The sequence below is a fragment of the Spea bombifrons genome, chromosome 2, assembly GCF_027358695.1.
Source record: "Spea bombifrons isolate aSpeBom1 chromosome 2, aSpeBom1.2.pri, whole genome shotgun sequence".
NCBI lineage: Eukaryota > Metazoa > Chordata > Amphibia > Anura > Pelobatidae > Spea > Spea bombifrons.
In genome coordinates, this window is record NC_071088.1 from 39,989,123 (window position 1) to 40,277,480 (window position 288,358).

The 288,358-nt window shown below is 39.5% G+C and overlaps 2 protein-coding genes across 3 annotated transcripts; one reads left to right on the plus strand and one right to left on the minus strand.

Moving 5' to 3' along the window:
- The first annotated feature begins 1,372 nt into the window (after positions 1-1,372).
- On the plus strand, positions 1,373-46,134 carry PHTF1 (putative homeodomain transcription factor 1). The gene is made up of 18 exons (XM_053457619.1): positions 1,373-1,537; positions 12,007-12,082; positions 12,539-12,595; positions 14,899-14,968; positions 18,820-18,978; positions 20,781-20,934; positions 24,765-24,882; positions 25,836-26,003; positions 26,595-26,681; positions 28,309-28,530; positions 29,894-30,022; positions 35,408-35,680; positions 40,894-41,025; positions 41,101-41,187; positions 42,167-42,322; positions 43,132-43,227; positions 43,706-43,831; positions 45,089-46,134. Exons 2-18 carry the CDS (start codon positions 12,020-12,022, stop codon positions 45,107-45,109), a joined length of 2,118 nt encoding a protein of 705 aa, XP_053313594.1. The 5' UTR covers positions 1,373-1,537; positions 12,007-12,019; the 3' UTR covers positions 45,110-46,134.
- Positions 46,135-60,963: 14,829 nt separating this feature from the next.
- On the minus strand, positions 60,964-187,072 carry MAGI3 (membrane associated guanylate kinase, WW and PDZ domain containing 3). 2 transcript variants are annotated; one of them, XM_053457618.1, is made up of 22 exons: positions 186,543-187,072; positions 123,460-123,576; positions 116,864-116,983; positions 114,500-114,712; positions 112,644-112,815; positions 112,117-112,196; positions 108,019-108,076; positions 95,916-96,016; positions 94,916-95,104; positions 92,806-93,411; positions 87,657-87,688; positions 87,032-87,194; positions 83,905-83,996; positions 81,003-81,195; positions 80,588-80,779; positions 78,771-78,956; positions 72,862-72,964; positions 72,480-72,597; positions 70,925-71,068; positions 69,196-69,334; positions 68,219-68,309; positions 62,597-62,728 (listed from the first exon to the last, which is right to left on the minus strand). In XM_053457618.1, exons 1-21 carry the CDS (start codon positions 186,844-186,846, stop codon positions 68,260-68,262), a joined length of 3,372 nt encoding a protein of 1,123 aa, XP_053313593.1. In that variant the 5' UTR covers positions 186,847-187,072; the 3' UTR covers positions 62,597-62,728; positions 68,219-68,259. The 2 variants fall into 2 exon arrangements, with proteins under 2 accessions (XP_053313592.1, XP_053313593.1); XM_053457617.1 differs by lacking the exon at positions 68,219-68,309 and having other exon boundaries at positions 60,964-62,728.
- Positions 187,073-288,358: the final 101,286 nt, after the last annotated feature.

The window sequence follows — 288,358 nt, forward strand, 5'->3', positions numbered from 1 at the left end:
TTATGGTCCACAAAGCAACGTTATATAGCGACACAGTTTCAATTGTCGGCGGGCATCGCAGCGGTTCCTAACCGCCACACAGTTCCATGAATTGGCGCCAAGGAGAAGGTGGAATCTGTCCAACATTAGGGGTATACAGGGTCCGTGTACCTTCAATCCTTGTGAAAACAACAGGGATGGGGTATAACACAGGAAAACAGGTATGAACATAGGGTATAAACAGATGGGCTGTCACACCTTGGATACACTGTGGTGAAGCCAATCCCTTTTTGGACCCTTATTTGCATTCTTTGGGGGGGTTTGTAATGCCAGCTATGACCTAGAGCTCTTCACCTCTCTTTCTTCTATTCTTTCTCTCCTTTCTTTACCCTCTCCTTACTTTCTATGTTTAATGTATTGCCTCTCCTCTCTTTTCTCTGTACTAAACACAACATTTTTGCTGTCACCGATAAAACCATACCCATAGCCTGACATGCCCAAACCTCAAACAGTGTCCACTGCACCTTGTACAATTCATAGGTTTCAGGTTCTTTTCTACCATATGTATGCTGCTGCACTGGAGATTAGGCTGTCTAAAGACACGTGATCAGGTATTCATGTTGGTTTTCATCTATGAAAATGTACACTAAATGCATACCAGTAGAAGAACAAAATTATCCACCCCTAAACCAAGAGGTATTAAAAAAAAATCAATGGATGTAGCTGAATATAAATGAGGTTATTGCTGAACAGTAGCACCTAGTTTGTGGCAGAGGTGTTCAACATTAGTAATAATAATATTTGCAAAAGCTGGACAGCGGGCGGCTATGAAGGATAAAATTGGAACTCTCTCATAAAACCAGAGTCACTTGGGTGTGGATACACACTTTGTACGGCAAAGGGGAATCATGGTCTTACAAACATATGAGAAAAATGGCAAAAAAGCTCCAGCTTGAATGAGTGACAAAAATTATGTATATTTTTAAATACCGTGTGGCACAGTGTTAAATGTAATATTTTTGTTCATTGTTATATGTTTTTAGTCATAATTTTTATTATTACTACTACTAATAGTAATTCTTTAAATAATTCTGCTGCTTGGATACAGAGAACTTTTATACATGGTAAATCTGATTTTTTAATTACAGATTTATTTAAAGGTAGACCAGTATCAAAGTATACTCTGTAACAATGTAAGAGTGTTTGTATAATCACAATGTTTCTATTACAATGTGGACAGGAGACATCATAGATTAGCATTGATCACACAGGCTAGTAACACATAATAATCTAAAAAAACAGACTAGTTTGGTTCCAAAGGTTGAAGGCACTAGCCCTTTAAGTACACTGCAGATTCAAAGGATTTCATCACAGACCCGGAAAGAGGAAGTGATTGTACTTGTGTGTGTTTTTAGTGTAATTCACTGTTTATTGCTAATCAGACACCTGACTGGGGATCCGTGAATATGCATGTAGCCTGATCACCTTCTCTTTGAGCAGTATGGAGACTTGCTGTGTGCTTAGTCACTTTGTCTAATGCAGGGCTGGAGAGCAAACTGTAAGTAACAATCCATGGATCTGGGGATTACTCAGATATGGTGTTCTTTTATATTGTTAGTCTGTTGCTACCTACCCAACTGTAAGGATTGAAGAGAGAGAGGAGTCCAGTATGCAGGTAGAATACGCCAGGTGAAAAATCCACAGGTACTGAAAATAGCAGTGTCTGTATACAAAGCCGGGGTCAGGTTCACAGGAGATCAGGAGAGCCGTTAAGTAGACCAGGGTCGGTACACAGGAGATCAGGAGAGCCGTTAAGTAGACCAGGGTCGGTACACAGGAGATCAGGAGAGCCGTTAAGTAGACCAGGGTCGGTACACAGGAGATCAGGAGAGCCGTTAAGTAGACCAGGGTCGGGACAATAGAAAGCAGACACGTAAAAGGAATAGCCAGGATCATACACGGGAATCATCAAAAAGAAGCTAGCAACGCAATACACGGCACAATAACTGAGCACTGAGCTTTGCTCAGTGCTGGGTTTTAAATCTCCCGCTCTGGGCATACTCCGCCCCCGAGCGTGACGTCATTCAGGCGCGTTCCCCGGCGTCTCCACTCGGGGACGCATAAAGCTTGTTGGAGGCGCGCGCGCGCGCCTCTAGAGACAGACACACCGGCTGCCGAGAAGGGAAGAGAAGCGTCGCGGGATCCAATACCCGCGGCTAACGGGTATTCGGGTGAGTGGCTACGTTGGGGTCCGGGACCCGGACCCTGACAGTTCCCCCTCCTAAGGAGAGACCTCCGGCCTCTCTCTGGACCTGGTCGTTCTGGATGGCGACGATGAAACAAAGAAAGTAGATCTGGGGCGTGTACAGTGTGAACAGGCTCCCAGGAATCCTCATCTGGGGCATATCCCTTCCATCGGATTAAATATTGTAGTTTGTTACGGTGATACCTGGAATCCAAAATCTCCTCCACCTCATATTCAGTGGCGTCATTGACTAGTACAGGAGGAGGTGGAGTAGGGTGTCGTCCTGGAAACGGATTGGACCTCCAAGGTTTGATCAGGGAGACATGAAATACCGGATGAACGGACATAGATTCAGGTAATTTTAACTTCACCGCTGAAGAGGAGACAAGACGTAGAATGGTAAAAGGCCCGATATATCGGGGACCCAACTTCTTCGTAGGACATGTGAGTTTGAGGTTCCTTGTGGAGAGCCAGACTTTGTCACCCGGATGGTACAATGGAGCAGTACTACGATGGCGATCTGCGAAATGCTTGTAGCGATACTGTGCCTTGGTCAGGGTGTCGCGCAAGAGCAGATAATTCGTGGTAAGCTTATGTACATGTTCAGAAACGGAAGGAACCTGGCTAGATATAGGTCCTCCGGGTAGCATGGAAGGATGATATCCAAAGCTGGCAAAAAACGGTGACATGTTGATGGATCGATGTATATGATTATTGTATGCAAATTCAGCCAGGGGCAAATACTGGGACCAGTCGTCCTGCAGGTAAGTAGTGTAACACCGAAGATACTGTTCGAGTGTCTGGTTAGTTCGTTCGGTCTGACCATTAGTTTGGGGGTGAAAGGCCGAGGACAGGAAACGTTGGATGTGAAGTTGCTCACAGAATGCCTTCCAAAAATGAGAAGTAAATTGTGAACCGCGATCTGACACAATGTCATCAGGTAATCCATGCAGGCGAAAAATCTCTTTAATGAACAGGGTAGCTGTCTCCGTGGCTGAAGGAAGGTGTTCGTATGGAATAAAATGAGCCATTTTTGTAAAACGGTCCACTACCACCAGTAATGTAGTCAGACATTTGGACGGAGGGAGATCAGTGATAAAGTCCATAGATATGTTAGTCCATGGCTTTAGGGGTACTGGAAGGGGTTGCAGAAGACCTGCGGGTCGTATGGCTAGCTCTTTAGCGCGAGCGCATGTAGGGCAGGAAGAAACAAATGCTTTTACATCCTCTCTTAATGTTGGCCACCAGAAGGTACGTTGAATGAGATCCTGAGTCTGTGTGATTCCTCCATGTCCCGCTATAGGTGTGTCGTGAAAGGCTTGCATGATCTGAAGACGAACCTCCTTTGGAACATAGATGAGGTCTTGATGGTAGTAGAGACCTTGACGATGTTGTAATCCTGGGATATTAACAGGGTGATTTCTTGCAGAGAAATGTCGGACTGAGTCCCAAATTGTGCGTGTGACTGCAATAAAATGTGTGGGGGATAACACTGTGTCAGAATCCGGAGGATGAGGAACTGGAGCTTCATACATACGGGAAAGGGAATCAGCTTTAGTGTTTTGAGACCCAGGACGGTAAGTAATATGGAGTTGGAAACGAGTGAAAAACAAGGACCACCTTGCCAATCGAGGTTGAAGGCGTCTAGCGGAGCGCAGGTATTCCAAATTCTTATGATCAGAGAATACCGTGACGGGGTACAGTGCACCCTCCAGGAGATGGCGCCATTCCTCCAGGGCTAGTTTGATGGCTAATAACTCCCGTTCTCCTACACAATAATTTCGTTCGGCTGGAGAGAGAGACCTGGAGAAATAAGCGACTGGGTGCAGTTGTCCGTCTGCTTCTTGTCGTTGGGATAATATGGCACCAACAGCAGTGTCGGAGGCGTCCACCTCCAGAGTATAAGGGCATTGAGGGTCTGGCATCTGGAGGATAGGCGCTGAAATAAATTTACTTTTAAGACCGTCGAACGCTTTCTGTGCGGCATCTGTCCATAGGAATCTTGCATTCTTGGAGGTGAGGGCAGTGATGGGTTGAACCACTTTAGAGAAGCCTCGGATAAACTTCCGGTAGTAGTTGGCAAACCCGACAAATCTTTGAACCCCCTTCCGATCGGTAGGAGGCGGCCAATGCAAAATAGCTTGAACCTTCTTAGGATCCATTTGGATATTGGTGGGTGAAAGGATGTAGCCCAAAAATTCAATTGTTTGGACCTCGAACGTGCATTTCTCAAACTTAGCGTATAATCCGTTTTGTCTCAGCCTTGTAAGTACTTGAAATACGTGTCTCCGGTGGGTCTCTAGGGATGGGGAAAAAACTAAAATGTCATCTAAATATACTATCACAAATTGATCCAGGATGTCATGAAAAATATCATTGATGAAATGTTGGAATGTAGCAGGAGCGTTACACAATCCAAATGGCATCACAAGGTATTCGAAGTGTCCATAACGACATCTGAAAGCAGTTTTCCATTCATCCCCCTTGCGGATTCTCACCAAATTGTAGGCCCCCCGTAAGTCTATTTTGGTGAATATTGTGGCTCCTCTCACGTGCTCAAGTAGTTCTGGGATGAGGGGTAGAGGGTATCTATTTTTCACTGTGATATTATTTAGCTCTCGGTAGTCAATACAAGGCCGAAGTCCTCCATCTTTTTTGTGGACGAAGAATATTCCTGCTCCTGCAGGGGAAGTAGAAGGTCGAATAAATCCTTTGGTTAGATTGTCATCAATGTATTCTTTTAACACCTTGAGCTCGGGTTCCGACAAGGGATATATACGACCAAACGGAATGGCTGCTCCCGGGTAAATCTCTATGGGACAATCGTAGGGTCGCGACGGAGGAAGTTTATCTGCCCCTTTTTTTTCAAAAACATCCTGGAAGCATTTATAAGGCAGTGGTATCTCTTGTGGAGAAGAAGAAGGGTGCGTGAGACATACTGCAGTGTTCCTCAAACAAGTTTTATTACAGTGAGTAGATGAAAAACGAAAAACCCCTGACTCCCAATCAATCAAGGGGTTGTGGGTTCTTAGCCATGGAAGACCAAGAATAACAGGTGATATGGGTGAAGGGACAACATCAAAACAAATAGTCTCAAAATGTCTCTCTCCAATTCGAAGTAGCAATGTAATGGTCTCCCGAACAATAGGACCGGTCTTCAGTGGGCTGCCATCGACCAGTTGAATGGAGATGGGATGTTTCTTTTGGCGAGTCGGTATGGAGAGTGACTGTACAACTTTGTAATCCATAAAGTTGCCACTAGCTCCGGAATCCACCATCGCCGGAAGGTTCACGGACCTCTTATTCCACTGAAGAGATACAGGGAGAGAGAGATGAGACGAGCAGCTAGATAGTTTCGTAGTAGTGACATGCATGAAAGTGGTAGGTCTCTTACCCTTGGAGGAACGAGCACGAGATCTGCAATCCTTGTATACGTGGCCTGCTCTACCACAATAAAGACAGAGTCCCAACGATCTACGTCGCTCAATCTCGGCAGGAGGCAAAGGTCCTCGGACAATGCCTATCTGCATAGGCTCTTCTGGAGGGAGTGGAGGACCTGCTGTAGAGGTCTGAGCCGGGGGCCAGGTGGTGGTAGAAGATCCACGCTCCAGCCTTCTCTCTCTGAGACGGCGATCGATCATGGTGACGAGTTTAATGAAATCCTCCAATCCAGGAGGAATAGAGGTACGAGCAAGTTCGTCCTTGACCATCTCAGATAGACCCCAACGGAATTGATCGTGCAGAGCTGGTTCATTCCACGTGGACTCAAGGGCTAGACGTCTAAACTCTGTAATATAGTCCTCTACAGGTCGTCTTCCTTGCTTGAGAGCCCTTAATGTAGTAGTTGCTGAGGTTATCCTGTATGGATCATCATAAAGGGTATCAAGAGCCTGCCGGAAGGAGGCCCAGGAGTCGAGAAGTGGGCTGCTGCTATGGAGAAGATGGTGAGCCCATAACTGAGGCTCATCGGACAAAAGAGAGATTACCGTATGAATCTTCACATAGTCCGTGGTATATGTTCTTGGCTTTAAATTGAATAGAATCTGGCATGACGTAATGAAGGGACGATATTTATTTCGGTCCCCTGAGAATCTTTCCGGAAGGGGAACCTGAGGTTCGAGGGCCGAGGCTCCCTCCAGGGTAGGTGCCTGGGGAGCCATGGCTGGTTCGGCGGGAGCATTAAGCTGAGCTTGGAGCGTATGCACCTGCTGATGTAATTGGTTATGACTTGCCTGGAGTTCTTGAAACGACTGATTCATAGTAGCCAATTGTTGGGACAGAGTAGAGATGGCATCAGGAAAACCTGCGGGCTCCATAGAGGGCTCAGTTATTATGTAAGGATTGAAGAGAGAGAGGAGTCCAGTATGCAGGTAGAATACGCCAGGTGAAAAATCCACAGGTACTGAAAATAGCAGTGTCTGTATACAAAGCCGGGGTCAGGTTCACAGGAGATCAGGAGAGCCGTTAAGTAGACCAGGGTCGGTACACAGGAGATCAGGAGAGCCGTTAAGTAGACCAGGGTCGGTACACAGGAGATCAGGAGAGCCGTTAAGTAGACCAGGGTCGGTACACAGGAGATCAGGAGAGCCGTTAAGTAGACCAGGGTCGGGACAATAGAAAGCAGACACGTAAAAGGAATAGCCAGGATCATACACGGGAATCATCAAAAAGAAGCTAGCAACGCAATACACGGCACAATAACTGAGCACTGAGCTTTGCTCAGTGCTGGGTTTTAAATCTCCCGCTCTGGGCATACTCCGCCCCCGAGCGTGACGTCATTCAGGCGCGTTCCCCGGCGTCTCCACTCGGGGACGCATAAAGCTTGTTGGAGGCGCGCGCGCGCGCCTCTAGAGACAGACACACCGGCTGCCGAGAAGGGAAGAGAAGCGTCGCGGGATCCAATACCCGCGGCTAACGGGTATTCGGGTGAGTGGCTACGTTGGGGTCCGGGACCCGGACCCTGACACCAACTCATAAAAACAAATGAAGAGCCTCCTAGATCAGTAGCATTACTTTTTTAGTGTGTGTGTGTGTGTGTAATGCTGATGTTCTGTTTGTAGGGTGGTAATATGAATGTGGTGTGTGATGGCATTAAGAATCTTTTATTTTATTTAGTACAGCCAAACTGTAATATTTCTCTGCATTAGCTATTATTTTAACTATCTGCATTGGCTCTCAGTGACATACACATCTACAGTGTTTACCCTATACATCCGTGTTATTCTTTCTATGTATTTACAGATTTATGTTATGAAATACACTGTGCGATGTATGCTTATTATAATACTTGGCAACTGCCCCCGATTTGCTGGTGCAGTCTGTAATTTAGGTCACTCTGCTCCAGTATTCTCCTGTTGTGGTGCTTGTACATGCTGCTTGTTAAATGCACTTTACTATTTGTGGTCAGCAGAGGCGTATCTACTGAAAATAGCGCCTATGGCAAGCACTGAAATTGCGCCCCTGTCCAAATATCTTAAACCCATTTACTAGCCCCTGCTGCCCATATATATATATATATATATATATATATATATATATATATACATACAAAGTCCAAAATTAACAATTGCACTCCAAATGCCAATATTATGCCCGGTGCCAAATAGCTGTAGCAGTAAATAATATAAAGTCCAAAAATAGTTACCGGCACTCCAGGGACTTTCCAAATAACCACACAAACAACTTCGGTTTTCAAGTCAACGTTTCAGTCTTGTTTATTACAGACTTTCATCAGGATATATATATATCCCATATATATATATATATATATATATATATATATATAAATTATATATATAAATATTAGTCCCTGCTGCCGATAGCGGGTATGGATCAACACACAAACCCAGATCAATTGAAATTCACTTGTGATCTCAGCACTGAAGGTATATATCAAATAAACAGAATCAGACATACAAGACCTGTATTTGCAGGTATACAATAATAATATATGAAACGTAGCATCGCAGGTATAGATCAACTGAATAAGACATATTAACCCTGTATTTGCAGGCACACATAAATAATGTATGGAAACATAGCATAGCAGATATGGATCTACAGAATAACACAAAAACCCAGCTTTGCAGGTAAAGATCAATTGGAATTCACATAAAAACACGGCATTAAAGGTATATTTAAAACCCCCTAAATTACAGGCATAGATCACAGGTTGCACACCCCAAAGCCAGCCCTGGCGTCCACACTGCCCACATAGAACCTGACCAGCACCCAGATAACACACATAAGATTTGCCATCTTTGTCCCCAAATAGCCCAGCACAAGTCAACTTTGTCCCCAAACAGTCCGGCCAGTGCCATCTTTGTCCCATATACACCCTGCCTGTGACATCTTGGTCCCCAAGGCTCAAACCTCCTGCTAGTGCCATCTTTGCCCTTCCACAATTATACATCTATGATACACAAACACTTTTACAGTCACTCACTAATTCACACTTTAATTCAGACAACTCATCCACACATTAACTCATGCTCTCCCTCATTCACTCAATGCATCCACACATTAACTCATGCTCTCTCTCATTCAGACAATTCATCCACACATTAACTCATGCTCTCTCTCATTCAGACAATTCATCCACACATTAACTCATGCTCTCCCTCATTCAGACAACTCATCCACACATTAACTCATGCTCTCCCTCATTCAGACAATTCATCCACACATTAACTCATGCTCTCCCTCATTCAGACAACTCATCCACACATTAACTCATGCTCTCCCTCATTCAGACATTACATTCACATATTAACTCATGCTCTCTATCATTCACTCAATGCATCCACACATTAATGCACACTCTTTACTTATATCTACCCCCTCTCCCTCCCTTATCACTTTTTAACCCCCTCCCTCCCTTCCTTCCTTATCACTTTCTAACCCCTCTCCCTCCCCCTACCCACTATATACCCCCCTCTCCCTCCCTCATCACTTTTTAACCCCCCCTCCCTCATCACTTTTTAACCCCCCCTCCCTTATCACTTTCTAACACCCCCCTCTCACCTTGAAGTCCAGCGACTTCTGTCTTCCTGCACCGCTCGCTGGTGCCGGCTGCTTCACTGCTGAGCGCCGTAATATGACGTCATCGGCAGCGGGCACCAGCGAGCGGCTTTTAAACGCTCTCTTCTTTTTTTTTGATGCGGGGGAGAACGAGGGGCGCCGAGCGGTTGCTAGGCGCCCCTCTCTCTCCTCCGCATCAGTGTTTAAAAGCCGCTCGCTGGTGCCGGCATTTCATGCAGAGCGCCGCAATATGCCGGCATATTGCGGCGCTCTGCATGAAATGCCGGCACCGGGACGGGGGTAGAGGGCTCGTGGAGGAGAATGAGGGGCGCCGAGCGGTTGCCAGGCGCCCCTCTCTCTCCTCCGCATCAAAAAAAAATAAAAAATGCTGGTGAGCGGCATTTAAAAGCCGCTCACAGGCGCCCCCCTTGAGATGGCGCCCATGGCACGTGCCATGGCTGCCATACCCTATATACGCCTCTGGTGGTCAGTATATTTTTTTACTTTTTGTCTGATATAAAATTAATATAAATAGTGTCTTTTGTGTGGTTGTTTTTATTTATCACACATCTCTACAACATCTGACTATATACAGTGCCCCCCACTAATATTGGCATCTTTGGGAAATATAAGCAAAGAATGCTGTGAAAAATGTATTTATTGTATTTTGTATACACAAAAATACCCATGAATATCAAACAATTGCAAACACAACACCGGTTTGTTAAAAACAAATGTGAAATAAGTGTGTGGGATAATTATTGGCACTCTTTTAGTCAATACTTTCTGCCACCACCACCACCACCTTGCTGAGATAGCAGCTCTGAGTCTTCTCCTATAATTCAAAACCAAAAAACTGGGGCGCTTGTATAAAAGGTAAAATACATACAATAATAGAAAAGCAATACTTTATTCTCACAATAATCTAATTAAAACTACTAGTGGTACAGTGGCTTTGTAAGTAATAGCAAGTGAAAAAACAGCAGCAAACAACATACAAAATTGCACTTACAAGGGAAAGTGCACACCAGATATGTTTAAATGATGCAGTTTATGAAGTTCTAATGAGGTAGATTCTCTGTTCATATGCAGAAAAAGGTGCAATTTTGTAAAGAATAGTAATGATCGTCTGTCCATACTGTTCCATTTATAGAGACACTTCCGTATACGTCAGCAGTTGCTAGGCAGTAAATATTCTCCTATAATGCCTGATGAGGTTGAAGAGTACACGGCAAAGGATCTGAGACCATTCCTCAATACAGAAACTCTCCAGATCTTTCAAATTTAGAGGTGGAAGCTGGTGGAGTCTCCTCTTCAATTCACTTCACAAGTTTTCTCAGAGGTTTGAGTCAGGGGACTGGGGTGGTCATGATAGGACCTTGATTTGTGGTCTGTAAATTGTTTTTGTGTTGATTTTGATGTATGTTGTGGATCATTGTTCTGGAGGAAGATCCCACCATGGTCCACTTTAAGCTTTTTGGCAGTCAGGCTTTTATTTCATGTCTCTTGATATTTGGTAGAATCCATGATGCCATGTATCCTAACAAAGTGTGCAGGCCTCTGGCAGAAAAAGACCCACCACGGTATTAAACCGTGGGCATGAGGTACTTTTCCATATGACTACGTGTCTGTGTGCACCAAACGTATGTCTTTCATCTGACCATAGAACATAATCCCATTTGATGTTCCAGTAGTGTCTGTCAAATTGAAGACGGCTGAGTTTGTTTTTGGATAAGAGTTCTTGAACATTTTGGAGACTTTCTGACTCTAAGACGCAACTGACTTCTGTTTTTCTCCAGCTGTGATGCTTGGATATTTGTTTGGCCATTCGAACCATCCTTTTCACAGTGCGTTGAGACAATAAAGACACACATCCTCTTCCAGATTGATTCATAACATTTCCAGTTGACTGGTGGAATTGGGTATTTTCAATGCTTTTGCAATTTTCTTATAGCAACTTCCCATTTTGTGAAGCCCAACAACTTTTTGCCAAACATCACAGCTATATTACTTGGTCTTACCCATTGTGATGGATGACTAAGGGAATTTGGCATATGTATTACCTAATATTTATACCCCTGGTTGAACAATTTCCTGTTCATAATCAAGCAGGTGTACTAAAAATGTAAAATATCAATGGGATTATACTTCAAATATATTTTTCTCATGTGGATTCATAGGGGTGCCAATAATTGTGACACACACACAAATATATATATTTGCAATTGTTTGATATCCATGAGAGTAGAGTATTTTTGTGTATTTTTTTGAAGAAAAGATCAATAGATTAAACAATAAAGAATTGTTTCACAGCGTTCTTTGCTCATATTTTCCAAGTGTTCCAATATTAGTGGAGGGAACTATACCTAGTTTATTTGGTTACTATTATTATTCTTTTATATATATTGCACCAACAATTTACACATTGCTTCCTACAGTACATACCTACAAAGGGCAGGACTGGGATACTGGGAGATTTCCTGGTAGTCTGCCTCCCCTGGGGAGAGTCTTGAGGAGGGCCATCTAATTATACATGCAGCCACCAATATAGCTGCAAGCGACATCCCAATCTTTCTAATTTCTAACAAATTATGAGTTCATAATATTCAACGGTAAAAAACAAACTACATCTCTACTAAGAAACATAGACTATAAGGGCAAAGAGCCATCTTGGATCAGAGAGTTCAAACCAATGTTCATCAAAGCTCATTGTTGATGTCACCTAATACAATACCGATCTGATCAATTTTTCTTTCCTATAGTTAGAAATTCTTAATGTTCGGCTTGAAGACCATACCGTCTGAAAATGGAGATGCCATATCGTGGTATCAAAAGAAGGTAATATAGTCTATTATATATTATATAAATTATATGAGAGGCATTAGTGTGCACAAAGGATACACAGAGGTATTACATAATAACTGTTACAGTGGCAAAAAGCAAACCATGATTAGTACTTTATAAACAATAACAGAAAATATAGACAAACTCTAATAATGTTCACAGACCTCTAAGTGGCGCCTTCAATGGGAAATGTCTTAGAAATAGGAAAGGATCCAGAATATTCTGCTATATACTGCTAAAAAAATAACCAGACTTATTATCATTTCTGAAATGTTTGAGAAATAAATAGTGTTATTACTTAGCTTGATGAACATACATTAAACTTAAAGAAACTCATAAGATTGCTTAAACACATTTTTTTTTGGTAAATATACAAAAAATAACAGTACATGATCCATGTTATGGCTTTGCATTGAAAATTGAAAACACTTTGTATTTCCATCATTATAGATTGGAGCGTATGACCAGCAGATGTGGGAGAAATCAGTGGAACAGACGGAGATTAAGGTAAAGGATTCAGATGTATATTGCAGGAATATCACTTAAAGTAATAACAGGGGCTGCACGGGATGTATTTGTGACCAGGCCCTGGGTGCCATGTTTCTTCAACCTATGAAATATATTCTACATTTTCATTGTCTAGGAAATAATTATGCAAGTAACAGAACTAATCATGGAAACACTCTGAATTCTTGTAGGAAATCATTGATGGTCAACCAACTGGCTTTCAGTCTGTTTATAGTCGTTGTAAATAAAAGGTTTTACAATCGTAATAAAATCGTAATAAAAGTACAATGGCTACTGTTTAATATGCATTATTAAACTAAATATACAAAAAACTTATGTAAGCAGAAAGAGGGATTACATGGTTACTGTGTCACTAAGAAACATTAATAAAAAATCTTAACTGAATTTGGACAGGTTAGTAAATAATGGATTTTAGTTGAGTATCAGAAATACAATTTTTCATACACTGACCTTGCATTAGGTAGCAGTCAGCATAATACAGTGTACACTGCATTTGCATCAGTGTTCACCTTTAGATTCTAGTAAGCAGAATAAGTTAAGGAGGGTGTATAATGTATTTTAACTCATTTAACTTAACTTGTTTACCTTAAAGCAAACTGTAGTACAATGGTGCGGAATATGATGGTGCATTATGTCAATAAATAATAATATTACTATGCATTTGTGTAATTTCCCCTTTTAAAGTACAGTTTGAATGAGACTATTCCATTGGTGGCTGTGGTCATAAGCTTTTCAAACTTTGAACCAGAAATCTGGTACCCCGACCTTGGCTCATCCTTGACCTTGTTATAACCCACTACTTATGGTCCTACCTAGCATCAGTGTCTATAACACCTTGCTGTGTGTGACACTATCCGCGTGGGATATTGTTTTACTTTAATTCATACTATACATACATATGACATACAGTATAAAGAGAAAGCCCCATGAGTCCTTGAAAAAATAATGTATAATTTGTGTGGGTATACTAAACATGGGAAAGGGGAATCGTGTGAACAAAGGTATAATACAAATAGCTTCAGTCACTTAGTGGGTGTAACCAAAGGGTTAAAATGGTGGGCTCAAAAAAATGGACAGAATTAAGGGGAGTGTATGTAGCATCATTAGATCACTCCCTAGTGGGATTAGGCTTTTGATACCAAAACCAGAGTTGATTGTTTTGATTCATGATTTAAAATATTATTTCATTGTATTTAACCTAATATTGGTTTAAAAGTTGCAGTTGTTCTCAAACTCCCATCACTGTCTAAAAAAAACAAGTTTTGATGCATTACATTCACTTTATTTTATTGTGGTTTTGTAGTGCCATCTACTGTATTTTTGAAGAAAGCAACATACAGTTTTTATCCATAGTACTGTATGATTTTCATCTGGGATGGAACATATAAGAATGGTACTCAATTACTGTTTTAAGCCAATTCAAAAGAAGCAAACAAAAACATCAATGTTAGGAGAGCTGTAGTAACAGCCAAATTATTATAAATAAAGTACTAGCACCTGTGTCATGTGACAAACTGCTACCTCTGTGGTACCGCTCGCAAGTAGGCCGCAGCCATGCTTCACTTTCTGGTTTGTTGGTTCTAGTGATCCAGTTTAGCTTTTGGCAGTTTGACCTGGTAAATCCTGTGACCTTGCTCCTGCATTCAGATTTGACTATAATGCTCCTTTATACGCACGGCTTGTCCTGGACTCTTGTTTTTTGATTTGGCTTTTATGCTTCAGACTCATGGTAGATCACACCGGCCTGCAGGCTTTGGTGCTTGATGCTGTCTGTCTCCATGAGACCTCTGGCTTCCAGTTCCTCCTCATCAGGTTACATATAGGTTTATAGTTAGTGACTCAGAACCTTATGTCCACTGAATAAGTGAATAACAATGAGGCGTAGAATAACAACAGAGCTTGATATGCTTGACTACAAGAGAGATATTCATAAAGATCAATTCTCGTCACCGTAGAAATTATTGCATTAGTCCACTAAGCATAAATATTCATTTGCACCAAACTTACTTTGTGTACATATTGTTTGTTTATACAGAGGATACTTAGCTGGTTGAGTTTACACAAATAAAGGACACCTTCTGGAGTAAGGTTGAAAGGTTACATTATATTACAAAAAAACAAATAAGGTTAATGGGAAGAAGTGTAACTGTGGTCTTACCCAGTAACGTCAAAAGACTGTGAGAGGGATAAGATTTTATATAAACATCAACACAGGTGTATGGTTGAAAAGAATTCCCAACATGAAACAGTTATGAAAGTGTTGTTATGCATGTGTTTTTTAGGGCATCAAGAACAAGCCAAAGAAGATGGTGCATATCAAATCTGACCTCATAGATGTTGACCTGATCAGAGGCAAGTACCCAATTAAGGGTGGCCCAGTAAATACATGGGCTGAATGTGAACTATGACTTTGGTGCTCGCTAGATGTATTTTCAGCATTAGATAAAGTACATACTTTACAACATCTATCCCTCACCACAGTGCTGCTACTCTATCGGACAATATTTGATTTTTATACATATATTAACATATTACAAATAATATAATTAAATCAACAATAAGTACAAAATATAATATAATAATAACATATAAATTTAATAATAGATAAAACAACCTACATTTGGGTGCAGAGCCGGCCTTAGGCGTTGTGGCGCCCTGTGCGGACTACTCCTCTGCCCCCCCACTACCCCCCTCTCTGACCCCCCACTACCCCCCTCTCTGCCCCTTCAAACTACCCCCCTCTCTGCCTCTTCAAACTACCCCTCCCCTCTGCCCCTTCAAACTACACCCCCCGCCCCTTCAAACTACACCCCCCCGCCCCTTCAAACTACACCTCCCCACTTACCTTGTTGCCGGAGTCCTGCGGTGAGAGCGGGAGGCATCCGTCTTCTCGCTCTGCCGCGGTGCCGGCATTTCATGTTGAGCGCCGGAATAGTCCGGCGCTCAACATGAGATGCCGGCACCGCGACGGAGTCACGGAGAGTAAGGGGCGCTGAGCGGTTGCTGAGAACTTCACGAGCAACCGCTTGGCGCCCCTGCCCGGGACTTAGATTAAAACATCGGGTTTTTTTTAAAAACTTTATTTAACATGAATGATGTTAAATAAAGTTTAAAAAAAACAAAAAAAAAAAGATGTTTTAAGTTAAGTCCCGGGCAGGCGCCCCTGCTGCCATGGCGCCCTGTGCGGTCACACAGGTCGCACACCCCTAAGGCCGGCCCTGTTTGGGTGCAAAGGAGCCAAGTAATTCCTCATTCATTATCTGTATTTAATGAAGGTTCGCTGTCAAGATTTTTGATCTAATTGAACATATATTAACTTTATTATTTTTTAAGTTACCAGTTTTGGGTATCCCACTCTCCATTGTACATAAAAATGTTTTTTGAATATACAGTATCTCTTTTGTAAATATTTTATTACATCTTTTCATGTGACAACTCTGAAGAAATGGCACTCTGCGACAATGTAAAGTAGTGAGTGTACAGCCTGTATAACAGTGTAAATTTGCTGTCCCCTCACAATATATCAAGAGCAATGGGACATGTCTACTTTTGGGCTATTGGTACTAGTTATTTTTGTTTAATACAACATATCTATACAAGAAAGATATGGAAGGGAGTCCAGTGTAAATTATTGTCCTAGGATTTTGAATGGTAAAACACCTCTCACTTAATGTTCAGGGTCTATCCTTTTACAAAAGCTATTGTTTTTGTCTGTGTTAACAAAGAAGCTGTCCAAGAAATCCTCGATCAGACATTGATCAGATTCTGATACATTACACTCTATGCCAGATTCCCTCTCTAGGGAATAAGAAAAAAGAGGGGTGGATATTTTTGTCACAAAAGACTTGAATTTCCAGATTAATTATCATTCAATAGAAAAAAAGCTAACTAGATACATCATATAATCAGTGGAATCCATAATTAATTGTGTACTGTATCAGTGAATGCTTATGCTCCAAATAGTTCTGTAATATATTATCTGTCTAAATTGTTTCTGAAGATAGAGACAAGAAAAGGTTTTAATTCCAGGGGATTCCAACTGCATAATGCACCCTGCCATAGATAGAAACAACAAAAGCAGTGATTTTTTTGGGAAATAAATTACAGTCTGCCTTGTAAATCTACACAATTGATAAATATATGCCACATTGTTCACCCCATGGATAGGAATTACACTCGTTTTTCTAAAACGTATTGTGCCTACTCTAAAATACACCTATTTTTGGTGAATGTGAGTATGACGAATAAGGTTAGGAAAGTTTTGATACAGGAGATTACTTGGTCAAATCTCAAAGCTATAATTATGAATCTTAATTTAACAAATAATAGAGGAAGCGTTTCTAACTAGCACCTGAATAAGACAGGAAGATAGAAACTATATAAGGAATGTTTCATTTTCTTCTTGAAAATAATAATAAAGAAGCATCTTCCCCAAAGGTCTAGTGCACTTATAATTGTGTACTAAGAGGTCATTTTACAGAAATGGGGGCTAAAGATAAAAGAACTAAAGGTGCCCCATTATCAGAACTGTACAAGAACGATTCAATAAAAAAAAAGAGATTAAACGTAAAATGAATGACTTATTTATTGAACAAAAAAAAAGACGTTTGGCATTCCTAAAGTTAAATTGGAACTACAAGTAGAATAGGGCTCTGGTTGTTATATATATCCCCAAAGGAATATTATAGAAATAAAACGTTACAAAAGCTGTCTTGCAATCAATTAAAGTCTCCGAGACCTGATGGCTATTTCAGTTTTCAATTTATTTAAAAATGTAATTTAACTTCTTTGTACCAAATATTTGGATGACAATGATTCAAATCACCTTTTCGAATTGTATCTGGTTAGGTAAGAAACCCACGATAAGCATGAAGAAATTGTCTTGCATAAAAGGAGATGATGGACTGGGCATACCACATATAAAAGACTATCATTACGCTTGAATGATTGCTCGCATACTTAATATACAAAGGAAAGGGGCCAATCGAGTGGCCTGGCTTCAAATAGAATCAGGAATCTTGGATATTAAAAATGTATCTCTTCTGGATGGGCCATACAAGAAGGATAACTCTTTTTGGCATACTGTTCATATAACATTTTAGCCTGTCTCCCCTAGATTTAATACCAGATATTATTAATAATATAAACCTCAGGTTGTGGAGAAGTAAATGTATTGTTTATTTAAAGGATATTCTACAAAATGATAAAATTAAGCCCTTCCAACAGCTACAAGAAAAATTGTTTTTGCCCAGTAGAGAATTATTTAAGGTTGGAAAAACTTCATTAAGGAGCACATGATCTTTAAACAATTTTAAAAACCTATATTTGTACAATATTACCACCTTATCCATGACCTCATTATCTCCCACTTTGACTATCATAATCCTGTCTTAACTGGTCTTCCTCTTACCCATCTCTCCCCCTTTACTAACACCTCTCTCTTCTGCCAATCTCTTCACTGGCTGCCTGTGCCCTTCAGAGCTAATTTCAAAATCCTGACTATTGCTTTCAAAGTCCTTCATAAGGTTTCCTGTACTTACATCTCCTCACTCATCTCTAAATACACTCCTGCCTGGTCTCACTGCCCATCTAATGATCTGCTTCTGTCATCTCCTCTAATTTCTAGTTGTCATGCCCCTATCCTCTGGAATGCCCTCCCCTGGCCTAGTCATCTTTCTCTCAGCCTTCAGTCCTTCAAAAAATTCCCCAAGACCCACTTTTTTAAGGACGCCTATGAACGCTCTTCCTCCCATATTCTTTTAACTCACCTTTCCTAGTCCCTCTCCTGCAATACTTATAGTAGTGTGGCTGGTCCATCATTAACAGTGGCACTTTTACCCCTTGTATAATAAACCCTAACTCCCTGAACATTGTAAGCTCGTTTGAGCAGGGCCCTCCTCACCTGTTGTTTTTGTAAGTCAAATTGCTATGTTATATACTACATGTAATGTCCTGTCTAACCATTGTATAGAAATAATAAATAATAATATATGTCATATACTGTAAATGGTTGGTACAATCCCTAGCACGGTAACATTCATGGAAACCACAATCTTGGAGGCATATCTGATGGAGTATGTAAATTAGAAGGTAACCTTGAATCATATCTATAGGTGGAATACAGTTACTTATGGCATGTAATATATAATGCAAACAATTCTCAATTTTAAGAGTATGTTTTTTTTTATTGTCCTTTGCCCCAGGGTCAACTTTTGCCAAAGCCAAGCCTGAAAGCCCATGGACATCTCTTACTCGGAAAGGCTTAGTAAGAGTTGTTTTCTTCCCATTGTTTAGCAAGTGGTGGATGCAGGTGACCAGTCCCTGGGTCTTTATCTGGTTACTGGTACTTTACATTTTACAAGGTATTGACAGATAATGTTGTAAACATTCTAGTTAAGTAAGAAGACATTTACACATTTAGACGTTAGAACCTAGTTGTTCTCTGTATGTTATTTTAAAACAGGATGTGTCCGTTTATAAAATATTTAAAAACTAAGTTAATCTTGTATATACAGTACTTGCTTAAGCTAAGGATGTTTGTGTTTTGTGCATTGTGTTTTGCTGAATTTAAGATTTTTGCAACTAAGTACAGCATTAGAAACTTCCCAAACAACGTTGAATGCCTAAACCCCACCTGGAAATATTTAATTTCTAATTTATGCCGCGAACATTGACGGCAAACACGGACAGGAACATGGACAATATAAACGAAATAAGCTTTATAAAGCTCTCTGTATTGTATTCATTTGATTCATACATACATAACAAGGTCACAAGAGTAGCTCATTCAAGAACAAATATCGCTTTAATAACCTTCCCTATTTATAAATTAAAGGAACACTCTGGCCATCATATGCACTTTAATGCGTATTATAGCTGTATGGTCTCTTAAAATGTTGGTGTTTTTCATTTGAAAATGGGTTGTGAGATTCTGCAGAATATCCCTATATACATTTGCATATTTCCATGCTACCCAGCTAAATGCCATGCAGGAGATGCATTTGGCTGGCAGGTGGCAAGTATATTTTTAAAAACACATACTTATTTGCAGAAAAAAAAGAAAGTAGAACTTCCTGGATAGTATAATTCTTTCAATAGACTTTTTTTTTTAATTTAATTTTTTTTATTCAACGTGTAAGGAAATCCAGAAGAAAAGAGTCACTGTGCTTGGCACATTAAAACTAAAATACTACTAATGCATGTCAGAATATGTAAGGGAAATTTGAAATTTGAAAGCAAAGCTTCTCCCACAGCGTCTTACTGTCCGTACAGGAGACATCTCCCAAAGTGCATGAAGATCATAGCTTGTCTATCTGTTCCTCAGAGGTTTACTGAAATGGAAAGACTGACCTTATGTTCAAGGTTAATTACATTCCCTTCAGCTAAGAGAACAGACAGGTCCAGCCTACAAACAGAAAGTAGTACTCAGTCATCATTAGAAGGGCACCCAAGACCACAATTTAAACCACAATTATTAATCAATCACTTTTCTGCTCAAACAGCCTGTATCATGAAGCAGTCAGTGCATGTTGAATTTGAAAATAAGCAGCGAAGGAACCGATAGGTAACAGAGAGGGGACCATAGATTATTTTTAATGTCAATGTATGTGGCGTTACAAACTAATGACTACAATGATCATACCAGCTTAAAGGCACAGTCTAATGTTTCTGACACCCCTGCTATATACTCTCTGAGCACTTTAATATGTATTCTTCCAAAAAAAATAAAAAAAAAATATAAAACACTTAACTGACACAGTATTTTCAGCCACGCTGAAAAATCTTCTCTCATTGGTGACAGTAAAGTACTTCCGATTAAATCAATTGGAGTAAAACCGCTGTTACCTAGCTAACATAAAGTGGTCAATTAAGGGAGAGCTCATTCTAGTTGTCTTAGCTCTGGCTTGTTCTCTTTTCCTTTTGATGTTTCAGTCCGTGCCAGTAAAAGTCCCACAACCTAGCACTGTAAAACCTTATAGGAATATTGCCAATCATTTGTTTTTGTGTTTATTGTATTTTATATATTCCTTGTTTAATGGACTTTCAAGATAACTGTCTGTAACTTGTTCTTTTGCTGTAACATAAGAATATGTACAGAAACAAATATAACACGTACATTCATTTCTTTACGGCTCTAATCTCCAGTTTGTTTATATATGTATAGTGACAGCTATCGTACTGTATTCCATGGTGCCTGCTGCAAGTGTTAGTGAGCTAACCGGACCGATGTGCCTTATGCTGCTGCTAGGAACTGTTCACTGTCAGATTGTATCAACACAAAGCAATAAAATATCAGGGACAAGTAGCAAGAGACAAAGGTAAGGCAAAAAAAACTTCTACCTCATTTAGACTTTTTTTTCTCTCCCTAATCCTTAGCCCAAATTCTTCTACTCTGGGACACTTAATGCCTATCCTTGAGGGCCACCCAAATGTATCTATCTATTGTTTCACATTTTTCACTTGGTACATTTCTGTGTCTGGAAATGTTGCTTTGCATGCATCTGCCTACAGAGCAGAAATAATAAAATTAGCTGTTGGAATTAGCAAGAAGCTGGATTCATACAAAGAGGTTTGAGAGTAGCAACTTAATAGCCTGCCCTATAGTGCCCCATGCAGGGGCACTTCAAGTTACGAAGAGAACCATGAGTGAGGGAACCCATAAGCCCAAACACACATTTCACCCTTTGTAGGCATCATTAGAGCGATAGAGTTAAGTGTCTCTTTAGGCACAATTGAACAAGAGACTCCATGCCTGGACTCGCCATTAAACTTGAAGAGGTATGAAACCAGTTGAAGTCAGACTGAACAATAACTTAGAGATGTATACTAGAAGCAGGGTTGTCCCCAAGTAGGAAGGGACCGTAGAGCAAGTTATTAGGTCGCTGTTGGTTCTCGGATTAACTAGTTTCATGTATTTTTGTACTTTAAGAAATGGTATACAATGTGATCAAAACATTAGAAACGGCACAGTAGCCCCAGCATTGAGATAGACCAAGAGTCTATGTGCCAAAACCAGCAAATTAATATGTTCAATACAGATTTGTTTATGGGGCAATATAATCATTATAGTTGATGTACAAGCTTAATTAAGACAGTTATATATTAGTGTTTTTAATAAATTAAATGATAAATAATTCTTAATCTTAACTTTAAATAACGGTTCTGTTTTATTATTTTTCAAAACGCCATTAAATGTTAACCTTTTTGTGGCATCAACCATTTTAATATCATTCACATGACCTTCAATTGTTCTCCTATATGGTATGATTTGCTTTACACTGTCATTTGTATTTTTAAATTGTATGGAACAAATATCTATCGTATATTAAACAGTGGTAGTGAATTAAATGGCATATAAACGGTTTCATTTGTTTCTCCTTGTTCCACAACTTACCGTGATAAATCATCTTGGTGCAAAAGTAACCATATCAAACACTAAACACCATATATGATCATTAAATCCACAAAATCATTCACAATCCAGTAGACAGGATTCATAAAGAAAATAGGTTTTACATTTTTTTTGGTAATATCTTCGAGCTTAATAAGTGATAAAAAAAATACAAATCTTGAAAAGTCAGTAAGAAAATAATATTTAATATTAATTTTTCTTTACACATAGAAAGTATCGAAAATCACTTGCTGGCGATGAGAAAAGAGAATTAAGCAGAAGATTTAAGGAATCCTCTTCTTACAATCCTCCTTTTTTCTGTAATAGGTAAGTCCTTATCATGGGGCCATGACGAGGACATACTATACCAATATATTTGCTAAGAGTAAATATATTTTGAAGCATTTTTTTTTATTTAAATTTAAAAAATAGCAGCACCACTTTGCTTCTTAAGATGATCTGGTCATATTTTCTGCCAAATAACGAGAAAAAAAATACAATATTCCTTCTCCACTTACTAACGGCAACTAAAATAGAGATCGCCAGAAATTGGAGATCTTCGGCCCCAATTTTGTGGACCAAAATAAAATCTCAGTTATTATATCAATGCCGTATGGAAAAAGGAATATTAGTTCAATCTTTTTGGAATCCTGAAAGGTATAAATCATGGGAGGAATGGATAGACCTTGTGATTGATGGCAAACTAGATCCATAAAATTAAAATTATTTATTTAAGATAACTCCCTAAAAATCACACTTTGAGCCCCTTTATTAAATTTAGTAAAGACAGATAGAATCAACTGTAAGTTTCTGTATGTTTATGTGAAGTAATATTTTTGTTGTCTATTATATGCAGAAGAGATAATTGTCTATTTTTCTTTTTATAAGGATAATATTTTTGATAGTACGCTGCTAAGACGATTAGAATCTAAATTGTTATGTATTAATCTGCATTTTATGTTTATAAAATAAAAAAAAAAAAAAAAAAAAAGATGATCTGGTCATATTTTAGCGCTAAAGGATCAGGACAACAATAAAACTAATCATACAACTATTTTTGAATAAATAAAATATGGGCAGCGGACTTCTGATCCCTGGTACAGCCATACTAAGAAACCGTTTTTTTTCCCTCATTAAGTCACTTCGCACTTACACAGCTAAGATTATCTCAAGGAGTATACAAGCAGATGGCTACATCACTTTACAAACAGAGGGTCTTGTTACAAAACAGTCTTTTCAAGTCTAAAATAGAGTATTAAAAAAAATTGTAAACCTCTTTAAGTTATAATAATGGAAATGGCAAAATATATACTTTCTGCAGCATCATGAAAGATGCAGACGATTAAATGTTTGGAATTTTTACGATCATAACTTGAGGTTTTTAAATAAAAACATTTTAAATGCTTCAGTCACAATGCAGTGCTTTCCTGACACGTTATGTGTGTTCCAACCTGTATCTGCACACAAAGGGAAAACATATGCAAATCACTATTACCAGTGATGTAGTTACCTTTACCGCCTAATGCAGGGCCTACAGCCTCCTCCACACCGCTCTTCTTACTGCTGGGCATCTGGATATGACATCATATCCTGGTGCCCCTTTTTTAAAGGAAGCAGCTTGGAAAAAAAAAACTATGGAGGACTGTACTGATTAGACCAGAATACATCAATGACCATTGTACAGGAGTAGCAGTGAGTCATAAAAACATTATTCTTTTTTTTTCTTCTTTTAAGTATTCTGTGAAGGCACCAGCCTGCTTTAGATGTGAAGATCACTAAACTTTTAGAGTTATTCGCTTTGGGGTAATTTATTTACACCGTTAGCTTGATTTTTATTGTCAAACAGTTTATTTTTGGAGATATTTAAAAATGCCACCTCATAAAAGCTGAGATGAGAGACTGTCTGTGACGGGGCCGGCAGCATTATCTACTTAATTTCCTGTCTTATCACCTTTTTCCCCACCAACCTTACATAGGCTGCCTGAAACAATGAACAAAATGAGCAACTTAACAACAGGGGAGAGGTAGCATAATGGGAGGAATAATGATACAGATCCTGACAAAAGGAAGTATAAGATACCTTTGCCCATTTGATACACACAAGGTGGGTAGTTTTAAGACGCAAACACCATTCTCATCGAGACAAAGATGTCAAGGGGCATACCCAATACCCAGCAACAGTTCTAGTTCTAGTTTTTACATCACTTAATGTTTTCAGACAGCTGCATATCCGCCATTTTTATGAGTATAAGCTGTGTTTTCTTACCCCAGTCTATAAGACGCTCGACTCCTTACTGCTAGTGGTAAACAAGAGAATGCTTCACTTTTAATTACCCAAAAAAAACTCTTTGGAATGGACTCCATTAGCTTTGCTGTAAAGTAAAAGTCCAGTATGGCGTTTGAGGTGGAAAAGTCGTTCAAACTATCACAACTAACATCAATGGCAGCCTCCAGGTCTATATAGGATGATTAGTTGGTAATCATAAAATAAGGTTGGATCAAGTTTTGTCAATGCCAACGTGCATTACCATGTACAGTACTATATTAAGGAGAAAAAAACATTTTTTATGGGACTTTCCCTTAAATCTCAGATCCATTGGAAAGAAACTGTTTAGAGAAAACGTAGCATTGGAACATATACATACAAGAGCATTGTCTACTTATAGATTTGTCGACTTATAGTCTAATTAGCTTAGCATAAACTTAGTGTAGTTTCTAGCTAGTATAACATTTCTAATTACGTTTTTTTTCACACAGGGGGAAACAGAAGAACTTTCTAAATAAGATGGATGATACAGATAATAGAGAAGATTATGTCTGCAAGAACACAGCACTTTGCAAAGCCACCATGTCTGATCGGGAAAAGAAACAGCAGGTACGTGTGTGTAATTTTGAAATCTATATTCTATGATTAATAACATTTATCAATACGACAAAAAAAGTAACACAATTTGCTGACCAAAAAATGAAAATGATAAGAAACATATAACAGTCAAAAACTATATTACAACTAAAGTAACAACATTGATTTGTGTGCACAAAAATTAATTAAAGGCAAGGCTAAATGGGGTATAGTATGCACCATATTTTTTTGGGCCAAGGTTTATTTCAGGAGCGAAGGAATGAAAATAAAATCTAATAATATAAACATAAGTGTACTTATAAGGTACATACATAGAGAGTTACATAGTTTAATAACTTTTTTTTCTTGTATTGGTTCACTTAATTACACGAAGATACAAAAGTTCTGTATAGAAGTGGAGATGTGTACAAGAGGTTTATGGTACAACTAACTTTTAATGGTTTACATTGTAGTTATGCACCAGGCTGAGAAATCTTTGTCTTGGCCAGTTAGGCACCTAAAACATGGTTGCTCTTATAGTCTCTCACCTAGTACTGTAAAATTTAGGACTTCGGGAAAAATTACTCAATTTAGCATCTCCAGCCTGCTGCCAAGAGCTACTTCCCCTTACTTGAGAGTATTTTAATATGCTTTCTTCAAACATAAGAAAAAAAATAAAACACTAAACAGAAACTGCAGCTCCAGCGCTGCAGGATAATGCCTCCTTCTTGTCCAATGTTGTGTGCCACTGATTAGCTGATTGAAGGGGGCAAACGTATATGGCAACCCACTGAGTGCCAGATAGACAGGCGCATAATTGCATAACCAGAAGTGCTCTGAAAGTTAATAACGTGGAAAATATAATTTATTTATATCATCTAAATAAATGTAGATCAAGGACCACAGCAGCATAAGTAAATGTAGTATATCGTAGAGGCAAAAAGTTTCAATTTTCAATTCCATATTGTGCTTTGAATTTATTCTAGTGTTGGTCAAGACAAAACGGGAATAGGATGTCATATGATTTGACAAGCGAGGAAGATGTGGAATCGGTGAATCTATCCCTTGGTAGAAGCGTAGATGGTGCATCGAGTGATAATGGCTGCACTCTGAAAAGGAGGAATCCAACATCACAGCTTACTAAAACTCCTCAGGTTGGTATATTTAAAATGTTTTTAAATTGAAATATTTGTGCAAATTGAAAAATGCATACTGTTTGGCCTAAATGTTATTTTTTGATAATGGATAGTTCAGTTTTACTATGCTCTTCGTGCAATACTCTTACCAATAGATAATCCTTCAGCATTTCAAGTGGCTGCAGTTTTTGGAAGCTGTTGTTAAAGGCATGGCTAGGGGGCAGTGCTCTACCAAAATGTTTAATATGACTAATGAGAACCATCTGTTTAATTGCGTATTTATTAAGCAAACCATTTGCACAATTAAACGTCCGCATATATTTTTCTGCCATTTATATGTACGTGATTTCTAGGGCAGTAGAACATTATGATGCACTCACATCTAGCAAGCATTTTTGTGCATCTAGGAAAGGTTAAGGACAGCAACATTTGTAAACCTATTATAATAGAAACAATTTGACAATGATGTTACTGATACAGAGGAAAAAGTTGGATCTGCTCTTGCAATCTTAGCATTGTCTCTTCTCTTAACTTGCATTTTTATACACTTTTAGTGTATAATTTATACACTTTTAGTGTATAATAATAATATTATTATTTTTTTTACAGAAGAAACACAGAGCGGTAGAGAAAAGTCAGCCTGCTCACGATTCAGATAGCTTTGTGGATTCAGAAGAAGAATCTGTTTTCAGCCAGGTAATACTAGAGCAGGATTAAGATCCTCCATGGCACACACAATCCTGCTTTTATTATGTGGAGGTACATTTAGTGACCTAGGGGCCCCTAGGCATGTGTCCATTGTTCCTAATCAATTATCTGCCTTGGCAAATACAAATTGCATATAAGATTATACAAGTTCCTGATGAAGAAGGTATAATAAACATAGCAACTTTTGTGAGTTGCTAGTGAAATATGAGAAAGGCCAGTACAAGTTCGCTCACATTGCCACTTCTGTCTACCCCAAGAGGTTGTATAACACTACCAACTTACACTGATAATCTTGTCATCATGGCAAAAAAAAGTGGTCCACAGAAGGAAAAGCAGTGAACTGGCGACGGGGTTATGGGCGACCAATGCTCATTGATCCACGTGGCGGGCAAAGGCTGGCCCAAATTGTAGCTCAAATTGACCCATGTAAACTGCTGAAAGCACCTGTAATGGGCATATGAGCATAAGACCTGGGCCATGGAGCAATGGAAGAAGGCCTGGTCTGATGAATCACATTTTCTTTTATGTGTGTAAGAGTGCGTGTGGCTTACCTTGAAAACACGTGGCACCAGGATGCATCATCCATGGAGGCCTCACTTCGCAACTTACAGGACTTAAAGGATCTGCTCCTAATGTCTTGGTGCCAGATACCACAGCACACATTCAGAGGTCTAGTGGGGTCTGTTTTGGCAGCAAAAGGGGGACCTACACAATATTAGGCAGTTGGTCATAATGTTATGGCTGATCAGTGTATTTAAAATGAGGATGTATTAATTGCACCCTTGCAGCCTTCTGAATAGTAACTAGATCCTCCACTATTAAATGAAAAAGGTAAATTGATGGATAGACAAAAATGGAATCCGGTTTATTATTAACCCCCCAACACACAGTACATCTGGTCACCACCTTGTATTCCAGAGTTTTACAGTCCTCACTGTAAATAATGCCCTTCTCTATTTACATTGGAAATACAACTGGCTTCTTGTTGTGTTTTGCCTGGAGTATGTATTTCCCCTGAAAGAACCATACATAACCTTAAAATATACTTATATACTTGTATGTTATGATATACTCACCCTAGTTGCCTTTTTTCTAGACTAAATAAATACATTAATTTAGTTAAAGACAACATTTTAATACTGTAGGCTATAATCTCTTTGTAATGAAGACTGATATAGAATAAACATGACATATGCTTACTACACTCTTCCAGAAAGCATTACCCAAGTATCATTTGAGAATTGCAAAAAATCACTAAGCATTCTGAAATTTTGAAATAAGAAATTACATACATAGAAATTTGATGGCAGATAAGAGCCATTTTCCCCCATGAAGTATGCCTATTTTTCCTGCAGTAAATACCTCAAACAATGTTTTAAGTTTTTTCTGAAATGATGCTCAGCTTATAAAGTAGAACGTACATTACCCCTAAGCCTCTGACCTTCTCATTCTAGACAACCAATTGCCCTAACTAAAACTAAATAAACTTCCCACTTGTACATTGTTAAATCCGTTAACCTATTTCAATGTACCTGTATGTTAAAAAAATGTAGTTTTGTACTCCATTGTTGCATGTCATAACTCACTGGCCTGTTTTACTCCAAATTATTTTTAGGGTTCCAAGTCTGGAGTGAGTGTCAGTTCTCATAGTTACAGCATCTCTCACCGTGATTCAGAGAGCACCCGGCTGGGTTCAGAGACTGAAGATATGCTTCTAGATGACCTACTGCATGGTCCTCAGTGCAGATCATCCTGCGAAAGTGAAAGTGATGACACCTTCAATCAGCGTCATGCTGGAGGAAGACGCAAGGTCCCTACCAAAGATGTCTTTCAGCTGGTGAGAGGGCCTGATGTTTAGGGGGATTGTGTATCTCAACTAAAAAGCAACCAGAAAAAATGGTAAAATTATATAATTAGTTGAATTGTTCTCCTCTGCTATTAAAATAATTTGAGTCATTTTAAAAACTAAAAAACGTGCCTCATCTTTCAAACTTGCACTGGAATTAATATCGGCACAAAACCTGGAGCTTTATGGAATGGGTTTCCATGGCCAAACAGCTGCATGCATTGGATGGAGTGGTGTTAAGTATTCCACCACTAAACTATGGAGCAGTAGAAACGTGTTCTTTGGAAAAATGAATTACACGTTTCTATTTGGCAGGAGTGGAAGCTGTTATAAGAGGGCACCAACTACATATTAATGTCCATGTATTTAGAATGCAGTGTCATAAAAGTCCCTGTTGGTGTAATGGTCAGTAGAGTGTAGAACATTACACTCATTCTATAGGTAACGAAGATTTTATGGTAGGCTAAGTATGTGCTGTCTGAAATACAAAGACTAAGCAAATATTAGTAATGTAAACAAATGATGGGACCACTTTCTGAGTCTTCCTCAGCTCCCTCCCAGTTTTTCATCCTTATTCATTACCATATCTCCTCGCCAGATCACCTGGAGTAGAGGTTGCATTCCAGGGGCCCTTAGACACCTGTGATATGGGGACAGTCTGAGTGTGAGTGTGAGTTTTCATACTATTTCTTTATACCCTTTGTGTATATATGTACGCTACTGTTCAAAAGTTTAGGGTCACCCAGGGTCACAGTTTAGGGTTAGCTGTGCTAACATAATTCCAAAAGGGTTCTCTTATGATCACTTAGCCTTTTAAACTTAAACTTGGATTAGCTAACACAACGTGCCATTGGAACACAGGAAAGATGGTTACTGATGAAGGGCCTCTCTGTACCCCCAACAAGATAGTCCATTAAAAAAATAGCTAGAAAAGTCATTTAAAACATGAGTAATGTGTAAACTGTGTTTCTGATTCACTTGATGTTAATGGAACAAATATCATTTCTAAGTGACCTCAAACTTTTGAAGGGTATACACCGCTTGTGAGTTTTTCTCTTGTGGCCTTCGTGCCAGCTATGCACACACGTCCATAGTGTAAATTGGCCTTTTTACAAAGGAAATTATGTCTCTTCAACCAGCCCATTTGAGCAATTGTGCACCACAGAACCTGATGAAGGAATGCTGTCTCACAGATCTGCGACCCTAGGCCTGGTTGCCCTCGGCCAGAATACACCACTTTCTGTTTGTAACAAGGATTTTCTTTTTCTTTCAAGATGATTGCATGCTTGAGTTCCCTCAGGTATTCAGTGTTGTTTAGAGCTGTTCCTGCCTGACATTTTTTCTTTTTCTGCAGAATCATCTTTTTTGGCTTCAAGGCACAAGCCCTACATCAGAGCGAGTAAGTGCCATAATATGGGAGAAGAACGAGTGTAAAAAGGACGATATGTCAGTTCTGGATATCAGTGGAATAATCATGAGAAAGGTGACTTTGCATATGGTTACGGGGCAACTTAATATTTGACTTTTTGGATTTCTGTTATTTACTTTCTTTCCAAATGAGAGGAAAATGTTATCAGGTCTCCAAGTTAATAAAGAATAGGAGAAATAAAAATGTCTCTCACAGCCCTAGTCAGTGCTGGACAAATGGGTGATATGCTCAGCCATTTGTAGAGGCCCTCCTTCTACAAGAAGCTCTGTTTTTGTTCCTGCATTTAGAGGCAGGTTGATCCTGTTGGTATGTTGTATTAATTTCCTTTTTAGCTGGAGGTAAGCTTTGCTTTCACTTTCTTTAGCATTCTGACTTAGTCACCTTCCCCTCCTAGTGATCCAGATGGATTTTTCAGCTCCTGTTAGGCTTGCTTTATGATCTGGTGGACCCTCCTACCACTCCTTCAGTCGCCAAAGGTTATTTAATTTATTTTATTTTTAACTTTGCGAGTATGACCCTTATGAAGCGTACCTTCCACAAGTGTTTCATGAGGACCACTATTAGTCTTCAGAGAACCTGCAGTCCTGCACTGGTGCTTTCTTTGGAAGTGCCTGCTAAAGTTGTAGTTGGGTACAGAGGACTTCTGAAGATTTTCCCAAGGGTCTTTCTACCTATAGATGCAGCTTCCCGCAGATGGAGCTATTCACGTGGCATAACGAGGCAGCTTCATTCCTGTTCTCTGGTGACCATGAGGCATCCAGGGCTTAAGGTTCAGCTTCATACCAGCCAGGAGAGCTGCTGCCAATGGAGTCACACTGTTTTGTCTTCTTCAGCTTCTCTTCTCTTTCTTATGACATTAGATCTTCTTTGTTTTTACTCAACCTCAAGCAGGACATTTCCAAAGCATGTTTAGTTCCTGGACCCAGTTTACTGTTGGTATATAATCTGGTTATTTTCCCCTACACACCTGGGTGCTCCCTTCTCGTCACTGTGAGATCCTGCTGGTAACCTTAGCAGCCTCAAATACCTACAGAAATGAGTTTTTGGTGGTTTTAGTCTACTCTGCAGAATATCTCCCAGGCTGTCTCCAAGGAGCATATCTTCCTGATTTATAAAATGCTTACTTCCATTCTGGTAGGACCCTCTGCATGCTTCATCCGCCCTACATACAGTTGTGGCCTTAGTTAACCTCACCAGAACCTTTTCTGGTGCGGAGGCAGTGATTTTATTCAGCTGGTTCGTGCAAAACGTTTCTTAAAAAATGTCGCCGAACCGTTTAGTTACCCTATTATAGGCCACACTTTTTCCACCACTTAGAGTAATTCGTATCGCCCGACGCCAGGGACATGAAGTTCCGGGCGGGTGTTTTTTTCCTTTATCATTTAGCCCTGCTGCGGCAAACAGCAGGGTGAGGATCCAGATCCCCAGCAGCGCTGCAGGGGAACCAGACCCGCCTCTCTGGCAGCCGGTGGACGTCTGTGATATGGAGACAACCCCGTAGAAGTGCCGGCATTACATGACCTTCCGGTGCTGCACCATAGAAGCCCCAGCGGAAAGGCCGGCAGCAGCGTAGGCTGTCTGAGCGCATCACACAGACTGCCCCCGGCTGCCAGAGATGAGGATCCCCTTCAGCGCTGCAAGGGACCTGTGTCCTCCTCTCTGGCAGCCGGGGAACGTCTATGACGGAGCGCCGGCATAGAAGCCCTGGCAGATGTGATGATCAGCAGCGGAGGTTGTCTACGGCCCCTCGCGCACACGTACACCGGCTGCTCCCACTAGGGAGTCTGGAGATGGATTGGTAAGTCGGGATGGGGGTCAGAGTGGCATATCTGGGGGGGCAGAGTGTCACATCTGGAGGGCAGAGTGTCACATCTGGAGGGCAGAGTGTCACATCTGGAGGGCAGAGTGTCACATCTAGGGGAGCATAAAACATATCAGGCATAAAACATATCAGGGGTGCAGAGTGGCATATCTAGGGGCAGAGTGGCATTTGTTAGGGGGCAGAGTGGCATATCTAGGGGCATAAAACATCAGGGGGCATAAAGCATATCTAGGGGGCAGAGTGGCATATCTAGGGGGGCAGAGTGGCATATCTGGGGAACATAAAGCATATCAGAGGAGCAAAGTGGCATAGCGGGGGCATAAAGCATACCTAGACGAGCAGAGTGGCATATCTAGGCGAGCAGAGTGGCATATCTATAAGTAAGGTGCGTTATGAATTAAGGGGGGACCTTAAAATGGCTATTAGCTTTCCAAATGTCTGTATATAACCTATGCTGCATAATAGATACCAATAATGTTAAAATACATGTATTCCTGTTCATTAGATAAAATACTGTTTTACCAGCCCACTAATGTGTATTTTTTCTTTAAAAATAAATTTATCTTTAAAATAGGATCTACCTTTAAGGGTACGGCTTATAATCGAGCCAATACGGTATGATGGTAGTTAGCATTAATTAACTAATGGTAATAAAAAATATGAACTGGTGCTTTTCAATCACGCATACTCATTCATACCACCTCCCCCACACCCTTACCTGAACCGCAGATCACTCTGTGCCACTCGCAGACTTCTGCAGGAGCCGCAGCATCCCTCTGTGTTCTTCTCTTGTACCGCCCAGGAAAGCAGGAACGAAGTGGAGTCATGTGACGTGATGTAAAGTCATGTGACTCCGCTGGTTTCCTGCTTGTCCTGGGTGGAACAAGAGATGCTGCTCGCACAGCGAGCAACGCACAGGTAAGTGGCAGGTCCTTTGTGGAAGTGATCGCTGGGGTTGTGACCCCTGCGATCAAGGTTAATGCGGGCTTTTGTCCCGCATTAAAGACGGCCATGGCGGTCGTGCCAGCCGTTTTATTAACGTTTAGGGCGGCCTGGGGGGCCAGACAACCAGTTACCGTACAAATTGTCATAAATAGGCTTAGGAGAAAAACGTATGTATGTATGTATGTGATTAGAAATTGTCTAAAAGATAAAATGGCTGTAATTGGAAAATTCTCAAACTGGACCAAGGTATTGAGTCCCTCAGTACCTGTTTTAGGTCCTCTTCATTTTAATTTGTTTATTAACAATCTCCCATATTGCCATGTCTCTGTTTGCTGATGACACAAAATCAGGTAGGATAATGCAGTCTAACCTTGATGTTGCTTCTCTGCAGGAGAACAGAGAGTGGGAGACTGGACAGGCAAGTGGCAATAGAGACAAATGTAAAGTTATGTACTATGGAAAAATAACAACGTAGCATATACTTCACATATATATACGGGCTCACAACCTTAAGGGGTTAAATAATATCTTTGTGAGAAAAATTAACATTTTTCTCATCAGCCCATAGGGCAGGGAGCGCCACACTTTTTTATTCCTTGCATTTTTAGCTGAGCTCTGCGATTGGTTAATTGACCTTACTGTAGCATTTGAAGATCATATAGCCTAGGCGAATGGAGCATATGGCCAAGAATGGCTTCCTCTACACATTTGAGCACTGGGGGCAACCAAAAGACTAAACCACACTACAATCCAGCCCACAAGATTGAACATTAGCCTGCTATGCAGGCAAACAGGGCATGGAACTAAAAGTGTCTGAGCAGAGTGTTTCAAACTGGAGGTACTTCTCGATAAATTAATAGCCCTGTGCAATATGGACATGACTGTGCCTTTAATGCGTTCACAAAACAAATCTGTATGCCTAATTGAAAAGGAAAAAAGTTGTGTTCAATTTTTAAATATATAATTAATTTGTTGGATTGTAATCTTTATTGCATACTTGTAATTTATTTTTAAATACTCATTGCGTTCATATCAGTGTTGACCTTCAAAGCAGCATTTCTGAATATACCTGAATCTGTAAAGCTCAGCAAGAACATGGGGAAAAGGTTAACTCCATAATTATCACATTAATAAAATGTATGGCTTCACAGATCCCCAGAACCGACTTTCAGAATCATGTTAATACCATTAGGATTAGTTTTAATTATTTACCCATCCTGTTTAGCAGCTGTTCTCTATAACATTTGTATTTACATAGCAACCAGCTCAGCCAAGGTGGCTGATCAACAGGAAAGTGCACCTTATTCACACTAGATAAAATATACAAGCATTTGCATCTCCGATATTCCTGTTCAAACCTATATTTATCTGTGGTATCTGTTATTGACATACTATCACGCTACCATGCTTGGGAACTCTCTCTGAATCAACTCATGTCTAGTATTAGAGGGGCTCATTTTCTGAAACTGCTCATGCCTGGTAATAGAGAGGTTAATTGTCGGAAACTGCTCATGTCTGTCAACGGAGGGGTTATTTGTCTGAAATTGCTCATGTGTAGTAATTCCCACGGTAAATAAAGTAGATTCATACATATTCATTTCTAATTCTTGCTTTTCATGTTAAAGCTTTACATTAAGTCTCTTGACAATAAGTACTTGCAGTGTAAGGACAAAGAAGCATATTAAAGCTATGCAATCTGCATTGAGTACATTTGCTATGGTAGACGGTTGGGCAGTGCTGCATATGGGTTGTGGGTCATTACAAGTTACTTAAGGAGAACCAGGTTCTATGCTCAGATAGAAGAGGTTTGCCTTGTTTTAGTGCCAAGGGGATAGACAGTAGAAGGAGGGAGAGAGGCATAGGTTAGAACATGGGCTCCTCCAAAGGGATTTTATTGTATGTGGGGATGGGATGCAGTGAGAACTCTACTTAGTGAATAGACCCAGTTGACCCTAGCAAAATACTAATACGGTAGTTGCCGTCTTTTTATGTCAGCATACCAAATTTGACAAATGTACAGATTGGAAAATGCCATGTGCCCTTTCTACAACTTGCCCAGTGATTTCCATTAATAAGTGAAAATCCCACACATATGAAATGGTTTCCAAATCAGGAAATCAAGTAAATGAAAACATTTTTGGGTAACTTTATTTAACTTCTCTTTTTAGGTAAACATAATTATTCGGAAAACGGTGTTTTATTTTGTTTCCATTTTCATCCCTTGTTTATGTTTTATAAGGCTATATGTGAGTTACATACAGCTATATAAATACAGCATGAAAAAATAAACATACTTGCCTTGAAAAGACAATGTGTGCGGGAACAGCATTTGGCTGAGCTAGCATTGCACTTGTTGTACATAGTTTGTTCTTTGGAGCCTTTCTTGTGGCTCTCCCAAAGAGAGTTTAGTCCAGATGTGGACCCAATCCTTTTATCTTGCTCCCACTTGTAATCTACCCCCCCTTTCCACAGGTGCCATTGCATGTGTATTTGGGGGTGTTTCTGCAAAGAAGCAATTGTGTGTTTCTCTTTTTAAAATGTTTTACATTTCTATAACTATCTTACTCTACCTTTCAATTTTTACCCTTTACTATTCTTGCCTAGATGGAGACATTACATAAATATATTTCTTGTTTTGAGTGCTCAAGTATTTTCTGTCTGTGTGTGCACAGGTGAGCGCTTCTGACCACGGTGTGGGATATCAAATGCTGGGAAACGCAGTCACTATCGGCCTGGCTGTCTTCCCATTTTTGTTCCACCTTTTCCGTCAACGAGATTTGGAGCAGATCTTGTCGTTAACTGGAGAAGAGCTTCTAACCATCTTCTGTGGCGGCACCCCAACATCTCTCTTGCTGGCTCTTACTGCTATTAATCTAGTGCTGCGTGTCTGCCTTACATGGATGTTCTTCTTTTTGATGTGTGTGGCAGAAAGGACATACAAACAGGTATGTTTATAATGTTGGGCTTTAACAAATGGCAAATGACAGGAAATAATGGGCCTTGCCTATAGTGCTATTTTACAAAAAATGTTAGCTTACACATGGAATACTTTTCAATAAAAAGATTGGAAGACATTTAAGAACCATTCGACCCATCTAGTCTCCCCATTTTTCCTGATGTAAGACTCTTAAATCAGTCCTTCATCTAGTCTTTAGATTCATGATAGTTTTATGTCTATCCCATGCATGTTTAAATTCCCTTACTGTATTAGCCTCCATATCTCCACCACCTTCTCAATAAAGTACTGTTTCCTGATGGATTCTGCAAACCATTTACTATTTTGGTAGCCTTCATCTGAACGCTCTCCAATATGTCAATATCCTTTTGGAGATAGGGTCTCCAAAACTGTACACAATAACCAAGCTGAGGTCTGACCAGAGATCTGTAAAGTTGCAAAACCACCTCCCTCTTTCTACTACTATTCCCTCTAACTATACATAGTCGTTTGCTTTCTGCTGCGCACTTATTGCATTGTCTCTCTATTACAAGCAGGGCTGGTTTTCTAAAACAATAGGTTGCATGTGTTTTCCCTCACAGTTTTCTCTGTGTAGGTACCCAGCTTGCTCACGGATTCCCCATGTTTACTAAGGTCTGCTGCATGCTGGGTTACAGGGAAAGAGATTGGAGTCTGTTTGCTAAAACATTGAGCATAGTGATATTGTCCTTTCCTACATAACTAACTTTCCCTCCCTATAAACCCTCTCAATTAAAAAAATCATTTGGCAGCATCTCAACCAAAATTTTTTGTCGAGCCACCCATTTGATCCCCGTTCTCACAGTAAAGGCTGTGCGAACGGGGATCAAATGGGCGGCTCAGCCGGCGCTTTGTAATGTAAGCAAGGCTCTGGCAGCAATTGAGCAGCAGGCTGCCTGCAGGCTGCCTGTTCATAGCTCTTTCTTGCATAGGCAGGCTACATCAGGGGACAGGAGGCTTCATATTAAATTTATATATATATTTATATAGCACCAACAATTTTATGCAGCGGTTGTTATAGTACCAATACATTAGGACATTAGGTAATGAGGGCCCTGCTCACAGTCTTACAATCGAGAGGTAACATCTATTCTGTGCTGTTGCCAGCAAAATTGGCCTTCCTGATAACAAGCCTACTGTGAATATTTTTCTCTTTGGAAATGTGCTTTGTTGGTTGTACTAGACTTGGCACTAGAAGTCTCATGCATCACTTGTGCATATGGTACCATAAGACAGGTGTGTGAGGAAAGGAGTAGTGAATGGATTCTAGTGGTTCTTTGTGTTCTGGATAAGCTGAGGGGAAATGATTCAATTAAACTACAAAATTGAATTAGAGCTCTGTAGTAAAGAAAAAACAAAAAACACTCAGTACATCTCAAGTGTATAAAGCACATAACAAAACCACATCTGTATGCTACATGACATTAATTATCCAAGCAGCACTGTAATAAGCCACAGGGTTGAAAAAGAGGAAAAATAAAAGATAATAAGGATTCAGAAGAGTAGGCAAATCTAGTGGTGCAGCATTTTCTGTTAACAATACATCTCAGAGACGGATTATGTCCAGAAACTATAAAATGGCTTCCAATATATCCATATTTAAGTAATCACCCGATACCATAATGGATGGAAAATGTTGAAATGCTTGCAATGATTTTTTGGGGGTGGGCGTTAATTGTTAATGGTTGATAAAAGCTCTTGGATCATTACCATAGTATATATATGCCAGATTAAACCAATGCTAATTCTTACAATGATGTAGAACCATTAAACATTAGTTTTGTATTCTTTTTCACTTAGACGACCTTCAGTATTTTAAGTTGTGCTGTATGTGGGACCTGCTACTATGTCAACATTTAAATGGCTGATTTGCCCTGAGATGTTTGTGATAATGTCAATACAGAGAAATGTTTGTAATTGAGCTGATATATAGATTCCGATTCAGTCTTCAATGAGTGAACATGGAGAATAAACGGATGAAATCTCCTGTCTTGGCCTTTGGTTATTAAATACAAAATAGTAACCAAACCTGGAAACTATCCGGGTTTTACCCAAAGACTTCGGGTGAAGCTCAGGTTATCCAGGTCACCAGGGGGGAACTCTGGGTTATGGGAGCGGAGTTAGGGCACACAACCCTACCTGCCCACTCCCCTTCTGATGTCAGCTACTAACCCTTGCAGGTCTTTGTAAAGAATGCATGGGTTAGCTGAAACATGGATAGCCTTTTTTATATTTAAATAATCTACGTATATGAAATTGGAGGTCACAGTGATGCCATACATGTGGAGCAAGAGTACAAATAAGTAAATAAAAATAGTGTTGTTGTTTTGATATATAACATACATAAGTATTAAATCCCATTATTCATGTGTTACTGCTGGCATCTAATGTTAGTACTGTTATTTTATTCCCGTTGAATGCATTCCTTTTCTGGCACCCAAAAAAATCAAGCTGACATGTTTTCTGTCTGGATTGAAAATTCTTCACATACGGTATTATTACTACATACCCTTTTTTTAAGGAATCACTTCCAGCACCAGCCAGCATGCGCACCTTGGAACCCTGCTATGTGTACCCAATAAGTAGACACAACTACCTTGAATTGAGTACAGCAGGAATGAACAGTTTATTGTAGTAAAACCTAGACTCATATAGCCACAGAACTTCATTAACATAAATTAACAGATACATGTATTCAACCCAACCTTTAATCCCCAATCAGCAATCCTATTGATGGGATTAATTAAACAATGGAGTTCCTGCCTGTTTGGCAGCCAGGCTGGAGCCATCTCTGACTACCTTGGGCTCCTGTATGACAGCTCATTCTGTCACATATCTCCCCTTTTAAAAAGAAGACTGAACTGGGGCCAGACCCCAACCGGGTCTGCATCCAGTTCAGTCGGACAGCACAGCTCCGTCGCTCCTGGAGTTGTGGATGCAGGGGGCTGGCAAAAGGCACCTGTCCCACTAACCAGTCCTGGGGTGCACTTGGAGACTGGGGAGTTCGGGTCCCAGACAAGGACAACAGTCCCACTCGCCAGGGCAGGGAGACAGGGCCCATAATCTGCGGGTAGCAGGCTTGCTTTCAGTCCTCTCCAGGGGCCCCAGTGATGGACAGTTCCGTCACACACTCCATCACAGATCTCCTTTTTCTGGGGGAGACTGACGTCTGATAAGACCCCACACGCCTTGACTACAAAGTCAGTCTGTATATCCGGACCACCACTGCCAGCCACAAATTGGTACTCCCCCAAACAATTTAACAAAGGACCAGTACTCACCCAGCCGCACTCTGCTTCTCCCAAATAGTGTAACTGCCGCTGGGGAGAAGGGCCAAATGTGCCTTCTCCCTGGAGTCCTCTCAGCCGCTGGGGAGAAAACAAAGCGGCTGGGGTCCCTTCCATATGGGGTTCTGGGCTGACTGCGCGGCACCTCTGGGGACTGCAGGTGGCAACCGTAGTCCAATCCACCTGCATGGTACAAATGCTTGTATGATCCTCGGCGAGGGGAGGTAAGCCACATGCATCCGCTCCTGTATACTCCATCTGCTGGGGAGAGATGTCGACCTGCCTCTCTCCCATTGCCAACACTTCTGCTGGGAATACAGGATCCATAGAAATCACTGCCTCTGGGCAACATTGGGGGGGTAAAGCCAATGGAGCTGGGGTCACAGAGGGGAGCGGGCAGAGGCCAGCGGCACTCTGCCCCGAGGGCAGCGCTTCAGCTGCATTTGTAAAATCCAGTGGCACCACCAACTCTGTGGCTGCCTGACCGGACCCTCCTTGGTTACTGCGGTCAGGCTTGGGAACAAGGGGAAGGGCTGAGCAGAGGCCAGCAGCGCTCAGCCTCGAAGCCAGCAGTTCAGCTGGGGGATCTGGCTGGGGCATGCAGGGGGGGTCTTGGTCAGTTTCTGGGCCATATTGCGGGGAATAGGGCAAAGTGTCTGGGGTGAGGGAAGGGAGTAGGCAGAGGCCAGTTGCGCTCTGCTCGGATGTTTGTGCTTCTGGTGGGGGCACAATACTCACAGGATCCACTGGGGCACACTGCTGAGCACGGTCAAAGAGTTCTCGGTAGGCCTGCTCCAGGAACCATTCTTGGTAAACCAAATAATCAAAATCAGCCCACAAGTCGGGCAGGTAACAGGGCACATCTGCGAGAATCCCTTCCCTGAACTCCCGGATCTCCTCGCACCGATATTTCGATGGGCTCCCAAATTCTTGGTCCTCTTGTAGGCTTTCCATTATCAATCCCGGGCCGCCAAAGTCATCGCCCTCTGGCATGTAATCATCCTTCAGCTCTGGACACCACTGCACGGCCTGCCAATACAGGGCCCGGTATCCACAATCCACAGTCATTTCAAGCGGAAGCAACTTCTCCAACTCAGCCACCAAGTTCTCTTGAGGCTGCTCTCCCAGGTACTGCATTCGCCAATCTAGTTGTAGCACGTACCATTCCTTGGAGGATGGGAGGACTATTCCCCGGACACCCTGGTCCACTCTGAGAGCCTCCATCCAGGCATTTATATAACTTGCGACTCTGCTGTGCACCAACACGTCCTGTAGTGCTGGAACCATCTTTGGCTTGCTGCTGGTATACTCGCTGGTACTCCGCTGGGACGTTTGCAAGGAGGATCCCGCCGCTGCCACCAATGTAACGGGTTCACCAAGAGAGCTGTAGTAACTCCCAGAGATCACCCACATGTATCCTCCTGTTGTCCCCGGAATCACTTCCAGCACCAGCCAGCATGCGCACCTTGGAACCCTGCTATGTGTACCCAATAAGTAGACACAACTACCTTGAATTGAGTACAGCAGGAATGAACAGTTTATTGTAGTAAAACCTAGACTCATATAGCCACAGAACTTCATTAACATAAATTAACAGATACATGTATTCAACCCAACCTTTAATCCCCAATCAGCAATCCTATTGATGGGATTAATTAAACAATGGAGTTCCTGCCTGTTTGGCAGCCAGGCTGGAGCCATCTCTGACTACCTTGGGCTCCTGTATGACAGCTCATTCTGTCACAGACATGTATTTGTTTACATGATGCGTAGTGTATATTTTTTCTATATAAAGGCTTTATGCTTTATGATACAGATGAATTTTGCTCTATGGATGCTACTTGTGTTATCATAAGTTCGTTTGATCTGTAAAATGCTCTCTTTACCTCACTTGCAGAGATTCTTGATTGCAAAGCTTTTTAGTCACCTAACTTCTGCCAGGAAAGCTCTGAAGTCTGAAATTCCTCACTTCAGGCTGAAGAAAGTGCAAAACATCAAAATGTGGTTATCACTGCGCTCCTACCTGATGGTGAGTTAAATTGTGCCGCTGGGTGATGAGCTGGGCTTTATTCCATAAACTAACATACTTTCTGCATGCTTTTAGAAAAGAGGACCCCAGCGATCCGTCGATGTCATTGTGTCATCTGTCTATTTATTAACCCTTTCCATTGCCTTCTTCTGCTGTGCTCAGGTAAGTAATTGACTAACTTATCCATAAGTGTGTGAGTATGGTGTTAGCGTGAGCATACAGTGTTTGGTGTAGGTACCAGTGTCAGGGGTGAGCCTAAGGTTATTTGTGTGAGGGAGAGTAGAGAGATAGTATGGTTTAAGACTGATAGGGTGTTACAGCAAGTTTGCATGCTAGTGTGTGTTTTAGTTCTGGTAGGGAGGCACCTAGGAATACTGCATCCAAGCACCACTAACCCTATGCCCGCCCCTGTGAACAACCCTGTGAAGGTTAGTCCCTCACAAGTGTTTTGGTTTTATCTCTTACTTCACTATTCATAATAAAGAGTCAACACTATCAGGTTCCTCTAGCTAGGCTGAGCCGACACAGCATACTGCAAAATCCCATAGATAAGGGGATCCATTAAACTATGCGTTATAAGAAGCAAACCAAGCTCTTCTTGCAGCAGAAGCTTATTTGGGATGGGCCTTCATAATATATAGGGAAGCAAAGGAACTGAATTCACAACTTTCCTGAAAACGCCAAATGAATGAACCCCAAAGTATAGTGACGTTGATGAGTTGAAACTATAAACTGGCAACTTTTGTACTATTGAATAAATCCCAATGTCCCATATTATGAAGAAAATTATATCTTCTCTTTGTGTCACACTCTCTACTCTGCAGAATTCAAGGAGAATACATGTATTGAAACGTTTCAGACAACTGACATGTTACAAAAGCTTTCCAAACTTTCACTAAGCTAAATGGTGCTAAAAAAGTTAAGGTAAATTAGTAATATGCAACTTCAGTGACTGCCCCTTTATCGTCCATGCATAATTTGCAAGAGTACCAATAGGCATGATAGCTTTTTAGGATTACGCTGCCAGTACAGCGTAGCTGGAGCAGATTTTGAAAAGATGCTCTTAGAATTTGATAAATATAGGCCTGTCAAAAGCTTAAAAACCTAATGTTTATGTTCTTCTGGGCTTCTCTTGACACAGGTCCTTCATGGACATACCATTTTCCTGAACTATGTTTATAACTGGGAGTTCTTAATATGGGAGACGTCTCTGGTGATATTTCTTCTGCGCTTAACTTCTCTGGGCTCTGACACCAACAAGAAATACAGTAATGTATCGATTTTACTAACAGAAGAGGTAAGTGTGGCCCACCTTAATAACAGACTCCTGGGGCTCTGGCTGAGCACCTCCATTAATTTTAGCTTTCTCTGCTATTTTGGGCCATCTGCTATCACCACAGTCAAACTACTCAGAGTCATCTGAAACCTTTAGGCGCCCTCCTCAAGACGATCCAATCAGTATTTGAAGTTGTTATAGCCAGTGAAGATAGCAGTTGAATAGAACAAATGATTATAGTCTTCTCTCTGCACCATGAGCTGAGACTACATGTAGACTGAGACTATATTCCAAACTAGAAAAACAAGAACACTTTATTACAACCAGGCAGGTCTACTTATCCCAGACAGGGGTCATTAACATAAAATAGCAGATTCAGCAGTACATGCAGTTCCCCATGAAGTACCCCTCCCATATGCCCTATAAAACACCCCCAAACAATAGGAACCCCTACCCTGCAACCCTGGGTCCATGACAGCCTTAAATGTAGGTCTAATCATTATCAGACATTTATTTGTCTGGCCATTGGGACACTTGTTTTTATGACACTGTTCACCCCTCACACACACACAAAAAAAGCAATTGAATATATAAATATATTCAAAATCTAAACATAAATTATATCAGCAATGGAAACCCATTTCATGATGCTCCCATCGCACAGTGATTATGCTGATGTTGGTTCCAGAGGCAATTTTAAACTCCGCAGTGACTATTTTTACACACTATGCATTTCGGCACTCAATTTCACCTAAATTCAGTAGCTCTGAGAGGTGTCTACATATTTTTGGTCATATAGTGTATATATAAATATTTTTTTTTTCCTGCAGATTAACCTTTACCTTAAAATGGAAAAGAAACCAAACAAGAAAGAACAACTGAGTATAGTGAACAACGTCTTGAAGCTGTCCTCAAAACTCATTAAAGTATGTGGGATTGTAGTATTGTAGGCTGGGATAGGGGATTCATAGTTTGGATGGCTAAATTGACATGTGCTGGGTATGGCAACATAAGATGTGCTGGGGCCATTTTAAGCAATGATGAAGGAAGTGACTTCTAATTTCTATTGATTCAAATGGCTAATTTTAATTAGCATATTTTGCATATATTATTATCCAAGCATATAATAAACAACTGGTCACATAATTCAATAACCTTTAGTCCAGACATAGGGATGGGACTTTTAGGACAAAGCAATTTAAGGACATGTTAAAAGCCTATTTTTTTCAATGGCGTGCCAATAAATAAATACAGTATGTATACCTGGGTCAGCCTGTGTTGGCTCAAGACAACAACCGATGTGCTTAATTGAGAAAAAGACAAATTCCTACCATTTTTGGAGGAATCAGTTGCTTTGCATTAACTTTTGCAGTTAATTGATGTTAATTTTTCAATCCTTTTTAGGAAATAGACACACCATTTCGTCTGTATGGACTGACAATGAACCCATTAATTTACAACATAACACGCGTGGTCATCCTTTCTGCAGTGTCAGGAGTTGTGAGTGATCTCCTAGGATTCAATATCAGAGTGAGTTAACATTTTGTTTGTTACAATATGATATTTTGTGCAAATAATTGCACAGGGTGTATGTGGAAGAGTTATGCACATGTTGGTAAAAACAATGCTTGTTGGTAAAAACAATTAGGAGAACGTTCCTGTGGATTACTCCACTTTTACAGCAAAGGCTGGTGACTTAAGTAGCTCAGCCATCCCCTAGAGTAGACCTTGGCTCCTCTAGTATGTACCGTATTTGCTCGATTACAAGACGAGGTTTTTTTTTTTACAGAGTGGCAAATAGGGGGTTAAAAAGCATATCTGGAAGGCAGGGTTGCATATAGCAGGTATAAGGCATTTCTGGGGAGCAGATGTGCATAACTGGGGCAGAGTAGCACATAAAAGGAAACAAAAAAATATATTTTCTCAATCATAGTTTATTAAATATGAAAAAATAGTTTACATGTGAATTAATATTTAATAGTAAAAAAAATTCCTATGGGGTAGTCTTATATTCAGGCTTTTTCTTTTTTCCTAAATTAATATTCAAATTTTGAGGGGTTGTCTTATAATCGAGCACATACGGTACTTATCAATAAGGGGCATCCCCAGAATCATGCCACTTTGTTGCCTTCATAAAGGTCTCAGTAGGGGCTGAAATGCCGGGTAGGCTATTATGGTTTTGAACTCACATTACGCTATTCCTAAAACGGAGCGGATGTGAAAAATAGGGTGTATATTTTATACTCCTACCTCACACACTAAGAACTAGCTAGCTAGTGAAGGAGGCTGGTAAGAGGGAGAATTATCCCTTGAGCTACACTGATTTAAAGATTTATGCACATATTGGCACCAGGGTGTTTAGTTTAAGAAGGACTTTAGGTATCATTTACACAATGATGTAAATTCTTTTTTTGTGGTCTGGGTTTTACATTTAGCTCCTTTCTGCAACTTGCCATCGCTGGCTAATTCACAGTGAGCATGGCTACTGCCTATTTTGTGCTGCTTTATTACTGAGTTGTTTCAATGGATTTTTCCTGGGATAAGTATTTCAAGCCCTATCCTGCCATGCCACCTGTACCTCTAGGATAGAGTAGGCGCACATCTATGCTTATATTACGGTATTCCATTTGTGATGCAGCTTTGGTCCTTTTTCTTTAGTTAGTTAGCAACATAACAAATCTACCTAATATTTTTTTTTATTTTCACAAATCTGTTAAAAATGCTTAGTTGTTGAATCCCACTTTAACATTAATCATCTCTTATGTTTTATATTTTTATCTTTTGTAGTTGTGGAAAATTAAGCCGTGACCTCATCAATAAAAATCAGCAGGCGCTGTATGTTGAACGCTTGTGATGTAGACCACACTATGCAATACCTAATACATATAGGTGAACTGAGGTTTAAATGGATGTCAATCTTATGCTCTCAATACATTTCCTGGTTAAAATGTGACAATTGACTTTTTTAGAGAATTTCCACCCATTTGTATTTATTTAAAGTTGTGAAGGAATCTATTTTATCAAAGGTTTTGCCAAATAGCTTAAATGTATATATTTGAAGTTTATGTTTTAAAGACTGTTTTAGAGATATTTTGGATTTTATGAAGGATCATAAACCGTTTCTAGGTTTTGTTTACTAAAAAGAGAGTTGCTAGGACAGCTTGCAGCAGAGGTCTGTTCTCATGTCCCTTATTTAATTCATCAAGAAGGGCCAAGGCTGGAATGTTTCTCAAGCAAGAAGCCCTTATAGTGCATAATTCAGTCTGTGAAAAACCATTAACTTGAATGGAGCTTATTTAGGGCAGGCGATACATATTAAATACAAGACAGACTGACAGTGCAGGGTACATTGACATTCTAACCATGGGTATACAGGCATAGCATTTGTGTAAAGTCTGCAACAGTACTCATGAGGCACACATACAATACAGATACATCCATAGAAGGTGTGCCAATGCATCATTGGCAACCACAAGATATAAGAGATCCCCCGAAGGCATCTCTATCCACATTGCACCGTTCTACATTTTCTATATAGAAAAATACAAAGTTTAATAGTTTTAGTAGTTTTTTTTAAGTGCCCCAATATCTAATTGCCCTATCACTACAAGTAAAAATGATAAACCCCTCTCCTTCGCTAACCTTAAGTCAGTAGTATTAAATATAGTACACTATAAGGTAAATTGAGTTATCGTTCAGTAGTGCCACCTACAGTGGAGAAGAAAACCTAAGCAATGTTGTATATTTTTTTTATTTTAGGATTTTTTTCTTATTAAATTATCACTAATTATGTTTTGTGTGTTTCTGTGGTTTTGAAAGAAAAACTTGCTCTGTTTGTGTGGGTACATCAAACACGGAGGTCTCAAAAACTTGAAAGGATTTACCAAGCAGAGGATGAATCTTGGGCAAGGAGGAATTCCCTCCTCAGGACTGAGCTGATTCCAGATTGACACAAACAGTATATAATACAACAAAGCCCTGCAATCTGGTCTATCAAGTCCTTGGCTCATAGATCATCCTAAGGGACCCTATTTCCAGTTTATCTCCAGGAAAAAAAAAAACAGGATTTATTCCAGTTGTAAGGGATAAAGCTCTCGCATTTGTCCATTTCAGGCTTTTCCAGGGGGGGGGTGAATTGGGCAATCTTTTGCCACCTTTAGAAGTGTACTTAGACATGACTATGCATTTTACTCTGTCCATGTGGAGCCCCAGATGAAGTAAAAAAATATACATCTTGGTGATGGCTCACCTGACTGCGGAAGATGGGACCCACAAACAACCAAGACCTTTCCCAACTGCAAAGAGCATTATCTCAGACCTCCCTTTTGTTTGAAGTTAGCACCTGAAGTTTTGAAAAAGTCCCACATATGGACGAGTGCTCTTCCTGACTTGCAAGCTGGCATCAGATGGTCATGTCATCCATGTAGAAGCAAGGTCTTTATGTCTGTCTCCTGTGGCGATATCTCTTAATTCAGAATTCTGTCTGGTGCAGTGCACATAGAACTTGGTGGTTTAACTATACATTGTACAGGGTAAGCCAAGCCCTTCCTGACTAGGTTTCACTAGATTTGTAATGTCATAAGGTTTAGTGAAGTTAAGGAGTTGAAACCACAACTCTCTTGCAAACTGTCATGCCAAGTTGCCAACTATGCCTTAATGAAAAAACATATCTGAAAAAATACACACACTTACTCTCAAAGTCGGAATGAAGTTGTATTTACCAACAGTCTCACAAATAAACAGCAATTGGAATAAAATTATATTTCTATTAACATTGCATCGAACTATGCCAAACAATGTGCAATTGGTGTTTTAATTATGTAAGTCACAGAAATAGTAGAGTGTGATAAGAATAAACCTGTGTTAATTACTGTTAATTACTGTGTGATTTATGAATACCTGTATTTTTTCAGGTCAATTAGGCAATTCAAAAAGTAAAAAATATTTCTGTATATTTAAATACTTTTATAACTCAATATAATGTTTTGCTGTTTTCAGAAACATCCTTTTAAATACATTGAACATCGTAGCCCAAACTTTTGTGATTAAACTTCCTCCCTGAATTATTTGGCAGTGGCAATATGTACATCAGATTTATTTTGGAAAACAAATAGAAAATGAGTATAATACAATAATTTTTTCCTCTTCATGACTGTTACCTTAATCTGCCAGATTTTATTTGAGAATTATTACCTTGGAGACAATAAAAATGATGAACTGTACATTTTTAAGTGTTGTTTTCTATAAAACCTAATTACTCAAAGTGGCAGAGAATGTGTTTGCCATAATTGTGTCATGAAAAGCACATGCTACGAAGACAAGGCATTCTAATAATGTTCAGAACCCTAATGATTTAACTTGGTGAACTAATGGGAACTGTTAATGTGTTTCACAAAGGTGTGAGCTAGCAAGAGGCCCAAACTCATTTTCCTCTGTAAAAACCTTTTTAACATTTCTGTAGATACCCTTGGTAATCTTCGGGTTATTCGTGGGCCAACCCAAACCTTTGTGAGTACACCCAAGTCTACCACAACATTTAGTTTGTACTAGCCTTTTGTAACAGTACATTTCTGAAACTGTAAGTTATAGCACAAACACTTGCTTTTAAACGTCTGTCAGACATGGTTATGGGCTCCTCAAATTTCACAGCCTACAGTCCTCTATACAGTTGCCTATGTTAAATCTCTTAAGCCACCATGACAGTTTGTGAGAATCCATACATGCCAACAAATTACAATGGGTTACATCTATGTGTGCTACAATATGAACTTCCATACACAGGGGAGAGCTGGCAGCCTATGGCCTGGGGGGGGGCCCATTGCGCCACCAAATCAGGCCACCATCCATGCACATCTTTTCCTGATTTTCTAACACGTTAATGTAATGTGATGGGATTGGGAGTACGTCAGTACACTAAAAAAAAAGTCATCATGCACGGGACACCTGAAGCCACAATTTAACACGACTAATCCTTTTTAACCCCTTAACGACAATCCCCGTACATGTACGGGGTTGCCGTGCAACGTGTTAACGACAATGCCCGTACATGTACGGGCTGCCGTTAAATAGCTGCATCGCCGCGATTGCGGCGTTTTCGCCGCGATCGGCGGCTTTGCAGCGTCCACGGAAGCCTCACAAGTGAGGCTGACCGTGGATCCGGGGAGGGCAGCCCTTGGCAGCCCTCCCCGGAAGAAAAATGGCCGCCGCCGCACCGATCGTCAAAGATCGCGGCGGCGCCCGGCTAAAACTGCTTAGGAAGCGATCGGAATCGCTTCCTAAGCATAAACTGTGTTACTGACATGCCTCAGTATCGAGGCATATCAGCAACACAACCCCCCCCGACCCCCGATCGCCTTGTGATTGCTCCGAGGAGCAACCACAAGTGCCATCCTGTGAATGACGTTGCCGTCATTCACGGGATGGCATTAACAGTAGATCTGAGTTCAGAGGCTCTATCCAGACCCTCTTGAGAACTCTCGAGCTCCTCCTGCAGGTTGAATGCAGGTACTGCATCCAACCATGCAAGGTCAATGGAGCCCAGCTCACTAATGAGAGTGTCTGGTAATAAAAAAAAAAAAATTAAAAAAAAAAAATTGGTCAAAAATGTTTAAAAAAAATTAAAAAAATATGGTAACATGTAAAAATCCCCACTGTCACCAAAAAAAAAAAAAGTTTTTAATAAGCAAGTCCTAAAATTCTTTATCTTTACAAAAATTCCAGCATGGAAAGAGTTAAAATATTGGCATTACAAATGCCCATAGGGTGTCTAGTATTAAAAAATATATGAGTTGATGGGGTAAATTGAATTGGCCGGGTTCAAAGATGTCCCAAATAAGAGACATGGGGCAGATGTCTAAATGGCAAAAAAATACACACCTCACAAAGGCGGCATTTTACCTCCCAAATAACCCTACAAACCCATGCATGGGGGTATCACTGCGCTCAGGAGATGTTACTGAACACATATTGGGGTGTTGTTTGACACGGACATACACCAGGAGCAATAAATTTATACCTGAAGTACATGTGTGAAAAAAATACAAAAACAATTTACTACCATAAAGTTTCACAAAGGGTGGTGGTAAAATTAGTGCATGGAAAGGGTTAAAATACCAGCATTTCAGATACCTTGGGGTGTCTAGTTTTTAAAAATATATGATTTGATGGGGTAAATTGCATTGGCCGGCTTCAAAGATACCCGAAATGGCACATGGGGGGAAGAATTACCAGATTTGGAAAAAAAGGTTTTGAAATAGCAAAACGCTACCTGTACTTATACTTATAAAGCAAAAAAACATAAAAACATTGGGTATTTCTAAACTCAGGACAAATAGTAGAATCTATTTAGCAGGTTTTTTCATTCGTTTTTGTAGATGAGTAAAAGTTTTCTGTTTAAAAAGTGAGAAAAAGTAATTTTTTTAACAAAAAATCCCCATATTTTATCATTTTTTTATAGTAAATTAGATGATATGATAAAATGAATGGTATCTAAAGAAAGCCCTGTTTGTCCTGGAAAAAAACAATATATAATATGTGTGGGAGCATGAAATGAGAAAGAAGAAAATCACAGCTAAACAGTAACACTGAAAAACGTTAAAAGAGCCATTGTCCCGCAATATACTACGAGTAAAAACCCCTATTGTCCTTAAGGGGTTAATAAAATATGCAGATTGAAATAGATTAAATAACTCAAAACCGTCACTTTTCTGCTCACTGATTTCTGGGCCTAGAAAGTTTTGTCCTTTAAAGTGACTATAGTTCAATTTATTCCTACGAAAAGTAAAGTGCCAGGAAACAGATGATCAAATACACACCAGGACAGGCTCTGCCACACCGCCACACCAAACACACTTACAACAGGACAGGCTCTGCCACAATTGCCTGGCAATTGCCCCCCTGCCCAGCCCGCCCATGTCCATACAGCACATTATTTTTTGTTGTTTAGTCCACAGGGTGCTAAACATTGGTTCTGCTCAAATATTCATATACATGGTTTGTTTATTGAATCAAGATTAGAGATGGGAAGGTCTGGAAAAAAAAAATAGAGGAAAAATAGTTTTTTTCCAAAGCCATTTTTTGTTTTGTTTTTTTTCGGAAAAATTTAAACAAAACGGAGTGTGGAATATCTTCTTTTATAATGATAAATGTTTATGACATGGCTTTCAAACTCTATTGCATTAAGACCTATGTGAAAGATGCACAAATAATGCCAGTTACTTCACTTTTTCATTTGCAATTGATGCTAAGGTGCAAATCTGATTGGATGATTTTGATCGCTCTCCCCATCCAATCCATGTAGGAGGATTAGAGCAGATCTTTTGTTTCTTTTTGTTGATGGTTTCTTCATTTATTTTGTTGCATTTGATGGAAATAGGGTTTACCTGTTCTCATGTATAACTGAAATGTTCTTAACATATACAGACCTTGTTCCATTTGCAACAAAAACTAGTTTTAAAAAGCAAATTTAGTTTATTATTTACTGAATAAGCTGTACTTTAATTTAAAGCATTATATTTTAAATACACTGTGAACATGAAATGCAGTGTAACAAAATAATTTAAAATGTGTAAAACTACTCCACTCCGCAAATTTCTTTTCCAATTTTTTCTGGGAAATAAACTTTTTTGTCTTTTTTTTTCTGGAAATTTTACATCTCTAATCAAGATACATGAATATGTAATACACATATGTCCAAACAGTGGTTTTATCAGGATATGATATAAGAAGCAAGAAAAAGTCAGATATACAAAAATATCTATATCATAGAAAATCTGTTTCCCAAGCAATGTAATGTAAATGGTCTAGACCTTTAAGTTAAGACTGCAGTAAATCAGATTGGCCCTGCAAGAAGATAACTGACCGAGTAAGCTGTTCATCGATCTATCAGGTAAGACATGCATATTGTACATGCAAACCATACACAGACGACCAGCAACTTGAATGCTACCTGAATGCAATAACACACAATTGAAAATAGTACAGTACACCAATCAGCCCCAGGGCAGGGCACAGAGGAGACACGGAGCCGAGAGGAGGCAAGGCCTTTACACGCCAGGGTTTGGTAAGTGAGGGATATGGGACTTGTCATATATAAACCAAGAGGACCACGTTTTATCATACAGGTGCATTGTGTTGTTCAATGTTCGTGACATCTCCGCCAAAGATCTATGAGACTCCAAAATGTGGACAACATTGTTAAGCCCCGGAACTACTGATGATTTCCACTTAAGAGCCAATACTAGCTTGGTTGCTATTAAGACATGTATAGTGATTCTTCTACAGCTGAAAGGAAGGGCATGAGGTAGCATATCAATATGGAGCGCTGAATCCTAGGGGCACTTAGACAATTTGACAATTGAATGGGCACCGGTGCCAGTCATGCTAAAAGTCTCGGTTAGATTAAAGCAAATGACAGACTTCAAGATATTTGTAGACTTGACAGACTTGAAGATACTGAAGTTGTGCGTAGGAAGCTAAATACTTTCCATGGTATGTGTCTCCAATGTTCACTATTCCCTTCAGTCTCCAATGAGCTTTTCTATTGTAGAGATGGGAGTGGCCTTGGTGAATGTGGCAAGGTCCTTGATTTTATGAAGAGCTTTGTCCCAAATTTCTACGGACAGTAAAAAGGTGGGGAGGGCATTTTATTTCATCCAGAGAGTATGGGTGGAGCAAGTCATTTTCATGATCTACCTAGGCCAGGCGACCAGTAGCGGAATGACTTTGAGTCAAGGTATTCTTAGAGACCCGCGACTTTCCTCTGATCTTAATAAATCTTCAATTTCACCCTAGGTTTCAGAAAATTAAGGTGCTGCATCACGGAAACAGATTTGGCCAACTTGATGCCCAGATAAGTCATGTACTGTTTTCGACGCTCTAGGCCAAATTCGTCTGTGAGGGAGTGATCATGAAGGAGGGATAACCCAAATTCAAAAGTTGGGATTTTGTAAGGTTGAGTTTATGGTACAATACCGCTCCATAACGCTGAAACTGGCGCAATAAAGCCAGGATAGATGTAGACAGTTCTGTTAATATTGCAAGCACCTCATCTGCACAGGCCAAGAGTAATAGGGGGCCTCCCACAGTTTGGAATCTATTATTGTCAGGGTCTTTTCATATTGAAATTGCTAGAGGTTCCAAGGCCAGCATATATAAAAGGGGGGAAAGGGGACAGCCCTGCCTTGTGCCATTTCTAATTTAAAAAGACGAAGACCCTGCTAAATTAACTTCTGCCGTTGGGCATGTATATAGTGCCATGATGGACTCAATGACCACAGGTGAGAAGCGAAAATCTGATGGCGTGCTATGAAGATAAGACCAGTGCAGGAGGTCAAATACTTTCTTAGCACGATATTAGGACTGCTAAAGAGCTATGACATTAATAATCTTGCGGGTGTTGTCAGAGGGCTGCTGGCCCCATACAAAACCTGCCTGGTCAGTATTTAACAGGTCTGGCAAAAGTGTAGCCAGTCTGTTGGCCCACAATTTAGCGTAGGGAAATCACTCTGAAGTTAGGGCACTGGTCGGGAGATTTACCCAGTTTTGCAAAATGTAATAACGGTAGCAGTAAAGTTATCCTTCATCACGAAGTTGGCCTTCATCACGAATATGCACAAAAAAGCAAAGCAGTCAGGGGATTAGTAAATCCAAGAAGGTTTTGTGAAACTATCAGGTCCTGGAGTGGAGTTGCATTTCAGTTGCGTAATAGCAGCTTTGAGTTCGTCACCTGTAAACGCTTTGCAGAGTTCTTTCCCCCCGCTTGAGTGAAAAGTTGAGAAAGATGTAACTTGGCTAGAAAATTGGTGAGGAGTTGATTGGAGTAGGTTGGAGTGAGGTCTGATCGTCCTTCAAATTGTACAGCGTGGAGTAATAGGATGCAAACTGATTAGCTAGTTAGTTTCTTTTTTGTGTGTACTGATGTACACTAAAAATGTAGGCATCAGTCTATAATTTTCATGGTATTTGAACAATGAGAGACAGAATAACAACAAAAAATCCAGAATAACGCATTTTAAATAAGTCATAAATTTATTTGCATTTTACTCGGTGAAATAAGCATTTGACGCCTTTGCAATAAATTACCTGGTGGCAAAACCCTTGTTGGCAATCACAGAGGTCAGACGTTTCTTGAAGTTGGCCACCAGGTTTGCACACATCTCCTCTTTGCAGATCCTCTCCAAGTCATTCAGGTTTCAAGGCTGACGTTTGGCAAATCGAAGCTTCAACTTCCTCCACAGATTTTCTATGGGATTAAGGTCTGGAGACTGGCTAGGCCACTCCATCACACCATTAATGTGCTTCTTTTTGAGCCAATGTTTGTCAACGGAAGATGGCTGCCTATGTGCTTGATTGTATACGCTTGTGTATGGCTGTGGCCGAAACTCAATAATTAGGGGATGTGTAAACATACTTTTGGTCATATAGTTTATAGTCTGGCTAACTACAGATCTAGAATATTTGTCTAGGAGGATTCATTCTCCTTAAAATAGTCCTTAATAATAGAAACTACTTTTGAAGCATCAGTCTCATACAAAAAGAAGGCTTAGCGCCACTGCACATCTCGTTTATGCCCAAACATTTTAAATCAGAACACCCCAGGGGGCAATTGCCAGTCCCCCTGATTCAGTGTTTCCTAACCTTCTATAGGCAGGTACAATATCAGAGGAAACTTAAGAATTATACATCAAATTAAACAGAAGCAAACCAACAATAGCAGGGCATGTTTTAACAACAAATTTTCTTTGATTCTATGCCTAACAGATTTTGTGGGCCGCATATGGCACTTTCGGTGAACAGCCTTTTGCAACACAATTAGGTTTTTTTGTTTGCAAATGCTTAAAAACCCAGCTGTTACTTATGGCAATATTCAGATTATCAAATAGAAATTGCTCCTTTAAAGTATGGTATAAGGCAGCACTTAAAAGGTTAATTATATGTTGGCCGCATCTGCATGCCTGGAATTTTACGCAGCATTGCCCTACATTACCGTATGGTAATCTTCAAAAAGACAGAACGCCGAGAGGTCTGCCCTACATGGCTAATCAGAATTGTTATCGCTGCTGTGAGCTCATTTACACTAGTTTGCCCTAAGTGTGTGATTGACGTTGTTGAACAGGGAAATTAGATGCTGATATGCCTTTTTTAAGTTTTACACAAAGATACAGTGCATCATCAGATTATTCATTAATTTAATTAAATCATAAAAGCGCCAACAGAATAGCTATTCTGCTGGAAAAAAAAACATTATGAAAATCCCACAATGGTTTTTATTTTCTATTGTCAGAGATACACAATAAGAATTCAAGCTTTTCTGTATCAAACAGCACTTACAGAGTTAAAAAATGTAGGGGTTTTTTTTTTTTTTTGCTGTGTTTCAAATGTTTCAAATGTTGTGAAATTAGGTACAAAAATGGCTGGTAAATAGTGAAAGGTAAAAACAGCCAATAAACAATAAGACATAATACTGATCTGGGTTCATCCTGTCCCTGTATGTCTATTGATATTCTATCTAGTAATATACTCGTCACTTCTTGTGGGTCAACCTTAAATAACACACCTTTAAAAAAAATATGGTAACATTTATTTTATGTTTCCTTCCCATTTTAACTGAACTGTAATTTATGTAGCCTTTGCGATATGGGGCAAAATATATTTTTTAAAGCTGCACATACTATATATATTTTTCTTATTATTATCCCTATTTGTATCAAATTGCTTTTTTTATATATTTTTTCTTTTTTTACTCATACATCAATATTTTTTTTTGATAGGCCACCCAGAAGACACCTAAATACTGTTAATACCAATTATTTTTTAAGATTTTTTTTTCACATTCATATTAAGAGTTTCTTGCATGATGAGTCATTTATACACTATATTTCAGAATCATTTTTTAACCCAAACCTTTATATAACTTATCATTATCAAACACATGCATGTTTTTGGACAACAAATTCAATTTCCTTCTCATTTGTTTCAGACAAAAAAAAATTGGGGGCATTTTAGATTCGGAAACAAAATTTGTTCTGACACATTTACTCTCACTCAATCTCTCAAACTCACTCTCTCATTTTTGTTCAATCTCTCTTCTGCTCTCTGGATGTCACCCTACCATCTTTGCTTACCACTTCCTCTTCTGTGTTCTCTTTTCTCTCTTTGTCCACATCTCTGCGAACTTCTGCCAAAATGGCGGAGTTTCCTCCAATCAAGGGGTGAGGATGTCACCAGTTTTGCTGAAGTTCAAACAGCAAAATAACAGAGCTCCTCCATTTGGAAGGTTGGGATAAAGGATGTCACTGGAAGCTCCACAATTTTGGTGGAAGTTTGCAGGGAGGTCATGTCCACAAAGATGCGAACGAAGAAAGAGGAGAAAAGAAAGGAGCCAGAAGCATGGAGACATTCAGAGAGTGAAAGAGCCTATGAAATTCACAAACAAATCAGAGCTTTTTGCTTAGTTTTCATCCATTTTGTGGGAGGGGGGGGATCTGGCCTTGTTTTGTCACCTATGATTTAGTCCATATTTAAGATGAAACACGTTAAGTCTTGGTTTGGAGCACGAAGAGTAAGTTTGTCTCCATTTGTATGTTAAGCCATGCTGGAATAAAGTGTTTTGAAAAAGGTCTGAAGTTCCATGATCATAAGAAGTTTTTATGGACTGAAAGGGTGGGGGAGAAGAACAGACTTTTACATTTGAAAAACGTTTGATTTATATTTTATAGACGCATTTTGCCAAACAGAGGAATCTACTTGATTTATGGTTACAGTAAAATGCAATAAGGAACCTGCAAGCCTTAAAGTTTCTACTGAATCACTTTTCAAATCAAATCTAGGATTAGAGCTTTTGGACTTTGTCACCTCCAAACCAACTCCAAAGCATTTCGAACACAATGGTAAGCACTCAGCACCAACTCCCTACAAACATTACTCTCAACACTGTATATTTTCAGATTGATGGGTAGCACTTGAGTGGTACATTAAAATCATTTACAATTTTCATAGTAATGAAAACTGTCCTAATCTGGCAAAAGTGTTGGTCATCAGCAGAAGGTTTAATTATAACTCTCAATCAGTTAGTATTAAACAAATAACAAAAAACAAAAAAAATCGTAAAAAAATAAAATAAATAACTACGGTATGTTATCTAAATTATACATAATTTTATAATACCGATGGTATAAAGACTGTGGGAAGCACCATATAAAACAGAATGAATGCTAATGCCACACATTTGTCAATGGCACTTGTGGGTGGAGGGGATTAGTAGACTTCAATAAATGGAAAAGTCACATAAGACACTTTTGACAGAACTGTTGCTTTAATCAGCTATGTATGACAATCTGCTAATACGGTATATACGGACGTTTATGGGTTTATAAACGATATTGAAAAAGCTTTTTCATGTGTGCCATTAATAACGACCCTGTAGCTGTTAGGATGATCCCTGTATAAAGAGTTCTCTAAACATGCACTTTGTAATTTGCTAACTTTTTATAATGTATCTATGTGGAAACATAACAAGGTTCAAAAACTGTGATTTATGTAACTATTTATATTTTGATATATGTGGATCCATGACCTGTGATAACATTTTCTTGAAAACATTAATCATTTTTACTTGTATTGGAACCCATACTCTATTGTCTCTATTAGCAATACTACAAAAGGTTTTAATGGTCAGATATTTCTATTTTGCAGATGATATAAAGGTTTGCAGGGTAGACATTCCTGCTGGAACAAGCCAAATGGCAAGCGATTCAGGTGAATTAGAAGAATGGTCGAGAGTGTGACAGCTGCAGTTTAATGGTGATAAAATAAGGAGAAGGACTAGGAGTAATTATTTTTCACGAGTTAAGCAGCCACCAATGTCATCCTTTTTTTCTGCCATATGAATTGATTAAACAAATCCATGGAGTCTTGATTGGTTTCCCAGAATAGGGACCTGGGTAAATGGGCAAGGTTTTCATTTTCAATGATTCATTTCACAGCAAGAAGCTCTTACGTTTTGGTGGACACGATCTGTTATTTTATCCAGATGCTGCCTGCTAGTATTAAAATTAAGTAATTCATGTTTTCTCTTCTTCTCTTCTTATTTGAATTGTTTTGGTATTGTAGGTCTGTTTACTTTATGTGACAGTAATGCCAGTTTTGTTCACAAGATAAAACTCATTTGGTGCTTCTATTGCTTACATAACAAACTATTTTAAATCTTGTTCTTCAAGATTGGCTAATTTACCTTGCTCACTGGGACATGGCACAGACCTTCAATGCAACTAACAAGAAACAAGTCAACAGGAAACAGGCAGGTCTCAGTAGAGGCATAACAATGAGAGGTCTAAAGTCCCTGCAATTATGAAGCAAGAAGGGAAAAAAACAATAAATGCAGGTATGGAGATAAGATGCCTGACGCATTTGACGCTATACCGTGCAAAAAAAAAAAAACGTTTAAGTCTTTTGGATGTGTAATGTAGATGTCCAATGCCATTTAAACCTGGATTTCCATGGAAGACTCCAAATTACACAGTAAATGTTTGGTGTCCCATATATATCCCTTTAGGTTTTTAACCAGGGACTGTAAACAGAACTCAACCAATTTGGACAGACCTTCACCCCGAGAGTCCATGCCCAGGATAGTGGTGCGTCCAAGAGATCGACAAGTTATATCTATTAACAAATTCCTTGTCGTTGATCAGTCCCCTTGATCAACCAAAATCGAACAGTTGATATAAAGACAGGGAGAATGTCCTTGTAGGATCTGATAATCATATAGGTATCACTACACTCAATTTGATTGATTTGCTTTTCTCAGAAGAAAATCAAAGTCCTATATTTTGGCAAAACACCACAAAAACCTCAAAAGCCTTAAAAGCTTAGCCTTCTATGTTTGACACTCCCAAATGTGCAGATTTGTAGCATATATTCGTTAACCAGTCATACTTCAGATATTTAAATTAAAATAACTGGAATTTCCAGGAAAGGCCAATAAAACCTAATTATCAAAGGGATATATAGTAAACACAGAGTATTTCATTTTAATTTGATGTGATATGCAAAACAAATTATTTTTTTTTCATGCAGAGAAACAGACACAAATAAAATGTATCAGTATACTTAATTTAATCAGATCTTAATAATCAAAGACAAATTTGCTCGGTGTATTCATTTTAATGCAAAATAGTTCTCAAACCTGGAGGATGCTTCGGTTTAACACATACAATATATATAATGCATTATTGGAAAATAAAACAAAATAATACAGCTTTTTGTATTTTACAGTGCAAGAACTGAAGGCCATTTACTGTATTTTTCTCATATATATATATATTTCTATATAAAAAATAATAACTGCTTTACAGATCTATTCTATACTTTGGAAAGATATATGTATATATATATATTTATAGGTGCTGTACATTTTATAAACATTTACAACCAGTAATATTCTTCATTCCCTTACTATTTCAAGGCAACATTTTTTTTTTAAGAAATACCAGTTCCCATAAGAGTTAAGATATCCTTCAGACAGGTTAACAGATGAGATCACAGTTTGAATCAAATCACAGTAATTATTGTAGTGCGATACGTTAGCGGTTAACCCTTTGGCTGAAAAGGTGGATCAGGCAATGAGGAAAAAAAATGTCGCTGACCCCTCTTGCAGTAAAAGGGTTACTAAGCAGAGCAACATTCACAATTATTAAAAATAGCAGACCAGAGGTATTTAGCACAAATATAGAACCCTTTTAACCATTCCTTACCTTTCTATGTAAAGATTCCAGAGTCCAGCGTTCAAGTACCAGTTATGACCCAGTCAGAAAAGGTCGGAACATAACAGAGTACTCGAAGTCTGGATGGTGTTTGATAACTGCTTTGATAATCACCGATAAACAAAAACATTTTCCAGGATATTACAATATTTTTGCATATACAGATATGTAAAAATTGCTTCTAGGTCATTTGCTTTTGCACTGGTTTATATGTGCACATCGTGATGTGTACCTTTATTACTGTACAGCATTACACAATGTTATAACACTTAGAAATAAATTATAATTGTTTCTTCTATGCAGTTCTAAAAGTAAGGAACTGGAAGCTGAGCTACCCCATGATGTGACTTTTAGAGTATAATGCTAAAACATCTAACTGTTCACTAATTCTAATACACGTGTATTAGGGCAGGGATGTTCTTGAGCATATGTTAGGTTGCGCATATGTAATCTGAATTAATTCTTACGTAGCGTTCAATGGATTGACATGTTCAATTGACTCCTATAACAGCCAACCTCAAGCGTTGATGATATGCCCTAACTGATCAACTGTTTGTTCTGTGGGCAGAGAGAATAACTTGTTATATATACTTTTTCACTGAGCAAGTGATGATCCCCCCCCCTCTATTTGACTAAAGAAAAAAAGACGTACCTAAAAGTAAGTCTATATTAAAATAGCTTTTTCTAAAAAAAAAAAACTAAAATGCTTTTAGGTAACCAGTCACGGTAAAATTTGATTAAATAAAGTTGGATAAATAATAGAAACACACTAATATCTTCTCTATTGGCAGACCCAGGAAACTTTAAAATTGGTAAATCTATTTTTACGTTACATGAGCTTTTCTGTCCATCTTGCTATATGTAAAAACAAGAATCTATCTTCATGTATTTGAAAAGCCACATAAATATTTAAAAGAATCATGAAATTGTATTTATAGTTGCTCAAGGAGTCTGAACTATAGAAGATTAAGTTAAAAGGTAAAAAAACATAATTATGTTGTTCAGGCAAATATTTAGATTTTTTGACACCGCATGTCAGCCAACATCATGTACACAATTTCCTTAAAAACCTTAAATAAAATGTATATATCAGACTGCAGTCTACTGATCTAAAAGCCATCCCACTCCAAATGCCTGTAATTAAATTAAACAAGAAACATGGTTTAAAAAGGCAATAAAATTCTTAAATCTACTGCATATATTAATCAACCGTTTCTTTCTATATTGAAATACAACCAGGCATTGGTTATGGAGGCAGAGATTATTATTTGGGACAAAATTTATATAAAAAAATAAATAAAAATCATTTAATCTTTCGTTGGCAAAATCGCTTGCTCGTGATACGTCATGGGAGCTTGTGTAACCCTTCTCCTCTTGCAAGCAGTAACCAGGTATTAAAAGCAGATATCCGGTGAGCTCAGCATATGTAATGCTTACGTCATTATAGTAAGAGACATGTAACATAAAGAAATGTGTTGATTATCAGGGGATATGTGCACGTAATACTAGCCAGTGCCAATGTGCTACTCTTTCTTTGCCGCGACTGACAAAAAAAACCTTTGCAATGATTTGTTATGGTATGCAAACATGCAACATGCTAGTCAAATACATTTCATGTTACAGTGATCCATGATATACGTTTGTTTTTGGCTAACAGAGACTTTAAACAGACAGAAAAATGAACAGAAAGGAGCTGATAGATAAATTGGCACAGGAAGGGAAGTTACAATTACATTGGCAGAGTTCAATGAATGCATTCGGGATCTATACAACACTTGTCCAAAGCTCTTTTTTTTTTTTTTTTTTTTTAGCAGCACAGTGTCAAAAAAGGACAGCAAGACTTCTTCACAGATTTACACAGACTTGTGGAAGACCATTCACAACAAGCAAATCCCAAACGTCTTTTATATTATTTTTCATGCTCCATGAACCATACATCATCTAATGATGTGGCAAACACAAGAGCTGCACTGAACAAAATGTACACTCAGGGCTTATATATTCAAAGTGTCAGCATCTGTGATTTTGTCAGCACTGGGTAGTTTCCATGGTCCTGGAGTAATGTGTGTCTTCTTGGGTCCTACCTTCCATTTTTCTTCATCTTTGGTTTTATCTAGATTTTCTGCTGTGGGTGGCTCTGTATTTGAAACGATGGGTTCTCTGGGCCTGTTTTTCTCTGTTTGTTCCATTTTCGATACCAAGCCATGTGGCTGCTGCTTAACCATTGCGGTTGATCCCTCTTTTTTGGATTGATCAGCCTCGGATCTATTTTTGTCATGCTTGGTTATATATTTTGGTAATTTCTCATCAACATTCCTGCTTTTATGTTCTGCATGCCTTTTGACATTTGCTTCTTGGAGGTTTTGCTTTTCTTCTCTCTTGGATTTCTCATGTCTTTCATCTGTCTTTTTCTCACTTATTTCTTCTTTCCTGGATTTGTCGTCTTTCATCGATTTCTCATGCCTCTCATCTGTCTTTTTCTCATTTATTTCATCTCTCCTGGTTTTGTCGTCTCTCCTGGGTTTTTCAAGCTTTTCGTCTGTCTTTTTCTCACTCTTTTCTCCTCTCACTATTTTGTCGTCTCTCCTGGATCTTTCATGCTTTTCGTCTGTCTTTTTCTCACTCTTTTCTTCTCTCACTATTTTGTCATCTCTCCGGGATTTTTCATCTGACCTTTTTTCACTTGTTTCTTCTTTCCTGTTTTTGTCGTGTCTATATTCTCTCTTGGACTTGTCATCTCTGTCTCCTTTACTGGATTTTTCAACATGCTCTTCTCGATGAGATTTTTCACCTCTGTCTTCCTTCCTGGATCTGTCGTCCTTCTCGTCTCTCCTGGATTTGTCATCTCTCCTTGATCTAACATCTCTTTCATCCCTCCTGATTTTTTCCTCCCTCTCATCTTTCCTAGATTTTTCATGTTTTTCCTCTGTCTTTGTTTTTTCTAACATCTCGTCTCTTCTTGACTTCTCTTTTCTCTCCCAGGCATGGTCACCACTTTCGGGTTTAGTGGTGGTCCTGTGGGGATTGTGTGGAGATTTCTGCATTTTGTCTTTGTGTTTTTCTTCACTTAATTTATGAGCATCTTCCTTCCTGTAAGACTTTTTAGGGCTTGCAGACCTTTCTCTGTGTCCCCTAGTTTGTTCTTTTGTTTGATTTCCAATATCAGAAACGCCCTCAGCTTTTTTATTTTGCGCCTTTCTAGGGCTTAAAGATCTCTCTCTGGTTTCCTTATGGGTTCTTCTAGACTCTGTTTGCCTAGGACTTTTTTCAGATCGCTCCTTTGAGCTTTTGCCATCTGATTTCCTTGGACTTACAGATCTACCTCTTCTTGTGCTGCTCTCCTTTTCTGTATCCGGATGGTTACTTTTACTAGTGTTTTTGGGGCTTATAGTCTTTTCGTTTTGCGATTCTTTATTCTGGACAGAAAGCATCTTATCTAGCTTTATTGATTCCTTGTCTAGGACAGTGTTTTCATCCAATACTGTGATGTCTTTGTTTCCTGAAGAGTGGTCTTTTGGCACAGACACTTCTTCCTGAACGTTCACTGCGTCATCATTTGGTGCTGACAAATACACTCCAGGAGTGGGACTTATTTGTGAGGTTGATGCATGTGCTGAGAGGTCATCATATATTACACTCGTAGATGGAAGATGAGTATCCAGTTCATCTAAATAATAACAAAAGATAAAGAAAACAAAGACATTAAGCTATGAATACAAGGACACTTGTCTCTACATTCACCATTTAGTTGATTGAGTAAGCCTACTCAGAGTACTTAAAGAGATGATGGTAAATCTTATAGTGATTGGCAGATCCATGCATTATCTTCTATGTGCAAGCTACTTAGTAAAGAAATGTCTACTCTACAGAAATCGGTATTAAAGTAAAAATAGAAAACACATCAGAGCTATGATTTAGAACACTGTATAAATCCAGATTTTCCCTCTAATCTACGCAATTTCTTTAACCCTTCTTTCAAACTCTCACATGGACAGACCCAACATTTGAGCTTCAGTCAAAAATACACGGGGACATAAGGTAAATGGAACCTAAAATGTCTAAATAACATCACTGATACATTGTATTTTACTTGCTTTTTCCTATTATAAACTCTCTTTTGGCCCCGACACAAGTGTGCCTAATATGAGTACTTTATTTAATAAGCCTTTGCCAGTCATACCTACAAATTAATGGGTTAAGATTTTATAAATAACATAAGTCCCTCTTATATTGTACAGATTATCACGCTTACACTTGGGGAGATCACTGTTCCGCCAATAGTAATATAAGACGTGACAACGATCGTCCATTTTGTGTTCGATAACATATCATCTTGGCGTCAGAGCCATCTTGTTTTCTTTAACATCATACAAATTGTTAAATTCTTTCTTAAACTGAGAATAAAGTTGTTCTTGGAGAAACTAGATGCATTTCCAGGTATATCCTTATTACATTTATTGTGCAGCTACTTCAGAATGTGAATTTCAATTTTTTTCATTACCAATTATTTCTAATTATCCACTAAACATATAAAATTGTTATTTAAAATAGGTATTCTATTTTAAAGCAAGTTATAATCTGCTTCTCCTCTCATATTAAAATTGACTAATGTGGCATAGTATACCTAGATATTTTTTATATCATATATAGTATTTTATTGTATCTTGTGTATCACTGTCACTGCATTACAGCAATATTAGACTACACATATATCATACAGTATACATTTTGTTATGTGCGTTTATACCCAATTCTAAAAGTATTTTAGGATTTTTTTAAAAAAATCTAGGATATCACTATTTCCAAAGATAATTAGTTTATTTTTAAGGAACAAATCTGACCAATGATTTTGATGTCTGGTATTCTGGAGCCAGAATGTCAAGACCAATTCCACAAAAATGGATGTTTGACACAATCTTTAGTAGATGCGTAATAAACTTTTATGGCCTTTTGACATTTTTGAGTTAGAGTTTTGGTTTCGTTATTGGTCAGCAACTAAAACCCCCTCTTGGTGGTGAATAAAGGAAACATTTATAGAAATTTGCTAAACCACACTATTTATCTCCTGATTATAATAAAGAACACCCATAATCCTTATTGGAGAGTTTTAATCCATGGGAGTGAATTATAGCTATAAGGTTTGCATTTAAAAATGTAAAGAAAAAGAGGAGAGATCCCTTGTGATCAGGATCACTTTCTTATAATAATCAATGATCATTTTTCTGACTATTAATTATTTCCAGTAAACTCTCTAAATTTTAGTATTCTTCATATTTACAATTGACATTTTACAACAATTGCTTAACTTAATGTACAGTGTTGTCACTTAATGTTCTCCACTGAAACTAGATTTATAATTCCTCAATTATACTGAGGACACCAGCAGCAAGAGGTGGTAAATACATTTTTTAGAGCTGAAACAACGAATCGATAAAATCGATAATAATCGATAACGGAAATCATCGATAACGATTTCCGTTATCGATTAATCGAGTGATCAATTCGTTGTTGGAGCACTCGGCTCCTTTTACTTACCTCCGCGAGCGTTCCCCGCTTCTGCTACACGCTCTGCAGTCTCCGCCTTCTTTTAGCTACGTGACGGATGTGACGCGTTCCGGAGGTAAGTATTCTTCATGTCTATGTGCACGGATCGCACAGAGCGAATCGCTCTGTGCGAATGGAGCCACTCGCACAGAGCGGTTCGCTCTGTGCGAGTGGCTCCACTCGCACAGAGCGGTTCGCTCTGTGCGAGTGGCTCCATTCGCACAGAGCGGTTCGCTCTGTGCGAGTGGCTCCATTCGCACAGAGCGGTTCGCTCTGTGCGAGTGGCTCCATTCGCACAGAGCGGTTCGCTCTGTGCGAGTGGCTCCATTCGCACAGAGCGGTTCGCTCTGTGCGAGTGGCTCCATTCGCACAGAGCGGTTCGCTCTGTGCGAGTGGCTCCATTCGCACAGAGCGGTTCGCTCTGTGCGAGTGGCTCCATTCGCACAGAGCGGTTCGTGAGTGTGGGTGCAGGGCAGAGTGGGGGTGGGGGTGCAGGGCAGAGTGGGGGTGGGGGTGCAGGGCAGAGTGGGGGTGGGGGGTGCAGGGCAGGAGACTGGGTGCAGGGCAGAGTGGGGGTGGGGATGCAGGGTGTGAGTGTGGGTGCAGAGCAGAGTGGGAGACTGGGTGCAGGGCAGAGTGGGGGTGGGGATGCAGGGCAGGGTGTGAGTGTGGGTGCAGGGCAGAGTGGGTGCAGGGCAGAGTGTGAGTGTGGGGGCAGGGCAGAATGTGGGGGCAGGGCTGGGTGCAGGGCAGAGTTAGAGACTGGGTGCAGGGGCACAGTGCAAAGTGCTGGGTGCAAAGTGCCAGTGCTGGGTGCAAAGTGCCAGGGCTGGGTGCAAAGTGCTGGGTGCAAAGTGCCAGGGCTGGGTGCAAAGTGCAAAGTGCTGGTGCAAAGTGCTGAATGCTGGGTGCAAAGTGCTGGATGCAAAGTGCCAGGGCTGGGGCAAAGTGATGGGTGCAAAGTGCTGGGTGCAAAGTGCCAGGGCTGGGTGCAAAGTGCTGGGTGCAAAGTGCTGGGTGCAAAGTGCTGGGTGCAAAGTGCTGGGTGCAAAGTGCAAAGTGCTGGGGCAAAGTTTCTTGAACAGTAATAGTCCACCTCTTTTCAGAATGTTTGGGGTTATTTTGTTTCATAAATATTGTGTTTGGGTTCTTGTACTTTGAAAATATTGTTTTTTATTACATCATAACAAAATAAGAATGTTAATGTAAATTTTAAGTTGTTTTTTAACATCCAGTTCATTAAATTCTTTTAAATAAACAAAAAATTTGCATATTGTTTTTTTTATCCGATTAATCGATTAATCGAAAAAATAATCGGCCGATTAATCGATTATTAAAATAATCGTTAGTTGCAGCCCTAACATTTTTATTTTTATATTTCTAAATAGGAGGTGAATTTTGCCTTCTTCAACATTTAGAATGGGAACTGCATACAGTTTAATCCTGTAACTGCAGTATATTCACTTGTTGGAGTTCAGACTCACTGACAATCTGCAAATGTTACGATTTAATGAGATATAGTGATTTTTGGTTACCACACTAATTAATGTTTCTATCTTTTGTCAGTTTGCAATTCCAAGATGAAATTGTTTTGTTGTTGCTTAGTGGATTGGAAAAAAGCTAACTGGCTTGGTGCCCATTCCTGCTTCCGCTGTTCAGCACAAGAGAAGTTGCTTGCGAGCTACACCGTGGGAAGCAGCAGCTCCTGCATAAGTCTGCAAGTGAGAGATCTGCAGTGCAGGTAAGAGGGTGGGGTTGTATGCACGATTGAGGGAATGAATCTGTGAATGAATGAGTATATGAATCAGTATGTGTGATAGCATGGATGTGTATGGGTATGACCCAATACTGCTGGCAGCGTCAATACACAAGGGGGCAGCTAGCCAGGTTTCAGCATGTATTGGCTTACTTGGAATGATAGGAGTGTGATTGCTAACAGCAATCACAGTCCTATCATGCCCAGGTTCCTGCATTTACTGGTTGCCTGGGCATGATAGGAGTGTGATTGCTGTTAGCAATTTTATATATATTAATATTGTTATTGTATTTTTTTGTCCAATTTTGGTGATAACACCACACATTTATTAAAAGTAAGTAACAGACCAAAATTGGACAAAGAATACAACAATATCAATTTATATATGATTGTTAACAGCAATCACACTCCTATCATGCCCAGGCAACCAGTACATGTTGGAATTAACATTGTTATTTTATTTGTTTGTACAATTTTGGTGTGTTACTTTTATTAAAAGTGTGGGGTTTTTTTTAATTTTATTTTAAAAGATGGGGGGGGGTCATTTTCTGTTTAGATCCAGAATTTTCATTTTGGTGCATTCCTAGAATAAATATTGAGTGCAGCCTCCGAACATATACATTTCTGATGAAGTAGCCCGCTGCAGGAAAAACTTGGACACCCCTGATATAGTGTGTCATATATTTTTGTTTACATTAACCCCTTAAGGACCGGGCTAAGCACTCACTGAGACACTGGGAAACTTTTTGAAAACTCTGAATAGTTTACAGATATGTAGTCAAATAAGATTTGAATAGTTAGTCTTAAACCTGTGACAAAGGAAGTTAAAACTGCATGCAACCTAGCATCCTTTTGCAGAAATTACATGTCTTTTTATTTATTGGAATCAAGAACATGCTTATATATAAAAGGGATAATGTGTACACCTTTCTAACAAAAGGCACCCTTCATGAGAAACGGAACAAGTTCTTACAATAATTTTACCTCTTAAGGTATGGGAGGTTCATGTGACACATGGAAAGTATGAAAAGTGGTATTTTGCCAAACGCTTGATTTAAACACTGCATATAATGTATTTACCCCATCATTAGGGCCAAAAAGTGCTTGCTTTCCTATCGCTAAAAGAACATGTTTACTAGAAGTGACAGAGACAGTTTACATTTACACAAATATAAAAATTAAAGAGGTGGTGAGTTACATGTAAACAGATGTACATGTTACATGCAGATCATGCAAGGATGATGCCAACATGCAGCCGCTTTCTACTGTACCATCATCAGATAGATGCAAGCTGTTTTGACAAAGCTGGTCTCAACCTATTTAAGCCTTAATTAAATGCATCTGCATAAGCTACTGTTACATGGGTTAAACACTTGGATGGATCTAAGTATTTATTTGCTATGTAACTTCTGGATGCATTAAATGATTTGGATAAGCTATTTAAATATATCAAAAAGTAAGCAATACAATTAGAAAGCATAGATGCAAAATGTCTAAAAGTTACAGCTCTATGTGCAAAATGAACACTAATTAAAATACTTGCCCCCCCCATTCCTTCAAAATATGTTACAGCAAAAGCTTGGAACCTGAATATGTAATCTAAAAATCATGTCAAATATTTAAGGAAGATTTAAACATAATTTTATCACGCTTTTGATAACACTAATCCTACGGCTGCCGCCATCAATGCTGGTATCCTCTGAAATGTAAGAAGGCTCCAACCTGTACTAAATTTCAACGTATTTGTTGTGCCACATGACATATTTTAGTGAGCAAATGCATGCAGTTTTAGCAGACAAGACAGTGGACAGATAAAGGTTCAGAAAAAAAGATGAATCATGAGACATGCACATTTACCAAGTCTTTAAGGGAAAGACCAAGAAAAGCACGAGAAAGCCTTATTGCTGATCAGGTTTCACGTAGGAGCAGAGGCTGGAAGGAGCCAAACCTGAGGAGAAGGAAAACAAGCCTGGAACAGAATATTGACATCACCAAAGCATAGCTAGCAACAGCTTACACCAGACATTCATGAGCATTCGTGGCAGGAAGAAGAATAGTTGTTCGCAGGTTAATATTAATCTTGACTTCTTGTCGTTGAATGTTTGACACAGAAAGTGGTTATCTGCTAAACATATAGCAACTGGATCTCTAAATAAAAACATATTCATACTGGAAAAGTTTTTTTAGCTGCCAGATCAGCTAGAGGTGGGTCACTAAAGATTTTACATCAAAACAGATAATTGTAAACTGATTTTTTTAGAATTTTAAAATACAATTAAACATTGCTGTCTTGCTCTGTGGAATCTTTAGGCATTCGGGGAAAAAAGAGAAATTCTTCATTAGATGAAAGGTTGTTCCATTGGGATGAAGAAATGCCTACTTGGGGTGACCCTCACTACACTCACAGCAATTTCCTTGAGCCAAAGTAAAATAATTTGCAATATAGGGACTTAATAAATAAGAAGTACTTTTTTCATTTCATTGCACTACCTTATTTGTACCTTACAAGCAATCTCATGCATGGAAGTTGAATATCAATGCTCAGAAAGCACTAGCTAACTGCAATTATTTGCACTGATTTCATCGGGAGTGCATATAGAATATTTAAGGATGATTCCTGCTTACACTTCCTAGTCTCAGTGATGGCAAAACAGAAATCTTTTTGCTTACACCAATAATTAAAGAATGTGCGCAAAGATTTTCATGCAAGGACATACACTGGAGTCTGCAAAATGGACTTCAATGCGTAATTTACATGAAGAAATGGTCAACATGGTTTTTAAAGCATTTGCAATTGTGGATATAATGGGAAAACAAACAGATTAATGACTCACTGTGGTCCGGAATTAGCCCTGTTCCCGGTCTTAGTAAGAGGAGAACTTTGGTTCCCCCAGCCTGAATCAGCTCAATGGCTCGTGTGTGAGTGATGCCTTGTGTTGGTTCTCCGTTAATTTCAACTATCTGGTCACCAACCTGGTAAAACAATAAGATGAGTTATTGGTCACCACATACACTACATATCGACTAGAACTGCACAGCTATGCCCGGCACAACTAAACGCTTTTGTTTCTTTACAATCTCATCAAGTAAACTGCACATACCCATTCATTTATATAAAAAAATGGTTTCAACAAGCCTTTAATGGAAAGCATTGCCTTATGACAATGGAGGGTGGTTTAGATAGGGGAGTTCAGGGCACATGTAAGATGAAGGAAATGGTAAATGAAATATATTAAAACAAATATCTGTATTAATAGCTCTTATTCCGCTTACAGACAGTTCACATCTGTTGCTAGATTTTTTTTGCCTGTAGACTGCTGACCTTTTTTATTCTTCTGTGTCCACCCCTGTCGTTTTTTTTATTACTCTTCACACATAGACAATAAAAGCATGAAGCTTCCAGAGAGGATGAGAACAATAAGAGATTAAAAAAAAAAACAATATAAAAAAAAGAACAGAAAGTTTACTCAAATGTGAGTAGAAAGCAGCGAGTCACCTCATGTGTGATTTCATGTAAACAGCAAGCAATGTCCTCTGCACACACAATTACTGTCCATGTACACCTGGTTGACCATTACTTATAGCAACTACTTAGCAAATACACTGATGGCAGTACATAATACACAATTGCAAGATTTATAAATAGCTTTTCTGGGGCAATATGGAGCAGTCACCATGGAAACCTGAGATGAGCTGAATGTATGTTTGTTTATAAGCATATTCTCTGATGTACTTGCTTTGAGCCTTTAGTCGGAGGCCATACCCTTTTGTTGGGCCAACATTGAAAAAGATGTAAAGGTACATCAGATTTCAGGACATCAGAGGTCTCTTCAGACAGAATTCCCTCTGACAAAAGCATATTTTATGGTGACGGGTGAATATCGCATTTGACTTAAGACTCCATCTTGTCCTGGATCAATACAGCTATAACCATTTTCCATACCAGGGAAATTTTGGGATAATGCAGACAAAAATGTTATGAAAATTGTGAGAGTATACTTAGAGAAAAAAAAAAAAAAAAGATGAATCCGGTTTGGCTGTGATTATACCTTTAGGCACACACTGCAAAGCACTGCAAACTCTGCAAAACGTGGATCTGCCTAATAAACCTTACGGTCTGGAAAAAGCATACAGAAAATAATTCTGCCCAGGGATATCTTTAATAAATCTGACAGTCTGGAAAAGGTGTGCGACAAGTATTCTGCTCACGGATCCCTTTGCTATTACATACAGTGTATGACAAGTAAGCAGATCCTGCACAGCTAATGGATGTGATCTCTGCTCTCCCACACTCAATAACTTCTGCCTCTGTAGACACAATATGGTGTAAATCAAATCTTCCTTTCGCCTGTGCGTTAATCATTCTAGTTGCAGGTCTGGCATCTTCCAGATGTAAGAGAAGAATGGATAAACAAAACAACAACTAGCTTTCAGAAAGTAAGGAGCATTGTAGGATTTACAGTCAGTGCTCGTGGGGCTGCCTTTTTGTTAATCCCTGGGATTGTCACATTGTTTTACATAGGCTCATGAGAACGTGTTGCCAGATCATTAAGTATCACCTACATGAATACGCCCGTCTTTAATGGCTGGGCCATCTTCTGCAAGGCGGAGTATAAACAGCCCCATGTTATATTCCTTTCCTCCTCTGAGGCTGAATCCGAAGCCCCTTGGTCCTCTTTCAAGCTCTACGGGATAGCAACCTGCACTCTAAAAACAAAACCAAAATAAAAACATGAAAGTAAGCAACCGTTAAGTGAACTATGATTTGGATGGTAAAAAGGACTTGACACCAGAAACAATCCTACACTAATAAGCAACACAAAGTTGATATGCTATGAGAAGCTGATATTTCTTGCCAGTTACCTTAAGCATTCTTCTGAGTAGCCACAGGACATGTTTTATAAACAGAGTCGAAATAACGTTTGATTTCAGCTCATTTAATCCCATCACCTTCAGCTAAAGAGGGGAACTGGTGGGTATAACAGATGTACAAAAGGGGGCTATTAAATAAAAATACGTTTAACCACTTTTACTATTTGGTTTGGTATATAGGGGGACAGAGGAAAAAATACTTTTTTGTATTTAGACCATTATAATGTTATCAGCACATTTTTTCCATGCCTAGGGACGTGAATAGCTAATATGTCTTGAAAAATATATAGGTTTCCCGAGGTAAAGTGTAACCTTTACCTCGGGAAACCTATATACGGTTGTCACCTAAATCTAAGTATAGCAAAAACTATACAAATTGGCCTAGCCGTCCATGGTTTAACACCTGGAACTGAAAAATGTAAATGTTTCTATCACATCAACTCTCTCATGTCTCCTTCAAGCTATACATATTGAGACATACAACCGCTTTCAGCAATCTTTTAAGTAGGAAATTCACTAATCAAGTTTATGCTTTCATCCAATGAATAAGTCTACGGGTCCTTTAAAAATTAATCATTTTTTTTTTAGCAGTAGCCCATCCTATTATATAAAAAGAAGGTTAAGATGAACATGGTTAAGGGAGGACAGTGTGGCAACATGATATTTACACTGGGAACATCATGTCTTGTTACAGTCCTCAAAAGTTAATGAATCCCTTGAGAATACAGTCAAGCGTCTCCTCTTATTGTCATACATCCTCTTATTGTTCCCCACCAAAATAGGGTGTATTAATTAACTTCACAGCTGCTGCACTTCATACGGAAGTCCTCCTGTGTCAAGAACACAGGTGATGGACAGAGTTAGGGATAGTTTTCTTTTTCCTCCTGATTTTGCACAGAACATAGATGAATTTACTCCACTGATTTAGAGTTCAGTACAGAGAATGAATGTATGCTATAATTATTTTCAATAAAATGTCCATTACCTTTGACTCAGATGACCAAGACATTTACTTTAAGCAGCAACAAGATCCTTTAGTGGAAACTTTTACTTTAAATGGAAATATAAGGCATGAGGCGTTGACCAGCAGTCGGCACGTGAACTAAAACTTTTTACTACCTTACGCAGCTTTGGAGGTTGATAGGAACTGAATTTAACAAGAGCTGACACTCTGACAGCTGTACAAGAGTGATGTAGGGCTTTTGATGCCAGAAGGCTGTTAGTTCAAATAACTTTCATTCCATACCTGGGAGTGTCGGCTTCCTGCAGGCACAGGGAGTCCAGTGTCACACTTGTGATCAGGCCATAAAAAACGGTAGGAAGCAGAAGGGTCTGCCTTACTGCCATCAGCATCTAAGGTGCTCCTGTAGACAAGAAGAAGAGCTCATTAGAGCTACTGCAGCACCCGAGAAGACATTTTATGATGTAATACCATACATCAATAACACAAACATATTTTATCTACTACCTACAAAAGCAACAGAGAGAAAACAACACAGGCATACAAATCACTAAAAGGCTCAATACTTTTACTAAACATGGAGGCTCCCAGGCACTGGGTATTATATTATACAGCCAGGAAGCCTCCACTAAGTAAGCAATAATTGGTGAACATCTAGTAATTTTACCTTTCCAAAGTCCCGTAGTTGGGCTGCGCTTGTCCCATGGCTCGGTGTTGTGGAGCTGGGCTCTGTCTTGCAGAATTGGTGCCTGATGGTGGACCTCTGTGTTCTGATGGACCAAACAACAAATCAGTGCATGCATGTTAATGACAGGAGTATTTAATAACCAAATCATTAAAAAAATACATTTTGCATACTAATCATGCCCATCGCTGCTTACAATGCATTGCATGTCTTTGGTTTACAAGGTTAGTCGAAGGGAAGAGGGATGTGTCATTTTATTTCATATGTGAAGATAGGATTCAGTTTTTACCCTTAGGGGAGAGTTGTTGAAGATGTAGCCTTTTTGTACTATTTTTGACTGATTTCTCCGAATCCCTTCCTGAGTGGAGGTAATAAAGAAGCTAGGAATTTTTGTATGGCCCTGACATTACTTTTTTATTATTAAGGTGGGTTTGGATTTTTCATGAGCATTATAAATGCCTTTGTGTGTATATGTCGACCTATGATACACAGAGCTTTGCACAATGAATGTTAAGTTAATATTAACATTTTATCAGAATATACACGGGAGGTTAATTATAAACTGCAATAACGGTGCAAAGTTTGAAGTGATCTTATCACTATAGCAACCAATGGAATGGCCCAATCAGAAGGAACACTTGACTGGTTGTTATGGCGATAAGGCCACTTTTCAAACATTGCCGCATAATCGCTGTTTAGAATTAACCTCCAGTGTATCATGAGACATTATCTGGTTCTCTCTTTTAATGCAGTTACGCTGATGTTAAGTAGGGAAGGCAGGAATAGGAAGCCTTCTATAGTTTAATAACTGAAGCAGACATGTATATATAAGGTGTACTCAGTTTAAATGACACCTACTCTTCTGTTAAGTTAAATTCATTCTATGTGAAAAAGAAAAGTCAGTCGGAAAGATGACACTTAGCGCAAATTCTATTCTCTCACTTTGGCAGAGAAAAGATATATTTTTTTTTTAACATTAGGTATGTAATGGATCTGTACACTGAAAAAAAAAATCACACCACGATCCAGAAGTTCATGTCCCATTGCACTCCTTTAAAAGAGTTTGGTGTAACCAGTGGCGGAACTACCGGGGTCGCAGGGGTCGCGACTGCGACCGGGCCCCGGTGGCAGGGGGGCCCAAGCCAAGGGGCCGCCCGAAATCGGGCCCCGGCGGCAAGGGGCCCCAAGGTCTATGAGTTATAGACGGCCGTAGAGGCCGCATAGGCCCAGTCAGGACCGGACTGACTGGGCCTATGCGGCCTCTACGGCCGTCTATAACTCAGGGCAAAAGGGGCACTTGCCCCTTAACCCTGCAGCAGCTGCTACCGGGCCCGCCACTCTAGGGGGCCCGGGCAACCCCCACGATTAATTCCGCGGGGGGCCGCTGCTTACTGGCAGACGAGGATGCCGGGGGACGCAGGAATCCAACAGTCACGTGACGTACGTGACGTACGTCACATGACCCTGCTGCGCATCTGCTTCCCCCTATGCACTGAACAAGTTGGTCTGCGAGCGCCGAGCGGCACATACTTTTTACATCTTCGGTTGTTCAGGTAAGGGGAGGCTGCATGAAGGAGTATTTGAGATTGAGTGAGAGAATTAATGAATATCTGTGAAGGAGTGAGTGAATGAATGTTTGTGAATGAGTATATGTAAATGAGTATCTGAATGAGGGAATTAATGAGTATCAATGTATGAATATCTGAATGATTGAATGGATTATCTGTGAATTAGTGAGTAAATATTTGTGAATTAATATATATGTGTGTGTGTGTGTGTGAGAGATAGCATGGATGTGTAAGGGGGGGGCAAAGATACCACAGTCAGGCTGTTTTGGTGGAAAGATGCCACAGGAGGGCTGTTTTGGGGCCAAAAATGCCACAGGAGGGCTGTTATGGTGGCAAAGATGCCACAGGCGGGCTGTTATGGGGCCAAAGATCCCACAGGCGGGCTGTTATGGGGCCAAAGATGCCACAGGAGGGCTGTTATGGTGGCAAAGATGCCACAGGAGGGCTGTTATGGTGGCAAAGATGCCACAGGCGGGCTGTTATGGGGCCAAAGATGCCACAGGAGGGCTGTTATGGTGGCAAAGATGCCACAGGAGGGCTGTTATGGTGGCAAAGATGCCACAGGCGGGCTGTTATGGGGCCAAAGATGCCACAGGCGGGCTGTTATGGGGCCAAAGATGCCACAGGAGGGCTGTTATGGTGGCAAAGATGCCACAGGAGGGCTGTTATGGGGCCAAAGATGCCACAGGCGGGCTGTTATGGGGCCAAAGATGCCACAGGCGGGGTGTTTTGGTGGCAAAGATGCCACAGGCGGGCTGTTTTGGTGGCAAAAATGCCACAGTCAGGCTGTTTTGGTGGAAAGATTATTTATGTATTCAAAGAAAAAGGGGCGCATGTACAAAAAGGGCCCTATGTACATGCGCCCCTTTTTCTTTGATTATGCCCTTTGAACATGCGCCCCTTTTTCTTTGATTTTTTACAGAAATGATTCAATATGTAAATTGAATTTGTTGAAAAAAAATTGTTGGGTAAAAATCATGTTTTTTGGGGGGGGTGGGGGGCCCTTAACAGATTCTCGCACCCGGGCCCTGAGGGGTCTAGTTACGCCCCTGGGTGTAACACTGGCTAAAGTACTGTTAGAAAGTAAAACAATATAATTAGAAGCATGTACATGAGGAAGGCATGCCCCTAAATAAATAATAATGGTACTCTAGGCAACATGTCTCTTCTGCCTTATGAAGAATAAGGTCCCAAGAGGTTAAAGGTAACAAGTGTGCATGTAGTAATGAACTGGAAGACTTTGAATACAGCTCTCAACAAGTCACCTGTTTGTGTGGAACACAGAGATTTAGATTTTTTAAACCTGTAAAAATAGATTTTGTTTGCTTGGTTCTAAAATATATCATAAAATGTTTTGCACATTAATTTGATGACTCTCAGAATGGGCTGAAAAGGATAATCCTAGTTGTATGTAGAAGAAGAAACAATATTTGTGATATATAAGGTTCAATCATCTGTGATTAGTATTATTTATTGTTTTATATAGCGCCATCCTATTCCGTAGCATTGTACATTGTGTGATTATAGCCCAGTTACAACTACGCTAAATAACCAGCACCCAAGGTGTCCAGGCTTTCACCATTTCATATAGTTCCCTCAACTAGACACATCATATGCAATAGTTAAGTCAAACCAAAACAGTACTATAAAGTACCTCCAATGCTCTAAAGTATTTTGCCCAGGTTTTATATGCCAAACAACCAAATGTAAGGTGTAGGAGACACATAATATGCATTTGCGCTATTTCTTCTGTTTCAAATAATTTTCCCTTTGTCCATAGACTAATTGCTCTGTGACAGCCTAACAAGCAAGCCTTTCAATTACGTCTTTTATATGGGCCCTTTCACGTGCTGTGTGGTCTGAATAACAAAATGTACAGATAATGCTACGGTTGGAGCCATAACATAATCCATCCTCGTAGCCTCTGATAGAGCCCTGCTATGCCATAATTTAAAACATGGGTAAGATACTAATATAACAATTACCTAGCTGCGCACACACTGTACACCGTTGCAGTCAAACCCCTGAGTACACAGATAAACCAAATCACTGCTCTGCCTGCTAGCGTAGAGGTAAAAGCAAAGTAATACAAATTCACCTAGCACGGCCATGCAAAGGTTTGGCTTCCTTCCAAATATCTCTGCTCTGTTCAGGCCACACACCAGCTGTGCACAGAGATAACAACTGCGTAAGATCAGAAACACGACCAAGAAACCGGGAAAACGATGAAACGTTTAGCTGGCGTCTAATATGGCTCTCCCATTCAGTGAAAGTGCCGCTAAGCTCTTCATTTTGAGCTGCCAGTGAGGCTTAAATCCAAGCGCACTGCTGTTATGATGAGACACAATGTTTAATATATATATATAGCGGCATATAAAATTCTGTGTACACACTTTGTACATTAATGAAATATACATTTATGCACAGAAAACACTTCTACTGATGTCTTCTTAATTGGTGGGACAGGAGACTATCCGCTTAAGTAATAGATATTTCTATTTTAGTTAACCATGGATAGAGGTCACGGAGCAACTATTCTTGAAATAGCAAGGATGCGCAGATACATAGTTTGCTCATCCTTGCTCACTGATAGCCAAAGAACTACCAACTTGCCATGTTTGAAAGTGAGGGATGGCCGACTGTCTCTTCCTTCATAAACAACTTCCAAGGCCTCATGCCTCCGTCATGATCCCAAAGCATTATAAAATGGCAAAAAAAATACTCTACATCTAACATTTTCACTGTAACCATTCATTTCCACAACCATTAAAACGCAAACAAAAAAAATGTGTAAAAAGTATAGCACTCAATTCTACAAGAGAGATTTACATTCACTCAATATGACTGAATTTACCACAAAGTGACACTTTGTCACCCTCTTGAATAAATTAATTTCCACATTGTTTATATGTATACACTGTATATATATATGTGTGTATTATATATATATATATATATATATATATATATATATATATATATATATATATACATAATACACACACAGATATACACAGGGAGATGGGAGAAAGATCCCAGAAAAATCTAAATATTATATGACTTTTTTATTGAAACAAATTGCATTAAAAACACTTTTTAATGAAAACAGGCGACTTTTAAAAATACCAAAAGCCTCTCTGTCTCGTTAAATATTTAAGAGCAGGTAAATTAAACCTTTGATATTTTCATGCATAGAATGACTGCAAGTCTAATATTTGCACTGAAATGAGATGGAACCCTTGTGCTAATCCATCTGCTAGCTGGATTAAGGTACTTATTATATGAAAATGGGCAAAGCCATTTATCTGGCAAAGGAATTTATGATGCTTCTAATTAAACCGTGAAGCAACAGTCTTGAATAAATTGTAGGAGTAGGAGCAAGCAGATGTATATTTTATACTCCTGCCTCGAGAACGTACTGCTGAGAAAAATTGCAGGAAAAAAAGACGCACTTGGAAAAGCACATCTCGTATCAGAATTATAGTTTAACTCACAGCGAATAAATGTACTGTACTTTCTAAACCAAAACCCTTCATGACCTACTTTAAAACCAAGCTGTGCTTGATGCCCTTTGAAGCAGATTATCTGCATTTTGCTTCCACTGGCGGGATCTGATTCTAAAAGGCCCAAAGCCTATTGTAGAGTACTTGTATGCTGGCAATGGCATGGCAAGTAGATGGCACATGGGCAAAGATTTACCGGGAAGGTCTGCGAGGGAAAACTATTTTTTTTATCTTTTTATTTTTAATGCTATACAAAGAATACAGTGATGTACCTAAACATTATGTCTCTGCAGCAGCTTTGTTTACCGAAAAAAAAGAAGGCAAAAGGCATTCATTCAAGTCAAGTCACACATCTGATTGGAGTGGGCAATCTACCCAGACCATTCCCCCTCTTCTGAGGGTGGAACTGTGCGTGGGGAAAGTTGGCGGAGACTGGTTGGGAAGTTGGTGTGACCACACATCACTCTCCTGTGCGGAGAAAGAAGAAACTGGCCCTGGAAGGCAAGGCTTCATCTGGAGACTAGGAGTCAACCCCAAGGATTTTCCTACATATGCCTAGAAAAGAATGAACCTTAACATGGGATCCATAAGGTCCTAAAAGCTTATCTGACTGTTCATCATCTTCTGTGTTTTGAGAGAGTCTGAGAAATAATACAAGATGAAATCCTAACCGTACTAACAATTTTTAAATTATACTGTAGACAATGACATGATATAGGATATGGACAAAGTGAAACGTGATGATAACACAGAGACGTGACCATTTAAAGTACATATAGCTAATGGCAATGAAGGTTGACAATGTTTTTTTGGTACTAACCTTCTTCCGCAATTACTGTCAGGGTAACGGTGTTTCCAGCATCCTTTATGAGTTGTACAATGTTATCGTGAGACAGCTCCACAATAGATTGCCCATTCACGGCTGATATTCGGTCACCCACTTTAAGCTTCCTGCAGCGATCTGCGGGGCTAAATTCTATCACACGTCCAATCTTATGTGGGATCACTGGGGGTGAATAAAAATAAAAAAACACCAATTGTATCTTAGGTGCCTTATGTATAAAACCGTCCAAAAAAGTTAGAAACATTATATAATGTTCTGCAGCTTTTCACCAGACATTCTATTTCTATATTATATATTACATAAAGTATTGCAAGTTCTGACTCTCCATTAGTGATTCCACCCTAGTAAGGATTTTTTTTTGTAGCAAGAATTATACAGAACATATGTATGATATTGATTTCTTTTTTTCTGTATTGGTCCCATAATTAAGCTTATGGGACCAATACAGACTATGAGGATCAAGATCACCTCATATAATTCCCCACCTAATGGAACTAATAGCCATCTTACTACCTGTGTATGTTCTATGGATTCTATGGTACAACTGAACTAAGGAATGATGGGTGTCTTACATCATTTAAACCAGGCCAACACAAAAAGAAAAAAAAACAAAAAACAAATATATAACATTGATGTGTATATATAACTTATTCTTTAAGGCAAAAAAAAATAAAAAAGGAAAATACTAAATTGCTATTGTAATAATGGTTGACTTTAGAGTATGGGAGAATAAGCTCTTGGTTATGAAGGCTGGCCGCTCCATGGCTACGACGTAAACGAGCTACGCATGTAGCACAAGCAGCTGGTATGTGCTGCATCCCCCCACAGCATACATGACCTACTGAGCTTCTGGTCCCAGTGGCTATTATGGGAGCAGAAGTGCCTGGACCATCAAGTCAGGCCTGTTTCCCTCCATTTAACAAGTTTTGAGCTGGCCTGGACAACATACAATCTCTAAATAGGTTTTTCTTTTCAGTTTGTTACATTGCAGAACGCACATCTTTTCCCTTAGCAATAATCCTGCAGTACATTTGCATGAAAAAGTCATCATAACAATACAATCCAGTGGCTTCACTGTGGATCCTACACTGAAAAAAATAAGTCATTATAGAGGAACTGCACCTTTACACTTAAATATTAAGGAGAGATTCTGGGTTCAGAGCTAAACTCTTGTTACGCACAATATGAACAACTTCAATATAATACATAGCAGGAGTGTATTCTTTTTGAAGTCCAGCCAGATGGATTTCCATTTCAAAAACATTATTATGGCTATAACAACATAATAAATGTTTTTATTTGAGTGCCATGTAGACATGGTATTGTAACTTAATAGATTCTGGAATTGAGGATTGATAGGCTTGATTCAATCTAAATATTAACTTGCGATAACATAGGTTAAAAAATAGAGCTAATGCTCTAAAATCAACTTAGTAGTCATAAAATCTAGACTGTGACCACTGGAAAATGCAATGATAGCTAATGAAAAAACATCACTTTATCTATTTAAATGGGACCAATACAAAATCCTAAACTGATATAATTTAGATTTTCTATGTAATCAAAAACTATGTTTAGAAATCTGTAGAGAGGTTGAACATAACCGCACCACAGAAAAGATTTAACTTGGCTTTTGTTATCTTTTGTGTCTTCGAAGTGGTTTAGTGTAATCTATCTATATCTATATGTATATACACATACATATATACACACACACATAGTAGCTGTACATTTATACATTTTTTTATGTAAAACACAGAGGCTGATTGAATTTCAGGTGCTGCTTCTCATACCTCCAGGAGGGGGCTTATTTTTGGACGTCAGGATGACAAATCCAAAGCCTTCATTTTCTTTACGTTGCAGCACAACGTCATAGGCTTCTGCTGGCGGTTTGGGAACACTAGCGAGTTCAATTCTGTTGAGCCTGGGAGAACCATTCAGAGCAGGAGGTGTATGTAGGAGGTCTTCCTCTTCCTGCTGTTTATCTAGCGGTCGAATAAATAAACAAGCATCAACAAAGTACCAATGCATATTTCAGATTATAACACGCTAGAGCTCACAAAAGCTTGGAAATTATATAAAAACGTTTAAATACATAAAGGGACACTCAACAATGGACACAGTTCTTTAGACTACGAAAGGATGCTGTCATCCAAAACCAGCAAAGAAAAAGTTAAAAAAAGAAAAATTTTCCAACACGTCTCCTACCAGTGTAATAGATCTGCCTTCTGACTGTAAGAAGCACGTGGCCATTTCGAGCTGCGTTGGTCATCAGGTCCAGCACCTGCTTATGGGACTTTCCCTTCACAGGGACTCCATCAATACAGATGAGCTCATCCGCTGCACGGAGACGTCCGTCCTTTTCAGCAGCTCCCAAAGGAATGATAGCTCCAATGTAAATCTACAACATGTGAGGAGGGGGTTGGAATGTCAATATTTATCCTTAATGTACAGATCAAACATATGCTGAAAGGATTGAGATGCACAGCTTTTAATTAAATCCAGTTACAGAACCACCTACAGTTTGGGTTTGTGTTTGTCAATCAGCGTAATTGTCTTTTAGATATCCAAAAGCTAAATATTGAGCATGGCAGCAGCCAGCATTATCTAATTAATGAACTGTCCTAACATTATCCCCCTTCTCCCCAATACACTCTAACATAGGTTGTCTGAACCAATCATTGTTAAATTAAGGACAGGGTAGAAGTAACTTAATGGGCAGAAATAAGCATGGACCGCCTGAGAATAGAGTTTTAATAAGATGGCTCTTCCCATGGAATACACATAAGGTGACATTCTGATAAATCTATATTGTTTATTTTATGTAGGTTTATTTAGTCTATGGAATCGTAAAATGTAGGAGCTTTAAAAAGTGATTGAATAGTTGTATAGAATTTAAAGGAGAACTCCCCTTATACTTTTATATGCATTAGGTATTGTAAAGAATAGGTATTGTAACATTTGTTGCCCCCCCCCAAAATAAGATAAAAAGTAACTTTATAATTTATTTCTGCATTTCACGCAAGCACTCGCCCACCAATAAGCCTCTGCTATTTGAGAAGCTAGTTATTGTCACTTGGATCTATTTGAAATCGGGGCATGGACCAAGCGACACAGTGCGCAACGTAATCACGTAAATGTTAATGCTGCCAATGGCATAGAACGGCCTTACTGAAGGCAATTATAGTGGTTGAAAAGCAAAATGCGCCTGTATTTGTACCAATACGTCGGCTTCACAAAAAGCGCTTCTGATGTCAGCCTGGGCTTGTACCGCTGCTTAATGTCTAAAGTCTGAACTCAAGCGGTGTGAATACTACTGAATGATGCAACACTCATTTAGGATTATAATGGGAAGGAATGGAAACAGCTTTTAAAACAGCATTCCTAATGCTTTTCAGTTAACACTCGATTTAATAGGACCGACGATGGAAGCATATTGCCAAAACATAACTTTTAAGAGGCATGAGAAGAATGAATCAGCTCTGCCCTTTGTAAGACACAGGGTTAAAAAGAAAATCCACTGTATGTTTTCCTCATTAATAATCCTGTGTACTTCGAGCTTTGTTGTAATTCTCTCTGCTGTCTGCACACAAATTGATATTTGTGGTGCTTGCGGTAGAGGGTCTGTCAGATAGAGTCGCATTGATGGGATTAGGCGATCGGACCATTGTTTACCTCCCGGTTTAGTATGAGATATTAAGCTTCCCACTCTAGATCAGGATACACAACAAAAACAAGCCATCCACCCATTTTTGGCAGATAAACACAAATTGATTATACCGATCTTTGCTCCACACTCCCAGACCTGTTCTACTTGTCCGTATACATATGTTTTATTTTCTATTTCATGTATTAGACATTGATACAAAAGCTCTGTAAAGGGTATTGTATATGCAGGACACATAAACTGCTTCAATAAATGAGTTAAAACAACACACTAAAAATATGTGTTCCACAATAATGCTCCTTTAACATCACAACTGGATTGTATTCGCTCTCACACCTACAATAGTTGATGTCGAATAGGTGAGATCCATGCACAACTCCAGAGAAAAGTGGTTCAGTTATTCACTAAAGAGTCCCAGAAGGACAGGTTCAGAGTGGCTGTCTGACCCACAATGTAAATGCCCAGTGGGGAATTGTGGGATAGCACACCCCAACTGCCCATGTGTCTGCTTGGGCATCTGACATATCATGGTTGATCTAAAAGTGTACGTATCCTGCATCACATCTGTGATTTAGTGGCTGCTGACCTTAGAGTGCCAGAACCCAGCGCGGTCCTGCAAGCAGAATTTGCTTCACTGAGTATTGGCACTGTAGTGATGCGATTATTCTCAGATCACAAGAAGATGGAATCAGATCTCTTATTTCTTATATTTTTTCAACTCTCAAACGAGAAATATATAAAAAGAAAAAGTACAAACGAAAAGTAGAAAAAAAAACACCAAACTTTTGTGATTGCTTCCATGCAATATATCAAAGAAAGAATAACCCTGTCTGTAGTACATCAGCTTCAGAGAGCCCCTGGCTTCTGTCTCAATTTCACTGTCCATCTAGAACGATGTAGGAAATCTCATTATCTCTCTGTGCTCCTGACACTGGAAATGAACTTGTGTCACCTGTATCAACCCCACAGACATTATATCTAAACTATTCCATCACCTTAAAATGACAGTGATGAGCTAAAGTGGCTTTGAGTTGAAGTTAGATGTCTTCCTCAATTACACTAACTTATAGCGAAGACACACAGCACAAAACAAAGGTAAAGCACAGCATGCAGTCTTCGCAGTTAACGTAAAAAATAATTTCCACCCTGAGCACAAGGTCACTGTTAATTATTCACCCCTGTATGTCTGTTTGTCATTACATCCCGAGGCCAGAAGTAATAATTCCATTCGCTACTCAACGTCTATTATTGTAACTCAAGGTCTTTAAAGTGTATTCTTTCGACATAAAACTTTGCCAAGGTTAGCAAAATGTCAGTGATGAGATAGCTGTTAAAGAAGATGCCCACACATGCGCATGCGCTAGGAACAGGGGGATGTATGTGGCGCTATATAAAATGCGTAACTGCTGTGCACTTATTTACGCATAAGCAAGTAGCACTCACCGCCTGGTCTGGGCCATCTCCTCCAAGGACCCGAAATCCAAAGCCTGACTCTTGCTTTCGAAGGAAAACATCCAGATCCTTTGTATTTGGAGCTTAAAAGAAACAGTAAGATAGCATGAAGGTGAGAGAGGCTCACTCATGGATAAAAAAAAAGACAGAAAGAAGTACATCTAGTTTTATTAGTCATACAGCTAGCAGAAAAGAGACAATAAAACTGCCAGAATCCTGTGGTCTGCAATCACAATTTAAAGTGGAAGAGTCATCAAGCTATCAAATACATTAAAATACCACACATGACTGATATTCTAGTACTAGAGTTACCATATTTACTCGATTATAAGACAACCCTGTTTATAAGATCACCCCTCAAAATTTGAACATTAATTTAGGGAAAAAAAGAAAAAGACCTGAATATAAGACTGCCCTGAAAAAAGTTTTACTAGTAAATATTAATTCACGTCAGCTATTTTTTCATATTTAATAAAAACTAAGATCGAGAAAAATGCATTTGATTTTATTTCCTTTTATTTGCCAACCTGCCCCCCAGGGCCATATCTGACCCACAGACTTGCCACTCTGCCCCAATAAATGCCTTAAACCCCTATATGCCACTCTGCCCCCAGATATGCCTTATACCCCCTTATATGCCACTCTGCCCCCCCCAAAATGCCATAAACCCCTTATATGCCACTCTGCCCCCCAGAGATGCCTTATACCCCCTATATGCCACTCTGCCTCCCAGATTTACCAGTGCATCCCAAGACTTGTCCCTGGTGTCTAGTGGGGGCAGCTGGTGGACGTCTGCGCAATGTGCGCACACAACCTCCGCATCCGCCCCGGCACTTCCACTGGGGCTTCTATGATGGAGCACTGGAAGGTCATGTCGCCGCTCAGTCATAGAAGCCCCAGAGGAAGTGCAGGCAGCAACGGAGGTTACCAGAGAGAAGGATCCAGGTCCCCTGCAGCTCTGCGGGGATCTGGATTTTAGTCTTATAGTCTGGCCTCTATTTGAGATCCAATTATAAGACAACCTCGAATATAAGCTGAGGGGTATTTTTCAGAGTATTTTCTCTGAAAAAAGCTTGTCTTATATTCGAGCAAATCCGGTATATTCCTTGAAGCATCCACTACTGGTTACTCATGCAAGGCTGCTGCTTTTGTTACTTTACAATAGGCAACTGCTCAGAATAGAGATGTCTACTCATTCTATGGTTAGTTAGGGTTTGTTTCCTAGATTGACACCGTCACATAAGTTGAACACATGGCTACAATAAGAAGGCATGATAATTGTTATGAAGGGTGCAGAAAAAAAGAAAATGCTTTACATGATAATCTTCAAATGGTTTCTGGAATTTATTTTATTGGTTTATGAAAATGTATTGCATGCTTAAGTACTAAAACATGACTTATAAGTAGCACTAGGTAACAACTAAGCAACAAAATTTTTACCTTTTCCTGTAAGACATGAGCTAACAGACACTGTGCCTGCCGTGGACATTGTTATATTATGCATGGTGGCATGTGTGCTCATTTACCATCAAAAGATGCTTGAAAAGTGGTGTGATCACCAAAGCAACCAACTAAATCTTGTTGACTGAATCCTTATATCAACTGCTATGGTGATAAGACCACTTTTTTGCGCCACAATTACTTTTTATGCACATGATTCTATATTGCCATTCCAACTAATGCAATTATGAATTTATGAAAATCCTCTAACTCCTTAGGGACCGGCGTTGAAAAGCATACCTCACAAAAAATGGACCAAGGATACACCCCCTAGGTTGTTTGGTTTTGACACCGGCAAAGTTAAATCCCTGTCAGTGAACTGAGATATCAAATCCAAATAGGCTGGCTTCAAAGATGTTTCAAATAGGACATGAACGCGTGATGACCAGATGTCAAAATTCCAAGTTGAAAAATGTGGCCTTTGAGCCACCAAACAACCAGAAAACCCTATGCATGGGTGGTATCATTTTACTCAGGAGATGTTGCTTTACACATATTGCGGTATTTGGCAGTGCCATATAGCACGAGCTGTAAATTAATACCCCAGGGGTGTCTAGTTTTCAAAATATATATGGTTTATGGCCTCATATTAGAGAGATTTTTTAATTCCTAAAGCACCATACCAGTTTCACTGTTTGGCAATACGGATTACAGCACAGAGTGCTCTTTTCACTATATCAACCAATGGAAAGGTCTGCTCAGCATGAACATATTGCTGTGAAAGTGAAAAGTCTGGTTTTCAAAATTTAATAAAAATAATTTTAATACAAAACTACCGCCTATGACCACAGGAAAGATGGATTTCAGCATGTACTGACTCCTGAGCTTGGTGGCTTAAGCCATGCATGCCCAGGTCACATGGCATTCTCCAAATCTTTCCAGGCATCCTCACCCTATCTTTGGTTTTTAGATCGCCATTCATAAAACATGTTTCTTTTTTTGCATGTAGAATGAGTAGATTTGTGCCTGTTGGTTTTCTCTTCACTTCCTATGTATTATAAATATTATAAACGCCTGTTGCTAGCACCCAATTCCGTCTACCACTCCTCATTTAATTTCAAACTTTAATTACCATGTCATAGAGGAAAAACTAATATTAAATGGGCTTCATGAGAGACAAAACTAAATGAAAGCTAGCACAGTACACAAATTCACAAATTATTTTTGATTCTCATAATGTTGTGGTTTCAACTATTGGATCCATTATCTCCTTTATTCCCAGAGTCCACATATCATAAGCACTCAGTGGTTTGGAAAGCAGCTTAGAAGAGCCAATGTTGCAGACTGAATTCTTTCTTTGTCATAAAATATGAGGATTAAGCCCTCATCAGCAAATATGCTACAATTATAGTCCATCATTAGCAACCATAGTGGTCTAGCTGCATCTCACGCAATGCCAAGAAATGTACAGAAAAGCAAACAGATAAGGAAGAAACAGAGTTTCTTCAGAGCTATGAAATCAGACATGAGTTACCTCTCACATAAACAAAAAAGAATGCATCTGTTTTTATGAAAAAATAATAATAAGGCACAATATGTATAACAGATACAATGAATATTGGAATATCATCAATTTATGGGCTGAAAGTGGTTTACTGTGAAATAGTGTTATACTTACGCTTATCTTCAAAAATGTTCTTTGACTTCTTATAGACTTCAGAAGGGTCAAGTTTTGGGGAGTTGGATCGTGCAAGATTTGGGGGAAATGGCAAAGGTTGTGGAAGAGGTTCAGTTGGGCCAATAGCTTCAAGGCTTCCAGACAGCTCCTGTTTATCAGATTTCTGTATATAAATGAAGAGAAACATAACATATAATACATCCATTCTGCATTCCAGAACTGATGCTTGGGTAGCGACACACAATACTGATACTAACTTAAAAAAGCCAGCTAAAACTGTAACCCGAAAGGTTATGATTTATAATCGATTATGATTAATAATTTTAACACAATTTGGAAGCAAACTGTAGGCAAAACTACCAAACTTTCCATATAAAATAAGATCTTATAATTGAAGTTTACTGAAAATTTTCAATTCCTGTTTTAAAAGATGTATTGTTATAGTTATTATTTAGTCTGTTTAAAAATTCGTAATAGAGAAAAAAAACCCATCAATTTTCAGTGGCTTAAGGGCATACACTGAGAGTAGAATATGTTTTTATCAACTGATGTCAGCACAAAAATTTATAAAAAGTGCAGGCTCTACGATGGTCGCCTCGCCATTTAATTCAGAAAGGGGACTCACCACTTTTGATATTTTGGTCGGAGATGGAGGACCTACAAAGAAACAAAAAACACATCAATGCCATTGTATATTATATTTTTATTTGTTAAACAAGCTTCTTCTGGTAGCATTGAGCTGTTTAAAGGGCAGTAATGCCCTATTTCCCCCCCAGTGAAACCAGCGGTATTTCAGGATTGATATAGTTTAGGACTGGCCGACAGCTAAGTACCATGTGAAAAGGCTCTGTGGCGTTTCACATAGCGACATTAAGACATATAGACACATAGTCTGCATAGGACAGCAGGAGAGTAAAGGAACATCTGCATAAAAATCTCAAGAATAGGTGGAGAGGTCTGTGCACGTAAGACACAAAACATCTGTAATTTATCTTGCTACAACATATAAAAAAAATTCTCAAAAAAGCATCTGGTCTTTCTCAAAACAAAGGGGACAGTTACATCAACTTCTTTTTTTTTTTTTTACATGAAAAACACTCTAGAACAGTTACCCTTCCATGGCCTAAAACATGGTCAGTCAGGTAATACCGTATTTGCTCGATCCTCCTGTCTCGACTCCCCCCCCCGCCCCACTTACCGGTGCTTCTGAGTCCCGGTGTGTAGCCGGGGCAGCGTGTAGATGTCTACACGATTCACGTAGACAACTTACGCTGCATCCAGAAGGAGGTGTGGCTAGCAGCGGGGGTTGGCTGCGTCCATCGCGCAGACCTTCCCCGGCTGTCAGAGATCAGAGTTCCCCGCACCGGTGCGGGGAAGGTCTGCACGATGGATGCAGACAACCCCCGCTGCTAGCCACACCTCCTTCTGGCTGCAGCGTAAGTTGTCTACATGTTGCCCCGGCTACATGACAGGGGAGTCAGAAGCACCGGTAACTTTGGAGGGGGGGATTGTTAAATGGGGGGCATAAGGCATTTCTGGAGGCAGAGTGTTCTATGAAATGCCTTTTAACCCCCTTAATGCCACTCTGCCTCCAGAAATGCCTTTTTAACTCTCTATACGCCACTCTGCCTCCTGAATTGCCTTAAACCTCCTTATATGTCACTCTGCCCCACAATATGCCTTTTAACTCCCTTAATGCCAGAGTGACATATAGGGGTATAAGGCATTTCTGGAGGCAGAGTGGCACATAGGGGGCCAAAAGGCATATCATGGGGCACAGTGGCATATAGGGGATATAAGGCATTTCTGGGGCAGATGTGCATAACAGGGGGGGCAGGTTGGAAAATAGAAGAAAATAAAACTAAAATATTTTTCTCAATCATAGCTTTTAGTAAAAAAAAAAAAAATAGTTTACATGAATTAACATTTACTGGTAAAACTTTTTTCCTATAGGGTCGTCTTATATTCAGGCTTTTTCTTTTTTTTTCCTAAATTAATATTCAGATTTGGGGGGTCGTCTTATAATCAGGGTCGTCTTATAATTGAGCAAATACGGTAGTTTAATTGATAACACAAAACGATCAAAAAAAGGACCTCGGAGAAATACTACACTGAAATGTATACATCCTTCTACACCCTTCTGTCCTATTCATCGCATCTCACATTGTTCTGAAAAACTAATGGCAATAGCTGGGAAGTCTCCTGGTGAAGTGCTCCTCTCTGTCTGGGGCAGGGGAACAGCATTTAGCCATGGCCACTCCATACCCAACCCCCCTGCCCTCCTAACCCAATTAATGCTATCTGGGGTAGGACTGCCCATTGCAAGCTTAATGCGCTTGTCCTGCGACTCCCTCTGCCCTCCTGTGGGACTAGACCTGCTTCCTCCGGGATCCACTCCTCCAGAAGAGGGAGACTCCCAGGAAGACCCCCAGGTAGAGCATGCAGAGGGCTCTGTTACTTAAAGACTATTGGCTGATAAGCGACACATGTACAGGTCACCTGCTGATACACACCGGTACATGCTGTGTTATATTAAAAATGTTATTGTTTTATACAGCACCATAATATTCCGCAGCTATGTACAATAGATAAACAGGTGACAAGTAGTATAAAACATAACAATTAGACACAAAGAAACAAGTGATGAGGGCCCTGCTAAAACAAGCTTACATCTTACGTGATGTAACTGCTCCATTTAAATTGTACAGTGTTCCGGAATTCATGGCACTTAATAAATAAAAGATAATAATAAAAAAATAACAACATATGAAACAACATCTGTAGATAACTTTAGGGGTACAAAAACGTTTGCGGGAACCAAGCGACCCAGAGTCAGAGTATGAAGAATTTTCAGCTTGACTCCTGCTATAGATTATATATATATATATATATATATATATATATATATATATATATATACGGTGTATAAAATATATATACACACACACCGCATGTGCTCGATTATAAGACGACCCTGATTATAAGACGACCCCCCAAAATCAAAATATTAATTTAGGAAAAAAACAAAAAGCCTGAATATAAGACTACCCTATAGGAAAAAAGTTTTACTAGTAAATATTAATTCATGTAAACTAATTTTCATATTTAATAAAAGCTATGATTGAGAAAAATATATTTTTTATTTCCTTTTAGTTGCCAACCTGCCCCCCCCAGTTATGCACATCTGCCCCCAGGCTTCCCACTCTGCCCCCAGAAATGCCTTATACCCCCCTATTTGCCACTCTGCCCCATGATGTGCCTTTTAACCCTCTATATGCCACTCTGCCTCCAGAAATGTCTTATACCCTCCTATATGCCACTGTGCCCCATGATATGCCTTTTAACCCCCTATATGTCCCTCTGCCCCATGATATGCCTTATACCCCTATATGCCACTCTGGCATATAGGGGGTTAAAAGGCATATCATGGGGCTGAGTGGCATATAGGGGGTTAAAATGCATTTCTGGAGATATAGAGATATATATATATATATATATATATATACACATACTGCTAACAGCAATCACACTCCTATCAAGCCAAGGCAGCCAGTACATGCTGGAACCTGGGGATGATAGAAGTGTGATTACAGTCTCCCTATGCCATGCGACCACCCCCACCCCCCTTACACATCCATGCTATCACACACACACTCATTCACAAACATTTAAATACTCGTTCATTCCATTAATCACACATACACACACACGCTCAAACCCCCTTACCTGAACTGCAGATCTCCCACTCGCAGACTTCAGCAGGGGCCCCTGCTGTGCAAGCAACTTCTCTGGCCCCGCCCCCAGAGGAAGGAGGGGGGAGGTAGATTATGTGAGGAGTTATGTGCTACCTTCCTGTTCTCCTGCTGCTAATAGCAGAGACGCTGCTCGCGATCAAAGCCCGGTAAGCAGCACGGCCCCAGCAGAATGAGGTCTGATTAGAAGACGACCTCGATTATAAGACGAGGGGTATTTTTCAGAGCATTTCCTCTGGAAAAAACCTCGTCTTATAATCGAGCAAATACGGTATATATATAATTTTAATAGTGTTCTTAGGTAATGATCTACTATTACAGCGTCTTCTTGATAAAAACCACAATATAACAATATATAACAATATAGTAGTAGATCACCCATTGTAAAAAATATCAAGGAGGGCTCTAATCTCAGTACAGATGTATGAAGTACTGCGTGGAGATGAACAATAAGGGAACGATCTCATTATCTACTCGTAATACCATGTATTATTTACCCGTGCATTACTAGGGCAACTGGAAGAAGGTTAATTGATTTCTTATAAACATGGACCAATCGCAATCAGCTGTCTCGAAAAACTCACAGCAATTCATTCTAATTCTAACGGGATCTCTTATTTTTCAGATACCAGGTTATCAAACGTGATTCATTTTTATTATAATAAATATGCCAAAGGTCCGTTAAAAGGCTAATCAGTGCCGGTTCTCAAATCAAGATTTTGTACCAATGGTCTAATTTATTAAGGCAAAATTCTGGGACAAAGCTGTTTATTCGGAGCCATCATCCAAAGCATTTCAATTATTTTCATGGGGAAATATGGTGTATATTACACACACATTAATTAAATGCTTAACCCCTTTACTGCTGGATAATTCTCTTCTTTGCTATGCAGTAAAAAGGGAATTGAAATTGATTGGAGTTTGTAATAGGTAGTTCAAAATAAATATTCCGTTATATTGTCATAATGTGGGTTTTCACCCTTTTGAGTCCATTAAGTCATCGAACACATGAATCAGCCTTGATAAGGTCAATCGGATTAAATCACTGTTAAATCAGAGCTTGTAAAAGGGCAGCATCAGATCTATTAGAGTAACTGGCACATATCATAGACTGCATTATATGCAAGTACGTGCTTATTAGGACAGCCTGTAAGTGGACACAATATAATTGCATTTAACCATTTCTGTGCTATAGCAACCAACAACAAGGGTTTTATTTACTGGCCTCATTTACTGTGTGTGATTAAATTCTTAAAAAAAAATATTAAAGTATATGCTACACTTGGCTCTGAAAACTAACAGTTATTTGCCAATAACAGGTTTTGTGTGAGATGTTAAGGGCACTCGGTTGTAAATTAAAAGCCAGTAGTAATTTACAGAACGCCAGAGTCACTGTTATAAAATGGCTGATTCTAATTAACCAGGTTGAATTCACTGCAAATTAATTGAGCCTGGTACGGGCTTGTACGTTCAGCACATCAGCGACGAGATGAAACCAACACGCTATTCAAGCGTGTCACTAAGACTTAAAGATCCCGCTCCATATGGAGAAAAGCTGTCATTTAATTACACAATAACATAGAAACGTTTAGGACGACTTCTGTTTCTATAGCAAGAATGTACCAGTTCCTCCACAAGGGTGCATTCAAATCTGGGAAACAACAATAAGGTACTGTCAAATCAGAGAAACAACCATAACTGAATCCAGCACCAAAAACCATACTTTTTTTTTTATTATTATTGTCGTCTAATTGGGAGACATTCCTCATTTCTGAAATCCGACGTGCCTCTATCAACAAATACCCCTCTGATTCCTTTCAGCAAAGTCAATTAAATCTGTCCAATAGTACCTATGTGCAGGGACTCCACAACATTATTGTATTCCCAATCTCTCTGGAGAGGAACTACAGCCAACATATACAGCTGTGCAAGCATTGTGTGATCCACCATAGGTATAGAACTACCTGCTTGGCTACCATTTTTATATTCGTAACAGTATCGCAATTGTCCTATGATACTCACCTCCTCTTAGGATGCATAGTGGGACTTCAGCTCCCACTGGAAACTGCTTTAGGACTTCAACAACTTGGATGTGCGTCAGGTTCTGTACATTTTGGTGGTAGATCTCTTTAATCACATCTCCTTTCTGCAATCCTGGGCACCACTGGCTATCCAATATCATTTTAACTTTCTGTCCCATTGGACTGTCTGCAATGGCAAAACCAAAGCCCTTGGGGCCTTTTAACAATGGAATGGTTACAAGCTCAGGTTGAGAGGTTCCAGATGATGCCAACGATGTCCTTTGTTCTTGTAGGTCTACTGAAGGACCATTTAGTCGCCCATTAACCAGCACATGGCCCGGCTTTCCATTTTGGTCCAAAATTACTACCCCGGATTTTAACTCCTGGCTTCCCATGTCGCCATGAGTGGTTAGCTGTCCATTAATAAGCGGAGGAAGTGCATTAACTGAGTCAACAACTGGATCATCACTGTCTTCGGGGAGGGGGTAACCACGACAAAGTGTCATATTCACATACTGGTTTATTGGGATCAGTTGGAACATCTGGACCACTTCCGCATGAGTGTGACCAAGAACACATGTTCCGTTGATGTCCACAATCACATCACCTAACACAAAAAAAAAGATGAAAGGTCAGAGGAGAACATTATTGTGGATCTGTCCCTTTTCTAAAATCCTACGTTTTACAGTTCATAATGCAATGCAGTGTGGATAATAAAATAAGCGATATAAGCGATGTGAACACCACAGGCACTGAGAACTTCACATTCTTTTCTCTGGATCTGCATGATTATTTCTCAATACGGAATTATCTCCCACCTATTGTGAAGTTGCTGATGGGTTAAGGCAGGCTTATAAGGGTAGCTACGGAGAAGAATGATCATTTTAAAGACAGGACGTTGATTATGTAATGATGGCTCTGCCACTAGCAGCAGCAAATCCCAGCTTTCATGAGGTGTATTTTATAAATGAAATACCTCCAAAACAAGTATACCGGCTTGCAAACAAAAGCACAAGCAATACTTCAATAGAATAATTCAGACTAAATATCGTTAAGATAAAAGCTGTGACAGTTTCCCTTTAGTCTTCATAATGCGTTGTACTTTAAGAGGCTCTAACAAACAATGGTCTGTAAGATAAAGAATCAAAACACGTACAAAACATGGTGGCGAGTAAAAAGATTAGTCTTAAGTTCAGGTTTGCTCACCTCTGTGGTAGAGAACAAACAGAATTTGAAATTGAAGCTAAGTCTATGTAAAAAGCAAGTAACTGTAACATTAAGCCATTTGCATGTAATGCCACATTTTTGTCAGCGTGATGACATTACTGCATTGTGGAGAATAGCGCCAGTCTGCAATTCGGTATTCCACAAGACCAGACTCTTCCTAATTCCCCATTTATTTTTAATGTTTTAAACATTTCCGAAATGAAACACATTTCTCCACTGAACGCAGAGAGGGCCGTTTATTCATTACTGTTAATAACAGCGGCAAATGGATTTCGGGAGGACTTCATTTCAAGCACTTGATGCCTGAGCGCATGTTACTATACAGATGCAATTCATTTCCTGAGCCAAGTCATTAGTTGAACTACTCTGCTGCCATGTTTTTTCGGGCATTATACAGTCAGACATACAGCTTTTGTACAAATATTGCTTGACAACATCTGAATATCAATAGTATCCAGCTTTAAAAACATTCACTCGGAACTGTGGCACTGATGTCAAGAAGAATATGCAGTATTAATGTACCATAGTGACATACTGTATACTGTCTTGACCAAGGTGTGGTAAAGAAATTAAATTTAAATAACAAAAATATATATTAATATCATCCTTTTCCTTGTAATTACATTAAAAGAATTTCAGGCAAAGTAAACCGACGGCAGATGTCGAACAGGACACCAAACCTATGGTCAACAACCTTGATGGACTACACGCCCTGGAGATTTGCCTGTTGTAGTTCAGCTTTTGTAGCACTTTTCCTTTAAAACTGTAAGACCCCCAAATATGCCTCAAATTTACTTCCTTTATGCCATTATGTAGCTACTGCATTCCAATTACATATGTTTATAGGTTTGTCCGAGGGTTAACCATTTGCTTAGTGAGCATACCTGGTGCAATTTTGCCATCTTGAGCAGCTGGTCCATCCTTTAGTACATTCTTCACTTGCAAGAACTCATCTGGCCGGTCCCCTCCAATAATGGTGAATCCAAATCCCATGGTACTTTTCTTTAGTGATGTGCGCAGAATTGCACCCTTTAGTTGGGCAGGATCCCTGGTAAAGGACGACTTTTCTGGGTCTACAAAGGGTATGACAACAAGATGTGTTCAAACAGTACATCAATGCACCATTTGCTGACTAACCCAAAATCTGAGAGCATGCTGAAAAGGTTATCTAAGGCCTTTCCATACAAAAAAGTAGGCATCTGTGGATATTAATGCTTGGGTTTTGAAGACCATTCACAGGGGGTGAGAGTTGCTTTCTCTTAAGAACAATTAACATTATGCACCACTAATCAATGTGCTCTGTATTTTTACAAAAAAACCCCATACATTTCTGAACAATACAGTTTTCCTATATTTTTGTCCCACTTCAGTTTTAATTAACAAATGCTTCTGAAGGAATGGTGTCCCACAAAACCACAATGGTTCTACTCATATAAGGGCCTAGGGCCCAGATGCAACAGGTAGGACTGGATGTCTTAGAAAATGTATCTGTTGTGCAATTGTGTACATGTCATTCAGCATGAGCAGAAGTGACGTCAAGGTCATTCTCGCCATGCTGCGTGAAGAGAGAGCCCTGAGTTCCTCCATAGGAGGAGACCACAAGAGACACAGGTGACAGTAAGTTGATCAAATGTGTGGCTGGGTGTGCTGTGTGCACTACCATTGAATGGTTTCATCGAACATTATTTCTAATGTTGACAAATATTTATAAAACATATTGATTCAAAACCAGTTGAAGACCACTGCTTAAAGGTTAATTTCCCTTTAACAGACCCAAATCTCCAAGATGCTCTTTAACTGCACAAGACAAGTTTACAACTACAATTTCAGAATATTTACTGTCAGCGCTCATCCTCAGCTTTGGGAGACAGTAAATAAATATACCTGGGTGTATAGCTCCATCAGTGGGATTCAGTTGACCGAGCTGCTTTTTCCGCTTTGCTTCTAGCACTGGGTTTTCAAACTGTGTTTTCTGGTTGATGTGACTGCAAATACAAATAAAACGTATAGATAAAAAAATTAATTCAGCAGACTATCATCAGTGCATAATTCATTTCTGTTAATAAAAAGGATTAAATTATCATCTTTCTGGCCAATTCTGTAACCCTGCATGTAGTAATTAGGTTAAGCAGATTTGGTGAATTGATGCAATCACTCAAAGCTTTCAAAGTCCCTGACGTACTTCTGAAACACGTCTACCACACTACACTTACAATCAAACAAGGAGGTTTGGGACCATTAAGCCTCTTGTGCTTTCCACTCAACCTGCAAGTACTCAATAAGGTGCGGTCAAACATTTGCCCACGTACTTACAAATGGTGACTGCTACAGTAGAACCAGAGAGAGGACCAGAGGAATGAGTCATCTGCTTACCTCCCAAGTGTCCCGTTTTTTGGATGGCAGTCCTAATTTCCAGGGCACTGTCTTACTGGCCAGTCCAGAGAGCTGTAAAATCAACTGTGCTGTTGTACCACACACCAACACTGCAGCTCCATGGTGGCCACGCCACAACTCCACTACAGCTGGGTACAATAAGGTGGCTCTTCCGGTGAGATGGGTGGGTGTGTCTCTGACCCCTGCCCATTCTCCCTCTCCATATATCCCAACACAGATGTCCCAATCTGGACACCTGACACGTTGGGGAGCATGCATGTGTCTCTAATAATAATAATAATAATAATAATAATAAACTGATGCATGTATTTGCATGCATAAATGAATAAGGCAATCAATTTAATTTAAAGGTAAATAATTCCGGGATTCATCTGTGTACGTTTAAATTCTCATTTTCTCGGAAGCCATGAGTATGTTTTTTCCTGGACATTACATTATGTGTGATATTCTGGTAATTCTCCAATGAAAAAAATTTAGCCGTTTACGGTCACTAAAACGAATACTGCATATTTATCCTTTTTTTCCATCAGTTTTTTTCACAATACGGCAATTACACCCAATACTCCCAAAAATGCTGAAATGTTCTAATGGGGCACCACTAAAAAAAACACATACCCCTTTTACTCAAGAGCTCATATTTAAATATAAAAAGAGAAAGGAAAACTGATGTTGCTTTATCTCTCCATAATCAGTGCACACGATTCCAGGCAGGGAGTTTATCCAGAGCGTTTGCCTGCCCTGCTTCAATGTGACGCAAGCTTCCTAGCAGGCTCCTTACACAGAGCTGTCATCGTGACTGGTGCTTGCAAATTAACAGACTCCCATGGTATTTCCACAATAGCATTCTGCCGCTGCAATTACACGTTTAGCGGTTTTAAAGTAATGTGCTACAAACTCGGGGTATAAAACTAATTAACCCCACAGAGGAAACTAAAAACTCCACGGGTAGATACGCAATTCACAAAAAAGCCAAATAAAATTACTAAATGAACGGCGCAACTGCTCCATGCACACATATGTATAGCATTATTTAACATTCAACATGATTTAATTGTTTTCATTACTGGTGTTTAATTAGCCTTAACTTGGCTGGTGAAAATGTGTACCACGTTGTTGGGTCTGTAGATATACTGATATTCAGCAAGCATTCTGAGCTCCTAGAACTCAGGGACATCAGGAGTAAGCACACTGAAGATGGGCAGTTGGATGATGTTCATATACCTGGTGCTCTTCCTCTTCCGGGTGATTGGATTTGTAAAAGGACGGGGCGAGCTATGTGTAGGGACAGGGCTTACCCTAATAGCCTTTAGCTGGAGAGAAGCGGGCAGGAAAGTGGGCGCTGTTACGAAACATTACATGTCCCATGCCCATCTGCTTCTCATAGAACGTATGTATAGCAAAGGTCTGGCACTTTCTAGAAAGATAATTTAAATCTGTACTACTGCCATTTGTTTGAGAAAAGGAAAAATGGAGGCATTAGGCTTCTAAGATCATTTTCACAAATACATTTTTTTTTGTGAAAGTTTATATTTGCAATGTACGCTTCATGTGAAGTCCAACTAGACTAGAACGGTGAAGCAGTTGGGCATCCTTTTTGAGTCTTGTCAGCAACATTAAACGCGTCATCATACATTAGCAGCAAGCCATGTAATAGCTGTTCATTATCATCACAGCACTAAACAGGTGTTCATGGCATTATTCCATAATCAGGAGATTAATGATAATTAAGATATTAGCACAAATGGCTGGTGTTAAATTCAGTATGACTTGGAATCCTCTTTCATCTAGAACAGACATTAAGGACCTTGCACCAGTGCCAGAAAGAAATAATGGCTCAAGCTCATTTCTTTCACCCTGGTGTTTCGGAAACACAGTAACATCATCCTTTGAAACCATGAATCAAGGTGGGCGCAATGGGGTTGTGATTTATACATATGCTACAACACCGAAGATCAAGCAAATGCTTTAATCTGAACCAGATCTGAAAAAAGACGGAAAAAGAGAGATTTAGGGTATAAAGAGGGAACGTCTCCTCTAAAGGGTGGGAATGGACCATGCTAATAGGGCATCTAAAGGCATGGTTTCTGTGTCACTAACTTAGTTATAGATAATAAAGTAATTCGTATTTTATTTATACAATTACATTTATGACCATACCTTCTGCTGTTTCTGAACACGCTTTCAGAACAATGTGAAACAGAGTTCCTAAAAAAAGGGATATCAAGAGACGAAGGAAGGACAGAGGAAATGAGTATCATAGCTTACATATGATGTTAGTGATGCATTTCTACAATTTAGTGTCTAATTTATCACACTTCAAATCTCTCAAAGACCACTTTAGGAGGAATATGACTTTAAAATTCACAAAAGCCGTCTCAATGGGGATATCATTATTTTTTAAATGGAATACAATAAGTTCTGCACATTTAATTCCACTCCCTGGTGTTCCAAAAACAGCAGGAAATTACAGCAACCAACTATAGTTTGCTCAGAGATTTTACTCTCAGACGTAGTTAAATATTCATATGCAGGCAACAGAGACAACCAGATCAAACACCTCAGCCAATTCAGTATTAGTCTGACATCCAAGCCCCAGGCAAAGTATATCACAACACTGAATTTGAACATTTATGCAGCACTTGCCGCTGGGTGCTAAATCCACCCAATTCTAAACAACTATATCTACTTTGTATTCTAAGTGTATTGGTCCTTTTAAAGGCGCTGCTCCATCTATTTTGATGACTTTCGAACAGAAGACAAAGTCAAAAAGGCTCTCAGAGGTTTCTGTGTTGCTTATGAGAATGGACAGCTATATCTGCTACAGTTTATTTACTTAGCCCGCTATTGAGTGCAATTAATCACTTGCTTAAATGGAACAGAAGCCTTTAAAAGTAACACTCCAGCCATCATATACACGTTAATGTAGTCACTTTAAATTCCTGTGTGGTCCCCACGTATGGGGGATACTGAAAAATACCCCCATACACACCCTTTCTCCGTTCCCCAGCTATTTGCCGTGCAGGAGATGTGTTCAGCTGGACAAATCTCCTTGCGCATGATATATTTACATACAAACAGCTCTTCCGGCATTTGAGGGGGTATATTATTTAAATGGAAGCGCTTTCAAAATGTAGAATCACAGAGGAGCTTCTTCATATTTCGTTTTTTCAGAAGACTGCATATTAAAGTCGTCACAAAATATGTTTATATGCAATCTTCTTTTGTGAGGCTTCCTAGAATATTACCTTGTCCCTTTAAAGAAAAAAAAAAATCTACTAAAAAAATTATTAAAAATGATATTAAGCTCAAGATAATTCTTTGAAAAAATAAGCATTTTCCACGTAATGTATTTTAGGATTTCATTCTTTAAAGCAGCGTGTTCTAGGACTCATGATACACAGTGCTGAATAAAAGGTTTTGCTCTGTAGTGTATACTTTCAACAGCGGTAATGGACTTTTGGTTTGATTATGAAGCACTTGAAGCTAAGAGTTAGAGCTCAAAATAGAGGCATCGCTCCTTGGTCAAAAGAGCAGAAGACAGAGTACAATGTCAACCCATTTATTAACCGTACCATGATAGCGTGATTCATACCCTTTGCAGGGCTTAGTTAATCCAGCATGACCACATTTATATATGGGGAACAAATAATAAATAATATATGAGTATCCAGGCCAAGTAATGTTTATGTGCTTAAGAAACATTAATCATGTGATTATGCTAATTCAGCATGGATGGGGTTTTCAAAACAGAGCACACAATTATATTGGATGGGAAAACAACAGAACATAAAGTAAGAGATAATGAGCATGAAACCATTGACCTAGAGCTATTTAGACAAAGTAGATGCTCAATTTATCTCTTTAAGGGTCAATCAGGTGCCAAGGCTACTTAGTTTACCTACATGTATCTGATGTTTGCTGTGCATATAACGAAAAGGTCCACCCAGCCATATTTTGATGCAAAATATACATCAGTGCATGGGATGCGTTCTTCAGTTACTGAAGTTACAAGATGAGACTTCTTCCTAATTTACCTCCTCCCTTGCGTAAAACAGGAACTTACATAATGAATTGTAACAGTGGCAGCCATACATGACGTACACGTGTGCATGACTGCTGCTATTTTCAGCGCGTTCAATGGGAGTGCTACACAGCATGCACAGGGGGCATAATTAAATATGCTTCCCAGCGTCATTTACACACAAACTGTTTTGGGTATTTTTTATGAAAACATCCTAAAGTGCCTAAAATAAAAAAATTTAACTGTATACATCCCTAGTGTCCTGTTTTGTGGGGACAATTTTTGGGCACTGTTCCACTGTCCCACTCAGCCGCCTAATTTTTGCAACAGCAATCATGAGCCAGGTGTTGAGAAGATCAGTAGCTCTCTCGTCCACTCAGCAGACATCAATCATTGCTCCCCACTGCCCCCTTTTGGAGTGGAATGCCAGGATATAGTATCATATCCTTGTATTCTTCTTCAACAGTTATAATTATGTTTTATTTAGATAGCGCCAACACTTTACGCAGCGCTTAATACAATACATATATTCAAGGGGTATTACAAGAAGAGAATTGACAGACTAAGACAAACCGATACATTGGGTAGAGAGGGCCCAGCTCGCAAGCTTAAAATCTTGAGTTTGTAAGATGCAGGTAAAAGTAAAACAGGAATTAACAGAACATTACACAGAATGCCACATATGCACCAATCACTATCGCACGCCTTGTTGGTGACACTTTGCCCCTGAAAAAGTAGACCACATTTTCTCAAGTTCCTGGGCACGTGTGGCCACAAAAGTACTTGTCTGCCTTATAATATCCACATATGCTTATGGAGGCTGCATTACTTATCTTAACGCGGCTGAACTATGTGTTTTAAAGCGGACTACATGGGCCAGATGGTTCTTACTGCGGCCTGTGATGGGCAGGACCAATGAGAAATCTAAGGTCCAAAAAATGTTTTCATAGATGCTTCAGGTGTACAGCTCCATGCTCATATATGGTCTCTACCTGTGGGACTGTGAATAAGAAGGATTTACAACATTTAGAAACACAATAGCAGATCTTGATACAGATAAGGATTACTAGCTGAGATTAATTTTTATTGAGGCACAATGACTGCCTCCCTACATAGTAGTGTATGTATATTATGTATAAAACCCGAAATGTAATTGAAAGCCTAAATTCTAAAACGATTCTTTTCTGCTACCACACATACATGCTGTTAGGACACCATCTTCCCATTCATGCATGTCCCAAAGTTTTTTTTATAATTATTAATATTGGTTATGCCAATTAGATATATGTATAAAGCAATATAAAGCGACATTTATTCTGGTAAATATTCTTCGGCCTCAGCTTCCTACATGTGTAACAGACAGGTCCCCAGGCTGCCAGAAACCTTTCCATGCAAAGCGGTATTTCTGTTATTCACCAGATGAGACAGAAGGCTGGGAAATCTTCATGGCTCCAATAGATAGTGGCATCTTAGAGGACGTTTATACGCACATAAAAAAAAAAATAACAACAATAATAAAAACCGTGCAAGGATCAGGAATGACAAACATGCCCCCGTCGTCTTCAATGGAGCAAAAATTATATGTGTATATACACTGCCAAAAAGAAAAGTTCACATGACATCTTAGTTCTGTTTATTCCAGGTGAAATGTCCTCCATATCAGATTGCTTAAGGGGGCTCCTGTTACTATGGAAACTCAGATTTTCTTCTAAATGCCATGGCTGGTAAATAATGAAAGCCACCTTGACTCAGAACAGGTTAACGCCATATGCAATCACAGTGAATCACTATTTTTAATATGCAATAAAAAAAATCTAACTGCATTGCAGTGTGTCACAGGCCTCCAGGGGACAAAATGACTAACTACGTAAGGGGCATCCAAGTTTCTGGTTGGCTCAAAGTTAGAACAAGAAGGTAGATGGAAAACACACACTTTCCTTGAACCCCTTTAACACCTGAGAAGATATTCAAGAAGTTAATCAAATCAAGTGCCACAACTAAAGAATATGTGAATCATTCTCATATGTCTGCTTACAAGATAGCCCTCTGTATAACACGGAAAATTAAAAAAAGGGTTATAAATAAGTTATTAACAATCATTCCTGATAAACTGCATGTTGCAACCGGAATCATAATGCATGCATTTTTTCCATTCTACTGCAGCTGAGGATTCTGTGTAGGTTTATTATAGCTTCAGTCAACACTGAAGGTCAAGAATATAATTATTATTATTAATTTATTTTTGTAAAACTTGCCCCGAACCTCAGGATTCACTTAAATGGGAAAAAACGAAAGAAGTATGCCAGCTTCATTGTATTAACCTCTTTTGATTTTGGACGTCCCTGCAACAAATGTAAGTATGGCCCAAACCTGCGAGTCGGTTAACAATGAGGACCTGCATATTGTGGGTTTCTGGACTTTCGGATGCAGGAGCACTGCCTGGCTTTGCAGTGGTGAACATGATTAGCCTCTCCAAAAATTATATTGTCAGCTAGTCTGCATTTATCTTGGTTCAAACGCTGTCATGATTGCAAGCTGCCAACGCAGCTCCGGAGGGGAACAAGGGCTTTTTGCTAAGCTGTCATAAACACGCACATTATAAAGGCCAGTACTCATTCAGTTAGACAACTCATTCTCTGCTCCCGCAGCCCTCGACACACATAGCTTCACAAGTCATGCACGAAAAAGAAGAAAATGCACACACGGTTCTGTGTGTATAGAGATTGTAAGCTTATGAGCAGGGCCCTCTCTACCTAACGTATCTGTTTGTCTTAGTCTCTCAGTTCTAGCCTTATATACCGAATATATGTTTTGTAAAAAGTGCTGCGTAAAGTGTTGCAGCTATATAAATAAAAGATGACAATAATAATAATAATAATATATATATATATATATATATATATATATATATACACACACAATCAGACACATTTTCAATCAGACCCATTGCTACAGGTGTATAAAATCAGGCACCTAGCCATGCAACCTGCATTTACAAACAGGTGGTATTATTGAAAAGTGAAAGTGTTTAGGAACAGCAGCAACTGAGCAAGAAAAGCGTATGGCCACGTAAAGTCACAGAGCGTGTTCACCCAGTGCTGAGGTAAAAGTCGCCAACGTCATGCTGATTCCATAGCTGACGAGTTTCAAACTTCCACTGGCTTTAATATCACCCCCCAAAAAAACTGCGCGACAGGAGCTTCATGGAAGCCTCGCATCACCATGTACAGTGCCAAGCGTTGGATCTTGTGATGTGTGAAGCACGGCACTACTGGACTCTGGAGGAGTGGAAATGTGTTCTGTGGAGTGATGAACCCCGCTGGGTTTGGCAGATGCCAGGAGGACGTTACTTGCCTGACTGCACTGTGGCAACTGGGAAATTGTTTTTTTGTTTTTTTTTTGGTTGGACTAGGCCCCTTACTCCCAGTGAAGGGAAATCCTACATCCAAGTACAAAATGTAACAAAAGAGAAGCCCCTTATACTATAGGCAGACGAGGGAAGAGATGTCAGAGTATATGCACGCTTAAAATGCCTGCTCTTTCATGCAGTGGCATAACAGCAGCAGTTATTTACCAAAGTGATTGCAAGGTGTACAGATACCTTCATAACCTCACTTAGCCTTCATCACGCTGTAAAGTGATTGAATGGCTACATACTGTATATTTCTGTCTGGGCTTTGCGTTCCATACGGCGGGTGCACAGAGAAAGAGGCAAATATCCCAGAAATGTTGGTGCATTTGTGTCTTAGTGAATAAAATATGTGGCATACGTGCTCTTTAAGATTTTACTGCTGGCATTTAATCTTTTGTGCTGTTCTACAGTCTGCTTTTTCCATTTTTCTGACTCCTAACTTATGCATACATTTGTCCACTTATGAAAATAAACACACATTGAACATTTTATAAATAGTTATATATACATGCAGATATTCTATAACTTTAAGATTTCAGTCTCCCTTTTCCCCCCCACGGGACATGGCTAAATCTGAATTTATTAAAGGAACAGCCTGTGACCTTTAAATAAGCCACAACTGTCTCTTAATTTCAGAACATGGCAATAAAGACAAAGCCCAGGGTAAAATGAATGCTAATGGACTCTCAAAGTGCATTAACAGAAAATCTCAGTTAATGTTTGCCTGGAACCATTTGGAACTTCACTCTGCTGGGTTGTGAGCTAGCTTCACTTTATATGTTACAATATAACGGTAAATTAAGTGGTATGGTTATAGCTAATACTAGGGGAGAAAACACAAAACACTTGCGGTGCTTTTTAATTTACCTAATTTTAATCTTGAAGCTCCCATTTGCAACATCGAGGGTATAATTGTGGAAAATGTCATAATAGACCTATTCTAAGAAAAGGTGCGACTTGGGCAAACAAGGCAACTTGAACAAATATCACTAGTTCAGGTTTTACTCGTGTGGCAGGCCAAATAACCGGCTTTATGCTGTCTGTGCAGCACATAAAGCTAATACAGGTTGGATCTTCAGCGTTTCTGTCGAAACCATTGAGGATGACCTCTAAATGAACCCTTTCTTCTACTTTTTAATGGAGTTAGACACCAGGCCAAAAACCAGCACCAAAAAACAGAAAACCAAATGGGTATTTATTCACAAAACCTTAAACTGCACTGTTTCATGAGACCAAACCTAATATGGGTGTTGGAGCCCTACCTACATTCCCGTATGTTCCAAAGAGAACCGATAGCAGTACTGCCAACATAAATTGCATGCACCATTACAGGATGATAGGCACACATTCTCTAACTCTTAGAGTTTTATGGGTCCGGCAATTCAACTGTTGATCTATCAGAGATATCTTTTTTTTTCTTCTATCTTGTCTTCCCCTTTATGTAGAAATGTAAAAGTGGTAGGGCCACAGTGGCAACCAGATACATAGTTTTCCTCTTCTTGGACTGGAGTCCCCATATAAGCCTAAGGAGCACCAGTTTTTCTAGAGGGGGCTGTAAGGCATTTTTTTATTGATGATCTGTATCATACAGAATGTCACAATGAAGCTTTTACAGAGGATGATGGTTACTGAAGATGGAGTTTGTTACCTGGTATCATGCAAAATGCCTATGTTTAAGGGGAAACAAGGCATACTAGTCAAAGAAGAGAAAATATAGTTTTTCTTAAACCACATCATGCCATAAAGATTATCTGGAATCCAGGCTTAGACGAACATTCAAGCAGGTCATGTCAAAAGATGCCAGATGTCCTGTCCTGCGCGTCATAAAATCCTACAGGGGACAAGGGTCACAGAGGGGAAGCAGCACATAGCATCTTCAGTTATGATTTGAGAAATATGGTTAAGTTTCCATAACAGAATCAGAACATGAAGATGTTCTGTGTGCTGACAGTGTGACCTCCAGAATGCTATGTTACAAGGTAGGAGAGAGTTAAAGAGGTTCTAAGAAGTAAGAATAGGTCACCTAGCCATCAGGTTGATTGGGGTGTTTGGTACCTGTACACTTGTAATAACCCATACTATGTTCTATGGCTAACACTGTACAACGCTATAACAATTTCCTGGAACATGACAAGAGACTTAACATCTCGAGATTCCCATAGATTGTTTTATGTAAGTTTTATGTGTTTTACACTTGTTTATTTTTATAATGTTTTTTTATACTCTATAGGTATTTTTATACGTTTAACAGAACTTGGTGGTGGCAGCGAATAAAGTTCTTGGGTCGGGGGTGAAAAGGTATGAAGTTAAGGTAGTTAATTGCTCTGGTAGAGCGGCTAGTGAGCCCACAGGCTGTTTTTTTTTACAGTTAACCCTTTGCCCCCTTAACATCATGGTGAGAGCCAGCAAGGCAGTGGCTTCTGCTCCTGCTGCTGCTGTTGTGTTAAAGGGGCTTCCGTGATCTTTGGTAATAGTGACTGACCATATTGGCAATAATAGCAGGTCACACGGTCAATGGAAAAGCACAAAAGCCTACTTCATGGTCAGTAGTGGCATTTACATAGCACCTCCCATATGACCAGGTATTCTCAGACTGGTTTAGACCACGGCTGGAGAGACTTCAGTCATGGTTTGATCATTCAACTGGAATGAGACGGGTAACAAAAAAGATCCAGAACTCTTGCAGATACCCAGGACCTATAGGGCTGCGGAGTCTACTGTGGCCAGAAGGTATATTTCTGGTAACTGTAAGCTTGTTAAGGTTTTATTTCTAATGTAACTAAAATGTATGTCTTCGTATTCATTTTGTTTGTGTAAACTGTAAAGTTGTAATTACCCTATCGCTATATTACTTTAACATTATGATGTATATCACTCTATGTTGCAAGTGTATGTATTTTATTATCCATATGTTCCACCAAAATGCCTTTTTAAATATTATTGTAGTGGCACAATTAGTTCTGCTGCAATTAAGCAATTAGACAATATATTAGACAATTGTATACCAATGACTAGAGTATACTTTGAGCTAGTTGTGCATACCATGCAAGAAATGGGCAGTAAAAATACAAAAAGAAAAACATTGGTATGTTATTTAAATGGGCCATCAGAACATGCATTTACTCCATATTATACATATGCTAATTAACCCCTTTCTTGTCTTGAAATTCCTTATTTCCCAGGAACCCTCCAATCAGGAAGGAGATTGCGTGTGCATTATGGGATGAGATGATCTTTATAAAGAAACACGTACTGTGATGACAGATAAGAACCATGTGGTCATTCCAGTCTGCCTGCCAACAGTCCTTGGTTCCATCTCAGATTCAGGATAGCCATACGCCTATTCAATACATGTTTAATTCGCTATACTGTGTTTGTTTCTATCACTTCTGCTGGGAGGATGTCACACTTACCTACCACCCTCTCAGTAAAGTTAAACTTCCCTAGTTACATCTAAGCCTCTGAACCTCTACTTGTAGATTGGGACCTCTTGCTCTAATAATTCTCTCCTTTTAAATAAAGGTCCCTCCTTTACTTTCTGTATCCCTTTATTTATATAATTGTTTCTATTGCATCTCCTCTCTCTTTGCTTCTTCCAGAGCTATACGTATTAAGACATCTTTCCTGCAAACCTCTGAACGCTCTCCAGAATGTCAATATCCTTCTGGGGAAGCTTTTAGCTTGAACATTTATGCATGCGTTCATAAACCAACGGCAGGCCTGCATTATCAATACTCTGTTTGCAATCCAAACCCGATATCTATCATCCAAAGGCCCATGGTTCTACTGGCAATTTAGCATAACTAAAATAAAGCCGTTTTATGTGAAAAGTCTATATTTTGCAGTTCTAATACACATTTCACCACACACAGACCACAAAATTATTTTTCCAATAGCGTATGTGATAATTTTACCCTACATTGGCTTCACCATGCAGTTTGTAAGAAGATAGATAAGCACAGACATGAAATCAGATTTCAACTTAATGGACGTGGACAAATGAAGACAATGAAAACAAAGTTCGATCTCCTTGCCGCTTGTTATATTTTTTCATCATCAAAATGAATGATTCGTTTTAGCCAAGTTGCCAGCTTGCTTGGCGCTGTGATCTATTACATTGTTTTTCTTTTGCAAAACAAGCAATATTTTGATTTACTCACTCGACATAATAGGTCCCATACTGTGGATCTTCTATCTTCTCCCAACCATAGGGAAGTTCTACAATTGGGGAAACAAAATATATATATATATATAAAACAGTGGATGTGGCAGAAATAGAAGAGTACTTTGGATAATGATACATAGAATTCTGTAGACATAATCTGGCAGTTTCCAGCCACTGACATCACGCACCATGGTCACATAATACATATAATGCATGCATCAGAGTTTTTTTTCCAAAAATACTTTGCCCAGGTTAAAAAGTGCTACTTTATGCCGGTTTTTCGGGATGGGTGATTTTTTTTATGCATGCATTGACAGGACTGGGAGTTTAATTGGAGGCCCTGACCAGCAGTTGAAGATCGCCGCAGCTTTTCCATTGTCATTTATTTATAACTTAAACACAAAAGTATCCGGTGTTATAATCTAAATCTCTTTTTTTTTTTTTTTAAACCGATTCATAAAATGCCAGCCTTTACTAGGCCATGGAGATTACTGGCAAATTCCATTACTGGTGCCACCAGTTTTGTTAGCCCATGCCTGGCTTGCTTACATCACTTTTTCTTATGTTCTTTTGTAAAACTATATTTTTGTACGGACATTACAAGTACGCTGTGCTTTCTTACAGTGATAATGTATGTGGTGGGATAAATGTATGGTAAGCCAAGTGAAGGGCAGGACTTTCTGATCATAAGTGACTCTCTTAAGAATAAATAGCTTGTTTGTTGTGCATTACGCTGCTAGCTAACAAGCAGTCTGTGGTCCCTCCGATAGACTGCTACTAATTATTAAATACAGATAAGCAGAACGTGACACGTATCCTGCTGGCTGAGCACAATGAATCATCGTGTACTTCATCTCTTTGAAGATTTCTCTCTCACCGCCTTGGGTTGCTTCTGCTTAAGTGTACATGATGTTCTCGCACAGCTGGGCAGGAATGCTAATTTCAGAGAGGAAATTACATAAACTACAGCAAGGAGTTGAGCCGCGATACAGTGATCTCAAACGGTACAGTAGCAAACCAGATCTGAAATACTGACCTGCTTGTGGCTTTTAACATGGGGAAAGCTGGAAAGTAACTCGCTGGTTGGTTTAGTGATTGACCCAAGTTCTATTGAGCAAGTACAAAGGGAGAAGTGGGATAGTTGACGTCATTTTAAGGCCAACGCATGACAATGTGTATTTGCCGGTATATCAAATGACGCAGGGTATGCATTGTATAGGAAATGTTGCTATATTCAACTACAGAACTCCTAAACTCCTCATCTTTCAGTGGAGTCAGTCTGCCCAGCAGCCTAGAGCACCAGCACCATAATAGGGTCCCATCTGGGTTATTCTTTAACCTTGCCATAATGGGTGTGTATAAGTGGTAGTCCATGTGCATGCATGGCTACCTAATGCTGCTATCTGACAGACATCTGGAATCAGCCCCCCAGGAAAAAGAACAATTATCATTTCCAGGTGGCTGAAAGAACCAATCTGCACCCACCAAAGAAAGCAAGGTAACAAAAAGTAAGAAATCACATAACATGGAGGAATAACTATCCGATTATGGTGAACGGGAAGTGAAGAGGGATGTTCTTTTGGTATACACATACACTATTGTTTAAAAGTTTGTTGTCACTAAGAAATGTCCTAGTTTTTGAAAGAAAAGCAAATTTTGTCCATTAAAATGACATCAAATGAATCAGAAATACAGTGTAGCCTTTGTTAATGTTGTAAACGACTATTGTAGCTGGAAACAGCTGATTTTTAATGGAATATCTACAGATGCCCTTTATCATCAACCATCGCTCCAGTGTTCCAATAGCACATTGCGTTAGATAATCAAAGGTTAAAAGGATCATTTTATTTATTTAGAAAGTGTTTTGCCGCTCTCATTTCTCGTTTGAAAGAAAATATGGTTTTTTAGCTGAGTAATTCATGTTAATACAGGGTTAATTTGTCAAAAATGCAAAACCAGTTTAAAAACACACATTCAGACAAACACTCACGCAGGCACTCAGCAATAACAAAGACACCCAGACACTCACACCAACACTACTAGACACCCAAGCACACATACTAAACATACCCAAATACACACACATGCACACATACCCAGATACTCAAATTAACACAACCATACCCACAGTAACATACCCAAAGATACATGTTCACAGACTAGCATATCCAGACACAAACACACACTAACATACCCAGATAAACACACTAACATATCCAAACACATATATTTAACAAACCCAGACGCACACACTATCACACCCAGACAAAAACATGTTAAACTAAAATACCCACATACACTTATATACCCACCACACACAAACCAGACACACAAGCATACCCAGACAAAGACACTTTAACACACACATGTATTTCAGGTGTTTCAATTAGACTCATTGCCACAGGTGTATAAAATCAAGCACCTAGCCATGCAGTCTGAAATGCGAAGAGCTCAGTGAATTCAAGCGTGGTACTGTGATAGGATGCCACCTTTGCTATAATTCAGTTTGTGAAATTTCATCCCAGCTAGATATTCAACGGTTAACCGTAAGTGGTATGATTGGAAAGTGGAAGCTTAAGAAGAAGCAACTCAACCACAACCAACCTGTGGTGATTCATGGCCCAACTGATAAGGATCCTTAGTTATAGGAATTCCATTCCTAGCTTAAGTGGAGGGGTTTCCATCACCTTTACCCTACCACGTCTTTTGTTATCGGCAGATCAAAGAAGGTAATTATTTCTTGGAAAAAGAATGTGTTATATAATTGGTCATTTGGCCACATGGGTAATGTTTAATACAAATATTTGAAAAGATTTAGGGGCAATGCCGAGACCTCAAAGAAGAACTCCACATTTTACTCTCATTGGAACAACATCGTAAGATACCATCTGGACTTAAGGAGTTTCCACAGGCCTGCTTATTGATGAAACTTGAGGGTCCTGTGTTTAAGTCCCATTGTTATTAAGAACTGTTTGCCTGTTTTGTTTTTCTTTTGTATGTCTTATGTGTTATTGTAACTTTGGCACTGTGCAGGATTTGTCTTTTTGTTATTAAAATATTAATAATCCAAATCCGTCTTTGGGCTCTAGTATTGATATCCACAAACCCTAAGAGAGGATAATACGTTACCAAATTATTTTTTTCTAATTTCTAGAGGATATATATATATGTTGTTTGCCCGGGGTGGGTTGATATATATATATATATATATATACACATAGAGGGATAGATATTTTAATTCGGATATCTCACGAATCCAGTATCAAAATCGTGAGTCGTGGCAGACTACCTGGGGGGATACAGGCAGGATTTAGGGGTTAATTTGGTATAATTTATGTCTTGTTAAGGGGTGACGTTAGTAAATCCAGAGACTTTGTGCCATTAACCCCTTCAAGCCCACACCCTCCACACCGTCACGGCTTGGCAAGTAGTCCTGACCTTGACAGACACACCCAGACATAAAAGCAAACCCAAACAAAGACATAGTCACACACAGACACACACACACATGCATCCTTGCAAAGCCTCAGCCTGTCTTTGATGCAGTTCGCTCAGTGAGCTGCCACACTACTCCAGCAAAGTCATGCAATGCGGCGTTGCATGACGCCTCCGAACCCAACATACCAGTTTCTATATACACTGAATGGGTTTAAGTATTAACTCCAAAATGACACATGGGGTTTTGAATCAAAGCCAATTAACCTTTTTTTTTGTCAATTGTTCACACAAAGGAAGAGGGAATCAAGGGAAGTAGATGTTTAAGGCAGGTAGGTGCTGATATAAGATTCTAAAATTAACAGGACAGGGAAATGATGGAATATGATTCTGCCCTTAACATGCAGCCCTTAGGAGGGGGAGAAGGGTGCACTTAAATTGAAGATATTCGCCAGAAGACTATCTATCAACACCTACTATGCCCTCATCTCAGTGGCCCATGCAGGAGGGTGAGATGGAGAGTATAATTATGTTTTGCTACTTTGCTTAAAAAGTAAGAACACGATAGCTAAATACTGTATAAATGTCAGTGTGCCATATGTTAATGATGACTTTGCTTTGAATACATTTGTATGCCTCTTTACAGCCTTCACATTACCTCCATCGTCACAATCTTCTGGTGCTTTGGCTTTCTTGCAGAGTCGAGGATCTAGCCATGTAGTGGTTTTGGTGTTGTGGCTGAAAAAAGAAGGACAGCAAATCTGACACAATTGAAGAGCAAAGAACAAATATATTTATTAAAGAGCAAAGAACAAATATATTTAACAGGCAATTACTGCATAGTTTTCAAGAAGCTAATAACTTCAGTAACAAAGGATCCGCATCCTAAAATCTAAAACGCAAGGGAGACTGTAGGAAAGAGGTACATGGAAGAGGACTACATAGCATTCATACCTACATCTGTCCTCCATGCATCTATGATGACCTTGACCCTTTGCACACAATAAAAGGATGACCAACTCCTGGGCAAGTTAAACATGGAAGATCTATAGGAAACTAATGAAATGTCCCCAAATGTACTTCAAGAATATAACTTTTCCCTGGAATTGGTGATGTTGTTGCTTGTAGTACAACTTATCAAATCAATTCTCAATGTCATGGTGAGTTGTGTGTATGTGGGCTTACTCAATAAAGTAGATCATTCCAGCCTCGGTGTAGGCCATCTCCCAGTTCTTGGGCAGAGGTTCCAGGTTTTCTTCTCGAGTCAAGTAATTCCTGAAGTCCATGTTGCTGTTGGTCTGGTTGTAACTTGGAACAACCTTCCCCCATTCTGTGGGTTCCTGTCTGTCCCTATGTTCTGGAATAAATAACAGTCACACTGTGGGGTCAGTCATCTATAGGTCAAACATAATCACTTTGTATTTACTTTGAATGTTTAAAACTGAATTTTAGCAATTATATTGTAAATCTTTATACTATATCCACAGCATTTTGGTAAGAATCATCACTCATATCTTGGCCCTGTCCTAATCTTAGTAGTTTGTCAATTGTTGGCCAAGCCAATGTAATTAATGCTGTAGACATGTCAATTTCAAGCTCACATGTTAATTTCTGAACTGAGGTGCCAGGGGAATACATAAAACTGGTTCTGCTGACTAGAGATGGGAAAGTAACCTGGAAGCAATTTACTTTACCAAGGAAAATAATATAGTATGTGCAGATTGGCTATAATATATATATATATATATATATATATATATATATATATACATACACACACACACACACACATTTTGGGTTTGAGGACGGTTATCTTTCATTTTATATTTCTTCTGATTTATGTAGTGTTTTTTTCCAATATATCCTTAAATACAATGATGCAGATTAAGGCAAACAAACAGAATGGGATTACCCCAGTAATTCTTGAATCACTTTTAAATGTGTATGTATGACAAAGCAATAAGAATTGGTATTTAAATGAAAAAATAGTAAATTTTAATAATGATTCTGGTAAAAGGGGTTTATTTAAAGGAAAATGATTGGTAATTCCCAGGGTCACATTAATAGTTATATCCACATAAAAAATAAGATCATGGCAAATTTGTGTCAACAGCCAAAACTATTATTTTGAATCATTTGGAAGTAATGTATTTTGTGTTGCCATAAAACTAGCAGCTTGCTGACTATATTTCAACACTATGTAGGAGGTGAGAGTAGGATCTCACCCTATTGAGTGTGCCTTGACGTGGCAGGTGAGCTTAATTATGCTTTGGCCAATTCATATAACCAAAACCTCTCATTTATATTATGTTTATATATTTGTTGCCAACTTTATTAGGGTAAGAAGCGCAGACAGTTTTTGTTTCTTGTATATATTTCAACATTTGTCTGCAGCAGCAAAAAGCACCTGGACATCTATGTGCTATGAAGTAATAGCAAACCATGTTCATTTGCATGTAGCAACACCCTCATTATTTAGAAAGACAAAATTCAAAAATGCCTCTATGTAAACTTTTCTATGGTTAATATTATGAGCTTAACTTTTATCTTTGTGATGAAATTTAGAAGACAAACTCTGGTGCTCTGATCTTTCTCACTCCATGTTTGCTGGTACAAACCTGAGTAACTTGTGCTCAAATACATGTGAGCGCTTTTGCAACATGCCTGTTGTCAAAGGCAGGGCTGGTTAAAACCCAGAGACTACGGCTCTAATATTTTGGACTATCATAGAGTGATAACTACGGACATTCCTACCTCGATCCTACACGTTTATATATGGCTTCTATACGGATATGTTATGGGGTTTCTCTAAAACTAGAGGTTATTTGGTTTAAAAGAAATCAGAGGTTATGTATACACACCAACTCTGGTGCAAAGCTTAAACGTTTGTCTTAACACCATAGCAACCAATTGGATGTTCTTGCTGATTGGATCATTCCACTGGCTGTTGGATCAGGCAATAACAGCACTTTAGTAGCTTTGCTCTATAACTATATATATATATATATATATATATATCCATCCATTATATTTTGTCTCACCTGCGCTTCCACTGCTGCCATTAACAGCCTCTCTCTCCTCCTCGTCTTCCTCCTCAGGAAGGGAGGAATCTGTTCGCTGCATCTTGCTGACAGACGTGGTTCGTTTTCTTTGAGTTTCTGGGACAAAGTCACTATCAAACAATACCTGATCTACCGGATCAGGCTGAAAAGGGCTTGGTTCAGCTGGAGGCTTGGGTGTCCCATAGAAATTACCTACATCGGGAATAGGTCATCCTTAGTGTTAATAATAATTATATTAAAGAAAAATAATACACAGACATTAAAATAATGTATAGACAGACACATCAGTTACGTAGTATTAAAGGGATGGTTTAATGTTCCTGACATCTCCATTATAAAGCTGGGGGGGGCAAATGCATATGGCAGGAATCTGTAGAAAAGATGCACCTTCACAGCGTACTGAATAACATATTGCAAATTGTACCACTCAAGAAAATTTGAGGCTATCCTGAAGAAGAGTCTTTTTGAAGTGGTTGACCTTTTTCTGACAACTGATGCTACCTGATTCAATTCGCAAAGCAACCCAGGTTACCGGTGGTGATTCTTATAAGACCCCCTTATGCTAACCTGGTGTTAAAACTAAAATTTGGCACTGGGGAAAACCATAAGAGAAACCCACAAGGGTAAAAGTCCAATGCAAAGACTTTGCCTGCATGAAAGGAATGAACATATGCATTTTATTGCTTGCTTTGTGGCTAATAATCTCGGATGGCTCCTAAAAAACTAGGACCCTTCCACCTTTCTCCTTTCTTTTCGTTCTTGCTCAGGTTTGCTCAAGAGAAATGAAAATAGTGCTGTAGATTTGTCAATAGCACAAAATACCCTGTTAAATTGGATTTTAATTGCGTTCGAAGAAAATCATTTAACAGGACGAGGCAGAACAAAATACCGCATCATGCGTCAACATCCAAGTCTTTTGTGGACAATTACGGAACGTGCAAAGTCGTTGCAAAGCAGAAATGTGATTCTAACACCCAATTCTCATCAAACCTCTAACGCACCTGGTATAACTAGATGGTAAGCCGGCAAGCAGGGTCCCCTTTTCATGGTTCAGTTTGTCAGTGGGAATTGTTTTACTTAATAAATGAAGGAGCACGATAATAATAACTAGCCTTCCTGTCTATTCCATGCATTAACATAGGATGATACTGTAGGTCAACGCGCTGCATGAGCTTGGAATGCTAATTATTCTTGTCCTGTATTAAACTAGATATCGCTGGTGTGCATGCGCACCTCCACTTCTATAGGCTTACATCAATTTTAGAAAAACCTTCTTTTAGTGCTAATGGTTGCATTGGACTGCACAGTGTAACATTTCGGAAGAAGTGACAAATCTGCTCTAAATTATTGTGTATAAAATCACTGAAAAGGCTTCATATGTGACGCTGCCATAAAAGTCATGTTGCTTAGGAAACTCAATGATCCATGTGTTATCACTACAATGTAAATAAAACGATCGCGGAACGGAAAACAGGGGAACATGGAATATTAACGGATAGTAGGCACCAAAATGCCTACTAGGTATTTCTAGATGTTTGACTATTCACAAAGCACAGCTAAGTGTTTATGCCTCTAGCTTTCTTATGTAATGGTAAATTGGTAACACTGTGTAATACTATGTATCGTATTAACTAATCTTGCAGAAAAATAATCCCAGTGGGATAGATTGAAAGGTTGATAAATTACAGATAAGAACTGGACGCTTAGGTATTCTTGTTCATGTGGGAAATAAACAATGCCAGTTTTGGATCTTGATAAAGAAGGTAATTTAGGAGTTTATTTATTAAACCAGTTTGAAGAATCTAAAAAAAGGAGTACCCATAAATCCACTCTCATTAAAAGTTAATCCGGTAACCAGTAGTTAACTTCACAAAAGTAGTACCTATTGTACCAGTTCAATGACCTATATTTCTGTAATTTACTGATTACATTACCATTGTATATTAGCAAAAATACAGAAAAAATACAGAAAATTAAATGTCTGCTTCACTTGTATATTTAAGTGTAATCCCATTGAACAGTGCGGCTGAATATGTTTGTGATATATAAGTCAATAAATAATAATAGTGAAAACTGAAATATATTTTGCATGGACTCCAATGCATTTGCCACTTAATTTAGAACATTATATTTTCTCACGTTCTACCTCTTCTCTTGATTGAAAGCAGGAAACGCATTAAAGTATACTTTCTGCACATGCGCAGTAGCACTTGCTTGGAAATCAATGCGGGCAGCGGCAGCCAACTGCATGTGTGTGCTGGACTTGATGTCAGACATTGCTGTGCTACAGTAATGTACACACAAGTGATCACGGGGATGCGGGCTGTAACGGATTCCACGTACCGTCATATGTTCCACTCTCCAGCAACACTCCACTGTCCTCCAGAGCTTTGAACTGCTCAACAGGAATAAAATTATAATCAACTCCCGGGACTTCTCCATCTCGTGGGGAACGGGTCGTACCTAAAGAGAAAACAAAAATCAAGATTTTTCAAGAACATTACTATAAATAAATAAAGACAAACTTCAGCTGAAGAACTGGTTCCATGGAGACTATGATAACCATAGCTTGAGAATGGGAATTCGAGGGGGGGGGAGTCCATAAAATCCTTATTTCCGAGATGACTTTGCCTAGTGAAACTAGGGCAATGAATTATGTAGGAAGAATGGATGCAAAGAAGTCTGGAAGGCATGGAAAATATTGGACAATATTGTAGCAAGACTAACAATTTGCCCGTTTCAAACAGTGTTCAAATTACGGTGTTCATTTTCTCCCAGCACACCAAAAAGCCGTTGGTATAGTAATGTATTTAGTCTTCCCTGAGGGAGCCGGGTTACCACATGGTGACAAAAATTACAGAGCCAGTCTATTGAAGGAATGAAGACTATTAAAAATACAACGTTTATATGGTAAATGAAAGTTATCTGCATATATTATGGAGGCACTTCAATGCAAACTAGCATCTTGATTTTCTTGGACCAAGAATAAAATATGGATTTATCTCTACAAAAAAACTATCTGCTGCTTTCTTAAGGGTACTCACTCCTGATTAACAAAAGGTCATTTCAACCGGATCTGTCATCTAGCTCAGGCATATACCAAACTGTCTCTGTGTTTTGTGCTAGCGTATCACAAATACAAACACCAACTTGGAGCAGGCCTGTCATAAATGTTTCACTTATAAATGTGTACACCATGACAACATGGTGTGTATACCAAGAAAACAAGCTTGAAGCAGTCAATCAGTGACAGACAAAACACTCCATTAAAACGAATGGGAGCACTTTTCACACACATGTGTATATATATATATACGCAGCGGTCTAAATAGATCCTCGTCCACAGTGTTCGCTAAGCCAGCACTGGAGGTGACTAGCACTGTATGTCATGTGCAAAGAGATTATTTTTGCTGCATGGAAGATGGATCGGGGGAGGGGAAGAGGCAAACATAAATGGAGGTATTCTGCAGAATCCTCCTATGCATATGCAACGGAGACACCATGTCAATTTAAAAGGGAGCTCTTAGCTGTACTATGCATTAACCACTGCAAAAAACACAGAGCTGTGTTTTTTTTTAATTTTCGTACCCTACGTGATTCAAACAACTTTGTTTTAACATTTCTGCAGTGCTTGTGTTTGCTGTAATTTTCTTCTTTCTTATTTACTGTACCAACACAAGTTATTTATTGTTTTTTTTTTAATTGCATCTTATATTTTACTATAAAAAAATATAAAATACGGTGAGAAATTGAGCAAAAGTGGACTTTTCTGACTATTACTTGAAAGATCTTTTACTCATCTACAAAAGTGAACAAAAAAGTAATTTGTGCCGATTTTAGAAATACCCGTTTTTTTTTTGTTTTTTTTATAGGGCAATAAGTACAAGTAGCATATTGCTTATTCAAAACAATTTCTTTCAAATATGGTTATTCTGCCCTCATGTCCTATATGGGACATCTTCAAAGACAGTCAAGTTCAATTCAACCCCATCAAACCATATATGTTTGAAAACCGGACACCCCACGGTATTTTGATTGCTAGTATTTTAACTCTTTCCATGCAGTAATTCTACTACCAGCCTTTGTCAAACCTTGTGCTACTAATTTTTTTTAATGTCTTTCTTTTCCCCACACACATTGCAATTCAGGTATGAATTTAACACTCCTGAAATGTGTCACAGCCAAACAACACCCCAATATGTTTTCAGCAACATGTCCTGAGTACAGTGATGCCACCCATGCATTGGTTTGTCGGGTTGTTTAGAGGGTACTTTCAATTTTTCACCTTGGAATTTTGATAAAGTCAAAATTCTGCTCTCATGTCCTATTTGGGACATCTTAAAACCTGGCCAATTCAACCCCCCCCCCCAATTTGTGTTCAGCAACATCTCCTGTGTGCAGTGATACCACCCAGGCATGGGTTTGTTGGGTTGTTTGGGGGTAAACGGTCACATTTAGGAGGTGTGCATTTTTTGGAATTTCAACATCTGGTCAGTCTGTGTCCATGTCCTATTTATTTTGGGTACATCTTCGAACCCGGCCAATTCTATTAATCCCTTCAAATTATACATTTTTAAAAGTAGACACCCATGGGCATTTAAAATGCCAGCATTTTAACTCTTTTTAAAAATAAATATATATCTATATATATATCTAAATTACCACTGCTTTAAAACTCGCAGCTGCATCGACTGCAATGGCATCCCGGTGTGCCGGCTCATGGACTGGCCGGCCCACCGCGGGTGCTGCAGGCTTTTGCCCCACATTAAAGACGGCCCTGGCGCGGCCGAATTTGCCACTTAAATGGACGGCCACGCAGCTCTTTATTTTAGATTCAGGGCGGCCTGGGGGGGCAGGTGTGTAATGACTTCTATTTGACATGAGTTGGAATGTGATTGGTTAATTTTGAACAGAGCCAGAGCCCGAGCCACAGCCCCAGTTAGAAGAGGTTGTGCACGCTTATGCAACCAGGCTATTGTGAGTTGTATCCCCCCCTCAAAGATTTCAGTTTGTTTGCAATTGAATCGTTCACGTTATAGGTCACATTAAAGGTGGAAAAAGTTCTGACATGACATATCTTTGTCTCATTCTTTAACATCACAAGAACCTGGCATTTTAAGGGGGTGTGTAGACTTTTTATATCCACTATATATATATATATATATATATATATATATATATATATATACATACACACACAAAAGTGTTGGTATACTGTGCTTCATACAACATGTTACTGATTGAAACAACCTTGCAATATAATCAGCAGGGAGACATTACACTGCAATGCAGTCAAGCTGTAAAATCTATCTTAGTATTGGTGACAAAGGCAAAAAAAACATTAAGTATCCATTTAACTATCCTACGTATTCAGAAATATAATGGCACATAAAAATGGCATGTAATGCATGTAAGAAAGTTCTGCTCCTTTTTTACAGGTTCATATTATGTATTATATCATTGCGTTTCAGTTCTGGATTGACCTTGGGGCAGAATCAGACTCATATGTTGATGGAGATTTTTCCTCTGTAATGGCACAAGAGAACTAAAACCTGAGAGGCTATGAAACTGCTGTCCATCTCAAACTTGTTTTGTTAAAAAAAGTTATGTCATTTTAAACATTTTTAATTAAAGAATACGATGTAGCCCTTCAGCCTCCCTGTACGATGCAAACATTTATTGGGGCAGTCTAACAGGTGGCTGTACCAATGGCACAAGAAGGAAAAGCAAACAGACTCTAGGGTAGCTATCATCCCCAGCATTTCACTGAAAACAACTTCGACTGTAAAAATAAATAAATAAATAAATGGGAAGAGATGTAAAAATGTGTATACAAAAACATGACTCTCTCCAAATATTTTAAGCAGCTTTAAGAAGGGTCTCTTATCGGTAGCCCCTTTAAAGTGCGCCATTGCAATCTTTCTTAATGAAATCACAACAGTGACAAACCCCTAGCCATATTTTAATTTCTTTAGTGTATATATGGTATTGTTTTCTATAGGTGCACATGAAATGCATACTTCTTTTTACAGCTTGTATTGTTTTAATAGATGTTTCAGGCTCTCCAGGAGACAGTATGCAAAAACAGCGATAGGATTTTCTGGATTGCGGTAGAATTGGGCGCATTTGAACACATGCAGGGTTGCAGTAAAATCCTCATCCACAGCATCAGCCACTGAATCTTTTCTTCCTACACCATTGTATTCTCTTTATTGATCCCTAAGGCAGATCTTATCATTTTGTATATAAAAGATGTAGTTGTCCTTTTTTATTTTATCATTTTAAGCTGTCTGCATAAATCTTACGTAGTGAATTTATTTATTTTTAGCTATTTTGAAAAACTGCCAGTCCCACTCTAACCAACAGTGTGCTAGAGGGCTCTGAATACAACGATACAGCGCATACAGAAATTCTTCAACGCTTCGGTGTATTTTTTTTTTATAGACTAATGGAATAGTTTAATCAATATTTTTTACTTTATACTATTTCCTAATGTTTGCAGTTTGTTTTTAGAGTATTTACCAATTTCATCATCCAAAACTTTAGTTAGAACAAATATTCTTGAAAATGAGGCAGGGTACACAAGTATTTTTCTGTGCAACCGCCAAAAATATTCACAAGAAGTGTTATATATCAACCACAGCATGCGCGGCGCTTTACAACAGCAATTAACAGGTGGAACGAAATACATAAGGGGGGTCTATTTGCAAGCTATGACAGCATTTCTTTCATTATTATTCATTGCTTTATATAGCCCCATTGGATTCCACAGCGCTGTACAATAGGATGACCCTGATCTTATGCTATTGTTAAAAATATTAATAATAATAATAATATTAACGTCTGTTTTAAATCTTGGTTTCTTACAATGTCAAGGCCACAAGCTAGATTGAGTGGTAGGAAAGTTTTCTTTTAACCCCTTAATGACAAAGCCCGTGCATGTACGGGGTCAAAATGCATTGTTTTCAATGGGTTTAGGGACCGCACATTGTCTTTAAGGGGTTAACAGTGGTAGTATAAAATACCCTCTTAATTTCTTAAATTAACACTGTGCAACAGTACTTGGACATATTCCCAAAGTACAAAACCTACCACACCTCAAGACTGCCCTTTTAACCATGACGGAGACAGCTTTGGGTCAGAGTCCTCTCCAGAGAGACAGATTCGTTTTATGAGCTGCATCGTGAAACATTACATAGGGGGAGCAATGGCCATTATACTTATGGAAATGAGTCATTCAAAAACATCATGAAATGTGTCACTGCTTGAAGAATCTGATCATGTACTAACCCAGTGTGCGAAAATCAGTTTAAGCACCGTTGAAGAGGAACATTAAAGGTAATCAGGAAATGTCATTCACACTTGTACTGATTTCCAGATTACATTTTGGAGTAAGAGGCTGAGCATGAAGTGTGTTTATTTTAAGGTGCACACATTATTACATGTGTGTGTGTAATGTATATATATATTATATATATACATATATATATATATATATATATATATATATAATATATATATATAATATATACACACATATATATACATATATACACACATAATTACTTAAGGGGACACCATCATATGCAGAATATATGCATATGTATTTAGCAAATGCATGGGGGATTCTGCAGTGTGTGTTAGTGTATGCTCTTAGCATGTGTGTGTTACTCTATGTTGTATATGCGTTAATGTAGGCAGGGCCGGCCCTATAATGAGGCAGACTGGGGCAATTGTCCCAGGCGGCACTTTAGAAGGGGCGGCACTTTGCGCTTTTTTTTTTTGAAGCGGAGGAGAGAGAGAGGGGCACCGAGTGGTTTTCGCTTACCCGCTCGGCGCCCCTCTCTCTCTCTCCTCTGCGGCGAGTCTCCCTGTTCGGTCCCGGTGCCGGCTTGTAATGCAGAGCGCCGGAAGTGACGTCAATTTCTGTCGCTCAGCATTACAAGCTGGCACCGTGGCAGAGCAGGGAGACTCGCCGCAGGACTGTTTAAAGGTAAGTACCGGGGCGTCGGCGGGGCGGCGTTTTAAAACTTCGCCCCAGGCGGCGTTAAGTCTTCGGCCGGTCCTGAATGTAGGGTGCGTTGTGTTGGTCATCATATGGTGTAAGAGTGCATGCATGTTAGTGTATGGTGTTGGCATGAATGATGTGTGTCAGTGTCTTTTGCTAGAGGGTCAAGGGTGAGCCTAGGCTTGGTGAAGGGAGAGAGGGAGAGAGTTTATACGTGTATGGTCTTAGAGTCATTGAGTGAATTTTAGGGTGTGGGTGTCAGTGTATGATATTAGAGTGAGTGGGTGTCAGAGCATCCAAGGACACTAATCTGTGTGTGTGGGGGTATTTCTCTGCTCGTGTTCCAGCTGCACAGGTCCATGTAGAGATATGGACACCAGGGTACTGCTGCAGGCTCCACCTGGTACAAATGGCCTAACTGGCAAGTAAGTTACAGTTGAGGTGCAACTATAAATACCATATTTTTCAAGTCACCCCCTGGCCACGAACACCCCATTAGGACAGCGCTGTCTATTCCTATCACCAACAATCAGCAACTTAACAATAGGGGAGCGATAACTAGGAAGAACCACAAGTTAAGATGGCTTCTCCCATGGCATATTTATTAAGTGTCAAACAAATAACATATTGCGTATTTAAAGCACACATCATTTGCATAAGTTTATACAGTGCATGCAACTGTAAAATGTATGATTAGTGAAAAGTGACATCCATCTTAGGCAGTGTCTTTGTGTTTACAAGGAGGTGGCCACTTCAATATCTATCTCACTTCAACTCTTCAAAGCTTTTGGTAGAAAAGCATTTATAGTTCAGAAACTAGGAAACAAGGTTGGTATATTGGTTGAAGAAACTTTGTGCAGCATTATATTACAGACAACAAACACCACAACATAAAAGAGCTTAGCAAATTGTGCACAAAATGAACACTTACACGGTATTGTTCGGAGGTAAAGGTTATCTCGGATCACTTGCTGCAGCTTGTGGTCTATGGATCCCTTCTGGAATTGCAGGCTCAAGTAGTGACGCAGATCCTTATTGATAACTTTACCTGCAACGATGAAGGAAAAAAAAAAGTGTTCACACCACAACAAATTGAACTTGTATAGTTATAAATGGGGCTATAGCAATATTGAAGCATATAAGAGGTTTACCTACGCACCACCAAGGCAGTAAGCCGACAGGTATTCAATAGTCTTAATATTCCAAGATTGACTGACACACAAGTAAGAGTCACTGAAGAAATACATTGGATTCAGTGGCTATGCTTGTTCGAGAAACAGATTGATACATTCTGATCTAACCAACTTGTGGAAAATTGTGGATCCATGATATTTTCTACCAAAGATAACGGTGAGACGGACCAAAATATTATAACTTCTTTAATAAATATTTGTGTGGAGATAATTATTTATATATATATATATATATATATATATATATATATATATATATATATATATATATATATATATATATATCTACTGCCCACTAAACCTAAGAATATATAAACAAAGAATGCTGATGGCCAACTTTCGGCCATGGATGGAAGTCAAACCTCGTGGCTCATGAACTAATGTGAAATAATGTGGCATTTAAATCTCCCAGAAATGCTATGGGAGCATAGGAAGGATCCGGTATTTCATAAACTGTTGTCTTTAAGTCTGAACACATTCTAGATGCCCATTGAGTTATATGTAAAGTTACAAGTGTAAATACATTTATGCATACTTGTCATTTCATATACAACATTTAAAAATGTACCATGATTTGCCAAATGACCACAACCTTGACTTAAATACTTGGCCTTAGTTGACTGGAAGAACTGTTTTATCTCGTGCAAGAGCACACTGAAATGAATACATTGCAGTTTCTGGAGTTTATTGCAATGCTATTAACATAAAAGCACTACTGAGGATGTTAATTATTTACAGTTTTGCATTTAAAACGAGTATGTTCCTGGAACACCACAGTATTGGGATAGAAGGAAGACTGCACAAAAGAGTTGGGTGCCTATGCACCTTCTTGGTGCAGTCTCCACAGAGACAGACGGCGACCGCCAGCCACACACCCGTTGTGAGTGAATACACACAAATTGCATTTAGGTTAGGTGTACTGAGACATAAAACATAGAATTTGGAAAGGCGACAGAGCCTCTGCAGCTCCGAAAGGCTACTTTTTATTCACCATCAGGGACGCTGCGAGGAGAAGCACGTTCCCAGCTCAATTCACCCCAAAGCAAATCAGCTGCCCTGTGTGATTTAAGCAAGTGCAGAACTGCCAGGCTCTATCTAGTTTCACAGAAAGCAGCAGGGCTGTGAGTCGCTGATTTTTAGATGATTTAGCCATTTTCCAGCCCCCCCCCCTTTTACCCATTGCTCTCTTTCACAGACTATTCACAGACTTTGTATGAGACCTTCCTATTGTGGCAAGCAGAGCCCAGAAAGGTTTCTCGTGAATACTGCTGAGCCACGGCATTGTTCCCAGGACCTATTTCTGGAATGTGTCTCTCCCCACTGGCATTATTTGTCAGCTCACGTCAGGAAATGAACATTTGACAACATTTCTGATGGTTGAATCATTGCTGTGGTTTTTAGGGCAACTATTAATCAGGCTCTGGAAGGAGCGTAAAGATCGCCCTGTGTTACTCACTCCTGCGGGGCTCGGATTCTCTGTCTAAAGGCAGGAACAGCTTGAGACTGGACTACGTCCAACAGAAAACGGACTTATTATTTTTGTATATCCATTTTTTAAGATGATATTCAATCAAATAAAATGTTTAGTTGGGATTTTATAATGACGTTGATTACAGTAGGTGCATTTTATTGACTTGATGAAACAATACTTGGTTATGTTGAAATACAATGGGTCTTAAGGCCTTACTAAAGAAGTACCAGAGCCTGAAATCAGTGTATATTGAAACTGGGAAAACCATTGAAGCAAAACAAATAAAATGTTTTAGAATATGTGCAAAAAAAGGAGGACATTTTTACGAGTGCCCAAAATATATTTTTCACAGGAAAAAACTTTCATATATGGTCATACTCAAATATTAAATTGCTGATTCCACAATCGGCTAGAATTATGGTATAAACAGCACATAAGATCCTTTTAAGTTCTTCTAGTAAAACAAGTTTCCTTCATCAACTGCTTTTTTTTTTTTTTTTTTTTTAATTAAATGCTGGATTAAATGGACATTCCAGCTATCATATGCACTTTATTATTGCCCCTTTGCCCATCCATTAACGCCAGCGATATCTGGTGCTGGCTCAGGGGGGGGCATTCCCATTGATTTCAAGCAGCCAACCAGTGGCAGATGTCAGACCACATGAGAAGCATTGCTCTGGAGCTGCAGCTTCTCCTAAAGCTAAGGGTTTCCATTTTTTCTTATGGGTTTAGTAGTGAATCATAATAAGTACTAAGTAATGTGTATTCTGTGTTTACAAGGATGTCCAGGACACTGAAGTATCCCTTTAATAACATCTTTCGCCGTACTGCTCAATAACCAAACCCTTGTCATAAACTTAGTTGTATAAAATCTTGCCTCATTCATCATTTTGCAGGGAACACTAAAGTGTCATGTGACACAAGAGCAAGTGCTGATAGGTTGCTCCCTTAAAAAAAAAAAACTGGAACAGGTCATTCAATTTCCTGTGTTGCATCCATGTGACTAAACTTTGACGACAAATAATAAAATGGCAGTACGCTAGCACTTTCGAAATGTTCTTTTTCAGGTGGCATGTCCACTTTTATACCAAAGCTGGGCCTTTTCATCTCATCCTAGTTTTGCTGTTTGTATTCATTTCAGCTGACATGTTTAGCTGTTTGCAAAATAAACAGATTTATGCCAAGAGCCTAATACAGCAAAAAATATATGAAATGACTGGTTTCATCTTAAAAATGTTGATGTCCCCATGACAACAACAAACGCTATTGAGCCAAGCATTTGTTTGATGATTAAAGTATATCTATAAAGCCCATCTATCCCGGGAGATAAAAAAAAAAAAAAATCCCACTACGTATAGTATGTTTCCAAATATTAGCATTTTATAGGGACCACCATGTCAAGTTCTTTTTCTTTTTTTTGTTTTGTTTTTTTTAGATACTGGTGAAAACAAGTTTGATTCAACGAGCCCAATTGCTCTATTAAACAAGTCAATAAAAATAATAATAAAAAAGCTACTTGAACCTTCTTGCCTTCAAATAAGGTGATCGTGCCAAACTGGCAGCGTTTAGGTTTCCTGCAGAGTGTTTCACATCCAAACTCTCTGGAAGACCAGAGGCATCTGGGGTTATGTCTTTAAACTGTTATTAGGTAGACTACCCAAGAAGAAGAGGAAAAATCGAGAAAAACAACCTGTGAAACAAATTGGCTTCTATATAAGAATTCAATCATCCTTAAAGAACGTTCTAAAATGATTCCTTTGTGTATGTTAAGTACGGTAAACGGTTTCAAATTGAGCCGGTCCAAGTAAACAGATTATGACCGCACAAAATTGGATGTAACCTAGCAGGCTATTGACTACATTAAGATGGCATAATTAAAATCACATGTCAAAGAAGTCAAGATATTTGAAACGACAATTTAAAGGCAGACATTATTTTGCTTTTCACCGAGTCAGCGATGTTACGAAATGCTAAAAGCAAGATATAAATTTAACACACACTCATAATTGTTTGCGTACACACCCTAGCCTTTTTTTATTTATACACACAACTGCCTGCAATATATTCCCTCCCAATAGGTCTGTTGGGCAATCACAGTTGCATTAGATAACTGCCAGTCGAAACCTTTACTGTATAAACACAGGACATATATTTATTTTATTCTAACTTTTTTTTTTACCCAAAGGTCATAAATGGGAAATCATTCACATCCTAGTGGAACTGGTCAAACCCCGTATAGGGCCAACCTTTTCTGCCTAGGAAAACGTGGTCGTCTGTAAGGTATACACAGAAACATACAATCTGCCCATTTTTACTTCTTGCCATCTCCTCTTGGACTGATAGGACAATGTCTGTTTTTATGTTTAAAGAGAAACACATAAACCTATGTGTCGGACATGGTAATCTAGATCACCAAAGTAGCGATGTTAATCCCCTTGGGAACTTGCTACTCTATTTTGGATATCCACAATAGTCACACAATCATGCTCCATCTATATCATTTAAATGGATTAGTAGTTAAAATCAATGTGTAGGTTCAGTTATTTGTACACACACACAGCTAATTACTTTCTGCAACCCCCTACTTATAAATCTGTACGAATGAGCTCTTGAGCGATGGTCCATTCAATGCATTTCTGGAGCATCCTGTGGCAGCTCAATGACCTACTGGGTAAATATCCCTTAATTTATAGCGCTATCGTAAGGCAATTATGATGCAAGGGCTTTGTATGGATGATAAAGTGGGTCTTACTCATTATTACTTTCCCAGGGTCTGTGCCACTCTAGGCTTGCTAAGGATCAATAATAATAAGTCTATGAAAGCAATAACCTGGCCACAAATGTTTCCTCCAACAGTCTGCTCCAATACAAGCACTAGTTATCTACAGTAGCTAGTCCTTTACATGAATGCTTTTGCTTCCACATAACATAATTCTATCTTTGTATGTATGATCCGTCTGTCCTGTCTTTATCGGCTTGGAAAAGTTAATGAGGGAAAATCCCATTCTTCTTGAAGATGCGGCCGTTTTGATAAAATACATAACTTCAATTTGCAGGACTCACTGAACCCTGTTTAATGTGCTTTCTGGGAAAATGACAGGCGCACAATAGATAGCTTTGTGCCGTTCTGTCAGATGGATGAAATGGTAATACAATGTCCTGGCTATCTGTGGGCCGGAGGGCCACTGTGGATCTGCTGAAATGACAGTTTTGCTAATGACATATGACAGGAGTGTCACAAAGCAATGATTGTGAAGAGCCTTATTGTACAATAAGATATATATTTTTTTAATTATTATTGTTTAAGCAACTATTATTGCAAAAAAGGAAAACAAAAGTTAAATAAAAAGAAAAATATATAACCCCAACCAGATTTTTAACAAACCAGCGCCACAAAATTAGTCAGTGAACATAAACTGCATTAAGTTTACATCTTCACCAAGATTAGAAGGAAGATTTGCATTTTTTTAATGATAAATTATTCAAATATAATGAATTCTAAATAATTCTCACTTAAATTGAACTGCATAATTATATACGTCTGTCTTAAATGGCTTTAGTTTGCGATATGTTTGGTTACAGGTGCAAAGTTTTTTTACCTCACCAGAGTTGACCGTAGTACTGTCTCGACATAACCTGTATATAAGTTCCGAATTCGCCTACCTTCTGCTCAGTCGCGTGGCCACGAAGGGGTTAAACATAGTTGTATACTATTAGACACGAATAGCAAGCATAAGCAGTGTGGCAATTTATTCTCATGTTAATTAGGATTCAGCACTGAACAGAGCCAATGCACCTTGGCAGCCTAACAAAATACATATTGTGCTTCCTTAATCTCCCAGATGTAAATACAACAGGATAAAAAAAAAAAACGTTTACAAAGTTTGGAATGACTTTTTACTTAATTTGAAGTAAAACATCCAGCAAAACGGAACACCCCCCCCCGGGACAATTTAACTTATGCCATGGTTTAAACATGACATTTCCTCCAATTACAAACAATAATATTTCCCTACGATGACTTGCATTTGCATATAAAACAATGGCTTCCTGAATTGCTTCCCCTCCTTAAAGCAGTTTGCTTTGATCAGCATTTACATTAAACACATACAGAGGATGTATGCATCGTTTGTAAAACTATCGCAAAGATAAGCTTTGCATTGACTGTAAGCTCATAGGAAGCAGTCCCTTTTTACCTCACGTGTCAGCGTGTATCCCATGCAATAGTTTATGAGCTGGAGAAATTGTTGGCGCTATGTGACTGAAAGGTAATCATAAATGGGAGGGAAAACATTATTTTTATTATAATTATTCTTTTACTTATATAGCGCCACCAATTTTTTGCAACACTTCAGACAATACATATATTCAAGGGGTATGACAAGACTAGATACATCAAGGGGAGAGAGCCCTCCTTGCAAGCTTACAATGTTGAGGCCGTTGAACATCCGAAAGAAAAAGATGGCTGCCTCTCTGAAAAAGAGGAGCAAAGCTGAACTCTAAAAGACTGGGAAGTAAACCAATAGGTCGACATTTTGGCCAGCTTTGATCCTATAAACCACCCTTCACAATATGGAGGTTTCTGAGGATATACATATAAACAGAACCAGGATTCAGGATAGCTTTATGCCTATCCCATGCCAGTTCTAATTTCCTCTCTTACTTCTGTCCCACTTTTATCTACCACCCTCTCAGTAAGGCCACAATGTGACAAACATCTTCGTAAAGCCCTTATGCCAGCCATGCTTCAAACCAAAAAGCGTCCCTTTGTTGGCTGTTTTAATTGTCGGGAAACTCTTCAGGATACTTTTTTGACACGCAAAGCGTTAATGTCAGCATCCTACAGAATCACCTTATAATGTAATAGAAAATGTAATTATACTGTAATCCATGCTCTTCTGTTTCGGTACATAATCACTAATCACAGTCTTACCACAGGCTTTGTGTTGTGCATCAGTGCCAAACAGTCTCTGTTATGGTTTTATTTTATATATATTTTTTTAACGAGAGGGATGCTGGGGTCACCGGAAAATCCTTGCATGGTAACGTAGATCACGCTTTTTTCCTGCATGCTAACCCTTTTAATTAATGACCTGTTGTAGTCATGTAAAACATATTCTATCTGACAATTCACAGGTCATTTTTACATTAAAATTTGACAAAAAAAAAGCCTGTGAAATAACACTCCTTTCTGTAAGTGATGACAACACCACATCATACAGTGAATAAGTTAAAGGGACACTCCAGCCATCATGGGCACTACAATGCATATGATAGCTCTTTTGCCTTTAAATTTACATCTCAACCCTTCAAATACATGGACTCAAACTATACACTTATATATGTCATGCCAGGTAAGAAAGGAAAGTATTCGCTCCCTCACCGGTCTGAGTGAAGCAGGAAAATTGATGCAGGACTAGTAGATATGCCATTAAGAAGGAAACAAGGCACTGCGCAGAGCAGAGCAAAGCACAGCCAGAGCTCTGGGGACATAATTAAAGCTCCAAGTATTCACCCGTATCCACTATTATCCATGTAGGACAACGGCTCTATGCTACATATTAAATCCAGTTTGTGCTGCCCGACAGACGAATATGCAAAATAGTCCCTAATGTATTAAAAGTGCAAATAATCCCTCAGAAGATTTGTCATTTTCAGTACACTAAACAAACCTAGACATTGGGAGATATATATATATATATATATATATATTAAAAGCAGAATATGCATTCCCAAATTACCGTTTTTTTTCTTTCCCTCAGATGAACCCACTGGATTCTAGATATTTCAGAACAGATAACTAATTGGAAACTAACACCAAGGTTTAGCAACACCTTTTTGCATTTACAGTTTACATGAAAAAATATGATTCTGGAATCATGAAATTTAAAAAGTGGCTTTTTCGTCATAGCCCCCAAAGGAATAGCTCAATCAGGGAGCATATTCCATTGGTTTTTAGGCTGCTGCTAAGATCTCGTTATAAACTTTGCACCACTGAACTGTTTATCTGAAAGGTATAGTCATAACCTCCGAAACTTCAGCAGCACTCCCTGCAGCAATCGAACATTACAGGGAATACAGGATTTATATGTAGAGGCCAAGCTCAAACTTCAGCTATGCATTAAAAAAAAACTATTTAGTTTAATAACGGCTAAAACGTATAGGTAATACTTTGGAATTCTCATTTCTCAAGATTAGTTGGCTTGTTTCTAGTAAGAAGGTATTTTTTCCTCTTCAAATAACTCGAATTACTGTACCGACACACCCAATAAATCATCTGTTACTGAGTTATTGGAAACTCTTCCATGGTTACTAATAACAGTTTGTAGTCACTTGAGAATATTGACTTGACTGGCTGCCGTCAATTGAATCCGAGCAATTCATCAATGCGTTCTACAGTGCACATTTGGGCGTTCTAATGACTGGCAGCATATTTTTCTGCAAACCTCTGCTCATCCATCAAATTCTGGAATTTTCTATAATAAATCCTAGTTTTGTGATGGAAGGACCTGTGAGGGTTAGTCTTTATTGAAAGGTCTCCAAATGCGTATTTATCCCAAAGCATTTAAAATGAACTGTGTCTCATAATACAAAGAATACCTTTTAGAGTTTATACAATTCCAATATGGCTTTTAGAGCACCCTGAAGGGGTTCTTTACCTAAACAGGAGACTGCAGGACCTCTTTGTGAAAGGCCTCAACATATATAGGTCAACACATCCCTTCTTTAAGCAGACGGAACATGTCTGATATGCTCATGGAGATTTTTTTTCCTGGATAATGGCACCAGTTAGCTAAAACATGAGACTCTTAAGGATGGATTCACTGGAGGGCAGGCTACTTAAGTGCAGTCCATTCTTGGCTGAGCTAGTCTGACCCTTGATGGTATGTGAACACCGTATCAGCAGAGTACAACTAAATCAGTGGGACTGAGCAGCCTTTAAAGCCACTGAGACTCACCTGCAATCTAAAGTCCTCTCTGGACATCTATGTGATTCAGCTCCTTGGTAAGCAATAAAGCCATGTCACATTAGATAGGAGGACTCACCAAAAGTGTGGTACTTTGATGTAGTGGCGGGCAAAGCAATATATGTGGCAGAATTCCTAATACTTTTGCTTAGGTAGGTGTTTTCAAATAGTATTTGCTGGTTGTGTACTGGTTTCTTTACATGTGCCAAATCCAGTTAACCTTCCTAAGGTCCCATTTTTTGGCACAAAGTGAATTCCTTTTCAGCGTTACAGACGTGAATATGTAGATCAGGTGTGTATGTTACACGCCTCCAACTCTTTTTTTTACCCTCAACGATCCCTGGATTTGAAAGATTTATCTGTTAGATAACACGCTGAAAGCTACCAATGAGCATAATATTTTCATATAATAGTACATATTCATTCAGGCTCCAGCTACTCGGAAACCTCCTTTTGCGGGATGTGGGTGGCCAGTCCCGCTGATGTTGGCTTGGGTGGGTAGCGAGGTGTGCCACAACAACGCTCCCATGGCTGAGTTTCTTTGTGCTGACTGGGAGAAGCAGCGATTCATCCGCTGTCTACTGGCAAAACCCAGAGAGTTCCTAGGTATGCCAATAACTCCCAGAGAGTTATCAGCTATTGTCAATAATGTGTGATTACAAGGTGTTAAGTTAGTGCCAACTAAACATTCCAAGTCAATGACGACAAAAAAAAATTCAATACAGTGTTCTTCTTGTATGGAGATTTCCACCCTATTTAATTAAACCAACACCTTCAACCTAGCTAAAACTGGAAGGTCCACAGATTTTATAAGCCAAGATATCTAGCAGCGGAAAGACAATTAGGAAAGGCGGAAAACCGTGGAGACTTAGCGTATGCTAGCATTACCTAGAACATGAAAATCCTTTTTCCGAAACACAAAAACGTTTGCATTTAATTAAAAATTGAATACATGCATATCAAAGAACAAGATTAAAGCAACTGATCTCGGTCTCTCTTTCAAAGTACATCGTGATCAAGAACGCAGCAACGCCTCGTGTAACACCTGCCCTAACTGCAGCCACCAAATATTTTCATATACCTGTCTTTCAGCAGATGATGTGTGTCTGAAAAACAGAAGAGCAGAGTGCCAGATTCCTTCCATATACCACACTTACTTCACGATGTCATCTGCAGATTATAGGGGCTCAAGGTTAGTCACCACCAGGATAGAAAAACCTTAGAGGTTGTTATTTACTAAAATGGATGTTTTTATTAGGCATTATAAATGACCAACCCCAGTGGGCTTCTCCACTTCTCCAGCAAGAAGAGCTTGGCTGGCCTTTCACATTACCAATTTAACTTCCAGCTATGAAGGGTCAAATGAGCACAATTACAAGAGAAGCCCACTAGAGTCAAACCTTCATAATGCATACTGATGTTAATGAGTAGAAGCCACAACTCGTCTACCGCTTCCCATGTTAGTGAATAAACCCAGAGGGGATAACAGCACAAAATGTGAAGATCAGTCGCTTTCTTTGCTTTACTAAAATAGAATATAAGGGAAAAGTGTCAACTACTCCTGACTCACCACGGGCATACCTGGGAATTCTCTTGATTTGACATGTAGTCTGCAGTGGCTTCCTTGGAACTTTGGGAGTCACCATCCTCATTTTCAAGGACAGGTATGTGTTGTTAATACATGTCCAATCCCCCATCCACTTCATTTCAAGACATTTGGGGCTTACTCTGCCCTTGTCTGAGGCTACCGCCCTCCTCACAGGGCAAAACACACACTTTGCCCCACCCTAAAAGGCAATCATTGAGAAGAGGGAGATCTCCAGGTAGCCTGATCTGGGAAGTTCCCAGGTATGACCACAGGGCAGGTGCCATGTGCGCAACATCCAATAGAGCCCCACAATTTTCCAACCTGATTCACAAGTGGGTAACACTTTCAGAACTATCATATATATCCGATCACCAGCCCTGAGTAAACATGGTGTCAAACCACAGCAGGACCATATTGTTTAAAGGAGTTCTATTATGCTACTGAAGGAGACACAAAACTATAAAATATTACCGATTAGGGTCTACTCTTATTTAAAATAAGGCTTTGTTAGAATATATGCAAATGGTGTATTCAAACAAATTTAATTAACAGTCAAAAAGACTATAGTATTAAAAGGTAGGTGTATTTTTTTCCTAAAATTAAATCTGCGGATTAAGACCAGAAGGTTGTATAATTACAATTTTTATCCAGTGGTTCAATGCAAATATCTAATCAGTGTGTCTTTACCATCACATGTTGATAGTAGCACTAATCCCATATACTCTGCTTAATTAACCATATGCTTTGCTTTCGCACTTGTAGGGTTCCCAGCCTAATCTTTCATTTGTTTTTAATTATTTTAGTGTTATTAGCAGTGATGTAACCAAGATAACAAATTTAAATTAACGCCAAATGGAGCATTACCAAGGTCCTTTGCAGATCTGCATGTGCAGAAAATTAATGAGATGATTCTGAGTCAAAAAACATAATTAAGAAGTTTGCAAGGCACTAGTCGCATGGGGTGGCTATGAGCCTAGGGAGTCGAGTCCCATAATAAACTAATTTGAAACACACAGAGGCCTTTTGTGAATACGTATCGTGCAGTTGCTTTTGTTCAACCGTGAATCTAAACTACAGAACTAGAATCCAGATGCACAATTCTAGAAGCACACAAGATTAATTTTTTAAAATTATTTTGCAGAGCCAAGAAGAAATAGTCAATCACACCATCTTTTGTTTGCTTCAGGAGTTGTACTTTTGTAAAATGTTCTCCCCAGCAGGAATTGTCAGCACAGGTACTTCATCCACAGAAATGAGCAGACATGGTCCATATTATGTGGACTACAGCCCATTCTGCCCATTGATTGTGCTCATTGAACAAAAATGGAGTGCTAGGATTAGAAACTTCCCAAAGAAAATGTTTCCATACCAAATGTTACTAAATTATACAGATATTATTTAAGTTTGCAAGCAAATACACATTATATGCATACATCATACATGGGAGTAGTCTGGGCTCTTGTGGGCGAGTGGCTTTGAAACAGGCAGGGTAGCCATGTATGGGCTAGAGCCAGGCGTGCATGGGGATGGACTAATCGAAACCCAGGGTATGTGCTAAGTCGAATGGAAAGAGGGCAGAAAGTGGGCTTGGGCAAATGCTGTCAGAGACCCAGGTATGCAGCACTTCACCAGGAGACTCCTGTTCATTTGTCCGGAGATCACAGTAAAGAACATGTAGAAAATAATGTTATATGAACATTTGTGTCATCAAATTATGTATATGCATTTATTGTACACATAAATCTGCATCCATCAGCCCTCACATACCTAAGCATACTTCTAAAGGGAGCAACTGATAGGTTAACCTGTCATTGGCCTTGTCAATTGTCATTATATGTACTTAGCTTTAATGCTATTCCTCTAAATACTGTAATATCACTAGCGGGTTCAAGAAAAAAATAAAACTCAAAATACTTGAATCAAAAAGTACAAAGACGTCACATTAAAATTACAACTTTACAAATTCACCTGCAGTCTGTTGCCACCGTTAAGTCAAATCAGCCATTCCAATATTTTCACGGGTCGGTGGACTGTTATATATTAGTGAGAACAGGGCAGATTTTCAGTTGGTTACTAACCTCCTTTTTGCCTCTTAATGTACTAGTACTGGTGAATTACCCCCAGGCAGTTGGGTTCAAAACTAAACTTACACAACAGACAAGCTAGTGTGCTGAAGTTGGGAAACTTGACCCGAACTGTCCATCTTGCATACTGGCCGAGAGCCTGGTGGCTGCATCACCAAAGTAATTTAGACTTATAAAACACACAAGCTTAAAAAACACACAAATTAAAATAAAACCTAACATAGCTTCTTAGAAAGAGAATAAGAAAAGATGGAACATACAGAGTCGATTCCCAGGGCTTTGAACTTCAGAGTTCTTTTAGCTGATGCCATCCCACACAAAGTGTAGAGTATAAGTGCACCTTCACCCAACAAGGGCAGCTCCTCCGCATTACTCTGCCGAACAAGGATTATTCTAACTCAACAGGGATGTGGTGACAAGACAAAAGAAAATTTAAGAAGTGGGATTAACACGGTGACAGTTCTTCTCTCCGTCTTCAGTAAACTATACATTATTTAAAGTGTAATGTTCTTTCCTGAGCAGTTATGAAAAAAGACTTGTCATCATTTATGTTCCCTGGGGAGGCGTTGAGACAATACAATTACTCAATACGCTTTACCTGTCTGCCCTCAAATTGGAAGTATAAATGTTCTCTGTCTGAGCAAAACAGAGATAAAAGACTAGAATAAAAACAGGGATATGTGATAGGCCACTTTATGACCCATTCTACTGACGCAGTCATAAAATAGAGATGAAACCTTGGCCTTACCACTTAATTTTATTTCTTTCAGGAGTTTGGAATCATCTGTAACTTACTAATTATCCACAGATATGCCCGAGCGAGAAAGCTACGTAGAATTTAGAAGCAATTTTCTTATGAGTGTAAGAAAACAAATAAAAGGACAGTTCAGTAATGTACAATTCTTACGCCAAACCAGGAGAAGACAACCAAAAAGTACAGCCGGCAGTGGACCATGGAAACCAGAAGCATGATCCCCTTTCTTCTGGAGGCATATTGTTTGTGATTTTTTTAGTATACCCATATAATACATTCTTAATATAGCATGTTCAGCAGGCTAACGTACCAGCGGCGTGGACAGATTGTAGCAGTGGTGCATCCTGCCCTATGGAGAGGGAGAGGTGTGTGTGTGTGTGTGTGTGTGTGTGTGAAAGACAGAGAAAGAGGGAGTGTTGTGAAATTGGAATGCAACATAAGGTTACATTTTTTATAATAAAAGAATTTGGAGTATGTGAACCAAATAAAAAAAAAGAGATAATTTACACTACCAATACTTCAGTATGCTTTGATATACCACTTGTACACCAGTATGCAGTTAACCATTCATTGTCTCATTTCTCCGAGTCAAGGCAGTGATGTTGGCTGGCAGAAGTTACTTAGGGGAAATGAGAATGCATCACTGGATTATAAAGTTCACGAGGAAACCAACAATTTAACGCACTGCTGGGCAAAGAGAAATACCACACCACAGTCATTCAGGGAAAATCTGCATGCTGATGGCCATCTTCCTTGCTTCATATTCATGGTGAATATTCACTCGGCTAATGCTGGAAACTGACCCAAATTGTTTACCTCAGTAAAGTCCTGATGTCATACAGGGGACGCACCACCTAGTTAGGATTTGAGAAATATAAGTTCCCATAACAGAATCATAACATGAGGACGTTTTGTGTGCTGACAGCGTGACCTTGAAAATGATACAAAGCCTGGCAGAAGGAGGTCATACAGGGCCAGAGAAGTGAGAATAGGTCAGCTAGCTATCAGGTAGATGTACACTGTTACCCCAGTGTTATTAATGTACAATGTTCCATAACAACAAAACATGATGTTGGGAACCTGAGAATAAAATTTAGTATAAATAGAATTTAGTTTAATGAACATCTTTTGACAAGGGACTGATAACATCTGGAGATTCCCACAGATTGTTTTTACTTTTTTATGCAAGAGTTTCTGTGTTATATCCCTCTTTATTCTAAGACTGTTTTGTGTGTCTACCGTACCAATATTTGCGTATCAGCACTGTGACCATTTTTGTCAAATTAAATACAAATTAATCACTTCTATCTTTGTGTTATCACGTTACCATTTTTCTAATTTTGAAGTTTTTTTTCTTTACTAAGTTGGGTTTTTATAGAGTCTGAGCAGTTCAGGAGGTTACCAAAGCCTCAGGTATTTTTAAAGACCGTAAACAGAACTTGGAGGTAGCAGTAAATGCGTTTTGGGGTTCTGGGATGAACAGGTTTGTGGTTAAGGTGTAGTTGCTCTGGCACCTGCAGGAAAAGCGGTGAGTGAGCCTCCGGGCTGGCAGTGAGTGGTTCCTCCTGTTGTGTTTGGGGCTACAGTAACACTTGATGTTATCGCCATTCTATTTTCTCACCCTTAAACAGAACAAATCTGTTTTCGGAAAAGAACAAATCAAATTTTGGAATAGTGACAGATCCGCTTAAGACAAAGCTGATTTTAAAAACACTTCATCTCTAATTGTCCTGTTCAATAAGATAGCGACCCGGAGATACCACGAGAACCACAAGTACATACGTACAGTTGTAGTAAAGCAGGGCCTGAAATTCTACTTTACATGACTTTTGCTCCTCCTGTGTGAAACCGGAACTTTCTCAAGAGACAATTATCTTCTAAGCTGGATCAAGAATAATAAGAGGTGCCTTGCTAGGTACCCTACTAGTTGCGGAAACAATGGCAATATCCTAGTATACTGTATATTCCCAAGATTATTGAGCATCCATGAGTTGCTACTGATGACATGTATGTATGTATGTGTTAGGCTTGTGCAGAAGCAAAGAGACAACCTGTACCCCTAAAATATCCAGTGGACTGACAGCTCCAGCTGATGGTTTCACGGGTACCAGGGAAGTCCAAGTGAGAGGAAAATTGTAAATTCACAAACATTAGGACAGGAAATGACATTATTGCCTTTGGCAGACTTGTTGCAACATTTTAGCTTTAAACGAAGAAGTCTTTCCTACAATCTGTATATGGTATAAGGCTTTATAACACAGACTGGATTTGGCATTGTGCAGAACAAACAGGAAAGGTGCAGAGGACCGTGAAATTCAAAAGCAGCTGGGAAATGTTCTTGCTCGGAATGGGAGAGCAGAAATTATTTGAAAGATCGGCCCAGATTTGCAATTACAAAAATATTTTTTTTTGTGTGTTTATATATAAAGCACTGAATTGTAAAAGAAATTCATGGTGCATTGAAGCGTCAGTAGTACCTGAAGGAGATGCTATGTCTGAAGGCTACTGGGCTGAAGATGTGAGAGGAACTGGGAGAGAAATTTAGTATCAAAAACAAATCATTATGTGCTCAAGGCTTAAGACACCCAGACACACAGAAGAAAATAAAGGTGCAGGCAAATGATGCCTGCAAGGTAACAATTATGAGTTTACATCCAGTTCTAGGGATTCATGCTTTTATTTGTCCACTGTCAAAACAGCATGTGCTTAGCCAAGGTGATGTAATCCCCAATAAGCTTCACATGGAGTGCTACAAGGACACGGGTAAACACGGCACCACGCATGGTAAGCACAACTCTCCCAAGGGCTTCCAATATAGCACAGACTATGTTTTCATGGAATCTCAAGCTAAAACATACTCAACACAAAACAAAAAAATGCAATGCGTATACAAGTTGTGATGTTCTTCAGTGGCCTGCCCTTGATCATTAGTGATACTCTTATCTTATGATGACAGCTCTTGGCTCTTGTGTAACTGCTAAACTTATTAATTGCGCCTTAAAAGCTACATTTTCCCCCAGTAAGTTTCCCCTTGTCCATCAGTTAACTTAGAAAACAGCAGAGACTACCTTCTAAAGCGGGTGTTTTCTCAAAGCACCAGGAGGACTCTTTATATAATCATTAGCTTTCTGCTACACCAAGCATTCTACATGGCTTAGTCTATTAAAAAAATATACTAAAGGAAAAAATAATAATCATTGCATCTACTTTTATGCCAAAGGAATCAATGGCATAAAAATAAATTAACTGGCTTAAATGAAAGCAAATGTGATTGAGGAATAATCGCTTATTTCTTAGAAACATATTAGATGAGAACCGCTGGTTATTACTGCATTTCAATGTATATTGTGAAAATGGGTGGAAACCTGATGTTGGGTTGGCTATGGTCCCATACCAGAGGATAGTACAAAAAATGCATTTTTCATAGTTTTTATTAAATATGAATATTTACTAGTAAAACTATTTTCCTATAGGGTAGTCTTATATTCATTTTTTTCTTAATTAATATTCAAATTGCGGGGTGTCGTCTTATAAACGAGCAGATACGGTTTGTTTTGTAGTGAGCCAGAAGCTTTGAAAAAGTGACCAAGTGTGCTATAATAGACAATAGCGTAAAGAGTCAGACACAACCAATAAATGTTTCCAATGTACTCTTTTAAAGAAATAATGCTGTAAAGAATAAATAAACGCTATACGTAAATTAACATCTCAACAGTTCTTCCTTTTAACAACGGGCAGACCATTCAGTTCACCTAGCACAGCCCATATTTTTTTGTAGTAAGTCTTTAATCTTAAATCATTTTCCACCTAAACAATGAAGATTTTATATTAGAAATGTAAACAGATCTGCCGTTTAAATCTTAATTCAAAATAGTTTTAAAAAAATTCTCTGCTTCTATGGCAACGCACTAAAAAAGGTTAAAGGACTATTTCAGGGCATACAAACCCTTGTTTGCTTTGCTATATTCAGCTTTACAATCAGCACATTTAACCGTGCTTATCGTAAAATGACATTCCTGCGCAGTGATTAAAACACACGCATGAACATATACATATGCAGTAGGGCTGCTCCACGCACCTTGGGCACAGGCAACCTTGTACGTGAACCAGTTCTAAATAGTCCCCCAAGAAAACGAGCAAACATTTTGGTTTTTGTTGCGTTTTCAGGTAATATAGGCGTGAAGTTATTTTTTTTTTTTTCTTTTTCATGCTTAGTGGGATCAGTCTTACTTTAGCTGTTTTCCCAATTCATTTCCAAACTATTTTTACCAAATGCTTGGCATTATCTGGATCAGGGTTCATCTCTCCTTAGGTCCACATGAAGGCTTCTAACTGCCGCTGAATGTCTTCAGGTTAAGAGGCTTAAATTACTTTCATAATTAAAACTTGGCTTTCTTGTGGTCTTGCCAGATTTTTCTTGGCAGCTGCGATTTTTCTCTATAGCATTTCCATTGTTCAAATGAAGATAAACAAAAAAAATTAAAGGTGTTGTCGGGGCTCATCAAGATGCAAGTCTTGAAGATCCAGAAGATGTTTACTAAGATATTGTCAAGAGAAACCACAATATAAAAATCTAGCCCAAGATATGTGCGTGTTTTTAAACTCCTTGGTATATTATTTTTAAAATGAATATGTTTCTCACTTGAATTTTTCACATTACTGGAGTTTTTACGACAGCGAAATTACTCTTAATTATTAGAAAATTACGTTTGCTCCACACCATTTTTACTTAATAGTATAACATTAAAAATAGGTTTTCAAAAATAAGCGGTTCTAGATTCTGCATCATACAATGTTTCCAAGTAGCTACATATTAGCCACTTAGTATTTATTCTACTTATAGAAGTAGAATAAATACCGAATACAGCACAATATTTTAGAAAAATGATTATTTACGCTGATATTTTGGTCATCAGCTGCACAGAATACAGAAGTCCAGAATGTGGACAGACTAGCATGTGCTAGAATTTTTATTAGTAAGCCAACCCATATTTCCTGTCCATCATTTGCTTAGAGACTGATCCTTACAGAATCGTCTTATTATTTCTATCTGGCTATATAGTTATGATATAAAGGGCATTCAGAACTTAAAGGCAGTTTGAAAATGTGGAATACAGTTATATGGGAAAGGCTGTGTGGTGGCATTTGTGTCAGACACTCAACAAAGATCAATCACTAAAAGTGGGACAACTCCTTTCATTTGGCGACAAGGTGGAATTATCATTTGTATGCTTGGACAAGCAACAAGTATGCAATTGTTTGGAAGATCTGAAGATCTCACACCAAGTTAAACCATGGGACAACAGATTCTCACAAACAACCCAAGACTTGTTTTTCCACCTACAACTTTGAAGACCTTGTTTTATTTAATTTGGAACCATACATGCTTCCTTTCTATGTTTTACAATTACGAGTGTAAAGAGCTACTGCAGACAATAATTTTATTTGTGTTACATGGGCACCAGTCCCATTGAAACTTGGCACCTGCACCAAAGTGGATTTATTAGATTAGAACCACAGGTCAGAGATAAAACTTGCTGTTCCAAGTTCCTGTAAGAGCAGTACACAATACGTAGATCATTTTAGTTGATGACATCAAAGACGCTACCTGGGATGCTGGGTTTAAGCCCTTCAAAGTCTGTGTTTTTCAAGTGTGGCATGACAACACTGTGGTCTTCTGACAGCAGATCCTTTAGCGTAGGAGGCGTTACCTTTAAAATGTGAAGGTTAATCTATTTCCCAATCTTCTCGTTTCACAAGCACAGATATGCTGATATTAACCTCTTTCAACAAAGTCACAAGTTTCAATTTTGCTTACTTGGAGTACACTCTCATTGATTTATATGTCACTGTCTATCAACTGAAGAGCTGTCTACAAAACACTGGCTACCAATGTCAGTTTTTACATATCTTCAATACAGCAGTGATATAAATAGATAAGAATGCTGAGAATGTAAGTAGGCATGCGTTTCAATACTGGGCTTTATGGTGATGAATTAACAATAGTGACATGGAGATCTGTTATTTAAAGATGTTCTGCCACTTTCTCAATGTCTAGTTCTATACACAAAAAGGTATCTAGTGGTATTAACCTGTTGAAATAGGCAACATATGTATTAAAACCCACTTTTGAATGCTGTAAGGAAAGGTATCCTATTTTTTCTAGCGATCTACATGATTATCCCAGACATCTGTGTTGTATCTCCTCCATTTTCCAGGTCCAGGCAGCCATTGGAAAAGGTGGGGATAGCTATAAGGAAACAATTCCATGATGCGAAACTGGAAATTAATTAGAGCTAGGTGTGTAACTTCAATCTCAACTACCCTGATGTGAACCTTTAAACAACTGAACTGATTGACAAACAAAAACAGCTTAACACTAAGTCAGGTAGAGAGGCAGAGTGGTGTATGGGAGGGGGAGAGGAGGCAGAGTGGTGTATGGGAGGGTTGTCAACGATTTTCATTATTGATTTTATCGATTAGTTGTTGCAGCCCTAAATTCATCTATGTCACTTTTTAAGCAGAGGCTCAGTAGATTCAAGGAAAGGGATGGCAATGGGGGCAGTCAACGAGGTTTGAAAGCACTGCTGTATTTAATAAATCTGTGTTGGATAGGACTGGATAGTGTGTGTTGAGCAGTCTGCCAAAGGCAAAGGCAAGTATAGAAGTTTATAAGGGTCTCCATATGGCAGATTTTATAAATTCATGCAAGACACTGGCTGTGATGTCAGCACGTGACATCATTACTCAAGGCGAGTCCTAGTTTTCACCAGATACCTAGCACCCTCCCATTCAATTTTAATTTGCAATTTGTCTTAATAACAGGTGTCACCCTACACAACATTTAATTGATTTATTTAGTGCACTGAATTGTACAATGTAACATCTAGGAAAGTATATTGAAACTAAGAAGATACTCTGTTTACTCTGGGGAATATAGGATACCGGTAGTACAAAGCAATGAACAATTGTACCAAAAGCTTTATTTAGACTTCAGATAAATGACTACAACATAAAGCAATATATGAAGATCACTGCAGTCTTGCATTCCTGATTAACACAAAATAAACATCTGCTAGAAGCTATACCACTGTGGGAATCAAGTGGCAATTCGGTTATAAACAGGGTAATTGCTATATGCCAGAAGATTTTTCAACATAATTATATTAGAACAACATTCAACAAAACAAAGAAGCTAGCGAGCAGTAATTAAAGTGACCTTATCTCAAAGTTCTGAAAGGGATCTTAAGAGCAGCAATAGATGTGCCAGAGTTCCTTCCACCCCATTTTCAAGTAGACTCCGTTCTAAGTGCTTCAACTACTTCAGTAACATCTTCTTGGCCTCTTCTGATTATTAAACACTACATTATTTTTTTTATAACTTTTTATCTGATTAAAAGGTGTGTCAAAAAAGCCAGGGAAGCCAATGGGCACGTTTTAAACTATCATTAGAAGGTTACATGAGTATTAATATGGTTAGCAAAGCATCATGGGAACTGTAATGCCAAACGGCTGGAAAGGTGGGAACGCATGTCCCAAATGCTAGAAGCACTGTGGTATACATAAATGTCTAAAACGTAGCGTTATTACAAAAAGTGTTGTGCTGAATGTCTGAAAAGCCTGTTGTTATGGACAAGACTACCACCCCTGTTGCTCAAATAGGGTGACCACACAGGCAAGGGCGTAACTAGAAACTACGGGGCCCTGGTGCAAAAAGTTTCCTGGGGCCCCAACTTCAACAGCTAGTCTGTGCCATCATCGCTCCCACACAACTGGTATGTGTCTTCTTTGCCCCTTGCCCCCCTTTCAACATACAACATATGTAAACAGACAATTACTACACACTTACTCATACTCACTAACATATGGTCCATCTCATACCACTTACATATTCATGCTCACACACACACAAATTACACATCCATGCTCACACACACATACATATATACCTCTCATCGCTCCTGTAGATTTCTCTCTGGCTGCGCCCCATATATAATATGGATAAAGTACTACCATGTAGTGTGTCAGAAGACTGATTAACTGATTCCATTCTATGAGTTTATACTCATGTCATTCAATTACAAGAGTTTCTGTCATGTCATACAAAGGCACCCATCTAGGGTTGCCACCTTTTACGAGCCATTTCCTGGACAACCTTAGAAGGGCCGTAGTCAAGAAAGTGGCTTTATAATTTAGAACAAAAATATATTCAGGTCTTGCTCATCAGGGATAAAAAGACAAGGGAGGCAATGAGTGGGAAATGAGAGAGACAAGATTAAGAAAAGTAGAGCAACAAGAGAAAAGAGAAAGGAGGAACAAGATTAGATGGAAGAGAGGCAAGAAAGAAAAGAGGAAGTGAAACAAAGAGAAGAAAGACATATGCACACCCACTGTGGCACACATACACATTCCCAGACACTCACACCAACATACCCCAATACACCGAAACTCACATACAGGCTCACACTAACACACATGCACTCTTCTTTTGGAATCCACCTCACAGACAATAAGATGTATGTCCAGGACTCTTGACTTACCTCTTATTATCTGGGACTGCCCTCCTCAAACTGGGATGCGTAACAACCCTACGCCCACATCTTTTACAAAAATCATTGCTTGATGAGCAAAGGATAACAGTTAAGTCTCAAACAATTGAAAGAACAACTTAAGGTCTGCTATGCATCAAGGTTCTTGTTAGTGCATACCTAAGTGCTTTCCTGCTCCAGGCCAATCAACTTGACAAAGTCTTTAGAGTTTAAGGAATGCATAGTAAAGTGCCTACAAAGTGTTTTAACATGCATTCACTATTGAGGACTGAAGTGTCCCTTTAATAACGAGTCCAGATCCGGGAACCAAGGAGGTATTTGCCAACTAATATGGCAATTTAAAATATAACATGTTTCATATAATATCAGTTTTGCTAGGAATTATTTTCACTTTTATATGCCTGAGGTTAAAACAACACAATAACATTTGGTGAATGATTATCTGTATCTTATCCAAGGCTGCTTACATTCTTGTTACAATACCGTAACACACACCAGAAGCAGATTGTCACAAATCTTTACTTTCTATATCAGAACCGTGGTCCCCCCCCCTTGCTCATGAGGTGTTTACATAGTACTTTACTATCATATAGCAATTTCAAGTACATAGTGCTGCGTTACAGACTGTGCAATTCATTCTTTTTCTGGGACAGTAAAGAGCCAGTGTACTTCTGTAATCTTATCACAGTGACACATTAGTACAAGTGGCCTAATTTCCTAGAGCATCTGCTAGTACAAGGCCACTTATGCATGAAACCAATGCACACTGCATCCAAATTAACCTCCAAACAAGGGACACAACATGCCATATTTCATTAGAAGGAATTATACTAATTTTGTATAATCATATTTAGGATTAAGCATAGGCTAAAATCACGTAGCGGCATATTCTGTTTTCTATAACTGTAGATGGCACTCTTTCAAGTCATGCATTCTCCAAATCTTCTTACCCCACTCCAGAACAATTAGCTAAAAAAGTGAATAAAAGTATTAATCAGTAATTAAAAAAAATGTGGTTGTTTCAAAAATATTGAGCAGCAAAGAAGAAGAGTTGGGGAGTTGTACCGAGACAACCATTATTTTATTTATGATGACAACAACTGGTTTGTTAGTGGTATTTGAAAGGAAACCATTACAAGAGATAGGTTTAGGTAAGAATAGCGTAGGTACTTGGAGAAGTGACACACCCTCGGGCACTAGGTTGGCAAAGGCAGCAAAACACTAGAAGACAAATTGGGAAATATTATATTACCTATTACATTATTTGAAAATAGTTTTTGTGGAATGAGATGGTAAATCTGCAACTCAATCCAGAGCCATAGACTCAATGTCATAAATAAAAAATAAAATAAAAGTCAACAAATAGTCTTGGACGCCAGCAATAGTGGCTGCTATTGTTATTCCCACATGGAAGCCATTAGGAGAGGCTGAACATAATGCAGACTCCAGAAAACAGTTTAGAAGAGTTAAGAGGAGAACTAAATGCACACAATAGATTGAACACAGATATGCCTTAGATCTTTGGAAGAAGAGAGAAAGCATATTTTTGGCCTGTGTTCAAAAGAACACTTTAGCATAAATCATAACATGGAGACACCATCATAAATACTTTGCAAACTCATTAGGGTTTCTGAAATTAGCCTTCTAAACGACTGCATGACATGCTCACTCAATTTTCTATCTGGCCTTTTTTTCTCCTTGCACCAAATCATCCAGGGAATAAATTTAGAAGCATGTCTGGGATTCATAGAGAATACTAATTTATTAAGGACCCTTTTAAATAAAATACGATTCATAGAGCTTGTTTTATCTAAAGGGCTTGAAATATATAACAATTAGGTTAAAAAACACTTGTGTGCAAGGCATGTGTATGTGTGTATATTATATATATATATATATATATATATATATATATATATATATATATATATATATATATATATATATATATATATATATATATATATATATATATATACACACATACACACACACACCGTATTTTCCCAAGTATAGGACGCTCCCTTGTATAAGACGCACCCCTATTTTTGGGTGCCAAAATAAAAAAAAAATATATATATTTCATAAAGTTATTGTACTGGCTGCCTGTGCATGATATGAGTGTGATTGATGTTGCCTGCTAGCAACTGTTAGCAATCGCACTCCTATCATGCTCAGGCAGCCAGTACATGCACATCACTTTCAGCCTCCCTGTTCCCCTTCCCTGTGCCCCCTACACACGGATCTATGCTAACATACATACATACATACATACATACATTTACTCCCCAACCTTACCTGAACTGCAGATCGTCTGCTGCCGTTCGCCGACTTCCGTAGGGGCCACTGTTTCCCCTCTGCCTTGCTCGACGCGGCTGCACAGGAACAGGAACTGAGCGGAGTCATGTGATGTGATGTGCATTCACGTGACTCCACCGGGTTCCTGTGCAGCCGCGGCGGATGAAGGTAAGCAGCAGTTAGCATAAAAAAAAAAAATTACCACCACTGTATAAGACGGTGTTCAAAAATACGGTATATATAATTGTTGTATATAGCGCCATCAAATTCCATAGTGCTGTACAAAGGGTAGACAGGACATAAGTAGTATATTACATAACAATTTGACTTGCATATCTTCGTAAAGCGCTGTCCACACATTGGACGATATGTATTAAATGTACAGGTACTGTCCCACAGGTGGAGACCATAGACAATGGGGCTTATGTTGCATCACCGACCTCCATTATAGATTTAGTAGCTATTCTGGCAAGGTCAAGGCATTGTGTTGGATTCCTTAGGTAAAGTATAAACTGCCTACATGGTTGTAACCTAATACTGGCTATAGCCCAACTAGCCTAGCCCAAACTGGCCAGCCTCCCATGAGAGAAAATATTCCCTGGTGCTCAACGTGTTAAAGCAGCCATCAAGAAAATTTCTTACAGCATTTTAAGGAAAGGGAAGTTTTGCATGTAAAATACATTTTACATAAACCATTTTATTATCTTCCTACTGGACTACAGAGGTACTGAATGGTAGGTAATGAGAAATATTAACGTCAATCTTCGGCTAGCCATAAAATTCTACACATGTACACACACAGACACAAAAAAATCAATCAAAAAGGCAGGAAACATAAATTTCCTGCTCATCACAAATAAATGCACTAATAGGTATTTCATCCTCAAAGTATGTACGTGTATGTACATACTAGATATGCAGAATGCACTGCGTATATTGAAGGTTGTGACTAAATATAATCACCTCCATTTCCGGGCTTAGAATTCAATAAATCCACATGCAATCAGCCAATAAGTTTAATACGTGGAAGCAAACAACAGCTGAACCCTGCAAGCAATTCACTGATAGGTACATGAGCTGCACATGAAATGTAATTATACGGTGTCAGCTGCGGATATAACATAATATCATATCTGCCTTCAATTTCTTGCAATGCAGAGAAAAAAATCTAGCTCGCGCATAATCAGTGATCCAGGGCAGCTATCGGTTATTCACAGTAAATTGTGCCATTCCGGATATAAGGGGTCAGAGATAAGCATAGATAAGCTAAAACGGTCCTCTGCCTATGATGTAGGCAAATCTCATTATATATATATATATATATATATATATATATATATATATATATATATACACACACAAACTATTTAGACAAACGTATTGGGACACCTGACCATTACACCAAAAGAGACTTTTATGACATCACATTCTAAATACATAGATATTAATATGCAGTTGGTCCCCACTTTGCAGCTTCCATTCTTATGGGAAGGCTTTGCACAAAATTTTGGCGCGTTTCTGTGAGAATTTTTGACCACTGATTTACGAGGTCAGGCACTGATGTTGGACAAGTAGGCCTGGCTCACAATCTCTGTTGCAGTTCATTCCAAATGCTTCGAAGTTGGAAGCATAGCATTGTCCAAAATGTCCTATTATGTCCCCTTCAGCATATCAAGGCATTTTGGACAATGCTATGCTTCCAACTTTGTGGAACTGTTCAGGGGAAGACCTTTTCCTCTTCCAGCATGACTGTGCCCAAGTGCACAAAGCAAGGTCCGTAAAGACATCGTTGGATGAGTTTGGTTTTGATGGACATGACTGGCCCGCACAGAGCCCTGACCTTAACCCCATTTAATATGTTTAGGATGAACTGGAATGGAGATTGAGAGCCAGTCCTTCTTGTGACCACACAAATGCTCTACTGAATGAAAGGACAAAAAATCCCACAGAAACACTCCAAAATATTATGGAAAGCCTTCTCAGAAGAGAGCTCTTATAGCTGCAAAGAGGCATCCAAATACATATTAATGTCTATATATTTAGAATGCCATCACCTGTTAGAATGGTGAGGTGCCCCAATACCTTTGTCCATATAGTGTGTGTGATATATATATATATATATATATATATATATATATATATATATATATATATATATATATATATATATAATCAAAGTCTAAGGAATACAATTGCACACCAACCTTAATTTCTCTGCCCGGTGCCAAGTAGCTGCAGCAGTAATTCATATAGATTCCAAAGGTAGTTAACGGCACTCCTGGGACTTGTTTTAAATAATTCCACGAAACTCTGTTTTTTTGGTCAACGTTTCAGTCTTTTTATTTATAGACTGAAAAGAATGAAACGTTGACCAAATTATATATGTATATATATATACATACACACATATATACTTGGTGCTGCAGAACAGGTATAGCTATAGTAAGTCCAAAAAGTTTCATTTTAATAAATCATATTACAAATAAAATGTTATGCACATTGAGCTACATTGTTCTCCGGATGAAATTCCTCCTATTTGTGTAATTCATTACCGACCAGCAAAACCATCAGCCCGTCTCTTGCCTTGACGCAAAACCCAAACGGTAGCTTCTTACCGACTGCTAAGCTAAGACACAAATGATGAGAAATGTCACATTTGTTATGTATCATCTGTTTTTAGCGTTAATACGAGTTCCTGTAAACTACACTTAGCAATGTGTTTTATATGAATTATTAAACAATTTTGTAGCAGTAATAGCAAGACTACATTATAATGCACGTCTTAAAAGCCGTCCTATGAGCCATATATTGTTAAAAAGAGATGCGCCGCGATAAATACCAGTAACCATTTCACAGATCGTTTCTCAACCTGCTTATCTCCACATCTGTTCCGTTTCAGAATTACCATAATTGCCATTATAAATAAAATGTCAAATGAAACGTTATATACTGTTTATATGTCATAGAAAGCTTTTTCTTCACCATTGAGGCTGTTCCTGGAGGGTTAGAGGGTTTGTACCCTGCATGCCCATCTGCTGTATCTCAATAAAATAAACATCTAGCTGTGCAATCCAGGAAAAGACAATATCGGCTTTTTTCCCCCCAGTAGTTGTGGAAGCAATTTACTCGATTGCCGCAGTTCTACATGTGGGTGAGATCCACACAAATATACCCATGGTCTCCAACCGACAACGATCAAGCTATCCGAAGCACTTTGGCTCCATGTCTGGAGGAGGGGTGCTTTCATATATCTGTCCTAGCATGACTAACCCTCAAGTGGAAATCCAATTTTAAAAAAGAAACTTAAAACATAACAAAAATGTTTAAAATATAATCATAAATGTTTAAAATAACCCAGCACTAATTTCATTGCATTTTTGGAGCAGCTCCAAAGAGATCTTTTATTAATCACAAGTGGCTCTCATTAAATGAAAAGTTGGAGACCCCTCGGGTACGCATACATATTTATACTGCAGATGTATTAGAGAGAAACAAAGAAGATTAGCATTCAGAGGATTTGAAGATATTCATACATCTTCTAGACAGAAAACTGGAAGATTGTGAATAAATTAATCTCTCATGTCTACTTTGTACTGTACAAAATCCGAAATGTGCTGTACCCTCACCCTATGGTTTATGTGCTAGAGTGTGCAAATATATATATATATATATATATATATATATATATATATATATATATATATATATATATATATATATATATATATATATTACACACACACACACTAATCTATTTTCATAAAGGCAATTTCTTTCTTGCTGCAGAGCTCAAGGACACAGATCTTGGAGTTTTACCAGCCGCAGAAGTGAGTTTCTGAGACGGATAGCTTTTTTTCTGATCCAGAACATTCCCAAGCTTGTAGGTGTGATAATGATTTTATTATGAGAAGCAAAAAGATACCAAGTAATACTTCGTAACAATGGTAATTAAATCCCTTTTGTTGCCCTTTATATGTGCCATTCCACCTACTGTGCTGGATTACTGTTATAACGCAAGTAAGAAATAAGTATATTTTATGTATATTTTGTGTATTATCACTTGCATGGACTGCGTGTGCATTTTGTGTGTACACAACTACATACTTTTTATAATAATTTGTGTTTTTTTATACTTTGTTTAGCTTATATGAGTAAATAATAAAAATAAAAACTTTTTAAAATTTTTTAACATTTACTTTATTTAAGGTGTGAACGGCACTTTGGTATAACAACTTTTAAAAAGACAGATACAATATATAAACTGTTGGGGAAAAAAGCTAAAAATGAAAAAGGGTAAATCCTGGTTGGACAAGCATACGGTAAAAATGGCTAAAACTGCCAGGGAACGATGTACATTTACTAAAAGTGTCATTAATGTTATGTCTATGTGGAACAGCATATATAAATGACAGTTGTATATTTCCCCCAAAAATTGTACTGCTGGTGTCTAATGTTTCAGGTGTTTATTTCAGTGCATAGATCATTGTTTGGCTATAAAATGACTCAAACTTGTTTTGGTTGTAAAACACACACCAGTTCGCCTCAAGTTTTGATGAGACATCATAAAAACCTATTAGATTCCTTAAGATGACGCAGGACTGACTGCTCTTACATGATCCTTTCTGTAGAAACAATCTAGAATTTACAGAATCACCATACATGGACTCCAGAGATTGTGCTACAGAAGAAAGATTTTTTTTCCAGCTATCATCGTGTAGCACATATTGTAAATCAAATGCATGCTGTTCGGATCCAGACACTAAAGTAGAAACCTCCAAATGATCTATTGTCATCACTGAAATCTTGCTAGAGTTCATCTCCTCTCACTTCTCCTTCCCTTCAATTCTTATGTCACTGTGACCCAACTCGCTGAAAAGAAATTTATATTCACATTGCAACCCGGGAGAAATAATGTTCTTGTAATTAGTTTTCTTTGGCTTCAAAGGCTAAATAAGAATAAAATTCATTGATATAAAAGGAAAACGAAACAAGACAAGATTGGCTACCATAGCCAAGTACATTGCTCTTCTGTTTGGAACACATTCAGGGCCATACACTGAAATGGAAAACCAAATGTAATCCACTTGAACAGAGTTCTTTTGATTGGAGAAAAGGCAGGCACACAAACATTATATGAATAGTTCTTGACTTTTACTTTTTATGCGGCAAATCCAATTTCACATAAGAGTCATCTGGCAAAACACAAATGACTTATACGCTCAACATGAATTAATCACTTATTATTTACTAACTCTTTCCTTAGCTGGGTTTTTACACCCAAGCGACCCAATGATAAAAATTTTATTATATAATAACATTTATTATATGTTTGTTCAATCATGATTCGCCCTTTTCATGTATAGTACACCCATGCAAATTATATATATATAATTCATGATTTCATTCATAATGCATATAACTTAGAGATATGCCCCTCTGCCCCCTAGATATGCTTTATGCCCCCAGAAATGCCACTCTGCCCCCAAGATATGCTTTATGCCCCCTAAATATGCCCGCTAGAAAAACCACTCTGCCCCACTGAAATGAAGCCCCCCCCAGACTTACCAATGCACCCCCAGACTCTCTGGTGTCTAGCGGGGCCAGCTTGTCACCGGCTGTGGCGATGCGCTTAGACAACCTCCACTGCCGGCACTTACACTGGAGCACCGGCATGACATAACCTTCCGGTGCTCCACCATAGAAGCACTGGCGGAGGTGCCGTTTGAGCAGGGCCCTCCTCACCTGTTGTCTCTGTAAGTCAAATTGTTATGTTACATACTACTTGTTGTGTCCTGTCCACCCACTGTACAGCGCTATGGAATTTGATGGCGCTACAGCCTAACAAAATGCCCAGGTCCATATATGACAGTGGGCATGAGGTACTTTTTCATACGGCTACCTTTCTGTGTGCGCCAAACCCATCTGATCATAATAATAACCTTAAGTGATTACAGAATGTACCTATTTAATAAAACAGAAGTGTATGTTGTTTAATTGTTCCTTTGCCTACATCCATGTTATGCATATTCCTGTGAGATATTCAGAATGCCCTGTGGTCATATTAATACAGAGCTCTGAGTAGTGTAATATTCTATTATCTTTTGTGGTGATTGCTTCACATTCTATACCGTGCTTGGAATAGAAAGCACTACAGCCACCGAGACCGAGAGCAGAAACGGATGGGAGGAAGTTGTAAAAGTAGGCAGAAAAAAATCAGTCTTTATACAGAAATATTTTTAGCCATGTAAAAACCACATTTGCTCGATTATAAGACAAGGTTTTAATTATATTCGAGGTCGTCTTATAATCAGACTTCAAATAGGAGGTCTGACTACAAGACTAAGATCCAGATCCCTCCACAACGCTTCAGGTAACCTGGATCCTTCTGCCGGCGCTTCTATGGTGGAGCACCGGAAGTTCGTATGATGCCAGTGCTCAATCATAGAAGCTCCGATGGAAGTATTGGCCAGCAGCAGCAGAGGTCTGCATCACACAGACCTCCACGACTGCCCCACTAGACACCAGGGAGTCTGAAGCATGGGTCATTAGTAAAGGGATGCACTGGTAAATTGGGGGGGGTAAGAGTGGCATGGGGGTTTCAATGGTTTTCTGGAGGCAGAGTGGCATATAGGGGTTTAAAAGGCATGTCAAGGAGGCAGAGTGGCATATATGGGTGTATAAGGCATTTCTGAGGGCTGGGGGGCAGATGTGCATAACTGGAGTGGCAAATAAAATAAAATAAAAACATTTTCTCAAACATAGTTTTTATTAAATACGAAAAAGTTTACATGTGAATTAATATTTACTAGTAAAACTTTTTCTCCTACAGGTCATCTTATAATTGAGCAAATACGGTAAGACAAGGAATGTCAATTCAGGAAATGCAATACGCTCAACTACACTACATACTAATTGCAGTGTTGAATTGTACAGAAGTCTTGTATATAGATTAAGTCCTGGCTGCCCTCGGTGTAAGAGAGACATCTCTGTTAATTTTACAACCAAGCTGTGGTAAAATGAAATCAGTGTGCGCTTTGCTTTTTATTAAGACACTGACGTGTCTCAGGGTTTTCACAAGATGTCAAAACTCCTGTCACAGAAAATTACTATCTTCGGGTAAAAGTCATGCTGGCATAAAAAAGCTAGGTTATGTAAGGCACTGTCTGAAGAGTTCATCAAATCTCCAGAGTACATGCCTTACAAGCATTTTTTATGTTATTAGAGAATATAAAAGGTGCTGCGAACATCCACACTTACTATTGTCTTGTTTTATTATGTGCATGTTTATGTTACTAGAAACACTACATGATCTCCATGTAAAATCCAGGGTTAATGAATCCTCCATGACTGCCATGAGCTAGTCAACAGTCACTAAATACCATGGCCTCCATTACGTTTGTGCTGGTGGCCAAAGCTGGACTCCACCTTCGTCAACACCTACCTAATGGCTCATGGATTGACGCCCAGAAGCAGCAAAGTTTAAACAACCAAGTTGGCCAGCAGAGCAAGTTTTGGAAGCATAAATTTGCAATTATGGATCAATTGATTTATCTGCTCTTCTTATGTCTTACTCGTATATACCACATCTAAGCCTCTGACCTAGCACGCTTGTCCTAGCAGTCCTTCCCTTTAAAGTACAATTCAATTCAGCACTTTGTGAATCTGAATTTAGATATTCTTGGCATATCCTCTATCTCCCTCCTTCGTCCTACTTTCAATATATAAATGATAAATGTCCGTGATTAAATAACCCAGTACATACCCCAGTCCAGAGAGATGGTCATTTTGGGAAGATTTATCTACTCATCGATAGTGGGAATTCACCATTGTGCTGTATTTAAGTATAGCTGTTTGATGGCTCATTGGCAAATCACAACCATGCTTTAGCTTTTTACATAATTGGTTTTTGTAGACCAAGGGAGGAGAGTATGAGGTCAGTAAATGCATAGATTGTGACATAGTGACGTGCTGGTGGTTTCCAACACTTTCAACTCGGCCGGATTTAATATCACAATTGCACTCGGGGGAAACATTTGGTGATCATAGAATTTACATTAACGAGGGTGTCATATGTCTTTGTCTGTGGAATACAGACAGAGATGGATACACCGTAGCAACGGATGATGAAAACACAAGTTGGGGCACAAATGAGCTTGGCAGGAGCTGATGGGAGTGCAATTTGAGCGCTAGAGACTGAGAGAAAGAGCGAAGAGCAAGAGATGGGACAAAAAGAAAACAAGACATTTAATTACGTGTCCTTGTATACATGTACACACAAACACACGCACATAATTTTCTTTGATGTTTAAAGAAGCTATTATAATTTTTCATGAATTAACCCAATTTTAAGAGGTTTTTTTAATATTATTATTATTATTATTATTTTATTTTTTTCTAAGATGACTTGCCTTTTCCTGGGCAAATCAATAGTATTTCTATTGCCAGTGTACAGCCTCTTTGGCTTTCAAACACAGAATTTCTTACATATTGTATATCTATAACCTAGATAAGGACGCACGGAACATTTAGAAACATCTGCTCGTGATCATTCTGCGATGATAAGCAATCGAAACTGACAGTAACAAATATATAAATGTGTTTTTGCTACAGTCCATAAGGAAAGATAGCAGAACGAGATGAAAATACGAGTTGTGCTAATGGCAGGACCAACGTTCAAGGGATAACAGCTGATTTAAATTGGCAGACGGTTTGTTTTTGTAGCTTAGGGAGAAACGGTCCTATATTTGTTATGTCCAGATTATGGTACTTCTGTGCAGGAGAGAGAGACAAAAATGGGTAGTAGAGGAAGCAACATCAACACAATGCCTATGTACAGTACAGGGTAGCTATACCATTTCTTTAGTATTTAGTGAGCAAACAGCGTCATTGAGAAACTTTGCTCATTCACTTGCTTGATAGCTGCCTGCTGACACGTCTCAGTCAGCATCTCTGGTTCTGCTGCGCACAGACAATGGTAGCATACATTCTCATTCTTTCTACTTGTGAAACATCTGTGTCATAACAAGATGGTGGAGCTTTGATGCCCTGAACAGTGTTTCAGCTAGGAAAAAGTCTGCAAGAAAAGCAGGGATTCTGTTTAACTCGATATGATACGTGGTTGGCAAAAATGAAGTGGAACCTCGCCTGCCCAATGCAACACTATGGTTAAACGGTCCAAAAAAGCAAACCATACGGGTTTCTCAAGATGTAAGATATTTATAAGGTTGTCACAGAAATACAAATAGAGCAAAATTCCAAGAAGTAAAAAAAAAAAAAAAAAAAATGACCCCTGGTGCTTAAAGGGTTAAAATATTTGCCTTCAGGCTGGACATGAGGCACAATGGTGAGAAATGTGGGATACTAATTAGCGAAAGTAGAAGACAACTGGTTGCTGGGGTTAGAATGTATAAACGGTCAGACCTTCAGAAGAACTAAACATCAAACAGGAGAAAATGAAATTTCAAGTGTCGAATAAGGGTAAATATGCAAAACAGAAAATGCAAACCATGCCAACATAATGACGTAACAGATCACATGAAGAAACTATGAGTAATAAACACGCCAAACGGGAGAAGATACATGGTGCAGCTGGAGGAAAAAGGTAGAGATTGCTTGGCAAGTAAGGAAAATGGATGCGATCCCTCTTAAAAATCTGGGTCGTAGAAACAAATTGCAATACCATGGCAACACAAAAATCGAGCAGGTTCAGGTAGCCTTTTGCAAAAACAATTTGTATTATAATCATTCGGTCCCTAGCAGTGCTTGTACAGAGATAACAGCGACACCGCAAACAAAGGAGAAGAAATCCTGGAGGTTGCAAAGCGGGAAGAGATGGTTAGATCTGTCAACTCTGCTATCACCTGAGAAGAAATCACAACCACAGAGAAAACTAGAATTCTGATAAGTCCCATTCTAAGGTGTGCGGCGCCTAACCTGTGGCAACAACCATCCATAGCGAGAGTTTGTATCATTAAAACTTTATTAATCAATACCCTAAGAGATTTGGGTTCATATGAGTGGAGGGTTTAACTGGTTCTAATGAGAATCTAGTAGAGGGAAGCATTTTAACATACTGATTTAATTCTGCATTATGAGGGGCATACACTCCCGCATTATGAGGGGCTTCTCCCGCAAGAAGGTTAAATGGGACCTCCCACCATTTTACTAATAGATTAAAAAAGAATGTACTTTTCAATCAGCTGATTGAATCCGTTTAATACTGCCTAGCGGTCAATGTTTTAATTGCTCAGCTTTAATCAACTAGCCTAATGCCGACTCTACGAAGGAGCAGACTACACTTTAACATTGCCATAAAGAATCAGCTCAGTGTCCTGTATAAGCAAGGAAAGGCACCCAAAATATCACACGACTGACAACAATGGCAGCCTCTGCAGATAAAGCAAGTTTATTGACAAATTATTAACAAAATGAGATAAACCAGGTTTCGTTACTGATCACTTACATGTTACTGTATTTAATGCTCAAGGAGAATGTTGCTTTTCCCAATAGGATTCCTCATTTAAATTCATTTATAATCATATGTGGGAACCCTCTGGGTTTTAATATATATATATAAATAAACTTGATTTTTTCTCTCTTAAATGTTCAAAAGGAAAAACAGAATAAAGATCTACAAACTGATTACGTGCTGTTTACTAGCATGTGCTACAGCCAGCAGGCAAATGTCATTTTTTATCAAGTAACACATTAAGCTACAATATCTCCTTGAACCATTTGTTTTATTGAATTCTAAACTCGGGTCAGAGTCCTGAGAGTACAGACCCGCTCTAACACGAATTCCAGTTTTATCAAACGACGGAAAACAACACTTTAAAATGAATCTAATCAAGATTTGCTTTAATTGGTCTGTGCACGTCAGGGGTCCCCAACAGGTAGCGCCCAAACAATGGGAAGTGGTGGATGGTATATGTATGTATTCTAGAATAACTAACCATCGCAAAGAAATAGAATTCCATTAAAAATACACTTAAAACACACAAGCCAAATAGCTCAATATAAATTCAGCTTAGTGTTGAAGCCGGTGTAGGAACAGGGAATGGAAACATACATGACTGTGGTGGGTTAGATAACAACATTATTACTTATTGTTTTCTATAGCACCATTATATTCCACAGCACTGCTCGACGTACTGTAATATACATTTTGCATGTAACGACTTACATTTCTCGTTTTGTATTGTAAATTATTTGTGTTATTCCTGGGTATCTTTCTGAAAATTAAAGTATTCAATAAAATGTAGTTTAAAAAAAAAAAAAAAAAACATGTTGTACTGTCATGTTTATACATCGCTTTCTCTATGTCATTGTCTAGCCAGGGAAGGTTTTGGAAAGCCATCATTTATTGCTTTGTGATGCTAATTTCTGAGTGATTATTTCATTCAAGGCCCATATGATAAATGGGTAGATCATTGTTTCAGGCATTCAACGTTGTTAAGCTGCACAGCCAGACAGCACAAACACACCGAGGACAAAAGGAAGTGCGCTTAAAACAACAATACAGCTTCTTCCAAGCATGCCGGAAAAAGGGGAAGGTTACCATGAAAGTGGGCGTTTAATGAGTTTACACTGATTCTTTAACATCTAATTATACGATAATAACAATAATTACGTGCTTACGGCTAATGAAATCTCAGCAAGACATTTCTTTAAATGAATATTAACTAAACACAAATCAGTATATAGACTTTATTCAATCAGTCATTCTATTATTAATGGCATGACATTATCTTTAGGACATTTTTTTTTAATACGATATTGATTCTTGTCACAGTTGTATGTAAAGAACTCTGGTCAATCATGCATCCCAGAGATGCGCAGGCCACAACTTTTTTTTTTTTTTTTTTTTTTTTTTTTTTTTTTACCTGCGGTTGACATACACGGAACGATTAACTCTTAATGGGATATAGTACCACAAGGAAAAAAAATGGAAAGTAAAACAAAAGTTTTGCTTCATTTTTTCACTATATCAAAATTGTCTGTCCCTTTAAATGATCGGGCAATTGGATTAAGCGTTACGATTTTGGTACAGCAGTACCTGAGCAGACATCTTCTACATGTACCTTCAATGGTTTTGCACGAACCTGTCTAGCATCGGTTTACCCCATCTGACAACTCAGCCGTCTTAATTTCCAAGTCTGTTCTATTATTCATGTGTGCTGTTTGTTTGCATTAGCAGGGAGCCAGAGAGGAACGACGTGAGTAACTTACACCTTCTTCTTTCATTGGCGTCTCTTGCGATATCCGAGCAGCATGAAGATTGGGTAAGAAAGACTAAATGCTCTCTATGGACAAAGGCCCAAAAACTAGAAGGATTGGCTCTGAATATTTTCTTTCCTGAACGTTAATAGCTCATTTATGCAGACCTCATTTTTTTATACTTTTAAAACCGATATACTATTCATTGTAGGCAAAGTGTAAAACAAAAAAAAAAATTACTTTCTGTCATCATAATACAGAATAATTTGTAATTATGCCATCAGTCATTAGCTCCGTCCTTCATCGGAACGAAGATTTTAGGAGAACACAGTGAATGAAATATCAGTATTTTGAACAAATAAACCCAAAGCATACCAAATCACCTCAGTCATGGATGTCGCCGACATAAAAATCAGTATTTGGCCCGTGCGGGGGTTAGAAATAGCTAACAATTTCTGTCTTTTTATTCTGTGCTCTAAAGGGTTAACTAAATAAAAACAATATGCGAACTAATAGGAAGTCTTTTCAGTTCTTACAACAACGTTTCTCTCACTTGACAATTCCCTGAATAAATAATGAGGCAAAATGATTAAAGGTGCTGATTCACTTAGAGAAAATACGAATTGCATTTGAATGAAACCTTAGCAGGTCATTTTATGATTTTATCCTAATGTTACGCCACATGACAATTAAGAGGCAACATTTTAAAGATTTTCTTGGGCCCTAAAGAATTATGCTTCTAGCACAACGCTTCATTTTAAAAGTGTTAATTTCAGTTGATTAGGTCTCATGGTTTTGGTATTAAGCATCAATAGGAATGTTTATAGTATTACACTTGGTTATAAAATTGTTACATTTAGAGCAGCATATCTTTAATGTGCAATATTTAGATAAAAAACATAATTTTCTCTTAGAACAACCTTTATGAGGGCAACCAAAAGACACATTCCTTTAGTATATACAAAAGTTCCTGCCAATCACATGCTTAGGAAACATTATTATACAATAAATGGTAGCCTGAACAGCTGGTGCATGGATGGTACCAGAAGGCACAAATATATACACATTCTGCCAAACATAATCTGGCGCTTTGCTTGAATCTGTAATGATTAAATTGCGGCCAAGTGATTTTTCTCAAATAAATCTTTCGTCTTTCAACTACATCTCTTAATTGTAAGTTCATTATTTCCAAAGGGGGGGGGGGTGATTTCAATAACTCAGCATTACATTTTTAAAGTTTGCGAAGATGGAAATCCTCCATTGCCTTTGTAGTGAATCCACACGATTCCCATGAAGCGCTTGATCAGCATAACCCGGAAATTCTCTCGGATTGACTAGGAGTCTCCGGGTGAAGCCTGGGCTTCTTGGATCCGCTCCTTATTTCTTCCCACGGGGAGGGGACTTTGGCCACACCCACTCAAGGCTGTATAGGGCACATATGCAACTAGCCCCTTCCTTCACTATCTCCCAGGTATGTTAATCAGTAAAAAGATAATAAGACACAATTTATATTTAGAGTCCCATTGAGTGAAGATCTTTTTAATAAATTAATATTCCTCTTTTTATTTTAACAATCAATAATACAATGCTATTAACAGACAACAAGCGCAAACATTTTTAGAGATCCGGATATGAAATCAAGTGAGATAAGCTGTGATAGACATGCGTTACATGTACCGCTATTCTATACAGATGCATTCCTTCCAAGGTCCCAAACTATACATAGGTTTGTCCAATGTAGATAAGTATGTAAGTAAGTTCACGTCAACATGCTGCAATATTAAGCTTTTGTCGCCCATGTCATTACTTATTACCCAATGGATAAAGAACGGAACAAGCTGGACGCATCTGAACATCTGATCTTGAACAGGAAAGAGTGCAAACAGTTCATCATAAGGTTATTACTGCTCTGCTATTGAATTCTTGACAAACCCATGCAAGAAAAATAAAGGAAATAAAGGAAAACAGATGTTTTATTACTAAAGTGCCCAGCTGTGTACTAACATAATGAATCTCATGTCAATTTTTAAACAACTCCTTGGAATTCAGATGCATCTGTATAAGAGTAAACAGATCATGGGGAAATCAGGGGGGGGGGAGTCTTAAATACCGACCTTATCGAGACCACCATCTGTGTAAACGGATAATTTATTATGTGGCTAAAAGTCTTCAGGAACCTTTAGTTTTAAGTACACATATTACGCTAAGGATACAGTCTGGCTGGAATTTTTTTCTGATGATTCTTTCCACTGATTGGCTGCTTCAAGGACCTCCATTGATATTAAAGGGAACACTTTCGCAGACCCCTGCACGCAGCATTTGCAGAGTCAAAGGCATAATATGAAAGGGTTTTGCAAGGGGGACACCATGTAAATTAAAAGGGACTAATCAGCTATCAAGAGCATTTGATGGCTAGAGCGCTTTCAAGGAAGCGTGTCTACGGGGAGGTGATGGCAAAACATGTTACTAGCAGGGCTATCCAAAGAGTAGCCAGCCTTCTATTATGCTGCACCACCAAGTTCTGCATCTCCAATGGATATTCAAAGAAGCCAAGCACTTCACAGTTACTACGTTTTCAGTCTCGCTGTCCTGGCACAACTAAGGGTGAGCAATACGGTGAATGGAGTTGTGACATCACATGATGCATCACCCATCACTTTGTATGCACACGCAGTAGGAGATTTTTCATTGCACTGTAGAACCTCCTGCAGACATTTGCCAGGGCAGGCAACGGGTGGGACACAAGCACCAGTCGGTGAAACTGTCCTGGAAAATTACAGACAGTTGGCAGATATGCACATACGCTGTGAGTGTCAGATAGAAATAAAAGACTAGCGCGCTGATCGCCTTGAATTGGCGTGAAGCAGTGATTCCAAGAAACTGCTATTTTCACAGCCAAGGGTAAAAAGCGACAGATTTATTTTCTATTTCAGAAAAACAAATCTGAATTCTGCATGAAGGAAACACCCCATTTGTAAAGCTATTTTTTGCGTCTTTAAAAGAAAAAAAAAAAGCATATTTTTTATGATAAACAACACAATCTGCTTGTTTCAGTTTACACTGATCAGACAGCTGCAGTTTCTCAACATAGCTCCATGTTTTAGTAATTATTAACCACTTTCACTGTCACGTGATTAAGGTCAAAGAAGGAGGTCAACAAGCACGCTAGCTTATCAAATAAGCAGGCTAACACTGAAAAGCATTGGCAAACAAACACAAACGTAGCAATTCTTATTCTGTATTGTGTTTAGTTACCACCTCAACTACTTAAGACCTGACACCTATGAACTGTACAGACTTCAGCATGTACAATTTATAGGTTTTACCTAGGGGTGTGAAAACGTCATACTCTCAAATGTATTTATACTAATCCAGAAGTATTTCATCCCTCTCAAGAGATTGTGGTCCCTAATGACAGCGGGATAAAGTGGCAAAATCGATACTGTCCCACGCAACGCGAGACAGTTGGGAGGCATGGTATTTGATAGCAAACAGTTATTAGAAGGGCACATGCTACAGTGTGTACATTGGCGGTACTTGGTTGGACAATTACAGTTCAGGAGCACCTGTAAAAAGATTTGCAAACACCGGTATATATGTTCAAATTGCATCCCTAAGCAAATACGCCATGTTCATTGCCTACTGTCCTACGTATCAGCCAGATTAACAACATTATTATTATTACCTTTTATTTATTAAGCGCCAACAAATTATGCAGCACTCCAATTTAATTGGAGCAGTTAACACAGACACATCAGTAGTTGAGAACCCTGCCATCTAGCCTTATGGCACTTCCTGGTAGACATAGTGGGCTTATGAAGGCCCCACTTGTGAACTTACAATTTAAGGGAGTAGTAAGTGTATTTACTACTAAAGAGGGATGTCATGCCAAGGCATGATTGGGCCTCTGATAAGCATTTATATTTGTTTAGTCTTTGATCTATGGGCATGCAGGATATTCTTTCATCAGTCTGTAACAAAGTGTGAACACCAGTCCTAAGCCATAACTCTAAATCCAATGATTAGGTAACATTACCAGAGAGGGTGTCAAGAAATGCACAGGGATAGATGCTCTGAGGTGGGTTATCCAGGGGACAGCGACAATATCAAATATGGAGAATGTGTGTATGTTGTATGGGTAGAAGGTCCAGTATAAATAAATATTCAGAATACCCAGGTTTTATCCTTTTGGTGGATACGAAACAAGCCCAGGGAAAGGTGTTCCTGTTACGAGATACAGGCATATACCAAGGAACTTGTGGGGTCCGGCTACCCGGAGGCTACCTGAGATGCAGCCAGGACTGCCCGCCGACGTCAGTGGGTGCTGCCGCCATCACAGGAAACACCCCCAATTAGGGGGAGTGGGGAGTGTCAGGACCCCGCTCCCACAACCCAAAGGATTCAGGTGCTGACCTGGAGAACCGGAGAAGAGTTCCCAGGTATGAAAACGGGAAGGGCTACTTTGCAGGCAGTTATACCCATCATATTTGGTGTCCAGATAATCACCTAAACCAGGGCTCGACAAATCCCAGGCGCCAGGTCGCCATGGCGACTCAGAATTTTGTCCTGGCGCCTAGGAGTTTGTCAGCCTCTTACATTCACAAAAAATGCCCCCGTGTCACCACGCGGGGGCGCTGCTGTTGCTGTCTGCCCAGGAGTCTGGGCAGACAGCACAGCCACTCCGAGCCCGCCCCCGAGCCTGTGATCACTCCCACGGAGTGATCCTGTAGGCTGAAACCGCGATTGCAGAGAAACCTGCAATAGCGTTTTCAGCTGCCACAGGCAGCTTCAGGAAAGGGGGTTCAGTGTTGATTGGGTCCCCACACAAGTGTGGGGACCTGACACAACATCCCCCTGCTGCCTGATCGCTCCATGAGAGCGACAGGGCAGCGTTAACCCCTTCAATGCCGCGATCGCGGCATTTAGGGGTTAATTCCCGTTTTTCAAGGGGCTCTGCTGCTGGTGGTCTGCCTGGAAGTCCAGGCAGACCAGCAACAGCAAAAACGAGCCCACACAAGCCCTTTGATGACTCCTGTAGGCATGGAAGCCTGCAGCAGTCATCAGAGACTCCCCCCTGCAATGGCTGGTCTATAGACCAGCAATTGCTTCCCAGCTGCCAGAGGCAGCTTCAGGGACAGGGGAGAGGGTTCTTTGTGGAGTGTGGAGACCAGCCCCAACACCCCCCTGCTGTCTGATCGCTCCATGAGAGCGACAGTGCAGCATTAACCCCTTCAATTCCACAATTATTTATAACACATTCGTGGCATTGCAGGGGTTAACATTTGTCCCCACAAGCTTGTGGGGACTAAATATCAATCAATGCTGTGCTCCAATGGAACATCAGCATTGAAAGTGTTAAAAAAAATATATCAAAAAAAATTATTTAAAAAAAAAAACCAAAAAAACAGCACTGACCTGAAAGTCCAGGGTGCTTCCAGGTCAAACGCTGTGAGTTTAGTAAGTCGGCTGATGATGATCAGATCACTCCTAACCAACTGTTAGTTTAAAAAAAAATCCCGGCTCCTAACTTTTTTAGCTGGCGCCTAGATTCACAACAAATTTGTCAAGCCCTGACCTAAACATGAGGAATGTGATTAGGATAAAATTTTGGAGGTGGGCTGTAAACTGTACCGGGACAGATTGAGTGGGCCATAACCTCTGAGTCTCCCAGGTAACACCCAGGGGATCCGGCCTCTGTGGTTTATCTATAAAATATGGGTCTTGGATAATGAAAGGGAGATTTTCTTTTAAATAACTTCATGGAGTCCTTTACCATCTGAATCTCCCACAAGGGAGATCTGTAAATATATGATATTATAGGATTTCTTGTGTTTTCTCCTATTTTATCTTATGTACTGTTTTGCCAACTTGCAACCTTTATGTCTTTATGTAATTTGTTTCTGTATTTTTATGAGCAGCACTGTGAAACCTTTTTTCAGATTAAATGTTTAATTAATCAGCTCTGGTCTTTGTTCTCTAATATAAACTTCCCTGAAGGAAGCTCAGGTAGGAAACGTTACAGAAGAGTTAATTATACGGGTCTAATTATTAAGTCAATTACTTTTTATACTGTAATTCGGTTTTGTTTGGGGTAACTTAAGATTCCAAGTCTTGGTGGTGATTGCGAATTGTAGCACTGAGGCAATAGCGTAGGAAGGATTTCTAGGTTACTGGGAAAAGTAACCAGGGATCTGGCGGTGTTAACTCTTTCACTCCTACACTTACACCACCGTCTCAGCCAGGCCTACAGTCGTAATTACTTCTCGTGACAAGGGAGTAGTAGCTCTCTTGTAGCAGTAATTAGGACTAAGTGGTTTCAGGATGCAAAAGACTATGTATAAATAAAATGAACAGAGGAGTCGGCAGTATCAGTGGTTGGTTTCAGATGGTGGCCTGCAGAGAGCTTGAGATATTTCAGGAAATCTACATGTATGTATGTATGTATGTATGTATGTATGCATACGGGCAATTATTACAATATACTGCTTACAAAATACATACTTGGGTAAAAAACGAGTGTGCAAATTTTGTTCAAGGGAACTGTGCTCATTCCACAATTCCAGAAGTAAAAAGAAATAGGTGGCATAACATCTTTAAAAAAAAAAACAAAAAACCATAGCTTTAACCATTAAAAAAACTGTTTTATTTGCATTAACTATTATTTGGCTATTTCCAATCATTAACAATTACCTTAAGTGTCCTAGAATTGGCTAGACAGTTAAAGTATGGCACGAGTCACTGTTTCCAAATTATAATATTACTATGTCACACGTAAAAGGTGGGAAACATGAATGGCTTTTTCATTTAATCACATCATTGTCTTCCAGCATATTAGCTAGCAAGTGATTCCTGTTGACATGGAACAAGGTTAAAGGGATAAGCATAACCGGTTCTACAAGTTTGACTTTGGAGTCTCAGGGTGAAGCGCTGCTTCCCCGAGTCTCAGGGTGAAGCGCTGCTTCCCCGAGTCTCAGGGTGAAGCGCTGCTTCCCCGAGTCTCAGGGTGAAGCGCTGCTTCCCGGAGTCTCAAGGTGAAGCGCTGCTTCCCCGAGTCACAGATCCCAGGTATGAATACCTGCTAAAATACAGTAGCTGTATGGGTGATGCAAGTAGGATTAGTGCTTTATTGTGCCATGGGTAAAATGAGATTTAATGTACCCTACACAGGTGATAGGTTGAGATGGTTATGTTAATTACAAATGGTTGTGGTTTTTTTTTTTTTGTTTTTTGTTTTTTTTTTTTAACATCGCAGATGACACATGGACACTATACGAGTGCTGTGATTTCCTACTGCTTGTCTAGAAGCTGAGAAGGCACTCTCTCCATTTAGGCCTCCTAAATTATTTAGCTAGCTTTAACCCCTGCCCAAAGTCACCATTAGAAGAGGAACATGTTGAACATATTAACTGACTTCAAAAACCACAAAATACGAGAACAGCAAACCACAAAATTCAACCATCTCCATACAAGTCATGCATCAGATTATTTATTTTATTAGGGGCTTTCCTTTTGTTTTTTTTATTTTTTTTATTATGTAACAGCTCCATATTTGTACATTGAATTTTGAAACACCAATAAGAATTTTAACCGCAATTTTGGGTGTGCACTAAAACCCAGTCTATTGAATATAAATGTTTCTGCCTTTTAACTCTGCATCCACCCAATTACACAATTACTCCCAATTATACTGGGAGTATCCTAGAACCGCGCAGTGGAACCGACACATGTACTTTACAGGTCACCGATATGTCTATTTGTATAATAAAACCTAACTTCGCTGCTTCCACTAATAATTTAGAATGCCGCCACAGTATGATGGGGGTTGTAGTCAAGTTTCTGGGTGCATCTTTATTGTTTATGCATTGGTTCATGAGATATAAAGTATCAGACTTTACCCTGTAAACAAAATATTAATTTTCATTATAAATTACATTTTGTTTCCTTTTGTTTAACCACAAATAAATGCATATAAGATACTAGTGTGGTTTGCACTTATGGTTGACTGACAGTATGTTTCCTCTTTCTTTGCCCCAATGATCTGAGCAGAGAATGGTTTCTGTTCCACATTGACAATTAAAGACAAAGTACCATCAATGTCTTTACATATTAAGTATAATAATAGCAGGCAATTATTAGATTATCAGTCAAGCTCTGTTGGCACACTCCATTTGTGATGTCTTATTATAAATCATATATTTATGTATGTATTCATTAAAGTGTCAGAGAGGCACAATCATATCTGCTGATACACTTGACAGCATGGTTAACATGAACATAGAAACACAGAATTTTATGGCAGATAACAGCCCAAAGACTTAAACCTTAACCAGTTCTTGGTCTCATCATAGTGGTCTCTGGAGCTGCAACTTATCCATAAGGTATTTTTTTCTTTAAACATTTTAAAGAATGCATATTAAATTACTCACAGAGTGACACTGCTGGGACATTATACCGTCCCTTTAACTTCATGCAAAGGAATACTTTAACTGTTTTTATTACCAGAAGAACACATTTAGAAAATGCTACAGAGTCAATTACGCAATACAGACAACTAGAACAATCGGAGAAAAACATTTGTCAAAAAAAAAATGGAGAAAATTGTCGTCTTGTTAGATTTGATGTGCGCCATTTGATGCCACGTTCAGGGTACAAGCAGGTGTGCGCTCACGCAGGCTGCTGTCTCTTTGCCACTTAATTACTGTTCCTGTTAAACCATCAAACACTCAGGAGTGGGACTCTGACGGAACAGATGTGCTCCATTTCTCCTGAGTTTACCGATGAATATTGATGAGCAAGTTGGCCGTTACCCACACCAACCCTTCTTTAATGGCATGCACTCCATTCTCTGATGGAAAGGCTTACCCAGTTGTCGCTTATTGTTTTAAGACATTTTAAATTACAATTAATAGCTAATATAATTGCATGCTAACTTGACCAGTCAACAATCCGGGTACAGTTTCCTCTCCTTGTTATCAACAATGATGAAGGGCGACAACATACATAAAAAGCCATGCATGAAAGTCTTAAAAATCTGAAATAAAGTAGTATGAAAGGAAAGAAAAACCTAATGTTTAACAGTATCTTAATATCTCAGTAAGAAGAACATCAACATCACACTCTTTTACTTACGGCTACGATGACGACGACATTGAGGTGGACCTTTGATCTCAGCAACCTAACAGCCATGATGGAAAGAACAACACGCCACAATGCAATATGTGGTTCAACCCTCAGGCATTTAAATAGCTCAAAATCATTTTAATATATATTTACACAACTTAATCCTCATGACTTATGTAGGCAGGTCTATGACTCCCTGTAAATGGGTCAGTGAGGAATCACTCTTATAGGAGTTGTCTCCTCGCATTGAAATTATCGTACATAAATCGCACCAATTACCTTGATTTTTAACAGGGATCTAACATCCATAAAATGAACTGCACTTTTTTTTTTTTTTTTAAAGCTAGTAACATCTAGAACCAAAACAAAAAATGTTTTTTATGTGCATATTTTTAAACTTCATGATTACGCATATTCTGCATATTTAAAGCCTAAAAGATGATTACGATAAGCAGTAACCACGTAATCTGCAAGCCATAAAAAACAAACAAACATCAGTTTAATCTGCCCGGCAACCATCCAGACACATTAATGACTGAAAATCTACATTTTTCTCAGCCCACGTGCTTAGGGCTTTGATATAGGAGCCTTTATGCTACCTACCCCAATTTAGCACATAAAAGATGGTTATGTTTCCAATTCTCCTTGCTTTCCTTTGATCTAGTTATTGTGTCACATAGTAACACACTATTTCATAGTGTGATCTACCTAACTGATACTGGATGGTATAACATCTCAGTTACTTTACTTCAATCAAGCATCTTTTTCCGATATGAAAGAGGCCTGCAAAGGAAATCTATTCTAATTGATTTTAACTGAAATATTTTACTCATTTGCAGTCATAAAAAAATGTTAATTTCCTTGAATTCGTAAAATAAGCATTAATCATTTTCATTTTATGGTTACATCGTGTCAGAAATCACGATGTACACGTACAACTGCTCGAAAAAGTCCAGCAGAATTGCTTGTCTTCTCCGTGATCCTCTGATGCCTTGAGATTTGAATGTAAACACTCCCACTAAAGTATTTTTTTCTGGCATTCTGTATAAGCTTTGAACAACAGCAAAAGCAAGCCTGTTTATCTATTTCAAACTCCCAATTGGCTTCCATTCCCATAAAGCTTATTGGTCAGGAGGGAGGTAAGCAGGCAGTGTTTAGACTAAGAGCGAACTGTTCATTTTGTTGCTTGCCTGCGATGTAGCCAACAAGTTCTTCCCACCGGGTGGCATAACATATGGTGGGATCAGAAGACTTGCTGATACTAAATTCCATACCACAAAAACGAAAGAAAAGTCGGAACCATAAGCATTCCATATTGGTTGTAAGCAGTGATCAAATATTGGTAATCTGTAAATTAAGAGTAAATTTTTACTTGTTTGAGCAAACTAAGAAAGGTTTCATCCACGGGGAAAACTGAGGCTCTTCACTGCTACAATAAAATGGTGTGTACCGATTACCACACGGTAGTCGGGAAGACTACACCAGTAACCTGCCCTATCATTAGACAGTGTAAACAAAAAAGCCTTGGACTACCCTCTGGATGGCCCTGAAACCAAGTGATGGACAAATCCCAGAAGCCAAGTATCCATATGCAGAATGTTAATGTATTAGGAGCAGAGGCAGAAAGTCTTGAGAGCTCCCATTTATCAATAGAAGACCAGCCCTGGTTGGACCAAGCCCAAATTTCTCTGCTATGATAACAATGACAGTCATCATGTTAAAATTTGACCCACTGTCTATAATATATATATATATACACAAATTTATATAATGTAAATGCATGCAGGAATTTTATTCATCAAAGATTCGCTGCAGCAGCCAGCCCTGTAACTACGCCAAATTTTAAAGCATTTTAAAATAAAATAGATAGATACTGATTATATCTTTATGTATAAAATAGTTATCCATCTAGCATAATATTGACATTAATTACATCACAAAAGTGAAAAAACGAAGTGCTTCAGTCTTACGAGAACTTGGAAGCATTCTGTACTTGAAATACTATATTTTCTTCCGCAAATTCTTGGCTTTTTGACTTGTTCAGTGTTTATGTACTTGGTGCGGTGTCATATTGCAATGGTAACACTACCACTCCAACAGCTGATACAATTTAAACATTTCATTCCAAGTACATTCTATTAAAGTAAACGTTGCATTTTTCTGCCAAATTGCAGTCCTTTAGTTTGCTTTGCTGATCTACGTGAAAAAATAATCTGGACAGGTTCGTCCCTTAAATGCAAAGGTAGATTGAAGCATTAAGAAATTCTGGCACCTATACTGAAAAGTACATATACTATTTTATTTAATTCTGTAACCCAACATTCACACAGGCAACAGAGTCACTCTATACCTGAATAAATGTCTATGTTGGAATTATGTTAGGGTCCGTTTCCTGAAACTAAATGTACTGCTAGATATTCAGCCAAGAAAAATGCATATGGACATAACCGGGATCTCTTGATGTTTGCCCCCAAAGACACTGGGTGATTAGCAGCCCTCACGAATAGCTTTTGTTGTGCATGGGGAGGGATCAAGCTGCACACACCCAATTACCCCTATTTCTCGCTCTTTTACCCTAATCCACCAGCCCCATCCTGCCATGATTCCTTTTAGGAGCAGGAGAAGAGGCCCTACAAGGAAGCCTACTTGCTGATGTACAAGGTATGGTCGATATATCTGGGATTTTTGGCCAATTTTGCTTGAAGATACACAGTATGTATTGTGTGACATTACACTTTTGCATATGTAAACATTACAGAACGCGTTACTCCCATAGTAAATTATTATTTCAGGATACATGCAAGGCCCAATTTCTTTAAGACAATCTGTACTGCAATTGCCTCCTACTCATCCTGAACTACGTTGTTACATCTCAGAGAGCTGGAAGTCTTGTCACAGTTGTCAGATAAGTTTAATCGATTATCTGATTGCTTGGTAATACAGGACTCCCTTCACTATTCATTTTAAAAGTACAGCATGTGTTTACTCGGCCTACTGTTTCATTCCTCACAATGAGCCTTAAAGAGAAATTCCTAGCCCACTGCTTTGCCCCCATCCTTTTCGCATCTGCTCCCGACAGAGCAGTATAATCTGTGATTACAAGACATTCAGAGACTCACATTCAGGCCAAAATTTGCATAGTAAAGACGGCACGGAGTAAACAAACCATCAGAAGGCAGGTTATATTCCAGGAGGTTACAGGCCGGAATCTCCTCCGTGGTATATATATTTACAGGAATCCTTATGGAATAGATCAGGAAGTTCCCCCAGCTAAATGCAGGATATCCATACTAAGCACAGAGTTCCATCGATCTGTGTATGTGCAAGTTGCTGACCCTATGCCACTTAGGTTCGCTCTATGAGATATATATTTTTATATACCGGTATATATATTTTTTTAGTTGTACCAATAAATTTGGTGCAACCTGACAGTAATAGTTTATTACTTTAGAATTAAATTATATATATAGATATATATATATATATATAATATAAATAATATATATATATATTCTATTGTGTGATCAAGCAAGACATCGCTTAGATTGCCCCACAATTGACGAGATGATTTAGTGTGGAGAAGTGTCCATACGTTACTACTTAGTAGATGAAAATACATCGAATTGTTGTACTAGGCCAGAGCATAACCATAAGAATTTAAGGATGCCGATGAGGACCAAATTTGTCTTAATAGTCATATTCCCTCTAGGTTTTAATAAAAAAAAAAAATAATAATAAAAAGGTATTTTTTTTCTACTTTTAGTAAACACTAGAAAGATTTTAGACCATTCAATTCTGGTAAAGGGTTCAAATAATAGTATTTTTATATAGAATTAATGTTTTATCTCAAACACTTTTCGATTTCAAAGATGCATTGTTTCATAGCATGTGAAGCAGAATTCACTTCAGGTGCGGCAACATAGATAGACCTACAAGAGATTATGCAACCTGCTTGCTGTCAAAGAGTTAATTATATCGTAGATCCTTGTTTTGGCTGCGTATGACATTCACATATTAAAGTCCCACTGTTTATGTAAACGGAAGCCAGGTATTCAGCCGTGATGATGAAAGCACTCGAAGCCCGTCGAACCTGCTCCCGTTGCTGCGTATATGTGCAAATCGAGATAAAAGCTAAAGAAACCGGTCAGAGCAGTTCAGCGAGCCAGACTTGGTGACCGATACACAATAACGTGCTCAGAGTTTCGCATTGTTCATTGTGATAGCTGCCCTACTGCAATGACAAATTCAAACTGCATGTTAGGTTTAGACGCAGCCAGGCTGCCAAATACTTATTCTTTTTTTACAACGTGAAAAATGTATGATTTTGCATTAATATCCAGGGCTTTATGAATTAGTTATCTCAGGGCACCATATGGGACATTTTGTAAAAATGTAATTATCTTGCCATGAAATATCCTGGGAAGGCGTTAGTGCCGGTCAAAGAGGACTTATAACAAACAATCCCCATTCAGTCTGGACTATGGTCCTTACAAACCTCTTTCTTGGCCATGCGCAAGATCCGAATAAGGGAGGGAAGCATTTTTAGCTGGGCTTACCAACAGCTCTTCTCTCCTCGTAACCCCTTAAGGACCATGGAATTGAAAACAATGCATTTTGAGCCCGTACATGTACGGGCTTCGTCATGAAGGGGTTAATTAGTCATGCATTGGGAAACCTACACCTGCTCTCAGAAGAGTTTCAATTTAACTTAATACACTTTTAGAAACACCATTACTCGTATTAAAAAAAATGCCAAAACGGGTTCCAGAATTAATGTTTTATCGTGTAAGATGTTACGCCATTCAGATTTTTTGAAGGGAACACTTATGCTGACATTCCATGATTTCAAGCATAATACTAGTAGAGCAAATAGGCTTGTACTGTGACTATCAAGAAAGAGAATAACATAAAGTAGTAAACACATGAAGGTGTATATAAAAGGTCCACCATAACTACTGATATATAAATTACATTCTGACGGCTGACGGCCATGGGTAAGCGATGTTGCTACAGGTAATTCATCCAATACCCCTAGGACTCTCCATACTAAACATGTTTTCTTATAAATATTTAAGGTACTGTCTTTGTCAATCAGAGCTCTTCAAGTCAGTCAAGTTCCTCTTCCTGTGACAGAAAAACAGGATACTTCTAGTATTAAATATACTTTTTTGAGCGGACAAAATACCCAGCCTGGGTCTGCACGGTAGTTCCATTAATAAAGTAGGAATCCACGTATGATTTCTACATGGCATGAAGCATTATGGGTCACTGGTTAAAGGATCCATCATTTGTCTTCCCCTTTCGGCCATCTTCACCCAATATTTGTATAAGTCCCTGATAACAGATATAAAATAATAATATAAACTGGATTTAAAATAAAAGTTTCGCTACAGCTGAAACTGAGACGTGACAGCCACGGCAGGGAAAAAGTAGATCGGTTCTTCTGAGAAGATGAAAATAGTACCTCTAAAGATGTGTAATAGTGGTATCATGTGGAGAGAAAAAAACAACAAAACAACAGATTTAGACAATTGTGCATTGTCAGGAAAAAAATCTTGTTCTTGCGATAACTTTACAAGCGCCGTGCTTTTTAAGACAAGCTTTACAATACACATTTGTAATCCTTTGTAAGAAACACAATGGCCTATGTTATGAATGTAAACGTGTTTTTAAGTAAAAGCCATTAGTCAGTTTGTTTTTTGAAAAAGCTACAGACCTAAACACTATTTCAAGTAAACTATTACCTAATGGCAGAGTATGTCGCTCTATTTCGAAAGCTATTGATGTTGGAAGAATGTCGGACGCACCTTTGCTTTTGTGGAAATCTATTCAAAATGCCTTTCACAAGGAAGAAAAATGGGGAATGTTTTCACCTAAAAAGTTGTATAATACACCTATTTAATGTTCCGTACAAGAGGTACCTGTTAGCTCAGGTTTCTACTGGCAAAGGCTATTCTACAGCATACACAGATATTTTACACAACTATATGCGTCAAATTTTGTAGCATCAGTTTTGAGAAGGATGTTTCTAGATCAAGCATGACTGTGCACTGTGTACCAAGCAAGGTCCATAAAGACATGGTTTGGAGAGCTTGGTGTGGAGGAACTAGAGTGGCCTACAAAGAACGTTGACCTTAACCCCAATGAACACTTTTGGGATGAAATTGTGAGCCAGGTCTTCTTGTCAGACATCAGTGCCCGATATGTTTTTTTGGCTAAATTGGCAAACATTCCCACAGAAAAACTCCAAAATCTTGTGGAAAAAGCCTTTCTAGAAGAATGAAGGCTGCTATTGTTTAAAGGGGGAGGGGGTTCAATGTCATATTTTTGCCCATGGTTTTGGAATGGGGTGTTAAACAAGCTTATATAGCTGTGATGGTCAGGTTGTGTTTGAATTTCTTTTTTTTAACTTCAACTAACTCTACAGACAATTACTGGCCAATGCATCTCATTAACCCCTTTGAGACCAATGAGAAAAAGGTTAAAATCGCTCCCACATTTGTAATTTTAGCATTTTTCAAAAATTTTTCTTTGCTTAGTATGAACTAAAAGAAAATAGAAAAAAAAAAAGAGAATGTCTTACATTTACAAATATGGTATGAAAAAATCTATAATATCTGTAGGTACACTAAATGAGAGAGGAAGAGAATGATTGAAGAAAGACGTAGGAAAAACATTAAAAACTCTGGTCCTGTAGCATTAAGAAGGCCTGGTCTTTAAGCATTTTGGCTTATTGATTTTTATTGTTCTTTTTTAATATAAAATGGAAAGCAGACAACAGAATGGGTATGCATTTAGCATTGGCAAAAGCAGTGCAGCGTAAATAAGAGGTTCCACAAAAGGCAGAGACCTGGAGAAAAAAAAACAATGCATATTGTTATATTGCTAATTATTACTGGTGTAGTTTTGCATGACTGTGGCATTTCTCACGTAGCACCACTTTATACAAAAATTAAATAAGAAAATCTGAAATTGCTACCCATATTCATTTCTCTCATCACATTGTGGACTCGGCAGGTTATCACTGCCTTCCTGATGAAAATACCGAAAAAATACTACATAATATTAAGTTATGTGACTTATTTAATATTACATTGATATTCTCTATTATTCAGCTACTGGGTGGCTATTTACTGCAGTTCAAATGTATTGATCCTGGTAAATGACCCCCTCCATAAGGCACAGCTATTAGCTGGCTCCAAAAACCAAGAACTCATTTATGTTTCTGTTGAAAGAAACGTGAACTGCAACAAGGATTACTTTTTTGAAGAAAAGAAAAAATAAAAGACCACTGTGCAAATTATTTAGCAATAACGGAGGAAATCCACTTGCTCTCAACAGGGGAGGCTAATGTGGGGGTTCAAACATCTCTGTGTTGATGTGTGCTGTTCTAAAGGAGAGCATGAATTGCCAGTAACTCAGAGACAGTTTCAGTGTATAGATTTATAGTCCAAGGCTTTCATTTGTTGAAACCTGGAAGCGCACAAAACTTTTTTCTTCTTCTTCTTCTTCCCTTCAGAGGTACTTTAATAGATCCTATTTCAGTCAAGTCCTCAGCTTGCTTTCATCATGCTGTTTTGTTTCTTGGAGGTGCCTGAGCTACGCTCAAAAATAATAATAACTGTATTACCTACAACGCTTTGCCATCACAACATGGCTCCAGACGAGAATTCACTGCTCAGATGAGCACAATCTAGGTTTTAAGCGTCTGAGGCAGTCAGATACACAGAACATACTAAGGATATTGAAGGGCAGATGATGACCTTGCCCAGGTTTAACCCATTTTTGTTTACAATATTCAATTGCTTGTCCAGGACTTCAACTCTCCGCAAGGTTAGCCAAGAATGAAAAGACACAGACCTGATAACGTTGTGTTTATAATATTGCAGGCCATGATCTGTCTCATTGAGCTCCATTGTCAGAGTTGGGGGTCGTATAAAGGTGACATTTTTAAGGAAAATAGACGTGTATTGATAAATTTGTTGGCACAGACATTCTGCCAAGCTGTCTTCCTCAATCTATAGCTGTTATTACTAAATATGTTCTGTTCGTATACTCTTGAAGGGGAAGTCCCATGAGAAGAAAAATCTAATGGACCATAAAAAGCAGCGCTATATACAATAATGTAAGTTAAAACAATGTTTCATCGCATTATGTTGTAGTAAACGTCCTTTATCGGTATGCTGTCATTGCCGACAGTCGCTATATCGTGAGTGACTTTACCTGCTCAAACACCACAGTAAGCAATGTTTTATGGCAATGCTAATAAAGTTTGATCCTCCATAGACACTTATTAGTCACCATGTCCAGCTGGGTGATTAACCCAGAGACACTGTATTGTTTACCACAGGCCTCAAGATAAGGGTCAGGGTGTTTGTCTAGGAGAATAGGTGAAAGGTGACAGGATCTAGTTTAATACCAAGGGAAGATAGCTTAATAGGAAGGAATAATCACAATAACCTTGAAAGTAGGAAGTTAAGACAGCTGGTTCACTAGATGAACTCTTAACAATATACCATATTTGCTTGATTATAAGACAAGGTTTTATTCAGAGCAAATGCTCTGAAAAATATCCCTTGTCTTATATTCAAGGTCCTCTTATAATCAGACCTGAAATAGAGGTCTGACTACAAGACTAAGATCCAGATCCCCCGCGGCGCTGCAGGGGACCTGGATCCTCCTCTCTGACAGCCAGTGGGCGTCTGTGCAATGCGTGCAGACGACCTCCGCTGTTGCCGAAACTCCCTCTGGGGCTTCTATGACAGAGCGCCGGCATCACATGACCTTCCGGTGCTCAACCATAGAAAGTGGAAGCGTCTGCCCAGGCGGAAGTGCCGGCAACAGCGGAAGTTGCCTGTGCGCATTCCCGCAAACGTTCACCGGCTGCCCCACTAGACACCAGGGAGTCTGAAGCACTGGGGACAAATCTAGGGATGCGCTGGTAAATCGGGGTGGTAAGAGTGGCATGGATTGGGTATAATGGTTTTCTGGTTCAAAAGGCATATCAGGGAGGCAGAGTGGCATATATATGGGTGTATAAGCCATATCTGGGGCAGAGTGGCTTATTAGGGGTGGCATATAGGGAGGTATAAGGCATTTCTGGGGGATAGAGTGGAATATAAGGGGATATAAGGCATTTCTGGGGGACAGAGTGGCATATAAGGGGGTATAAGGCATATCTGGGGGACAGATGTGCATAACTGGGGCAGAGTGGCAAATAAAAAGAAATTAAAAACCAAATAATTTTTCTCAATCATAGCTTTTATTAAATATGACAAAATTGTTTACATGTGAATTAATATTTATTAATAAAAACTTTTATCAGGATCATCTTATAATTGAGGAAATACGGTATATTGCTTACTGTAATCAGTGAAAACATCGGCTTAGTGTGTCGAATTGTAATTTGTAGAATGTGTGCTTTACAGTACTGTATAAAACCTGTACAAATACGCCAGATTACCATTTAAAGCTAAACACTTTCAGTGTTAATGCAGACTGATTTAATTACTATACATTCTAGCTTGTATTAGATATTTTCTAACACAGGGAAGCAGGCTGAGACAAATTAGAAATAATAAAGAAAAGAGCATATCTAACACATCATGCGTCAGGGATATGAGCCACACAGTCTGTAATACAAACATACAGCAGAGAAAGGTTTACATTGCCTACCCTCCCCCCATGCAGCATTTGATTCATTACTCATGGCTAGAATTTAAACTCAGCCAATACGCAAATTGCCTTAATACTTTGCGGACGGATAAATAAATAATACTACAGCATTTAAAGCTCTGGATAAGGACCAGTTAACAGGCTTTCCTGGAACATCACAAGCCCCCTGCGAACCACCATCTGAAACCATCTCAAGAGAGGCCCTTGCAAGAATCCAAAGACTTTAATGAAAGATCCAAGCCCTCTGCAACCCGATCTACAAGCAAGTTTACTAATTTTGTATTATTATTCATGTGTTTGCTGTATATGAACCAAATAGATATTTTGGGGACATTGTTTCTTTTTTGGCCAAATGTTGTTTACCTTGGTAAATTTTGCCTTGACCTCCTCTCCTGGTTTCCTACAGCCACAACCCAGCCCCTTCTTCTAACCTAAAAACTTACATCATTCATCTCCTTATTTCTCCTATTGTAGCTTTCCTGAAACCCCCAAGCCCTCTGCAAACCACCGACTGAAACCAAGCACTAACCAGTATAAGTATGCATAATTCATTTAACTAATCAATAGAAAAGAGGTATACGCTAGCCTGGACGGGATTAAGGGTGCCTTCCGGGGCAATCCAAATTCTTTAAACTTGTGGAGGTAGAAGCATAATGCATAATGGGGTCACATAACGCAATGTTATGTGGCCCGTGGTAATAGTGTGGGAACTAGCAAAGCATGCAATCAGCTATAATAATAATATAAAAAAAAAAAAAAAGACAAAAAAAAAAGTTATGGGCATGAGGCGGAGCGAGTGTTTAAGTGTGAGTGTGCATAATAGTGCATATGTTACCAGGTGGAGGGGGTAAGGGGCAAATTCACTTTACCTGCCCCCCCAGAGCCAAATGGTGCGGCGCTCCCCTGTTTAGGTACATATGACTAAATATTGATTGCACTTTTTAGTATGCGAAGCAGATACACCAAAGCAGATCTTTCATCTTAAAATGATACAGCACCATTTAAGAAGCCTTTTCAGTATAATCTATCAGTGCCTGCTTTTGCTTCACATGACAATGATGCGCTATCGCAAATTACGAATGAGCAAAAATTTTGCATGATTAACAAATTATTTCTGGGAAAAGGTTTGGGCATTTCACATTACTAGGAATGATGTCTTTGAAGCTACATTAGTGTTAAATCCAGAATACTAGCTACTATAGGCGACATAATGAAAATCATATAAACACAGATTTCCAAAGCGATTGTTTTGCTAGTGAAATAATCCTACTTAATGCAACCTTTGCAGCTTTTGATTTTTAACCTTCAAGTAACCTTGAATATCGAATGTAATAGCCACTCAGCACAAACTACGCTGGAATGTGTATTCACAAATTAGCATTTTTACATTAGTTGCAGTGTGGGATTTTCCTTTACAGCATCAGATTGGACCAGCGCTCACCATAGATAATGTTCTTAACAGAAAAAAATGTATTTGTAGTTTTCTTTTCCAGATCAATTTCCTTCATACTTCCAGAGTGGGCCATCTGCTTACCCGATGTATCACATGCTTCGAATTACACTCACAATTATTCAGGCATACTGGCATGAAACTCCCCAACAATATTTATAGTTGGCAATTAAAATGTTACAAATTCTATTTGTTTGACAGCTCTTCTGATCCCTGACAGCAGAGAAGCGTCTCTAACCCTAAAATGTAATTCTCAATAGTCAGAAATGTTTAAAGATGGCTTCCTTGTATTGTTAAAACAGAGTTCTGCTCTCAGGAAGGTGCTTGTGATTTGTCCACTTACTGCATACTGTTAAATACTGTATGTGGAAGCCTCCTGCTTGAGAAAGCCACAGTGGAATGGTTGTGTTCGAATCAAAGATCGCATCAGTATTAGGTAGGCATGAGGTCATTTCTAGTGACTTGGAATGGTCCATCCCATCAGCATCAGGTACAGTATGTTGCTTCCTGGTCCTTCACAGAGATGAAGCTTTGTTCTAATAAGCAGCTTTGAAGGTGTTGAAATTGCTGAATTTAAATGCAATGTCAACAAGGAAGTACAAAGCTCACATGGCAGGAAAACAGAAGATGAAATAAATGCAGTCAGTGGATTGGATGTTGATTTTGGCAGCAGAAGCGCATTCATAACATAGATCTATCGGTCTGTCATAAAAAACAACAACAAAACACGACGGGTAGCTTAAATCCAAAGGCACCATGAAACCCATGGGGTCACTCCCCATATGAGTAACCATCTTAAGAATGCCTTAACCTACATTGAGCAATGGACCAATATAACGTTGAAATAGGATAACAGAAACATAGAACTTGGACCTAGAATTTGATGTCATTCAGTCCACCTAGTTCGCACTCAATTAACCTGTTTTCTAACACACGCGTCAGTCTCCTCCAATATAAAGTCTGACTTCCATCAACAGATGGCAGCGAGTAAAATCCAAAGATGTTCCACTTATCTACCACCACCTCAGTACAGCGAAAACCCCTTTACATTGCATCTAAGCCTCTGACCCTCTAGTTTGACATTTTTTACACTAATGTATCCTCCTGTACTTTGTTATTTGTATCTCTTTGTATCTTTTTCTATCCCATCCCCTCTTACTCCTCTCCAAACTTTACATATGAACCAGTAAGCACCTTTGTACACACTGAGCGTAATCTACTATAATTCACCATAAATATTATATTATAAATTCCATATAATTTCCTGCTGTTTTCACACTTTAAGAGACATGTATTAAGAACTGGGAAGTATGTACTTAGACATGCAGTAATCATGAGTTACACATTGCCTGCTGGGAGCTTTGGATCATGCTAGGGGCGATGTCTGTTGAGTAGTGATGTTATGTGTATGGTAATTCGTAATTTGTCTCAACATGTGGGTACAATAATACTTCATCTGAACAGGAGGTAATGCTTCATGAACAACAGAATTGCAGGCAAATAGCTGTGTCTGTTTTTTTTATTGAGAATAAACACAATTATTACTCTCCTATTGTTAAGCTGCTGATAGGTTCCCTGGAGCCTTTGGAGTGGTTGGTTGAGAAGGAGAAAACCTTAGGATGGGAAACTGAACAGATCATGCTAAAGGTGCCATTTACAGACAGGGATCTCAGCTTCCAGAAGAAAAAGGGATGTCTTAAATTAGATATCCCCAAAATAATTATACCGATTCCCAAACAAAACACTAGAGCTATCATCAGTTTCAATAAATTCATTTGGTGGCCAGCATTGTAGTTCCTTACAAGGGACCACCAGAAAAACCAAAATCAACCAAGTGTCTTATATTGAGTTAAATGCTTACATCTCTGTTTAATTGTGTAACTAAGTAGTCGGTTGTGTGACAATGGCTTAACTCACAGCTATTTTTGAGTGATCCCAATTTAATTATGAAGTTCTGTCAACTCACATTCAAACTGCATCCCACAAAGGATTCTGAAACATCTGTGGAAATCTGCATTGTTTTCGTCCTTCAGTACTAAACACGGACACTCAAACCTGCTATCAGTGTTCTTTTAAAAACCCTGAGAGACTTTCCTTTTGTTACATGTCTTTACAAGATATAATACAAACTATTGTGATTATTGTACGAGTACATAAAATCAATTAAAATAGTTAACTAATTAAAACGATAGCCCTACTTCAGCATCTTCAGAGAACAGGACAACCCGCTGTGTTCAGACAACAGCAGGCGGTTCGCAGCAATATCCATACCTTATTGAACGGATGTTAACCCTGCCGCACAGAAAGGGTTACGCTCTGTTGCTTAGCTACCATTTTGGTTGGACATCTCAGGAGGAAATTGCTGTCCTACTGAGAAGCCAACAGGTCAGTCGTTCAGCTGTCAAATGTTCACTCAGACCATATCCAAGTACTAGACCTTTAAGGAGAACCAGTTGCACAAAGCAGTCACTTTTTTGGTCTTTACATGCGCCACCCTAACTGTGCTAAATGGACAAAGAAAAGGAGACACTTCCTAGTAGCAAGCTAAAATTGGTTCTATAGTACCGAAATAAACTGTAACCATCAAGGTGGTGAACACATGGTTTGTAAGCAAGGGTTGTAGCACAGGCTTCCAAACACGTGAAAGGTTGCATATTCCAGCAAGGAACACATTGAAAGTAAATAACCAGGAAACTCAAACAAAGAGCTCCACACATTGTATATAACACTTCTCCAGGAGGCCAGTATCTCCGAGGACATCACATGGTCATCATATGAGTAACACAGCGATGAGAACACTTTTACACGGAATACAACACTTCACATTTTCCGGTCCTTCGCAGATTCCCTTTAAATTAATAATATATCCTTTTGGATATAAACAAGGCAAGTTCAAATGAAAATCGCTAGAATAAATGGTACATGTTTTTTTAGAAGGTGCTGTATTTCACTCAATTTCACTCTAACTAAAGTTCTTGACCTGTATAATCCCCCGACTTTTTACAGTATTTTTTTTTGGGGGGGGCGCAGAAAGCAAGCATCAATTGGGTGTTGCCATAGAGAATGAATAAGGGCGCCTTAAAGGTCGGGGTTGTTAAATCTACAGGGACAGGGGAAAAACCCAGATTCACTAAAAACAAAACCAACCTTATAAACTGTGTACTATACTGTAACAATATAGTTTTCATATATAATATTTATATATATCATTTCTCTTCCCATAGTAATGTCCGTGTACATCTGCTGCATACATTATACAAGAATTTCAGATAAATGAAAACGTTAATATATCATTGAATCTTTTCATGCAGTAATATTTATTTTATGCTCTTTATATCTGTATGGAAACTTGAGGAACTGAATCAGGAGGACAAGTCCCAGTAACATTTGTTCGAGTTTGGTAAATAACAGAAAGAGGGGAACACGTACTGATTAAAGATTTAAGTGACATGGATCCAAACAGTAAAGGGAAACAGTTCTTTTCCAAATGCTTTCTACACAGATAATGAACTTTACAGAGCAGTAATGGTGAAGTTGGTGAACTACTATGCTACATTTACTTACAGCACCGGCAGATTCTGTAGACCGTTACAATAGATAAAAAAAAAAAATAACAAAAATCTGACGAGATCCAAAGGGGCAATAAGATTAACATTCGTTAAGTCATACAGGGACAGAGTTAGAAAGTAGCTCTGCTCTTGCAAGCTGACACTCTATTATTTGGTCGACTGCATCTGATATTACATGCGCAGGACATGCCAGTAACATATTTTATGAGAGTAAATATTTCGAAAATTTGGGAAACTGTCCAAGAATCTAAAAAAGAGCCATACTTTTTTGCTTGTCTAACACAGACTCCCAAGTATAAAAAAGAAAGTTTGGATGTCAGGTGACACAGAAACCAACAGTCCAAATATGTCAAGGTATGTTAGGTATGACTGGTTGCTGAACTATAACCCAACCACTAGTCTAGTTCATTTAGAAACACGGGGTTGACCTAGTCACCTTGGTTGACAAACCAAAGCTGGGAAGTTATTATAGTAACACAGTTTGCCCTGTCATGAATGAAGTTACAGAACTTAAGGTAATCAGATAGAAACATAGAATTTGATGGCAGACAAGAACCATTCTGCCCACCAACAAATAATGCAAGATACAATGTCCTGAGTCACACTTTTTGCCAGATATAGGTTCACAAAGTAAACAATATAGAAAGTTTACCATGTTCTGACACAATAAACCCTAATGTTTTGTATCTAAATTTAAAACCACCCTTAAACTGGTACTATCACGTTCCCAAAATATTACCGCACCCTTCTAGAAAATGTCTAAATAAATATTCCTCCTGATCGCAGAATCTGGAGGAGAACGAGGCACAGCACTTGTTAGATGAATGAGTACAGGGTATTTTGGGCATAAGATGTCCTGTTCACCATCGTTGACTGGTTAGCAAACTCATCCTTTGTTCTATAAACACAATTTAATAATTTTTTTTTTTCACATTGATCAAAAGTAACTAAACTTTACTGTTCTTCTAGGAAGCCAATTACTTCTAGACATTGCTCAGAATGACGCCTAAACTTCGGGTCATGTAAGATCCTTCATGAGTCCCACTGGGTTTGTGGAATGATTCAACGTCTTCAATCCACTGCAAACACACCCTAATAATTAAATAAAAACAGCTGCTAAACTGTGGACCCACAATTTTACTAAAAGTTATTTCGAAAATTGGCCTTATCCTAACATAATTTCAAGTATGCACAAACAGAAGACGTCTAGTGTGATGCAGAGGGACGGAAGAAATAGCAAAACCAATATCAAAAAATTAGAAAAAGTTATAAAACAAAAATCCCTCAAAGGGATTGGGTCTCAGCCCACCGACAAGACAGGTAGGGCATTATATGAGGTGGGATCTAAAAAGTGCCCGCTTTATGAATAAAAAGAGTAGCATCCAACATTCCCTAGAAATGGTGTGCAAGAAAACCAACATGGCTGCTGCCACCAACCTTGTTTTACAGCAAATACATCACGGAATCACAACAATAAGAAGTGAAAAGGCAAAACATGGTGAGTATGTTTTGTATTGCTTCCCTTTAACAACATGCAAAACCCATGACCCCTCTCTCTCTGGTCATTCAGATGATAGTTATGTCCCTAGTAAGTATACTCTCCATGGTCCCAAACAGAGTCATGTGACATCAATGACCCCGGTTTTCTCCACAGTCAGATATTCAAGCCAATATAATAATAAAAGGAACATTCACAGATGCAACAGATACTCATACTCGCGCTATATTGGCACATAGCACAACATAGTTATTCTATGTATACTGGATTTATTAAGGTTCAATAACAATTGACCTTTGAAAAAATAATACTAATGTTTAAATCGCCTTTATATTTAAAAAAAAGCGAACCTGGAATTAGTGGTTAATTTAAATTTGTACTTAAATGTTAGCATTAAGAAAAATTACATGTGGGATTACAATCGAAGTTCTAAGTCTATTATTACGCACGTTATTTTAATTATACATCGGCAAATCACAGGCTGAATAAACTTTGAATCCTCAAAACGCTACAGACAAATTTTACGATAAAAGCGCGTTCCTTTTGATCAGCTGATTTAGAGTAAAAACGAAATAGAAACAATATGACCAGCTCAAATGTATACTTTAAATCTGCAATACAATGCAGACTAATTGTACAATAAAACGCATTCTTCTCGTCAGCACGTTAAAATCAGAAAATATGAGAACGCTACATTTAAACGTTAAATCCGCAATATAATACAAATTGGTTTTATCATGAAAACTTTTTTTTTTTTTTTAATCAGATTATTTTGAAATAAAATAATTTTTAAAAATACATCAGTTTAAGACTAAGATTCCATTATTAAAGCATCTCCTCGATACCATTTATTAGTTCCATTGGGGAAAGCTTAGTACAAGGGCTGGGCATCCGCAGCCATTACCCAGCTAATGTTAGACTAAAACTCCCATCACCTCAGCCACCCATGTGTAGATATTACACAACACTTATGGCTAGCAGAATGCCATTTAAGCCATGAGAGTGTGACAAACAGCGGAGAACTCGTAACGGTCGCAAGCGAACCACTGAGGATGATGGGATTTAGAGTCCAAGCTGCAGTTGAGCTGCCGTGGATCCTAACTATTAAGCCTTTCAATGGCAAAATCGCATGCAGCGTAGTACATTACTAGGGGCGCATTTGTGCCTCGCGTAACCCAGGATAGTAGAAACGTAACAGAGAGGGGTAATCTGGCTACTTCACTCATTAAATGGCCTGTGGACGTGCAGCTACACAGAGAGAGCACTTTAGTAGCCACAGGCTGGCTGCCTGTAAGTGCTTTGCGGCGTAGCCCCACATCAGTTATAGGGGCTTCGGCAGTCCAGCCCCTCTCTAGCCAATGATGATCAATTGGGGGGTGACGATGACAAACGCGACAGCACACCGTCAGGCTGGCTGAGGGTAGCAAGGGTTGCTCTCTAAACATATCGCAAGGCTGCAGTCATCCAGATTCTGTATGGTTAGGGGATTAACATCAGAGGAGGACTCAACCTATTTAACCCCTTGAATGCCACAAGGATGTACGGACAGATGCGGAAGGGTGCATAGCGTAGAGTACTTACCAGGCTTGACAGTCTTCAGGCGTATTGGCTCCCTGAAGTGCCTGATCACAGCCAGGGTGTCCCTATGTGTCAGCCCACTGACCGGGGTCCCATTCACCTCCAGCAGGACGTCCCCCTGACTGGGCACTTTGCCTGCAATGTAGCTAGCAACGTCCTCTCTTAGTCGCCCCAAATAGGGGAACTCCCCATGCTCTGCACCCCCACGGATCTCCAAGAAAGAGCTGGGATCGCCACCAAACCCCGACAGCCCGCACTCCTGCACTTTACTCAGCCAGTGCTTCTTCTTCTTCAGAGTCTTGGACATGGTGCCTCATACGGAGAGCCCCCTACTCCGGGCAAAGCAAAAACGGAGCCGTGGCCGCAATCCACTCTTTCTTGTAGGCAAATAATAATAGTATCCAACAGGTCAGAAAGGCCAGGAATAGAAACAGATAAGGCTACAGTGCAAACCCAATGCACATGGAAACATACACAGTACTAGTGGCTGCAGCCTTGCTAGTCACTCCACGGCTCTCCCCTTCCTGTACGGGAGGCTGGAATACAGTCACAGTGCGCACGCGCGGGCTGCAAGCCGGCCTACTAGTCATAGAAAGGAGGGGGCAAGAACGCAGACATTGGAGTTAGGACCAACACACCCCGGCACGGACACTCCCCCCCCCCATCACCCCTGCTGCTACAGCGTAACAGGCGCTGCAGTTCTCGTAGATCGGCCACCAGGGGGCGCTGAGAGAGGATCATATCGTTTAGTGATGCGCTCTGCTGCTCCTGGCAAGAGATTAATAATAATTAATTAAAAAGGGGATAGTAATGTTAGGATTGGATAATATAAAGAAACATTTAAATATGTAATCTCTTAAAACTAAATCAATTTGCAACTGTCCTATCATAGGGCAGGAAGAATAATATTTTAATATTGTTTTCAGTATATTGATAGAGCTGTGTAGCTACAGTAGTTAAATGCATCATGATGGGAATAGTTAAATTCATCATCATGCGATACCTGATGATATCCACGTAAAATATAAAAGTAAAGGTGAAAACATTTTTAGGGGTCCTTGTGGACCTCAATTTACTTCTGCTGGGAGTCTGTTCCACATATCCACCATCGTCTCAAGAAAGTAAATCTTCCCTACATTACGTCAAACTTACATTAAATAGAAGTACCAATATAGTCACCCCACGAATTAGAAATAAATAAAAATAAAATAAATTGAAATAATAACAGTCTATACTCCCCTAGTATAATTGCAGTGACCGGTAAAAGTACTCCTTCTATACTTATAGACAATTCATCACCAAAAAGGGGTGCATATAAAGAAAAAATAAAACAGACCAATAGTGTAAGACAATAATTGAAAAAGCTTCTTCGGGAGAAAATTCAAGTTTTTCTAGTACACTTGCCATGGAGACACCGATTTTGTATTAAGATCAGCAAGTGCAATATTAAAACTTTTCTTCTGAAGAAGTTGGGCAGAAGTTGGGCTGAACTTTAACCCCTTAAGGACAATAGGGGTTTTTACTCGTAGTATATTGTGGGACAATGGCTATTTTAACATTTTTCGGTGTTGCTGTTTAGCTGTGATTTTCTTCTTTCTCATTTCGTGCTCCCACACATATGATATATTGTTTTTTTCAGGACAAACAGGGCTTTCTTTAGATACCATTAATTTTATCATATCATCTAATTTACTATAAAAAAATGATAAAATATGGGGATTTTTTGTTAAAAAATTACTTTTTCTCACTTTTTAAACAAAAAACTTTTACTCATCTGCAAAAACGAATGAAAAAACCTGCTAAATAGATTCTACTATTTGTCCTGAGTTTAGAAATACCCAATGTTTTTATGTTTTTTTGCTTTTTTCTGCACGTTATGGGGCAATAAGTACAGGTAGCTTTTTGCTATTTCAAAACCTTTTTTTCCAAATCTGGTAATTCTTCCCCCCATGTGCCATTTCGGGTATCTTTGAAGCCGGCCAATGCAATTTACCCCATCAAGTCATATATTTTTAAAAACTAGACACCCCAAGGTATTTCACATGCTGGTAATTTAACCCTTTCCATGCACTAATTTTACCACCAGCCTTTGTGAAACTTTATGGTAGTACATTTTTTTGTATTTTTTTCACACACGTTGTACTTCAGGTATAAATTTATCGCTCCTGGTATATGTCCCTGTCAAACAACACCCCAATATGTGTTCAGTAACATCTCCTGAGCGCAGTGATACCCCACATGCATGGGTTTGTTGGGTTATTTGGGAGGTAAAAGGCCGCCTTTGTGAGGTGTGTATTTTTTGGCCATTTAGACATCTGATCCTACTGCCCCCATGTCCCATATTTGGGACACCTTTGAACCCGGCCAATTCGATTTATCCCATCCACTCATGCATTTTTTAATACGAGACACCCTATGGGCATTTGTAATGCCAATATTTTAACTCTTTCCATGCTGGAATTTTTGTAAAGATAAAGAATTTTAGGACTTGCTTATTAATTTTTTTTTTTTTTTTTTTGGTGACAGTGGGGATTTTTATATGTTACCATATTATTTTTATTTTTTTTAAACATTTTTTTAATGTTTTTTTTTTAAATTTTTTTTTAATATTTTTTACTAATCACTCATTAGTGAGCTGGGCTCCATTGACCTTGCATGGTTGGATGCAGTACCTGCATTCAACCTGCAGGAGGAGCTCGAGAGTTCACAAGAGGGTCTGGATAGACCCTCTATGAACTCATTTCTATTGTTGATGCCATCCTGTGAATGACGGCAACGTCATTTACAGGATGGCACTTGTGGTTGCTCTTCGGAGCAATCACAAGGTGATCGGGGTAGGGGGGTAGTGTTACTGACATGCCTCGATATCGAGGCATGTCAGTAACACCATTTATGCTTAGGAAGCGATTCAGATCGCTTCCTAAGCAGTTTTAGCCGGGCGCCGCCGCGATCTTTGATGATCGGTGCGGCGGCGGCCATTTTTCTTCCGGGGAGGGCTGCCGAGGGCTGCCCTCCCCGGATCCACGGTCAGCCTCACTTGTGAGGCTTCCGTGGATGCTGCAAAGCCGCCGATCGCGGCGAAAACGCCGCGATCGCGGCGATGCAGCTATTTAACGGCAGCCCGTACATGTATGGGCATTGTCGTTAACCCGTTGCACGGCAACCCCGTACATGTACGGGGATTGTCGTTAAGGGGTTAATGACTCTTGTATGGGATCTTTACATTTTTGCTCAGTTGTGTAATTGATAAGTCTTCTTTATTAATAATTTTTCAATTATTGTATTACATTGCTTTAATTTTCTTCTCCCTATGTATATGCTCTCCTTTTTTTGGTCACATAAAAGTAAATCTCAGGGGTTCTGTCAGTGGCGTAACTAGAAACCACCAGGCCCTGATGCGAAAATTCAACCCTGGGCCCCCAAACTTAAACAGCTAGTCTGTGCCTTCTTTGCCCCTTGCCCCTCTCCTTCCGACATAAAATATGTGTAAACACACAAATTATACACACTTACTCATACTCACTAACACACATTCCATCTCACCCCACTTACACATCCATGCTCACGCACACACAATTACACTTCCATGCTCACACACACAAAAGTACACATACATGCTCACACACACAAAAGTACACATTCATGCTACCACACACACACAAGTACACATCCATGCTCACGCACATAAGTACACATCCATGCTCACGCACACAAAAGTACACATCCATGCTCACACACACAAAAGTACACATTCATGCTCACACATACACACGATTACACATCCATGCTCGCACACACACAATTACACATCCATGCTCGCACACAATTACACATCCATCCTCACACACATTAACACAATTACACATCCATGCTCACACATACATACATATATTTATATATATATATATATATATATATATTGTGACAGTCATGTAGGATTGGTGGTAGAAGGGAGGTATGTTTCTCCTAGATTCCTTTCCTATGTGGAGTAACACCTGAGACTTCCACCTGCTAGGTGATTAATTAAGTGAATTAGAGGGTGGATATAAAAGGGAAGCCAGGAGGGCAGGTAGCTCTCTCTCTGACTGAGGACACAGAAAGCCTGTCTGTGGAAGAGACCTGTGAGTAAAGGTTGCTGGACATATTATGTTATGTTAAGTTGGCAGAGAGAAGCTCTCCAGCTGGTAGTGAGGGACATCCTATGTATAGTAAGTGCCGGACAGGCAAGGTGTTTCTTTTGTTACTGTTATATTTCTTTTGTCCCTGCATCCTTTCTAATAAACCTGACCCTGTGTCAGATTGCACGAATTTACTGCTGTGTGCCTGGATTGAATGAAGACAGCGCTTGTCCCTTGACCTCAGCGAGGGGCGATCCCAGACCTACCTCACAATATATATATATACACACAAACATATATACGTATATCCCACCCTCCCGCTCACCCCTGCTTAACTTTCACCCCTCCTGCAGTTTTTTCTCTGCCTACTCGCACACACTGTGCAAGCATTCTCTGTTTCACCGCAGGGTCACGTGGTCACATAACCCCCGATACGCTCCTGTCTCCCCATTCCTAGAAAGGGCCCTTCCATACTGGATCGGTGTGGTACAAGAAGACCGGAAGAAGGGGTCACAGGGGTCCGCTGCGACCCCTGTAGTTACGCCAGTGGGTTCTGTGGACCTCAACAGTGGCTTGAATAGAAAACTAATATTGCTGCACTCAGCTGCCCTAGTAGTGTCAATTACAATTTCAAAACTAGTAGCTTGAGCAGGGGCGCACTAAGATGGGTGCAGCGAGTGCATCCAGGCACTAACATAACAAGTAAGTACTCCAGACCCCACACTCCCCAAAGGGCCAGGTGTGTCACACCCCATCCAGGTTGCGGAGCTGCATATCTCTGGTTTCCCCTGTCTCGCTACAGTTCCGACTTTGCTGTAATCCATTCCTGGATTTCCTTACAGGGCGTCCTGAACCCCGACAGAGGGGTGTCCTGTCCTTAGCCCCGGGAGAGCAGTGTCCTGTCCTAAGCCCCGGCAGAGGAGTGTCCTGTCCTGTGCTCTGGCAGAGGGGTGTCTTGTCTTATTTATGTTGGATCTTGTGTGCCTGTCCCTGTAACCTGTATTCCTGATTCTGCAACCTGTTTCTACTCCTTTGGCTCTGTCCTGCCTTTTCTGTCCGTAGCTGCCAGAGATCTCTATATCCTGTTATCTGTACTGGACACCTCCTGCTGCTATCTCAGCATCCTGGTATGTAGCCACATAATCTCGATGTCCCAACACTCAGGGAAGTGTGGTTTCCCCTCCATTTGGTCCTGTGTCTCCGCTCTTGCACCGTGACTCCTGAAATTCCATCATTGGGTACTCTGGGTCATTACAGTCGTCTGTATAGACCCAGTCCCTGACAAGGTGAGGGAAATCATAGGATCACCTTCATCAGCCCACTTCAATTTAGAAGTCTGTGAGAAAACAGCAGATCCTCTGCAGTCATATTAGAAGCGCTTGATGTGATGTCACATCAGGCACTTTTGATATTGCTGCATGAGATCTCTTGCAGCTTCTGCACCAGACCATGAGGGAGCGATGCCTGTCTCAGAAAACAAGGTAAGCAACTTTGGGCAAGCCGGTTTTGGTGCTGGTAAGACAAAATGAGTAGATGGGAGACATGGTAAGGGCTGGGGAACATGGCACTAGAGGGGAGGACGTGGCAGGAGATGGTGAGCACATGACAGGAGCTGGGGGGGGCATACAGGTTGATGTGGACAATATAGGGGCTGTGGTGGAAGAAAGATAATATGGAGGTTGGTGTTGGTTATATGGTAGAAGGGAACATGATATGGAATTTGGAGCATGTGAGGTTAGTGTAGATCAGGTCTGCACATCTGTGGAGTGGCAGATCGTGGTGCTTGCCACCAGTGGCCCACCGGTGCTGTATTGCCATTCCAGGCCTCTATTTATGATGTACACTCACTGGCCACTTTATTAGGTACACCTTTTCAATTGCATGTTAACACAAATAGCTAATCAGCCAATCACATGGCAGCTTGCTGAAGTTCAAACTGAGCATCAGAATGGGGAAGAGAGGGGATTTAAGTGACTTTGAACGTTGCATGGTTGTTGGTGCCAGACGGGCTGGTCTGAGTATTTCAGAGTCAACATTCAGTGTCCAAGCACTTTCTAGAGTTCCATAACAAAGATCCAAAGGGGCTAAAATTCTGTGCTATAGAAGAGATTCAAAAACACTGGAGAGGGGGGTGATACTATAAAACAAATAGGACAAAAATAAATTAAATGGGTCTTTGACTTAGAAAAGCAGAAACCCAAAAGGTTAAATGCTGAATTCGATCTTTATAATTTTCTTAAAAAACATGTTTACTAACATATAAGGGGTTAAATATCTCTACAAATACATCACTAGAAAACACTAAAATATTAAAAACAATTATTTTTTATATTATATGAAAATATGGTGATATAAGAAAAACCTAAATGTATATCTATAATTTATCATATTTTCATACATGTTGTCCTAATTAAAAATCAAAATTTATATAAATAGTCAATATGTACGAGTACAAATATTTCTATATTTTTCAATTAATTTTTGTGAAGAATCTTCATAGGATGTAAAAAAACTATAATCAAGAGTAGTGATGTCTTTGAAGAGATTATATGCAGTAGAAATTCATATACATTATTTATACTATGAAGGATGATAAGATTATATGCAAAAGATCCATACATACCAATCTTAATATGCTCTTATATTTGCTTACAACTTACCTGAACGATATATGAAAAAGAACTTCCGATTTAAGGACTTTAATGGACTAATAGACGAAAGAATGGACTGTACACGGGATCTTGCGATACCTCTACCGGCATACACTGTGACGTATGCGGAAGAGGAAGGAAACAACACATAAAACGAAGACCCCGAAAAGATCTCGAAAACGCCTGGTCGAAGCTCAACGGAGCGAAACGCGTAGCGCACGGATTTACATTTTTTAATTTATTAAAAATATATATTTATGCATTTTGATCCTGAGTACGGTCCTTTTTTCGTTGCAGGAGGCTTGGACTTGGTGGAGGATTTCCTGGAGACGAGACTGTACGGCGAGGTCTCGGAAGCTGGAGACCAATCTTTTGAAAAGATTTATGAGGAGCACATACTGATTATGGAATATGTGAGTGCAATATCTGACTTATAAAGTGGATTGTGCTCTGACTATATTACACTATTGTGTGCGCTCTGTTTCTTTTCTCTCTCACTCTTATATCATATCAAGAAGTTACCCATATTCAAAACACATATACAGGTTGTGTATAGGGCTGCAACAACTAATCGATAAAATCGATAATAATCGATAATGAAAATCGTTGTCAACTAATTTCATTATCGATTAGTTGAATCGATTTTTATCGATTATAAAATGAGGGTTTTTTCAGTGCAAATGCTCTGAAAAATACCCCTCGTTTTATAATCCCTTTCAGTGTGACTCACAGCAGCAGTTACTACTTACCAGTACCTCCCTGCAGTCACTGCCGATTGGCCCTGCCCCTTTCTTCCAGTCACTCCCTGCAGTCACTGCCGATTGGCCCGCCCATTTCATTCTCCTAGTCCCTCCCTGCAGTCAGGGGCAGATTGGCCCCGCCCCTTTCCTTATAGCGTCCACATGGCTGTGACACTCATCTAACTGTGAGTATAAAATTTATATTTGGCCTGCTGAAAGTACAGGGATGTGGGGGTTAATTTAGGGACAGTTATGGTTAATGGGGTGTTTAAGGTTAATTTAGGGGCAGCTATGGTTAATGGGGTGTTTAGGGTTAATTTAGGGGTAGTTGTATTTAATGGGGTGTTTAGGGTTAATTTAGAGACAGTTGTTGATGGAGTGTTTAGGGTTAATTTAGGGGCAGTTGTGGTTGATGGGGTGTTTAGGGTTAATTTAGGGGCAGTTGTGGTTGATGGGGTGTTTAGGGTTTATTTAGGGGCAGTTAATGGGGTCTTTAGGGTTAATTTAATGCTGAGGACTGAGGGTTAATTTAATTAATTTAAAAAAGTTAACTTAAGGTGCAGTTAGATGTAAAGGGGGGCAACTAAGGGGAATCTAAATCCTGGGGGGCAGTGAAGATTAATCCTGTGTTTATTTATAAAATTATTGTGTCAGTGTGATGTGAACGAGTCTGTGAATCCATGAGGGCACTATGGCATATCTGGGGGGGACAGAGTGACATATCTGGGGTTATAAGGCATATAGGGGATATAAGGCATATAGGGGATAAAGGCATATGTGGGGAGGGCAGTGTGGCATGTCTGGGAGGCAGTGTGGCATATCAGGGGAGGACAGAGTGGCGTATCAGGAGGTATAAGGCATATGTGGGAGGGTGGAGTGGCAAATGTGGGAGGCAGTGTTGCAAGCCTGGACTCAAATGTGCATAACTGGGGGGGGGCAGGTTGGGAAATAAAAACAAGAAATGCATTTTATAAAAAATACATTTATTCTGCTGTTTGCTTTTAACATCCTGTTTGTTTATTAAATTATTTCAAATGAAAAATTTACATTCATTTTTTTATCCGATTAATCGAAAAAATAATCATTAGTTGCAGCCCTAAAATGTTTTGTAGATAATGTCTTTTTGGCTTTTGGCTTTTGGCTTCAGACCAAATTCTATGTGTAAAGAATTAAAAAATGTGGTCTTGTTATTGTCACAAGATCATCTATATATCTCATTTCTTGTGCATAGTAGAATTTTAGGTACAAATCTGATACATTATTTTCTATAATGTGGAGTGGTAAAGTGTTTTAAAATATAGTTCCAATGTTCTGTTCCAGAAACTCAAAAGATGTGTCAGAATCCAGGAGCTTTTACCAGTATCCTCAAAAGGACCCACTTAGGCCTACCTTTGATCATTTCTCCTAAATGGTGCAAGGCTTCCTTTCGATTATTGAAGTTCTGGGTTAGTAGTCTTGGTAGTCTTTAAGCCCTCCTTGCTGTAGCTTAAGAGAGATTTTTTTTTAATATATAACTAACCATATTTATTTTGAAAATACTGATTGAACCATATTTAACTAGTGACTTGACATATAGCGGGGAAGCATCCTGAACATGTATAGCCATTTTGAAAGGACATAAAGATTTCTCTTTTTTTCCAGTCTTGTAAGTTTTTTATAGTCTGTCTAAGAAAAGGCATGAAGTTAGATTCTAGAGTCTTGGCTGGGTCTGAAGTTATCTTAATCTCCTAAGTAGTTAAAGTCTTTATTTGCCCATACTAAACCATATGTGTGTGACAGAAGGTTTTTGCAGGAGATGTACCACTGGGGTCTTCACTGGTATTTAATACGTCGTCAGCATGCATGTTTATTTTACCTTTGATCTTGTTATTATTTCTGATGACAGTAGCTAAAGATCGATTGCTAAAATTTATAGTATAGGAGATAGGGGCAACCTCATCTAGCACCTTTTGGATTTTAAACCATTCATGCACTCAGGACAAATAACTCTGGCAGTAGGGTTTGTATATAAAGTCATAATGGCTTTAATGATTCTTCTGTCAAAACCAAAATTTGTTAAAGTGTCTCTCAAAAAGTTCAAGTCTACTTTATGTCTACATTTAAAAGTAAAATAGTTCTATATTTTATTACTTGTAGCTGGTCTGTATCTAAAATTGGTATTATATTAATTTCAATAGTTCATCTGGAGCAGGTGCTTTATTTATGATGGCATTAAAAGCGGCTGTCAACTCATCTTCTATTTAATTTTCAAAAATGTACAAAATAAATTATTAAAGCCATCAGGACCTGGGGATTTCTTTTTTTATAGACCTCTTCATTATCAATGTTTGTATTTAAGACTTGTAGATCACTATACAACAGTTTACATTAAATAAGGCTTTAGAAAACGTGCTAGAATGTGCAACTTCATTAGATAAGACCACATTATTTCCATCTGATATCTTAGCAATAAATCTGTTGGCTTTATATATTTTTTTTATTCATCCGTAAGAACTTCATCTGCTTTATTGATCTTCTCTAGATTAATAACCTGTGAAAGGAGCTGATTTGTTTTTGGTCATAATTTGGCTCTATTGAACATATCTGCTAGTTTTGGGGGATCCTTGCTTTTCATCTTAGCGATCAAGCCTAATTAATTGCCCCCTAATGACACTTTTCATGGTGAGGGCAGTGTATAAATGTGTATGTATGGACAGGCATATGTGTAGATATATATATAGATATATATATTATATATGTGTGTGTGTGTGTAAGGGCAGTGCATGTATGTATATGTCAGCAAATCAACCAGCAAATCACCGGTAAGGTACATCGCTTGCCGTGATTGGCTGGCTGTTGTACGCTGGGTAGAGGGGTAGTCTTATACGGCGAGTATAGTCCAAACTCTATATTTGGACTGTAAAAGTTGGGGGTCGTCTTATACGCCCAGTCGTCTTATACGCCGGAATATACGGTATATATATATATATATATATATACCTCCAGAAATGCCTTTTAACCCCCTATATGCCACTCTGCCCCATGATATGCCTTTTAACCCCCTATATGCCACTCTGGCATATAGGGGATTAAAAGGCATATCATGGGGCAGAGTGGCATATAGGAGAGTATAAGACATTTCTGGAGGTATATATATATATATATATATATATATATATAACTGCTAACAGCAATCACACTCCTATCAAGCCAAGGCAGCCAGTACATGCTGGAACCTGGGGATGATAGGAGTGTGAGTACAGCCTCCCTATGCCATGCTACCACCACCACCCCCCTTACACATCCATACTAACATATAGGGGGTATAAGGCATTTCTGGGGGCAGAGTGGCAACCCTGGGGGCAGATGTGCATAACTTGGGGGGCCGGTTGGCAAGTAAAAGGAAATAAAAAAAAATATATTTTTCTCATAGCTTTTATTAAATATGAAAATATTGTTTACATGAATTAATATTTACTAGTAAAACGTTTTTTCCTATAGGGTAGTCTTATATTCAGGCTTTTTGTTTTTTTCCTAAATTAATATTTAGATAGGGGGTCGTCTTATAATCGCGCAAATACAGTATATAGTCATTTAGCCACCGATCACTTCTAAGAGCTGCATAATAAATCAATAGATCTAATATAACTGCATTGTGGTCTGTTCAGACTACTTGCTTAATGAAAATCCTTTTTATGTTATGTACGCAAGCTAATTTTTTGAAAAGTGTGTGATATCTTTTTCCCCTGGGTGTAATATTCTCCATATATCTTTTGAATCTGTTTGAAAGCTTTGTGACATTTTTACACGATTTGTCCCTTTAAGCTAGGGATTTATCTAATAACGGGTCCAGGATGCAATTAAAGTATCCTTGTATGATTAAGTTCCCTTGTTTGATCTTTTTCTGCCTTGTCAAGTATATCATTTATAAATTTAAGTGGAGTATGATTTGGAGCGTATAGATTAACTATATATTTTATTTGGATTTCATTAAATGGGCATACACAAAACCTTTTAATTTTTTTTTTTTTTACAAAAATGGCGCATGCATATGTATTCACCCCCTTTGCTATGAAGCCCCTAAATAAGATCTTGTGCAACCAAAGACCTTGAAAGGTCACAAAATGAGTTAAATGTGTGCAATCTAAGTGTCACATGATCTCAGTAAATATATATACGTGGACACCTCTCCTAATTATTGAGTTTAGGTGTTTTAGCCACATTTATTGCTAAGAGGTGAATAAAATCAAGCACATAAGCATGCCGCCTCCAAAAGATGCACACAAGCTGAAGCTTACTATGCGCAATGCCGAGCATTGAATGGAGTGGTGGAAATCACATCTCTCTGGAGCAGTAGAATTTTTTTATTTGGAGTGATGGATCAAGCTTCATTTTTAAGTCTGATGAATCTTGTTTTAGTAAATGCCAGGAAAACGCTACCTACCGGAATCCATGGTGTCTACTGTAAAGTTTGGTGGATGAGGGTTAATGGTCTTCAGTTGTCTTTCAGGGCTTGGACTAGTTCCAGTGAAGGGTTTTGTTAATTTTACACCACACAAAGACATTTAAGACAATTGTATGGGTACAAATTTAAGGCACCCATTTGAGAAAGGCCCTTTCCTGTTACAGGGGCAAGCTAAGGTGTGAGCACTGGACCAAGGTGCTCTTTTAGCAATGCGAACTCCAGGCCCTGCACCCCTCAAGGGGCCAGGTGAGGGAGATCATAAGTTCCTCTTAAATTTGGAATTGGAAATCTGGTTCCACTTGGCTGTATCAAACAAGCTTAATGCAATGTCACATTTGGTGCTTAAGGTACAGCTGATACAGCTGCGTGGGATCTGTCATGGCTTCTATACCAGGTGCCTCTCACATAAAAGGTAGGCATGGTGGGGTGGACATGACAGGTGCTGATGGGAGCATGACAGGGGTTGGTAGGCACATTGCAATTGATGGGAGGACATGACAGTGGCTAAGAGGACATGACAGGGACTGACGACGACAGGGCATCTATGGGGATATGACAGGGGCTGGGGGGACATGGCCAGGTTGTTGGGGAGAAAATCAGTGCCTGACCTCATTAATGCTCTTTTGGCTGAATGGGCAGTATGGCTTGATTATAGCCATAAAGTGTGTGAGTAAATATTTTTTGTGCTGCATGGTGCTAACGCTGGAGGAATAATAATTATTGCTATTTTCAGTTTCATGTTATTTGTGATGGATCAACAGAGTGTGATAAATGCTTGTATTTTCATGTGCTTTAACCCATCTGGTCCCTTGTTGAGCGCCAGTGAAAGAGATGTGGTCTTATCTGTATAAATATTCGCTCAAAACATTGTGATGCTATCCAAATAAATATTAACTAGAGACATAACAGCATTATTGTTGCCAGAGGCCATCAAAAGCCTTCTGGGTCTCATCGCAGTATGTCTCCAAAATGACTGATATTACCATTTTATAATTATTCCTAGATCTCACTTGCTTACAGGGGAAAAGCAATACAAGGATTCAAATATAAATACGATATGCGTATCATATTACATTCAACAAGTTTAATGATATGTTGAAGCTAACATGGCAGTAACAGTCCATGTGTCTGTAAAAATGTGTCTATGGGCAATTTTTTTATGTCTATAAACACATTTTTACAGACACCACTCCGCCCACATGGCCTATTTGTCATGTGTGACATCACACATGCTTGGACATCATATATATTTGGGCATCATCTTGTGTTATGCATCATTATGTAGGATCATGCCAAGTAGTCCAAATTTATCACATACTGCAACTACTAAGGTCATTTATGTGGCAGAGCTGTGTCTGGGGAAAAATCTAAATTTGAGCCTCATTCAAGCTAATTGATGCCTGACATATATCAGCCAAATTAATTAAACGTGTATACAACATATTACACTTTAATTCTTACTGGCTGGATAATACAAGTTGTACAAACATTACAAGTCTCTTGAGTGTAAATGTGGCAGCTTTGGGCAAGCACATTTGAGAAAACATTGAAATAAACATCACAGTAAAAAATCACAACCCCCATTAACCCCTTCAATCCGAGGAGTTTTTGCAACCTCAAGTCCTGGAGCAATTTTGCCATTTTTGCGCTATGTCGGTTCAGCGATTATTCTCTTTTCCTGTGAATAGTGTACCCATGTAAACTAAGAGATAGAGCTTTCTTTTGATACCATAGTTGGAGGATTAGCTGAAAATTTAGAATGAGAAATTTAGTAAAAACTAGCAAAAATTAGAAAAAAACACCTTTTTTTTTTTATAAATTTTCCCTCTGAATCCTCGCAAAATTAGGTGCATATATATAAATGTATGATTTGATGGGGTAAATTGAATTGGCCAGCTTCAAAGATATCCCAAATATGGGATGTGGGTACAGACCGACCAGATGTCTAAATGGCAAAAAAAAATACACACCTCACAAAGGTGCCCTTTTACCTCCCAAATAACCCAACAAAACCCAAGCATTAATCACTGCGCTCAGGAGATGTTGCTGAACACATATTGTGGTGGTGCTTGACACGGACATATACCAGGAGCAGTAAATTCATACCTGAAGTACAATGTGTGTGAAAAAAATAAAAACATTTTTTTTTACTACCATAAAGTTTGACAAAGGCTGGTGGTAGAATTAGTGCATGGAAAGGGTTAAATACCAGCATTTGAAATACCTTGGGATGTCTAGTTTTCAAAAATATATGGTTTGATGGGGTACATTTCATTGGCCAGCTTCAAGATACCTGAAAAAAGCACAGAATGACCAGCTTTGGGGACAAAATGGTTTTGAAATAGCAAAATGTTACTGGTACTTATTGCCCCATAATGTGCAGCAAAAACCAAAAAAAACCCCAAAAACATAAAATTGGGTATTTTTAAACTCAGGACAAATAGTAGAATCTATTTAGTAGGTTTTTTCATTAGTTTTTGCAGATGAGTCATTTTTTAACAAAGAATCACCATATTTTATTATGTTTCTATAGTAGATTAGATGATATGAAAAAAATAATGGTATCTAAAGAAATCCCTGTTTGTGCTGAATAAAACGATATATAATGTGATAATGCGCATGGACTGATATAGATAAGTTCAAAAAAATAACATAATTACATTTATATGTTGAATATTGGGTTCTGTCATGGGAGTTGTCCTGATGGATGCATCATAGGGACTGTATTAAATGCCCCCCCGTGGGAATTTTTAACTCCTTAAGGACCAGGCTATTTTTTTTATTTTTTGTACCCTTCGTGACCAAGGCTTTGTGACTTTTGCGGTGCTCGTGTTTAGCTGTAATTTTCTCCTCTCCTATTTAGTGTACCCACACAAGGGCTTTCTTCAGATTTTTATATCATATCATCTAAAAAATATATATGATGAATTCACTTTTATTTGAAAAATGTTTTACTCATCTACAAAAGCAAATGAAAAAACCTTCTAAATAGATTCTACTATTTGTCCTAAGTTTAAAGATACCCAATGTTTTTATGTTTTTTTGCTTTTTTCTGCACGTTATAGGGCAATGAGTACAAGTAGTGTTTTGCTATTTAAATTTTTTCCCCAAATCTGGTCATTCTGCCCTATGTGCTATTTGGGACATCTTTGAAGCCGGCCAATGCAATATGCCCCCCCCCTCACGGCTACTCAAACGTCGGCTTGTCTCGCTGAGGAACCGTCTGCTTGTCTCACTGAGGAACCGTCGGCTTGTCTCGCTGAGGAACCGTTGGCTTGTCTAGCTGAGGAACCGTCGGCTTGTCTCGCTGAGGAACCTTCGGCTTGTCTCGCTGAGGAACTGTCGGCTTGTCTCGCTGAGGAACCTCGAGTGGGTCATAGGCCTCCTGTCGTCATCCTTTCAGGCAATCTTTCCTGGTCCTCTTCACTACAGGGCCCTTCAGTGCCTGAAAACCTTCGCACATCGGGCTCCTACGATCACCTTATCACGCTCTCCGACAAGGCAAGGCTGGAGCTCCGCTGGTGGTTGGTGCACATGGAGGCCTGGAATGGTCGCGCCATTTTCGGGTCGGTTCTAGATTTCATCCTGGATTTGGACGCCAGCCTGTATGGCTGGGGAGCGGCCTGTGGGACGACTGCCACAGGGGGTCTGTGGACTCCGGAGGAGCGCAGCCTACACATCAAGTGCCTAGAGTTGATCGTAGGTTCTTTCACAGTGCAAAGTTTCACAAAAAACCTCACGCACTGTTCCTTGGTCCTTCGCATGGACAACGTGTCCACGGTGCGGTACATCAACCGCTTAGCTTACGGAGTTTAGCAAGGACCTCTACCAGTATTGTCTAGGCAATCATTTGTCCATTCGGGCAGAAAGATAATCTGGTGGCAGACTGGTTCTCGCGCCATTGGAGGGACGGGTTTCTTCAGATGTGGCCTCCCAGGGAAGTTTATGCCTTTCCCCATTCTCCATGATCCTTGGGGCTCTTCACACCATATCACGTCAGAGGGTGTTGATCGTCCTGGTAGCCCCTCTTTGGAGAACTCAGCCATGGTTCCCATTGCTTCTGGAGATGTTGTGCGCGGATCCCTTGATTCTTCCATCATCAGGGGATCTTCTGCTGGATCTGGATGGGAACCCTCACCCCCTTAACCTACAGGATCATCTCTTGCTGGTGGCCTGGACTGTTTCTGGGGATCCTGGGATCGGCGGCGGCTCGAGATTTGCTCTGGGGCTCCTGGGCTCCTGGCACCAGGATATCTTACCTTCAGGCTTGGAAAGTCTGGGGTCGCTGGTATCTGGAACAGCGGCACCTTTACGGCACCTATAATGGCCTTTCTCAATTTTTTCGCGCACCTTTTCTCCCACGGTAAGTCATTTAGAACCATCAATGTGTCTGCTATCTCTGCAGGTCACGTTCCCGTCACGAGCCTTGGGGTCGGTAAGGACCCTACTGTCTGTCGTATCTTGTGGGGCATTCAGTCTTCCAGACCTCTGTCAGCGTGGTACGGCTCCTTTTGGGACGTCTCCACAGTTCTCGAGTTTCTGGAACGATGGGCAGACAACGACCGGTTATCTCTTCGTCAGTTGTGTACTAAGCTTGCCCTGCGCCTATGCCTCGTTTCCTTCCATCGTGTATCGGATGTTCGCGCTTTTCCCCTGAGGGTGTTTCTGTTTGTATTTCACGCAGGCCTAATTGTGTGTGGCGCGTTGCGTTCAATCTTACCTTATCTTGTCGGATCAGTATCCTTCGTCTTCTTCTTCCGGGCCTCTCTTTGGCCAGGTGGATTAGATGGATCCTTCAGTTGGCTGGTGTTCTGGATTCTTTTGGGGCTCACTTGGTTAGGGGTGCGGCTGTGTCAGCAGCGTTCTCTGCGGGCAGTTCTGTTGCTGACATTATGTCGGCAGCAGATTGGTCTCGCGAATCCAAGTTTAGGACTTTTTATTTTCGTCCTCACACATGCTTCTTTTGCAGGAGGCAAGTATTTTCTCTTCCTGTAGTTTTTTTCTCCTATGTCGGTCTGTTTTAGTCTGTTTGAGGGTTATGTTTTATTATGATTCGTATTAATAGATTTTGTCATATTTATGTTTCAGCCTCTCTTCCGTTGCTAGGTGTGTTTCCTGTGTTCAGTTTGCCTGGTACTCTCATGTCTTTGGTCCACCCGGAGATTGCTGGGTGAGCGCTGCTCCTCCGGTTCTCCTGGTCAAGACCCGAATCCTTCGGGTTGCGGGAGCGGGGTCTTGACACGCCCTGCTCCCCACCCATTTTTCATTTACATGGGGGGGTTCCCCCTGACATCAGCGGGACCGCCCACCGACGTCAGTGTGCAGTCCTGGCCGCGTCCCGCAAGGGAAGGCTCCGGGTAGCCGGAGCCAAGAAGTTCCCAGGTATGCCGATCAGCCATAACATTGTGATCAATGACAGGTGAAGTGAATAACACGAATAATCTTGTTATCATGGCACCTGTCAGCGGGTGGGATATATTAAGCAGAAAGTAAACATTTAGTTCTTAAAGTTGATGTGTTAGAATTAGGAAAAATGGACAAGCATTAGGACCTGAGTGACTTTGACAAGTCTGACAACTGGGTCAGAGCAGCTCTTGTGGGGTGTCCCAAGTCTGCAGTGGTCAGTACATCAAAAGTGTTCCAAGGAAGGAGAGCAGTGAACTGGCAACAGGGTCATGGGCAGCCAAGGCTCACTGATGCACGGGGGCAAAGGCTGGCCCGTGCAGACAAATCCAACAGACTAGCTACTGTAGCTCAGATTTCTGAAAAAGTAAATGCTGGTTGTCATAGAAAGGTGTCAGAACACCTTGCAGCTTAAAGGAGTTAAAGTACCTGCTGCTAACGTCTAAGTGCCAGATTTCGCAGCACACCTTCAGAGGTCTAGTGGAGTCCATGTCTCAATGGGTCAGGGCTGTTTTGGTGGCAAAAGTAGGATCTACACAATATTAGGCAGGTAGTCATAATTTTATGACTGCTCGGTGTGCAAGGTTAAAAGTCCCATCTCCCATCCTGGACTGCCTCGTAGATGTGGTAATTGGCAGCAACACCTCAAGCCTCCACGGTATATCTGGAAAATATGGCCAGTCCCAGGGTTAAGGCTAGTGCCTGTTTGCAGTATTTCCTCACCCTCATAAATAACACACACTAACACCCAAACTTGTCCTAATACCATACTCTAATACACACACTCACTACAATACTATACACTAATGCATGTATATACACAAACTGTCTCCCAGGGGCCACTAACCCTAGGCTCACACATAATATCATATGCTGACACACATACGCTAACACCATACACTTATATGTACACATACATGCTCACTCACTCTAACCCTCTCCACTTATTCCCCTCTCTCTCACTGTCTCCTCCTCTTCCTGCCTTTCTCAGCCTTTTCCTTCCCTTCTTCCTATCTCACCCTCTCCTCTTTCTCTTCCTCTCTAACCTTTTAATGTCCACAGTACAGCTCACTTACTTGTTCCCTCTCTCTCGTGTCTTAAGACCAGAGCCCTCTCTTCACTGCATTTTGAACTCACTGTGTGCGTTGCCACTGAGTCATGTAACACTGTTTATGTGACCCCACTGGGCATCTCTTATCAGTGCATACTCCTGGCCAGTGCAGGCCTGAAACAATTTGTCACTTTGGGAAAAAAAATACCTAAAATATTGAAACTGGGCAGCAACTCAAAGGAAAGAAATTAATATGTGAAGAGTGCAAAGGTGCACAACAAAGTTAATAAGGAAATGAGTGAATTTAATTAAACGCTGCCCTCATTTAGCATGGGAAGAGAAAATGTTGTTACTATATACAAGTATACTCAAGGTTAAAATGAGACTGCAAAATGGAATTGTCTCCAAAAAAACCACAACTGAATCCAGCACTAATCTATAACTTTTCTTATTATTTATATATACTATTCTTTTTAAGCGTTTTACATGTTTATTTTAAAACTTTGATATGTTACTTGTCATTCTTTTTATTGTAATATGCATTTAGAAAAAGCTGTTTTTTATGTAGTGATTGTTTCTTAAAATTCCTTCAATATTCTTGCGTTCTGGTGAAGGTTTTTCACATTTGTGTGGCGGGTTAATCCCGCAGCGATATCAGGGAAGGCTTCTTCCAGGTTGCAAATACAAAGATATATGTGAGAATGCCGCAGTTGGCGGCTTTTTTTTTTTTTTTTTAAAAAGGGGAATGGGGAGTGTCCCAGGTAGCTTCTTGTCAACAGTTCATAGGGAAAAGAATTCCTTTCAACTCAAAAAAGGTTTCCGTGGCAAAACAACACCTCCAATAGTAGGAGAATTTTTCCTTTCACATCCCAAAAAATGGGAAGGAAATATACAATAAAAAATGTTCTATCCTGCAATAGTACAAATGTAATTTATATGCTTACCTGCCCTCGTCACCTCCAATATGTAGCAGAACATCCAGATGTTTGAAAGCACGAACATTAATAATAACAAAAAAAGGTTATAAAAATCATAATCTATCCCTACATTTTGCCAAAACCAATAAGAGAGACACAAAAGGCCTAGAATTTATGGCAATTTGCCAGGTGACAAAACACTGGAGGACTGTCCGGGACATGTGGTCACCTTAGCCCCAAACCGGCAGTATGACTGCCAGTTGGCCCCCGAAGGTTAGTGGGGGCCTGGGCCACTTTGCCCGCTGAATAAAGCGGCCTTGTGTATATGTATATATATATATATATATATATATATATATATATATATATATAAATGCTAAATATCTGTAAAACAGTTGCACTGATAGCTAAAGAAATGTAAATATAACTTCTGTATAGCCCAGTTTTCTTCATGGTGTGTTCTATGTTTTATATGTTCCATCATTTTTGTATTTATTTTCTAGACTTTTGTGTAATCATGTAAGCCATTCGTCATAACCTCTATCACAGCAAGCATCATACATTATCAACTCTTTTGATAATATATCCGTGATAAACACCATGTTACATTTTTTACTTAAAACACCTCATAGTTAATTTCTAATCAAGGCTGCTATAGTTATTTCTTAATTATTTCCACCAAATCACAATTTCTGTAATTACCAAATATCTATTGGGCTTTTGTGTTTGTTAAAAAAAAACAAAACCAAAACATTGTGAGATACGTATTTGCTCTACAGGAAATAGAAATCTCCCTAATTAAACTTTAACCCCTTAATATTAGAACACAATCTTTTTGGGTGTCCAGGTTTTGTATTTAATTTCTAGCTAGCCATTGTAGTTTTAAAAGGTCATTAAAAGTCAGTGAATGTGGCAACCCATATGATTTAAGGGGTTTTGGTCCAAGGAATTTCATGCCTTTTGACAGCTCGTGAAGATAGACTAGGTAGTTGTTGCCCTTGAAAAAAGTAATGTTATTGAGGCCAACCTCTATTTTTATGACCCCAGTTTAAAAAGACAATCCATTCATTATATGTACTTTAATGATATATGAAAGGTTGCTTTAAATTTACACGGTGTCCCTCCTTGCAAATTAATTTGGGGAATTGTGCAAAAAATCCCTTCAAAGGCATTCATTCATTTCCTTACCTTCTGTGCAGGAGATGTGTTCAGCCAAACATATTTCCTTGCATGTTATATACTAACTGGTGGTAAGCCCCATCTCTTGCTCAGCAAAGTTCTGCTATTGATTTCAATATGAGTGCTTTCTTGCCACTAGCTGGTTTAGGCACCGAATTAGTTACAATAATCATGTGACCATGGAAGGGAGCTCTGCAGCTTCTCCCTAAAGTAACAACTAATAAGGCACTTTCATACGCATTGTTTGTTTAAAGGGCTGCCTGGTATATTGGGTTGTAAGTCACCAGAATGAGGAATCTGCACACACACCAAAGGAACTCAGGTGCTCAACTGTGCCAGGAAGGGCCAGCTCTCAAGTAGATCAAAATAAATAAAGGCTCCAGGCACTCAAGGGTTCCAGCCCAGGCAGATTTATTGAAGGACAACACCAACAACGTTTCAACCTCACAATGAGGTCTTTATCAAGTTCCTGATAAGTTCTTGATAAAGACCTCATTGTGAGGTCGAAACGTTGTTGGTGTTGTCCTTCAATAAATCTGCCTGAGCTGGAACCCTTGAGTGCCTGGAGCCTTTATTTATTTTGGTATATTGGGTTGTCCATCACAGTAGCTTATAAACAGGTTTGCCTACCAGAATGAGCTAAAACACTGACTTTCTGCAAGTGAAATTGATATATAGCGTCTTCACCTCTACTGTCTTGTTGAAGGCATTTGGCTCTCTTCTGCCATCAAAAATATCAAGTCCAAATATTATTGTCAATGTCCTGCACATACAGGAAAATATGGTGGAAGTGTGTTCACTAAGAATATTTCTGCATTTTTAGCTAAAGGGGAAATTATATTATGTTACATATTTTCACTGACCCCTATTATTACACCCCTATGAAAAGTGCTGCTGCTATACAACCCTGCAACAACCTAGAGCATCTTCTGGTGCATATCTTTATGCAGATACATATTAGTCTTTATAAATACAGTGACTTGGAGAGTGCATACATGTTCTATTTGTATAACGCTTCTTTATCTGTTTTCTACTGGAATAGAATAGATAGATGTTGCTAATTTCTAAGATGAACTATATGAGCAGTATCCTTTGTTCACTATAAAAGTTGATAGTAGCTGCATGATTGTTTATTAGGTTATTAATAATATGTACCTGGTAAAGTTACTTTCTGATGCTCACATCTGTCTCTTATTTGGTAGGCTGGTGCACTGACTAAAAGAGAAGTCTAAAAGGTGTCCTGTCAGCTGAAAAGGAACATTTGATGTAATGGATCAACATAGTCATGGTAGTGCCTCTTGCATGTAATATAGTTTGCATTGATTGTTGGCATTCTTAGTCCCTGCTATTTTAGAGAGGTATGAAAGATAATAGGGCATCCTACAAGTATAATATGTTAAAAGTATCGGAAGTATTTTTAAATTGCATTCCAAGAAACAGTATTCCAAGAAACAGTATAACTGTGCCAATGTCATTAGGCTGTCCCTATGTGTGGTTATTTTATAAGGGAGAAGTAGAGGGTTGGCATTTACAGACAATATTGATACATAAGGTGGGGTAACATCAAGCCTTGCAGGGGTGCAGCTGTGTCTCGGGCTTGAGTATCAGCTCAGCACCAGCTGTATCTTCATATACTGGCGGTGTGGTGGAGGAACCCTGAGTCATGCACATATTACTAGAGGCACTAAATGATGTAGCTTTGTCTTTCACAGTACAAAAACCGACCATGAAAGAAGTGAAATTAGATCTGAGCCTATATACCAATATATTTCTACTTCTCCACAATGCCGTGGATAGCAGTCAACACAACCTGAAGAAAGGTACATGAAAACTGAGAGGAGGTGCAGAAGTAGGCAGGCCTCAAAACTGCTAGAATTCATAAAAATATATGGCACCTAGGAACGATATTGTTTATGAATTAGGGGCCTGTTACCAAAAAATTAAACAAGGTAATAGCATCTCTTAACCTTAGAAAATTAATGACCCTCATGAAAATTGAAAGATGGAAAACACACAAATCAATGTTTTTATATATGTTTAAATCAATGTTTTAAATTGGGCAATATATGTAAAACAGACTCTTTAGTTAAACAGTATCCAAAGCCCAAAAAAACTAATATGAGCAATAAACCTCATACAGACATTTTTACAATAGAGTGTGTAAACAACAAACTGATGGTGCTGGCATGCAATATCTGTACTGCTTTGAGAAGATAAATTAATGAATGTGAACCACCCATTGCTAGGGCTGAATGCAAAGCTTTCAGACATTGATTTCCAGGAGCACACTTAAGCGATTAATGATTTAAGAAAAATAAATAAATAAACGCCTTTCAATCTGCAGTCATAGATAGCAGCCGATGGAATTGGTTTTCTGGTTATGCTGAAACTCAGATCCTCTGCATAAACATGCACAAAAATAAATACTACACTGTGACTAATATTTTATTTCATTTAAGGTCCATTTTAAATGGCATGTCTGTCCACATAGTATATATGCATCCATGGATTAAGGTACCTGATTCACGAGTAGGTGGAGATGTTAAAATAAGTATTGATGGTGCTGAACTCCTTGTGATGTCAACCAATTAAAAAAAAAAAAAAACATTGTGGATTTTAAATCTTGAATCACAAGAATGAGTCACATATTGTGATGTTGGTAAAAAACTGCCAAAGGAGGGGTGGTTAGACCATTTGAAATACACACCCCATTATTTTCAGTCAGCTTTTGGTTTGCTTAAAATCATGGTAGTTGTAACTAGCAAGCGTGTCGACAATCCTGCATTAGGAATTAAAAGCACAAAACACAAGGACTAGTAGGGGAATTAGTTAAAGGTTTCTAACAATTGTCATCTAAATCATCATATAAGGCACCATGGTAGTATCCTAAAGACATGATTTTCCTGATGTTTCCAGGGTCTTATTATCACCAACTTTACAGACACTTAATTTACAAAGCAAGCTAAGGAATTTGATGGCGCTATATAAAATAATAATAATAAAAGATTTGCCTTCATAATCGTGTGAATATACACCTTCTAAAGAAATAGTGCCTATCTGTTTAGATTTGGGAAATGGATGTACTTCATAAATACACATTTAGCTAATGTTATATAATACTTTTCCATTTGCCAGTTAAAATGTAGAAGTAACATTTGTAGGCAGCAGGCCGAGCATACCTATCAAGTCACTTGCATGTGATTTATGACATTAATATATTTTACAACTAAGAACAATAATCAATAAACTAAAAACATTTAGACTCAAGACCCATATTTGAAGAGTTTGGAGAGCGAGCGCAAGCTGGTCTATACGCTGGTCCTCCTGGTGCAAAAGGAAAAAAAACATAAGGGACTGGAAGGATTCGTCAGTACCATCAGGATTCATGGCCCTTTCGTAATGTCAAGGTACTACTGAATGAGAACGGAGGCCAAAGGTACTGAGTAAATAGTTTATTAACAAAAATAATAATAATAAAATAACAATAAGCCAAAACATGGGACAAGCGAGTAATCATGGAGCATGCCAAGGTCGACAGCCGGAACAGGTAGTCACACAAGCTGAGATCAGGAGTCCAGAAATTTGTGTAGTCCAGAAGCAGGCAGAAATTGAAAACCAGATTGGAAGTCAGACAGACATGAGAACCTTACTCATGAATCTGGAACCACAAAAGGGCAGTCAGCAATCGAACCAGCAAGGCAATTGTAGGCATTGCCTGAAGATAGAGGAGGGATTTAGCTAGGTTCAGAAGCTGTAAGAGTAAGTAGGTGCAGCATAACAATCAGAAAGTCATGAGGAGGAGGAATCATTTGTGCAAGTAGGCCGCAAACCCTGACCTTGGAACCAGCAGTAAACTAGGAGCTATAATCTTCAACAAGCTCTCTGGTTTAGCTAACCAGTTAATAGCACCTGTTATCGTCCTGCACGAGGTCATTAAAAAAAACTATTGACAATTGTTTGCTAATGGTTGTGGTGTTCCTGCAAATTTATTACATGCTGTGCTTTAGAAATACTACTGAATAAATGTTAAATAAAACAACAAACATTGGAAAATGAGCTGCAAGTTAGTTTTGAGATAATTTGCCCTCAGGATCTTACAGTTGAGTTTTGAAAAGGGAAATTTCCACATAGGTTGTGTAAAAAATATGAATCGTTTGAAATATAGAAAAATTGAGATTTATAAAAAAGGCTCTGCAATGTTAAAGTTTTTCAAAGGAAAAAAATGGTGTGATCTGCATTAATTAATGGGCACTACATAAGCAAAAAAGGTGGTTGTGGGACTAATCAGACAAAGTTATGTGAATTGTTATTTTTAGAATTTAGTGGTCATCTGGCACTCTGGGCAAATGCCTGGTGCAAAAAATATATACAAAATAGGGGACCACACAACCTAAAAAAGCATAAAAGGCATGCAAATCCACATTGGAAGAAACATGGGAGCCTCATCTCAGACCAAGAACGGACAGTGCTGAAAAAGCCTGGTAGGTACCTACTTGGGAGGGGCATCATCATTATTTTTGTCATTTCCTGGTACTCGGACATAGCCAGAGTGTGAGGACTGGGATCTCATGGAGGTTTTGGGACATTAGTTTATGCACAGCTCTTTGTCAAAGTTTGTCATTTTTTGTGTACGTCAGGTAGGAATTTATATCTCCTGGTATATGTCACTCTCAAACCACACTCCAATATGTGTTCAGCAACATCTCCTGAGTTATACCACCCATGCATACGTTTATTGGGTTGTTTGGGGGATAAAAGGACACATTTGGGAGGTGTGCATTTTTTATTTTTATTTTGACATCTGGTCAGTCTGTGTCCATGTCTTATTTGGGACATCTTTGAACCTGGCCAAGTCAATGTACTCCATCAAATTATACATATTTTAAAACTAGACACCCCATGGGTATTTGAATTGCTAGTATTTTAACTATTTCCATGCAAAGATTTTTGAGAAGCTCTAGCACTAATTATGGCACTAATGCCATGATGTGCCAACCGCGTTAGGTGAGTATTTTGGTGTGTGAGTATATTACTGTGCATGTTAGTATGTTAGTGTGTGTGTGTGTGTTTAAGTACAGTCATCTCCACCTTGTCTGTCTAAAGGACAATGTTCGAGAAGTCTTGTGGTTTGTTCAGATGCAGCTTTGCAAACCTCTTTTTAGATAGAAGAGGCTGTCTCTTGGCAACCCTTCCAAACTTTTGTTATGATAACTAAGGCCTGTAGAGTCTAAGATGTTACTCAGGTGTTTTGCAATTTCTCTGAGCATTGCATGGTTTGACCTTGGGTGAATTTGCTGGGATGTTCACTCGGTGGGAACCCCAGATTGATGGGCAGCAACAATTGCAAACATTGCTGATGTCTTTCCTTATTGGCATTGTGTTAACACATACCTGAATGTTCCAGACCACCAAATGGTAAAACTTTGCCTTGCTGCTGATCAATTAATCAAGAGCATTTTATTAGCAGCACTTATCTGCTATGTAGCATCTTAGTTTTTCACACATGACTTCTCCATGTTGGCTTTATTTTTGTTGAATAAATCATGACGTGGTGTAATATGTCATGTGTTATTCTTCATCTGAGATTGTATTTACCTAATGTTTAGGCTTGCTAAGGAACTGATGGTTGCTATTATATCCTGATATGTAAAACCATAGAATTAAAAGAGGATGTACTTTCTTTTTCCACTCAACTGTATAGAAGGTCAATAGAATTCAACGTAGTCAGACAAGCCAAGGTCCAGCACAACAAATCAGGATGAGAGGATCCCAATTACAAGCAGAGGTCAGGAGCAGGTAGACTAGTCAGAGGCAAGCCAAGGGTTAATACATAGATAATCCAGCAGGCAAAAATGTAATCCACTGATTTAAAAAGCCCTCGCTGAGAACCCCGCTCTTCCGGTTATTGGAGAGGCAGAGTGAAAGGGATGGGTGTATCCCTTTGATTGGTAGTTGTGGCTATCTGTGCAGGTAAGTCAAGGGTGACTCTAATGACACTGTCACCTCCTAATGTGTGTCTTATCCCGAGGTCCCTTCATGGAAAGGAAATTCATTGTGGATGGAGGAACCACTTAGTCAGAAATCCTAATATTTCCTGCCTATAAGCTGGTAACTGGCGAAACATGCTTTGGACATGTTTTCTTTATCTAATATATTTGCATGCAGTAAAATGCGTTGATGTCCAATACAGCCACAGCGTAAATAAAATCCAAATAACAATTTATTGACATTGTGAACATGCTTCTGTTACTGCCACTTAACATCGCTTGTCGTCATTGAAAGTGAGAATTGTCAGTTTTTAAAATGAAAAATGGGTCGCATTTTCCATTTACTTGATATAGTGATCACGGATCCCCACCAACGCTATTATTTACACATACCTACAATTAAAGTACTTTGGACATACTTGGCAGAGTAATACACAGGTAAGCTGCTGCTTTTAACCTTACCAAACATCCCGCTCTCCTTGAATCTAAGCAGGGATTGTTCCTTTAAAGTGCTCAATTATCTGCTGTGCTTGTCTCCTTACCTTGGATTCTGTGTGCTCTGGAATGGTAGTTGTAGCAGCTGTGTGCCTGTAAGGCTGCCCCAGGCACTACCCTCATCTAGCTTCATTACTTCCTTGGAATCAACCACCTATTGTCGCCTTACAAAACAAAATTCACAGTAAATTTCCCATCTGAGCTGCCTCCTCATCACTGTCAACAGAACAGTACATTTGTTTACTTTAGAGGATACCAGGTAAAATGTGTTCCAAATGATTTGCATTAACCACCAGCAATTTCAATAAGCAGAGTAATTGTAAATTACCATTAAATCGTTAAGCATAGGTGAGGAAAATCATCACTGAAAGCAATAGTATCTCTAAGGATCATTACTAAGCAGGAGCTTGATTGTTATGGTTAAGGCAGTGCTGATTAGCATTCAAATGTATTATTTTTAAGAATAATTTTTTTTCCCATATTTTTAGTTTATATGCATTAAGCATGTCCTGATATCTGAAACTGTATGATGTAAAACCTTAAGTGCCATAGAAAAATATCTTTCTCCTTAAGCAAAAAATGCAGTGCTGTTCACAGTAATGTAGGTTAGTATTGACAAAAACCTGGTTCATTTCATTTTGCTCCAATAAACTTCCTTTATCTGCAGACCTAGAGGCTACAATTGTTGTCAGTCATGTGCTATTTTAGGTGACTTTCCCTGCTGAAACACCACACTGAACCAATTCTTTATTGCAATGCTATTTTGTACAATGAAATCCTTTCCTCTATAGACTTCATTTTCCTTTCATTAGCCAGTGTCAGGCTGGGTAAATGAGACCAGGGTTGTCACCTGTCCTGGTTTTACCTGGACCAGAATTAAGAGGTAAATCCTAGTCCCAGATTTACCACTTTACACTTTAGAAAACACTGGCAGCCATGTGAGTCAACATTCTGCCAACATTGCATTCTTTCGAAAACTTTAAGTGGCTGATTGTAGCATTTAGCCTGGTCTTACAACACACAAGGAGAGAGTGTGCAGAGAGAGTGAATCTACTGTGTGTGCTCTTGTGTACTGTATTGCATGTGCTGGAGATTTCTAGGCTGAGGTGGTTCTGAGCAAAAAACAAACAAACAAACAAATAAAACAGGGAACTGGTCTTGCAGGTGTATATCATCTGGTTCTGATGCAGCTTGGGTTACGTCTTCATTTTGGCCAATTATAAGGTTTCTTTTCTTTCTTTCTTTCTTTCTTTCTTTTCTTCTCTCCTTTAACCCTTTTAGGTTCTTTATCTTTCTTTTCATTGTTCTTCTCTCCTTTAACCCTTTTAGGTTCTTTCTTTTTCTTCTCATTGTTCTTATCTCCTTTAACCCTTTTAGGTTCTTTCTCTTTCTTCTCATTGTTCTTATCTCCTTTAACCCTTTTAGGTTCTTTCTCTTTCTTCTTTTGTTTTTCCTCTAATTTCCCTTGCCCCATTGCTGTTTCTCTATTTTCTATCATCTCTCTACTAAATCAAACATCTGTGACTAGCGAAGCAACATGGCACACCCTCACCATGCCACAGTCACATCCCTAGACATATCTAACCTCTCAATGGGCGTCCAGGAAATGGCTTGGCAAAAGGTGGCAACCCAAATTTAGCTTAAGCTATTTTGCTGTTTACCGTAAGGCAGCATGTGTGGTCAATAGACTGGGCTTAGCTAACACAGCTAGAGCATGGAAAACCAACTAAACATTATATTACTCAAATAGAACTATTTTAACCCCTTCAGTCCCAGGGGGTTTTGGTACCTCAAAGCCCGGAGCAATTTTGCCATTTTTGCCTTTTTGGTTCAGCGATTATTCTCCTTTACTGCGAATAGTGTACCCATGTAAACGATATATATTTTTTTCAAGGGGAGATAGAGCTTTCTTTTGATAGTTAGAGGAATTTAGTAAAAACTAGCGAAAATTAGAAAAAAATTTTTTTAATATATTTTCAGATATTTATATAGTTCCCAGATAGATGAATATGAGTATTTAGATGTTGCCCTTATAAGGTAATAGTTTTACCCCAGTGTTGTGATGAGGTATCTTTTTTTTTCTCCTCCATGTTTTTAAGAGGCATATGCCACAGAACATGCAGGTTCCATTTTCCTGTTAATACCATCTGCTAAGAATTAGTTCTGTATGCTACTTTATCCAAGAAATAACACATAGACATTGTGTTCTTGTCTTACCTTTTGTCATAGAGAAATTTAGATATAACTAACTAAACCATTATCGAATTGAAAAATAAGAACAAAACAAAAACATCAAGATAATGGATATCAATGTTATCCAGTTAGCATGAATTTACAAATAAATGCATAGTAGTTAAAACGATTATGGACTCAACACATCTCATAGACCGTGTGATTACATATACTGTATGCAGCAGTTCAGATTAAAAGCATTTTTTTTAAAGAAAAAAAAACCATGGCTTTAGCCCTTGGAAAAAAATAAATCTCCTGAGATATTTTATATTATACGCGTCACTGGTGTAGAATTGAAACAAATGAACAAGGTCAGGTAGAACGTGTTTTTAGAAAACCAGCTGGCAAAAATGGAAATCCTATCAAGAAAAAAAGAATTGTAGAACAGCATTATAAATAAGTCAACACTGTGCTTATAAAAAAAAAAAAAGGTTGGAGATAAACTAAAATAAAACACCATACTGTAGATGTCTTATTTTCTAAGAATAGTACATTCTATTCAGTATGACTTGGCGGGATTTTATAATGCTGAAGTATTGCGAAAATTGCCTTAAAGTGATATTAGAAAAAAATATTGATGGGGGCGTGTCCTGGAGCTCGACCAAGATGGCCGCACTTTGAGTTGCTCCTGACTTACCCGCCGAGATACACTGCTTTTTTCAGCGATAATACGCATTTTTTTTCTTCCTCCTCGGCAGACAACGATGCCTAAGCATTCTCCGAAAGATCCGACAGCCGCTGTCGCTTCTTACTTTCGTAAGAGGGATGCAGCTCCGCCGCGTGCTTCCAGCGGCCCGGACCCTGGGGATGATGACTTCGACGCGCCCTGCACTAAAAAAGATATCGCCGACCTTGCGGACCTTCTCAAGACGGTCAAGAAAGACCTCCATCGAGACATCAAAGATGGTCTGGCGACCCTGACGACTGAGGTACGAGATCTGCAATCCCGCACTACCGTACTCGAGCAGAACCACGTGGTGATGGCCGAGGAGCATCAGGCCGCCAGAGCGGATCTGGAGGGAACCCTAGCTAGGTACCGGAGCCTGCAGGAACAGGTTGAAGACCTGGACAACCGCTCGAGGCGTTGCAACATCAGGGTACGTAATGTGCCCGAATCGGCTCCCTTACCTGACTTTATAGAGCGCTACTTTCGCCTCCTCCTACCTGAGGCCTCGGCCGCGGATCTCCGTCTCGACAGGGTTCACCGGGCTCTTAGGCCTCGTCCTGCGCCATCGGACAACCCGCGGGATATCATTTTGAAATGCCACCATTACACGACCAAAGAAGCTATCTTCCGCGCGGTTCGCAAGGGATCGCCATCATTGGACGGTATCACGCCTCACCTTTACGCAGACGTTGCTCCGTCCACGCTGCAGAAACGGAAGGTACTCAAACCCATTACAGAGCTCCTCCGCTCTAACGGCGTTAAATACCGTTGGGGTTTCCCATTCCGCCTTATTGCTTTCCACGGCTCTACTCAACATGTTCTGCGGGACCCCTTTGAAGGACCGGACTTTTTGAACCGCCTGGGCATCACGGTTAAACCAGAAGTGCTCCACCTGCAAACCCTGATGGATCCTCGCCCTCGCTCCGGTCGGGCTGCCTCGCCCTTGCCGCTACGGGATGGTGCTTCAGGGGATGTCGACGGCGCTGCTGATCCCGCTCCGCTGCTACTTTCTCAAAGGGACTGAATGTTGTTGTTTCCTACTGATTTTTGTGCCTTTTGACCTTATATTGTCTAGTTGCCCCTGTTGGGTTTACCCTAGGGGTGCATAATACTTGTTCCTGGGGGGTCTGCTGATCGCTCATACTCGCACAGTTTTTTTTTTGTTTTTTTTTTTTACACTATACCATTCTTTTTCACTTTTTGCCTTGGTTACTGCCGTGGTAGGCGCGCCACACGTGGGGATGCCACGGAGGGGACAGACGCTCGCCACGAACACGCTGCTTGCTGTCGCTTCCCGTGTTGTTGCCTCTGTTGATGGTCCCACTCCATCGCTATTTTTTCAATCAGCGTGCTATTCAGTCTTCACTATGCAGTCTTGTGCTGCCTTCAATCGTTGCCCCTGTTGGCTTCTCCCTAGAGGGGCACGTCCCTTGTTTCGGGTCAACTACCCCATGCACTCCCACTTACACACGCTTTTTTTTTTTTTTTTTTTTTTTTTTTTTTTACATATACACTCATACGCGGTATGTTACTCAGGTTGTTCTGCCTAGGTTACCATATTGATTGTCATGTTGTTCTCCTCTATTGTTCTCGGCGGGGGGTCCCATCTGGTCTCCCAGGTCCCCCTATAGCGCAGACTCACCGGCATCGGTGGGAGTTCTGCCCTTCGTTTCTGATCCCCAGTTATAGGCATTCCCATTTCCCTTCTGGGATTGGGTGCTTATCCCGCAACTCACACGGTTCGCCCCTGTTTGTCGCTTTCGTTCTGAGATCGTCACCTGATACCCTTAGGTTGGTACCCGTGGGCTGATCCCGCTTTCTTGCCCTTGTGATCTTCGTTCCCTTCTCTTTCCTCTATTTTTACCTGCTTGCTCTTTCTCCTCGGCTCTTGAGGGCCTCTCTTGGATTTTTTCTTTCCCCCCTCCCCTGTCCATTTTTTTTTTTTTTTTTTTTTTGTTTCTTTTCTTATTTTGTAATTGTTCTTCCTTCCTTTTTTAATTTCTTTATTTATATATTTTTTTTTTTTTGCAGGGGCCTCTCGCAACTTCTGCTTGAGTTTTGCGCTGTTCAGTTGTTGGGCCTGATGGCTGCGCTGGAGGCTTCTGGGGGGTCCGCACTTAAGGTAATCACACACAACGTACATGGCCTCAACTCCCCACACAAACGTCTTAAAGCTATCAAGAACTATGTCGCGCTTCGCGCAGATGTGGTCTTCTTACAAGAGACCCACTTTAAACATGACCATGCTCCCAAATATTGGGGCAAACATTTCCTCCAACACTTTCATGCCACCCACCCTACGAAACATAATGGGGTCACAATTCTCCTACATAAAAGGCTAGACTTTCACCTCACCTGCTTGACTAAGGATCCTGCAGGTCGATACCTCCGATTATGTGGCACTTTGTCTGGTCGTGAGGTGTGCTTTCTGAATGTTTACGCTTCCTCTCCCAACCTCTCGGGCTTCTATTCCCAGTTGGAGGCTCTGATCGATGTTCCCAGGTCTACTGGCCTGATTGTGGGAGGGGACTTTAACGCTACTCCTGACCCGTATTTGGACAGATCGGACTTCCGACGCACCACGACGCCTAGGTCCTCCTACAAACCTCTGCAGTTTTTCCTGCGACGCATGCATTTGTTTGATGCCTGGCGCACGATCCACCCCGGGGACAGGGACTACTCCTTCTACTCTAACCCGCATGATAGTTACTCCCGCATTGATCATATCTTTATCTCGCAAACCTTATTACCCTCTCTGCTGTCTTCTCGCATCCATGAAATTACTTGGTCTGATCACAGGATAGTCGAGTGTCTATTTTCTGGCCTTTCCCCTCGTCCTCCGGCTTGCACTTGGAAATTAAATGAATCCTTGTTGGCGGATCCGGTCATTGCTACCTCCGTGGCTGAGGCCCTGGAGGAGTATTTCACCTTGAATTCCTCCCCTGACCTGGCGGTGGGGATGTTGTGGCAGGCTCATAAAGCCGTTATCCGCGGCACACTTATACGGTTAGCTTCCCATAAGAAACGTGAGAGGCTCCGTCAGGAGCGCCTTTTGCGGGCCGAGATTCGCGAACTCGAACGCACACATAAATCCACGGGGGACCCCCAGGCCCTTCGCTCTCTGATCATCAAGAAGGGTGAGCTCAATCTGATTCTTTCGACCGAGGTTTTGAAAGCTATTAGTTGGACGAATCAAAAATTTTTTGAAAAGGGCCATAAGCCTGATACCATGCTAGCGAGGCGTCTTCGCCTTGCCGCGATGTCGCGTTCTATTAGGCAAATACACACCTCGTCCGGTACTACGTCCTCCCATCCTGATGTCATTTGTCAACAATTTACTACCTATTATACCTCCCTTTATGACGGTCGTAAGACCGCCCATACACCACATGTGGCCCAGTGTACGCAGGAATTCCTGAGGGACTCTCGGTTGCCGACCCTCTCTCCGGATGAGGTATGGTCGTTATCTGCAGAGGTTACTCAGGAGGAGGTTGACCTGGCTCTGAGCACCATGAAGGGCGCCAAGGCCCCCGGCCTTGATGGGTTTACGGCATCTTATTATAAGCGTTATAAACATATTTTATCCCCACACTTGGCTGCATTGTTTAATGGTTTTTTATCGGGCTCTCAGATACCCACTGAGATGCTTTCCGCCAAAATTGTTGTGATCCCTAAAGAGGGGAAGGACGCCTCCTTTTGCTCTAATTATCGCCCTATATCCTCATCAATGTAGACATTAAGCTATACGCCAAGATTTTGGCGTTGCGTCTTGCCCCCTGTTTACCTCGACTGATCCATCCTGATCAGGTAGGCTTTGTGCTGGGTAGGGAGGCCCCTGACAACATTCGGCGCACCCTGGGTGTCGTCCATGCTTCCCGGTTGGCCCGGTCTCCAGCACTACTGCTCTCGCTTGACGCAGAGAAGGCGTTCGACCGGGTTGATTGGGAATATATGTGGGCGGCGCTCGGGGCCTTTGGCTTTACTGGGGGTATATTATCTGCTCTGCGTGGTCTCTATTCTTCCCCTAGTGCGGTGGTGGACACCGGGGGGGCCGTGTCCTCTCCGTTCCCCATACGGAATGGTACGCGACAGGGCTGTCCCCTCTCTCCCCTCTTGTTTGCGCTCTGCATTGAACCACTTGCTGCGTCTATTCGTTTGCATCCGGACATCAGGGGAGTGCAGGTAGGGGATGCCCATTACAAAGTCAGCCTCTTCGCGGACGACGTGCTTCTTTCCATCACGTCCCCCCTGGTGTCCCTGCCCAATTTGTATGCACTCTTATCCCGCTTCTCCGGCGTTTCGGGCTATAAGGTCAATGCTTCGAAGTGTGAAGCGCTAAACATTTCCCTCCCGTCCCATACCGTTAAACTTCTGGATCTCAATTTTGACTTTAAGTGGCAACCTCACCGCCTCTGCTACCTTGGGGTCTTCTTGACTGCCCAACTCTCTGATCTCTATTCCGCTAATTACCTTCCGTTGCTACAACGCTTAAAGGGGGACCTTCGTAGATGGATGCCCTATAACATATCTCTTCTTGGTAGGGTCTATAGTGTCAAGATGACTCTCCTTCCGAAGATACTTTACCTTTTCCGCTCGCTCCCGGTCCCTTTGGTGTCCCGAGACCTGGACCTCTTCCAGGCGGAGATTTTCCGCTTCGTTTGGAGGGGGGCTAGACCGAGGTGGAGGAGATCCCACCTTTATCGTCCTCGTGAGGCGGGGGGCCTGGGGGTGCCCCATCTGGTATCTTATTTTCATGCTGCCCAATTGGCACAGCTTTCGCTGGTCCATCTTGGTGCCTCGGCCCCGAGATGGGTTCCTCTTGAGGGGGCCATGTGTCATTTACCTGACATCTCAGGGGTCTGCTGGCTGGGTGAGGGCGTGCGCCCGTGCTGTTCCGGTAGCCCCACGCTGTCCTTTTCCCTCTTGTTGTGGGATCGCCTTAAATCGCGGTACGCTTTGCTCCATACGCCGTCTGTTCTCACTCCTTTGTTTCGTAACCTGGCTTTCCCCGCCGGTTTGTCGCGCGCGTCCTTCCTTTGGTGGCGGACTCATGGTATATCTAAAGCTGGCCACATGTATCATAGGGGCAGTTTGCACACTTTACACACCCTCACTACCGCCCTACAGATGCCCCCTACAGAGGCTTTTCATTTCCTCCAACTTCGGTCCTATTTGACAGCGCTCAAGTTTCCCCGTGCTTTGGCACCTCTGACTCCGTTTGAACGACTGTGCTGGACGGGGGGGAGACAGCCGGGTGCGATCTCACAACTTTATACTCACCTTGTCGCCTCTGCGTTTCCTGACTCCCCTCCCCACTGTCGACTTTGGGAGCGTGACCTGGATGTCTCTTTAACTCAGTCGGACTGGACAGAAATTTACGCTAACACATTTTCCCTTACTGCTAACACTCTCATTAAGGAAGGCGCATTCAAGGTGGTGGGCAGGTGGTATCTCCACCCTGCCCGGATTGCTCAGATTTTCCCGGGTTCCAGCGATGGTTGCACGAGAGGTTGTGGGGAGAGGGGCTCATATTTCCACATGTGGTGGACGTGTCCCCTAGTGGTGGATCTGTGGACCTGGGTCTTCGGTCTTCTTAGTGAGATCATTGGTACTCGGGTGGACCGGTGTCCTTTGACGGCGCTACTTAATATGAGTCACCCTAATCCTCAATTTACTTTGTACACTTGCCGGCTCATTCACAGGGTTTGCGCGGCTGCGAGGCTCTCTCTTGCTAAAAACTGGAATACATGCATCCCTTCCCACGCACAGCTTCTGGCCAAAATTTGGCATATTATGCACATGGAAAAACTCACCGCACACATACATGACACTTCTGAGCGTTTTTTGAAGGTGTGGGCCCCCTGGATGTCTTCTGCTTACGCTGCTGGCTCTACAGGTAGGATAGCTGCTCTGTAAAATGTCTCCACGGCTCTCTGGAGCCGATTGCATTTTTCCTCTGCCCCCCCCCCCTTTTTTTTTTTTTTTCCCCCCTCTCTTTCTTTATCCCCCCGCCCTTTTCCTTTCTCTTCTCCTTTCCTGTCTCTCCCTCTCCCGTGCCATCTCCCCTGCTTCTCTCTTTAGGGGGGTGGGAGGACCGAAAGCCCTGGTGAATTGGTGTGACTTTTTGTTTCTGTATTTGTGCTTTATGTTTGCCCACTATCGTTTGGTACTATTGTACGGTCATTCTGCCCCCGCCGCAGCGGTGTGCTTCCCTGCCACCTGCGCCGCCCCTACTCTACTGCCCGCCTTTTGGCGGCTTCGCTCACTGCTGCTTGGGGTATCTGCCCACGTGACTCCTCCCCGCTTGGTGCGGTCTCTGCTCCTTTAGTGGGTTAGACCGGTGCCGACCTGTTTACATTTTTTTTATTATTTGGGTCTCCAGTGTGGCCCGAGTGTCGGCTCTGTTCGCCCATTGAGGCTTGCGCTCTCCACCTATGCTTCCTCGGCTATCCGGGGGCATATGGCCCCTTTGCGCTTATGTTGCTGGTTTTGTATCAGTCACCTATTGATTCCGCATGTTTTGTACAACATTTGCGTCTCCGTTGCAAAAACAAAAAACGACGTCCGGACACGGCTCTTGTTTCTTTATGGTTTATTTCCATATGTGTTGTTACATGCTGTGTCTGGCTGTCAATAAAAATCTTTTGAATCGGAAAAAAGAAAAAAATATTGATAGAGTTTGATTATGTGGTAGAGTATTCCAATGACGGTTTTTTGTTGTTCATCTGTAACTTGTATGACCATAATCTACCTATGTTCACCTGTAGAGATCAGGTGCTGTTGAGGTTACATCAAGACCAAAGCTGAGAAATGTTGTAGGAATTAAAAACCTATAATTTTACAAGCTTTGCTTGTATTTGAAGGAGAAAATACTTTGCTCTATGCATTTGTTCCTAGTTTAGCTTCTACTACACAATCCAGTACACCTCAATTATATGAACCTACTTATTCAGAAAATGCTAACACTACCATTTCTTGTTAGGTATCATAATACAACAGTGTTCCACAGTATACACTATCTAAGACACTTACCAGCTTCTTCAAATGCATCAAATTTAGTATGTTGTAATTTAATAAAATTTAAGAAAATTATTAAAAAAAGCCAACTACAAAATTAAGATTGAGCTTTTTTGGAGTTGTTTTTCCCCTGTTTTTCTGTTCCTACAGGAGTATAATCACACCTTTCTATTATGCATTACCCTTTCCTTCGCCCTGCACCTAAACGGGACCTGGCCGCAAATCCATGGAACTGTATGTCGGCTAGGAACCGCGGCGATCACACCAAAATAGTGACCCTTTGTTGGGTGGGCATTGCTGGCCATAGAATCGTATGGAGGAGTCGGGCTGTCTAGTAGTTGATGGGATTATACTCCTGATTTAATAATGTTGTGTGTATAAATATCTCTACTACTCCCAATAAACTCAGCTCTTGTTTTCACCTCAATATTAGTTCTAGAGATGCTTGAGGTGGGCGGCTATGATAACTTATTGTTCTTTTTAGGATAATATTAGCACTGTGTAGATAAGCTCTAGCTAGCCACAGTGCCAGCACAGCTCCACTGAATTGTGGTCCAACTTCATCTCGCCAGCGCTAGTCTCTTCCAGCACTGAAGGGGTTAACCACAAAGTCTCGGATCTCAGGAAGCATGATTTGGCAGGTGTACAAGGTTGTCCCATCACATGACCTTTCTTTGCAGTCAGCTGAAAATACTAACAAAATGTACATACCTGGGAACTTCATAGCTGCGCATACACGGAGTCTTCCCTTGCAGGACACGGCCAGGACTGCCCACTGACATCACGGGAAACACCCATTTAAAGGGGAAGTGGGCGGGGAGAGGGGCATGTCAAGATCCGTTGATGATGTTTTTCAGCATAGACACACAGAAAGCCTCTTCTTGTCAAGCTTGTCTTAAGCCTCTTGTAGAGCCAAGTTGAGCCACTAAAGAATGCATACAGCCTCACTACACAAACATGCTGCATCCTTTACGACAAGGTTGAATGAGTGTCCAAAACAAGGTATGTACTTAGCATGTGTATTTTGGTTAAACATCTTGCTTGCATACCCTTGTAGTGGCCAGACATGTAGCTTGCATTATCGTCTGCAATATTCTTGTATGTTAAGTCCAATACTAATTAAGAGAAATGTTGGCTTTATTTGCTATTTCCACAGATTCTTGTAGCATATCAACTGCTTTTGCAGTAGGCGTTGCAATTCCACAGTATGGAAGTAAACCAATATTTCTGGTCATTAAGTAAGCAAACAGGAATATATATGAAATAAAAAATTGAATAATCTGAATATATAAAAGTAATATATTGTAATACCAAATTAGTAAGGATGCATCTAGATTTATTGAAAATGGATTCAGAGAAGCATATGTTTTTAAAATACTTGAGGTTGCATTTGTACATGTAAACACGCAAAATGTAGACAATGGTGATTATGTATGAAAACCGATTCAATGTATTGAAGTAGACAAATCTATTAGGTACTTTATGCTAAGGCTCTTAATGCATAAAGCAGACTCTATATTAGTCCTTGCTGCTTGTTTATATTACTCTCTGCACTCAAAAACACCACCACAACTGTTTTGTTTAAAATGTGCATTTGAAATAAGAACACATGTTTAAAAAGCAAAAAACGCAAAAAAAAAAACAGCATGACTATCCCATTGGAGAGGGGGTTGATTAACAACTGGACCGAATAGCCGAATGGCTATATTTGCATGTACTGCACAGAGAACAAAAGTATGCTGGATGTTGTGGAGGCCAATATAAGGCCCCACTTGTTCCATATGTAACTACCGTATGTAATTATAATGAAGGAAGAGGGCCTTGGCATAGTGTAGCCCAGGGCACCTCCTCATCTTGATTTGAGACTGAATTAGAGCTGCATTCATTAACGTTCAATTAGTCAATGGTCAATTAAGGTTAACTTAACTGATCAGACTCCACTGAAGTCCCATGCCCACAGCACCCATTTAAATCCAAATGTTGGGGATGTTAAGTGTCCCTCTTTTTCCCCATCATATGTGCAACAAGGTGGAACCGGGTTATGAAATCCATTTAGTGAAGCCAAGGAGTCCTGCCATACCCCCCCCCCTTTCATGTCCTACTTCTATTATAGTTAATAATGCCATCCAGTCCCTACGATCTGATAAAATGCATAAAACATGAAATCTGTTTATCAACAATATAGCCCTATCGGGGTCATGCAAGCAGGTGAAACTACGTATATTTGGTACTATTTTACTAAGGGGACCCAAGGCACTTAAAACCCTATCTAGCTTGGAGATGTATTATTGTTATTTGGTAAAATACAAATGGGTTTATTCATAAAAGGTAGAGTTGGGAGGAGAGTTTGCAGGAGAGTTGCAGTTTTAACTTCTACAAGCTCTTCCAAAAAGAGTTCATCGATCTGTAAATTGCCTATAACTCTAAATTTAAGGGTGCAAGACGAATTGTATTTTAGTAGAATTTAATAAAAAAATACAAAGCTTAATAAAAAATGGTTCCCAGACCTTCTACAAATGGGTACATTTTTAAAGAAATGAGGCAATTAATTGGTATGAGTCTCCAATAACAAGCAGGGCCCCTGCCGAAACAAACAAAAATGAAGGCAAAATATCTGAAATTGTATATTAAAAACCCCCAAAACAATCAAAATATCAAAACTTGTCCCTGCAAATAGGCAATAATCCCGAAAAATGCCTGGTTACTAGATCAGATACATTTGTAGAATAATAGGACTACTAAGATTATAAAAATGTTTCTCTCATCTTTCAGGTCTTTGATATATATCCTTGGACCTCAGTACAATTTAGGTATCATTTCTAAACATTTATCTTCTGACATAACTCTCTTGTGGCATAAGGAAAAAGTATTTGACTTAGATGTTTTTCTCTTTATATTTTAAAAATAAATACATAAAAATGACACTCTGACCTTCAGGAGCAGGTGCCCACAAAGCTATAAAATGGACATTTCCTGAAAGCTGACAGAATAAATAAAAGTAGTTCATCAATGCAAACAGCTCAAGAAGATTCATTCTCCTATGATTGACTTATATGCTTCCTGTGGAAAGTGATACTACATAAATCACATAGCCTGAGTGTGTATTTGTTGGAGAGGTTTGCTTGATGTATGATACAGTGTTTGATACAAATCATCATTGACATTTGTACCCACCTTGGAATGTCATCTTTGCTTCTACACAGGTGAAGTATGTATACATCCCACATTTTTTTTATTTGAAATCTACATTTAAAATAAACAAATCTAATATTTCTTCAATGTTCAATGTTCAATGTTCCATAATATTGTAAATTAAAGTGGTCATGCATAACTGTCAAGGGGAACCATACATATGGCTACATTTCGGCATCCATAGACAAGCCTGGTATAGTGTAAAAGTATGCATAGACAACTCTGTGCCGAATACCTAATCTTAAATCAGGGCCTGATAATATAAAAATGCTTTGGTTTCGGGGGAACTATATGAAACGTTAATCATTATGGGAAAAATACATTTTGTCTCCCTTCAGTAATAATACTTATAGTCCATAAGCATATTGAAACAAAATGGCGGAATTTATTTTTAATTAAGTGGTTCCCCAATTAATTACCCAACTCTACTTGCAATTATTGCATTTTAGTAAAACCAAGCGTCTGACTTACAGTGTGTACGTTTCAAAGTTTCCAATGGGCACACAAAAGTTAAGCAGGTCAGACAAACCCTTAAGGTTAGTTCTGGAGTTTGACAAATAATCAGATCCAATCTCATATTCAACCAGTGCTTGTTTTAATGGAACATGACTATTTACCCTTCACAAAAAGTACCTTCTAACCTGAGGGTCCATAAGCTTATCCTAGGTCTCAAACAATCTACTCAATCCTGTCTTAGGAACAAATAAGGTTGTTCAGAATATTGAGATAAAGCATGACTGACAAGGATACAAGACGTAATGCATTCTACATCTCCTATTTCAAAATCTAAAACACCTTGTCACTGAGTTATGTTATTATTTATTTTTTTATATTTATTTTATTTATCTCTGCATGAATGGATTCCTTTTTATTTGATTAACAAGAACTTTTTGTGTCATTTTTAATATAAAGTTTATTATGTGTTATAAAAGCAGCGCTTCAAAAGCATTTTTAATGACTGGTGTATTTAACATTAAGCATAATTTGTTATTATTTGTTATACTTTTTGTGTCATTTTCAATATAAAGTTTATTATGTGTTATAAAAGCAGAGCTTCAAAAGCAGTTTTAATGACTGGTGTATTTAACATTAAGCATAATTTGTTGTTTAAATCATGTGGTTTTAATGATAATCAAAAATGTAATAGATATAATGTTATTCTACTATAACTGTTTATCCCCACAATGAGTCAATAGATGAGAAAGTATTGACTAAAAGTTATAGTCTATAAAGTTATAGTCTAAAACTAGATGGTGAGTGGTTTAGATGTAATGTAGGGAACTTGTACTTTACTGAGAGGGTAATAAATAAATGGAACATCCTCCCATCGGAAGTGTTAGAGGCTAATATAGTGAGGGATTTTAAACATGCATAAAGCTATCCTTTATCTAAAGACAAGATCAAGGATTTTGATGTTTAAATATTCTGTGGAATCCAACATAGCCATTAGTGTAGTTTTCATATTTCAGATTTCATATGAAAAACCGAGAAGCTCCCAAAATGATACTTTGTCTAAACAACGTAAAATGAAATTATTTTGCTCCTATAAGGCAGATTTCATACTGAGTATAGTGTTTGAGCTAGGGGGTATAGAAATAAATGTAATTCTATCTTAATCACATTTACCTTGCTTTTCTAAATTACAATTGTTGTTAAATGAGTGTATTCACTGATTAGTTACATAAAAAGAATAGCTAATCATGCTGATTTTTCTATATGTTTAATTTTCGATTAAGTGGCACAAAATGTGCTATTGTTGCTACCTTGATAAGCAGGATTATGAAAGGGGAAAAAAGAATAACAAAAAAAATGCTCTTGCTTTCGTTACTTCTTCTTTGGGGCTGCATCCTATGATTGTTACAGATCCCGGAGACTTATGTATCTTAAAGGAAAACTGTAACAATGGAAACTTTTAGCATAACTAAATTCAAAACCAGAGATTTTATTTTCAATCAATATAACCATTGTGGAAATATTTAGTTTAAAGGTTGCCTTATGTAGGCTAATGTAAGCTGCCAACAAAATGCATAATGGCCAACAGTTTTATTAAAACTTTGTAGTATGGATTGAGAATGTCCAGGGTTCTCACAATGTTTTTAAACACTGTCCTTGCCTGGAGCGACAGCTAAATTATAGTCTAACAATAGTAAAGAGCATCACTGAATCTGGAAAAAATGGTAATAACCAAATCAAAAACTTATCAGCATACCTGGGAACTTCTGGACTCTGGCTACCCGGAGTGCCCAGGACTCGGTGGGCGTTAACGCTGATGTTGGTGGGATGGCCCGTTTACATCGGGGGACATTCCCATTTACGTCAGGAGCATTCCTGCTGATGTCAGGAGGCTGACATCGCGGTGTTGACCCGGAGAACTGGAGACTTAGGCTCTGGTCACATGGTAGGATTGAATTTGGGAAGGGGGTTGTGACAGAATGACCTGTCATACAGGGGCCCAAGGTACTCAGGGATGGCTCCAGCCTGACTGCCAAACAGGCAGGAACTCCATTGTGTAAAGTAATCCCATTAACAGGATGGCTACCAGGGGGATATTCAGTAGCTAAAGGGGATTAAAGGTTGGGTTGAATACATGTATCTGTTAATTTATGTTAATGAAGTTCTGTGGCTATATCAGTCTATGTTTTACAACAATAAACGGTTCATTCCTGCTGTACTCAATTCAAGGTAGTTGTGTCTACTTATTGGGTACACATAGCAGGGTTCCAAGGTGCGCATGCTGGCTGGTGCTGGAAGTGATTCCGGGGACAACAGGAGGATACATGTGGGTGATCTCTGGGAGTTACTACAGCTCTCTTGGTGAACCCGTTACATTGGTGGCAAGCGGCGGGATCCTCCTGGCAAACGTCCCAGCGGAGTACCAGCGAGTATACCAGCAGGAAGCCAAAGATGGTTCCAGCACTACAGGACGTGTTGGTGCACAGCAGAGTCGCAAGTTATATAAATGCCTGGATGGAGGCTCTCAGAGTGGACCAGGGTGTCCGGGGAATAGTCCTCCCATCCTCCAAGGAATGGTACGAGCTACAACTAGATTGGCGAATGCAGTACCTGGGAGAGCAGCCTCAAGAGAACTTGGTGGCTGAGTTGGAGAAGTTGCTTCCACTTGAAATGACTGTGGATTGTGGATACCGGGCCCTGTATTGGCAGGCCGTGCAGTGGTGTCCAGAGCTGAAGGATGATTACATGCCAGAGGGCGATGACTTTGGCGGCCCGGGATTGATAATGGAAAGCCTACAAGAGGACCAAGAATTTGGGAGCCCATCGAAATATCGGTGCGAGGAGATTCGGGAGTTCAGGGAAGGGATTCTCGCAGATGTTCCCTGTTACCTGCCCGACTTGTGGGCTGATTTCGATTATTTGGTTTACCAAGAATGGTTCCTGGAGCAGGCCTACCGAGAACTCTTTGACCGTGCTCAGCAGTGTGCTCCAGTGGATCCTGTGAGTATTGTGCCCCCACCAGAAGCACAAACATCCGAGCAGAGCGCAACTGGCCTCTGCCTACTCCCTTCCCTCACCCCAGACACTTTGCCCAATTCCCCGCAATATGGCACAGAAACTGACCAAGACCCCCCCTGCATGTCCCAGCCAGATCCCCCAGCTGAACTGCTGGCTTTGAGGCAGAGCGCTGCTGGCCTCTGCTCAACCCTTCCACTTGTTCCCAAGCCTGACCGCAGTAACCAAGGAGGGTCCGGTCAGGCAGCCACAGAGTTGGTGGTGCCCCTGGACTTTACAAATGCAGCTGAAGCGCTGCCTTCGGGGCAGAGTGCCGCTGGCCTCTGCCCGCTCCCCACTGTGACCCCAGCTCCGTTGGCTTTACCCCCCCAATGTTGCCCAGAGGCAGTGATTTTTATGGATCCTGTATCCCCAGCAGAAGTGTTGGCAATGGGAGAGAGGCAGATCAACATCTCTCCCCAGCAGATGGAGTATACAGGAGGGGATGCATGTGGCTTTCCTCCCCTCACTGAGGATCATACAAACATTTGTACCATGCAGGTGGATTGGACTACGGTCGCCACCTGCAGTCCCCAGAGGTGCCGCGCAGTCAGCCCAGAACCCCATATGGAAGGGACCCCAGCCGCTCTGTTTTCTCCCCAGCGGCTGAGAGGACTCCAGGGAGAAGGCACATTTGGCCCTTCTCCCCAGCGGCAGTTACACTATTTGAGAGAAGCAGAGTGCGGCTGGGTGAGTACTGGTCCTTTGTTAAATTGTTTTGGGGAGTACCAATTTGTGGCTGGCAGTGTTGGTCCGGATATACAGACTGACTTTGGAGTCAAGCCGTGTGGGGTCTTATCAGACGTCACTCTCCCCCAGAAAAAGGAGATATGTGATGGAGTGTGTGACGGAACTGTCCATCACTGGGGCAGCTGGAGAGGACTGAAAGCAGGCCTGCTACCTACAGATTATGGACCCTGTCTCCCTGCCCTGACGAGTGGGACTGTTGTCCTCGTCTGGGACCCGAACTCCCCAGTCTCTGAGTGCACCCCGGGACTGGTTGGTGGGACAGGTGCCCTTTGCCAGCCCCCTGCATCCACGGCTCTAGGAGCGACGGAGCTGTGCTCCCCGACTGAACTGGATGCAGACCCGGTTGGGGTCTGGCCCCAGTTCAGTCTTCTTTTTAAAAGGGGAGATTTGTGACAGAATGACCTGTCATACAGGGGCCCAAGGTACTCAGGGATGGCTCCAGCCTGACTGCCAAACAGGCAGGAACTCCATTGTGTAAAGTAATCCCATTAACAGGATGGCTACCAGGGGGATATTCAGTAGCTAAAGGGGATTAAAGGTTGGGTTGAATACATGTATCTGTTAATTTATGTTAATGAAGTTCTGTGGCTATATCAGTCTATGTTTTACAACAATAAACGGTTCATTCCTGCTGTACTCAATTCAAGGTAGTTGTGTCTACTTATTGGGTACACATAGCAGGGTTCCAAGGTGCGCATGCTGGCTGGTGCTGGAAGTGATTCCGGGGACAACAGGAGGATACATGTGGGTGATCTCTGGGAGTTACTACAGCTCTCTTGGTGAACCCGTTACAGGGGTCATGACAGATTAATGGGATGACTACTTGTCAGCCCAGTGCCCTCTTATGTCTAAGTCACCCTGTGCTCATTGGGGCACAAGGTGACCGGAAAACCCAGTGTGGTCTGCCCTAACCAGACTTCCATGGACTAGCCGGCTATGGGCATCTACATGGCCGATAAGCTCCATGCGCCTGACAGGGACTTAGCCGCAAATCCATGGATATGTGAGGCAGCTAGGAACTGAAGTGAGTCGCTATGGATGTCTCTTGCCCTACCACGTCGCTCTTTTGGGGTTATACTGGGCTCATGGGGGGTGTCAAAATTGGAGGTGGCTACAGAGAGGCAGCTGATTTGGGAAACTTGGTTTTATTACCCATCCTTAGAACTGGGGTTTACCCATCCGTGGCATTTTGTTTGATGTTTATAAATGTTACTGTGTAAACTTTTTTTCTAAGTGCTTTTCCAGCGCTCTCATTTTGGTGAGATATGGTGGTAGGAGGAGCTGAGGAGGTGGGTGGTCTTTAGTTGGAGGTTTTATTAGTTCTCCCTCTTCTGGGCTCCCTTCTTTTTTTGCACAGCACACAGGCAGTTGCTTGACAGAAGCATAGTCAAATGTGCCCCAGGATAACATACCAATTTACCCCAATGAAGACATGTACACATTTATTAAGTGCAAATATATTCTCCACAGCTTTATTTTTAAACAATTTAAAATTTACTGTCATTGTCAAAACAGACCATCACAATTGAACAACAACATTTGTCCCCCACAATAAAACAATGACCCCCAATATTCTGAACAATATTAACATTATAAACATTGGCATCGCCACATACCAGGTGCCACCAACTTAACCAAAGAACCAATGTAGGGGCATACCAAGACACCCCTACACCCCCCAGGTTCTCAGCCACAGGCTGGCTTGAAACCTACCACACTAACTTGAACCAAGCCAAATTAGTTATTTCAAACCGAAACCCACTCTACCAAGCGACTTTTACCAACCTATCCCAGCCACAGCCACAGACCTGTAATTCTATCATATTTACCTTGCTTTTCTAAATTACAATTGTTGTTAATTGTTAATTGTTGGTAATAACCAAATCAAAAACTTATCAGCATACCTGGGAACTTCTGGACTCTGGCTACCCGGAGCCTACCCTGCGGGGAACTCTGCCTACCCTGCGGGGAGTTCCGGTGCGGGAAACTCTGATCTCTGACAGCCGGGGAAGGTATGCGCGACGGACGCAGACAACCCCCACTGCTACCCACACCTCCTTCCGGCTGCAGCGGACGTTGTCTATGCGGATCGCGTAGACGTCAACCCACTGCCCCGGCAATACAGCTGGAAGCACCGGTAAGTGTGTGTGTGGGGGGGTGTTAAATAGGGGGGGGACAGGAGGATCTAGGTCCCCTGCAGCGGTGCGGGGGATCTGGATCTTAGTCTCATAATCAGACCTCTATTTGAGGTCTGATTAGAAGACGACCCCGATTAGAAGACGTCTTAATCGTTTTATAATCGAGCAAATACGGTAATCTAATCTGCTTTCCAATATAATGTGGATGTGTATTTAAGAGAGATGCTTTTCACAATTATTTTGTATAATATGATGATGAGACACTCTAAATCTACCAGTAAAAGGTATAAACTTGACTACGTCATATTTCACCGACTCTACAGCATACAGTGATCTCCCTGTCTCTCATCACACTGTGTAATTAATAAGAGTGTAATGAAAAATATAATAAATGTATTCCATAAAATGAACAAACTCGTAAGAACATAAGAACAGCCCACTTGGGGTGGGGGTTACCTGTTATGAAATCCTTGCCCAGATGAAATATTTATATATATAGTTCACAGTAGATGTGAGGACAGCTTTAAGAGAAAATAATTGTTATGAAAGTCTAATAGTTGTTTGCATTATGCATGTATGTAATATATGTTATTAGTTCTCTCTAAAACATTCAAGGCCTACAGCAATATGGATACACTAAGTATTCATATTAACTTTATATGAAAGTACATTTTACCCTCAGAGGTGTCATTTGAAAAGTGATTTCACATAAAAAGCAATGGTTCTGTCAGTTGTAAAAGGCTGTTAACTAAAAACTAAATCTTCAACAGTATCCATAAAGTGTTTTGGTTACAAAAAAAACTAATCATTTAGCTCTTTCCTGAATCTATTAAATAAATAGGCTTCATGTTTAATTTTATGTCCTCTCTAGATTAGACGAGCGATAACCCAAATTATAGGTTTTTTTTATATACTCGTTTGTGCGCTTGCCATAAAATGGTTTCAACGAGGACATCGAAGATCAGATGGCAATTAATTTGTATCAAATGCAAACCATGTATGATGATACTGCGGATTTACATCAATCATATGCAACAGATAGTTGGCAATTGCTTATGGTGGAATTCTGCAGAATGGCCTCATGCATTTGCAAGAGATACACTATGAAAATTTAAAGAACCCTCTCCGTATTCATATGCTTCAAAGTGCATATTATAGAGTGTCCTTTTAATAAATTGACATTTACTTTTTTTCCCAGGTTTTAGCTATATCCTTTGAATTGTACTCGTCTCCCTCTCTCCCCAGATTCGTGGCTTGCAGGAGATGCCCTGAACACATTTTTTGCAAGAGTTCCAGAGGGTCTAACAAGCAGAAAGCTCTCCCATTTATTGAGGGACTGCTTTCCTGACAGTGACTTGCTGCATAATGTACTTCAGAAGTGTAGATTAAAGGATTTCATTATTTTCCCAATATCTAGCAACCCTAGAAGTATGAAAATCATTTCTGAATTTAACTAGGATGCAATTACCTAGTCTCTAAACTATTTATTAATTTCCTCAATCTAATTTCCTGAGTAGAATCACTCCATTAACATTTACAAATCAAGCTGTAATAAGACAAATGTTTCATTGGTAATTTATGTAAACATGTTAACCTATTGGCTTTACATCACATAAAAAGCAAGTTTAAAAAAAAAAAATGTGTTTTTCCTTTCAAAACAATTCTAGTTTTCACACAATACAATGTTTATAAACAGCTGGATATTTGTTATGTGTATGTTTTCATGCTCAGTTATTGTAGTGCCGAGAAGGCATGTTGAGGTAAGGGTTAATATGTTGTCTTTCTGCTATTCTTTGTATAAAGTATAACAGGAGCTTTAAATAAAAATGATGTTTTATAAAATGTTCTAGTTTGGCTGAACACAATTAAATAGGTCCTTGAACCAGGAATGCTGGGAGTTTGAGGACCCTGACTGGCAGGATAGGGAGTATAACACGAGAGAAATGCTAAATTATATTTAACAAGCATACTGTTTTGCTCAAAAGTTTGCATAACCTTAGAGAATTGGTAAATTATGTACCATTTTTAATCCCTTGATGACAATTGACGATCCGGGCACGTCATGCCCTAACATACAGTTACTGACATTTGACGTGCCAGGACCATCATGGCTTTAAACGGGTGCAGAAAGCGATCTACATTTCTTTTATGTCTTATAGGATTTATATTTAACTGTAGGTTGTACCAGAATGGCACAATCATGGCAACAAAGAAAAAAAAATCAAATGACACCCTTGGTTCTTAATACTGTGTATTACGCCCTTTAGCATCAATGACAGCTTGCAGTCTTTTGTACTAGTTGTCTAGGAGGCACCAAATTTTTGCAGGTGGTATAGCTGCTCGTTCACCATGGCAAAATGCCTCCAGGTCATGCAAGTCTGGCAGTTGTGGCTGAAATCTTTCTTGGTGTGCCCAGGCTTGGTATCAAGAGATGCCCAAATTTTCCACTCCTTAATAAGTGATTGAACAGTACTGACTGGCATTTTCAATGCTTTGGTTATCTTTTTATATCCTTTTCCATCTTTATAAAGTCCAATTACCTTGTTAGACAGGTATTTTGACAGCTCTTTTCTGCTCACCGCGGCTCAGTATCTACCCTGCTCAGTGCATCCACGTGAGAGCTAACAAACACATTGACTATTTATACACAAATTAACCTTTAATTGCCATTATAACCTGTGTGTGTCACCTTGTGTCTGTAACAAGGCAAAACATTCAAGGATATGTAAACCTTTGATTAGGGCCGTTTGGGTGATATCTGTTATAAAACAACTACAGTATGTGATAATAAATGGCTTCATATGATCACTAGGCTTAAATAATCAGTCATGATCAGTCATATTTTCAAAATCAATGCCAACATTTCACAATTTCTGCCAGGGTATGCAAACCTTTACACACAACTGTATCCACATAGAATTTCATATATTACTAAAAATTATAAAAGTGGACTCCTTCCAGTAATGAGGAGGCTCTGCCACGGACTAGTGTATGGTGTCTGGTGTTTGCTGTCTCCCTGGTGCTCGTGTCTGGCATGTTGCTGACAGAGTGGATGGATTATTGGAAGGGGCTGTGGAAGACCTGGCTGTCATGGTCCATATTGATACCAATGACAAAGTTAGTGGGAAATGGAAGGTCCTAAAGAATGATTTCAGGGAATAAGGAGGTAAACTGAAGAAATGGACCTCCGAGGTAGTATTCTCAGAAATATTACCTTTGCTGCGCTCAACAGCAGAAAGGCAGTGGGAGATTAGGGATGTTAATTTGTGGCTAAAGTCATGGTGTAGGAAGGAAGGGTTTGGCTTTTTAGAGCACTGGGCTGATTATGCGCTTGGGTACAATCTTTATAGCCGTGATGGATTGCACCTAAACGGAAGAGGTCTGCTGTGCTGGGCGACAGGATGGCTAGAAGGTTGGAGGGGATTTTAAACTAGTTGTAGGGGGGGACACAGAAATCTAGAAAAGGTCGAGTAAAGTCTAATATTAAGCAACTTGAATGTGACAAGGAAAATGTGGAAGCTTTATGGGTAAATATCAGCTTGGGGTAAAAAAAGGAAATCAACTACTGGTTGGGATATGTTGGAAGAACAGCTGTTAGAACAAATGGAGAAAGCTGCACATCTGGGTAACATGTTAATTATTGGAGAGTTTAATTACCCAGACATAAATTGGGATAGAGGGAGTAGTAGTTCTGCAAGGGGATTCAGGTTTTTGAACCTGTTAAATGACACCTTCATGTAACAACTGATACAAACACCAACTAGAAGGGATTCTTGTCTGGAACTTGTTATAACCAATAATGTTGATCTACTGTCAAACATTCAAGTGGGGGAGCACTCGGGTAATAGTGATCACAATATGGTGTCTTTTGAAATAAACTAAAAAAAATGCACATGGGGAATACAAAAACATATAATTTTAAAAAGGCCAATTTCAATAAGATAAGGGCAGCTTTACAATGTATTGACTGGCATAAACAATATTAGAAATGTACACTTCTCAGTATGTACCATTGGGTAATAAATATAAAAGAAACAGATTGAAACCAATGTGGCTTAGTGGGGAAGTAAACCAAGAAATTAAAAATAAGAAAATGGCTTTTAAAGCATTTAAATCAGACAAATCAGAGGCATCTTATAAAAGATATAAAGAAGCCAATAATGCATGCAAAAAGGTGATTAGATGGGCTAAACTAGAAAATGAGAGAGGGATAGCTAAAGAGAGCAAAACCAACCCCCAAAAATTGTACATAAAGTACATAAAGTCTAAAAAAACAAAAAAGGAACGTGTTGGTACACTAAAAACAGAGATGGGAGTGTTAGTTAATGAGGACCAGGAAAAAGCAGAAAATTTAAATAACTATTTTTCCTCAGTATATATTAAGGAGGAAGCTATGGCAATGGTAATGCAAATGACTATTACAAGAATCCAATGTTCAATAAATACAAAAACAGAACAAATAGATGTTAGTGATAAATTTGTTGTGAATTAAAATACTTGCTTAGTATCTACCGTAATAGGGGAAATTTCTCTTTAATTCTCATAGCAGTTACTTTACCTTATCCCATTCTGTTGTGACATTTTATTTTCTGATGAATATCAGACATTTGAAGCTTCTGATATTTTACTACTCTTGAAAAGGTCAGCCATGTTTTTTGCCATCTGCCAGGTATATTCCGTGTATCATCATCTTGTGCTGTTCGCAGACCATAACATTTGCAAATACGTTTAAGTGTGAAAAAAACACAATTGCGGTTCCTCATTAAACAAGTCAGTGACTTTAAAACATATAATCTCTAGGACTACACATCTGAAATTGATTTATATTGGCCTTCTTAAAATATCAACAAGTACGGAACAGCGTAAACCTTTACGTTTGAACCTATCTTTATGAGTGTTGTTTAAAATGTATAGTAAGCATGACAATAATTTGGTCTGTTCTCATAATGCCTATAAATCGTTAAATATGAAATAATATGGCGTTTTAAGAATTGCATACAGTGGTGAAGGGAAGCTAATTTGCTGGAAGAATCAGTATCTGCTGCCTGCAGGTGACTCCGACACCATGTATTAAATACCTATCCAGAAAAAAATTAAACAGACCATCGAGTGCTTGCTACCCATTGTTGGATGTTTCATTTTCCTTAAATATAGAAATTATCTCTACTTCTAAACATGTAGATGGGGTGATGTAGGGTGTGGCCGCGAGATTCCATGTGAGCATATCAACATAATGTGCGGCAGCGCAAATCCAGCCGTCGGCTCCAACTACATCATGTTAGGGATATTAATGAGACAAAATCGGTAAAACCAATATTTTATCACACACGCAAAATAACGACGCTACCAAATATTGTAGTACCACATCCACAATATTAATTTAAGGAGATACCCTATATTTTATCTCCGATCCTAAATCCTTTCAGATCGTCGAAAATTATAATTCAAATTAGATATATATCACAACGATAATCAATCAAAAATATTATTTATTGTGAAGGCAATTTATAAAATCTATATACCGTATTTGCTCGATTATAAGACGACCCCGATTATAAGACGACCTCCCAAAATCAAAATATTAATTTAGGAAAAAAACAAAAAGCCTGAATATAAGACGACCCTATAGGAAAAAAAGTTTTACCAGTAAATATTAATTCATGTAAATATATTTTTTAAATTTCCTTTTATTTGCCAACCTGCCCCCCCCAGTTATGCCACTCTGCCCCCAGAAATGCTTTATACCCCCCCTATTTGCCACTCTGCCCCATGATATGCCTTATACCCCTATATGCCACTCTGGCATATAGGGGGTTAAAAGGCATATCATGGGGCTGAGTGGCATATAGGGGGTTAAAATGCATTTCTGGAGGTATATATGCATATCATGGGGCTGAGTGGCATATAGGGGGTTAAAATGCATTTCTGGAGGTCCAGAAATGCATTTTAACCCCCTATATGCCACTCAGCCCCATGATATGCCTTTTAACCCAGCATGTACTGGCTGCCTTGGCTTGATAGGAGTGTGATTGCTGCTAACAGCAATCACACTCCTATCAAGCCAAGGCAGCCAGTACATGCTGGAACCTGGGGATGATAGTAGTGGGATTACAGCCTCCCTATGCCATGCTACAACCCCCACCCCCCTTACACATCCATGCTATCACACACAAACACACATTCACAAACATTTAAATACTCATTCATTCCATTAATCACACATACTTCACACATTAATCACACATACTTACCCAAAAACCCTCCCCCACCCCCTTACCTGAACTGCAGATCTCTCACTCGAAGACTTCTGCAGGGGACCGGCTGTACCAGCAACTTCTCTGGCCCCGCCCCCAGAGGAGGGAGGGGGAGATAGAGTTCTGTGAGGAAGCTACAAGCTTCCTGTCCTCCTGCTTCTAACGGAAGAGACGCTGCTCGCGACCGGTAAGCAGCATGGCCCCAGCCATTTTTTTGGGGTCTGATTAGAAGACGACCCCGATTATAAGACGAGGGGTATTTTTCAGAGCATTTGCTCTGGAAAAAACCTCGTCTTATAATCGAGCAAATACGGTATAAGTCACACAGTGCAGAATACAAAATACAAAGTTCTTAAACATGTCAAATTGCAGTATATCCAAATACGGTATATTATCGAAAGTTATCAATATGAATTAATACTTTATGAGTCTAACACACACAATTAATTTCCATCCCACTCAGCAACCAAAAATGATAATAATCAAGGCGGTAATAAAAAGATCACTAACTCTATTATATTAGTTTAACTAATATGACAATTAAAATAATTTAATTATGTCTAAGAGTGTTTAGTGAAATTCCTAATAGATGCAAATAATGTCAAACTTCATCTACAGGTAAAAATACATTTTCATTATTGTTATTATCACGGGTTATAAGCTGCAGTCTCACAAGCCGTCATATACAATAATGCAATATACTACTTCCCAGAAACAGGGAATTCTATATTAAGAAGACAAAATTCACCTCTATTTAGAATAATAAAACAATTATATTTACCACTACTTGTTGCTGTTGTCCAACTGGTCCTTGTAGAAGTTAATCCAGGTTCATTGGCAAGAAATTAAGTGGAAAGAAATATAACTTACTAAAAGTTATATAGGTTGGGACTCAAAGTATTTCTAAGAGTAAGATTATGGTGCCAGGATCTTGAGATTCCAATTCTTTGGGGTAAATTAAATGAAATGAGTCCGTCAGGGTCTGTCTGTTTCAGGGTGCGTTTCTCAGGTGAGCCTTTTAGGTTCCGTTTTTTTTAAGGTTCTCCCCTTAAATTATTAAAGACATAAGCTTTTAAAGACATAGCTTATTATCATAGCCTCCACCTCTTGATTGGAATTATCCAATCATAACGGTGGGTTTTACCCATTATAATTAGGACTTCCACTCATTTTTACATCCTTGTAATTTCTTAATTTACCAGCGAGAGACGCTCTGGTCTAAGAAATAACTTAAGACCATTACATATGTGTTAGGAATTCATTCATGGTCACCCTTATCTTTAGATGTTACCTCCTAGGTAGTAAATCAGGTCTTTGTAGTCACCCATATCTCCAGATGTTGCCTCCTAGGTAGTAAATTAGGTTTTGGTGGTCTTACGACGTATCCCCCATTCCAATTTACATTCCTAAGGATATGCAGTGTCTACTCCTTAACTTTCTCATGGAAGATAACATTAATTGGATCATATATACGCTGAAACATCATTATACATGAATACTCCTTTGTTCTCAATTATAGAGGGAACAAGGACAAAAAGAAATAATCACTACATGATTAAATAAAATAAAATGGCTCTGACTCCATTTTGTGCTCATGTAAATACAGAATATATAGAATACATGTTTTCTAGCATAAAATATCTGACAATCATCAGGAGGCTGCTGGCCTTAAAGTGCCAGGACAGCCCTGTGATCGCTAGTCCGGCCCTGATTGACTTTGCTCATTTCTGTTTTTTTAATCCTTGCATACTACATAACAATTCACAAATATACAAGTTGTTTGTACATGCAAGTGCATGTGACTTTTTTTTTTAACTCCCGGTGAGCGCATGCAAGCTGTATGAAATGCGAATAAAATAATAATTGAGAATATATCATTAAAAGATAAATAAATTAAAAACATTGATCTGACAAAAGCCAACTATAAGCTTCCTTAACCCCTATCTCACACTGATTAGAGGGAGGTTACAATATATAGAAATAAACCTACCGAAACCCTGAGCTTATCCCATGACTTCTTTTTGACTCTCATTTTAAAGCAGGTGGGATGCAGGGCCCCCCAAGGCATTATGCCGCCTGGGCGAAGTTTAAAATGCTGCCCCCCCATTATCTACCCTTCCTCTGCCGCCCCCCCATTATCTACCCTTCCTCTCCCTCCCTCCCTCCCTATTATCTACCCTACCCCCCCTTTGTACTTACCGTTCAGCAGTCCTTGTAATGCCGAGGGCCGGAAATGACGTCATCTTCCGGCGCTCAGCATTACAAGCTGGCACCGAGACAGAGCTAGAGGGCTCGCAGAGGAGAGAAAGGGGCGCCGAGCGGGTACTGACAACTTGGTAAGCGAAAATCACTTGGCGCCCTCTCTCTCTTCCTCTTTAAAAAAAAAAAAGGGCTTGGGGTGGCAAAGTGCCGCCTGGAGCAATTGCCCCACTCTGCTCCATTGTAGGGCCGGCCCTGGTGGGATGGTAGGGTAAAGGGGAAACTGTTGGTGTAGCAGCTAACTTACGTAATAAGTGGGACAACGTTAAATGAATTATATTGAACCATAAAAGTGGATGCAAAAGCCTCTGTCAAAAATATTGTTTATTACTTACTGTATGCAAGTTAATCAGAACAATTGCTTCATCTATTCTGTTAAAAATACCTTCTAGATCTCCAAAGGGGCGGCTATGTTATCAAAGTTACGCATTTTGGATCTGGGTACAAAGTATCCAAACAGTGGTGGACTGGTTGGGGGCAGGTGGTTAGTAGCCCCCAGAACGGACAGAATTGTTCTGTCAAGTCTAACTTGACTTTACCTGCCCCTCCAGCAATAAGGCTTCAGCTCTTCATGCTAGGACTATGCCTCTCAGGACAGTGTGAGAAGAATGGTTTCAAAATAGACATTTTTAACCCCTTTGCCTTCAAAAAAGCAAAACATCTTTTAGGTACACTTGCACAAAGTAAGGGTTTTTGTAAGCATATAGTTAGTTGTATGATTAAGCAAGTATACCTAATAATCATCAATTTAATGAGTGAGGAATAGCCAAACTCGCTTACAAACTCAGGTTGTTAACGTCAAAAGTCATATACCACAGAAAGACTAAGCACAGCAACAATACACATGATAGATAAAATGTTCATTGCAGAAATTGCAAGCAGACAAAAAGTTTCAGATGTTCTTTCTAATCCCTTTTGAAGTAGCACAAAGAAATGGTTGATGTTAAGGACTGTAGACTCATTGGTTGGTCAAGGAAACCTAGTGCAGCAGATGACAGACACATCAGCTCAGCATTGGCAGAAAACGGGGGGGGGGGGGCTTGGCACACACATCTATTTTTTAGAGAAGTCAGGCCAGAAGTGGTTTTCATGGAAGACTTGCAGACAAAAAACCCATACCCTCTAATATGGATACAAGACCAGGCGACTTAACTATTCACGAAAAAACACAGGAGCTAGGGTGAAGAAAGATGTCAGCAGGTGCTCTGGGCTGACGAGCAAAAATGTGCCTGTAGCAGAATGCAGTTTGTTCACCGAAGGGCTGAGGAACAGTACAAGAATGAGTGTTTACTTGCAAGTTTAATGGCTGCATTTCTACAAATTGAGCTGAGGATTTATTCAGACTTAATTGTCTCCTCAATGCTGAGATATGTATATGTATCTATCTTGCAATACCATCAGGGAGTCATCATTGTGAAGAACAAACATTTTGTATGTGCAGACAACATTGTGTTTTATCGTGTATTATATTGTAGAGTTGTTCTTTCCAGTACCATTCATTTTGCAATATTTTGACATGTACTAGGAAACTGCAATTGCTTTCAAATTATTTAAATAGTGTGATATGCTGTATGTACGGCTTCTGTATTATATTATACAGAATATTATATATTATATAATTCTGTGCCCTATGAGAACAGTCCCAAAACTGGCACCTAAAGGATTAATCTTACAAAGATTACAAAGATAAAAAATAAAATGTTCTTATTTACTCAATGGTCTTATACCAACGTTTTAAGATGCATAGCATCTTGACATAAAATTTTGATTTTGTTGCTTTGCCAACTTTGAAATGAAGATGTCTGGGATCTGACCCTGCTTTGGCCTGTACACTCACTTGGCACAACTCCCATTTTGTGCATAAAGATTTTGCATTCAGATATCAACTGCTGTCTCTTGTAATGACAGGCGAGAAGCTCTTTCGATGGTGCATAACCCCTGAGAAAACCAGAGCTAATGCAAGGATCAGTTCTGAGTTTGTGAGGTCTGGCAACCTTCTCTGTGTTTGTTTTCCATCAATTATCTAGCTTTTAAAGTAGCAAGGAATCAATGTGCAGAGACAGAACAGCTGGGATTCAACAGAATACTCAGAAACCCAACTGTTCGTAATAAGATGGTGCCAGTTCCCCTGGCCATTGGTTTACAAAAAGAATAATACATCAGGCTATTTCTTTTATGTTTAAACATACTAGTCTACAAGAGTCCTCTAGAATTAAAACCACAGAAAACAGGAAGAGTTAACTTAAAGGCAAGGGGCAGGAATTTTGCAGGTTGCAGTCTGTTGGGAATGTAAAGGACAGTTAATTATGAGTATTCAACATGGCAGGGAGTGAGTAAAATCAAGTGGGTGTGAAATAGGCTGGCTTACTGCAAATCCTTAAAGCATTTTTGTTAAAGGAGAAATCAATTAACAAATCATTATTTTATTGTAAAACTGAAAGAAAACTTTATAAAATCTGTCAAACAATGTTTCAGGGATTGGTTATTTTGTGACACAATTTGGTTAGGCCAGACAGATTCTCTAGCGTGTTAAGTATATAAACCGTAGCAGATGTGATAAACATAAAAAAAACACACAGAAACCTCTATGTATACAACCTACCTGCAGCTGCTTTGGTACCACTTGAATCAAGCAACCATTGAAAGATCAATGAGAAGTAGTAGTTAGTATCCCCTAGGCACAGTGACCAGGGAGGTAGACGTCTGAACTCCCCTTTACGCTTGGGGGGCTACTAAAAGATTACCAATGGGAATAAAACTAAACAAAAAATGTATATAGCTAACTCAATTGAGAACAAATAGCGCTTAGCTAAGCGACCTTATGGTGAATCCTTCCTAAAGAATGTCTCAGATTTTAGCTCTTCTGTTGCCGTTACAGACGTGCAAGGGAACAACTCTTGCAAATGGCGACTCACTGTGGAACAGGTTACTTAAGTGCTGTCTTTTCATGGCTGAACTATTCTCATACTTTTTTGTTTGCCGTTTCTCCCTATTGGGTGTGTCCCCAAGAATAAAAGAAACTCCAGATGTGGACCTTGTTGCTCGCTGTGCATAGAGGTATATTTTTTTGCTGAAATGGCTTGTGGATAGATGTATATCATCTACTTTTTGCTGAAATGGCTTGTGGATAGTTGTATATTATCTACGTTTTGCTGAGATGATTTGTGGATACTGAATTATATGTTAAATCTATGTTTTTTCTTACAGTTACGGCCTATGGTGCATCATAACATTAACATGCATTATGTTTGTCTTTTTCCCCAGGCTTTATTACAGTACTGTACCAATGTTATAGTACTAACATAATAATAATAATAATAATAATAATTAGTAAAGTTTTGACTAAAGGCTGTAACTAGTGTAAACGCTAGGGATATAATCCATATCATGCTTACGCTGAAGTACACTGAGCACCAGAGCAGTAGGTTGTTCCCAGCTATCAAGGTATATTGCATCACTTTCTTGCAACACGTAGTAGAGTGATCTAAGAAAATGACCAGTAGTCTTTAGACAAACTATTGGGCCTAACTTGGGGTACCCCATCACACATCAATAGGTGATCCAAGGTCATGGGAATTTCTATAACATCTGTCAGGGAACAAAGATAAGCTTTCAGATTTTTTTTGGTGTTAGGTACCAGTGAAAGAACTACTTAGCCATGTACATCTAGTCAACATATAAATAAAGTCAATGGCACCCAACCATTCATCTGTTATGATACATTTATTAGGCCTGATTTCATTTTAAGATATATGTAAGATTACTAGGAGTCATGGCTTAACATGTCTTTTGTTAAACATTAGAAAGAAATGCTGCAATATGCTTCAAAGGAATCATATATCAAACAAACTCATCAGTGCTCAAAAAAAAAAGTAAAAAATACAAAACCAACTTCACTCCCCATATTGTGGAGAATTTACAATTGGTTTACATGTGTCAAATACCGATCGGTTTCGGCGCTTTCCTGCACGATTCTCAAGAGGCATGGCAAATGAACAGAAGCACCTGAGATTTAAAGGAATGGAAAGGTGGAGGGAAAACAAAGTAACAGCCTTTGTTTCTACACATCAGACTGTTAATGAATCTGTGGGCTGTTTGAAGGACTAAGTATCATAGTAAAAAATATCATGAAAAAAGTATCATGGCAGAAAAATGCTGGCAAACACACAATTTTATATATATTGTTTGAAAACCACAACAAAATCATAAATAAATATATATATATACACACACAATGTATATAAAACGTCTACACATCCCTGTTAAAATGCCAGGTTCTTGTGATTTTAAAGAATGAGACAAAGATAAATCATGTCAGAACTTTTTCCACCTTTAATGTGACCTATAACGTGAACATTTCAATTGCAAAACAAGCTGAAATCTTTGAGGGGGGAATTTTTTTTAAAAAAAAATTCACAATAACCTGGTTGCATAAGTGTGCACACCCTTAAACTAATACTTTGTTGAAGCACCTTTTGATTTTATTACAGCAATCAGTCTGTTTGGGTAGGAGTCTATTAGCATGGCACATCTTGACGTGGCAATATTTGCCCACTCTTCTTTGCAAAAGCGCTCCAAATCTGTCAGATTGCGAGGACATCTCTTGTGCACAGCCCTCTTCAGATCACCCCACAGATGTTCAATTGGATTCAGGTCTGAGCTCTGGCTGGGCCATTCCAAAATGTTAATCTTCTTCTGGTGAAGACATGCTTTTGTGAATCTGCATGTGTGCTTTGTAGTAGATTCTCTTTTGTTTTTATGTTGTATGTCACTGTATACCAATGTATTTTTAATATTAGGGAGATAACTATACAAAATGTAAGGTCTATCGGAAATATAGTTAGCTAGTTTGGGTTCATGTTGGAGAAGATGCCAATTATGTTTTATGGTGTGATTTATATGGGGCGACAAAGGGGAACAAGTGGTAAAACATCCTATTTTGTTTTGTATGTTTATCTTTGGAGGTTTTTGGTCTGTGTAGTATCAGGGGAAGCATTTCTGTCAAAAACTCTGCTGCGGGCATAAAACTTAAAGGTGCAGTAAACAAATATTTGGACATGATTTAATTGGCCCTGTCATGAGGGATATTAGTATACAAAGCTTTTATATCCATGGTTACAAGATATGTGATCTAAGGGGGGCTTAGAGGTTTAGCGTTTGTGCATGAGCACTATCTCGCAAGTACGCTTGCTGTGTTTGTGCGTATGGAACTATGTATTGATCTATATATGTACATAGTGGTTCCGACAAACAACCTATACTCGCTATGACAGGACGACCTGGTGCCCTTTTGGTACTGTGTAGAACACAGGAATGATGGGGTGTTGGGATGTTAGGTACATGACTGTTTTTTCAAATCAAAAAATCCCATTTGTTTACCCTTGAACAAGAGAGAGTCAACTTTGGCCTTTATATGATCTGTAGGATTTGATTCTTAAGGATGATAGTATAGAGAGTCAGAAAGGTGACGTTGACATTCTTTTATATAATCCATAGTATTTAACATGACCAAGTCCCCCTTGTCTGCCAGTTTGAAAGTCAATAATTTATTATTCACTTTTCTTTCTTTGTATGTTACATTTTCATGGGCTGACAGATCTATGTTACTATAATAGATTTTTTCCACCGCTTTCATAACTGCACTTTCAAAGATTTTTATTGCCACACTAGTCTGAGTAGGAGGACAGTATTTAGAAGGTTTTCTTGTGTGTATATTCCACATTTTGATTTCCTACAAAACTTAAACAATGTTTTTACATTACTGGGTTTAGGTACATATGATAGGCCCTTTTGCAGCACTGAAGAGTCTTCAGTGTTTAAGTTGTGACTAGACAAATTTATGACATTGGTCTGCATGGCTGTCGTCTCAGAAGGAAGCCTCTTCTAAAGATGATGCACAAGAAAACCCGCAAACAGTTTGCTGAAAACAAGCAGACTAAGGACATGGATTACTGGAACCATGTTCTGTGGTCCGATGAGACCAAGATAAACCAGGTGAGGAGTACAAAGACAGTCAAGCATGGTGGTGGGAGTGTCTGGGCCTGCATAAGTGTTGCCGGCCCTGGGGAGCTACAGTTCATTAAGGGAACCATGTACTGTGACATTCTGATATACAGATGATCGGGGCGCAGATACATATAGGGAAAAATAATAATATAATATAGTGAAGAGTGTATAATCAATAAATGTGACTTGTGTTATGATTGCACTCACAGACAATATAGATGCTTCACACCCATCCAAATTTGGTGAAAAGATTCCTTTTATTTCTCTTCATAGAAAACAAACTAAAATAGTACAGTATCTTAAGGCAAAACAAGTGTAGATGGTAAGATTGCACTCACAGTTAATCTATGCACAACCAGAGTAATGTGCATGCAAGCTCGTTATGCTGAAAGTTTTCAATTTGTACTGTGGTGTAATGGTTAAGTCCACTTCCTTTGGATGGCAAGGTTCTGAGTTCAATTCCTGCTGGCACCCTCACCTAGTCTTCCAGTCGATATGATCACTGTTAATTAAAACCTACTGCATGTTAAGTTTTTCTTTTTTGGGTCGCTGCAGTCATCTGGGAAGTATTGTGGAATTATATTTATTTTTTTCACTTACACTTGCAAGCACGAGAATTTGGTTCACAACAGTTTTACTGTGACATTCTGAAGCAGAACATGATCCCCTCCTTTCAGAGACTGGGCTGCAGGGCAGTATTCCAACATGATAACGACCCACAAACACACCTCCAAGATGACCACTGCCTTGCTAAAGAAGCGGAGGGTAAAGGTGATGGACTGACCAAGCATGTCTCCAGACCTAAACACTATTGAGCATCTGTGGGGCATCCACAAACGGAAGGTGGGGGAGCGCAAGGTCTCTAACATCCACCAGCTCCGTGATGTCGTCATGGAGGAATGGAAGAGGACTCCAGTGGCAACCTGTGAAGCTCTGGTGAACTCCATCCCCAAGAGGGTTAAAGCAGTGCTGGAAAATAATGGTAGGCACACAAAATATTGACACTTTGCGCCCAATTTGGACATTTCCACTTAGGGGTGTACTCACTTTTGTTGCCAAGGTTTAGACCTTAATGGCTTTGTGTTGAGTTATTTTGAGGGGGCAGCAAATTTATACAGACTGTACACTTACTACTTGTAGCAAAGTGTCATTTCTTCAGTGTTGTCACATGAAAATATATAATAAAATATATACAAAAATGGGAGTGGTGTACTCACTTTTGTGAGATGCTGTAACATAAATAAAGTGTCTCTAAAGCTACTGAAAGCAGTGAGGTGACTGAGGAAATAATAAACCTTATCTCTTACCAACGATGCTAGCACAAGAGGGGAGATTGAGATCAAATGCTCTTCCCAGCTCATGTGTTGAAAAATGGCCTTCTCTTATCCACAAACCTCTGCAGGGGCAGGAAAAGGAAATACATCGCCCTTTACAGCCTCCAGCTTAATGAAACTCCTGGGAGGCAGGGCTAAGATGCTCAAGTATTAAAAGCTGATGATTACAGAAAATAGCCACCAGATGACACCAACATCTATAACACTATACATAATAGCAGATCTTAAATGTTATACCCAAACATTTCTAAATTGTATGTCCTAAGGACAACACAACCCATTTAGTATTGATTTATGTGATGCCCCAGCCACCCTCTTGTGTATTTATGTCCCCACTGCCATGTGTATTGCCCCCAGCCACCCCCCTTTTTGTATTGATTTATGTGATGCCCCAGCCACCATGTTGTGTACGTATGCCCCCACAGCCCCCCTTTGTGTTATTTCATTGTTACTGATGCCTCAAGACAGCGCTCCCTTCCATCACCTCAACTATGTTTTTGTAACTACTTACTTTTTTTGCCAACTTCCTTCCCCTGCAGAATTTCACTTCTCCCTGTCACGAGGAACTCTCTCTGTAAGCCCCACCCCCTTGAGTGTCACATCGCTTCAAAGTGGCAGGATGAAGAGCCTCAATGAGGCACTGGATGGCAAGACGCATGCACACCGGTAACTTTAATATCATTAGGCAATCGAGGCGATCTTACGGCCGCTTTAAAACTTGCAGGTGCACAATGGCATCTCAGTCTGCCGGCTCATGAACTGGCCAGCCCAGAGGAAATCTCTTGGTTTCCTGGTGAACCAGTCAAGCACTGCCCGAGGCATGTTTTGCACCATGTCCTAAACCATGGCCCTAGCTGATGGCCTTCTATCGAAAATAGTGTCAGCCACCAGTCGGCCTTTAACTCAGTGGCCATAACCAGTCCCATTACCAGATCATACACCATTCTTGTCCTAAACACCTGCTCCAGCCTCTATTGACAAGGACACACACACCACCAGCTGTGACCAAGTTAGTACGTTAATCCTAGGCTTACCCCAACAATCAAACATCATATGCTATCACGCATACTAACAGACTATGATTATTTACACACATGCATGCTAATATACACAAACAGCAATCTAAAAATCAAATTTATTTACACTTAAACACACACAATCTACTATTGTTGGCTTAGGAGGTGGTAGACAGTTTGCAACTTAACCCCTTATAATATGTGTCTACCCTGAGATAAATTGTACACTATTACAGACATAGGCACCTTGTGGAATCTACATGTATGCACCATTACATGTATATTACAAAATTACTTTTTTCTAACTAAGTTATTCCATTTTTATGTCCATGATTAATAAATGATGTTAAACTAAAAGCAGAGAGGTGTGGAGATAAAGACCACAGTGTTATTAAACACTGTAACAATTTAAAGCAAACAATGTGTAACAAAACATATGAAGCAATTTATCAAACTTGTTAGCATAAACCTCCTGATATAATTTTGAAGACCGACTGTGGTCCCAGGCAAAACACCCAGGTAACTTCCCCTGGAGCGCTGGGCACACTGCTTGTCGCCCAATCACTTGGGCACTCTGTATGTTAATGATATTTCAGTTATGTCAAACAGCTCCTTCTTTAATGCTAAATTATGGGTTGCTAATCTAAATACTTATGCCCAAACACCTCTATTCTATGATTCACTCATCTTAACGACTACCCATGGATTCAAGTATTATTATTATTGTGTTTTATTTATATAGTGCCAACAATTTATGCAGTGCTTCTTACAATACATATATTCAAGGGGTATTACGAGAATTGACAGACTAAGACAAACCGATACATTAGGTGGATAGGGCATTGGGCCTCTATTATTTACTTCTGGGCTGTTAACCTTTGCGACTAAAGATGTACTATTACGTCTTCAGAAACAAGCCCTAGGTGACAGAATACATAATAATACATCCAATGGTTTTTGCATTTTCCTGCCAGTACATGGGAGGTCAGACTCCTAGCTTACTGCTGATTGATCTGATGTAACGGCGATGTAACGATGTAACTTCCATTGAGATATTCAGATATTCAAAGTAAAAATATTCCCTCGCCAAGGCTGATTTAATCGTTTTTTTTGTTTATTGTTATTTGGGGAAGGGGAACCGGCAAGCCACCTCACAACCATGTGGAGATGCATGGTGAAGTTTGCAAGGTGAAATTTATTTCCAACTTGGATTTGTAACTTATAGGCAACTCACAGGTTCATGACTCTGAGAGTTGATTGCTTTTTCAACTCACATGTACACTTGGCATTCTTGCAGAAGTGTATTTGCAAGTTGGCTTTAGTGAAATGCTGCTGCACTTGCAATCATTGGTATGAAAGAAACAGTATTGATTTTATTCAGTGAACTCATGAAACAAGCACAAATATGGGATTTTGGTTAATCTGTTTTAACAAACTGCCTCTAAAGTTTGCAGTGGTTGCATTGGTACAAAACACAGAGTGACATGTTCTTCTTAAAGAAAATAAACCAAACAAAATAGTGACCTTTTATGCCTGAATACCTTTTGATTTAATGACATAACTAATTACAAAATTAATTGCCTTGTTCAAAAGGCAACACTTATAGGATAATTTGTTCCAATTCTCATCTAGAACAAATCACCTAACACAGACATTGCCATGTGCAATTAAATGCCTCCCATGCAGAAGAACATGTCATTCATGACCCCTTTCACTGTTATTCTTCTTGTCTTTTGTATTATAAACGTAACTCTTTTCTTATATTGCTAAACTATAAAAAGGATTGGCCCCCAGTAGACATCGGAGTAAACTGCCCCATCCTCTTAATACTCCAAATCATACTAGGGAATTTCCAGGCTTAATTGACCCCAAGCCCCTTTTCTTCAGAGTGCGTGGCTTCACAAACAGTGGAGCTAGCCACACAAGAGGCATGGCTAGCCTCATATACTTTAGGTGTGTATTGGAGGTTAAGGGGAATAGGGCAGGGAGTGGGCGTGCCTAAACGCCACTCTGTTGACCCGGAGACTGAGCACCTTGAGCTGGATAAGCAGCTGTTCACCATGAATTTCTACGGTGAAACCTGGAGAGTTCCAAGGTATGCCCATTACCTATAAGCCTTTTTGGTCTGCAAACTAGTTAATGTTTTATCCCTTTAATCACTTCTGCATTCAAATCCAAAAAAATAATGTGTTAAATGAGAAAAGTGTCAAATCCTTGTATAGATAATCTTAGAGGGTCCAGCCTTGTTCTTGAAGACCACAGATAAAACAGGTTTTCCAGATGATACATAATTCAATTCTTAGTCAAGCAGAATGTTGTTTAATTATTTAGAGAAATCCTTCAATTACTTACCTATGTTACTTTTCTATATTCCCACTTTGAGTATGTGTAGATTGAATTATTGCTACTTGTTTGTCCTTTGTAATGTTTCATTCTGATATATTATCCATTTTCTGCATTCTGTTATTATTATCTTTTATTTATATAATGCAAACAATTTACGCAGTGCTTAATACAATACAAATATTCAAGGGATATGACAAGATCGAGAATTGACAGACTAACACAAACCAATACATTAGATGGAGAGAGCCCTGCTCGCAAGCTTACAATCTTGTAGTTTCCACTAAGTTAATATAGGATACAATCTCTGCTTCATGTAAGATTGTTGGTCTTTAAAAACTAATTAGATCTTCTGCAACCAGACACATGTAATTAATTTTAAGCTTGTGTTAAAACCCATTTCCCTTAGTTGTAATACAATCTAATTTCTTCTGTTAATTTCTGGGTAGTTAAGATCTACCCTAATTAAAATGTGAGCTAACCCATTAAGCTATAGTATCATTATAAGCAGATTCAGCAATATTTAAATTTGGTTGTATTCTGTTTTAATTTTTCACATACACAAGTAGAAAATGCGAGTTTGGAAATGGTAAACATAAAGTCAAATCTTAATCTAACAATACTAAAACCTTCAAGGACCTTCAACATGTCATATTTTTAGGAAGTTTCCGACTGTGCACAGCTGGGTTTATTAGCGATACATCAATTTTTATTGCTTTTCCTGTCTACTTAAAATGTTAGAAGTCCCATGAATTTTAATTTGAGAAACAGTGTCCTCAAAGTGCTGATTATAGGGATTTATTGAAATAAATTTCATGGGATTTAAATTTTTTCGGGTTTAAGGACAGATTTCAAAGATATTGAGCAGAAATCACCACCTTATTCTGCAACATTTTCTCCCGTCACGCAAAAGGATTAATTTCAATCCCTAAAAAATAGTTCCCAAGAGACTAATTTAATGGGCAGCCGAACAAGGGTATTTATTAATTGTGCTGTAGATATGAGGATGAACTATATACCGTATTGGCTCGATTATAGTCCACGCCTGAATATATGCCACGTCTGATTATAGGCCGCCCCCTTTTAGTTTGCCGCTATTTTAACGAAAAATGTATTTTTAAAGAAAAAATACACATGAGTGGAATGGTAAGAGTATTTTATCTAATGAACAGGAATACATGTAACATTTTGGTACCTATTATGCAGTTAGTCAGCATAGGTTATATACAAACAGAAACTTGGAAAACCAACAGCCATATTAAGGTCCCCCCCTTGATTCATAATGCACCTTACTTATAGATATGCCCCCCCCACACTTACCAATACATCTCGACCTTTTGTCTAGTGGGGCAGCGGTTGCACATCTGCGCGATGCGCGTATACAACGCAGGTGCCCAGTCATAGAAGCCCCAGCGGAAGTGCCGGCAGTAGCAGAGGTTGTCTGAACGCATCGCATAGACGTTCACCGGCTGCCAGAGAGGAGGATGCAGCGCTGCGGGGGACCTGGATCCCAAGCCTGCTGCTAGGCCCACAGCAGAGCTAAATGATAAAGAAAAAACACCTGCCCGGTGCCCGTAACTGCATGTCCCGGGCGTCGGGCGATACAAATTGCGCACATCTGCACTAAACCCAGGTTATAGACCGTTATAGGCCTATATTCGGGCAAATACGGTAGCTATGCAATTCTATTTATATCCATATATATATCAGCACTAATGCAAAATAACTATATTCATATATAGAACCACAGGATTTGAGGGGAGAATAATTTGTGCCATCTATTCTGTCTGTCTAGCTCTTGTTGAAGTGATTAGCCTAGGGGATCACATACTTTTTCCAACTCACACTGTAAATGTTTAAATGATGAATTCAGTATGGACAAGAACATTACAAAAATTCGTGTGTTATTGGTTAAAACAAATTGTGTTGAAGAGCATGTCATATTTTAAGACAAATGTATACATAAATGCTCATACATATGCCCACATGCATTTATACACACACTTGCCCCCACAAACACTCTTCCAGAATATTTTGGTGTTTCTTAGGAAAGTTTTGCATAGAATTGTCCAAACTGGCTTGGTATGCGGAAGCATTAAGATTTAGCTTCACTGGAAGTAAGGAGCCTAGCCCAACCCCTGAAAAACAGCCCCATACCATTATCCCTCCTCCACCAAACTTTATAGTTGGCACAATGCAGTCAGGCAGGGAACGTTCTCCTGGCACCGGTGCGGGGAACTCTGATCTCTGACAGTCGTGGAAGGTCTGCGCGATGGACGCAGACAACCCCCGCTGCTAGCCACGCCTCCTTCCGGCTGCAGCGTAAGCGTGGGATCTACATGCTGCCCCGGCTACATGACAGGGAAGTCAGAAGCACCGGTAAGTTTGGGGGGGAGTGTTAAATGGGGGGCATAAGGCATTTCTGGAGGCAGAGTGCTCTGTGAAATGCCTTTTAACCCCCTTAATGCCACTCTGCCCCCAGAAGTGCCCTTTTAACCCTCTATATGCCACTCTGCCTCCTGAATGCCTTAAACCTCCCTATATGCCACTCTTCCCTATAATATGCCTTTTAACCCTCTAAATGCCAGAGTGGCATATAGGGGTATAAGGCATTTCTGGAGGCAGAGTGGCACATAGGGGGTCAAAAGGCATATCATGGGGCACAGTGGCATATAGGGTTAAAAGGCATATCATGGGGCACAGTGGCATTTAGAGGGTTAAAAGGCATATCATGGGGTACAGTGGCATATAGGGGGTATAAGGCATTTCTGGGGTGCAGGTTGGAAAACAGAAGGAAATAAAACCAAAATATTTTTCTCAATCATAGCTTTTATAAAAAAAAATATACTGGTAAATTTACTGGTAAAACTTTTTTCCTATAGGGTATTCAGGCTTTTTCTTTTTTTTCCTAAATTAATATTCAGATTTGGGGGGTCGTCTTATAATCAGGGCCGTCTTATAATACTTGCTGCTACAAGCTATTGAATCAAAAGGCGTACCTAGTTTTTCACACATGGCTTCTCCATTTTGGCTTTATTTTTGTTGAATAAATCATGACATGGTGTAATATGTATTTGAGGTTGTATTTAGCTAAGTTTTAGACCTGCTAAGGAACAGATTATTATTATGGCTGATATGTAAAACAATAGAATTCAAAGAGAGTGAACTTTCTTTTCCCATATCCCCTATGGGAGGCTAATGAATTTCATGTAGCGCAATTCATTACACACATGAATATAAATCATTTAAATAATATACAGTATATATATATATATATATATATATATATATATATATATATATATATATATATATATATTTCAATAGCCAGTAGTGCTTTAGTCAAAGGGGAATAGTTAAGATTTATAGTTGTCTTTAAAATTGTAGAAATAAATGTCAAAAAATGAGTACCAGACTAGACACATTGAAACATGTGAAATGATTAGCAAAATAACTGGGCATAACTGGTGGATTAGTGCCCCCCACCAATTTATATATTTACTTGGATTCAAATGCAGATTCAATAATACATTTGTTTAGGGAGAAATTAAGAAAACAAGGTAACTAACTGAAACTGGAAAGATTATATTAAGAATCACATTAACCAAGAATTTTAGCCATAGAGTTAAAGAAAAGAAGAATCCTAACTTAACAAACTGTTGGTAACAATGGATAAAGCTCTGGTCATAGAGATGTGAATAACTGTGGTCACAAAAATACAGAAAATCATCTTGTTCCTCGTCAAATAATGCACAGTGAATCACTTCGGTCATAATTATAATTATTTTCTATGACATAACACACATATAACACAATTATGTGGTTAGCTTACCTGGTTGCGTGTCCTTCCCTCCCCTAACGTTTTGATTTGTAGGTCTGTGGAGTTTGTCACAGTCTATGGGGTGGCAACTTGCCAGGTATCCAGGGAGTTAATGTGGTGGTAAGATAACTGTTGGTAACAAGTCGGTGGGGGGTTCTTGGCTGTCAGTGCTGGGAACCTCAGGTCTGGGTGGGGCATGAAGTGGAACAAGCCTTCTAGTACTACATCAGTGCCTGACCTACAAATGCTCTACTGGATGAATGGGCAACAATTCTAACAGAAACACTCCAAAAAAATTGTGGAAAGCTTTCCCAGAAGAATAAAAGCTATTAAAGCTACAAAGGGGGGACCAACTACATATTATTGTCTGTGTATTTAGAATGTCATAAAAGTTCCTGGTATTGTAACAGTCAGGTGTCCCAATATTTTTGTTCATATAGTGTATCTATCAATCTATGTATAACAACATATTAATAATATAATGGTTATAATCTGCTTTATAGCTATTAGCCACACCTCATATTTTATGCTGTTGGAGATGGTATTACAAGAAGAATGGTTGGATTGTGTTTGACAATAAGAGGACTTGAAGAAGGAACCTTTAGAAGAGATTTGAACTTGACTTGAACATAAAGAAAAAGGTGAAACTGGTTTCACAATGAAAGATAAATCTCTATGTGCTTTAATAACACATTGGAAAAAAATTTATTAGCAGAACAATTCCTGAAGGTTACAAAATGATCTTTCACTTGGGTGCTTTTGATGTTTTTTTCTGTAGGTTCTCTTTTATTTGCAGTATTTTTGTTACCGCTTTGTTAGCTGTTAAAGGGGTAATCATGCCCACTTTATCACTTATCTTTGTATTATAGAATGTTTTACAAGCCCTGTTCCTTGGTATATGAAGATGCTTTGAGGCAGCACACCTACTTAATCAAATATGTACACGCTGCATGGTATAACCTAAAACAGGCACTACACTATTAATATAATGCTTTGACTTATTTACCCTCAAAACTCACTATAAGTTTGTAATAATTTATACTTTAACCATTCCCCATTCCAGTAATTGGATTATATGAAATATACGGTATAACAGAAAATTGAAATTAAAATAGATAAAGGCTCCAGGAACTCAAGGGTTCCAGCTCAGGCAGATTTATTAAAGGAAGACAGAAACAATGTTTTGACCTCACAATGAGGTCTTTATGAAGTTCAATTGAAATTGACATCAACTTTTACAGGGCTGGGGGAATAAAGGAGGACTCCTTGGGTATGCATGATCCACTGGTGGTGAAAAAATGGCAGTGAATAATAGGAGTGTTGTACTGTGATGTAAGCAATCAAACTCCCTTGTGACCTCAAAAGAAGAACATGAAACAGTAGATTATAGCATAACACTATATAAAAAATAGAAATTCCCCCCCTGCTCCGTGAAGAGAGCCTTTTTGGGAAGGTAACCACGGGGTCCTCCATTAAATCCATTCAGTTCCTGGAAGAAGGAGAACAGCACTTTTCACTCCGTGCAATGACTGGCCTCAGCTTCTTTGTGGCTGGCCTGAATCTTTCTTCCTCTTTTATGGAGGATACTTTGGGTGAAGTATACCTGCATTCCCATACCTAAGTGATATTAGCTAAATATAAATATTGCCAATATTAATATCCCATCCACTAAGAAAAAATATATTATCATATAAACCAATTTAAAGTTCTTGGAACAAAAGGTCAGAACAGTAATGAAAACAACACTCAAATAATATAGACTATAAGGGGTCCTTTATTATAGTCATGGTGTATTGTAAAGTAAAAGCTTTTTCCAAATTCAATATAAACAACAACAAAAAAATAACCACTCTTTGCTATGTTTTAACCATGCTCTGCACCTGCACACGGCACACACGGTTTATTTTCAATCTAAGATTTCCCTTATTGTTATATTTAACCAAAAAAAAAAGTACAGCAAACATGGGGTGTTAGCAGTATTTCCTGTACAAGGGCACCCGTAACAGAAATCTAGCACATACTAAAACTAGTTGCAGAGCCATTTTAAATGAGTTGTCTAAGCGAATGAAAAATATATATTGAAATGCAAGGGAAACAAACCAAAATCGTCTTAATTAGGCCTTGAGAATCTATTACTAATTTAAGATGACAAAAACCTGAACAATATCACTGCTGGTAAAATATTTATACTGATGTCATCAAGAATGTGCCATTTGTAAAATAATTTGTCATATTTGTCCTTGGATGTTTCCAGAACCATGAAAATAGATATACTGCAAACATGATTCACAGTTTATTATGCGTTTTGTGATATGTTTTAATTGATGTGTAACTTGCAGTCAGAGTCATTTAATAGATATACACACATTATTTTATTTCTATTTATTAAGCACTGGTAATCCTACAATTAGGTTGCTAGAAGACACAGTTATCAAGTTATGTTATTACTGAGAGTTTAGAAGCATTAATAGGGGATTATGGTGAGTGAAGCTGTGGGCACGTCCCAATAAGATGTCCTGTCTTTTCTGCTTGGTGGTCTGACAAGGGAAAAGGAAAACCGTGTTGGCTTGGGTCTCATTTCTTCTGCTTACTGGTGTCAAGAGAAACTAGAGTATATAACATCTCTATGAACAGAGCCAGGAGCCTGTGGGCTAAATTTAAATGGGCAAGGCAACCCTATTTCACTCCAAATTCCAGTGTAACTGAAATAAGACTGGGGAGGTAAGGCAATGGATATACTTTTGGATTTGCAGGAGAGGCCATTCGAGTCTTTTAAAGGTATTACCGTACTTTGGCTGTGAAATTTAAAGCCGCATGCACTTAAAAGCAACTGGTGCATTAATATATGATTAGCTTTGCAAGTGTTAGCACATAAAGGCATGTGACTGCATTTTTAGTGAACAGACTCATTGACTCTAGAGATACACCCTTGTTTCTCTACTTACATTTATATAAAATTTACATTTAACAACTTACATTTAATGGCTCCCTTAAGGGAGATCAAAGAATACATAAAAAACATAATATTTCCTCTACATGTGTATCAAAAGTTCACTGGAATATGTAAACTGAAGCATGTAAATTTGTGAGGAGAGGGTGTTGAAATTTGTCACTAGGATTGACTGTACAGACAGCATAATAAAAAAAATGATACTACATTGAGCTGATGTCAGAACCACTGTGAATCCAGAGAATTGTTGCAAATACAGACACATTTTGTTAATTTTGCAACTATACATGAATTGCATTAACATTTGATACCATTTGCACTTTCAATATGTATGTGATTATGTCACATTCTGTGTCATGAGTGACACAATTTGTTCTGTGTCCTGATCTCTTCCAGGTCGTAAAGACTTGCTTCTCAATGGGCAGAGGATCAGGGGTAGTACAAGTGAATAAAGCCAATATTTATGTTTTCCTACAAATAAATACATAAATACATAATGTCATACATATTCCTTACAACGTCTCCAGCTTTCATATTTAGGGGGGCAGATGGGGGGGACAAGGAGCAAAGCAGAGGGGGCAATTATAAAATGCATATACACATATATATATATGTGTGTGTGTGTGTGTGTGTGTGTGTGTGTGTGTGTGTGTGTGTGTGTGTGTGTGTGTGTGTGTGTGTGTGTGTGTGTGTGTGTGTGTGTGAGACATGCATTTTTAACTCCATATGTACTTATCTCTTTGAAGTAAAGACTGTGACTGAAATATGATTTCAAAATAACAGCTGAAGGTTAGTTTTCATTCTTTAATATTAGTCCCTACTGCCAATATACATAAATATTACACCCTGCTACCAATATATGTGAATATTAGCCCCTGCTGCCAATATATATTAATATTAAACCCTGTTGCCAATATATATATGAATATTAGCCCCTGCTGCCAATATATATTAATATTAAACCCTGTTGCCAATATATATGAATATTAGCCCCTGCTGCCAATATATATAGACCCTGCTGCCGATATATATTAATATTAGACCCTGGTGCCAATATATTAATATTAGATCCTGCTGCCAATATATATTAATATTAGCCCCTGCTGCCAATATATATTAATATTAGCCCCTGCTGCCAATATATATTAATATTAGCCCCTGCTGACAATATATTGTAATATTAGACCCTGCTGCCAATATATACAAATATTAGATCCTGCTGCCAATATATATATATATATATATATATATATATATATAAATATTAGACCCTGTTGCCAATATATTTTATATTGAAAAAATTTAACCCCGGGACAGCATTTCCTTGGGCCCCGGTACACTTTCCCTAGCATGCAATCACTCCCTCCACTACCACACCAAAAACAAATATTTGCCACACTGACTGCAGATTATGGGAAGACTGTGAGAGTCAGTGCAATCTTCCCTCCTTCTGACCCTACTGTGACTTTGGGAGGTCCTCTCCTCTGTAATCACCCCCAGAGTCCCTTTGTCCCCCCCATTCACTAAGCCATACTGTCTCTTTTACTTACTACCTGTAGTTCAGGTATAGATCAAATAAACAACACATGTAAACAGCACTTGCATGTATAGATCAACAGAATAAGATATGCAAACCCTATATTTGCAGGTAAACATACATAATATATGGAAACATGGCATTGCAGGTATAGATCAACACAGTAACACATAAACCCAGCTTTCCATGTATAGATCAATTGAAAATCACATGTGAACTCAGCACTGAATGTGTAGATCAAATAAACAGAATCAGACATCCAGATCCTGTATTTGCAGGTATACAATAATAATGTATGGAAACATAGCATTGCCGGTATAGATCAACAGAACACACAAAGCCAGCACTGCAGGTATAGATGAACTGGAAATCACATAAAAACTGAGCATTAAAGGTATAGATAAAACCCCATAAATTACAGACATAGATCACAGGCCAGCCCTGGTGTCCACACTGCCCATATAGAACCTGACCAGCACCCAAATTACACACACAGGATGTTATATCTTTGTCCCCAAACAGCCCATCATGAGTCAACTTTGTCCCCAAATAGCCCAGTGTACGACACCTTTGTCCCCAAATCCACACATTAATTTATTAATTATCTCACTTATTGTAACTCTTTATTTCAGTATTCTTACTACCCTCCTTTCTCACTTTCTACCCTGCCCCCTTTTCTCAACATCTACCCCCTCTCCCCCTTTTCTCACTATATACCCCCTGTCACTATCCCCCTTCTCGCTATCTACCCTCTCTCCCCATTCTCGCTATCTACCCTATCCCTCTTCCCCTTTGTAGTTCACTTACCCTGTAGAGGTCCTGCGGTGGGAGTGGAAGGTGTAACGGACTGGGTCCAAACAGATGACTAAAAGGGCCCAGCGCGCCCGATGATTGTGTGCAGGAGTTACGGTGCAGTAGTGGAGTTGAACAGGGCCTGGTTGCAGGGTGACCACGCTCACCTGGGTGTTGAGTATCCAAGGTTGTGCAGCCAAACACCAGTGCCCTGATATAGCAGCAGATGTAGTCCAGAACCAAACGAATCCTGCAGGCACCCTGGAACAGGCATGAAACTTCACACAGGACTCATGTGCGGGATGCAGCAAGCTGGAGTATGGAAGCTAAGCAAAGGGTAATATAGCAGACGCATAACAAGCAAGGGAAAGGGAGACCAGGCAAGAAACATGACATACAAGATATACATGATACAGGGCACAAGACAAGGAATAAACATAACCAGACAGAATATACATGATACAGGGCACTACATTGAACAAGACATGAACAAGACAGGACATCCCTCTACCGGGGATACAGACAGGACAGGTAAGGACACCCCACAGGTTACATCACAGACTGACACACATAAATACAGAAACTAGCCTAGGACTGTTTTATAACTATTGGAGATTCCGTCACATCATATGGCCATAGTATGCTTAGCCCACCACTACGCCAAAGTACTCCAATGACGGTGGGTCCTAACGCTAATCCCTGCTGACAAAGATACAAAACAAACCAAACATGTAAACCAAACACACAGCACTGAGACATACCTTAGACTGAAGACTGAGACAAATAGAACACACAGGTGGGGCACACCTTATCAAGGAAACAGAGCTGAAGCAAAGAGCTGAAGCAGAAGCAAGGAATGGAAGATCAGAACAAAGCAAAAGGAAATCCAGGAATGGATAGAAGCAAAACAGGGAAACTGAAACAAGACAGATATTCAGCTCCGCAGCCTGGGCAGAACGTGACAGAAGGCCTCTGTCTCCCTGCTCTGCCATGGGGCGCGCTGCTTCACTGCTAAGTGCTGGAATATGATGTCATATTCCGGCACTCAGCATGAAATGCCGGCACCGCAACCATTTGTTTTTTCATTTCTTTCATCCAGTGTTATATTTGTTTGTTCGTTATTTGGACGAATACACAAAAACACATTTGTACGAAAATTAATGTGCAAGTCTACTTACAACCATAGGGCAGTAACCAATGTATATAAAAGTATGGTTGGAGTTTCCCTTTAAGACAGCTTCGCCAAGCGGACATCATCCACTCCATTCCAGTCATCTTGACTTGATGCATGGGAGCCAGTCTGGCTCATGGATGTAGAAAAAATTATTTAATCGGATTTATGAATCCTTAATTAGTAATTAGTAATTAGTAGACAACTGTAACAGTATATATTGGTGTGAGCACCTTGCCATTTTTTTCTGAAAGCCATGAATTTTGATCAATATGGATCATGGGTATTTCATCATATACCTCAGATGTCAAAAAAATCTATGTAAGACAAGATAACTTAGAGGGGAAGGGTTTGATTTCAAGTGAGGCTGTCCTTTAACAGCTGTGTTTTAAAAGTAAACACGCTAGAAACCTAGAGCTTAATGAAAGTATATTTCTCAAAAATAAATTCTTATGACCAAAAAGTACAACCCTTGTATAATACTGACATTTATTGGTGTAAAATCAAACACTGCTGTCTGTAATTAGAAACTACTGCCGATAAAACAAATTTATAAACATCAGCAATAAATGTAAAAGTGCTGCTGAGAGCATGCACTAAAAGCAAAGCACAATCATTTAAAGTTTAAGAGAAAATTTTAATCATATAACAATAAACACATAACAAAACAAACAAATCTATGGCACCTGATTGGATACACCCCAACTTATTAAAAGAGTGTCCTGGCAAAACTGCTAGATTTATTTAACCAGTTACTAATGGCAGGAGTAGTTCCAGAAGACCAAAAGTTGGCAACCCTAGCACCACTGCACAAAAAAATTAGTAGGGGAGACTCGGCCAACTACAGACCATTAAGCCTTACATCAGTAGTCGGCAAGTTAATGGAAACCATGCTAAAGGATAGAGTTGTTAAATATCTGAAAGAAAATGGTTTGCATGATCAGAAGCAGCATGGTTTTACTACAGGAAGATCATGTCAAACTAACTTAATTATTACCAAGATAATAGGTTATATCAACAGCTCCTCTCTGGTCTATCTAGATTTCAGTAGGGCATTTGATACTGCCCCTACTGAAGACATAAATGAATTGCAGTTTTGGGTTGAATGGATAAGGCAATGGTTGAGGGATATGTTAAAGTTAATGGTTATATTCAAAGGAAGGACTTGATACTAGTGGGGTACCTCAGGGATAAGTATTGACCCATACTTTTAAATATTTTTATTTATAATATTACAGAAGGTCTTAATGATATGGTGTGTCTATTTGCAGATGTCAAAGGTCTGCAACATGGTAGACATTCCAGGTGGAATAACTCAAATGGCAAATGATTTAAGTAAATTAGAAGAATGGTTGAAAGTGTGGCAACTGCATTTTAATGTTAATCCATGTAAAACAATGCACTTGGGATGTAAAAATCCCAAATGGGCAGACTATAGGGGCTGTCTTATCTGCTGTCAAACTCTATGTTTCTACCCATGTGGTCTTGTGGTGGGAGCATGAGGTCTGTTCCTACAAACCTCTCTTTCAGTGCTACCTCGCAGTCAGTACACTTTTAGGCGCAGGTCTGAAACAGAGATCTGTAAGAACAAAAGTTGTTTTTCTCCTGACTGACAGTTCAGTCTGCCTCTTGAGGGAACTATCCTTGTGATGGACACCTTGTTGACCTCTGGTAGTGATGGCACCCTCACGACAGCAGGAACCCACTGTCCTGGCCTAGGTATTCCACTGCTTTACTGTAAAATATAGGATACTGACAAGTGACAGATTTGTTTTAATTATAAAGCTAAATTATGGAAAACAAACTCTAAATAATACAAATTCATTATTATTTGACTAATGTACCCTCAATGCCCGCCAAGGCCCCTGAAACCAGAGTAAATGCCCAATAATTGACATAACACCAAAAGTGGTGTTCAAAAGGCCAAAATTATTTATTAATTTAACCTAGCCATTGCCACGCAACCTAACCAAAAATAGGTGCAATGACTACCAAACTGAACACAATAAACAACATAAATATGATAATTAACATGAATAAATAACAAACCAAAGAACTCCCCTTAGCTTACCAGGCTATCCAGGTACCACCAACACAGTGGAGAACCTACTCAGGTGCCCAATCTCAGACCTGAGGTTCCAAGCACCACCAGCCAGGAACCTCCCACTGAAATACCACAAATGCTCTCCCCAGAGCATTCACCACCTAGATGCCTGGTAAGCTTCCACCCCGACTGTTACAAAACAAACCGCCAACCTAAATGCCCCAAAATTAGAGAGGGAGGGTGGGACAAACTACATGAGGTAGGGTGTCATGCAAAATGGCTCCTAACCTAATCCATAAATAACCTCCCAAAACTCCACCCCCAAAAAACTCAAAAAATGCCATCAGGCCTAGCCCTACTAGGTATCCCAGAAAAGGCGCACTCTGACCCATTCTGACCTCCGTGGGCATCAATACGATTCTCTAACAATTACATGTTTAAGAATATTTTACTTTTATGTTTTCTTGTTATTTTAGAGCTGCTGTCATTTTACCTGTGTCCTGTAAACACACTGTAAACTGGAACTCGAAATCAATTTAGATCCATTCAATTTAGATCCATTCATTTGATTTAAATCTACATTATAACCTTACCTATATAGAGCTTTATGCAAAATCCTTGAAACTTTTTTATTTACACCACTTACATGAAGTATAGTTGTAATAGCCTGGTATTTATTTTTCATTCAGCTATGACACTGAGAAAATAAATCATTAGTTGATGAAAAATTTCTTCTGTAAGTACTGCCTATTAGAATTCATACTCATGCCGAGAGTGACGCATGTAAGATGACTTATAGCCCTTTCTATATATAGAAAACAAAACATTTCACTAAAGAGAAAACCAAAGATGGTAACTGAATTGTTTGTGAATGTCGTTTATGCTTGCCCAGTTTCCTAATCACTTTCAAGATTTGATGGAAAAGGTTTAGATGTAAGGTACATCTGATGTACATTTTACTTATGTTATGTTCAAAGTCTTAATAGCCCTCGTACAACTGCAGCTCACATCAAACCAAACCAAAATAAAAACATTGGCACAAATATATTAGACATGTTTGTCTAGACCGACTGAGAAAGTAACATATATGCATTTTGAAATACTAGACTAATGTTTTGATACAAAGCAATAGCCTTCACCACAAAATAAGATTGGAATGGTTGAGCATTTTTTGCATTGCATTTTAATGCCTCATCCCACCATTCATTGGGAATGAGAGAGGTAGAGGACATGGATTTGAATATGTTTATACTTTAACAATACTCAAAATAGAGGGGGCAGAGATCTGTCTCTTATAGCATATCACCATCCTATAGCATATTTACCTTTGAAAAAATACATAATGCTTAATCTATCAATTCTTCAAATATTGCGAAAAGCCAATAAGTATAGGGAGACATTTTGCTGAGTGAGGGAAAATTGTACAGATGCCATAATTAAATTCTGTTAAGTAGAAAAGTACATAATGGAGTTCAGCCTCCCTATTCTGTCAGATTTTTGAAGTATTTGCTTCTATACCCAAATGAGCTTTAGTGCAGTTCAGTTTATTCATTTGAAAGTCTGAAATAAGGAATAACTGTAATGTTTCACTAATTCATTTGTACTCAATCAGTAAAGTTATTATTGTGTAGTTAGTTAAAGCCACTAAAAGCTACTTATTTCAAGTAAAATTATTTGAGATTATTACTTGCATACTAGATTTTTGTGAAAAAAGGTTTTTTTGCAAATTAATAAAATTGTATGTGGTATCACAGAATTTGTTAAATAAATTATAAGAACAGTTAAAACAAGAATTGTGCATTCGGGTGCATACTAATTGCAAATTCACAGAATTTTGGCAAATTTTGAGTGATTCGTACGAAGTCTTGAAGACGAGGCCAGACCCTGACAAACCGGATGAAATTTGCAGGCCCTTTCACTCACACTCTGTGACACTCTCACTCACTCGCTCACACTGTCAGGACTCAGGTGACTCTGTCAGTTCCCCTACAATGCATGATGACGGATGGGGAGGTACGGGCAGGCTAAGAGAAAACATGTTTAGAAAATGGTCTATATGAGTGTGCTAGATGATTTGGTAATAAAAACAGGACTTGTTTACACAGACTGTAGGTAATAAACGTGTTGGAAAGTCTCTTGACAGGGCACTGTGGCTTGGAGCACAAATAAAATCTTATGAGGAACGTTGGCTGCATTAATGCTCTCACTCATTCACATAATTAGACTCGGATAGTGGACAGGCACTTCGGACTCGGATCTGTAGCTGGATTGGCAGGAGCACAGGGCACAGGGCACAGGGCAGCACCCAGGCAATAAAACAAGGTCAGTAACAGAAAGACACAGTTGACAAGCAAAATTGGGTATCCAGGACAGTGGTCACAAACAATCCGGGTCAGAACCAGGAGATCAGTAGGGAGCATACAGAACCACAGCAGTAGGTTGCTAACATTGCAGTGCAAAGGCCCAAACTGAAGGGCAGAGCAGCTATATAAGGGCAGGGTTACACCCAAGTAACGTGGCTCAGCTGATCAGAAAAGTAGTAGCAGGGGTGCTCCTGAGATGGAAGGGTGGCCCCTAGTGGCTGCAGGTAGGCATGACGGTAGATATAATTATCACATAGTCCAGACTGGCAAGGTAGAATCCTAACACACACTATTTCACACTCCCTACTCTTTCTCGTTCTCTACCTTTTCTGTCGACCACTTCCGCTTCTGTCTCCTCTGAGCATCTTCTTGTTCTTCATCTCTCCTGAGCATCTTCTTGTTCTTCATCTTCTCTCTTTTATCTTCTGTCTTCATCCGCTTCTTTGCAGGCATAACCTTTGCACAGACTTCCGCAAAAACGACGGCGCCTCTGGTGAAGTCCTCTCGCCCAATCCTCCCTGAAACTTGGGAGGAAGTTTACCTTAGGGCAAAATGGCGCTATTGGTGCCATCCTCTCTCCTGATTGTAGGATCAGACATAACCTAGCGGGAGCTGCCACCAAAATGAGAGTGAGCGAGAGTGAAAGCGAGTGAATGTAGGCACAGGGCAAGGAAACTTATGCATTTTGGGCAAATTAATAAAAATGCAAAGTATCATTTAAATGGTGTTTCCTTGGGGATATCTACTAATGAAAATGAATTCGGAGTAATTGCAGACAATAGACTTAGCAGTAGTGCACAGTCCCAGCTAGTGGCTGCAAAGGCAAATAAGATATTGGCATGTATTAAAAGGAGTATTGACTCATGAGAGGAAGATATTATTCTGCCTCTTTACAGGTCCATGATAAGACCCCACCTTGAATACGTAGTTGAATTCTGGGCGCCTTTTCTTAAAAAAGACATTATAGAACTAGAGAAAGTTCAGAGGAGGGCCACAAAATTAATAAGGTGAATGGAAAGTTTTAGTTATCAAGAAAGGCTAGAAATTTTAAATTTGTACACACTAGAAAAAGGCGTCTTAGAGGGGATATAATAATGTTATATAAATATGTACAGGGCCCATACAAGCGTCTCTCTGTAGGGTAGTCTTATATTCAGACAACAAGCGATGCCAGAAGTCCAAAACCAAGAGCAGAGTCAGCAAACAAGAGCAAGGTCAGCAAGTCGGGTAAAAAATGAGGGAAACAGCACAAATCAGTGCACGAGCAAAACAGATGAGTTACACCAACCAAGTGTAACACATAAATGAAACTCCTCGGCTTAAATAGGGAGAGAGCGAGGTACTTCCTGAAGGCAGAGGTCACCCGAGGTCATAAGAGCACATCACCGCTGGAACGCGCAGTTTGAGGTTTGCCACATGGTCGACCATGCGGTGAAGCTGGCAGACAGGGAAGCGGGCCCAGGATGCGCACTCGCTACCCGGGAGGGTATGGAGTCAGCCCAAGGAGCCACCAGAGGAAGCCTCGCCGCAGGAGAAGCCGGGGCGCGGGATGTTGTGGAAATCAAACGTTGTGATGACCACCAGACTTCATTGAATGTATAAAAGTTTATTCCGGATACAAGCAGCTGCAGGGAGATCTGCACAGAAGCAGGCAGGTCTGACAGCTTTACAATTTCACACAATATATATACATTGATCACAAAAGAAAATTAGTACACTCCTACTAAAGGCTGGCACAATTAAACTACCTTTGCTTTTTACTATAAAAGGCAAAAAGCCTAACCTACACAACATTAATATGTATTACATGGGCGGGTTTTCTGTTATATTAAGCAGGCATCCTTTGCCCCGAAGTTGACCCCGAGTCTACACTTATGGTCCAGTTTCTCACCAACTAATTCAGCTGTTAAATTTGACCTACAGCGGGGCAAAAAAGTATTTAGTCAGCCACCAATTGTGCAAGTTCTCCCACTTACAAAGATGAGAGAGGCCTGTAATTTTCACCATAGGTACACTTCAACTATGAGAGACAGAATGGGACAACAAAGTCCATAAATCACATTGTCTGATTTTTAAAGAATTTAAATTTATTTGCAAATTATGGTGGAAAATAAGTATTTTGTCAATAACAAAAGTTCATATCAATGTTATATACCCTTTGTTGGCAATGACAGAGGTCAAACGTTTTCTGTAAGTCTTCACAAGGTTTTCACACACTGTTGCTGGTATTTTGGACCATTCCTCCATGCAGATCTCCTCTAGAGCAGTGATGTTTTGGGGCTGCCGCTGGGCAACACGGACTTTCAACTCCCTCCAAAAGTTTTCTGACTATTATACCAACAGGGACTTTTATGACATTGCATTCTAAATACATATGCACAGTATTTCACAGCCAAGGAATATACTAAAAGGAATACAAAACTACATTGTTTTAGTTCCGAAATGGATGTTCGTGCCTGTCTGTATATTCATTCATATATTATACATAAACCTGTATGTGCTTGTCTGTATATTCATTCATATATTATACATAAACCTATACACACCAAGGATCTTAAATGGTTCAGGTTGCTTTTTTTCTTGGAGATATAATTGACCTTAAAGCCAAAACTCCAATTCTGAACATATTTCAATCCATTTCCCTCCTGTCCATTTACTGGATCTGCATCGATTTGCAATAAATAGTGTATGAGTGCTGCAAATGGACTGCTTGCTAGAGTTTATGTAACTGTTGCTTCTTTAGCACCGTAAATCAGCAAGGACTGATGTTGCCATCTCCAATCCACTGCACAAAACAGAGTATTCTGATAGCTTTTTGTTACTTTAATTTCCACTTCCATTATTAGATTTTCATGCACAGTCGCATTGTCTAATATCTCCACTGCTTTAGTACAGCAACATAATGATAAATTGGGAGAACTTCTGATTACTCCAAAACAATGAAGTAGATTATGTATTTCCCAAATGCTGCAGCCAGTAGTAACATTTTTATTTGATGACTTTCCATTAATGAAATCTGCTGCAATCCCATTTTCACTGAAACCATCAAATGGATTCAATAATATAAAGTTTAATAAGTAATTACTTAATTAGGCAAACATTCTCACACTCAGCATCATAGATAAAGCTTAAGTGTGGTATTCTAATAAAAGTATTTTAGAATCAGGATAGGTTGTATAGCAAAACTCACTCACTACTGGAATATACTTTACTTATGCAAGGTGTATTCGCTGACCAAGGTCGTTGCAGGATAGTTTAACATGCTTGCTGATATCATTGTATATTATGAAAAACATTTTACTGAGCATCTAAACCCCATTTTCAGGCACTGTTCTAAGTAGTGACCATACTGACCTTACCGTTCCATGGAGATCAAAAGTCAATGGACATTTGGGCTTTAAGGTATGGTGGGTGGATAGCCCTATCTCTTGCCACACCCCATTCTTAAAATGCATTTTACAATCATTTATATGCTCGGTGAAGCTGACCTAGGGCAATTGGCCATCCTATATTGGATGCAATCCTAGTATGAGTAGGACATGGTACTAAATAACTGATTACCGTATTTGCTTGATTAAAAGACGACCCCCCCAAAATGTATATATTAATTCAAGAAAAAAAATAAAAAGTCTGAATATAAGACTACCCTATAGGGGAAAAAAGTTTTACTAGTAAATATTAATTCACATGTAAACTATATTTATGATTGAGAAAAATGTATTTCTTGTTTTTTTAATTTCCTTTTATTTGACATAATCATGCCCCCCCCCCTGATATCCCACTCTGCCTAATGCGCGTAGACAACCTCCGCTGCTACCAGGCACTTCCGCCGGGGCTTGTATGACTAAGCACCGGAAGGTCATGTCACACTGGCGCTCGGTCCTAGAAGCCCCAGCGGAAGTGCTGGCAGTAGCGGAGGTTGTCTGCATGCATCGCTGCAGGGGATCTGGATATTAGTCTTATAGTCAGACCTCTATTTGAGGTTGGATTATAAAACGACCTTGAATACGAGACGAGGGGTATTTTTCAGAGCATTTGATCTGAAAGAACCTTGTCTTATATTCAAGCAAATACGGTAATTTAATACAGAACAATCTCCTTTGCCCCAGTTCTACTACAATCATTCTACACCCTGTTCATATGTTCCTCTTTGTTCTGGTTTCTTTATTTTTATTATGGCTTTTTTATGATTTTATTTATTTTGTATGCTAATAACTTGCTGTGAAATGTTTTTATTTTGAAATTCTTCCATGTAAATGTTCAATTTATACATGTTCAATTTATACAGCGCCATATTAACATTTGTTGACTGATGCCCATCAGTGCTTGTCAAATATAACAACTTTGAAAATTATGGCTGACAATGGGCATTGTCCTGAAAAGCATATTCAAAGATGTCCCATGAATACTGTACACTAACCATAAAGGGTCCTTCAGCCAAGATGTGCACTTTAAGGTGCATGGAAGCTGGGTGTCCCCTTTCAATTACCTTGACAGCCGCATGTCGTATGAGGGGACAACAGTAAGAAGAATAAAAAAACCTACGCCCAACAGCCCCAATAAGAACGCAGACACACTTTGGTTGGGAAAATACCCTCTATCATTTCCCCTCAAGCTATTTGAGCATAACCACACTGAAGAAGCAGGGCCCTGACAAGACCTTCTTGAAAACCCAGAATAAGAAAGTTCAATCCCACATCTGTTAAAGGAACTCTGTCAATCCTGAAATAGCTCGACAACAACGATTCAAGCTCCCAATGGCGAACCACCACACCTCTGATCCTTTTTATGATATTTGCTTGTTAATCTTTCCCCGACATTGAGAAATGGCTGTAGGATGCCTAGCGTGCCTCCAACTCAACCTGGCAACCATTTCAGACCAAATAATCAGCCTGCTTAATCTACTGTACCAACTCATGCTGTGGAACAAGACTTAAATCATTACCCCTTGTAAAATATTGTAACACATTTAACATCTCTTCTAACCTTAAGAATATGATAAAGGACCATATATAATTATTGGTATAGGCAATAGTCAAAGATATGTAATTGTTACCGTGAAAGACCGAAATTGGTGAATGTCGACTTTCACCGGTGAATATCAACACATACCAAATACGTCGGTGAAAGATCGAATATTTCATTTCATTATATTACATTCGGACCCTCACCGGTGTATGTCGACAATCACAGATATGCTCTGGTGGAGGTCAAAAAGAGAGGAGCCGAGGGCTGAGAGAAGCAGCTGCAGCTAATTCGAGAAGCGGCGGGCAAGGCTATACACGCTGTCATTGCAAAAGGAAGTGTTCCACAAATAAATGCAGTTGCAAAAGCAAGGGACTTCTGTGTAATTCAAAATGTCATAATAGTTTAAGTTGTTGCAATAAATAAGTTTCTAATCACATAATTGAATCCTTTTATTATTAATATTATATTTTCTTTTCTTATTGAAAATGTGCTGTTTAAGTTCTTGGTCACTCCTCTCGGAAAGAGAGGCGAAAAAGTTACGTCACCCTTGTGATATTTTATCGCCACTGAAATACGGAGAAGAAAATATAAATCTCCGACATTCACCATTAGTACTTGGTGAATGTCGACATTGGCCGGTGTAAGTAAGAAATAAGGGTATTTAGCAAATATTTCGGACATACACCAAGCGACTATGTGAATGTTGACATTCACCGGTGAATGTCAACATTCTACAGATTTCGGTCTTTCACTGTAACATAATCATTGTTCATAAATAAATGATTATTAAGATATATTAATATGTTTCAATAATAGGCTTAAAGGTTTCCTTGACCTTAAATATGGAATGAAGGATTTGCTGAACATGCAGTCTATAGATAGGATAGTAGCTTGCTAATGCATGGTATAGTTGTAACTGTAAAAAGGGCATTACAATATACGTACAGCAACCACCTAAAATAGGGTTTCGACGTGTAAAGATCTTAGTGAGCATGTTTACCCAATTAGGTGATGACCAATACACTGACATCACTATCCAAGGCCCATATAAGCTAGGCTTTTGTAAGACATGGAGAGGCATGGGAAGAGAGGTCGAGAGAAGATGTATTTGCCATCCACGGACTCTTCACGTCCCACCACTCACTCCCTCCATCCTCAGGAATGCATAGGACAGATGTCATGAACTAAATTCCTCTTGAAGGTTTTGTAAGACTTGTTTCGTATTTTTGTTACCTACTTTTTATATTCGTCTATTTTTGTTCGTATTAAATGTTTCACCTTTGTTTGCATCTAAGTGACTCTGCCTATTTTTGACGCACATACATATTTATGTGTTGTTCCTGATACGAAGTTTGTGTTTGGCCCTATATATTTTCTTACACCCCTCCACCCGCATGAAGTTGAACAACATTAAGCAATCGACCCACCCGTGGCATACACCAAAGTTCCACACATACCTCGCTCCAACTATAGCCAGAAACCAATACCACTTCTCCCTAATTTTTGGACTATGCTGCAGAAAATTTATGGAACCCAGCACCGGACATAGCGCTGACCACCCGCAATGGGTACTCACATATCGCACCTTTTTTTTAAAAAAAAACATCTGTCTTTGTATGGCGTAACCAAATGGAAATCATGCCTTCACTAACCACCGCACCTGAATCCCTCCTCGTCTGTTCCGGCTATTGCTCACCAACTCCCTGATCCAGAAGGGGCCAAAAAAGTCAAAACAAACGCATGACTAAACAACCTTGATTCATATTTTTACTGACAAATACCTGAGAAGATACCCAATAGCTTTTGTAACATGTTAACACACAGTGGGCTACTTGAGTCCAATGATCTCTAGCTGCCTGGGATTTTAAAATATGCCAACAAAACTACATATTTTTAGAAACTACACCCCCAGTTGCAGCAAAAGAGGTCTTATTTGTATCACAAATCTGACGTGCACAACAAATAAGTGAATATCACACAAAAAAAATTAAAAGCGACAAGTTTATTTATGTCTTGTGCACTCCAGTCTTGTGCTACTAATACATGCAGCCCCTCATTTGATGCGCCAAGGGGTGTAGTTTCTGCAAATGTATACTTTATGTACCATAATTTAACTTTCCAGCTGTCAAGAGCTGTCTAATTGCAGGCATCACCCCTAAATGTTTTAAGACAATTTTTTAACAAGATTTTCAAATTTGCCATATCTGAAGTTAAAGTGGTCTAGACATCTGGGAAGTTAAATTAGGGTATATAAAGTACACATTTCAAGAAACTACACCCCTTGGGGCTTCAAATGAGGGTCTACATGTATTTCTAGGACAAAAGTTGAGTGCACAAATAATGATGGAATATGTCACTTTGGCTAGAAAATATGTTTTTTCTAACCATAGCGACATGTTCATCTGTGTCTTGCGCACTCCAGGTTTGTACTAGAAACACATGCAGACCCTCATTTGATGCACCAAGGGGTGTAGTTTTTGAAAATGTGTACTTTTTGTGCCATAATTTATCTTCCTACGTGAGCAGTAATGCCACTTCAAGGCTTCCACTCTAATTACTGACCATTCACACGCCTTTCATATCTCCATTCACTCGCAGAAGCACACACCATACTTTCCATACATTTACTCACAGAAGCGCACACCATTCTTTCCCCTTACAATCCCAAAGAAATTATGGTTAAGGAAGAAAAAAAATCACTTTTACAGGAAAAATAAGCTTTGCAGTACAAATGCAAGGTACAAACTCGCCTACCACACAGGCTAAATGGCTGATTTTAATAATGTTTGCAGTTCATTCATCAGGATTTCAAAAATTGCCTCCCTCTACCATTGGCTAAATTCAACCCCATGATCAAAGGGATCATCGGATTGATTAAAATTTAGTATCAGCCATTTTTAAAAAGGGAATGTGACTTTTCATAGCTATATGATCAATGTGGTAACATTGGCTACCACAGTGATCACTTAGCTAGAATACTTAAACTTTTTTTTTTTTAAAGTTAAACTAGTTTATGTTTGGATCATTGAATTTGGGGGTCTCTAGGCAATTTTGATCTTTATTTATCTGCCTTTAGAGACCCCCAAATCATTTTATTTACTTTTTTTTTACATTTTTACTTTTTTAACATAATATTTTGTATTCTTTTTTTACAAGCTTTATACCTTTGGATAGGTGAGGCGATTACTTTTCCAACAGTATGCTGTAGCTGCTTAGATGCCTGAGATACAGGCATCTAAGCAGCATGCCCCCATACCTCTTTCTCACGTCATCACGTCATTGCGCGTAACGTCACCAGGCGGATCTGGTGGCCCCGGTGATGCCCTTCAGTGTGAGGGGCAGATCGCCGGGGTAGGTGGTGATGGAGGTCTGTGGATGGTGCCGTCTTACTTGGACTGCTAGCGACAGCACCATGCCGTCGTTAGCAGTCAAGGTGTTAATATGTGATATAAGCATACCTTGGAACTTCTTGGGTCCGACTACTCGGAGCCTTCCCTTGCGCGACGCGGCCAGGACTGCACACTGACGTCAGCGGGCAGCAGAATATTATGTGCTTCATAAATCAATAAATATCAATTAAAACCTTCTCTTATTATTGTAGGCTTATTGCATGTTTCTCATGACATTTTCCGCCTTAACAAATATAATAGTCATTACGCTTAGAGGAGTCTTTATAGATTCTGTGACGTTTTATTTTTATTCTTGTTTAGAAGCTAGGGGGCTCTTACAAAGCAAACTAGCAGATAACTCACATCAGGCACAGAAATCTCATTAATGTCTTCTTAAGCCTCCAGAAATGCAGCGTGTTTAGAATTCCCAGGCATCTCTGTGCATTATTGGATTTGATAAATGCACCAGTAATTCAATAAAGACAGCATTATATGCCAAAACATGTACTTCTGGAACAGAGCAATATTGGGGCATTAGACATACTGTCAATTCACGTGTTAAACATAAGAATAAGAATAATATAGGTGTCTAATGCATAATGCAGTAATGTTCTTTCACTGTCATCAGAATTGGATTCGCAATCAATCTCCCTATTCCCTTATTTTGTCATTTATTCACCAATAGTTCACTTCCCTTTAATGCTTTCTCTTTTTCCATATACTTCCTGAAATCTTCTTGATCAAAAGAATGTGACTCTAGATGATCACTGTAACGGGTTCATCAAGAGAACTGTAGAAACTCCCAGAGATCACTCACATGTATCCTCCTGTTGTCCCCAAAATCACTTCCAGCACCAGTCAGCATGCGCACCTTGGAACCCTGCTATGTGTACCCAATAAGTAGACACAACTACCTTGAATTGAGTACAACAGGAATGAACATTTTATTGTTGTAAAACATCATATCCACAGAATTGCATTAGTATAGATAAACAGATACATGTATACAATCCAACCTTTAATTCCCCTGGCAGCAATTATATTATTGGGATTAGTTAAACAATGGAGTCCCTACCTGTGCTATCTCTGTTTGACAGCCAGGCTGGAGCCATCTCTGAGTACCTTGGGGCCCTGTATGACAGGTCATTCTGTCACAATCATGCTTTCCTAATTTGAGGTTATTCCCACATTAATCAAGCTAAGTATTTATTTAACCCCTTAAGGACTGGGCTTTTTTCTTTTTGTACCCTTTGTGACCGAGGCAGTTTTAATTTTTTTTGTGGTGCTAGTGTTTAGCTGTTTAGCAGTCCCATCACTTTACTCCAGGCAGTCTGGGATGAAGGAATGGGTAGCCAAGGGTGCGAAGGTAGTTCAAGGTAGTGATGGGCCTTCAAGTTGGTGTCTATAATAATATCCTTTTGAGGGCCCCTTCACTTTCCTAAGCTGCCATCACCCCCTGCACAGTCATTTAAGGGTGTATCACCCCACTCCTTGCTGTCACCCCCTGTGGATTTACCTCTTCACTCTAGGGAGTTAGGGGACTGATGGGCCCTTAAGGGAGTGTCTGGCATGACTTTCAGGAGGTAGTGGGCCTTTATGTAGGTGTCTGGAATGACATCCCTTTGAGGTTCAATAACTCTCCTAAACTGCCATCACCCACAGACCCTTTTCCCTTTGTAAGGGAAGAGAATGTGTGTGTATTCTGATAGTCTATCCATTACTGGTAATGTTTTGAGCCTTAGTGGTATAAAATACCAGGGTTTGCCTGAGCCAGACTGAGAGAACCCTTGACAGAGAGGAGACCTGAGACTCTGAAAGAAGCCACTGTGAGTGCAATATGGGTGCTGGGTAAATCATGTGGATGCAATATGGGTGCTGGGGCAAGTCCTATGTGTCCAACCTGGGTGCTGGGCATTTGGATGCAACCCAGGTGCTGGACAAGTCACGTGGATGCAATCTGAATGGTTGGGCATATCCTATCTGGGACCCAATGCAAGCTGTGTTTGTGAAATCTGTCTTCTGGCAAAGTCCTATGTGTGCACTCTGGGTGCTGAGCAAGTCATATGTGTGCGTGACCTGTGACTTATGTCTGTAATATAAGGTTTCCATACATTATGTATGTCTTAGTTTTGTATGTTATTCAGTTGCTCTGCAGTACTCCCTTACGAAAAAATTACTGCAGTTTTTCTGAAGTAATACTACAGTTTTTTGGACATGAAAAAACTGCAATACTGCACTTTTACTGCAGTATTACTGCACATTTACTGCAGTTTTACTGCATTTGTACTTCACTGTGCTGCAGTTTTACTGCAGTTATTTTTGTACGGAAGTACAAATGCAATAAAGCTGCAGTATATTGAAGTACAACTGTAGGTTTGCAATATAAAAAAAAAAAGTTCAGTAAATGTGCAGTAAAATTGCAGTACAGTGAAGTGCAAATGCAGTAAAACTGCAGTAAATGTGCAGTAATACTGCAGTAAAAGTGCAGTATTGCAGTTTTTTCATGTCCAAAAAACTGCAGTATTACTTCAGAAAAACTGCAGTAATTTTTTGTAAGGGCTGTTTCTATGTGTTATTTATTTACTCTATACCTGCAAATACAGAGTTTGTATGCGGTTGGTGTGTCCCTACACAGGGGAGGGAGAGGCGCCACTCTGAATGAGCAAGCACTCGGACAGCATAATGCCGCTTCAAAGAAGTGATGCTTGTGTGCCAGGCAGCTGCTTTTCTAAAAATATGTAAGTTCTCCAGGCTCTGATTCCACGACAGCCCTGATTCCACCCTCAGTTGAATAATCACTACAGTGATTGTGCAAGTTGTGTTTAATGAATTTGTGAGTTGGACTTTTGCCTAACTTATGTGATCTTACTGCTGCAAACTAATTTTCTGTCAATTTGCAAGCCCACACAGTTTAGTGAATATACCCATCTGACACATGCACTAAGTAGGACATACCGCTAAGCATCCCAGACCATCAATTTTGACTTCATATTCATGAAACCCATCAACTGTTTTGCCCCCTTCCTTCATCTATCAATTATTTATTCATTGTCTTTTTTTCTCTATTTCTTTCTCACCTCCTTAATAATTGTGTACCCCTTCCATCTTTACTAGAGTTTCTTATACTGCTATATTCTATCATTTAATATCAAGCATGGCATTACAGAAGCCAGCTGCTGTCAATGACAAATGCATTATATTAAACATTTTCGTATGGTTTCCTTTTCTTAGACAGATTGCCAAGGGCTTAAATCAAGAATATCTGCACAGAAAATTATTTCTTTCTAGATATAACCATTTAAATATGTCTATTTGGTTTAATAGCTCTTAATTCATTTGGATACTTTTTGAGAATGGACACCAAAGGTATAAAAAAAAAATCAAAAAGACAATTGTAAAATAAATTATTGTAAAACATATACAAAGAATTTTTTTTAGTGGCAAAAAATGCCTTACTAATTTTCTCATTTTTTGTTTCCTGATTAAATGGAAATACTCATAAAAACCTTTTATGTGTTGTTTTTGGTACTGGGGACAGAATACTTCTTTCAACTAATAGAAGTAAATCATCTTATGTGTAAAATAACCTGCAATCTGAATATAGACGTTGCATTAAATTCCTTTGCTAAGCTAAGACGATTGCATTACATTTCCTTTGCTAAGCCTCTCCCTGAGATACTTTAGCAGACAGACGTTCATATCACCCTTCATAATTTTATATCATCTGCAAGTTATCAACAAAGAAGAACATTGATAAGACCTTCAACAATGAAGCTGCATCAAAGCTTTCACAAAACCGTGTTAGATGTTTGTTACACTGCATTTCTGCTTTTTTAAATTTTTTCATATTTAGTAATTGAATTAGTTGTACATGATAACATATTGATAATGCCTGTTTTCTCCCTCTTACAATACTTGTTAAGGAAAGCTGTCAGTGTGATTTGGGTTGTAAGCTTTCCAATAAAGATATTTATTTCATAAACTAGGGAAATCAAGGAAAATAAAATAATCGGTACTATAAGGTAATTGGGGAAAGAGGGTACACTCAGATAGCAAGTAGTCATATTCACTGAGAAACTGAGTTAAGGGTTAAGTAGACTGACCAGACTTGATTTCAGTAGTATGCATGCTAACACTTGCAATACAGCTAGCACATGTATTAATCTGTAAATTTAATCTGTAAATTTTGAATTTGGGACTTCAAATGAATTATTTAACCACAGATGAACATAACTACCTATTAGCAGTACATCCAGGGTCTGCCCAAGATGCCATCTCCCCCGTTATCTACCCTTTGTCTGACGCCCCCCGTTATCTACCCTTCCTCTGCCATCCCCGTTATCTACCCTTCCCCTGCCATCCCCCCATTATCTACCCTTCCTCTGCCGTCCTCCCCCCCGTTATCTACCCTTCCTCTCCCTCCCTATTATCTACCCTTCCTCTCCCTCCCTATTATCTACCCTTCCTCCCCACTTGTACTTACCTTTCAGCATTCCTGCGGCGAGTCTCCCTGCTCGGTCTCGGTGCCGGCTTGTAATGCTTGTAATGACGTCATCTTCCGGCGCTCAGCATTACAAGCCAGCACCGAGACCGAGCTAGAGGGCTTGCAGAGGAGAGAGAGGGGCGCCAAGCGGGTACTGACAACTTGGTAAGCGACAACCACTGGCGCCCCTCTCTCTCTTCCGCTTTAAACATTTTTCTAAAAAAGGGCTTGGGGTGGCAAAGTGCTGCCCCTTCAAAAGTGTCGCCTGGAGCAATTGCCCCACTCTGCTCCATTGTAGGGACGGCCCTGAGTAATCCAAGAATTCTGGTACTGTACACGCTCCCAAAGATCCATAAGAATCCGGAACATCCACCAGGGCGACCAATTGTGTCGGCAATTGGCGAGATTCTAGAACCAGTTGCCAAATGGTTGGACTTTCAATTTAAAAGTTCAGTAGAAGTAATTCCCACCATTATAAAGGATACTGGCACTTTGATTAAACAATTGAAGGAACTGCAAGGGAGCATGTCAGGAATAGTATTGTTATCTATGGATGTCAAAAACCTCTACACGATAATACCCCATGAGGAAGGTGTGGAGTCAATGCAGTGACTTCTGACACAATCTGAAGTATACAAAGGACCACCTATTGAGTTTACATTAGAATTATTATTGCTTACTCTTCAGTTGAATTATTTTAGATTCGAAAAGGACTGGTACATGCAGATATCTGGTACATCTATGGGGGCAGCAATGGCTTCCATGTATGCCAATGCCATCGTATATGAAATTGAAAGACACCATTGGTTGGCGACACATAAGCAACATATCACCAAATATTTTTGTTACATTGACGATATTCTAATTATGTGGCAAGGAACAGTGAAAGAAGCTCAGAATTTTGTTAACCACATAAATTGGTTGTCAACACCAATCAAGGTCAAAGCACAAATTGATGAGAGGATAATACAGTATCTGGACCTTGAAATATATATTGAGAATGATAGACTCAATTATACTCTATATACTAAACCAACAGGAACACCATTTTACATGCAAAAAGCGCCCACCCCAAGCATCTTATACAATCATTGCCATATTCACAATTCATCAGAGTAATTCGGAATAATTCTAACGAAGATAACACACACAGGTTCAGTGGATACAAATGCAACAAGAATTTGTGGCAAGAGGATATACACAAGTCCAAATTTCGGCGGCCCTAGACAGAGCAAAAAATGGACCCATGGAGACCAAACCAAATGAGTCCAGATTAATATGTACAACTACATACAATCAAGATAGCAAGGCCTTGGTAGATAGTATAAACAAAAATTGGAATATGCTAACAACGGATAGCACCTTGCCTATAGTGTTTCAACAGAGACCGATGATGTGTTTTAAACGAAATAAAAACCTCCATGATCCCCTGGGGAAAATAGACCCAGTTGAGAGTTATTCAAGTACCAACAGACAATATGGCAATGTGGGCAGTGTTAGATGTCTTGGCTGTGTAACCTGTAGCCACATGACTCCAGGAAAATCTTTCGCCCATCCACACACTGGTAAAGTGTTTCAGATACAACATCGGATTACATGCAAAAGTGAATTTGTCATTTACAAGATACAATGTCCCTGTGGCCCTGTGGCCTGTGGTAGGGAAAACCGAATGTATGGGGGGCGAAAGAATCAGAGGCCATCATTCAAGTATACGGGTGGCTTACAGAGATGGTGACTCGGATATGACGGTGGCAAAACATTTCCTTGACAACCAACATCCATTGTCATCGTTGCGGTTTATAGGTATTGACCACATACCGGAATCAAGAAGAGGGGGAGATAGGGGGAGGATGTTGCTTCAACAAGAAACTTTTTGGATTTTCCATTTAAGGACAATGTCCCCAAGGGGCAAGGGGCAATGAAAAATTTACACTCTCCTCATTTGTATAGTAACATGTAGTATTGATGTATGTTATAGACCCTCATAAAAGGGTCTATTTATGGTTTTAGACAAAGCCTTATCTACGGTGAAGTCTGTGGCATCCACATGTTTGTTTTGGATAAGATATGTGATAGGCTGCTCAATAATTGTGAATTAGAGCAATACATAAGCATGATTTATTTCGCATTCATCATACTTATCGTGTAGACTAACACTGTGATATGTACAAATAAACATCTTTGATATATATATACACACTATTAGATAATTATTATAATAATTTAGAATATTCAAACATGTACCGTATTTGCTCGATTATAAGACGACCCTGATTATAAGATGACCCCCCAAAATCTGAATATTAATTTATGAAAAAAAGAAAAAGCCTGAATATAAGACGACCCTATAGGAAAAAAGTTTTACCGGTAAATGTTAATTCATGTAAACTATGTGAACAATTGGTTTTTTTAATAAAAGCTATGATTGAGAAAAATATTTTGTTTTTATTTCCTTTTTTTTTCAACCTGCCCCCCCCCAGTTATGCACATCTGCCCCCTGGCTTGCCACTCTGCCCCAGAAATACCGTATACCCCCTAAATGTCACTGTGCCCCATGATATGCCTTTTAACCCTCTTAATGCCACTGTGCCCCATGATATGCCTTTTGATCCCCTATGTGCCACTCTGCCTCCAGAATTGCCTTATACCCCTATATGCCACTCTGGCATTTAGGGGGTTAAAAGGCATATTATGGGGCAGAGTGGCATATAGGTAGGTATAAGGCATTTCAGGAGGCAGAGTGACCTATAGAGGGTTAAAAGGCATTTCACAGAGCACTCTGCCTCCAGAAATGCCTTATGCCCCCCATTTAACACTCCCTCCCCCTCCCTTTTCCAAACTTACCGGAGTCCCCGGTGCGTAGTCCGGGCAGCATGTAGAGCTCTACGCTATTCGCGTAGACAACTTCCGCTGCAGCCAGGAGGAGGTGCGGTTAGCGGCGGGGGTTGTCTGCGTCCATCGCGCAGACCTTCCCCGGCTGTCAGAGATCACAGGGAACTCTGATCTCTGACAGCCGGGGAAAATCTGCGCGATGGACGCAGACAACCCCCGCCGCTGCCCGGACTTATCACCGGAAACTCAGAAGTACCAGTAAGTTGGGGGGGGCAGGAGGATCCAGGTCCCCTGCATCACTGCGGGGGATCTGGATCTTAGTCTCATAGTCAGACCTAGTTGAGGTCTGATTATAAGACGACCCCGATTATAAGACGAGGGGTATTTTTCAAAGCATTTGCTCTGGAAAAAACCTTGTCTTATAATCGAGCAAATACGGTATATTGTTTTTTTCTCCAGTCCTGTGTTTTGCTGAATTTACATATCCAGTTCCACATGATTTCCGTCTCACTGGACCAGCCAAAGAAAGGATTTATAGACGTTTGAGGGGGCTTTATATATGCTCTGTATTTTTCAACAGGTTAACTATTCAGTTGCTGTATAGTTGTTTTTTTCGTTGCTGCTATTGGTAGTAGTAAAGGAAGTTATAGTATTCACCTCCTGTCTTTAATAAAATCATTTTTTTGCATCACAATGTTAGCAAAATCGCTCAATTATTATTTATCACTTGTAAAATGTTGAATATCATTTTCACATTATATTCAGAAAAGGAAGCCCACAACCTAAAAAGCATAAAACGCATATACATTCAGATTTCCAGCCTGTTGGTAGAATATTAATGACCAATAAGTACACAAAACAAATCAAGACTTCAGTGTGCATATACAGAGAAAACCATCAAAAAAAAACACATATCTAAGCAATAACTACCAGAGTACCTAATTTTCCATGGCTGAATTGCTTACCAAGGAGCTAAATTAGTAGATCTCCATTGCATTTTAACTCAATGAGGCTCACGTATAACTTTTGTATTTTGCGTCTCTTGTATTGTCATGATTCTACATCTGTGTCTGCCTTTCCATCTATCTGCTTATCTATGTGTCTTCTTGCTAATCTGTATACCTGTATTTTATAATGTTCTAAACAGACACGCAGTGTAATAACTAGCACAAGACGATATATCTTGTTCTTTCTTTGTGCACTCAGGCAAATAGAAAAATGCATAAATATATATACATAAATGTATATTCAATGTTCAATGAATATTTAATATCAGCAGTTTCATAATATAAGCTCATGAATTATTGAGTAGCAGCTGAATTCATCACAAGGTAAGATGAAAATATGTTTTCTTCATCTTGTGAAGCTGTTTAATTCAGTACATACCAATTTTACTGTTGTGTCTTATCAAGTAACCTGCTTATATATTTAGGGGGGCACAGGGACCAAGGTAGGGGGGCAATTTTTAAAATGCTACATATACACTCTATGTTTGCGTTATATATATATATGTATATATATATGCGTTAGACAAGAACAGCCCCGGAGGGAAAGAATTGGACAGAGGGGCCACATGAATGTAGTCAAGCCTGTTTAAGGGGTTAAGGCATGACTAAGCGGAAATTTTGGCACTGAAAGAGTTAAGAATTGGTGGCACGTGCAGGGCCAGAAGTGAGGGGGTAATTACCCTCCCTGGGGGGGTATATAAGGAAGGGTCGTGGCCTATAGGGGCAATTATTTTCAAGAGAATTTTCCCGCCCATCCCTCCCCTAATTTTGGCATTTGCCGGGTACTCTGGTTTTTTAAGCTGGTACGGTGCAGGAGTTAACCATCAAGGTAAGGTTACTTGTGGTGCACAGAGGTGTAAGTGCAGGACACTCCAGGGGCATGCGCCCCTGTGAATCGTAGGGTCATGTGACTGCCGCACTAGGGGACTCTGGCAGTTCCAGCAGAGATACAGGTGGACACGCCCATACCAGCAGGTTATTAATTTGGTTATTAAGTGGTTATTAATGGTTACAATTGGTTATGTTTGCTTTCGTTTTGACAATAAATTATTGATATATATTGTGTCAAATTTGTGTGTTTATAATATTTGACACTTTGTAACATATTAATAAAGGTTGAGTGTCGCGGTGCTGAAGTTATTTAGTCCGCACCGCGGACAAATAATTCCATATCTGACGTTTAATAAAATTTTGAAATAAAGAAGTGTCTCTTGTTTTTATTTGTAAAAGAGGTACCGAAACTGGACGCTACTTCATTCATGCATTTTTAACTACATAATATGCGCTTAATATGAGTAATTTGAAATATAATTACAAAATAACACCTGAACTGACAGTTAGTTTTCATTCTTTAATATTAGACCCTGCTGCCAATATAGACTAATATTAGTCCCTGCTGCCAATATATACTAATATTAGGCCCTGCTGCTAATATATATTAGACCCTGCTGCAAATACATATTAATATTAGACCCTGCTGCCAATATATATTATTGTACCCTTCTGCCAATATATAAATATTAGCCCCTGCTGCCAATATATATAAATATTGGACCCTGTTGCCAATATATTTTGTATTGAAAACAAATGGAACCCAGGAAAGCATTTCCTTGGGCCACGCTCCACGCTCCCTAGCATGCAATCACTCCCTCCGCTCCTGCACCAAAAAAACAATATTTGCCACACTGACAGCAGATTAGGGGAAGACTGTGAGAGTCAGTGCAGTCTTCCCTCTTTCTGACCCTACCGTGACATTGAGAGGTCCTCTCCGTCATAATCATCCCCTGAGTCCCTTTGTCCCCTCATTCACTAAGCCACACCTCTCTTTTACTTACTCCCTGTAGTTCAGGTATAGATCAAATAAACACATGTAAACAGCACGTGCATGTATAGATCAACTCAATAAGACATACAAACCCTGTATTTGCAGGTATATATAAATAATGTATGGAAATATAGCATAGCAGATAAGGAGGTATAGATCAATTGGAATGCACATAAAAACTTAGCGTTAAAAATAAAGATAAAACCCACTAAATTACAGGCATAGATCACAGGTTTCACACCCCAAAGGCCAGCCCAGAGTCCACACTGCCCACATAGAACCTGACCAGCACCCAAATTACAAACATAGGATGGGCCATCTTTGTCCCCAAACAGCCAAGCATGAGTCAACTTTCTCCCCAACAGCCCAGCGTACGACATCTTTGTCCCATAAATACCCTGCCTGTGCCATCTTTGATACACACAAACACTTTTACAGTCACTCACTAATTCACACTTACATTCACATAATTACCGTATTTGCTCGATTATAAGACGACCCCGATTATAAGACGACCCCCCAAAATCTGAATATTAATTTAGGAAAAAAAGAAAAAGCCTGATTATAAGACGACCCCATAGGAAAAAAGTTTTACTAGTAAATACCGTATATTCCGGCGTATAAGACGACTTTTTAACCCCAAAAAATCTTCTTAAAAGTGGGGGGTCGTCTTATACGCCGGGTACTTACCAAGCCGGAGGTTCCCACGAAGCCACCAATCTCTCTAATCACTACGCGCCGGCTATTGATGCCGAGCGCAGGGATGCCGTCATGTCCCGGCGCCCGGCATCAATTGCCGGCGCCTAGTGATGAGGGAGCAGGGAAGCCCGAGGTCTGGCACTTCAGACCTCGGCTTCCCTGCTCTCTAATCACTAGGCGCCGGCTATTGATGCCGAGCGCAGGGATGATGTCATGTCCCGGCGCCCGGCATCAATAGCCGGCGCGTAGTGATTAGAGAGCAGGGAAGCCGAGGTCTGAAGTGCCAGACCTCGGGCTCCCACAACTGGATGGCAGAAAGAAGACAGAAGATAAGGTAAGAGATGGGGAGAAAGGGAGAAGAAATATATATATATATATATATATATATATATACACACACATACATATATATATATATACATATATATATATATATATATATACACACTGGTGTGTGTGTATATATATATATATACATACACTGGTGTGTATATATATATATATATATATACACTGGTGTGTGAATATAGATATATATATACACTGGTGTGTGAATATAGATATATATATACACTGGTGTGTGTGTGTGTGTGTGTATATATATATATATATATATATATATATATATATATATACATACATGTGTGTGTGTAAAGGCAGGGGTGTGTGGTGAGGGCAGTGTATAAACGTGTATTTATGGACAGGCATATGTGTAGATATATATATAGATATATATATTATATATGTGTGTGTGTGTAAGGGCAGTGCATGTATGTATATGTCAGCAAATCAACCAGCAAATCACCGGTAAGGTACATCGCTTGCCGTGATTGGCTGGTTGTTGTACGCTGGGTAGAGGGGTAGTCTTATACGGCGAGTATAGTCCAAACTCTATATTTGGACTGTAAAAGTTGGGGGTCGTCTTATACGCCCAGTCGTCTTATACGCCGGAATATACGGTAAATAATAATTCATGTAAACTATTTGTTTGTTTTTAATTTCCTTTTATTTACCAACCTGCCCTCCAGTTATGCACATCTGCCCCCAGGCATGCCTTATACCCTCCTATATGCCACTCTGTCCCATGATATGCCTTTTAACCCCCTATATGCCACTCTGGCATATAGGGGGTTAAAAGGCATATCATGGGACAGAGTGGCATATAGGGGGACACTTACATACTCAGACACTACCCACCCAGACACTTACCTACCCACCCAGACACTTACCTACCAACTGAGACACTTACACTTACCTACCCACCCAGACACTTACCTACCCACTGAGACACTTACACTTCCCTACCCACCCAGACACTTACCTACCCACTGAGACACTTACACTTCCCTACCCACCCAGACACTTACCTACCCACCCAGACACTTACACTTACCTACCCACCCAGACACTTACCTACCCACCCAGACACTTACACTTACCTACCCACCCAGACACTTACACTTACCTACCCACCCAGACACTTAACTACCCACTCAGGCACTTCACTCACCGTGATGCCTCAGCAGGCGCTTGCTGCAGCTCCCGCGGGATTACAGCATGACGCTGTGTGACCCCGCTAGGCCCCGCCTCCTCCAGAAAATTGAAGAGGTCTGTGCAGGGACAGCGCAGTACCGCCGGGTTCCGGTCTTCTGGAGGAATCTCCCCAACCGGCTCTGCTTCCCCACAGTGGGCGGGCTATCCGGGGAAGGTATGCGCTTATGCAACCTCGGCTGCTGCCGGCACTTTCGCCGGCGCTCGGTGATAGTCGCCGGCACTCGGTGATAGACGCCGGCAGCAGCTGAGGTTACCATACAGGAGGATCCAGGTCCCCTGCAGCGATGCGGGGGATCTGGATCTTAGTCTAATAGTCAGACCTCATTTAAGGTCTGATTAGAAGACGACCCCGATTACAAGACGAGGGTTATTTTTCAGAGCATTTGCTCTGAAAAAAACCTCATCTTATAATCGAGCAAATACGGTAATTCACACAATAATTTATTCTCTCACTCATTCACACAATTCTTCCACACATTAATTTATACTCTCACTCATTCAGACAATTCATCCACACATTAATTTATACTCTCACTCATTTAGACAATTCATCCACACATTAAACCATGCTCATTCTCACTCTTTATCAACATCTGCATCAACATCTGCTATACACTGTTTTAAAAGGGAAAAGAAAAAACCTTGGTGCTGTAAGCTAGTCTCAGGCTCAAAAAATACAAATGTA

What these genes read in the sequence shown, in the direction of transcription:
- PHTF1 (XM_053457619.1), top strand. Translation starts at nt 12,020, where the DNA reads ATGTTCGGCTTGAAGACCATACCGTCTGAAAATGGAGATGCCATATCG. An exon ending in TATCGTGGTATCAAAAGAAG is followed by an intron (nt 12,083 to 12,538) that starts GTAATATAGTCT and finishes CCATCATTATAG; the next exon opens with ATTGGAGCGTATGACCAGCA. An exon ending in CACTGCGCTCCTACCTGATG is followed by an intron (nt 41,026 to 41,100) that starts GTGAGTTAAATT and finishes GCATGCTTTTAG; the next exon opens with AAAAGAGGACCCCAGCGATC.
- MAGI3 (XM_053457617.1), bottom strand. Translation starts at nt 186,846, where the DNA reads ATGTCCAAGACTCTGAAGAAGAAGAAGCACTGGCTGAGTAAAGTGCAG. An exon ending in TGGCAGCAGTGGAAGCGCAG is followed by an intron (nt 112,816 to 114,499) that starts GTGAGACAAAAT and finishes TATTTATTCCAG; the next exon opens with AACATAGGGACAGACAGGAA. An exon ending in CAGGAAGCCGACACTCCCAG is followed by an intron (nt 71,069 to 72,479) that starts GTATGGAATGAA and finishes TTTTGTTTTTAG; the next exon opens with AGTGCAGGTTGCTATCCCGT.